Below are 277,177 nucleotides of genomic sequence, written 5' to 3' on the forward strand. Positions count from 1 at the left end.
TGCACATTAACTTTTAATAAGCTTGGAAATCATTGACATGTAAACAGCTCCTACTCCAGCCAGAGTCTGTACTTACATTAGAGGCATATTTTGCTGTGGTACAATCATGAGATATCTCTGTTGAGCTAAGTGATACCATATTACCCCATATATCACAAGAATTTACGTGGTGTCAGGCCATGGCTATGGGCCAGAATTGTTCAGCAGATCACCCCAAGAGTGCTAAGACTGAGTCTCTGGCAAAAAACGTTGATGTGTGATACTGGATTATGACCTGTGTTTGACTCTTAACTGTTTGTGAACGTAAAGATATAGAAAAAAGACTGTCTAGGACTCCCTGACTTCCTCCATAATTTAGCTCCCCTGGGAGGCACTGGAAGGACAGCATGGGTTCAGCTTCAGCTCCATTCATACTGCAAGTCAGACAGACTGGAAGAAATGGAGCAAACAGTCAGTTCTATCTTTTGTTTGTATCAAATATTGTGAGAGAAGTTATTCCTACTATAGCTCCAATCTGGCTTGCCTGAGAAGTGCTAGAAATCTTTAACCAATCTGTTGTAGAGTTGTCAACACTGGCTTCTCATTGCATTTGATAACCCAACAGGAGTAAAAAACATTAGCAGCTCAGATTACTAATGGAAAGTCAGTCTTCTCTAAACCCCTTCCTGGGACTGCACTGGCCATCAGCCTAGTGAACTCTGGATTGTCATTCCCTCTGGACCCCAAAACTATTTTGGCATCTCTCCCTCCACCAGAATTTGGTTACACTTTTCCTCTGTCACCCTGACCAACTCTTGCAGGGATCACATGCTGTCCTTCTCTGCTTTGAGATCTGATAGGCCATGAACTGGTGGAGTCCTGTGGAGAAGAGGAAACATTTTGGGGGATGGAGCATCTTCCTGCAGGCAGGCAGGCCTGGGATGTTTTGTGTGTGCCTGAGTACCTGCCTGAGCCTCTCTGCCTTGTGCCACCATGCTTCCAAACCAGAGAACCCATCTAAGTAATTCTTGAAACGATTGTTGAACTGAGAACTGAAAGCCTGACAACTGATTAGCAATCTCTGTTTTTATGTTCGCCAGAAACCTCAGGGCAAGAGGTGTCAAGTTAGCTATACCTTAGAGCAGATCCCAGAGCAAACCTGGCAAAAAGGCTGAATAGGGAGTTCAAAGAGAGGCTGAAGTGTGAGCTGTCATGGGAGTTAACAGATGTGCCTGTACAAGCCCAGCTATCCTTTATCACCACAGTTTTCTGCAAGAGATCCTTTGGTTTCCATTCTGTTGTTTGTAGTGTTCATGCTAGTACATATAATCCAATTCATATGATCCAATTTAGTAATCCACACTTGCTGCATATAGTTTCTAAATTTGTTTCTTGTTTTGTTGCAGTTAAAACATACAGGACTTTAAAAAATTAAGGAAGTCTCTCAATATATATCCCAGTATGTGGCAGATAGGAATGGGACCCTTAGTAACACAATTATAATTCAGATAACTGTGAACACAACCCACTAGAGAAGATCACAATTAGATTCAGGTAGTATTAAAATTATATAAAACACTCCAAATAATCTGAAGACTAGGAGGTATTGGAATGATTCTATTTCCATGCCTTTAAGGTATAAGGAACTATGACTACCATTGAAATTCATGTTGAAATTCATGTTTAAAGTAATAAAACCTAAGCATAACTGAATTATGTCAAATATAAACTCTAAATATGAACATTCAGCATAGGAATAAAACAAACAAAAAAAAGCATTTATCTTTTTTTTTTCCTCTTCCACCAATCTCCCCTTTATGCAACATCAGCTTCAAAAAACTATGACTGATCCACTCAGCCAAGTGTCAAGAAGTTAAGCACACATGTAGTAGCAGGAAAAAAGACAGAACATCTTGTGGCAGCATGTACCAGTTCTGGCTGCTGTTCTGCTGAGATGGGCTGAGCTGACATTGCAGTGCAGCTGGTCAAAGCACTGGGAAAACATCTGGAAAGGACACTTTTGGAGAGGTGGGGAAATACTGCTGGAAACCCTAATATGCCAGAATTTCCCAGCAATTTTGTTGCAGATCTTGACCCAGATCTCTGGGAACCTTGAAATAATGAATGCAAACAACTGGTTTGCAGGTTGGGTTGAGAGAATTCAAACAACTTACATAGTTTGACATGAAAAGCAACTTCAGTATTTAAGAACAGGTACTGTGTTATGTATAATTTCTTGCCTAAAAAATGCTGTATGCTATATTCCAGAATAAAAAATACCATTGCTTTTTGAAAGGGATGAATTAACCTAGGATGAAGCTTGGCCCCATGCTGACAATATGTGTACATTTGGCCTGTTGGCAGGTCTCTAGAACAGAATGTGCAGGGAGAAAAGTACTGAACACTGAGAAGGGAATGACTGTAATTCACTTGTAGATGGAAAAGAATATAAATATGGCTCAAAAATAACATGTAAATGCAGACTTAAGATTTATAGAGGAAGAGTTTAGGAAAAGCATGTGACAACCTTAAGTATAATTCAGTCTCAGGAGGCATTAATGAATGGCATAGAAGCCTGTAGCAAATTTAAATGCTGGCCACAGTAACTTGAAACTGTTTGGAAACTATTTTAATTTTCTAAAAAAAAAAAGCTTTTCAGAAAGGTATTTTAAATTTGAAGCATAGAATTTAAACCAGAAATTATTTCCCTAACTGTTCCAGGTAATTTTCTTCTCAACAGGGTATAGATACCACTGCTTCAACTATTGATCTTGAAAAAAACCCAAACAAATTCTTAATTTCAGATTTTTTTCCTCCAAAAGTTCCATTTTTCCACCATTTATCTTTTTTTAGGGGGAAGAAGTGAAATAATTTTATTTTACTGAGGCCCGAGAAATCTGGCAGCCTGTTCTGCGGGTGGAGGTTGTTACAGAATCAACTAGGTTGGAAAAGACCTCCGAGATCATCGAATCCGACGTATGACTGAACACCACCGGGTGAACTAAATTATAGTACCAAGTGTCATCTCCAGTCCTTCCTTAAGCACCTCCACGGTCGGCGACTCCCTCCACCACCTCTCCTGGGCAGCTCAGTCCCATATCTAAACACCCTTTCTATGAAGAAATTCCTCCTGATGTCCAACCCAAACCTTCCCTGGCGTAGCCTAAGACTTTAGCCTCTCGTCCTGTCACTGCTTATCTGAGAGAAAAAGCCGCCCTCTACCTGGCTACAGCCTCCTTTCAGGGACTCGTAGAAAACACTAAGGTCCCCCCGAGCCTCCTTTTCTCCAGCCTAAACAACCCCAGCTCCGTCAGGCACTCCTCACAGGACTTGTGCTCCAGACCCTTCTCCAGCTTTGTTGCCCTTCTCTGGACACGCTGCAGCACCGCAATGTCCTGTCGGGCATCCGTGCCCTGCTGCCGTGTGAACACAGCACATGCGGGCAGGGCCGGCAGGGCGCTCCCGGGCCGAGGTGGGTGGGCGGCGGGGGCCGGCCTGCCCGGCAGCCAAATCCGCCCGCGGCTCCGGGCGAAGGCGGCGCGGCCCCAACGCCCCGCGCCTGGCGGAGCCGCGGCCGGCGGGAATCCAGTCCGGGTTTTGGCGCCGGGGACCGGCGGCGGCGAGGAAGGGCGAGCGGGAGGGACCGCGCGCTGCACCCGACAGCCGAGCCGGGCCGGGCGGGCAGCCGGCGGAGGAGGAGGGCGCGGGGAGCAGGTGGGCGAGCGGCGGGGCGGCCACGCCGGCTCCGGGCCCGCCTGGCCGCGGTCGCGGGCCCCCATGGCCGCGGCGCGCCCGCCGCACACACCCACCGCCGCCCCCCGGTGAGCGCCGCCGCCGCCCCTTGGGCACCTCGGCGGGGCCGCTGCCCGCGGCCGGGGCTGAGCGCGGCGGGAGGCGGCCGGGCCGGGCCGGCCGGGCGGAGGCACCATGCAGGCGCGGCGCTTGGCCCAGCGCTCCAGCATGGGCAGCCGGCGGCTGAGCGCGGCGGCGCCGCAGGTGGACGCGGTCCGGCCCCCCAAGCCCGAGAGCGCCTGGAGGCCGCCCCGGCGGGAAGGCTCCGCTGCGGCGCTTGAGGAAGAGGACGAAGACGAGGACGTGGTGGTTGAGGTGGAGGAGGAAGAGGAGGAGGAGGAGGGCGGCCTGGGGAGCGCCCCCCCGGCACTGGCCGGCCACGGCAAGGGCCCCCTCCGGGGGAGCCTTAAGGTGCGTCCCGGGAGGGCGCGGGGCGGGGGCGGTTGAGGGGCCCGGACGGGGGTGCGGGGCCGGCGAGGCGGGCCGGGCCGGGCCGGGCCGGCCGGTGTCCCGGGCTGGGCCGGCGCGCGCTGAGGGCGGCCTGGGGCCGGCGACGGGGCTTGGAGCGGGCTGGCGCCGGGAGGCTCTGGGGGACTCCGACGGCGGGCGGGCCGGCCGGCCCTCAGCAAGTCCCGGGCGAAGCGGGCGGGGGGAGCCATCGGGGTCTGAAGGAGTTTGAGCATTGGGAGTGGAGACTTGGCTGGGTGAAGCGCGCGGCTGGCGGGGGTTGGAAGGATGTTCAACCCGGCCGTGTGCGCAGAGGTGTTCGGAGGGAGAGCTGTGCCTGCGGGGCGTGCGAGCTGCCGGGGCCGGGCAAGGCTCCTGCGAGCGCGGGTGGCCGTGGTCAGGAGGCCTGGGTGGGCGACCTGTGGAAAGTTTAGGAATGCAGCCTTTCTGTGCAGAGGCCCGATTCAAATCTCATCGAAGCGTGCGCGGGCAGTGCGCTGAAATCGGTGCGGTTTGGAACAACCTGATGAACACACCCACTGGCTGAGATCCCGCAGATTTAGGCGTAATGATTTTATTATGAAGCGTTTTCTGTAATTATTTTTCTCTTGGGATAACCAGGGTAGTAGGATTAAGTCTATGTATAGTACTATAGAGGGTTCGTGTGATAGATGTGCACTGGTTATGGAAAATAAATGTGTATGAAAGTTTAAAGGGCACCCATTTTAATTGATTTTTGGTTGTTTTTTTTTCAATCTAAGTAATAATTCTTACTTAATAAGAGTTCAGGGTTGGATAATTAGAGTGCTGTATTACTATTGGGGTCTCTCCTGTATTCACAGATGGGGGGAAAAAGAAGGAAACAAATCCAAAACAAACGACACACAAAGAAAAATAGCAGCAGAAATGCAAGTTGTCCCCGTATTACTTCAGAGCAGTTTTGTTACATCACCGAGAATCAGTGTGACACAGCTGGGTCATCGGACTGTAGCTCTTCACTGAGTCTGTCAAATGCCATGAGTTGTGGTTAAGGTGTCTGGGTCAGACCATCCAAGGTACTGGGGCCTGGCAGGCTGAAACAACTTTGTTGCTACAGAAACAACACTTGGCACTTGAGTGGTAGCTTTAGGATGAGGAACACTAGAATGGACTTCTGGTCCCATCATTCTCCCCTTAATAATGAAAGTCTTAAGTGGTAGAGAAGGCTTAGAGGAACTTCCTGTGTATACCTAATAGGAAAAAGAGTGAAATTCTTAAGTGGAACATATTAAACTGAAGTATAACTGGATTACATAGGTATAATCTGCATATAATGTGTGAGTGTACTGTCCTCTTTGTGAACCCTCAACATGCTTTCAGGTAGTAGGACTGTAAGAGATTGCTGGTATTTCTGCCTTACACTTAGGAGTATGTGTACTTACAAAAACATTGTGCTTGCATGTATTTACTTCCTTGAATAGTAAACCTATCTTATAGGTCAGATGAGTGTAGTAATGTCTGTTAGTCTGCTTTTAGCATACATAATAAACTGCTGAGTCACCATTGATAACCAGGTGCACATATTTACCCTCTTTGGAGGTATGTTTCTTACTGTCATTACCTGCTCAGTTTCTGCTTTCTCTGTTTATGCTTTTGAGTATTATAAACTACAAGGACTTAAAATTTAACATTGTAAATGAATTATCTTTGGTTTCTGTGTATTTCTTTAGAGATTGTTAGTGTGAGAGCTCCCAAAGCTTAATGGGAGGGTTCTTCCAAGTAATTTTAAAGCAGCAGATTAAACTTCTTTGCCTTTGGCATTGTGTTTCTGAGTGCTTTTAAACCTGAAGCAACTGAACTGCAGAAGTGCTTCCCAAAAGTAGCTCTGGCTATGTGACTCGGAGTGTGTCAGAAAGTGGGTTTTCCAAGTGGTTTATGTTTCTTTTAATGAGAGAAGCAGACATAAAATGAATATTGAGGTCCAACTTCAAAGTACTGGGAGGGTAATAGGACTGGCATGATCTGGTTGTGATTTGTCAACTGGAATTCCTTCCAAATGGAGAAGTGGCATGGAATCAGGAGCATTTGACTCCCAGATCTGGGCTTTTGAACTGGGGCGTGGGAACAAAGTAAATTGAAGGGGTGTCGACTCCTGAGAGATGGCATAAATTGTTGCAGTGACCAATACTCTTCATAATAAGAGAAATCCTAAAGAGCATCAGAATTCATTTGGACTTGAAAGCAAAGTGATCTGGGTTTTGCAGTATATGCTATCTGGATAATTCAATTAAGAAGCATCACACAGTGTTCTGGTGTGTATTCACATGTACATTTGATGTCTATGCCCTTGGGTGGAATGGCATTTTAAAGCTAGTGGTGTCAGGGGCTTGTGACAAAGTCACTTCTGTGAACTGCCTGTGATACATGGATGAAAGCATCATAGGGTCAGCAATGGAATTAATACTGTTGAAAGGTGCCTGAGAATTTGGTTCACTAGTCAAAAATCAGCAAAGTACTGGCGCTATTAGGTCTTATAGCCATATTCTCTGCTCCAGAAAGAAGTCTGTTGTGTGGCTGCACCTTTGATAGTCTGGTTTTGACCCTTACTCTTAAGCATGAGGATAGAGGGGAAGAAGTACTTTATAAAGGTAAATATTATTTCTCCAGTTTCTGAAGTCATGGAAAGAGAGCACATATATGACAATAAAGAGAGACTGGTGGTCATGGGGAAGATACAAAAATCGTGTCTTTATGGTGCTGTAGCTGCCCAGGAGGAGAACACTGGAGAATGTTTTTGTTGCTTTTTCTCCCCTGCTATGTTGACATGCTGGAAAAGGCATGAGTGTGCTGTGTGTGACTGGTGGGTAATGGCAGAATAGCCAGAGAATCTTGGAGAGCCTGTAAAGCCTTGTTGAGAAGTGCTGTGTTTTCTTACTTTGTCAGAACTAGTTCATTAATCTCTATATGGAAATGAATTACACCAAGGTGCTGATTATGCACACTTATTTTGCATGTGAAACTTTTTGTGCAGCCCATATATGCTTTGGCTGCATTTGGATTTTCAGCTATTTGAAATTAGATGAAAAAGTATAAGTAGTGTAATTGCTAGTACTTTTTCTTGAAGCCTGGGTTAATTTGCAGTCTTGTTTAATTCATCTTTAGTATGCAGCCTAGTTCAAATGTCACAAATAGCCATGTTAGTACCATGCTGGGGTTAATGCAGTCTGTGGAAAGTGCTGAGTTTGATGATAGGGTAAGAAGTTGTGAAGTAGGGTCCATCAGCAGTCTCCAGTGCTGACTTTATCAGATACTTAGAAGAAAACCCCACTGTAAGTAGCAGAGTTATGCTAATTTGTCTGTAAACAATTAGAATGCTATGATTTAGATTGTGGGCTAGTAGTGAACATGGGCTTGTTGCCAGCATGTTGCAATGTTTTCTCTACTGTAGTGAATAGTAAATGGGTTAGTGCTTACTTCGTTCAGTTGAGTTCCAGCCCAATTTCTGTCCCCAGGCTAAGAGTATGGACACAGGACATTCCTAATCCAGCTGACTATGGGTGCTGCACCTGTTCCTCACCCATGGAACTACCTGTTCCAGATACTGGCTTGTTTGTGAACACCTCTTCATAGTTCAGAAGGATAAATTTCCCACAAGTGGATTTGATCCTGCAAATACATAGCTCCCAAAGTGATGGAGAATGATCAGATGAAGTCAGAAAACTAAAGATCCAGAGAGCTGTGCGGTGATGGCAGAGGAACAGAGGAATACAAGAGCCCAGGCAGTGTAAGCAAGACTTTAACTTCATACTTACACTTTAACATTGGGCTCAGTTTTGACCACTTTGTGAAGTGAAATTTATGACGAGTGCAAAGTAAGGTGCATGTACAAGTCTGTTCCAGAGGTTTCAGGGTGGCAGACATTGGTAGGAGTTCATGAAAAATTATGCGTTTGGACACAGTTTTTGTGGTTTGTTATGTTTTGGGTTGATTTTTTTCACCCTTTTTTGTTTTTTTAAGATAAAGACATATGTGTGATATATGGGATGCAGAAGAATCTTTAGAGCTTGTATGGAAGAAATCAGTTGCCTTTTAGTTATGTGTTGTTCATCTGTGTTGAATTCACTCTCTTCTCTTTTGCTTTTTCTTTCTAAAGCCAGGTGTGAATTCAGTCCTTTAAATTAGACTTTCAGCTTTGCTGTCTGAATGGACTATATACTCATCGTGGACAAAAAAGTGGGTTTTCCTGCTTGATTAGCCAAGTGTTATTTAATTTAGCTTTCATATGTGTATGCAAATGTGTTTTAATAGGCAATTTCCAAAATACAAGCTTCAAATACCAGATTTCCTTAGTGGAGGAGAGACCTTGCAAAGCACATTAGGAACTTAAGAGGAAAATTAAATGTTCCCTTTCAGACTAATAATGATAATGTTATTTTTATAAATACTGCTAGTTATTAGAACACCCAAACTCATGTCCTGAACCTGGAGCCTTTTAGGCTAGGCTGTGTACAAACTTAGAACAAACATGATCCTGGTCTGCCTACTTCTGTAAAGAGTAACATGAGATATGAATGAACACTGATGGACTGTGAGGAACAACTAAAGGATGAGACGAGAGAGGCAGATAAACACCAGCAACTTAGCTGTATTTTTTAAGTAGATAAAGTTAATTTTTAAATTTCAATCTTCCTTCAGTTTCTTGTTCTTGAGTGAAAACCTGTCTAGTGAAGTTGGTGTGGAAAATTCTAGGCTAGACTTGTGGTTTTTTTCTTTTCTTCCTTTTGAAAAATTTTAAATTTTAAATTTTAACGTAATATGGATTACTAGAGGCAGAGCTGGGGGTGCTGAGAAAGTAAGATAGTATTTTTTTTCTCCACTCTCCCCTAATAAAGAATGAATGGGACTAATTTGCTGAGGATTTTTTCATGTAATTTTGTTGTTGTCGTTGTTTGGACACAGACCAAACAAAACCACTTTGCCTCTAAAAGGAATTGTATTAGAAAACTGTAACTACGTAAAAGTGAAGCCACTAACAGTTCTGATCTTTATTTGCCATATTAGTTTTGGTCTTGAATGAGGTCAGTGCTGAGTGATCAGTTCACAGCCCTCAGGTATTCGGTACATACCAGTGGATAGAGATGTGCTGCTCTGTCTCTGTCACAGAATGCTTGAATTTGGAAGGGACCCTGGGAGATCACCTGGTCCAGTACCCCAGGTCCAGTAGGGTCTGGATGTAGAGCTGACAATGTCCAGATAGGTTTTGAATATCTTCAAGGAGGGAGACTCCACAGCCTGTTTGGGCAACCTGTTCCAGTGCTGGGTCACCCTCAGAGTGAAGAAGTGTTTCCTGATGTTCAGAGGGAACCTCCTGTATTTCAGTGTATGACCATTGCCTCTGGTCCTGGCACTGGGCACCATTGAGGAGAGCCTGTCTCCTCAATGTTCCCTCCATTCAGATGTTTCTAGACATTTTTAAGATTCCCCTAAGCTCTCTCTTCTCTTGGGTGAACAGGCCCAGCTCTCCTCATAGGAGAGGTAATCCAGTCTCTTAATCACAGAATCATAGAACAGTTTGGAATGGAAAGCACCTTATAAATCTTTTATTTCCAAGCCTCTTGCTATGGGCAGGGATGTCACTCACTGACTAGACCAGGTTGCTCAGAGCTCAATTGAGCCTTGAACACTTCAGGGCTGGGGAATCCACCACTTTTCTGGGCACTTGTTCTAGTGCTTCACCACCCTCTGAGTAAAGAATTTCTTCCTAACACCTACTGTAAACATGCCCTCTTTTCATTTTAAAACTGTCACTCTTCTTTCTGTCACTATCTGCTCATTCAAAAAGTCCTTCTCCCTCCTTTGTGTAAGTCGCCTTGAGGTACTGGAAGGCTGTAGTGAGGTTTCTCCAAAGCCTTCTCTTCTCCATGTTGAAATCATTCTGGTGGCCTTTTGCTGCACTTTTTCTGGTGTGTCCATGTCTTTCTTTTATTTGGGATCCCAGAACTGCACCTGTCATTCCAGGTGTGGCCTCTCCAGTGCCTTAGTAGAGGGGGCAGGATCATCTCCCTCTACCTGCTGTCAATACTTTGTCTAATGCAGCCCAGGACGTGGTTCTGCTTTTTGCCACAACGGCTCACTGCTGGCTCATGTTCAACTTGGTGTCCACTGGGAGCCCAGGGCCTTTTCCACCAAGCTGTTTTCCAACTGGGTGGCCTCCAGCAGAAACTAGTGCCTGGGTTTGTCCCTCCCCAGGTCTAGGACTTCACATTTCCCCTGCCTGGATTTCTTGAGGTTCCTGTTGGCTCATTTCTCTAACATGTCAAGGTTTCTCTGGGTGGCAGCATAAGTGTCGGGTGTATCATCCACATCCGCTCCTTCCTGTCTTGTGATCCCTTCCCAGGGATCAAGGTGAGGCTGACCAGCCAGCCTGTATTCCCCTGGGTCTTTCTTGGAGATAGAAGTGACATTTTTTTCCATCTGAAAATTAAATATTGAGAAAGTGCTTTTCATGGGCTCATAATTAACATTTGTAATGTGTCCTGTGACAAGTGCAGATGCACAGACCATCTGTGCCTTTGTTGATCCTATGCTCTTCCAAGCTTTCTTCAGACCCAAGGTTACAGAGAAGTCTAAGAATCCTGTAAATCAGCTTTGAACGCTCAAGCCCTATTCTGTTTTTCCAGCTGCTAGATTAGAAATTCCAGTGTTACAGGAGCACCAGAGAGCTTTTACTAGACTGTGGGATAAATTGGTTCCTCAAAGATGAGAGCTTGGCTGCTCGGCAAGCCAGGAGCATGCTGGTCCTTGCTGATGTCTGCTCTGCAAATACTGCTCTGGATTGAGCAATGATGCTTTTTTTTTTTTTTTTAATTCCCTCAGAATGAGTCCCCATTGGCTTTATAATACTTTCAAGTGATTTATTGAATTGCTTATTTCTAAAAATAGTGAGCAGCTTGACTAATGCTGCAGCTTAAGGCCAGCCCAAAGACTATAGAAGGACAGTAGGTTAAAAGAGAAACTCTTAAGTATTTTTGTTTATTTACAAAAACTGAAGAGGAAATATAAGGTAAATGAAAAGAACATTCATTGGCTCCTCTGGGAATCAGTTTTAATTTCATGAACTTGTGTCCATGTTTTTCACTGTAGCGTGTTGCTGAGCAGAGCACATAGGAATTTAATGTTGCCACTGCTGCTGCTGAACAATCTGTGATGGGATCACTTTCACTACTCTGGCACCTTGCCAGACTTTCCAATCTCAAATGATTATTGCAGTGACATTTATCTTATTGTATTAAAAGTACATGTGTGGGTGGTATTTGTTGTTTGACAACAAAACTAATGAAGACAGGAAACTGAACAACTTCTGTTGCTTGAACTTCAAATAAAAATACCGATCTTTTTACTGGTGTTTTTGTAAAACATACAGAGTCTAATTTCCATAAAATCCTGACCCAGCTAAAGTTGATGCAAAAGTCCTGCTACTTTAAGCAGATTTAGGATTTCAGCCCAATTACTTGAACACAAGTATAAATCTACTAGTAGCCTAAAACCTTTTCATAGTGGTCCTAATAATTGTAAAAGACTGTTGTGATCACTAAACACAGAATCGGAGGGAAGGTGAAATGCCTCAGTGATCAGAAAGTGATGTGTGAAATTATATAGCTCAGTGTTTTACTGTCTTTAATGTATTTTTTTACATGGTGGATAAAAGATTATTTGAACTTTAGATGGGCAGTGCTGTTAAAACAAGCAGTCAAGATTAGATGGTTACTTTTATTTTCTGCTTCAGCAAGTAAGATGGCTGATGCCTACATCATACTGTCATAGAGAGCAAATTGTACAATCACATCCTATGAACTGGACTTCGTAAAGCTGGCAAGATAAACATTTGAGCCAGCCTGATCTTTTATGTTTATGTTCATGTCCCTTTGAAATGGTGTAAAAAAACCTCTGATTTGATCCAAAATGCTTTTTACCTCGTATTTCTCAACAGGTTTCTTTGTGTAATGCAGTGATGGAAATGTGAGTACTTCCAGAGGAAAAAATCTGATTTTTCTGCTTTAAAATACTTTGAAGAGAACACTGTGATGCATTCCTTGCTGCCTTTAGGTCTAGGTCAGTGGTGATCCATAAGGCCATGGAAAGCCATTCACATCTGGTTTACAGAGCTATACAGAAAAAGCAGTGAAATGAATAAGGGTGAATTAGTGGTTGTTATGGATTTACAGTGATATTTTGCTTCAACATGTGTGACCAACATTGTTTCATATGATTGTCCTTACTTTCTCAGAGCAGAAGAGAAATGGTTGGTCTTACAGGTGTTTCTTTTTCCATGCTGGTAGGTCCATCTGCTGCAGCAGCAGCATGGGTAGTATAGAGCGCTTTGTGCCTGGGCATTGGATGAAACAGATGAAGTTTATGGAGTTTATGTTTCATCAGTTCTAAAAGGGGTAAAATATTCCTCTCTCTGTCCTTCTGTCTTTCCTCCAGCTCCCAGTTACTCACAGACAGCCTTGTGCTTGTGCTGGAATTTATTGTGTGCTTTTTTGTGCTACTGAAACAATGGAAAACAATGTGCAGCAGCATCTGTAGACTCTGTGGTATCCTTCAGTTATGGTGGACCAAGGAAGGGCTCACCAAGTATCTTGATAGTGCAGAGGAAAAGATGGGATATCACAGCTAGGACAGACTTATGGAGGAAAGAGAAAGTTAGAAATGGAGCAAGCCTTCATCCTTTAGAATACAGAAGCCATGTGGCAGTTGGACTGTGCTTAACTTTGGGCCTGATGGTCCTTCAGGTTCCTTGTGAAGGCTTTTCTCCCACGAGATTATTGCATCCCTGTAGTGGTTTGATAGAGGGCTATTTTCTGGAGCAGCTGGAGAAGGTTGCGTGTTGCCTCTGCATGTTTTTACTGCTGTTATTCTGTTGCTTCCCGGGGTAATGAGTTGTAACTCTGTGATACTGTTTATTGCATAGTCAGACACAAAAATAACCTCCTTTTTTTGGCACCTCTCCTAATCTGAAAAGAAAAATTGCTACATGTTTTTTGTCTTGAGCTGAACTCAGACTTGGGAGAATCTTCTACTGGTGGCAGTGCTTCTTGCTTATTCTACTCTGCTGAAGGATCACTGAGGGATCATGCTTTCTACTTCCAGGCTCAAGATCTGTTAGAGGAGATAAGGACTTGTGCTTAATTTTTGTTTTGTAATGTCTCCTCCAGGCTTTCAGAATCAGGGATCTGGAAAATGGAATGGCCCTTTCATTCACAGCACCTGTTTCATTCAGAAGTTAAAACAGTTGCATACATCTGTGAACTACCTTGGTTTAAGTTCACTGAAATGCCATTATTTAAACAAACAAAAAAGAGCAAAGTCCCAGGATGTAAAGGCAAATGGATTGCATTTCCATACCCTTTTAAGTGATCTAAGATCTGGAGTATCTCATCTCAGCTGGCTGCTTTCAAAGTCAGACAATAACTTTTGACATCAGAAGTCTCACACCTCTGTATCTTAATTGCAAGAGATCTTGAAAATAAAGCCAACCTGTTTTCATTTTCACTAAAAATATCCTGCTATAAATATCTCTATCCAGTCAAGAGCAGGAGGGCTTTCAAATGCAGATGAACCAATCAAGAATTTTTTACTGAGGAGCAGTGAGGCAGCATTTCCAAAACCTTCTGCTAAGTGTGGGGAATTCCCCACTGTCTCTATAGTTTGATGTTTGTGAACTCTTACTTGCTTGATCATGAATGAGATTATAGAAGTGGTAGTACTTCTTTGAACTGTTGCCATCTTTTCTGGTCCCAGACCACCAGCAGATGAAGGGAGAATCAAGTGGAGTGTCTTGTACATCTTCAGCAATGGTCTTGAAATAGTTAAAATATATTTATTTGCACATGAAATTCAGCTAGTAAAGGCCATATTGATATATATCAACAAGACAGTCCATACACAAGCCTGTATTAAGCTACATAAGATGTTGTATAAAACTTTTTAATCTAGACAGAATCAAAATTAGGGCAGCAAAGACAGTAGGTACTTTACTACTGGGTTCTAGAACCCTTTTTGCATCTCTTACAAGTAAAATCACTGTTTCATAGAAAATAGATATTCATAGGCATGTCATAGAAAATACCCTGATGTGAGGTTTCAGAACTTCAGTCAGTGAAGTGGGAACACCTGGTTTGATGTTGCTCGCTACTTGTAGCTTGTAAGTACCTCAAGAAATGCAACAGAAATAAGAACAGAAAAAGGTTTATTTGAACTTCCCTGCTACCCCACATTAGCATACTTGGTTTTGTCTCCAGTTCCAGGGTTTTTTAAGTTTCCCCAGAGGTGCCCAGAAAGACCCAATTATATCCTTCTCTTTTCTCCTGTTCTCTTTGACCAACCCAGGGCACACATTTCCAGGCCTTCATCTGTTCTCTGTGTGGCCACGGATTGCTCTGATGACATTGGGCGTGGCGTTGCTTACACTGTTTTCTCTGCAGGAGAGGTGAGGGGAACCTGCTACCTAGCAGGAACCCTTCCTTCCCACTTGCAGGGCCAGGCACGTAGGACCTTGTGAGAAAAAAATATCTGATAATTGGTTTAGTTAATTTTAAGTTCACTTTTTGTGCAACCAGTAATTGGGAAGGCAATTATGACTGCCCATTCCTGGCCTGCAAGTCCTGCTAAAAACATGGTGGAGTACCAAGCCCTCAGTGGTGAGCATGCTTGGCAAAGATTGAAGGAACAGAATTCCTAAATAAAAGATGAACCTGCTTTTTGCAACTATGACGCTCCACTTTCCTCCTGTTTAAGGCTTTCCAAGGTAGCATCTATATTTTTAGATGTTTAGAGGCAGCGTGTTTCTCAGGCACTTGTTTTATTTAAGAAAAGGAAAACAAGGCTGAAATAGCTCTGCTGAGATCCTGCTAGCGATGCCAAGCCTGGGAGCCAGTGTCCGGTTGGAGCCCAGGTAGATGGGTTTGCAGAAGTGGTAACTGCAGGTCACACCCCTGAGTGCCCAGCATAGCCAGGACACAGAACACAGAGTTACTTCTTTGAGACTTAAACATTGCAAGCAAATTTTGAAGATACGCCCTTTCAGTAATTAGTATTAAAATTTGGTAACTGTTACTGATTAGTGTCTGAAAATGTTAGAAGTTATGTACTTTTCTGTGAAGAACTTATTATACCTGCATATGGGAAAGAAAGCTACCATACTTCTACATCTTCATTCATTTGTTGATGTGATGGAGAGAAAAAGGCACAGATATCTCTGAATAATTTTTGTTCAGACCTGAAAGTGGTGTATGGGAAGGACCATGAATTCCCAGTGTTCCTTGCTGTCTCCCCTTGTAATCTTAGTAAGACCTTTCTGTCCAGTTTTAATAACATTTATGCTTCCTGTGCCAGATAGCGCAGTATTTCAGATGTCAGAAGTTGGTGGTGGTTTTATTTGGGGTACAGCTGGTACCCGGCTGGCTACTGGATTTCAAATGTGGGAGTGAAAATTTCTGTCATTCATCTGGGTAGATTCTCTGTAACTCAGAAACACCTTAAACTGGTGTTGGGATACGTGGGGTTTGTAGATGAGTTAGGTTTAGCCAGGTAAGTGCTAACATACATGTGAGGGTGACAGGAGGGTAGGAACTTCTTGTTGACTCCAGTTCTTGCTGCATAACACTGTATTGTGAATCCAGGCTACTTAAAATACTTAGAATTGTGTTTTAATACATAGAACATATATTCTATGGGTGGTTTTCAATATTCAGTCAAATGAAGATAGGGACTTTGTCCTAGCCGGGTTGAAGATGAATAGTGCATTACTGTACATTATTGTGTACTATATATTGTAAAGAACACTTAGAGTGACCTTAAAATGCATTATCTCCTATATTGTTAGAGACCAACAATTTATAAATACTTAGAGTGATTAGATTGATGTGATTTATGTGTAATGAGCAACTGCTGGTGAAGCGAGTAATTAAATGCAAAGTATACTCGAAAATGTAATAATACATTGAAATTCAGGGCAGATTATTTCCAAGCGTCATTACGAGAATCTGTCTTATCCCTTTGTGTTCCAGTATGAATAGAGATTTCTGGCAAAATGGAAATTTGTTGCATTCTTTCCTTCCAGTGAGGACACTGTTTTAGAATGTCAAAAATTAGAGCCTTTTTGTGTTAAAAAAACCCTCTATTACAGGAACCTGAACTGGAAATATTGTACGAAGCAATATGAGTGAACCAAAATCTTTGTCCTTCCAGGGATTTAATTTAAATATTTTTTACTTGCATTTAATTTTGGAAGCAGATTTGGTGTTTCTCAGTTTTGCTTGTTCTGTTTTGTTGTGAACTTTATTCCTGATTTCTTTCTTGTTGAGAAAAGTGGCTTAGCCTTGTCCCTAGAGCATTGCCTGGCTGTTCAGGCTGGCCTGAAAAGGACCTTGCAGTTATTGAGCTCTTGTTTTGGCTGAACATTTTAAATGTGTGTCATGTTACATATACACATTTCATTCTTGTTTCCCATTAACATGCTAGGCTGAAATATATTGATTCCTTCTTTTGCTTTCCCATTGAGCTGTCTGTTTGTTTTGTAATGGATCAAAAATGTTGCTAAAGCCTTGTTTGATTAAAAAAAAACAACTGTGACTTTTGTTTTCTTACCAGTTGGGAGTTTTATTGGCAGTCCCAAACACTTAGGATGATTACATCTATTTCAGAAAACAGAAAGAGGTGGTCACAAAGCCAATCAAAAAACTGATTATGAAAAGCAGCAGAGTTATACAGCAGGTTGGCTGGTGCTAAACCATCTCATAGCTAATCTGTCTAATCTGGTGGTTTTTTAATTGGTGTTTAATCTAAAGAGTTTTTTGTTGGAATTAGATCAACTGATTACATAGTAAATTGGATGGAAATCAAAAATCCACATCCAAAACTGTGTCTTCTTTATCAGCTATGTAGTGTTAATACTGTGCACAGGCCTAGGACTCACTGTTAAGTTAAAATTATTTATCTACTGACAGTGCAGATAGCCAGGGTTGGAGCAGTGAGATAGGCGATTGCTGGTGGGGTGGGGTTTTTTGGTATGTGTTTTTTAGTGTGTTATACCCCCATGCACATACTACAACCCCCAACTCTGCCTCCCCCACTCTGGAACACAGCCTAGTGTGGCTTGTGAGGGATCTTGTTGTTTTTGGAATGAAGTGACACTGGAGTTGAGTCCAGTTATAGTGGTCTGTAAGTGAAGTAAAGAAAATACTTCGTGGGTTAAGGGAGAAAAAGTAGTTTGTACAAAAATAGAAACATGACAATGGCTTCAGTATTATTAAGATAAGGTGGAATTACTCTAAGTTAGTTTCCCAAAACGTATTTCCACTAGTGTGTTTGTTTATGGGGAGTTTTGGATGCAGTCAGCTTTGCTATAGATACTTGCCTCACCCTTGTAAAATAGTTTTATTGGTTTTTAGAGGTACTTCTTTGCTTTTATCATAAAATTAACTTTGTTATCTGTATGAACAAAACATGATGGCACAAAATAGGCCGCAGTTGGAAGATTATTTACTTTACACGGCCCTCTAAGATTCAAAGTGTGCATGAAAGGGACAAACTCAACTTTCTCATATGTCTTAGTCCTTCCAGATCCCAGCAGACATTATGAGGAGAAACAGAAGTTAGCCAGTGTCTCCCCAGAAGGTTAAGGGGGCCTGCTGGGCTCTCACTGCTGTGCTGCCTGACAGCTGCAAGCCTCTCTTTGCTGAGGCTGTGATTGCCGGCCGGTTTCTTGGCAGGCAGATGCAGTCACACTTGTGGTAAGATCTTCATGTGGTGTAAATCGGCATAGCTTCATGGAAGGTGCTGCATCAAGTCGAAGGGGCTGGGAGGCAGTGCTCTGTTGTGCTGGGCAGCTGCCATGTGGAAATCAGCCTTTGAGTTGTTTATAAAACTGTCAGCGAAGTAGGCATGGTATGTGGTGTGGCAATTCTTTCAGTAGTTTGTTGTATTTCCATCTGTCTGTGTAGTCTGTTATGAAGTCTCTTAAAAATTATGTTTCTATTCCTGCTGTGCCCACCTGAATCCACAGTTCTGCACCAAAAAAAAAAAAATAGGAAATTTGAAAGAACGTGGTTAGAAGTCAGTTTTCACATTTGAAGATGTATTTCCGTACAGTTGGATCACATAGAGGAAAATAATGCTAATATTCCTGAGACTTTAATGGTTTCCATTGTATAGGAAACACAGACATCTTAATGCCTGTTAAATGCTAGTGAGCTATTTGAAAATAAGTATCTCCAGTTTTTAAGCAGCAGTGTACCAACAGCAAGGGAAGATGATAAAGTCTAGTCAGGTTGTACTCAAGGGGTGACGTACATAATCTGTCAAATCTGAGTCTCTGTGTTTCTATATAAATGTGATAGGTCTACTTATTCTAGCGTTTGGTGATCCTTTGAACAGGCAATTCAGTGCCCGAGTTGTCTTTTTGATCAATAATTTTTTTGCTGTTCAGGGTAAAATGCAAGCTGAAATTGGAGGAGACTGTGATTTGAGTGCAATGTCAGCATCTTATCAGGATATGCTCTTGGGTAGGGCAAAAATTGAGTGCACATAAGTTAAGGCCTAAACTACTGAAAAATTGCAGCCTGCACATTATTTGTAAAGAATACAAAAAAACTTCTTTAAATTCCTCAGTTTATGTCAGTGTCAAGCATGCTCATTTTGGGCTGGACTTACATTGCAACACAGGGTCTTGATGTGGAGTTCAGGACCAGCAATTTGGTTATGACAAAATACCACCACATAAAAGTTTCTATAGGAAGGTTTAGATAGGTTTTACAATGAAAAATTATTAATATACTGCTGAAAATAGCAACTGTGCTAATCATTTAGCTGTCACATGGATTATTAAATTTTGTCATTTAATAATAATGAACAAGCGTGAAAGTAAAACCCTTAAATTAAAAGTAAAACCCTCAATCTAAATATATACCATTGTCTTGACAACTTTGAAACAGAAATTGAAAGGCTTTCTTAAGAAAGCTTTTACTTAGAAATCGAAGCAAGAAACGATTTTCACTTTTTGCAGGATGCTAACTGAAGGAGTAATGCCACATCATACCTCACCTCTGGCACTGCCTCATGCTTGAGCTCCAGTGGGTAAGGCTTGGGTAATACGGTGGTTTCCAAGGAGCAGAGTATTAAAAGTTTCCCTTGCCCAGTAATGATGTGGGGGAGATTAAGGCAGGTGGAGGTCACTGCAGAGAGAAATAAAGCTAGTTTTTTTTTAATTTACAGGTGGTTTATAGCTACTGTTTCTGTGACTGAACTTCCAAGTGATATTGGTTGCCTGAGGCCAGGTTGTAAAGGACTCTGTTGAAAGTAAAGTGAAGGTTGCTAATGGCTTAAGGGTGAAAATTCAAAGTGAATTGCATAGAAAACCAGCCTATTATCAAGTGGCTTGTATGAGTGATAATTCATCCAGTGCATGAAAAAGACAGAAGTTTTACCAGCAATTGATACTGGGGGCAATAAGTCGGCAAATTTGGAGGTCTAATGACAAGAAAAGCTGAACCATTAGGGAATAATGTAATCATGGAATCTGAGAACAGCAAAGGATGGAGAAATGTGAAGTATTGGAAGTAAGTTGAAATAAAATGGTGTTGAATTCTTACCTTCTATCTGTCTGTGACACAGGCCTAGACATGTTGGACTAGATCTTCCACAGAATTTTCTCTGTGACATGCTGGACTTGAAGGACCACCACAGTACTCCAATGGATGAAAGAATATGGAGAATCTATGGAAAAAACTTACTGATAAAATATGACAGAACTGTTAACTGTTTGGAAAGATATATTGGAAATGGTCTGTGTTATCTGTAAACTGTGAGTGCTGGTGAAGCAGAGCTTGAGATCAGAGGCATCCTGATCATTAATTAATGTGTTTGTCAGGAAGTGATGAACTTGATCATTCAAATGACTGTGGCCCTCAGCACTCCTCACATCAATGGCTGCTAGTGTAGGTGGTTGGATTTCCAGCAAAAGACGCCATACACTTCCAGACAGGTGTCTCAAGTGGAAATGGCTTCCATAGGCGTGGATGAAATTAAAATAGAAAAACTGTATGTGGAGTAGGAGAAAGCTACTGGAGAAAACCCACCAAGGAAAACTCTTGGCTTTCTCTCATGATCACCCACTTCTAAAGCAGAAAAAATTCTTTACATGCAATCACTCTCAAGGGAAAGTTTAGAAAGAAGCCAGTATTTCCTAGCATTTGTTGAAAACTGGAGAAGAGAGTTGGCCTAAGCATTGGATTTGGTCTTCTGCTTTTCCTGGCCATTGGCTGAGGAGCCTAAGCTGTTTCTGCAACCTGAGCATTTGCTCTGTGACTTTTGTCTTTCCTCATCTCCATATGTGTGCATGAGGCTGACTTAATTGTGACATATTGACATATGAAATGTGTTTGAACTGGATGTAGATAAATTTGATATGTAAAAATACATTATCTGGTATCACAGTACAAGTATTCTGCTATTTGTGGTTTTGGCTTTCTTTTACAGCTGCAGTCTGAGCCTGCAACCTTCTGTCATCACTACTTAGGTCTGGAAAGGAAACACAGCAATGTATGGCACAATATATTTGCTGAAACTGAGTAAAATCATACAGTTTCTTAAAGAGAAGACAAAAATTACTTCTTCTCTTTGAAACAGTCGTGCACTTAGTCCATTAAAAGAATAGTTAAAACCATCCTGATGAAAACTGAGTTCAATCTGGCACTGGAGAGTAGGAAATGAGAGAAGCTGTCCCCCTCCCATGCTCTCAGCGCTTTTTACACTAAGGGTTGTAGAGGGTAAGGAGGCAACTGCTGGTGCTGCCTGGTACTTGTGCACATCTGCACCCCTGCCATGCACATGGAGCTGCCCCTGCCCCCCACACAACCATCCTCCAAACCGGATGAGGTGGAAATCCTGGGAGGGAGGGAGGAAGGGAGGTGTGGTCATGAAAGGAAAGACCATGTGGCAGTGGAAGGGATGGAATTCAAGTCTTATATAAACCTTTGTTTGGCATTACATAATTTCTAGGGGCTGGATATTGGAACTTGGCTATTTTCAGCCTTTTTTGTTACTTCAGTGCATTACTTAAAAGTCAGTTTTAATGAAAATTGAAGGCAACTCAGCATTTCAGTTCTCAGAGATTCTCAGGCACTCAAAAAAAGGCTTATTATAAATCTAAGAAGTTTTTTTTAAAAATCATTATATCAGAATTCAATTTGTGTTGTTTATATGTCTTCTCCTAATTCTGTGTGATCACATGCTGACTATTTTGTCTTGCAGGCAGATTTTCTTGGTAATGTGTCATCTGTTTGTGTGTGAAGAAGTGTAAAGTGTCTAATTCTTTCTACTGTTTACATTCATAGAGTAATAACTCTTGTTTTGTTCTTGAAGCAACTGCTAAAAGCCCCTCGGTGGAAGCACTAGAAACAATTAAATCATCAGTCCTAAATAGTTACACATTAATGATGTGATACACTTTACAGAATACAGCAAAATTACTTTGGCAAGTGTGTCTTTCCTGTGAACTTGAAATTGCTTGCATCATTTTTATAACTGCCAAGGTTTGAAATATGCAGAGATCTTATGGAGAGAAGAATATATTTTGATGCATAAATATATACACAAATACATTGATTAATTTTTTTGGATGATGAAAAGGAGGAATAAGTTGGAAGAGTTGACAAGATACAGTTGACAAGAATTTCAGTTTTTTGGCACTGTTACTGTCTGAGGACAATACAGTTTGGATATCTCCACTGCAAAGATCAGCAATAATTTACAAATATATTAAAATCCACTTTGCCAGCTCTAGAAGGCACCTGGATTTCTCCAAGCAAATGCATGTGGTGTGGAAGTACCTCTGCTCAAGGCAGGAGAAGCTGCCACTTTGTTGGGCCATCTTTTGCTTGGCTGTTGGAGTTGGTTGGAGGGGTTGGTTGGCGGGGTCTGCCCCTGTGAAGCTGGGGAAGTGTAGCTGGCCAGAGCATGGATTTCACAGGAAAGTCTAGGTCCTGTGCTTTGTTTTTCTTGCTGGGAAGATGGAATGGCTTGATACTGAGGAGTTTTGGGGTCTTCCCTGCAACCTCTGCAATAGTTTGCTTTATAAATACCAGGACATTGTATTCCAGAGTGTTAGTGTATTTGTTAAAACACCTATTTGCTTGGGAAGTCTTTGCTTATGGGGAAGCAGCAGACCTGAAAATCTGGGAAGTGCTGGCAGGCAAAGAGACAGCCTGGCATTGCTCCTGGGTGTGTTTTCTTGCTCACTATTGCTGGATGGCTTCCTCACAGAGATCCTGCTGCCATCGCTTGCTCCCCTTTGTCTTCTGCCAGATGAGTTGGAGCAGAGCAAATTATTTTTCTGCTCCTGGAAAAACTCTCATTTACAAATACAGCTTTCAAAGAATCCGGTATGTGGCTGTCAGAAATGCTTTAATTTTTTGGTTATGTTTAGTCAGGAAAAATTCTGACTTTTTTTTCTGGAATTTTAGGAGGAAGGCAGCTAGGATTTCTTTTGCATAGCTATGCAGCACAGATGTGTGTTCATTAAAGATACACTGTTTATAATCTGGTTTCTGATATTCTGATCCACATCTCTTTTTGATTTAACATAAAGAGGTTGATAGCTTTATTAAATGGACAAAAATTTCTTATTTTCTTGAATAGTCTTCAGCAACTTTGAGAAATTAATGGCAGTTTCAGAATTTATGAAGGCCAAAGAAATGGTATTCACTAATTCAAATAATTAATAGAAGTAAATGTCTGTGGTTAGTAGGTTGTTTCCCATTTTAGGAGAATTAGAAGAAAATTTAATAATTGCTTTCAATTTTTTCAGGCAGCCAACATCAAGCGTGAAATGACCTTCCATGCATTTCAACAGGAGGATGTAAAAAGTGACATCAGTCGAAAACTGCCAGACCAACAGTTTCTCCTGTTCACCACAAAGGAGGAAGATTTAAAAACAGCAGAGACCAAAAAACTAAATAGAGCTCATGAGTATGAAAAGGAAAACACTCGTTCTGTTTGTCTTCTGGAACAGAAGCGCAAGGTTGTTTCTTCGAATATTGATGTGCCTCCTGCAAGGTAAGGAGAGTTGGACTTTTTTGTTGTGATTTGTTTTAAGCTTTATTCCTTTTTCTTTCCTGCCATTTTTTCAAATGGGATATTAGATACAAGTTTGGTAAACAGCACTATGAACTGCTGAGACTAGTGTTTGTGCCCAGGCAGTCCAAAGTCAGTCACAACCCTCCTATTTGAGAAATCTGCTAGGAAATCTGCAGAAAATGAGAGCATCTGCAGAATAGGACTTTGTATTGCTTTTGCATTGTTTTTACTTTAGAATGTGCTGCAGCTGAGGTACTTGGAGAAGAGGATGCGTCTTAAGAGGAAGAGATTGTTGACTCAGCCTCACCCTGAGAAGTAATCTTCTAAATTAGACACAGAATCATCTTACTTGCTAGCAATTTATTTTTCAAATTTTTTTTACTGTCATACTTGCAGACACTTTATACTCATTGGGTATTCTGTGTTGCAAGATGACAAGTGCTTTTTCTTGTTCATGTTAGCATCAGTCTGTCTGTAAAGATTTCTGCTTAATCTGCCTAGTGAATTTACTTGCACATAATTCAGTAAAAGGCCTTTCAAGTTTATGATTCCACTTAAAAAATTGTAGTCAAAACAGATGTTTAGTTTTTCAGTTTATTTGCTTTCTGAAGACCAACATTACCAGCAGGTTCTACCACATCATCCAGAACAGGATAGCTAGATGTTTTTCTCTGGCTTAGATATCATTTGCACTGAGTCCAGGAGCATTTTTACAGGATTTTCTCCCATATATATGTAGTAAAAAGCTATGTATTAAAACTTTGAAAATGTTAGGATACTTACTAGAGATTTTCACTAGTAATCAACTTCGTAATGTCTGAGTGCCCTTCTTATTCATCTTGTGTGTCTCAAAGCAAATAGGATCACAAGAAAATGTAGGTCAGGAAGGACCTCAGGAAGTCACCTAGGCTAACCTTCTGCTCAAACCATATGTTAGCATTTCCATTTAACAACTCAGGCCACTAAGGTACAGGGTTTAAGTACATTTTTGTGTGACTTCATGCAGATAATCCACTTGAAGTAGTAGTCAAACTCTCATTTTCTATAGCTATGAGATCATCTTTCCTTGGAGGGATGGATATTTTTTCCCCAATGAGCTGAAAAGGAGGATGAATTAACATCTTTAATATCTTCTTAAGGCTAATTGTGACACCAGTTGTGAGCACAGGATACTTAAGATGATAGGAGATAAGTTCACTTACAAAGGTGTCTTCTCAAGTTGTTCTTTCCATCTGCAGGTATTTTGTTGAGAGCATAAAAATTACTGTATTATGTTGTGTGTTTTCAGACATGCAGTTGAGCTCCTGCATTAGCAGAATTAAAGAATGAAGTAGCAAAGAAACCTGGAGTTTATGTTCAGTAGCATAATAAACATTGTGGTCATTCTTGCTACATATTCCCAGTCCAGCTCAAGTTTTGCTTTGAAGCTGAGGTGAAATATGGAGCCATTTGTCCACCACTGATGGGAAGAACACTTAAACCTTTGCTTAGAGATCTTCCTAAATATTTGTTGTTGTAATGAAGGAGAGCACCCAGTCTATTCCTCAGCAGCAGCAGCAGCAGTTTGATCTCTAAGTTCCAAACTTCTCCAAGAAGACTCCATACATTTAAACTTTCTTGCCTCTTTCTAAGTCCCTCCCAGTCATCTGTCTAGGACTGTGCTGAGAGAATTGCATGTTCCCCAGAGGTGAATTCCTTGTTCCTTTGCCGGCAGGATTCGCTGGTTCAGCTGTTCTCTCTTCTGATGAGAAAATCCACCCACCTTTGCAGATTTGTTATACTCAGTTGTGGAAGGTCATCTTGAATTAATCAGATAATGTTTACAATTACGTGGGACAAATAAGGGTTTAATATAGTCTTAATTTCTTATTGCTGTATACATCCTCTTTACAAAAAAATCCCAACTTTTTATTCTGCAATAAGGATATATATATAGTAATAAGTGAAAATGAAGCTTGCTGTTTATTTTGTTTTAAAACATTAGTGGAACCCATTTAACTTCAGATGTTGAAATAAAGAAAACATTAAATTTTGCCGTATCCAACTAAACCCACTACAATATTTAAGTGATTTTGAGACAGAAGTTTATCATAGCTTCAGATTAATTATCAGCAGGGGCATACAAGTATGTCCAAAAGAGCTCTGAAAATGTGTTTGCAAAAGATCTGTTAAGAGGTAGATAATAATTTTGGCCACAAAATGAAACAAAGACCATCCCTTCTTAGCTGTTTCTAAGGATCTCAGTGAATAAGAATGGAAATGTTTGTGAGGCACTGTATCTAAAATAACTAACAGTTCAGAAAAACACCAGCATAATGTTTCTTGGAGGCATTCAGCTTCAGGGCTTTCATTATTGCTTATAGAATCTGAAATTTTAGAAATGCAAAAATATCTTAACTGAGTCCTAGTGTTCTGTGTGACTGGTAGTCAGGTGCATGGAAATTATAGTAAAATAAATATTTTATTGGATGCAGAATTTTTAAGTTCACTGTTTACTTTTTTATTTCATCTTGTGAAAATGCTACAGATGTTTCTCTCTATGTTATGTCCTGTACTGGAAGTGTCTTTTGGATTAAGACAGAAGGAGATCACAACCTTTTCATCCTGATTTTTATTTTTGGAGTGCAAGAAATAAAATGACAGTTAACAGCATTATTTTTTTCCCTTTTCAGATTTCTTCATTTGTTCATTTTGAACAAAGTTTATCTGAGTAAATTGTGTTCCTTCTTCTGAAATGCAGATAAGCATAAATGAAACGGTTCAGCTTAAGCAAATGAATTATTTGATATAATGAGGAAACTTGAATTCTTTATTTTTCCTTTAAATATTGAATGTATTGTTAGTTTCGAAAGGACTGCAGTCTTGGAAAAAGGGGTTTGGTTTTGAAGTGCAGTCATCTCTGAGAATTGAGATGTTATCTGTAGATAAGAGAAAAATACACTTCTGGTTGATCTCCAGTTCAAACAGCAGCAATCAAACACAGCCAGATCCATGGATCTGAGCAGTGAAAGGCCATTTTGTAAAAAGAGAGTGCTATCACTGTGGGACTAATCACCTTGTCTGGTGGGCAGAAGCAAGCCTAGGTTTGCCTGTATTTCAGATAGCTACATCTGTAGAGGTCAAATGTAATCAGAGATGATGTCTCCAGTAGGCAGAGGTATGGGAGTTAACAGGACCTTCTTGCTCATTTGTATTTTCTTCACTTACTTATTATCATGGACACATAGTTCCAAAGCATGTCAAGAAAGACATGAAAGAGCCTGGACTGCTGATATAGTGGGTGTGAGAATGTGAGGAGGGACCCAATTCAGGCCAGGTACACAGTGAATGGCTTCTACCTTTCGGAAGAATGAGGATAGAAGTGTGGGTGCTGGAGAGCAGGGGATGAAGTTTCCTTTTTTTGAGTAAAATGTGAGAATAAATGTCTGAAAATGGTGGTGGTGTTAAAGGCCTTTTAAGACTGAAGTGTTTTGACCAATGGTAGCTGGAAACCCTTCAGAACTTAAAAGCCTTAGTGTCAGAGGAGGTCCCTTCAGGTGTTCCAGAAGGCACTAGACAGGCATCACTTCTACCCCTTTCATGGGTAGGTGCATTAGAATAAATAAAATATTTTCTTTTGTTAGTCTTCTGCTAGATGACCTCAAAATACCATGAAATTTTTATTATCCTCTTGATACATTATCCTCCTCTTCCCCAGCCCTCCTGTACTCTGTTGTCTCTGAAGAAAAGAATAAAAGAAATTTTCTAACTGCCTAGCTTTCCCTACATAGCTTGTGCTGCTATAGGACATGCCACAGCTAAACATCAGCTGCTTAAACACTTGCTTATAGTATTAAAATAGTTATTGTGCAATAAACCCTAGTTGCTGTGCTCTTCTGCTTCACTGCTGTTAAGTGGTGACATTTGCCATGACCATAATATATTGGATTTTGCTAGCTTCTGATGCTTTTATATTAAAAAAGCTGCTCTATTACTGTGAAATTATTTTTTATTCCTGTACCTATATTTTATCTACTAATTAGTTTATAATTTAATGGAAAAATATATGAAATAATTTAAATAAAGTAAATTAAATATCTCTAGGAATTCTCTCTGATATTTCTTTAGGTCTGTGTATCTATATCCTATATATCTTTAGGTCTTTGTAGAATAGCTACAGAAAGCTGGGGCAAAATGAATTTCAGCCATGTTTCCTGACCATCAATATAAAGAAATAGTACAGATGGTGATGTATTTTCATCCCTAAACGATTTTCTTGCCTGGTCTCTCCAGGAACTTAGCTCTGGGCAGCCTTCTGATTAGAATGTGTTGTTGATCTGTAAGGCCTGCTGGGCATGATTGATTATGCACCATGCATTCCAATGGAAACATTTGCATATTTTCATAGCCAAAACTCTGCAGGAGCCTGACTCCAAGATCAAAAGCAGTATCTGCTTAACTACAATAACCTCACTGGAAGGATTTCCCAATCTGCTTGTAGAGGGAAGAACCTGATGATCAAGTTGTGCTTTTCTCTTTATCCAGAGGTGGTGTTTATCAGAGATTGTCTTCTATTATTTTTCTGGTTTAGATTTGTCCTCAGTTTTCTTTGGGGAGCTTCTTTCCTGTGTCTTTCACAATTTTTACTGAGGGGATTGATGGGGCAACTTCAGGGGCATCAGCTATTTGTTGGCTGCTGAGGATTTTCAGCCTAATTGGGTGAAAACAAAAGGCCTAGAAACCAGGCTGTGCTTCAGAATTACTGACTGTAGCTCTGTGAGCTTCTGAGCCCTTCAAGTTTCCCTGCTAGCCCAATAGCTTTTTATTGAGTGTGATATTTTTTCAAATATTTTCACAATCCTGTAAGTTGAGTGCTCCTGTTTCTTAAGTTTTATTTTCTAAACATTCACACTACTTAGAAAGTTTGATAGTAATTGTTTTTATATAACAAAAACTACTCCCAGATTCATTCCCCTATTTCAGACCTTCTGTAAAAATTCTGATAGTTGGCAATACCATGCATTTAAAAGCAGCTTCTCCAAATATATGCACCGGCAAATTACTGAAGTAGTAAATTGTTGCTTTGTTTGCTACACTTGTTTAGTTAAATATGTGTGCAACTTGATTGAATTTTATCCAGTCTGTAGAGCTTGATTATATTTAATATTAACAGTATTAAACTGCTTGTCATGGTCTGCTACAAAATGGTGTAGTGCCTTCTAGGATCAAATTGTTGATGGGGAAAAAAGTCTTATCCAAAGAGCAATCAGAGAATGGATCTGTTAGTGTATTTTGAAGTTAAAACCTATGTATTTCTTGATGCTGTTTTCTAGTGACACGTTTCCTTTGTGTGCTAGAAGGACTGTAGACAACCTTTGAGCTATGGACGCCTTTCATTTGCCTGCAGTATGCAAAAGCAGTGTAGGAGAAACTTCTTTGAAAACAGTAGATGAAATTCCTAATAAAAACCTTGCAAGTAGTTTCTGCAGAGCTAAACCACAACTCCAGAAGTCACCTTGTGCATCTGGAAGGCCATCTTCAGGTTATTTGCCTGGATGTGCATAGTGTTTATTGCCATGATAGCTGAACCAGCTTCTCATGATGTTGAGACATATGACAGCATTCCTGACAACTTGCAAAATGCTGGAAACTCACCTTTCAAGTGGTGAGATGCATCAAGTCTCAAACATGCTGGGGAGCAGAGTAGGGCTGTCCCATTTTAAGTGTGGCTGACCACTGGGATGGTTAAGCTTGCTGTAAATAAGCTTGTGTTTCCTAGCTGGTGGTATGGACTAAGGCATTACTGTTCAGGAGTCCCCACTGCCAGAGAGCCACAGCAATGTGCTGGATAGGGTCATTTATTGAAAGAGGTGTAGCATTCTGAGCTGTAGAAAAATTTTCTCTGAAATTGTGCATAACGTATCTTTATTTTACAGTGGACCTTTGTTAGTTCCCCCATTTCTCTCCTTTGTGCTGTGCTGTGTGCAGATTTGACACTTGCAAGATATTTCATACCGTGTTACTGGTGTCCTCACGACCATCATGTTCAATCAGTTGCATATTGTAGAGGAACCAGTTATCTGGCCAGGACAATTTATTTTCATCACTTGTCTTGGATACGTGGGATGGCCTACCCAGCAGTTTTGCCAATGTAAATTTCTTATTAAAGCACAAATTTTGGATTAGTTAACATTTCTGTTGAGGTATATTTTTCCCCAGTGTTTAAAGCAGAAGAAATATTCATCTCCTGAATAAAGAAAAGTGGTCTTACTGTTCTTTATTTGTAATGTTTCATATTTGATAGTGATTCTTGCACAATGGGGCATAATGGCAACTATGTGTGATTGTGGGTTTTAAGCCTGGTTTCCCTTAACTGATTCTACAAGAGCAGGATGTGATTTAGCAGTGCTAGACCTAACAAGGATACAGCTGAAGCTTACTTCTCATGAAAAAGTGACTCTTTGGTGGGACCTTTTGTAGCACCTGGTCATCCCTTCTTAGTTCACTGTTCCCAGGTTTCCATAGTATTAATGTTACAAGAGGGAGCTTTAACACCAGCTGGTGACTTTGGCCAGTGTTAGTTTACATTTTTTTAACTGTAGACTTTGAACCCAGTGTAAAATAAAATATGTGAAAATTTGATGGTAGAATTAAATGTGGTGAAGCTAAGTTGTTCTACTGCCTGACATTGGAGTCCATATTATTTTAGGTAATTATTATTTTCAGATGGAGGCTTTGCTTGTGCATGTGTACATATATACACGTATAAATAAGTTTCCTATTTCTCTAGGAAATCCTGTATTCAAAGCACTGCTTTGAAGATTTGTCTTCATCTGTCAAAGTGTACCTACTTCTCTTAAAAATCTTTTTCCACTGGTAGCCAGTACAAAAGGCTACATAATTTTATCTGTGTCATGGAAGTTGCCAACAGGCAGTGATTTCATTACGAAGCAAATTTCAATGAATTCCTCAAAAGTGGCACAGAGGGAAAATGTGTCCCTAGTCTGCAGAGACCATTAGGCACTGGTTTGTGAAGAGCTGCATTCAGTCAGTACTACTGCTCTCTGTGTTAGCCATTGATGTGAATGCATGGCTTGTTCTCAGCTCTTCAGTTCCTTTAAAAAATGGAGTGTAATTTCAAAATGCTCTTCAACAGCAGGCAATATTCAATAAGAGTAATTTCTTTGTGGTTTGTGTTAGCTGTGGCACAAAAAAATTCCTCTTGAAATGCCATCTGTGCTGAGAAAAAGAAAAAAGTCAATGAGTACATGGTTTGTAACTTGTGTATCTGTGAAAAACGTGTAATAGGCTACTGTATATATGGTTCCACAGATTACACACATCATAGCTATGTTCATAGCTATAATTTTATTTGATTTTCTGTAAAACTAAAATATTCTAATTTCTTCAGTGGTATTTGATGTTTTATCACTGAGGTCATGAAAAACACAAAGCGTCCCTTTCTGAGAGAAGTTGTATCACTGACAGTTATTTGTAAAATATTTTTAGAAGTTTTTATCTTAACTTGTTTAGCATCATATGCATGAAAACATTAATTTTACACATTTTGAAAAAAGGAGATAGAAAGTGTTTCTTTTCTCCATTTTTAGTAATATGCTTGCATGGTGTGTATGAGGAGTTATAAATATTTCATTTGTATCCCTAAGACAACTACACTACAGTGAAACTCCTAAGACTCTTATTCATGTGTTATGTAAGCTGTATAAGTGGTTTTGTATAGAAGAAGGGCTATTTTAAGATGTCTTTTATTAATAACTATAAGAAATATTTATATATGATTTATATGCATCAGATATCTGTTTTGCCTATTACTACTTCAGGTTTTGTGACAATAAGGGTGTTGTCAAAGAAGGGAGCACTTAATCACTTTAAAATATCAGTATCTAGTTTAGGATGTGTGTAAATTAGATTTTTCTAAAGGTCTCTTCTTACTTGCAGCAGAACCCCATCTTCTTGTGGTTTTACTAATTGCATAGTTTAATATAGTCTGTAGCTCTTTCCTCTCAAACCCCTGATCATTTTGAGGACATGGTGGAACAGAAGTGCTGATAGGTCCACAAGGTCTGCATGAAGCCTCTACAAATTGTGATCAGCTGTTAGTTTTTTAAAAAAGATACCATCTGATCTTGTTACTAAAGCAGCACTCCGTAACATGGTATTGCACCACACCTGTACTACATAGGGAAAGCCTAACTCCATGTCTGGATAAACAGCTCCTCTTTGGAAGCTTGCAAAAGTTTAACCTGATCACAGTTTTTTCGAGCCAACAGTAAAAAATGTTTTTTGTTCTTCAAGTTTGATAGTCAGGCTCAATACACAAACAGCTTTGAAATTTTGCATGGGTCTCTATTTTCAATTCTGCCATAACAAGTCCTGCAGGTGATCTTATACTGTGACCTCAGCCCATCTGTACTTGGTACCCAGTGATGAGAACAGAGGTAGTAGCATCTTCAGAGGACTGGGGGAAACTGTGCTTAGGATATGAACTTCTGCTACTAGTTGTCCCAGCAGAGAAGGTTCATCCCAAAGTACTTTGCTTCTTTGCTCTTCCATCAAACAAGTAAAATGAAATTCGATGAGAAATTTTGCTAAAAACGTTTAACATTCCCAAGCAAATGTATGTTTACACTGTGCATAAAAACAACGGTTTTAGAAACACTTTTTTGTTCTCATTTTGGGATAAAACATTCTCTCATAGTGGCTGTGTATGTGATAGTCTCCTTGGGGAACTGAGGGAAAAGTCTAGAATAAAATTGACAAAATACAGTAGCAGAGAGTTTCCTTAATTATACATTATACTAAATTCTGGGTATCTGACTGTTGTCCTCCCTTCTCTCCAGGGGCCTACTAGAAGCCCACAAATGGCTGGACAACTGAGCTGTGTTATCCTATGGAAATAGGTGTCCTCTGCAGTGTCAACACCAGCATACTGCACTGAGGCTGCTGTTTTGTTGACACATGTATTTTTTGATAGTAATGGCAGTATTCCAGATGCTGAATAGAGTCAACAGCCAATTGATGCTTTTAGTAAATTATTCTTATATTGTAAGTTGTTGTAACTGTTGCTCCTAATTTGATTTGGTTTTGTTACCCAAACCTTAATGTCATGGCTGTTTGTTTGAGGAAGAACAGAGGGTGATATTTCCACAAGTAGCAGATGTACTGTCATTATCATCAGCTTTATAATGCAATGTAGAACATGTGTTAAGGTAATGCTTTCCCCAGGAAAACCTCTTGTTAAATATTTAGTAGTCTTAATTTTGTATGTGAAGGACTTTCTTATCCCATCCTGTGTTCCCAGGCTTATGCTCCCTGCTGGGTATGTTAATTTGGATCATGTAATTTGTTTTCATTGTGTATGTCCAACTGGTTTCTCCCTTGAAAGCAGGCAGTGACAAGAGGTGTTAAAAAAGGCACTTAGAACTTTCCTATACACATACACAATGCGACACACTGCACTGTCACCTGATGGCTTGGTGTGAGGAGATTCCTCACTTGGCTGGGTCAGGAGAGAGAACATGGTGAAGAGGGTATGCTGGGCCCATTTTGATATTTCTTTCTAATGAAAAGTGTCTGTGAAAAAAAAAGGTTTCATGTCACTTCTTTTTAAGCCTGTGCTGACACTTTAGAAGGAATATTTTGGCTGCTCTTTCCGAGCTTAACTCTTTATGACTGCATGCTGAAGTCATGGACTGTTGTCAGTGCCCTTCTTTTTTCTCTAATAGAAAGGCTATTAGTATGGGGAATGTTTATGTTATCTCTTGCTTCTCAGTGTTGTTTAATTTATTTTATGTAATAGTGGTTGCTTTTATGGGGTTCACTGGGCCCTTGGCTCCAAGATTACAGAAGAGTGGTTCTCACTGTAAGTGCAGAGTAGCTATTAAATAATATATTTATGGATGTATACACACACACACATATATATATATTTAAAATTGGGGGTAAGCATTTGTTTGGTGACATGCTTGTGTGCTCATCTCTAGTATCTAGAGAAATTCTTATATTTAATCTTTCTAAATTAATGTTTCTACTTCAAGTACCTATCTGGAGTACTCTTATATCACAGGAATTATAACAGCAGTAGTAAAGATCTAATCAATGTTGAAAGCCCTTTAAATTTGTCATATAAAAAGGCTTGTGATTACACTTACTGTATTTTGAGGTATGTATTTTATGATGGTGTTGACAGAAATTCAGGGTATTATAAAAGAAGATACATTATTCTCTTGCTAATCTCTGAAGAAATTATTTGCAGGGGAATGCACAATTTTGTCATTTTATTATGTTCTGATCTCAGTAAGAAGCTTGAAGAAAAAAATCTGCATTGAATATATAATATGGGTCTTACCAAACTAGATACATATACATGTATAATAAACCATTAACATTAAAGCAGTTCAAAACCAAGTTTTCACATCTTGATTTAAGACATAATAAACATGTCTTGTATTGGTCCTACCGATAGAAGCTTTGAATTACATTATGCAACAAATGTTCTTAGTTATCTTTGGTTGGGTTTTTTCCCCTTGGGATTTTTTTTTGGCAACCTGTTGTGCAGACATCCAAACTGCTCACAGTGTTAATTGAGTTTGCCTGTCATTATTATGGCAGAGGAATATGAGAGACAGCATTTCTGCAGTGAGAAGTTGGATTTGAGAGCCAGAGAAAAATACAGTTGCTGTGAAAGAAACCACGAGGGCTCGCTAGATGTCCCACCTATCAGTGCTATCCATCCATCTGTGGCTTCCTTCTATGGGACAAGGACTGAGGTCTCAGCAGCTGCTGCCCCTCAGTCATGGTTGCAGCTAAGCCTCCAGAGCAGTTGGAGATGTCCTCATTTCACCAGTGAAATCCCCCCAACATGGAGCAGCTGCCTGGGTACAGCTGAGGAGACTGGCTCCTAGGTAGTTTTTAGTGTATATGCCCAGTAAAATACAACCCTTATAACAGGGCTGCAATTCATCACAGTACTTCAGTGTCATTAGTGCCTTTAAAGTACTGTTCACCTTTGTTACTTGCTTCTCAGTGGTCTTAGAAGGATGGCTTGCTTACTTGCTACAAATGTATCAGAAACAGGAAATATGGAAGATAAAATCTTCAGTTGGGCTTCAAAACTGAAAACAAGCTGTGTTTCTGTTCATTCCTATACTGGGGGCAAATACTTAGCCATTCTGTATGTTTCTGCCTTTCTTTATCTACTTTTTAAAATTAAAGCTTGTCTGAGCTAAATGGATCCCTTGATATCACGGGAATTTAGAAAGCATCTGGCCTGGACTGCCTTCCTGCTTTGTACAATCTGGCTGAGTTCTGCAGCCTCCCACCTTTTGCTGTGTATTCTCCTCCTCCCACTTGTTCTGCCCAGGTTCCTTCTGTGGGTATGCCTTCTCTCTAGCAATCCCTGAAGACCACCAGTGACTCTCCAAACCTCACCTTCTCTGAAATACTTGACATTTTTCACACTCTTCTAAAGTATTCCCTTTAGTTTCAGTGAGGAAAAAAATTTTCCTCCACTGCAAAAGATACACCTCGAATCATCTTGTGCTTCTGTATTCTGTAAACCATGCATGGAATACATTGTATTACGGTTAATTAAGGAATGACATAGTTCCTATATTATACACTAAGTGTATTTGTGTGCCTGGAAAATATCCAAGCAACCCTTCCATGCCCCACCGCATTGTGAAGGAAGGCTTCTGAGAGCTGTGCAAGCTCATGGAGGGAAGGAAGTAGCTGGGAAAAAGCAAATCTGGATAACTGCGTACATAAACCCAGTCCTAACTTTTTTGCTACTATTTTAATGGAATTTTCAACATTTGGTATATGATTATACCCAATTTTTATTTGGGAGAGAGCAGTGAACAACAGACAAAAGTTCAAAATCTGTTTTGGTTGGTAGGAAGTATCTTCATGTCTGTGAGCTAGCCAAAACTAACAGATTTTAATATGCAAGGGCAGATGTATATACATGCCAAGATATGTTTTTACACAACACTAAATCACCAACAGGATAATTAAAATTTGCTGAGTAACACCTGTGGTGAGGCCACAAACAACATGTACGTTATTTTCTTTATGTAAGCAGTGAGGGACAAATTGTTTCCTATTTCTGTAAGCAATACAACCTAAAGAAAACATTAGACTTTGAAGAAGCTTATCTTTCTAACTACAAACAAACAGAACAAATAAAAAAAACAAACTAAAAAATGCCAAACACAAAATCCCAAACCAAGCCTCACAAGCCAAGTGAAGGATAGACGGCCAAAAGCCTGGAGAACAACCATTATGAACACATGGCTAATTTCCTGTGTTCCTAAACCAGTTTTATCAGTATATATTGCTAAGTCTAATGAGCTGGGTTTTGTTCACTCTATACTTGAGACAAAACACACACAGTTATCTCTAGACAATGACAGGAGCCTGCCAGTTCTGCACAAATGTGAGTGGGTATCTATTATGGAAATTATGTTTTATGGGCTTAGGGGTACCTTGCTTCTTCCCAGCACGCAAAGCTAGGCCCTTTTTAGGGTATTGGGAAGTGTTGTTTATTGTAGCTCAGTAGGGCAGCTACCTGTGGAAGACAGGGACTGGAGATGGGAGTGAGCAGTGTCATGGTGCACACACAGTGGGCTGCTCTTGCTCTGCTGAAGCAAAGGGACTCTGCTGCCATGCAGCCTCCCTAGTTGATTTCAGTGAAAGCAAGGTGTGACCATCATCTGCAGCACCCAGCTTGCAGAGAAACGTTATGAAATTGACAAAAGGCTTAACAGAAATCTAGGTGATAATTGATAAAGATTTTCCTTGGAACATGTCTGTGTATATGTACAGAGAGTTTATCTTGATGGCAAAATGGTTATGCTGTCATTACTGCAGAGCCTTGCCTTGTTGCTAGAGAGAATTGATGTTGTTTTAATGGAAAATATTTGAACAGATTTTAACAACCTTAAACTCATACCATGTTCTGTTTAAAAAATATGCCCAGACTCTATTGCTTAGGATATGCATGACTGCATATTTTATTTCTGGTTTATTGCCATATTTCCTGTATCATCATCTATGCCAAATAATTGCTCACTTACTACACTGGTAGCTTAAATACTGTTGCCTCAGAGATATGTTTAAAAGATATGTTAGATACTGGCATAATATGATTTATAACATTGGAATAGAATAACCATTGGTTAAAAATCCTCCATGGGGTATATAGATAATGCAAGATCAGTAGTATTTACCCCTTCTGGTAACTGTTTGTTTAATCTGTTCTTCAAAGTCTGTACCTGTTAGCAGGTCATCATTTAGAAGTGCAGTCAGTTCCAGAATTCAAATTTTTTTTTCTGTTATAATTTTTTCCAATTACAGCTAAAACTTTCATTGTTTTTGCATACATTGCCTCTTTCCCATGCCCCAGTGGGCACGGAGAGCAATATAACCCCTTCTCTTTATATATTTATTTATTTATTTTCTCTGCCATTGTTTTACATAGTGGAAGGGACACCTTATATCCAATTGCTGTTTAATATAGGTTGCATGAATAAAGTTGAAAATGAGCATCCCATGACAGATCATCCCATTTCAAGGTGTCATAGATGTTCAGGCTCTGGCCCTCTGCCAGCTGTGAGGGATTGAAGCACCCTCTGGGAGGCTGGGGTTCAGGTTTTGGATGGGTTGGAATGGGGAAGGGACTGACACCAGTCAGCAGAGACACACAGTGGCAGAAACCCTTGAACACATCACAAACAGGATGCCTGTGGTTTCTGTGTTGCTCATGAGGAATTTTGTTGGTCATACCTTTTAAACATCTCTGTTTTCTGTGGTTTTATTATTATTTTTCCCCTCTGCTTCTTTTTTCCAGTTATAACACAGAAGGTAAAATAGTGGTGGAGAGGATTAGAGGAGCTCACACAGGTACTGAACAGCTGGTTCAGTACCTGTGTGAAGTTAGTGAGTAGAATAATCAGGTAAGATTGATAGCATTTTAGTGTGCTGATAGCAGTAATGTGTTCTGAAAATTGAATCCAGCAGTTGTTTTTCCACATTGATGCATCGTATGGTCACAGCTTGGGCCTGACCCAATCTGCTGTAGTTCATGTATGGTTGGAAGCCAAGTGCCGCTTTTATCCACCAAAGAGTGGCACAAAAACTAGTTAGAGAAGGCATATTTGTTGTTCCTTGCAAAGCAATAGTCTTATCACCGCTGCTAGCTCTGCAATTTAAACTGAGTAGTCTGTTTTTTTATAATGCTTAATATGCTCAGCTGCACTTTCTGCCTTCAGCTCTTTGCTTATTTGTTCCCCAATATGTATGTAGGCTCCCGACATGAGATTGCTGCTGGAGTGAGGGAGGCTTGCTTTGAGGATTCCGTGCTTTGAACACAGTTTGTTTACAGCAGGTATAAAGCAGAAGCATTGTTTTACACTCTGAAGGAACAGGGAAGTTGGCAACCATCCATCTGTGCAGCTTTGAAACTTGATTACTATTTGTTTGAATAGTGATGCACTAGATAGGTTTTGACAAACTCCAGATTGCAAAACAGTGTTGATGAAGCATATGTTTATGTAAGCATGTATATGTGTATATAGTATAGATAAATATATATATGCGTATCTCTAAAGCCTTATGAACATGAATTCAAAAAGTCTCTGGTTTAGATGAGTCTCAAGGGTCACTTCTATTTTTGCTTCTCCCCATCCAAAAATACTTTGATTGTCTTCTGTGGGAATTGGGTTGAAGTTAGACCAGGGAACGGTTGAACAGATGACCCACTGTTAAAAGTGAAGGACCATTACCCAGGTACTTTCAAGTGCATCATGCAGTTGAAGCTCATGTCCTCCAGGAATTAATCGCTCTGAGAATGGCTGCTTTACTAACTACATTTGCTGCAAATTGTTTCCCATTTATTTTCCCTTGTCCGTGTCTGCATACAGATAAGTATTTATGTAATGCAGGACAGCTAATTAATGTGCTGTGTAATTTAGGAGAGATGATTTTTTTGCTTTTTAACTGAACTTCAGACATGCACAGAGAGATGGCTGTTTTAGGGGAAAAGGTCTGCTTCAGTGTGTATAAGATAGCAACTGTGCTGACAGTAAAAATGCTAGTTCTTTGTACTGCATTTTTAGTGCTGTACAGACACTAACAATTCCCTAAACTGCGAACACTAAGCAAAACCACTTTAAAGAAGTTCAAGAAGCAATACAGCAGGAGGAAGTGGCTGCCCAGCAAGGCAGGGGCCATACTAGGATTAAGAGTGGAGACTTCCTGACGGCCAGCCCTGCTCTCCTCCTTCTTTCAATTCCCAACAGGCAGCTTCTCTTTCTGGCTTTTATCCCCCACTTACACTTCCTATCTAAAGTCCATTGTTCAAAATTCAGCCTCAAAGTTGACTTGGAAAATACGATCCAAACACAAAGCAAAATACCTTCTACTCCGTATGAGGTCTTACATTCTTATAAAAAAAATCTTTGCCATTCCTGCCTGTATGCCAAATTACCTTGGAAAAGTCTTTGGTTTCTCTTAGGTGTTAAATTACTTTCTATTTTCTTGTATTTGGAGTCAAATGATGGTCAAAAGCTTATATTCTGAAAATGTAATTTATTTATTTAAAACCTTTTATCTTTGGGTGTTTTACACAAATTATATAAAGTGTGGTTTTAAAGCAGCTGAGCATCCAGACTTGCAGTTGTCCCAGGAATTTTGTGGTGAGACTTGTACATGAGTTTATCAAACTGAAACATCCACTTTCTGAAAATGAGGGGCTAAGTGAATTGTCTAGGTTGACACAAGGGAGTTGCTAGCCTTGGCAGTACATTCTGACTCTCTGTCCTGCTGCACCATAGCAATTTTATGCTGCCAGTTATTGCCAGTCTCTATGATCAGTCCAGAAAAGGTGTTAAATGTCAAATTTTAACAGTGGTCTGGCAATGAAGAACTGAGATTTTTATGTTTTTAAAGGCCATTTTGCAGTCATATTGGTCTTCAAACAGAAGAGTGTGATTCATAGCAGTTGAGATTTAGAAGAAGAATAAAAGCATAATTTGTTCTTTCATTGTAGCTTACTTTATGAAGAGCTTAGAGTCTGCGATACCAACTCTTGCACCTCATCCAAATATAAAAGTAAATAACAGAGTGTACATTTTTGGGGGAAGAAAATACATGTTCATGCATTTGATATTCTCCACAGCTCAAGCCACAGGAATGAGCTGGATGATTACTCTGCCACTATTAGATGCGGGGTTCAAAGTATGCATACTGTTCTTAGCAGTTATGCACTTATCTACCTAAGCTACACGAAGAATTACTAGAAGAGGGAAAGTTGAAATGGGGTGTAGAGCACATGTGCATATTTTATAAGTATATATAAATATATACTTTCTATATAAATAAACAGTACTACAGAAGAATGCATGTCAGTTACAGTCTAAGTGGTAGAAATGGCTCTGTCACAGCATCAGTGTTTCCCACACCTCTTGCTGGTCTCTTGTAGTGCCTTGCTCTTTTTCAGCAAGACTCTGCAAACTAACATCCCATCATAAGGATTGACTAGCATGAAAATGCTTAAAAGACTCTAATCTCATTAGATAAACTCATCATTTTTAGTCCACAAAATGGAAGGTTCTGAGCCAAACAAAATTGTGTTTGAAATATGACTGCTGTTAGACAAAAGAAGCAGGGATAAATCAGTCAAATAAAATGACATGGTAAATGACTGATGTGATGGTCTGAAGTAGTGTATTAATGTCCTGCAGTTGTTTATCTAGCAGCAATATTATATTAAGTTTGGAGTAATGGTGATCCCCCAAACAGAATATTGCCTTATCTTATTGAAGCTGGAAAGCTGCATTTAACCAATAACCTTCACTTATAGCAGATGTTAGGGACGTGCAGAGCTTAGAAGAGCAGAGAAAGCTTTTTTCTGATTATGCTGGTGCTATTTAACTGGAGAGTAACCATGTTTAGAACCAACAGTAACTTCATTGTGTTTTACATCGACTAGAGCTGTGCTTTGGTGAACTGGTGATTTTCCACATTTAAGCAGGCCAGCACAAGAACCGAGCTGATTTTCTTTTTGCTCTTTTATTTAACAGTGCTTCACTAGCACATTGAAGGGAAACTGTAAAGGCAGGAAAATGAAATGTCTGGTAAGAAGGTGCAATATTGTCTCTTCTGGTGGTTTCTGAGATCCCGCACTAGACAGGGAGCCCCTCTGCTCTGCCCATTGGCATTTCAGCACCTTTTCTGGAGCCTCCATGTCGCTTAGACCGTTGTCCTACAGACTGTATGTTTTGTTTCCTGGGGATTTGTTCCCTACCATTTTCATATCTGGGTGTGTTTTTTAGTCCACTGGGACCTACACTGTAGTGAAAATTCTGTTATCAGCCATGTTTTTGCTTCCACCTGGCACATAGCCCTTCCTTTGCTCATTATCCTTCTTTGTTGTCTACTTATGTTTACATCTAACCATCATAGCTCTTGAAATCTTTCTGGTTATTTCATCCAAAAGTCCTTTTCTTGCATGTTATGTATATATTTCCCTTGCACCCAGCTGTGTGTTTTCCATGGCTTGCACAACCAGATCTTTCCAGAGATCTTTAGATATCCCTAAAAGTGCCACTTCTGCCTGATGTTACACCACAGCTTTGCCTCTTCTGATTTTGGACATGGCTCTTTTTTGCAGCTGGTGTTGGTGCACCTGCCCATCTTGCATCTTATGGATTTGATCCCTGCCTGTGAGAAACTGGCAGCAGTCCTTGGTTCTGAGCTTGTGTTATGCAGATCAAAGAAATGTAAATTACCACATCCCATTATTTAAAAAGCCACATAAGCAAGTTTTGCATGCAATTATGATACTTCTGGAAGGTTTTTTTAAACCATCCTTTAAACCGTTGTAAGTTGCATTTGACTGTACACAGTTTCCAGAAAAGATGTTTCATATTCCATAGATTTTCAGAATAACTTTTACAGAATTAGATTATTTTAAAAAGATTAATAACAAGCAGTGAAAGTGCACCTATCATTTTGACTGTCCAAGTGGGTGTCATTCTGTACTTCCTTTGGAAGCCACAGAAATAAAAGGTCTTCTGTGGCAATATAATTTTTCCATATTGTAATTTCTCATGTATATATTTTCTGCTTGAAGAGGCTTATCAGACACTAAGGGCTAAAACTTTTTGCCATTAGTCACTAAATTGCATTAAATATTTGTTTTGTGGAGATGGAAGCAAAATGCACAAGAGCTTAGGTTAAATGCTTTTTTTCAGAATTACAGATCTAAAATTTATTTTTTTTAAGCAGAGGCATTACTGGCGCATTTTGTTACCATCTTCTAGGGCAAAGTAATAGCATAGAGAGATCCAATAATTTGTTTGTAATCTAAGCTTTCTAAAGTTTCTAATTAGACTTTGTCCAGGTTAACTCCAAGCATCAAATTGGGGTCTGGGGGCAGGGGGGGTGTGGAGAAGAGAGAGGTATAAGCTGTTTGACATTATGAGTAAATATTGAAGGATAAGTATATTTCCTCAAACCGAGGTAGAATGAAGCTACAGAATTTGGATTTGGGGGCTAATTGCCAAAGACTTCGATGCTAACATGGGAGATTGCCAATTCTTCATAATACAGAGTCTGTTTACAAGATTCAAAATCTGCATTTGGATCAGAAGGGATGTTTTGGCTTTTTTTCCTCTTCTGAAATCTTATTTTCTGAAATCTTGAGCATATCAATTTGCAGCTGTTTGCATAGGAAGGCTAGGCAGGATTCCTTGGAATAGGAGACTGAAGGAAGAGCCTAAGCATTTGTGCAGGCACTTTTATGGCATCCTGTGTTTGTACGTGTCCCAGGGTCTATAGCTAAAGTATGGATTTGTTAATGCATTTACTATTTTCTGGGTGTATGTATTTTAGGTTTCCTAATCTCGTATCTGAAAATGTAATTGGGATTTGTATTAGTTTGGCATACAGGGTGTCCTGCTTGTTAATGGGAGAATTAGTTCACAGTTTTCTTGAGCAAATAACCTTTTCAGTTTTGTTTTTCTGTTGGTATCTGAAAAAGGTCCTAGTCCAGAATGACACCACTGTATTCAACACTAAAAGTGCTATGCAAAGTTGTAGTACTGAAGTTCTCTAAGCTAAAAGAGTCCTCTAACCTTAGAGTTGGACCTTTTTCCTCCTCTGCTTTCACATCAGGCAGGTTGTGTCAGGCTCTAATGGTCCTTTGCCCCTCTGCAGCTCCTCTCCATGTGACCTCTAACCAATTCCTTGTGTTTTTTTCAAGTGCTTCTCAAGCATTTTTATCACTTTGAAAATACCCCAGTTGTGTTCCCCAGGGAGCAGCCATGATTCCTGCATGGATGGGAGACCTCTTGTGTTGTGGCACATCTTTTATCTTGGGTTAGGCTGTGTGGTAATGACTTCTGGGTGCATCCTGCTGCCCTGCATTCTTCATCACTGTCAAGTGTGCTGTACAATAGCTTGTCAGTGTTTGATTTCTTCTCATTTTCTATTTTTCCTGTGCATTTAAGAAGCTATACTCTTTTCCTTCAGAGACTTCTGTCCATTCTCCTCTGTATTGCTGCCTGCAAAGCTCTTCAGACATCACTGAGAATCACTGTGTGCCTGTTTTTTTCTCCAAACTATGGGTATTAGAGAGCATAGTTCAACAGGCAGCATGAAGCACAGAAAGTCCAGGAGTTTGGAAATATAACTAGCAAATCTGTAAACCTCCTGCAGCCACATTCTGTCATTCTTACAGGAGGCAGAAACTTGGTTTTGATCTGGACTAAAAGGTGATACTGCATGTTAAAACTACATTAGATAGCTTTGGGTATGTTGACTTCAGTTGTTTGTTATGAAGATTTTTATTATAAAAGGGGGGAAAAAAGTAAGATTTCAAAATTGCAGAAAGCATACTTTTTATGTGTTTTCTGAGGAATATGTGATGATAGTGTTTAAAAGTTTCACTAGATTAGATTTCTTCCCCATTATATTCTCATATGGGAGTTTATGTAGTATGTCCTTACTCAGTGAGAAGAAAGAAACCTGATCTTTGTGTGGGCTGTTTACCAGACCAGTGGATGCTATGTGACTGAGAGGTGTTTCCAATTTAGTTTCATTGAGTGGTATGCTGGCTGCATCAGACAGCTGAGCTGGGCTTTCTACTGCAATCAGTAATTTTATAAACTTCTCCAGTAAATAATAACTTCAATTATTGAAGAGTATGAAATAGACCTAAATGAGCTTGTTAATATTAATGCTTACTGTAATTTCTGAAGTTACTAAGCTTGTTATGGACCTCGGCTAACACATTCATAAAAGTAAACAAATACAGCTGGCCCTTCTGTTCATGGACAAATAGGAAAACACCTTGGATTTTTGCAGGTTTGTATCAAAGTTGTTCCTGGAGCATTTATTTCCCATGCATTATTTCTGTGGGATTTTTATTAACTGTTTAGTTTATCTGTTACCTGTTATTAATGGATTCTGATTATTCATCTGTGTTGCATATTTTTATATTCATGCCTTAAGTGTCTGATGACTAATTGAAACGGGGTTAGAGAAATGAGAGATTGCAACAGCATGGCTGTATGAACATTTTCTTTTAGAAATATATCTCTTTGAGACCTGGTTTTGAGAGTGTTTTTGTGATCCAATGGTCCTCTAATTGCATGCTCTATGAGTAAGCAAGTAGAAGTGGTACTTTGTAAAGCACTTGTAGATCTTATTCAAAGTCATGTCTAATGTTTTTTAAGTGCTTTTTCAGCTGGACCGATAAAAATGCAGTTTCATTCTTCTCTAAATAGAAAGATGTATCTTTCTTGTTTGTGCTGGACCTGTGACAGATATAAGAGGATAAATCCCATGATTTTAATGCAGGTCCTCCAACTTCTGTTCCTTCTGCCTACATGTATCACTGTAATGATCTTTCAGGGGCAAAAAGCTGTGTGAAAAAGTAGGAGAAATCTCGTGTAAGGAGGAGGAGACAGGGAGCAGTGTGAGTGCACCCGCGGTTTACAAGCATGATGTCAGTCTAATTTGCACTGTTAGGGGATGAGCTCATCGGGGAGGGGCTTTGCAGATTTACAGCTGTGCCAATTCATCTCTGATTTGATTAACATTCTCCAGGCTCCCTCCTTGAACTGAACAACAGGCACTGCGTTATGAATTATTTAAAGACCTATGAGAGCTTCTACCAAATAAAAACAAGCATCAGTGCAAAACAAAAGAGTAAACTCTCTATTTTGCTTCCACAATGTTGTTAAAAGAATGGCATGTCTGCCATTCCCAAAAGGATAAGCAGGTATTTTTTTCTCCCCCCATTCCTGCTCCGTAACATTTTTGCTCTACTAGTTTTCAGAAGCAATCTGAGTTGCCTTTTTGTGTAAGGTGCGTATGTAAACCTAATGTGTGTATGTATATTTTTCTTTAGATGCAGTGTAGCTCCAGCAGAGTTGTATTATTCCCCTCAATAACTGGGTTTTAATTTCTTATAGGAATTTAAATCTAAAACTTGGGCTGTTAGAAAAAAACAAGCATGTTCTATTTCTAGAGTCCATGTTAAAACTAATTATTTATTTAACCTTTTTTTTTAAATAACCCACATGAAAGTACCTGAGAACTAAATAGATTTGCCTTTCACTATTTTAAGGAATTTGGCAGTGTTTAATTTAAGATAGGGCAAGCTTTTCTGTACACAAATTTTTAAAAAAAATATTAAAATTTCTTCCACTGTGAAGGAAGTTAGCTTCATAAAATGTCTCCTGATCTAGTCTGGGTGTTCGTCAGAAACCATGCCATTTTGCAAATGGGTCAGACAGCTGTTTGAAAATCAATTGAAGTACCTGGGAGCTGCATCAGCCGTACTCTGCCTCCTTCCTGACTGCAGGCTAGAGGTGTTATTGCATTTGTGTACTTAAGAGTCATTGAAATTCTCCTCAGAAATGCATTTTAACAGCTATTTCTAAAGATTAGGATGCTAGGTTTAGATGTCATGTTCAAAGGGTGAATTGTGCCTAGTGTCTGGAAATACTTCAGGACCCCTCTGAGAAGAAAGATAAATCTTCAGCATTATTTTGGTTTCTTCTAGGTACCTTGTACTTTCCCCCTTAATGCAACACCTGCCTTCTGGGATGAGGATAGGGTCAACTGCTGTACTTCTAAACTAATTATTGCTGCTGTCACAGCTTTATAGCTGTTAATATATATAGGATTACTCATTCCTGATGTGAGGTGGTTTAACCACTTCTTGTAGATGCATCTGTCTTGGTAGCTGTAGAACAGTAAGCAATGCAAATACAGGGAAATCTGAAATAAAATAGAGGTTGGGTTTTAGTTTGAGTAAGAAGTGGGTTTGCTCTAAAAGCACTGTGTCCCCCTTTCAGATTTGTGTTCGTGTTCTGGAGTCTGAATATTCTGGATGTGAAGAAAAAGATGAATGATTTGCTGGGAAATAATACTCAAAAAGCTTGTTTGGGTAAATAACTCAGTCCAAAGGCCAAGCTGGTTTGTCAGTCAGTTCACCAAAAAGTGGCCCAGTAAGAAAATCATTGTTTTCTAAAAATTCCTGCAGCCTGTTAGAGCATGGCAATTCTGGATTAGCTATCCTCTTCTCTAAAGGGGAAAAAAATAATTTCAGTATACAATACTACAGGTAGATTTTTAAAAAACTTCTGCTAATGAAGGTGTGGAAGGACTTGGTGTAATTCTTGTATACTCTATAACTTGAACAGATGAAGATGCAGGATACATTTCGACTTCATGAAAATATTCTAGAAGAGTGGGCAGCAGGTAACAACTCTTCAGCGCCTATTAAATGCTTCAGCTCGGAGCTGGCTAGTGCTTCCTGTCTTTCTCACACTCCAGCAGCATTAGGGAAGTCTGGAGAAAAGCAAATAGACTTGCAGTTTCAGTGCTGGCTTCCTATAGTCGGCTTTATCTGTGACAGACAAATTGTATACTATGCCAGCTTGTATATTTTCAAAATAGTAATCTTATAATTTCACACCATGAATGGGAAAAGTGCCAAAATACACTTATTAAGAGGTGAATTCAGAATGACTTCAGCATTAACAGCCCAGCATGTCCCTCTGTAAAAAAATTATAATCTTCAGTAAACACTTTCTAGTTTCCAGTATTTTACAGTAAAGTTTTCCAGTATTTACAGCATGTTTTGTACAGCTGTGCTCAAGGGTGAACTTAATCTTTGCATTTTGGAGACAAAAGCAAAAATAAGCCTGCTACCCAGATATAGAAGTTTTGCGACAAGCCCACGCCTTGATTTTGTGGAAGTAAAGTTTAGTTTTGTAAATTTTGCTATGAAATGCTGTTGGGGATGCTGTTATTTGCAGGAGTAACCAAGGAGGGGGATCTGCTCTGGTTTTCACTACTGAATTGGTAGCACTAGCTGATTGTGGTGGTGTAGCTGATGCTGAGAAAACTCCTTTGCTCTTTTGCCTTTCCATAAGTACCGTTGCTATACTGAAAAAACTAATGAAGAATGGAATTTTCTTTTCAGAGGATTGAATATAATTTTTGTGTAAGTTGTTGTGGTCAGGATATTTCCTCAATACAGAGGCCAGTTGACTCTGAGTTCAGTTCATCTTACCCTGAAGGAACACGACGTGGGAGATGGAGTTGGCCAGACACAAACATCCAGTGCCATGTTAGGTGCCATCAGGTGTTTGAGATCCCTGTGTGGTGCTGTGGACACGGCTCATGTAGCACAGGGGAGAATATGATAGAGCATCTCAAAGATGTTGGATACCTAAGCTTAACCCTGCTGGTAGCACCTAGTCTTGTGTTTTGCTAATTATTGTAACCAGGTTTCTGTTGACAGTAACAGGAGTGCAAGCATACAGCACCTGAATCCCATCCTGTGTCAGACAGCTTTGCATGTATTTCTAACCCATTCTTTAACTGAAGCTCAGTATCATGTATCATTTTCATGTATCCCTCGTTTTTTGGTTTTAAAAATCTTCAGAAGGAGTGTTTTTAAAACATACTTATTGCTTATGGCAGTAGATTCTAAAACATACTGATGCATTAAAGATGTTTTGTTTCCAAATGTGAAAAGTTTTCTGTGAGAGAAGAATTTCTTGAGAGAAACCAAGACTTCCAGTGCAGATCCTACAGCTGGAGCAGCCTTGGGTGCTGCACCAACAAGCACGCAGTTCTAGACACTGAGAATAAAACCTGGAGCTTTCAGCAGGGGGGTGTAGAGGGAGAAGCAATGTTGCTTTCCTGCTACCCTTGATAAAGATACAAATTGGTTTCAGAGCTGTGACTGAAAAGCATCCTTCAATTATAGTAGTTAAGCATATGGAAACTACAAATCAAGTGTGATTGCATGTGGCTTGCGGGAGAGTGAGAATAATCAGTGCTCTCAACTATACCCTTTTTGTACCCAGGAAGCTAAATAATTGAGCTGGAGGCAATATTCTACTATTTTTAAAAGCTTAAACACAGGGATGGATGTCCTAGATTTGTTACCAAAGCCATCTGAATATTTTTTTCTGTGTTTTGCTGTATTTTTTAAGATACTGCTGCTTATAGGTACAGTGGGAGAAGATGAGTTTGAGGGTGGAAAGAGGGAAGCCACCACTTGGTTTCCATCTATTAACAAACAGGGTGCAGTTTTTAAATTTGGTGCTGGGTTTTCATTTTCGGAGATGCGGCTGAGATTTCCAGATTCCTGCAGTTGTAAGAGCTTTATCTGGAAGACAAAGGGTGCAAGTTTGAACTTTATCTGCTGGCATTGTGCCCAGTGTTCCCTGGCCTGGGCCTAATCCTGAGCTGTCTTGTTAAAGGACAGCAGAAGTGCTGTTGTGCTGCCTTCTCCCCAGCACCAAACATCTTACCTGGGGGGATCTCAGCTTGCTAACTTGGAGCTGACTTGTGTGTCTGTGTCTGTATAAATGAATAAATAAATAAATAAATAAATATTGCTGTGCAGATGTAGTTTAATTTGTGCTCCTGTTTATTTATTGTTTCAGGAGCTCACATTTTGAAAACTACTGTTTCAGAGTGACTTGACGTGCACATTTGTATGTGGCCATTTCTAGTACTCGTTTTGCAGGATGGTGTTTTAAATTAATGGGAGCATTTTCGCCTGGTTTAGAAATGCATGACAATTTATCCACTCTGCTGTTGCTTAATTCCACATTTAATTTACCTAAATAGATAAATAAATAAATAATTTTGAAGTAATTCATCAAACTCCCTTTTACAGGGCTTAAGTCATAATACCAATACATTTTAATCCTATAATAAATACAAATAGGTATTTTCTGGGTTGATGTAGGTTCTGTTTTAGAGGGGAAAAAATTAATTTCAGTAGAATTCCTGGTGTAAACCATATTTTACATGATTAAACCCTTGATATTTATGACAACTTGAAGAAAATACATAGTTTTCATTAGCTGACTATTTGATTTTTTTTAATTTGGGAACTCCTTGAAGCATTTCCTGCAGTGCGCTGCTGGTTCCCTGTGTTTTGGTTGTTTCCACGAGGCTTGGAATAACCAGTCATGTGCAAAAACATTGATTTTAGCACATTTAGCTTAAAAACAGCACAGGAGAAAGGATTGCTTGGGTAAAGGAGCCGCATATTTGTAGAAACTTCTTGTTGAATCTTTTGTGTTCCCTGCTGGGAGTTTCTCCAGTGGAAAATTAATGGAAGTTAAATCAAGTAGCATATCACCAGGGCTGTCAGCTGATTTCTGAGTGGAGCAGGTATTTATTTGCACTTTCCACCAATAACTATATTCTTGTTCCTGCTATCAGTGAATTTTAAAAAGCATTATGCAGTCAATTGCCATTCCACATTAGCAAGCTGAGGTTCACCTTGTTAAACTTCTCTTGTGAAATTATATTCTAAGAGAAGAAAAAGGCAACATTTAACTTAATGAAATATTTCTTGAATGCAAGTATGGGGACCAAAAAAGAGTACCCCTTTTATCATGTCTGTTTGTTCTTTAGTATGGTGTGCCATGGGCTACTGAAACAAGATTTCAGCTACTGATTTCTCCCAGCAGTCTAATGTGGAAGAATAAAATCAGTAAATGTGCTGAAATCCTCTGGACTAAACATGTAGCTATACAGTGTCATCTTCTAAGATGCATGATTTTTATCTGACAAAAACTTCCATGGGAAAAAAATATTGGGAGAATTGATACTCCAGAGTTGGATTTTAAAGTGCAGTTAAAATTCTGGCCGCAAAAAAGCTTCTCTAAATGTTTGTTTTTTTACAGATTTCTGTTCATACAAGTTAAAACTGAAGTGAGGCTCGAGTTAACAAAAATAAATATTGACCCCACAGATTTTGTCCCTGTGATTTAGATTTGGGAACAGACGTTATGCAGATCCTTGCCAGAAATCATTAGATAAAGTCTCTCTCTTTATTAGCAGTTTCTCTTCCACCATTTGAAGCAAATGCCACTTTCCCTTGACTGATATTGTAATAACCCCAACCCACTCATAACAACTCAGAAATACTGGATATTACTTTTGCAAACATTTTACAGTGTTTGAGAACATAATGCAAGAAGGATGGTTCCATGTTATATTTACTGAGAATACAGCCTTTACTTGCTGTATTTCACTCTAAACTTAAGTTAATCGTGAAAGTTTATGTGAAGGCAACTTCTAAAGTTGCATATTCTCTGATTCTGGTGAATCATCTTTGATTTTTTCAATAATGGTATTTTTTAAAAAATCAACTGAAAAAAACCCCTGCTTATTCTTGAGGAATAAAAATTAGGAAATTAGTCAAAAAATGAAGGCTGTGATTGCTTTTTTGATTACTGTATTCAATTGATCTGAAATCTTGGCTGTTCACCATGACAATAATGCCATAGCAGAATTGTGCAAGACATTTGGGCTTCCCTGAATAACTCAGATGCCCTCTAGGCTGAAATGTGAAGCCAGCTTTACTTCTGCACTACTCTGATTTAAGATTGATGTGTGAAGCACATTATCTGATTGCAACAACTGATTGCAATGATGTTTTGTTTTTGTGTTTTTCAACTTTTTTTGGGAAAGTTTTCAGTTTAAGACTTTTCTCAAAAACTGGTCCTTACAATGTTGTGCTGGGTTGTGTGTCCCAAATTACTGGTTATTGTAGAGGAAGCATGAATGTGGACACACATGAAACTACACAGCTCTATTTTGCTTTAGATTTTCATTAAGTATTTTGAAAAGACAGTATTTTTGATAGAACATCCACCATCAAGTGATTAAGGTGGTCCAGACATGGTCCTCTTGAGTTTGGATACTGAAATAACATTGCTGAAGTTGACAGCACATGACTATGTTTAAATCGCCCAACACATAGCTTTATGTACACTTTTCTCCTCTCACATTAATAGGTGAGAATTTTTAAGTTTGTCTCAGGTATGTTGCTTGGGAATGAGGTATGCTGAAGGAAGGTGTGAATTATGGAAGCTGGCCAAAGCTTTTTTCTTTCCTTTTTTTTTTTTTTTGGCTGTGTTTGTACCCAGCACTATCCAGTTGAAAATCTTCGGTTTTTAATAACTCACCTTTGTCTAAAGTGTAGGTGTTACATAGGAGAGTATTTATCTAAACACCACTAAACTGGGGACAAATCTTTGCCATTACCAGCAGTTCCATTATCTGGGGAGAAATACAGAAACCGGACCAGTTCAAACCAGTAGAGTCTTACACATTCCCATGCTGGCATGCTTGGGCCACTGACAGACCAGTGGAAGCAGGAGGGAACAGCTTTCTTCTCCTGGGCGGGGTCTGTGCCCAGCCAGAAACATGCTTGGTCATCAGATGTCAGCCTGGATGAAGAGTCAGGTAAAATAAAATGCTCAGAGATGAAGTGGTTGCATTTTCACCACCTGTTCTGATGGCTGTTGTGTTTTTTTTGCTGGGTTTCTGCTTTGGAAAGGAAGGATTCTCCCAGCTCCCAGTACTGCAGTCCCAGGGGCAATGCAATTGGTGTTGTACTGCCAGGACTCCAAGCACTGCTCTTCATGAGCCAGGTATGGCAGCAAGGAGTCACACAAACGTCATCCTTGGAGTTATTTAAAGAACAAGGAGAGTCTTTACAAAGCAAGACTGCTGACACTCTTGGCTTTCCTGAGGCGAGCAGTCAATGCCAGCAGAGGAACCACAGATGGACATGTTGCATAACAGCCTTGCTGGTCGGCTGGTTGATGTATCCCTTGTGACAGAGCATCCCCTCAGCACAGCAGTGAGCAGGGAGGGCAGGCAGGAGAGCAGGCGTACGGAAACTGTCACAAGCTGAATCTGCCCTTGAGTTTATCTTCAAATCTTCAAAACAAGTCTCTGGTTGCAAATTGAGACCAAGAGAAATCAGTCTGAAAGCATGTGTTATTGTTTTAATTATACTTTTGCTTGTGAAATGTTCTTTGGAGGCTGTGTTGTTACAGATGCTTGCTTCAAAGTGATTTATCATGCTCTGCATATTGCTGTTTATAGCTGAATATCTTTTGTTAGGAAATCGGTTTCTGGATCATGTGCAGAAACAAACACGTGACTATGGTTTTTTTCCAGCTTTATAAGTTAGTGCTTATCTTTTAAAGATATTCCTTTAAAGTGAAGGACAAATATACATTAGGTGCATGATTCTTTGTCTTATTTTATATGTAGTCAGTGAACAAAAAAATTCAGTTATAAGGTCTTATACACGAGGATGGAATATGAAATATAAAACAGAAAAAAACAAAGAGTTTGAGTAATAAAATTGTACTTTTTTAGTTTTGTGTGCACATGCGCATGTGCTCTTTTTTTTGTTCTCATTTTGCCCCACATTATCACAACATGATCCTGTACATTATCACAACATTAGTAAAAATGTCCAGCTGTTGTAGTCAATGGCTCTGCCATGTATTTCTTCATGGCTAGCAGTCATCCCTGAAGCACAGAAATGCCAGGGTTTTTTTTGCAAAAAATTTGTTTGTCACAAATATGATTTTAATCTGTTTTAGTTGGCCAAGTTGTGAGACCCATGGTTCTCAAAGTTCCAAGTCAGGCAATTTTAATCATTTTGTCTGTATGGAGTAGTGCCTGAAGCATACTCATATTTTGGGAAAGGATCATGTATGTGCTGTCCAAGATCAATACCTTTGTGACAATGCAGACCAAGGGGTGAGTTGAACCTGCTACTGAAGCTGCAGCCACAATGATCAGGGCTGTAAGAGTATAATCATCTTTGTTTGAAAAAAGGAGACACCCTGCTAAACACACTTGGTATCACTTGGGCTTCCTTACACCCAGCATGCCCTAAAGAAAGGCGCTGGCCTAAATTTGCTCATCTGCTTAGATCTGCAGCACAAACAGCAAAATCCTACCACGTAAAGGATAGAAAGCAATTTCCACCGCCCAGGGGAGGAGCTCTTTGCTGGGCAAGTTGTCAGACACTTCTCCATAGTGACTCGTGTCAGGTAGATCATACTGGGGATCCAGGAGTACTTTCCCACCTACATGTTTTCCTTAATGGCAAGTTATATGAGGACTTTGTGCTGGAGATGAAGTAAGGCAAAAATTACCTTAAGCTAGCCAGGGGAATTAGTGACCTGCCGAGTTGTGCTTGATAGGAGGAGTCAAGGTTGTGTGTGTTTAAGAAAAGATTGTTGAAGGGAAGTAAGAGAGAAATAATACGGTTTATCTATTTTTAAAAGCCAAATGGTGATGATAGAGATGAGACTGCTATCAGCTCCACTGGAGAGTTGCAGCTGCATTGCAGTTTTTACATCTGTATTGAGATGTGCAATGGAGAAAGCATAAATTCAGTCGCCTTCATTTTTCTGTGGGGAAAAACGATCAGGAATAATGTATGTTCTCAAGATAGCTTATTCTTTAAATAAAACTGGTAAATTTAAAAAATGCTGTAATGTTCTGCAAAGATATTGTATAGCTGCAGTGCTCCAGCTTGAACAAAATACAGTGTATCTACAGGATAGTAATGTAATACCCCTGTGGAAGTGCTCATGTTTTTATTGTTTTAAAACCTGCTGTCAGGTGAATACTGCTTTCAGTGCTTCTTTTCAAGAAGAAGTAATTCATTCTTCATGAAGACCATGTCTCTTTTGTCCGAAGTAGATAGCACTCTAATTGGGGGCTCCCCAGAGAGCAGCAAGGAGGCTGTGGTTGTCCAGGGCTGCAGAGAGGACTTGATGAAAGCAGATCAGGCACCAAAACCTGACTGCTAGCTGCTCACATGCTAAGGGTTTTTGTCTGTTTTATGAAAAGATTTATTTATTTGTTAATGTCTTTATTTGCCTTAACCTTAGAATTTTCATTAAATTGTGGGGTTTTTATTGTCCCTGAAATTCTTTGATGGTTGTTGGAAAAGACAGGCATGCTATGGGAAGTGTGGTGTCAGGAAGAAGATGGAGTGTACAAAGACTGGAGCAGAGGGGCTGAGGGGCAAGGATGTTTGAATTTATGAAAACTGTGGATAGTCTGCCTGACAGTGTGCAGAGTGGGATGTGGCTGCATTTGCTGTTCTCCCAGCTTTCCAAGCCTTTGTTTCTAGTGGGTATAATTTTAAGAATAAACTAATAACAGTGCTTCTCTGAGACTCCATTCTGAAGAAAGAGGTGCTGTTGTTGCATATGGAGAGAATTTCTTAAATAATTTTAGGTAAATGTTTAAATGTCAATGCCTCTCTGACTATAAGTACTCTAATTCATTAGTGTGGAACATTCCACATGCTTAGCCACTTCTACATTTGTGATCTGAAGACAAAGAAACTAGACCATTAGGCCATTGCAATAGTATGAACATATAAAACAAAAAAAGATGGAGAATGCTTTGGAGAATGCTAGTACTTTGTTGACTAATAGTGGAAAAGAGTCCATTTCTTTTCTGAGAGGAAGAAGAGAATTTAGTTCTACAATGGAAGATGATACCTTTTTGTCATTAAAGTCTGTGTTGTCTTTGGTAGATGGAAACAGAAATAAGGTTTGTAATATCAACTGTAACATGGACATTTGAGTAGGACTTTGGTAGGTTTTACAACATGAATCTGTAGTTTAATACAGAATACTGCTTGCATAGGACAGTATGGAAAGTGGTGAAGATGTTAATGAAGATAAATTTTAGTGCAATTTCTTTCGGTGACTGTTAGATTGCTGTTGTACTTCTCTCAGCAGCAGGAGTAACTTTACCAAAGTCTGAGAATGGATAACATGAGTGTAATACCTGACCCACAATAAGTGATTGGCTGTTTTATCTCATGGTAATTATCACTCATAATTGTGAGAGTGGTGTTTTCCTAGACAAAAATAATAATGAAAAAAAAGGTGGTGAGTGGATTTTGCTACCTGATTTGAAGACTACAAGAACATACTCAGCAACTGAGTCTGTACAGCACTGTTGTAGTGTGGCTTTATAAACAGCTTCCAACACAAATACATTACCAAGGAGGTGTTTCTGTCTAGCAGAGCAAACTGAGGGGCAAGCTGGACCTAGTACTAACCAGAGGTTGGGTGGTGTATTCTCAATTTCCCTTTGATACCTGCAGGCCACAGTTTTCATAGTTTCTTGTAATGAAAAAAAGGCTGAATTCAGAACAAGAACACTAAAGATGACAGCAGAGTTAAACCAGATGAATTTTTCAGCTAGCACATATTATGTCAGTGGTTTCATTCTTTTCAATACAAAGCATTCAAGTAATTAAAAAGCAAACAAAAACACAACAAAAAGCCCTGGACTCATAGAGCAAACATACTTTATAGCACAATGAATGTTTAATGATAAAAGCATCTTGGAAAAACATTTAGATCAGGAGTACTTATAAATATTCCTGATACCTCCCTTTAGTTTTGTTCTGTCTAAATTGACCATCTGGTACGCTTCCAATTATCAAAAATAAGTTTCATAGGATTTCTTAATCCATGTTTATTTTCTTATCTCCAGATCATTCATGAAGCTCTGCCTTTATTTCACTCTAAATGTAAATATGTTTTTTGGTTATTTTCTGTAATTACAGATCATAGGTAAACTGCTTGGAAACAAATGGCAGGGAAGGCAATAATTTTCAGACTAGTTTTGCCCTAATCTCCTGTTATCCCAGTAGAACCATATGTGGTAATTGCTGCCTCTAGATTTTTCTGTATCCTCTACCACTTCAGAAGGTGTTTTGTATATTGCAAGATATTGAATATCAGCCTTCCCATACTCTCAAACTGTGTCTCTGCTTGACTTTGCAACCTTTATTTTTTGATGATTTTGTATTGTTGTATTGCAGTTGTCTCAGTTACAAGGTCAGATTCTAACTTCAGGTCCAGTTTGTTCCATGAGGATTGCTGTGTGTGTTTTAAAGACATAACCAGCATAGCTCTGAGGAACCTGGTCTAGTGAAAGATGTCCCTGCCCACAGCAAGGGCGCTAGAACTAGATGATCTTTAGGGTCCCTTCCAACCCAGGTCATTCTATGATAAAACTTTTTTTTTTTTTCCATTGCCATCTCTCTCTAAAAGAGCAATGCTTTCACTTCTCTCAAAGAGACCAGAGCCCAGAAATTTTAGGGCCTAAGTGTCTTCCTACTAGCTTTGAAGAGAAACCACTGTGTATCCATAATTGTCACAAATCATCACTCATACTACCGGTTTTTTGGTTTATAAGTGAAAAAGTCTACTTTAAATGGGGGGGGGGGGGGGGTAAAAGGTAAAATGCTTATTTAATTTAAGGTAGATCAGAAGGTCTGATATAGATACTATAATGTCAGTTTAAGTGAACTGTGTCATCTTGCTGGATGGCCTGAGTGCAGTGTAATGCAAAGTAGTGGTGCGTGGTACTGTTTTTCCTGCCATGACAAACATTATCAGTTCATGCTCTTGCAGGAAGAATGATCATTCCCAGCTGCAGCATCACCAGATCTGTGTGAAACATCCCTTCTCACACTGGGACTGGTATCCATGGTACAGATTAAAAGCAATGCTCTAGACCTGTTGTTGAGGTTTTTAACTCTCATTATTTAGGATGCTGGACACTTAACAATACTACATGACTGAAAAAAAAAAAGCTAAGAGTAATCTGTCACCATTGCTCCTTGCAAACATCTATCAGTTAGAAAATTGTACCCTGGGAAAACATCCTGAACTGGGAAATAAAGAAACAATTCTAATTGTTTACAGACTAAGGATGGGCCTTCTACATGAGATTATTTTAAACTCATCTTCAGTGGGGTTGTTAAGGAGGAACAGCTTCAGTGCAATAGTTGAGTGGTAAAAAAATATATGTGGTCATGGAGTCTCATACCTGCTATCAGTGGGCACTGGCTGCTGTCTAGATTAGATAGATGGTTCATACTTTCTCATTTTCTTGTTGATATTACTGTGCTGTGCATAAATAAATAAATTTTGGTGCAGTTATTCCTGCCTGGGATTTCTTTGACAGTCACATGCACATGCTGTACAGTGTACATGCTCTCATGTACAGGTGACAGTGCTCTCTGAAAACCCAAACTTCTCCACACACCAACTGTGCAGATGGCTTTGTCAGCCACAGAAAGCTGGCAACCCTAGTGATGCTTTAACATGGATGTCAGGCACCTTTGGCTCATGCCTGATAGGTCCTACTTTGCCCAGAATCTTCTGTGGCATTTCCTTACTGTCCACTCATCTACTAAAATCTTGTTGTTTTATAGTCTGTTTTCATATCCATAATTTTTAATGTATCTTTAGCTCTTACCTGTTCAGCAAAAGTTTAACCCATGGGATGAGGAGATGGCTATCTACAAGGTTGTATTTGGCTCCTTTGGAAGAAATTAAGTTGTTTTGGACCTTTGAATGGTTTGAAGAGTTATTTAAAAAGTAGGAAGAAAGATGGATGTTTGATTTAATATATTTCTTCTTTATAAGAGATGGTTCAGTAGAGAGATGTCTTTGTGCTGTAATTGTTTCAGTCAGATGCCCTTGTTAAAAACACTGTATTGGTTAGGCTTGGAGATTATCTGGTGGTGATAATTCACAGTTCAAAATATCCAGTTGAAATTTCAGGTGCTAAGGAAACAACAGAAACCTCTCATCTGTAATTGTGAGATTAAAAAAAAAAAAAAAAAAAGCAGCCTATCTGAAAAATCTGAAAGATCTAGTGGTAAACTGTGTCACCCAAATGAAATTTATATGGTGTAGAGTGTGTACAAGATGTTGGTGCTTACCGCACAATGTATTTTTAATGTGGTGGTATCTATTTCAGTCTGTAATCTAGCACTCTCTTTCCTAAAATGGAAGGACTCAGGCCTTCTTTAGCTCTTCAACACATTGCCAGTGCATTGTCAGAACATCAGGTTGTCTCTTGAGTCATCATGGCGTAAAATTGGTGAAGGCAGTTTCTTGACACTGGAATAGCCTTGGGGGCTTCACTTTGTATCTCTTGTGTGTAATTCGGAGGAACTGTGGGTTGCTATAAAGTACATCAGTCAGATCTCTGGCTGACTGAGACATTTCCATTCTGAAACTCCTTCATGTCTCAGCATTGGGGTGTATCCTGAACTGTGGCTTGATAAACATGTAAGGAGCTTGATGTAAAGAAATGGATCTGCTCCTATCAAAAAGGCAATTGATAGGAAGTGATGTCATAGCAAATAAAGTAATGATGAGTTTGGAGCTTCTGCTGTCTATGTGTGGTAGCTTGAAAACAACAGAAAAGTTGCAGAAGTAACTAAATCAAACATGCTACAAGGTACTATTTGTCTCCTGAATAATGTAACTAGATTTCTCTTCTCCCTGGAACATGACAGAAGTCCAGACAGGAGGACAATGTACAGAGAAGGGAGGAAATGAGGGAGAGTATAGCTGACAAAAGAAGAGCCATAGCTGATAGAAAATGTATTGAAATATCTAGAATGTTCTTTTTGTGCTTTTTAAATCTGGGCCCAGAATGTAAGGAAATTTGTAGATCATGAGGACAGGATGATACATCAGTTGCTGGAATGTCCGTATTGCATCTTCCTTTCACACAGTCCATGTTGGCTGCAGAATACTGGCCCAAGTGGTCTGTAGAGTAACACATATAATGTATGAGAGTTTATGTGTTACGGATATTTGTACCATACACCCTACTGCTCTATCTGAAAAGTATCTGGATGTGCTGCTATCTCGATCTTTCCTGAGAAAACTGAGAAAGGAGAAGCATTAAAATCTGACCTCTAATTAAGCTGGATGTAAAGATAAATGTCAATTGTATATGTTACTATATTTAGAAGGAAACATTTTCATCACTGTTCAAAACAAAAGAGTTCATTAGCACGAAATAATTCCAACTTCATTAGTTGTAAACAAGCAATGATGAAGAGAACTGAAGTGGGGTTCTAGTGTTCCTTACAGGTGACTGAGCTCTCCTTGTGAGTCAAATCATAGATTCCAACAGTAACAGGGAAATAACAGTGTTCTTGTAGAAGATGATGTGACCTTGTTAACAGCACTTGGAGCAGCTTTGCTCGTGATGGATGTACTCTTATTAACAAGAAATGAACACAGACTTTTAGGATGATCAGGGAAATGGAAAGAGAATCCATCTGAGAGGTGTACCTGGATGCTTTCCATGAATATGTGCATAGAGAAAATAGCTTTGAATTGGCTGTCACAGGTACTGTAGTCTGTGTAGCCCTGCAGAACTGGTACAAGGACTAGAGATGAAAGGAAGTCGGGACTGGAGGGGGCAAGATGAACTCAACTCTGTTCCTTCCCTGTTCTGAAGCAGGTTTCTAATGGATGGAGAAGGACAGAAATCCAACCAGTTGTGAGGTGAACTATAGTGCATGTCTCCTGAATGGCTGTAATAGCAAACTGGAAGACTGTTTGCGGTGCCGTGACCTTTTGGCTCGTGCATACCATAGAAACAATTGCTTAATGGTTCCACTCTTTGGGGTATACAATCTCGCTTTGGCTGGAAGCAGAGGATCTTCTCAGAAGTGTTTCTTGCCTTGAGTCCCCAGATCTCTTTCAGCAGTGCTGGCAGCTCTGGCCAGCATTGTCCAGAGTCAGTGGCTTTTTATTTAAAATTCTCTTTGCTTCTTGCTTGAAAAAAAAAATTAATTATTTCCAAATAATTGGAAAGTGCAGAAAGAATGACATGTAAATATTAACAATAAACAGAAACTGACCCTTGGGTCATTTTTGAGACTGACTTGATTTCAGCAAAGTGCTTGCCATCTTGTTCACATTAGCAGATATATGTAGCAACAGAACATGCCTGTGGCTCTTTGATTTGGTGAGATGAGGACTTGGAGGTTTTTTCAAGTGTTTCGTCAATGTGTATTTTATTAGAAAAAAATTATACTTTACTGTGGCAGAAAAAAAGTTAATATTATTTTAAACTTGACTTTCAGCAACTTTTTAGAGACAAATTGTGCTAAACAAATTACCCATGTATATGCAATAGGACTGTATTTATGCAGTAATATTATAAAACATATTTTGGGATGTATTAGGAATTCATACAGTGTGGGAATCGTGCTGTTTGCAATAGATAAAGGGGTAACAAGGAAAAGCGAAGGATTTTTGACCTTGCATTTTCTCTTACTTTGGGAAAGACAAAGTTCCTGTAGCATCTGCTGTAAGAGTATCTTCAGCTAATCATTGTTCTCAAAAATTAAGGAAGATTTATAGAATTTTTGTTTTGCTATTTTTCCATCTTTTTTCAAGTTCAGTGTGGTAATTTGTATTGTATTGAGCAAGTGGTCCTGCTCTTTTTCCTGAGGAAAGCATCAGAAGTGTGAAGGTTTCTTTCTGTAAGCAGTGCCCTGTCAAAGTGATCTCATTTATGAGTGGGGATGTACCTGTGAACAAACTAAAACAGTAGCATAAGGCACAGGCAGGAAAGGGATGGAACATGAATATTTTGCATAAAATTTGGAATAACTGGTCTGTTGCTTCAGGGCACTATTGAGACTTGGTTTACAGACAGTTATTTGTTGCATCAGCAAGTGGCCTTTAAAGTAGAAAAAATGGAACAGAAAATCTTCCCCAAAAATCTTCAAGATTTGTGGATGACCATAAGGGATAACCATTCTCATCAGGGTTCTGTTATTCCTTTCTTAATTTAATTTTTGCTTTGTACTCATAATCTATCAAGAAATTACGCTTTATTTGATTGCTCGGTATTGAAGCAGACAACTTCTGTGTCATACTCTTACTTCAACTTCAGTCATTGCCTGAAGGGCTCTTCACCAGATAAGTTTTCCTGATAGGTTGCAGCTGTTTGAAAAGTAAAAATTATTCATTGGATCAATTTTTTCAATATATAGAGTAAATTGTTCCTGTAAACTGCATCTTATCTCCCAGGGTGGAATTTGGCTTGCTTCACTGTTCCTGTTTATGCAGAGCATTTAAAACTGGAGATCTTATCACCAGCCAATAATGAGAGCAGTGTTTTGCTACCCATCCTTTCCCTCCCCACTCCCAGCACACTGTATCCCATATTTTGTAAATCAGATTGTAAGATCTAGAGTTCAGTCCTGTTTCCATATGGATATGTTTGAAGTTTCAGTTATCTTTAAGGAAGTTGCTCAAAAAGCAGTAATAAAAAGGTTTCTATGAAAAAGGCATTTTCCATCTGCTTTGCAAAACTTAAGCAAACTTTTCTGGGGAGCCTTAGCAGGCAAAGAAGCTATTCCTGCCACTGGACTGCAGAGGGGGCAGCAGGAGCAGAGCATGTCCATGGGAAGTGTTTGCCTCAGACAACAGAAATCACAGTAAATTTGACATCCTTTTTATTGCTGGTGCAGCTCTGACAGCACTCCTGGAGAGACCTGGTGTGGTGGTAGCCTCCATGGCAGCCAGGGTATCATCACTGGATTGTACCTCTGCAGGGAGGAGAGGGTGCTAGAAATGGTGCTCCAAGTGCTCCTGGGGACACACCTGGCTTGAGAAGCCATCTAGCTTGAGGAGCGGCAGAGGGAGAGAGACAAAGGAGAGCCCTGTGTGTCGGAGCCACATCAGCCAACCTTTGGAACCAAATAGTGCAGTTTCTTGGATATCTACATTGACAAAATAGTTGTAAAAATGAATGGATTCTCTTCTGTCATGTTGTAGTGGTTTTAGTGAAAATGGAGACAATAGAGAAACATATTTGTGAAAGCAGGCCTATTCTTAGTGGAGCAGTGCTAGATGCCAGTTCAAATAAAAGACTGAGAAACCTGCCTGTGTTACACACCACTTCAGTTCTGTTAAACTGTATTTTCTACTCCAGGATGCTGAGAACCACTCTGTGACTGTCTCCCTTCATCTCTTAGGACTGATGTGCAGAGACTTTTTATTGTCTTTAAGCTATTACAGTCCAAATAGAAAGTCAACGTCTCAGTTACTGAGGATTCTGTCAAGTGCTCTCAGGTTCTAACACACCAGCCAGACTACTAAAGGCCCTTTGAATAACTGAATCACAAAATCTGTTAGCTTGGCCAAGAGGAGATGAAGAACTTTGAGGTAGTCTTTTATGCATTTTTCTTTTTTTTCCTTGAGAAGTTCAGTTATATATGTTTTTTAGAAGAAAAATTCCTATATTTGTATTATTTTCTTAATGAGTTCTTGTCACTGTCAATATAAAAAAAATTTGCTTGTGTATAAAAAGGGCAGCAGAAACAAAGAAAGGCCCTTCATTCTGCATATGAATTAGTCTGCAAATATAAAGTTAGTGTGGAAAATGTTAATTTTATGTTTGACATAATGAGCAAAGACAGAAATCCCTAACTTCTAATTAGTGCATTACTATTATATCTCTCTGTTAATTATCAAACACCAGTTCTCTTTTTAAATGTGTAAATAGTAATGCTCTCAGTGTTCTCTGAGATATATCATTCTATGATATATGACTATGCTGATTTAATATAATATTTGGAAATATTTCCCTTTGCTTTTTCCTTTATTGTGAAAGTTATGGCTTTTACTAAAGAATGCTGAAGACCTTGGACTATTTGTATGGATCATTCTCTCTGTAATTTTTGGTTTTGTGTTTGGCAAGTGAGTAATTTGGCAAGTGAGCAACCAAACACAAGAGCAAGAAGTAAGATAATTTATCTGTGCTGTCAGTATTTTGAGTTGTTAGATGGTAACCAAGTATTATGGTAAATGCAAGATATTGTATGGACTGAGAATACTTTGTAGCATGATGTAGATCTTTACTGATTGTAGAAGAGTGGCTGTAGTTACTTTAGATAGATGGAGTCACAGCCATGTGCGTGGATTTTCTTGCTGGTTCTTCATCAAGATGTTTTTGCCTTTAATGATGAATTGAAGAAAATGAAAATATTTTTATTTTACCTGTAAAATGTAGTTTAGGATTTTTACTCCTAAAGTGTGCTTCTGTTATTACTAGTACACTGATTACAATGCTTTATTATATGCTGAATCATATTTTGGTGTCAAAAGCTTCTAACAACACGTTTATCAGTATTGATGCAGTGCTCAGTATGACATTACCTGTGTGATATGGCTATAGCCAAGTGATCAGACTCAGGTTTCAGAGGTATCTTTATGAGAATTTAGCACATGTAAGTGTGGGAGAGAGAGAGCAATTTAAATATAGTGTTATTTTTTCCCAGTTATAGATTATTAATGCACACATATTTATATGGTACTTCTTACAAAAGGCCCAAGTGTTTTGTGAACCACTGTCATAAACTGAATTTTGGGTGGAGGACAGTAGACAGTTAACATGGAATAACAGCCTTTTTGTGCTTGTTTGCTTCTCTTCTTATCAATCCTAGTTACTTTTTTATTATTATTATGCCCCTCTAGTGAGGTTAGCAGTAAGAAACAGATAAACACTTGACTATGCTAAAACAAAGGAAAATGCAAGCCTTTTAGTGAATCTGAATGTTTAGGGCCTATGGGCTTCAGATGGTTATTGTTTATAAAGCAGAATAAGGAAAGGCAGGCTCAACAATGCTGGAAAGTAGGTGTTGTGATTCTAGAGAAGAAGGTTGGTTCTGTGGCCATCAACTTTTATAGCAAACATCCTTGTTGTGCTACTTGCAATAACTTGAAGTTATTGCACATATCATTCCCTTTCCCCTCCCTGGGGCTCTTCTTGTGGTGTTGCAGTTTCTACCTCCTTGCAGCATGGTCCTGCCAGCCGCAGGATGCTGCTCTTCCTCTTGTTTGATGGGAGTGGAACCCTGGTGAGGAAACACTGCCTGGCCCACACTCAGGCTGTGCTGAGGCAGCCCTGGAGTGTAAGAGAGCCCTTTCAACACAGTGAACCAGTGCCTCATTGCTTTTAGCCTTGCTGCACTGGGGTCAGAGGTTTCTGGTCGGGGAACTAACTAACTGAAAGCTTTGGAGTTGTGAGCAGGGAAAATTAATTTTTTTTTCTTTGCTTCAAGTAAACTTGGTTGTGCTCTTCAGTAGGGTCAATTTTATCAAAAGTACCTGCTACCACTACCACTTTCTCTGTTCTGCTCTGGAGAATATTCTCCAGTACCCTTAAAATATGCTTGGGTAAAGTACTGACTTAAAATTCAGTCTTTCCAAGAGGAAGGACTGCAGACTTTTTGATCTAAGCCAGGCAAGTAATCAAGTGTAGTCTCAAGACTTAAAAACTAGAAAAAAATTTGTATTTCTAAAGATTTATTTGAGAGCAAGTCTTCAAAAATAGAAGAAAAATAGAACTATCCTATAGGTGTGTTAAGATGGGAATAATACTTAGTAGGGAGTTTGAAGTTAACAGTGGCCAGGAGCTGGCAGAGGAAATGGGAGAGTAGGAGATTGGATGTTGCATTGATTTGGAACACTTGCCTATCTTTGGACGTGTCTTGGACCTTCTTTTTCTCATCTTTTGGAGTTTAAACCCAGCCTTTCCTTGTAAAGAGCTGTGACTGGGGAGACTGTGATGGTTGGTTAACACTGACAAATTATTATCAAAAAGGCAATAAATTCATCAGCAAAATCAAAGAAAGGGTTGATCAAGAGTAAGTGTAGTCTGATTGGCCTTGACTGTTAAAGAAAAGGCCACTTTTAATTGCCAAGCTTTTAATTGCAGGGATCCAGTGAAACCACTCTCCCTGCTGAGGAAGTAGGGAGACTTGAAACGGTGAGAACTGGGATTGTGTTACAAGGTCTACCTCCAACTGTAGAGCTGTAACTTCTACTCTGATATCTCAGCTGAATCATTGTAATTTGGCTATTTTGTGTGTTTGGATTTACAAACACTTGGAAAGAAAGGATCCAAAACTGCTTGGTTCTCAAATGCAGACTGGACTGACACAAATACATCCATACAAAAGTTGGGAGATGACATTTGGAGACTGGGATGTGAGGTTAGAGAAAAGAAGAAATCTTAATAGTTGATGTAGTAGATGATCTTACAACTGATTTAAATTTCGTTACACCTAATAACAGTAACATCAGGGCTTATGATTTCAGTCCACAGAAAATCGCCTTAGCAATGGTGGATAACTGTTTTGGGAACAAGTAATGCGTAACAAACAAGTTATTTTCCCCTCTGACTCCAAATAGTGTTGAACAGCTGTATGCAGGTTCAGCTTACCAGCAGAGAAAGCGTGAAAGTACTGGGACAGTCTTAAGGCATCCACTCACATGTGATGCTGACTAAATGCAGATGGCTTAAGTGATTGCAGTCTTCAGTTTTATGCCTTGCCTGTATCTTAAAGGCTGCTGCTGCAATGCTGGCTGAGTGATATATGAAATATGTGTGTTTACATTTATGAGCCAAACTGTAAGAATGGAGCAGAGTCACGTAAGCTGGTACTTGTAGCTGCTAAAATTCTTGTGGCTGGAAAGTATGAGTGGAGTGTTCTGGTTTGCAGGATGCATTTGAGGAGCAATAAATAGTAAAAATGACTGTCATTCAAAATGGGCAGAGAAAAAGTCCAAAGTTTGTTTTACTTGGGCTGTGAGCCTGTTAAATTGGATCAGGAAGAAAAAAAGATTCCAGTAATTGCAAGAGTGTGGTTTAGCATGGCTAGTAAGGATTCTCATGACTATTCCTGTTCTTTGCCTGCTTGTGAAAATTTTCACCTTAGGCACAGATGCCAATGCTGACAATTTTTGAATATTGTAAAATTATTTGGAGCAAGGGTTGTGTTTTCAAAACAGTAGTGCTTATCATTGTAGAGGAGAGAAAAACCATCAGAAGAACTAGAAGAAGTTAATTATAAACTCCTTGGGGAAACTTTGGGATTAGCTCCTGTTCTAGACTAACATCTTGACACCAACTTGGCAAACACTTGCAACAACTGCTGTAGTGTGATTTTGCAACTCTGCAGAGGCCTGTATGGGAACATGTTAGTCCTGTTGCCACACACACGGAAGAGCCTTGTTGGAAGGCCAATTGCAAACACTAGGGATTGGCTTCTCCATCTTACCAGGAACTTTTGCTCATTTTGTCCTCATATGTTGCAGAAATACAGACAGTAATGGTTCATTCACAACTGGATAGTCAGAGGGGCAGTTGGTGTAGTCTGGCAGGAGTGAGCTACAGAGCACATAAAGCCTTCTCAGAAACTAGATTTTCATACTGGATATTAGCTAATTGGAAAATCATCTGGCAATGTTGGTCTTGAGAAAGTGTAGCCATCTCCATGTCAGCCCCGAGGAAGGGTCTTCTGAGCCCAGAGGAATTTGGCATTCTGAGTGAAACACTCCTCTGCAGGCACAAGTAGCTAATGGGTGACAGATTCAGGATTCAGCTGATTATAGCAGATAGCCAAGACCTTTCCAGTACTTGATGATGACCATATGGCTGCTGTGCTCTTTGCAAAAGCCTTGGCTGGGGGAGAGAAGGGTTTTCTACAGATATAATCAGAACACAGCAGGCACCATCATCAATGTTTCAGTTCCAGGCACTGATGTGTTGCAAAAGACAGTTGTGAGAGTTAAGCTGTTTTGTAGTGTGGGAGAGTGTTCATCAGCATCTGTGTGGGTCCTTGCATCAGCCAGAAAGCAGCTGTGAACCATTTCATGGACAAGTTCAAGGTTTGCTCAGTAAAATATCAAGAGCCTTTGACTGTAGTATAGCTTTCAGTTAATGAACCTTCCACCTGATGGGTGAGATAGGATTCCAGAAAAGGGAGTGCACCCAGCACATCCTGTTCCTCTTGGTGACTTAGAGTTGATGGGAAACAGCAGGTAGCTGACCACTTCTTGTCTTGGGCTTTAAATTAGACTTAACCTGATATGTTCAGCAGAGCTCCTGGCAAGGCACAGAGACATCTCCAGAGACCCAGAAAGCAGAATACAGGGGGAGGAAGTGTCTTTTTGTAAGAACAAAATTAACTTGATCTCTAGGAATTGAGAAGATGATTTTGGATGATCAGTCATATGTTTGAAAGCAAACGTTTTCAAAAAATTGTCTGCTTTGATTCCACCCACAAGGTGGAAATCCCACAAGGATTTCCAATGCACAAGGATGGAAAGCAGAAGTCTGCTAAATGTAGTGGGTTTGGTAGTTTTATTTTGGTGCATTGACTCCTTAGAAATTTTACATTGACAGAGAGTTACTCTTGGGTAAAAAAGCCAGAATATTATTTTTACAGACAAAAAAAAGTTTCCTTCATTGCCTAAAAAATCCCCATGACACCTTGAGGAATGGATCACTGAATCCTGGTTCCTGTCCATTGTCCAAGTCTTCTCTTCCTCTCCCTGGAAAGCTGGCTGCTCTCGTTTCCCTTATTACCCATTCTCCATGTCCTCTCCTCTGACTTACACAGGTTCCCAGCAAGACTAGTCTGAGGCAGCAATGGCTCCTGTGCCATCATGCTGGTTCAGACACCCATCACACCCACAAAATAACCTTCTCTCTCCCTTTCTCTCCCCTACCCTTCTACGCCTCCTGAATTGTTTTTATGCCAGTTTCCTAATTACTTAAAATATTTGGTTTTTAATCTTACCAAAAATATGGGAAAAAATTATGATCAGTCTTTTGGAGAATATGGGAATGTTAATAGTGTTAAGCAGAAACAATGAATTGACATCCCTTAGTTCCAGTTCACAGTTTTTCTTTACCCTACAGAGACTAATGTATGTTGTTAATGTTGCCAGTAATTTTGCATCTCTATGTCTTCATCCAAGAAAACGAAAACTACCTTAAGAGCATATTTAGCTCTAAGAATATGAGTAGCTGAAATTCTAAAAATAAAAAAGGAACAAAGTCAAAGTTATAGAGAGTCACAGTAATCCTGAAAATTTTATACAAAGATGTATTCTGTTTTCCCACTTCTATTTACACTGAGTTAGTTTGCTTGTAGAAGCCTCTTGATATGCTCAGGTTGCCAGAAAACTAATGCTTGGAGAACTCTGTGCAGCAGCTTGTTTTTGTTAATGTGCTGGCTTAGGATTTGGGCTGGTATTAAAAAAAAAAACAAAAAGAAAAAAAAAACACTAAAAAAATTCAATATTTGTTGATGTGTTTCCTGCCTCCCACTCACTGTGTTTCAGGAAATCTTCAGAAGAACTGGACATGGATAAAGTAACAGCAGCCATGGTACTCACCAGTTTATCCACCAGCCCTTTGGTCCGCAGCCCTCCTGTCCGACCCAATGGTAAGCCTTTGGAGCCAGGGGCTGTGGGAAGGGGTGCCAGGGTCCTTTATTGGGGGACTTGTTTCCAGGAATTGTGGCCATGGTGTAGAATAAACGGTGAGTGGCTGTCTTCTGGTATGTTGGGGATCATACTGAGTTTTGCTCCAGATACCCATTCCATAAATGGGATATGAGCACTTCAAAAAGTCTCTTGACCTCACTGAAACCATTAATATTTCAAAGAGCTTGTTTGCATTTGCATACGTAAAGTCCTAGAATTGTAGAACAGTTAGGATTGGGAAAGACTTCTAAGATCACCAAGTCCAACCATCAAGCTGGCACCACCACCATGTTCACTTCTAAATCGTGTTCTGAGTGCCATATCCAGGAAACATGATAGCAGTTGTTAGTTATTGTCATCTACTCCATGGAAATGAGATCAGATTTTACCCAAAACCAAAATAAGGCAAAGAACTTCTGGATCACAGCCCTTGGCTGAGAGGCCCTGCAGTAACAATCCATACAGCAAGAGATCTGCTTCTCTCTGCACCTCCAATTCCTGTGCTGTGTGTGACTCTCTGATGATCTTTCATCAAACCCATAATCTGTTTAAAGACTACTTCATTCATGGTATAGCAGAAGACACACAAATAAAAATAAGTATAAAAAGTTTCAGGTAATGAAGAGATTGCTAATGAAATATAATTGATCTATGCAAGATTGACTGGAGTTACAATAAATTTTTAGGAGTGTTTTATTTTAAGGAATAATTTAAATTAGGACACCCTTTTCAGGGCACCTCAGCATTGTTTGTATGACAGACTTTTCTTACTCACTTGTAAATGCTGAAAAAAACACTAGATGGTCTACTATCATTAATTGGAAGATTGAAGAATACTTGCTTTTCTTCATGGGAACAGGCATGAGCCACTGTAAAAAGTTAAAGGGATTCATAGCAAATATCAATGCTGTGGGTTTTCCATTTATTTTCAGGAAATGTAAGTTTTATCCATTTAGTTGGAATTCTGGCCATGAATGCCCATGACCTTTGTTCATGCGCTTTCTAGTGTTGAAAGCCAGAAGTGTTTATTGGAGTGCCACTGCTCTGAGGAGCCCTGGGAAACCTCAGGCAGTGACATCCCTGGTGACTGTCACGCTTCAGGACAGGATGTTGCCAGCCCCTGGGAAAGGTCAGCAGAAGGGTAAAAGCACACCTGCTTTCCAGCTGCTCAGCTCACAGACAGAACTACAGCTGAAAATGGATCTGTGCTTGATGTGGCAGGCAGGGATTTGGTGTGGCCAAGGCACATATGTGTCCCCTGCTGCATCCCTGTCCTGGGGAGCTGCTCTGCTGTGGGCGAAGCAGTATCTGCCACCTTAGACAGTCTGAGCAGGTGACACTTGCCAGGAGCAGTAGCGCATGTTAGCTGCAGCTGTCGATTGGAAAGATCTTCCAAACAAGACTTTTGAATTGCTAATAGGCAAATGGTGGCTGTTTAACTGCCTTTGATATTTCTTAGCATAGACTGAGTGCTCTTTGATATTTCTTCATATAGCTTGTCGGCTTCTTTCCCAAAATCTGGGAAGACTAGCCTGAAAAAGTAATTAATATGTTTTCAGTAGTCACAGGAAAGATTTTGAAACTGGTTTTGGGCACCTTCTCCCTGAATATCTTAGTTTTGCCTTAGTCAAGCCTTACTAAAGACTTAAATAGAAGTCTAAAGACTTAATAATTTAAAGCTTTTTTGCTGTTGCAAGGCTTGGCTCTGATCCTAGTAATACAAGCAACAAATGTATTAGTGATTAGTTTTTTTCTACATGCTTTTCCAAAAAAGGGCAATAAGTAGCAGTATAATTAAAGGACCATTTGTTAAAACAAACGGAATTTTGCATAGAAGAAAAAAAAAAAATAACATTAACGTTAATATTAAAGTCAGATCTGTGCTGGAATTCCTGGGAATGATCACCCATGTGAACTGGATCAGAGTTTGGCCCTTGTTTCTCTGCAACTGAATAATATTTGGTCTGGTTCTCTTTCACACAACTCCAGCAATGTGAAAAGAGCCCCAAAATAAGAGTAAGTTGCATTTATTTATATATTAAACTTCTTTACATTGACAGATTTGTTAGTATGAATGAGAACCAGTGTTTGGTTTCTTCCTATTGTCAACCTCATTCAGTCTTTTCCATGCTACTTTAAAAATATTCTTGATTTACATCTCTTTCTCAGCAACGTGAGAAGCTGTAAGCACTGAGAATACAAAGTACCACCATAACTGTGTCAGAAAGTAGTAATTGAAAGAGCTTTCCTTTGTTTTTCTGAAGACATGGAAACTTTTAGCTGTGCTAAGGTCAGAAGTCGATCCCAGATGTATTTTTTGGCTTTGGCACAAGGCTGAAATACCAAATATTTCAGAGAAACAAAACCCACCTTCATTACAGTCACATGAAGGTTGTAATCGTGAGATAAGAGATGACATTCTCATATGTTAACTTAGGAGCTACCAGAAATGTGTATGTATGTCCTTTTCCAAAGAGGAAGTGGAAGGAGTGGAGGGACAGGATCAATTCCATTTATGCTGTGTGGTCCTGATCAGTAAATCAGTACTGCTGCCTACTCAAGGGGGCACTGTGTTCTGGATTTTTTGAGCAGCTGATGTTAGTCATTAAGGATTTTGTCCAAAACCAACTGAATTAGGAGAAAAAAACCCAAAAATGCATTGGTTTGGGGGTAAGCTTTTGATAGCTCACTTTCTTGCCAATATCAGTAGTTAAATTTATCTGTAAGAAATTGAGAAGGAATGAAGGAGTGACTTCTGCAGATCTTTTAAAGACAGGCACTGGCTTGAAAGGACTTGTCTCACACTTAAATATTGATTCATGAACAGATAAGATGTTATTTGCTTGCCACCTCCAAAGTCAGGTATTGCACAATACTCAGGACCTACAGTGTCATTGGGAAAAGCTTCCGGTGCCTGATTTAGGGAGAAGCCTCACCTAAACCGTTCCTGTGCATTTGCCCAAGCCCTGTGAGAACTTGAGGGTTCTGGCAGAGCTGCCTGTGGCTGCACCCTGGATGTGCTTGGGCCATGCCTTTGCTGAGCTCATGACCTACATACTCCCCTGCTGCCAGGAGCCCTTTAGGGATGGGTGTCTAATGCCTGGGGAGCTCTGCATGTGAAGCATGGCTCAAGCTGTGCCTCAGAGTGCACACGCAGTGCTGTTACTCCCACCCATGGTGCTGCAGAGTGTAAGCTGTGGGTTCAAATGTCTTCTTACCATGTAATGTCAGGAGAGCTGCGCCACTGAGGTGGCAGTTCCTCTAGCGAGTAGGTGTGGAGGTGATCCAGTGTCTGTGTGTTCCACTTCTGAAACCAGATGCCTGTACACCTGTATTTCCCAAGGGATACATACCACCTCATGCAGAGATTCAGGTTAGGCAGAGGCGTTTGTATTGAGAGATTGTAAGAAAACAGAGTGTAACTATGGTTTTCTTTGGTGTTTTACTCTGGGAAGAATGTCATGTTTTTGTGGATCTGCTTAGTGTTCTGGGGCTCAGAGTGTATGTCCCCTCCCCAGTGGATCTCCTGTTGGCCATACAGAGGCTTGGAGCTTGCTTTGGTACCGCACCAGAGTTGTGTGTTCCTGTTGAAAGTTGAGGATATATTTAGAATCATAAAATAGTTTGCATTTGCAAGGACCTTTAAAGGTCAATTTAAATGTTTTCCTTAAATCACACATGCGATATATGACGGTTTATTGCTATTTATGCTTCAGAACAGGTTATCTTTTCAAATGCAACATTTCTGTATGGAAAACTGTTTTGCTGCTTTTGTTTGTTTGTTTGTTTGTTTGTTTATTTTAAATCAAATGAAAATCAAGTGTGGAATACATAATTTGTGTACAGTGGGTTAGATATGGTTGTCCTCTCTACATCCAATGCTTTCACTTTCCTTTACTGAATGTGCGGTTAATTATCAACATGGCATCTAAACCTTAGAAAAAAGAGCTCCTAAGCCCTATCACAATGATACTGTTGTAATAATAGTTTTTCTTGTTCTTGACAGAATCCCTGAATGGATCTTGGAAAGAAGGAGGATTTGTGCCTTCTAGTACCAGCAGCAGTGGATACTGGAGCTGGAACGCTCCCAGTGACCAGTCCAACCCATCCACCCCATCTCCACCTCTGTCAGCTGATAGCTTCAAAGCTTTTCGGACACCTTCCCAGCCAGATGATGGTATTGATGAAGGTGAAACAAGCAACCTTCTCTTCGATGAACCCATTCCTAGGAAGAGAAAGGTTAGCCTCGTGTTAAATGTCCATACCCACGGGTAGATAGGATGTTGGTAGGCTGGTTTTGTTGTGAGAAAGGAACGGGTCACCCAAATACCTCTGCTTGTGTATCCTTCCTTGTCATCCATTTAACACAGTCACTGTGTTTCATTCAACATGGTCACCTCCTGCACACACACGCTGCCATCAGCGCCACATATTTCCTGCCAGATGGTGAGGTGCTGCAGAGCCTCCTGCTCAGAAAACACTAGAGTGGTTTCCAGAAGGTGTTGCCTCTGGCCATTCAAGGGATTTCTGTCCTACTTTGACAAATTCTCTGTGTGCAGGATGCAACAGGCAGCCTTTACATGTCATCACAAAAACTGACTATGGCCTTAATACTCCTTGTTCCCTGAAAGTGCTGTTTGTCTGACAGCATGTCAGATACCTTAATACTGTGAAGGTTTCTCTGCACAAACATATGGAGTGCAAAAAGGAGAGAGAGAGCTCAAACCCGATGGCTTTTGATATAGTATTAGCATTAGCCAAATTTATCCTCAGTTGAAGTACAAAAGAGGCTAAATAAAACATGACACTAAAAAAAAAAAGGTCCAAAACTAACCCCAAAAAAGCACCATTGCTAGCCAGCAAGCTTCTCCGTAAGGAAAGAAAACAAAGAAATGGCACTAGTCCAAGTCTCCTTCCCAACACAACAGGACAGATTTTACATAGCAAGATGTAAAAAGGCTTTTTGTAAGAATTAAAATCAGAGAATTTATTCCCTTAGTGATTTTGTTTCTGGCTCAGTCTGAGACAGTTAATTGATTCATCACCAGCAGGAAGAAGTTTTAATGATTGTTTAAACCTGTTCAGATTTATCCTCTTGCTCCAGAAGCTGCTTATTTGCTGACCCATGTGGTTCTTCCCTTGTTCATGGGAAAGGGGTGAAAATCTTTGTGCATCTTGCTAAGAAGGAAAAATTATTTTGGAGGACACCTTTGTTATAATGAATTAGAAACTGGAGCTGAGCGTTGCACTTAACAGAGTCAATCTGGGGGTGTGTGGGACAGGAGGAGTAGGAGTGCAGAAGTGTCTTCGTTTGCCTTTTACTTCTCAGTTAACCTTCACCTTATTAGCACCACTCTTACTGCTCAGCTGTGATGAGACAGATGGGTTTGCAGCTGCTGTCTTTATTGTTTTCTAAGTTGCATTCAAATATTTCTATTTATGTACCCACCATAGGTCTATTACACTATCTCTTCTGGTTCACAGGGATTTTGCTTTGTATGGCAAATGTTTTATTTAGATAAACAGTAATATTCCATGCCAAACTTGGTTTTAAAAATTAACTTACTTTCCTGCAGTTTTTTTTCTTTATTCTGGCTCCAGCATTGTACTTGATCTGAGTACAAGTTAGCATCTTTAGAAGTTGAAACAAAAATATTCAGGCCATTTCTTCTTCAGGGCTGCAAAAGTCAGAAGGAGTAAACCTGGAAATAAAGTGATTGATAACTTTACTATGTGTTTAAAAGTTTCCTCTAAGGTAGTTATTCCTCACCAAACCATTTATGTTCCATTATTTTCTTAAATAAAACATTAAGCCTGAATAGGTATTTTTTGGAAAGGAAATTGAGGAAATGTAAGCATGTTCTTTATTTCTACTGGGTGAGCTTTCACCTGATTATATTAAAAGTGCGTTGGGTTTTGCAAACTCCTACCACTGACAATAAATCCAAAACCACAGTGGTGCTAGGAGACTGATTTTACCATCAAACTGGGGATGGATGTTAAACCATTCTGTGTTCATAAAGATGCATGTGGTGTTTATGATGTCATATTGGAATTCCTAGGATGTCAGTTATAAACATGGCCTTCATCTTGTTTTCACAGGTGGTGGTTGGTTGTGTGTTTTTGAGCTGATAATAGTATTTAGTATTATATTATGTAAGTAAGAAAAGTATGAATCAGAATTGCTAGATTATATTGAATATGAGAAAAGAAAAAGAGTTCTGTATCTATTTAACTGATAGTTGTATTATCAAATAAAAAAATAGGCAATTTTTGTGCAATTTATTCCAAAGTAGAAGTTTTTCATACAACCAGTATGATCAGGTACCTCAAATCTCAAAGCCCTAAGCATTCAAACTTCAAAACAGGAGATGTTAGACTTCAGGGAACTATGAGAACATGATACTACAATCAACTTGTATTTTAAACAGCCCATCAGCTGTGATTTTTTTTTAAAGTTATATTCTAATCATTATCTTTCTAGCAAATGCTGAAACTATCTACTGTCATGCATTCCAAAGCGCCCAAATTGAAGAGAGCACCAAGTCAGTTTTTGTTCAAGGCACAGTGAAATGTACTTAACCCTAAGGATGTGCTTGTTTCCACCCCACCCTTTTTTTTAAAAAATTAAGTTTTATATGAGTATATTAATTTATTCTTATATGTAAATAAAATTACAGAATAATACAATATTTTTGATGCTCTTCCTCATGTTAATAATATGTTCTGTAATAATAGAGGAAATTATTTTTGAGAATTACAAGCTATTTAGAATTCTTTTTTTTATTTAAACTGTACAAAATCACTTCCATTTTGGGGTAAAATTAACTTCTAAATATCTCTGGAGTTTGTAACATCTGTATTGTTTTAAGACTACTTTTCTTCAGAGTCTTCAAAATGTTGAAGATTAGCCTAGTGATAGCCTTGTTGGCTGTGCTCTAAATTAATGATAAGTCAGTGGGGATCAATTAAGTTATATTAAGTTATATTAAGAATATAAAAAGGATATTTAAATGAGATTCTACCTGTATTTTTTTAAATATAGCACACAGACAGATAACTTCTTTTCTGAGTAAGGTCCACAGCAGCTTCTGAGTGAAACAAAAGCAGGTTGTGCCAGGTCATGGCAAATATTGACATAACAGAAGCTATGTTTTGCTGGCGCAATATTTTTTTGTGCTGCAAATATCCGGAGCAGAAACATTCATAAGAGATTGCTTTGGAAAGACCTTCATTTAAGAAGGTACCTTGGATTAAGTGAGAAGTCCTCACCAGGGTTTTTTTGAAAGAAGTGGAAGTTTTTATATCATCTACCTCCCTGAGCAGAGGAACTGAAACTTTAAAATGGAAGAGTGCTGACAATGATCAGGGAGAGGTAAATTTTTGTCACAAGCTGCTCTTGCAGCTTTTCACTGGGTTCTCTTGAATTCAGTAGGGTGACACACTCCACAAAAGACTATTAGAACACTGTGAATTTGGAGTCAAAGGCTCTGAACCTTGACACTGTTTTGTAGCTGTTTATCTGGTTTGGGTAGTCTGGGATTTTTTCCAGCTTCATAGAATTACAGAGTCACAGAAATTTTCAGCCCTTAACCCATCACTACCAAGTCCAGCACTAAACAATGTCCCCAGGCAACACATCTACAAGTCTTCTAAATACCTCCAGGGCTGGTGACTCAGCCATTTCCCTGAGCAACCTGTTCCAGTGCATAACAACCCTTTCAGGGAATAAATTTTTCCTAATATCCCTACAACTTCCATACAACTAATGTTGCTTTACTCATAATTTTCAGAACTCCATGAAGGTGATGTTCAAATGCCTGTGGAAGAACTGTGGAAAGGTACTGAGCACAGCTGCAGGGATTCAGAAACACATACGGACCATTCACCTTGGGTAAGAGCGCAGTCTTTTTGGGAGTCTAAAGGATTTGGTCTAGAAGAGGAGCAATTGCCCTTGGCTGGAGAGATGAACTGGATTGCCCTTGGCTTCTCTCTCATATTCCTGTGTTTCTGAGGAAATTGCAGAATAGTGCATCAAGGTGAATGAGCACTTATTCCAACAGCGAGGCACTTTCTTTCCTGAAATTCTGTCAACTTTGCTAGAAGGTCAAATAGAGCTCGGGGTCACACTGCACTTCCCTGTCAGCTGCACTGCTCAGTGCCATTATGTCATATGTGCTGTCTACACATCACATCTGGGATGGCACTCTGTGGTAGACAGGTTCAGGGTCTTACAAGAATACTTTTCAGTTTTGTTTCACATCAGGTCAGGTGCTTGTGCCAGTTCTGAGTTGAATTAATGAAAAAAAAAAAAAAAAAAAAGCAAAAAAACCCACCAAAACCACAAACGACATAAGAAACCTAAAAATAAAAGGAAACTGAGCTGCATGTTGTCATGGTTTAACCCAGACCACAGCTAAGTATAACAAAGCTGTTCACTCACTATCCCCTTCCTTCTGTGGAATAAAGGAATAAAGAGTAAACCTCTTGAGTTGAGGGTTGAGACAAGAACAGTTAAATGGCTTAAACAAAATAAAACACTGATTATAATAATAACAGCTAATAATAACTCTAATACTTCTAAGGAAAGGGGGGAGAGAGAGAGAGAGATAAAGAAACTGAAGAGAAATGAGTGACACACATTACAGTTTCTCACCAGCTGCAAAGATCTGGAGCTCAGGATGGTCTTGAAGAGGTCTGCAGTTACCGTTGGGCTTAAGTGTAAGGCTGTGGGAAACGGAGAAAATCTCTCTCAAAATGCAGTTAGGAATGTTGATTTGTGCTTTATATTATGGGGACATCCTCTTTGTGGTGTGGGAGAGGGAGAATAGCAAAACCTTCCTGGAATTTGCTGGAGTTAGAGTTTTCTGGAAAGAGTACTTGTGGTCAGTGACTGCCTGCATTCTGATGGATGGTACTTCTGGTAGAGCCTTTCAAACCTGCTGGACCTATGTTCTCTCAACAAGTTCTGGTTTGGACTTCAAGACAACATGTAGTCTACTATGAGCTACTGCTTTGACTGGGTTGCTTCACTGTTAGCCTTTGTGCTCAAATGCATATCAGATGAAACTTCAAGGCAATTAAACCTCCTTCATGCCTTCCTTCAATAAGTCTGCTTCTGGAGTGTGGGACCAGAAACTCCTGGCCATGGCAAGCCAGCCCAAATGAGTGCTTTGTCTGTATCTGAGTTGCATGGTGAGACTGTTTCCTAGCAAATTCTTCCGTTACAGAAAGTTACTGTGAATGGCAGCCATAACTATATTTGTCATAATTAAGTAACTTCTGATAAGATTGTGTATTGTTTGCTGTAACATGAGTGAAGTATATCTTGCCTGTGTCTCTTATCATTGCTATGACTTTTGAAGACATAATGCATTGGGATTCTTGTTAACTTTACAATAGATACAAATGAGAAGCTGATACTTGATCTGAAGGAGTCAAACATCTACTCCAAGGTGAGACAATTTGTCAAAAATAACACAGAGAGGGGAAAAAAGTAATTGCTACTCCTTTTCACTTCAGATTACCTGCAGTCAGAATGCAGATAAAGTAGGGAGGGTTGAAACTGCAAATGTTAATTTATCAACAATATGAATATATTCACTCATGCATCTAGAACTTAAAATTTACCTCAGGGTTCTTGCTTTCAATCAATTCTTACTTTTTTCTTTTGATGCAGACGTGTAGGAGAGTCAGACTACAGTGATGGAGAGGAGGATTTTTACTATACAGAAATCAGGCTCAACACAGACTCAGTAGCTGATGGCTTAAGCAGTCTTTCCCCAGTCTCTCCATCTTTAGCGTCTCCTCCTTCCTTTCCCACCCAAGACACAATCCGTCCTGAAACTTCCTGTGCCAAAACCGAGACTAAATTGATGACACCTCTGAGCCGCTCAGCTCCTACCAACCTCTACCTCGTACACACGGACCATGCTTACCAGGTAATACCAGTGGTATGAGCTCCAGTGATTGCACTAATGTCACTAATGTGTAAAAAAAAGTCACATCATGATGTTTGGGTTTTAATGGGCTGAAAGGTTTTCAGAGCATTCAAAGGCATTTCTATTATTTAAATCGAGATGTAGTCTTCTGAGCTTATTGTTTCTTCGTTTGTTTATGTGCCCGCCACAGGCAATGGGTTTTGGGGTGCTATTTATCCAGCCACACATAGATGCATATTTCAGGTTGAGAAGAGTTGATCTGTGTATCTCACTGCCTACATCAGTTCAATTTTCACTGACCATAAGGAGAACCCAAGGTGTTGTGCTTAGATGGGGTTGCCTGCATTGTAAAATTTCCCATCCAGTCAGCTAAATCTCTCCCAGAGTCTTCATCCCAGCTCTGTTTTTATTGAACAAGTACAAGCTCTGCTTGAAGTGTCAAAAAGTACCCAAAGAATGCCAACAACAATTCATTTCCTCTTTTTGTACAGTGTGAGATGTCAGGTTGCAGTTATGAAGTAGAACAGGAAGAATGAAAAAAATATGGGATCTTCCTAATTTTGGAGGTGATGCTGTCCTAAAACATTCCTGCTAAGTTTCAGCAGAAAGCATTAATAATAAAACTGCACTAAAACTTGACATGTTTTGGTCTGGATAGCATAAGAGAAATGAAGAATAGAGGCTTTGAAGTCGTGTGGTCCTTGACCTGCCTATGCACTGGAGAACTGAACTCTGTTAAATTTATCAGATGCAATAACTATCATATATGGCATTGTTCAGATAAAACTTCTGTGGTGTGTTTGGAGCACACCTACTAAAAGGTCAGAGGGAGCTATAGAGAATTCACAGGCTTGTTTTAGACTTTTGTGCATGTTGAAAAGCATGGGTGGAAGCTTGGTATTGCAGGTGGAAGCTGCATCAGGTAGCATGCCAACCTGGGGACTGATGAAACCATAGGAGAAAAACTTGCTTCTCAGTGTAGCTTAAGGCTGCCTCAGAGAGTGAGGCAACAAGTCTAGGCTGGTGACAAGTTTTGCTTCATTTGGGATTTGCAGTCATGAGAGTCTGCCCTGCTGTTCAGAGACCCTCTCAACCCTTTTTTACAAGCAGCCTCTGAGTAAAGCACTTGCCTAAGGAAATCCCAGTTCAAGTGTTTAAAGTCCTTGAATTGGATTTGAATTGATGTATTCCATGATACAAGACTACAAGTGCCTGAGCCCCGTGGGCTTTTCAGGTTGCTCTGGTTTCAATGCTTAATTTCATCAGTGAGGAGTGACAGAGTCCACACTGTTCACAGCTTGCTAATTGGAAGCAGGAGGCAAGGTCCCTGCTCAAGCATTCAGGCTGCCCTGGCAAAGGAAGCAGCTTCAGTAGAGAAGGTCAGTGGTATCCTCTGCCAAGATCACTTCAGCCCTGAAAGAAGGAGCAGGAGGCAGGGTGGAGATTCAGATGTCACTAGCCAGAGAGAAAGTGGAGATTACTTCATTGGGAGCAGCTCAAGGAACTGGGGTAAGGGAGGCTGAATATTGTTAATCACAGGATTCCTGTTAAAAAAAAAAAAGGGGGGGGGCAGAATACAGAACCCAAAGCTTGGTCATAAGAAGAGATGTGGTAATTGCCATTTCCTCTATGACTGAAAAACATCAAATACACTGAGAAAGATATGAGGAAAGTGAGGAAAGTCCTGATGCTCTTCCCTGACCCAGTCCTTTGGGTGAGTAATGATTTAGAAGAATAATTGAAGAAATTCTGGAAAGTACAGCAGTTGAGGCAAATGGCATTGGGGGAATCCCAGAGAAAGATGATGCTAGAACAATATAGGAAGCAAAAGAACAAATCCCTCTGGATTCAAGGAGAGCATTTGATCTTAAAACATATAGGCAGTATTTGTTAAGCTAGAGAGAAATTTACTGTAGGACAAGGAGCTGGAAAGTCACAGAGAACAGCACTGAGTTATTTTGAAAGGGCCTTTGGATGTCGTTAGTGGAGTAAAATGAAAAGCTGTTCTTGGTCCTGATCTCACTTTCATTAAGTCATTTTGGTAATATACAAATACTATAATAAACTTCACTGATAACAGATTTGGGAAGCATCAGCAAAAAGGGAGTTATAGATCAGGCTTACATGACTGGGTGGTCTTAAGAATAATAGGGTTTTGATGCAGTTTAATGTCAGAACATGCAAAGTCCTGAATCTAAGGAAATAATGAGATTTTTCTGCCATAAACTAGGGTAGTTAGAAAATTATGTAAGAAGGAAACCTATGTTCGTTAATTAAGCACAGAATGACCATGAGCCAGCAACAACAGAGCTGTGAAGGGGAAAAAAATAGTTGTCAGCTCTGTTGGAAAAGAAATATCTAGGAGAGACAGAGGTTTTTAATGCCATTCTATAAGAACCCCATATAACTTCAGCTGAAATCCTGAGCTATAGTTCTGGTCAGCCAAACTGGGTGTGATGGGCTCCAACCAGAAGAAATAGAAAGAGACCAGAGAGGACATGGATGGCCTCTCCAGCCCCAGGACTGATACCTCAGGCAGAGCAAGGAACAAGAAGAGGATGGAATTGCTGCCTGGGAAGACAGTGAAAGGACAAGCATGAGAGGGGAAGAGGATTGTTTTGGCCTGTTTCAGATATAAGGGTAATGTTGGCACAAATAAATAAATACAAAGTATTCATTGATATATTTTGATTGGCAGTTGAATAATTGGCAATAATAATCTTGGTCTCTAAGAAAATTGAGGTTGGGATATAGAAATTTTTCAGTTGGTTGTAATGTTATAGTCCCTTACCTTATGGAGGAGATTGACTGAAATGTTAGCCTGGAAAAGCTGACTGTTCACATCTGGGAAACAAGTGAACAAGGTGATTTACTAAGTATGATCATGTCTGAGGTAAATAGGCACTGAGAAAAAGGAACTGAGCACTATGGTATTTTAAACAACTGCAAATTGCATCAATTTTAAACTTCATGTTTCTTTATAAAACTATTGCTTGTACCTGTTAAATTTAGCTACAGGCAGGCTCTTTTAGCACCTAGGATTTCCCTTCCAGGTCTTATTGAAATACCTGAGCAAGTTGCTATGCTGACCCTGGGTTTGAGCTGCCATCATTGTGGGATGCTGAGCAGAGGCAGTGCTGCCTTACTGCTCATCCAGCTCTCTCCAGTTCTTGCTGTCTGGAGCTCTGTGGTCATTCACTCCTTCCCATTTGAACAGGGTTATGATGAAGAACTACTTGGTACCACTGATGTTGTCAAATTGTTCTTGATGCCTTTCAGAGAGGTTTTTATATTTTATGGAGCTCAGTGGATGTTTGCTCTGCATGTCTATGTGGAGTCTCTTGGAACTATCAGCAGCTTGGCAGCCCACAGAGCATTGCTGCCCTACACAGAGGCGGCTGGTGGTCTCACCTTCCTTTTTCTGGAAGGCTCTAGGGGATTGCTTCAGCCCTTGTCTACTTGGAAAATTATCTTTAATGGAGACTATCAGGTTGTAATTGGTCATAACTCCTCTCTGCCTGGTGGCTCAAGGAAGCACTCTCTTCCTGAAGGAGTGAGACAATTTCAGCAGCCCCAACACAATCACTGCTTAAATGAATGTATTGTCTTATTGTCACGTACAGTCAACTGAAAGGCAGGAATGAAAACTCATTTTAGTAAATTCTTTGTAAGTTTAAACCAAAGAGGGTTGTTTTCTTTTGTGGTGACAACTTGAAATTCAAGGGTCAAAATGAACCTTTGTTCATGCTGACTGCTCACGCTCCTGCTAGGCAGGGTAGCTACACAACTATGAATTTCATGATTCTGAAAATCAAATGGGATTCAAAAAGAGGCTCGCTCATAACCTAGTGAGAAAACCAAAGGAAAGGCACAAGATGAAAAGTGCTCAACAGTTTAAGCTCAGGTTATGGCACTTGTACCCCAAGGCACCACTGCATATTACAGCCCAGATGGGAAGAACCTAGGAGTTCAAGGAGCCCAGGAGTCCTTCGTATGCTTGCTTTAGTTTAGTGTTTCAACAGCTGTGTTTTGAATCAAAAGGATGATTTACAGCTCCTTGTTTTTAATAGGAAAAACTGTTTTAATTGGGATGACTCTTAACAGTTGTCTGATAAATGAGAAATGGCCAACACTTACTGTTAATCACTTCCATCCAAGAAGCCTTGCTATCCACATTAAAATTGTGTAAAACAACTGCTATGAGTTTAATATGGCCTTGTTTATCACTGTGGAACAGGCGCTCATCTGTGAAGTAGTTTTTGCTTCTTGCTGGCATTATTTTAAAAGTTACTTGTATGTGATGTTTTATTTTTTTTATTTTTTTAACATATCTAGCTCTTATGGGTTTTCTATGGAATCTTTTGAGAGCAATCATCTTTCTCTAAACAAAGTTTAGGGACAGTAGGGTATAAAAATAACTCTGTCCCTTCCTTACTAGCTTATCCATGATTATCCTTCTCACAAGGGTAAAAATGCTTGTCACCATGGAGTTTTTTATACCTTACAAAATCTCTCACAGATTTACCATTTCAAGGAATGAAAGATCCTTTGAAATGCTTTGGAAGAGGAATGGTTCTACTTGCTGGAATAATACTTTCTTTTCACACAGGCCACTCCTCCAGTGAACATTCCAGGGTCAGCAAAATTCACTCCCAATGGCAGTAGCTTTAGCATCTCTTGGCAGTCGCCTCCAGTTACCTTCACCGGCATTCCAGTAAGTGCACATTAAAAAAAGGAAAGAAGGGGAGAAAAAAGTTTTTTAGATCTTTTGCTTTGTTTGACAGTGATTAATTATGGAAGTAAATGTGACATAGCAGATACCAAAAAGAAACAAATTAATCAGTGCCTGAGTTGGCCAGCATGGCTGTTTTTAATACCTCTGCAACTCACTTTATCAGTGTCGTTAGGTTATTTTTGCATCAGTGTCTACAAGCAGTTGAATCTATAGTATCTATAGTTGAATCTATAGTTGAATCTGTAGTATTTATGGTATATATTTTTTTAAACTATATGCTTACAAAAGAACATTCTGGTAGGTGCAGAGCCTGGCACTATGTACTTCTTTCTTGTGCTACTAAGAGATTTCTTAAAAAACTATATGGAAAATCAGCCTGGTGATGGTTATGCTAACAGGCCAGTTGGATTCAGGCAGTGGGGCTGTTACCTAAATGAACTCTGAAAATGAAGCATTTTTGAAAGGCAACTGAAAGAAACAATAAAATGAAATGCAAAGTCCCATTTTAGGAGGCTACAAGTATGTAGCCTCTACTGTTGGCAGGAAAATGTTGTTTTATACAGAAAATATGTTCAGTATCTATTGCATTTTGATATTAATACATATTTCAGTTTGACAGCTTTTTAATGAGGATGTATTAGAAGGAAATTCAACACTGACCCATTCTTCAGAAAAGCTGGTGTACATGGCCTAATTCTATTAACAGTGATGCTAAAAATCCTAAGGCATGAACAGGATTGCAGAAATGTGATATTTGCTTAAACACAGAATTGCAGTGTGCCACAGTGTAGGTGTGGTACTATGGGGGGGAGTGAAAAACCTTTATGAAGAGTTGCAAGGAATTCAGCTTGTAGTGTCTGCTGAAAGTAAATGCAAATCACTGTTTATGAGTAATGAGAAATCTTCGCTATGATGAATATAAATAAATATTAATTTAAAGTATCCTCATTTTATGGGAAAGCACTGTTTTAATGATAAATTTATATTCTCTAATCATAAACCTTTTTGATATCGTAACATCTCATGTAGTATTACTCTGTATGAATTTATGAATTTTTAAAGTGTGTTATATAAGGGACATTGCTCACCCAAAGAGCCATATAGCTTTTTTTCTCCTGACAGTGAATATTAGACAAGGCGATAAGAGATACTCTTTCCCTCCCTTCTCTTCACCAAATGAATCTCCAAAGCTTCTTACTGTCAACCTTTGGCAAATCTTGGAGATTTTCTGCAGAGGCTGTGGCATCCTGCAGAGCTGATAAAAATGAAAGTGACTGAATCAATTACACTGCACTCTGCCAATGAATATTTATTAAATTCCATCAAGGAACAACTAACAGTGAAAGACATCATGCTGGCAGCAATTTCAACAAGAGTGCCTTGACAGAGTGTGCTATCTGCAAAGTTCGCTGAGAATTTGATTTCCCAACAATGGGGTTGATACAGAGTAATTATGAAACTGGCTCCTTTTGTGGAATAGCAGAAACTGGTGCCAGGAGTGTTGGGAATCTAAAAACGCAATTAGTCACATTGTAAATCAGACACTTAAGAGGACAGGATTAGACACGTACGCATCGAGTTTGCTTGTTCAGGCAACAATGCTGATCTGTGGCTGTAGAGTGGAGAGTTCTCAATAGAATTTAAGAACTGCTAAATCACTTTCTGAGAATTCGATGGAGATGGCAATGATTTAAGTATAATTTGAAAGTAATCGCAATACAAAAACCTGGGGAAGCAGTGATGCAGAATTATAAGCTGCTCAGGGAACCGTGTGAACTGCCATTATAGCTCTAACAACATTTATAAGGCTGTTTAACAAAGAAAGAAATAATAATAATAAAAAAATCTTCTAGTCAATGTGTTTGCACACATTTGACTACTTTGTCATCAGTGTGATCATTTATGAATTATAAAGGCTTGCCTTTTACTGCCTGCAGTGAAAAATTATGTGCAGTGAGGGTGCAAATGCAAATTTATGTTAAATACCTGTATATTAAATTAAAGTTTTATTTCTGTTTCAAAGTAAATTAGATATTGCTTTACAAAATCAGGGGTATGGCAATTCCCACCCTTACACTGGGTGTAGGTACTTCACTTACATTCAGACTTTCTCCTTCTCTAATCAGGTTTATTTAAGACCAGACTGTGTGACAGAGCCAGCATAACAAACTCATGCAATTGTGACATACGTGGTCCCTGAGATGAGGCACAAATCTGTGGCACCCAAGGGAACCTCAGAGAATAAGTCAAAACCGTTACTTTTTGCTTGACCCTTAATATTTAAGCAAGCCATTTGCTAAAATGGTTTTGGAATACTTTTCTGGCCTGGACAAACCACTGAGCAGGAAAATATTGGATACAGATATGAAAAAGTGCATAGTTCTACACATTTTCAATATAGTCTCCTTTCATGTTTATTTTTTGGCACATACTATAGTGTTTCCCCCTTTCATTCCTGTGGACACTGAATTTCAATTACACTGAGCATTTTCTGCTTTCTGTCCTGGGAACTGGGATGTTCGAAAACCATGAATTGCATTAAGTCCTTGTTTTCAGAAAGTCTTTAGCAGAGCAGCACTGAAAGGCCTCTGTGAATAGGGGTGCACTCATCAGCAAGTAATGGACCACCTCAACCCATAAGTGCTGCTGGATCGGTTTGGCTCAGTATGTGGCTGTTCTAGGCTCAAGAGTATTCACATCTAAACACAAGCATTTATTTAGACATCTTGTTGTCATAAGAGCAGAGAAGTGGCCAAGGTCACTTGGTCAGTTCATCCTGGAGAAGCGGAGCCTGAGGGGAGACCTCACTCCAGTCTGCAACTTCCTTGTGATAGAAAGAGAAAGGGTAGGCACTGATCTCTGCTCTGTGGTGAACAGTGACAAGACCCAAGGGAACAGCCTGAAGTTGTGTCAGGGGAGGTTTCGTTTTGAATATTAGAAAAAGATTCTTGCCCCAGAGGGTGTTTGGGCATTGGAACAGGTTCCCCAGGGAAGTGGTCACAGCACCAGCCTGACAGAGCTCAAGATGTGTTTGGACAGTGCTGTCAGGTACATGGTGTGACTTTTGGTGGTGTCCTGTGCAGGGCCAGGGGCTGGTCTCAATGATCCTTGTGGGTCCAGCCCAGCTCAGGTTATTCTGTGGTTCTGTAATTAGGGGGACCTCCAAAACCCTTTGTGCTCTGAATCATGCATAGGTTAGATTCCAAGGCAGATGGGAAATACACTTTTTCATACCATTTTTCTAAGATAACTTTGCAGGTGAAAGTTTGAATGTTGGAACAGTTATTACCCATTGTGAAGTGTTGTTTTCTGCATGAAGCAGAAAGGACAGACTGATTCTTCTACCACTTGAGGCTGAATTAGGAGAATATATCAGCCACATCCTAGGGATACATGAGGAGAGTAAATGAAATGATGCAAATGTGATAAGCCATGGTGAAGTCCGTGTGTCTTAGTACTGGAGAACTTAACATAATGACCATCTACATCCATTTTTATGTATAATGTAAGGTAGAAGTCTTCCTGAATGTCAGTATGATCTCTGCCATCTGATACTGACTTATTTCTGCCTGCTCATAAGACCCAAAAAAGTTGAACAGGCAAGATCCTTAATAATCTGATGTTTACAGATCACAAGTCTTCTCTGTAACCACAGTTTTCCCCCCAGGATTTGTAACTGGAAACTCTAGGTCCTTGCTTCAAACAAATAGCGTTATTTTACTCTGCATTAGACAGTGCTTCAGACATGAAAGCCTCCAAGGGCAAGGATTGCCTTCTCAGGGCTTGCTCTTAGTCTGCTGTTAGTGTTCCCTGCAGGGAGTAGCTGACTGGTATTGTTTAGACCTGCTGCAAAGCTTACAAAAATACACTAAAGCACAGCTTCAGTGCTCTGTAGCTGCCTAGGTGTGCCAGTCTGTGGAACCATTGTGCAGAGACCTTCTCAGGAGAATGCGAGGGAGGAGTCTGCTCCAGCCTGATTTCTGTTTTGAAGTAAGCAAGATAACTGCTTATTACATAGGAGGCCATCCAAGTACTCTTCTGTTCAATGACAAGCAGATACTATATTGAGTGTCAGTTACTAGTGGTAGACATATAATAATTTCTGGTTTTTTTAAATGTTTCTGAACCCTAGCACAGTGGCTGGAGATCTCTGGTTACTGGTAATGACTGGAAAACTGTAGTGTCTGGTGAATGCCAAATACTATAAAAGTGCTATAGTTTTGCATTTTATCTTCAGTGTTTGAATCATTCTTAAGTAAAACAAGGAAAGTGGTTGATAAAAATTAGGAAAAAAAGTAGCAGGGAACAAGCTGCCCATAGTATACTTGAGGGATAGAACGCAAGGAGCTAGTGTGGTCTTTGGATGTACAAAACATGGTAAGCTGTCAGAGAGAAGAAATTTCTTCCAAGTTTTGCAGGTATATTTTGTATATCAGTAATGGTATTAGTTTGCTCAGAGTATGAGCCACATACGCAGTTAAATCGAAATTTTCTCTTGCTATTAGCCAAGAGTAAAAGTTGAAAGAGTGTCTGCACATAATTGCAAGCATTAGTTCTTTGCTACTATGGAGTAGCTTTAAAACAGACTTTGTATGAAAAATCAAAGCACATACAGTAATTCTCTTCAAGTGAGGTCAGTCAGTTACCTCTCTTCCAGATATTGTAAAACTTCAAAAGGGCAGGAGGGAAAAGTCATAGCAGTTCAGAGAACTGTGACCATATCTGTAGTTCCTGGCAGCAGGAGGCTGACTGGGTACTAGAGGCCCAAATGAAGCTTGTTACATTCAATATACAACAAAAAAATGAAGGTTCAGTATTTTTTTTCTTTTTATTTCATTTTAGATGTAAAGTGGTTGTGGCCTTCACACAGGAGCAGAATAAGACCATAGTAAAATAATTTAGGTGTTAAGGCCAAGCTTTATGCCATGTGATCACTTGAATGATGTTGCCAAGCCCCAGGTTCATGTAGGAGACTTCTTTGGAAAGCTTCAGAAGACCAAACTACACCTTTCCCTTGGAAACATTCACAAAGAGGATACCTGCTGAGGTTTACTGTGCAGAGTAAGGAGATACATCTTGTTAGCAGCTTTCATCAGAAGGGCTGCATTGGACTCCCTGCCTTTTAAACCTCGAGGGGCCCCATTGTAAGCGCTCTTTAGCAAACCCTCTTCTCCAGGGTGTCTCTCCACAGAGTGCCAAGTGACAGAAGCAATAAGTGAAATCCCTTTATTTCATAGGAGATTATTGGTATTGATCTCAGCAAAGGACAGAGTTTATTTTTCCAGTTATTTTCTTTGCTTAAATTGGAGAAGGTTTTCCTAAGAGCTATTCAGAGTTTTTAAATGAGAATGAATGTATTTCTTGTCTTTTCCAAAACCTGCAGTGATGTTGATCTGTATTTTGGATTGCTCTAGGAGGATGACTGGAAATGCAGGGAAACAAAGAGAACCTAATGCAGTGTACCTAATGCTAAATAAACTTATAGCTTAATTACATTTGTATGTTACATAGTCACCTTTCCTGGGTATCCTTGCTATCATGCAGCATAATTTTCATTTTCTGGGAAAAAGTATTTATACTGCATTCATACATGTATGCTCTTTTTAAGCAGCCTTTTTTGTCTGTATTGACAGGTCTCACCAACCCATAATCGTCCTGCAGGGAGTGGAGAGCAGAAACAGTCCCACACAGGTCTTTCATCACCGCCTAGAGTAGCATTTGGCTTGAGGTATGGGACCAATAGCTCATGCTGACACTACAGCCTCACAACCTGGAGGGCATTCAGTAAATAAGTTGTCAGTGGCCAGAGAAACAGAAAAAGCCCACCACCAATCCTGATTGCACATATGAGGCAGGTTCTTGCTAGAGCTCTTCAAAATAAACATTCAGAACCTATCTTTCTTTTCACTGCCATCAAAGGTAAAGTTCAGCCACACTTTCTGACTTTACACTTTTCCCTGAAAGGCTGGACTGTCTTACATGTTTATCACCGTTCAGTCAGAATGGTATTTGGCTTCAACTGAGCCATAAGAAACCCTGTCTTACAGTAAATTAGATCAAGGCAAAGCTTTTTATGCATTGTCTTCCTAGACATAAACTGCATTCATTACTGTTAAACCTAACTGATATTTGACAATAATCTACTTTTAAAGTGTTCAAAAAGGTTAAAAAATCAGACTATAATGCTAAATTTCTTACAGTAAAGAAACTCCTTATTTCTCATAGTCCTAGAAGTGACTGTACCCTAAAACGAAACAAAAAGGAAGATATCATGCCTTTCATTTTCTTCATGACTCTCAGATCATTGCACATGCTACAAACCAAACTTGGGATCTTCCTAGTTTATGGATTGTGCCCATTAATTAATGTTCAGTAATCAGAAAATGCAAGAGAGAGATCCCAGGTGGCCCATGCAACATGTAAAATAGGTATTAAACAGTTCTGTTGGTACAGTTACTTTATTTAAAGATGCCAGGGCTGATGGCATTGCAGTAATGAATGTTGGATTGCTTGGTGAAGCATTTCTCCTCAGGTTTGCTGTCTTGCTGTGTGTTCAATAAAAAAAAAAAAAACAAAAACCAAAAACCAAACATTTTAACAGTTACTTGGATCATTTGCTAAACTTGTGGTCTTTTGAGTGTGGTTGAAAGATGGAAAACAGGACAATTGTTACAGCTTTAAAAGCGGGTGCTTCCCACCTTGCTGGCTTTGGGGGCCACAGAGAAGGTGCACACAAGAATGTGCTGCAAGTGAGAGCAAGGGGTAAAACTTCCCACTCACTTTGTTGTTTTTCAGTCAATGAACTAAAAGCAAACTGCAGATTAGGAGCTGGTAGCTTTTCTCTGCTTTGGCATAGCTGATACCTGCTGGTGGTCAAGGTCTGCTGCTCTGAGCTATTCCAAATATTTTTACCACAGCTCTGCAGCACTTTAGCCTGACATGGCCTAGCCTGTATTGTGGAACAGCTATGACTGCCCATTACAGCTTGGCACTTCATGTGGCCAATATATAATTTACTAATTTACTAAGTCCAGGTTTAGTTGCTGGCTAAAGTCGGGGCTGCATGCTCCTGGCATCATCCCAGGAGCAGAAGAGCAGGCTCAGCAGCTGCTGCAGAAGCTGTGGAAGCCAGGCAAGGAGAAGGCCTGGTCCCTGAGAGTGATGGAGTCATGGCCATACATGTGTCTGTTGCTTCATCAGCTCCCAGCTGGGATGAAAACAGCCCAAATCCTGTGAAAGGCCATGGGTTCTCTGCCTCCTGCACACAACTGGGTTTGTTGTCCTGGTCTTAGGGTGAAAAGCAAAATTACTAAAGCATCTCATTAACAACCTTCCCTTTCTCTCTGACAGGAAGCCTAGAGGGGAGGGGAAAAAGTGTCGGAAGGTCTATGGGATGGAGAACAGAGATATGTGGTGCACTGCCTGCCGATGGAAGAAGGCCTGCCAAAGGTTCATCGACTAACGATTGAAATTATGCAGAGGATTTGGGGAGGGGGAGGACAACAGCAGAAGCAGATTGCTGCAGATGCACTGTATCACTTCCCATTTTCCCCTCCAGTGATGTGGTGTTGGGGGTTTTGGTTTTTTGGGGTGTTTTTTGTTTTGTTTTGTTTTGGTTTTTTTTGAAGAGCTTTGTATTTCAAAATGAAGCACTTGTAGCCAAGGAGAAGCACTAATTAAAACCTGTGTGGAGCAATAGAGCAAAAAAAAAAAAAAAAAAAAAAGCAAAACCAAGACCACACAACAAAATCTGTCTCAGTAAGTGTGGAAACCAGAGCAGCTATTAGTGTTCTTCTGTAAAAGAAAGGAAAAAGTTCATTATTTTGCTAACTCTGTGAGCTGCTTGCTCCCTAGGATCATTTTTAACCATTTCAGTCTTTCTGCTGTGAAAATCTGTATTTGCTAAACTGAACAATTTTTCTTTTCCTGAAGATCTCTTTTTGAAAGCTTTCTAATAAACACTTCAGAGTCATATAAGCTACAGTTTTCTCAACAAAAGCTGTACTAAGACTGGAGACTGCTAAATAATTCTCCTGATACAAATAATCATGATTATATTTTTGAAAAGGGCATGTGGGGAAGAGTTGGGATTTTCATTTATTTGTTTATAGGAGAAAAGCAAAGCTGATTTTGCAAGAAGGACAAGCAGCACTCTTGGAAGATTTTTAAAAGAGGCACAGACCAGTGGAGTGGAACAAAGTAATTTAAGTACCAAATTGGATTTTGATCCTCTAGAGGAAGAAAAGCAGCAATGGCAAGTCACCAGCAGATACTGTCACGAGAAGGCTGAGGGAAGAAATACAGTGATGCTTGATTGAAACTCACAAGAATATAAGGGGGCTCCAGTAGCTTTTCTTATTACTCTCCCCTTTCTGAGGGGGGATGAACAGTTGGACCAGCACAGCTGTTGCTGCAGGAGGCCTGTAAAGAACTGGTAAATGCAGCCACTAGGATTACATGTAATACCTAATTCAGGGACACGATCCAGCCCAGCAGTTCTGCTTTTGGTTCCTTTTCTCTTATTTCAGAGATTGTTGTTAAGATAATGGTTCATTCAGCTTTTTCTTTTAAAGCTACTAAGATTTATTTGATGCAAAAAATTGGTAGAGAAAATACCCTCTTTCCCCAACATCATCTCAGAAAAAGAAGTACAACAGCAAAGGAGCAACATATTTGTGGTAAAAGACCATTTCTTAACTCATTTTGATACATGAATTAACAAATTTCTCTATTTGCAGTACTTGGATTGATTTGCGTATTTCAGTTTCTCTGTCCATTAGGAAGTATACACTGGAATGCGGCAACCTGGTGTTCTGTGTCCACTTGTATCAAATTACTGTTAATTAATGATTATTTTGATGCAAAAATAAAGGAAGGATTTACTAGGAAGTGAATGTAAATGGCGGAATAATACTTGCCTGATAAAGAAAACAAGACACCTAAAAAAATCAAAGGCTGAAGCAAAACTTTGCCTATTGATAGAGGCATGAGGGGCCACAAATGCCTGGGTTATTTTTTTTCATAACATTTGAACCAACTGAAATTAGACCAAATCTTCTACTTTTTTTTTTTTTTTTAAATAAATTATGTAAGCTGGCTCATTCTTATAAGAGGACTTTTAAGTATATAAACAACTTCCTAAAATCTGGTCCAAAGTTCACTTGATAGCTTTATTAAGTGTGTAGCGCTGCTTGTGTCTATGTAAAAGCACAAAATAACAATGCAGTTGTTTGCAATATACACTGTGGATTCCATAGGGTAGCAGTGAAAAGAATTCATAATAGGACTTACTAAAGGTTATCATCTGATTTTCTGTGAACAAGTTAATTGGGCAATCAGGTGCCTAATTTGAGCATGCTATTTCTGCAGTTATTTACAAATTGTGTAATTTACATGCACAAGTGGCAAGATACGCTTGCATGCATGCAATTACTTGATTTTTTGCCCAATTGTGTTCTTCACAAGTCACAAAGCAAAAAGAAAAACAGACTCTGAAATCCAGTAAGACCCTGAGATATATACACATATGAGTGTTTATGAGTATTTTTGTGTGTGTGTGTGTGTATACATGCAAAACTATATATATTATATAGTTTTAGATGTGTATATAAAATCTGAAATTAACAGGGAAGAGAAAGATTGTTTTCTTTACAAATAGGAAAAAAAAGACACTAAGGGTCAGTGGATATACACAGGCACTGTATAATCTTTCCTCTTAGTAAAATATGGATTTTCTTTACATGTTGTATTTTTTCAATTTCCACAGTAAAATACCTCATAGTAATTCATAGACATTTCATCTTCAAACACTGGGCTTGCTGATGGTGTACTTACTTAGATAGAGCTTAAAAAATTTGGGACCTTCCCAAGATATTCCTGCCAATTTGTTTCCCGCCTCCCATTTTAGTAGCACTGCAAGACTATAAAGCATTCCATAATTCGACTGTTGTTGGACTAAAAGTATTTGCCTATATATTTGTTGCTCACCTCCTTTTTGCTTTGGAGGATTTTTTTGAAAATAATGTATCAGATTGTATATTGTTTCTATAATATCATGGCATTGTGAGCACCTTTCCCGAGGGCACTTTACGAATTATTGTAATAGGATTATTCTTTATAAACTTCTGCACAGAAGAATGGTTTTGTTGCCAGACCAGGTTGCCCTCTGGTACAAATTGGATATGGATTACATAAAGGACTAAAGCCACAAACCATCAAAACTGGAGAGAAAATTGGTGTTAATGAGGCAGAGAACAGAAGGTATTGATAAGTCCTACCAGGACAAAGCCAAATTACCAGTATTTTTATACAACCTTTAATCAGCGGTTTATATTAAATCAGTTTTGGATCTTACGGCTGTGGCATTTTGATTCATAAGTAGGCACTTGCTGAGGTACCATGTCTAAAACAAGGCTGGCAATAGCACAACAGCCTGGCCCCTGGCCACACACAGAGCATTCTGCAGTCTTCGTGCTTTGAACTCAAGTTAACTCATGTTGCACGAGCAGTTCAGCACCTGCCAAGTTCCCCTTCGTGATCCTCACACAGCCAGCAAGAACAGGAATGTCAGCTAAGCCTTCCTTCTGCTGACAGTACTGATCATAATAATCTGGAGTAATCGCTTCCATTTTTCAGTCTCTTGCTTCTGTGTTGCCTTGGGCTGCGTCTCTGTCCTCCTAACACCTGATTTATCTCACACTCCTGCACTGACCAGTCCAAAACAGTCAGATTTCTTTGTTCTCCCAAGGAAGAGCTAGCCTGAGTGCTGTGGTCATTTATTGGCATTGCTACATGCCAGTTCCAGTTTCTTGGTTTCTCTGTGGGAGTTAAATCATTGTTTCTGATCCCCCCAGAGAAGTCGGAAAGAATGTCTTGAACACATCATGCAGTGTCTATGTGCTACAGGGATTTGGACGTAGGTTCATCTATGTCAAGAGCCAGAACTTGATATAAAAATGTAAGAATCTGTTTTATTGTTAATAATATTGACATTGGTAACAAAAATTGCCAGCATCAGTATCAGAGTGGAGACCAACTATACTGATCCCAAATATGTTTCTTCAGGAGTTTCCCTGTTAGAACAAAGCTATTTCCCTAATTCTCCATTCACCCAATCCCCCAAAAGATCTGGAAAACAAGATAACTTTAGAAGTGGGAAATTTTAATGGCAATTTTTAATATTGACTGTGCTCCAACTGCTCCTCTGTGATGCTATAGAACATTAAAACTCAGATCATCGTAGTCATAAAAAGGTTTCCACATGAAACAATGTGCCTGATTCTCTAGTGCCTTGCACAAAAGCAACAGGATATACAAGATGCAAAGTGAGTAAAACTTCTGTTACAATTTGCAAGTTTACACTTTTAACCAATACCAGTCATCACCTAGCATGTACCTGTTGGCAGGTGCCTGCTTGTGTGAATAAGCTGAGCAGAATGCCTGTCTGTTGGATTACTTTTCCCAAATCCTTAGCCTGGTATGAACATTAGCTATCTAATTATCTACAATTTCCTTGCAGTTACTGGCTATTGCCAGCATCACCATCTTTATTCCTTCTCTATTTAGTTTTTCACAATAATGACTAGATAGGCAGCACAACAGGAGGTAGAGCTTTAGCCCAAAGCTCTTGTAGAACCTGCACGATAGATTCCAGCACCATGCAATGTCCCAGATGTTCTTGGCACTAATTTCATTTTGTCATTCATTCTGATCCAGTACATTGGGATGGTTTTCTATTGCTTGCTGTGGCCTGGGACCAGCTGAAATGGCCCCGTTGAGAATCCAGGACAATCACTGTAAGTGTTGGACTTCAAAGTGATTTTCTTTCTTCTGCTGCCTGTAAATGTGTTGGAACATGATCTTGGAAGCAGGACATGGAATTAGAGGCTTACTAGTCATTTTCAGAGATGTTGGAGGTTGCCAGTGAGGCTTCCTTCTGTTGGTTCAAAGTTAGAGGCATCTGCTGGAGAAAGTTTGCTGCACCTTTTCTTAGAAATACTTTGATACAGAAAGTATCATTTACATTTGTAAAGCCTCATCTTGATCTTATATTTATATTCTATTTGATTTTCATGTAAGGTGGTAGCACTCAAACTGAGAGCAGTATGGAGTTTGGACTTTAATTTGCATTTGTGTGGCTTTTCTAGTAGATAACCAGGCAGGTGTAAGGTATCATAGTGTGGATTTTATTCTAAGTACAGCGGAGTTTTATGGCACCTTTGGAAAATACCTAGAAGGAAGTCATGGGCAGAAATCAAGCTGAGCATTTAAATACACTCTCTTTCTGCTAGATGGGAGCAGCCTTTCTTTGCATCCAAATGGAACTGAAAAATCTTCAAGATTGCAAAACAGCTGATGTACACCTGCAGTTGAGAGTGCCCACTCAAACTGCTGTTTCCATCTTGGACTACAGTGCTCTCAGTTCTATCCAAATGCGGGATTTAAGGAGGTGTGTGTCTCCACTTGCAACTTTTTGATCTTATTCCTCAATACGGAAAGCACTCATCATGTCCTTTGAGCTTCAGACCGTTTGTAACAGCAGTGCAGAAAGACCCTGGGAACAGAAGTCAGCCTGTTTCTGATGGCACCAGCCAGAAGAAAGTACAGGTTGCTCTGGTGTTCGCTCACACACACAGCAAGAATTTGTTCAGCTGATGAAATAGAAGAGAATAGATAAATTTAGTAACAAGCTGGTGTTCTGCTGGCTTTTGACACATCCTAACACCTAGAATGTTTCTCCTTCTGTATTTGAATCTGAATGTGAGATCTCTCATATACCCTTGAGGGAAATAAATTTAGCAATATAAATGCTCTTTCAGCATTAAATCTGAATTATTTAGGTAATTACAATCTAAAGATGGGCTTGAACATTCTAAAATGTTTGAGTGTTGGTATTTACTGTTTTCCAATCATCTTAAAGATTCAGGTGTGATTCTGGAGTCCTTAACATTGTGTGTGATACCCAGCATCAATTAATATATGATGTATAATGTCTATGGCCAAATTAAAAAGAAAGTTACTAAAATGTTTGTAAAAAGCTGCCTCTAGAAGACAGAAAAAAATAAAATAGTTGAAACAGATTTCCTCAGGGAACATGAGAGGGTTGTAAAGGCAGGATGTGAGTTTGAATGGAAGATGTCTAAGTAAATTATTTTTTTTTCTATTTTAGGCAAAATGAAAGGAGCAATATGTCACTACTTGAATTATTAAAATTAGAATGAAGCACTAATTGATGAACATGATCTTACTTAATGCTGTAGCTTAGGAAGTTCCAAAAAAAAAAAAAAAGTTAATATAAAAATACAGAAAATTAGCTTAAACCATAACCTAATTATAAAGTAAATCTATACATTTGTGTAAATCTTTTCAAGATCTAGTGTAAATATAAGGGCTTCTTGTCTACAAAGTTTCTTGGTCAAAACATGCTTTGTCTGTAATTGAATTACTTCTTACCAAATGACTTCAGCAAGCAAAAAAGCAGTATGTCAGCATGATATCCTGGAGAGTTGTGTACTGCACTTCGCAAAGGGCTAGTTCTATATGAAATTAAAAGAAAACATCACCACATATTTTTTGTCATATATGCAAAGGTATCAGCTTCAGTAAATCCAAGGTTTTGGATTGGACTGTCCAGAATTTTGAAATCCACAAGTTTTGCAAATTCTCCATTTTACTTTGTTTTTACACAGAAAAATCCTATTTGATCCATAATAATCTTTTCCTATCAATTCTTTTTCCTGTGTCCAGGCACTCTGTTTTGCAACTTCCCAAATATGTATACTGAAGTGAATAAAAATCAGCATCTGCAATATTAGCAACTACAAATGTAAATAGCATTGACATGGTGTCAGAATTTTTAGTATCAGTGTTCAACTGTAGTAATTAATTCTTAAAGTGATGCTAACAAATCTTTCAGGGAAGGGGAGCACATAGTCTGTAAATTACGAAGTACAACTGTACAGACATAGAACTGCTGGTATTACAAGAATAAAATGTAGGCTTAGGTTCATCAGAGCACTCGAGTATGTGTTTACCTCCACTTGTGGAGTTTGTTGATGAGACCCCTCATGCTCCTAAAGCTTGGCACACATTTTTGAGCTCTTCTGAAATCAGGCTTTGGCAAGAGCAGATACTCCTATGGCTTTGGCTGAAATATGCACTTTGTGGGACAATCTGCCTTTTCCTGGATTTATGCAATTGTGTTTAGAAGACCAGACAATTTACAAAATTCTTTTTTTATTATGATTTTTTTGCATTGCAGAAGGGAAGATGAGAAAGAGACAAGTTCAGCTGTACATTTCAGCATGTGAAAGCATTGGTTAAGTTTGTAAAAGGTGTGTATTTGACATCAAGCTCAAAGAAACTTACTTGAGCACACTGAAAAAAAAATACATGATAAGCAGGTCACATTAAATAGATTTCTATTGTTCCATCTGTATTCCCTGTACGCTCAACACTCCTCCAGGCAACTGGAAGCATAGGAGCTCTGAGTATGCAAGGAAATAAATGAGTTTACCTAAAATCTTTAGGAATACTATGTTTTTAAGCCACAAATGATGTTGCCTATGTGTAATTTTTAGCGTTAGAAGAAAATAGACAGTAGCCTTATTAACTAGGTGCAATACTTACAAAGGGCTAAACTATGGAAACAAGTGATGTGTGTTTGTACATCACTGCAAGAATGCACTCTCTGAAAACTCAATTTTATAGCACTGGGATCTTAATACCTCTCTGAAATTATAATGTTGGTATAATTTTATAACTGTTTATTGTACATTATGAAACAGGATTTGGGAATTCCTGAGAACCAAAAGGAGGAGGGGGAAATAATAAATCACATAGACTAGTGGTATATTATTTTTCATGACAAAAGTAAACTAAAACACCTTTACAAAGCCATACAGATTCTGGATTATTGAAAGAAAAAAAACTCTTCCCTTGGTTACAGAGATAGTTTAGTCTGAAATTTCCCTTGATTTGTCTCTTGCATTTTCTCAAAGTTTTGGGGTTTTTTTTTGTATTCTGATGGTGAAAACATTCCTAAATTACCAGTATTTGTCTTGAATGGTATTTTGAAAAAGACTTTTAAAATTGAGTTCTTCGTGATAACTATACAATCTGAATGAGATCGTGCAACATGATCTGCTCCAGCTTAAGTAAAGAGTTCATACAAGAAGAAGATTACAGGAAAAGATTGCATTGAGGATTCATTGTTCAGTCATGAGAAAGATCTGAACAATCAAACTAAAAGCTCAAGTCACGTATTTCTTCTCTCCATCTGCACTGTGGGGTTGATGGAATACAGGCTGCCAAGTATGGTGTATCTGGCTATCTCACCCCTGTTTGGGGTTTTCTTTTTGCTGATAAATAATGAAATACAGATAATCTTCCCATCTCTCTTACTGTTTTTGTCTTGTGCTCCAAGTACAGAATTAACTGAAAGACAGAAATATTCAGGTCTGTTGAACTGAGACTAGTTTTTTCCCTGTTTGACAGACTTCTAACAAAGGGCCAAAGTACAAATGAAGAGGCATTAGTCAAAAGGGACTTGAGCCAGTCAGGCAAAAAAATTGCTCAGAATTGGATCCCAGTAGGAGGAAATTGGTTGTAGGCAGTCAAATACAGAAGTTCTGTGGTGGATTTTTGGTGTTTTGGGGTTTTTTTTTGTAAATTACAAGTCTGATAAGAAGTCTTATTACACAATTAAGAGCAGAATGCAGATCACATTGTAACAAGCTGAGCCCTCGAAGCAGTACAGGTTTTCTCAGGAGAGTTCAATTATTCCCACGAATAACTTCAATTGACAAGGGCTACTCACACAGGTAATGGTTGTAGAACAAAGGCTATGTGTTTTCCACTGTGTACTTTCCACTGGAATTGGGAGTGTGAAATTGTGAATCTCCCTTTCTGAGGACTTGAGAACTGTGCATTCAGCTTTGTGAGAGGGATGGATACAGTGGATACCTCTGCACATGTGCTGGGCTCTTGGAAGAGTTTCTAGTAATACCGAAGTGGTAGTACTCCAGATGTGTTACCTAGGGACGGATTTAAGAGCTGTCAGGCTGGTGGCATTCAGCCTCTAATCTGTCCTACTGATACCAGCCCCAGGGAGAAGGGGGTTTCTCAGTATGGGATCCAGGATAGCCAGCCCGTTGTGAAAGGAGTCACCACCAATAGTCCGAGTGCTGTTGGCTTGAGTGCTGCTTTTGCTGTGCCCAGCTTGAGGGAGATTGGTTATCCACATGCATTCATGACATGTTCATAGCAGAGAACACTCTTTTAAAGAGAAAGAATCTCTTTTTCAGCAATTAAAATAAAACTGAGATAACTTTTATGTTACAGAAAGTTGCTGAATGAGTCACAGCATTGCCAGACTTACCAGGCATGGTTGATTTCCTCCTTCCATAGCCATGCTGCAGCTCCCATGGGGGCTCTCGCAGAGCCCTGGAACCTTAACCAAGTTTTTTCCCAAAGATTTGCTGGAACCCAGCACTGAGCCCTAAACCAAATTGGACCCCCAGGTATAGGAGGCTCTTTCCGGCTCTATCCCAACTCTTTCCCAACTCTTAGACTTCCTAAGTTAGTATTTTATTAGTAGACCTTTATAAAGGGGACATTGTCCCATCACTTGCTTCTGGCATTTCTAACACAGCACCATCCACTGCTGTATTTGCAAGGAGCCAGACATTATCTTAGTCAGTCATGGAGTTTGGGAATATTATTTTACATTTAGAGCTCTGCATCCTGCATCAGAGTGCAGTTCCACAGCAGGTTAACATGACGTAAGCTTGTGCTGCTGTTGAAAAAGCTCTTCCTACCCTCAGCAGAGATGTTTCTAGAGAGAAGTTTCCTGAGTTACCATGGCTTGAGCCAGTCCTGTAAGTGTGGGTCTGTATAAAATGCTAGATAGCTTATGGCCTGCTGGGTCTGTGCTCCTGCTTTTTCATGGGGCAGGCATGGTAATACTGCCTTTATCCCACTCTGTCTTGTCTGGAGTCTCATTAAGGACCTGAAGTTGCACATACCTCTACAGCATTAAACTTGGGAGAGCTTCACTTATGGCTGGTGGCATTGATTTTGATATGAAATTAAATATATAGGGGAAAAGAATTAGATCAATAATTGTACATGCAATGACTTAGGGCTGTATCTCAACTGTGTCATGATTTTGCAAAGCAGATATTGGAGGAGTTAAGGGACATGAAAAACAACTTTACTGGACCTTGTTCCTCCCTGGAACCAGTCTGGAATTATTCACGGTAATCTCAGGCCTGCAAGGTTCATTAACGGGGTGGGAAGTCGTGACCTCTGTAGATCTCTGGGCTGCAGAGAACCAGGGTATGCTTCTTACCCAGACATGGTAACAATTAGGAAAGATCCTCAGCTGCTTTGCTAGTGCAGTTTTTCAGCCTTTTTTTATTACAGCATCAATTTAATAATGATGGGAACACTGGGCAAGAGATAAAGGGTCATCAGGTAACTGAAGGAAGAGAACCATCAGCATCAATTGCACTGTGGTTTTTTTAACTCTGAAAAAGCAGGCATGTTTTCTTGTCACTTGCTATTCATGTTGTCTCATGTAAGAAAAGCATTTCCATCATAGAAGGGGGTGAATTTAGCACAGGGTAAATAGCTGTAGGAAACTAAAAACCCAATTGCCTAGTTTTTATGAGTAGGGGATTTCTAAAATACTCTGCTTGCAGAAGACTGCAGTCAGTATTTGTATCCACACATCCTTTTTTATTGCTTCAGTCACAAAAGAGAAATACCTGCCTACATACATTGTTCTTTGTTTCCTATCAAATCTTGTTTAAGACAATATAAAGTTCAAGTTCTTTTTTAAAAACATTTTTTCTGAATTATTATTTTTAGAATCAGAGCATTTCCTCTTTCACTTCAGTGTAAAATTATTGAGCTTTAATTTTGCTTTGCATTGCACTTTATATATTTTTTTCACTTTTTGGGCCATGTATTTTTGATACAGAAAATGGTAAAGGTTTTATTAATTCAATTTTAACTTGAAATTAACCATGAAACTAAGATGTTTTTATAAAAATGCAAGTTCCATAAAACACAGTAAATAATCTGTTTGGGTCAGAGACTTTTTTTAATGATACATTGAAAAATATTATAGCTTCTGAAATTATTTATCATCTGGTAAGTTCAATACATTAATGGATATCATGGTTTAAAGTGGAATATGAATGAGGATGAGACAAAGTTCTAGACAGTAGATTTCCTTATATGTAAAACCTGCATTAGTTTAATTGATAAAGGTTTTAAAAAATAGCCTAATCTAGTTTAGAGAAGTGTTTAATGGGCAAGTTTAAAATGCCAAGAGCTCATAGAAATTTGGAAGTGAGTTTAACTTAAGCACCCAGGGGCTGTTTCTCCCCGTGCTGACGCAGCGCTGTGCAGTGGGCAGCCTGCAAAGCTCCTGGGCTCTGCAGGAGCTGAACTCGTGCTGGTACAAGGCACCAGCAGGAGAGTATGGATTTTCCTGCTTTAAACAGCAGCTCTCCCAGCCTTCAGGCCAACTGCCAGGTTGGCAATAGTATTTCCATTTATTTTTCCTGACTTCATCCCCTCTAGTTCTGGGAACTAGTGTCCTAAAGACAATCCTTTTGTTCCTAAGTGAATTAATGAACTCATCTTCCCTCTGGTTTTGATGTTAAGCTTACAGCACTCACACTATTGCACGTATTGCATTTGTCTTAATTTGTAGAGGCCAGTTTCAGCATTTTAAAAAAAGAAAAGCTACTCTGCCCCAGCACAGAGTCCTTTCAAATCTTATGGAGCATGCTGAAAAATAAAGACCTTTTTGACTTTTACTTTGTCCAAACTCTTTATTCCAAATCACAGGAAGAAAAGTGGGGAAAACAAGGCACATGGTAGTGAAGAGAGGAGAGAGAGACAGCGATGCTCATTTCCTTCCCAGGGTGAACCATTCCTGGGCTCCCCTCTCCCAGGCTGAGCATGTGTGGACCATGCACAGCTCGGAAGTCATGTAAAATCCATCCTTGCAAAAGTTCTTAGTTGGCCACCTCCCAGAGACCCCATTTCCTTTTCAGAGGCTTCCAGACATTCTGCTCGTTTCTACATCCATAGGTAAAAGTAAAGCTACCTGCTGCTCCAATAGCCTGCGTGTAGTTTCACCTGGGACTGCAAATGTATCACTTTGCTGTTTTTAATCAAGCTGCAGTTCTCCCTACAAAAGGTGGGCATGATCCAGGTATTTGTGCGTGCTACTAAGCTGTTGTGTCCTTGCAGGGACCACCGGGAGTCCCTGCACACTGCCAGTGTTGCAAGCCTTGTGCTTGACATCAGTGGTGCCTGTGCTGAAGAGAAGCATGGACTGATGTCAGCTGTCCATCTCACCACAGAGATGAGGGCTGCACAGCATGGCTGAGCTCTTGGAATTATAGGGCAAATTAGGCTTAAAACCTTTATAGTAAGTACAGGGTGTCTGAAAACTCAGTCAGTGTTCAGCTGAGTAACAACAGCAGTGACAGCCCTGTCCAAGGTCATGTTCTGTCAGGCAGCACAGATGACAGCTCTGTGGCCCGACTGGTTGCTGCATTTTCCTGTATGTTTGAAGGAAGGCTTAGAAGACTTGCAGATGCTAATCCTTCGAGTTCTGGTTTGATTCTGCCCTCTGGGGGCAGCCTATGGGCCGGCACAGCAGTTAGATAAGGGGCTTCCACTGACGGTGACTTAGAGCAAAAAACTGTTTCTTGTAAGAAGCAGGTGCTTTTCTCATTCTTACAGCATTAAAAACACACAACAAAATGCCACCATACAGACCTTTGTCAAATCCTCACAGTCCCCTGTAGCACCAGCAGCTGGGGAGAAATGAAGAATTCAGAGGACCTTGGCCATAACTCAGCATAAAGCCTCTGCAGTCCATGGCCACTGAAAATGATTTAGTGCTGGATCAAAGCCATCCAGACTTGGGCCCTCCAAAATTCCTCTAACAATGTTGCTGCTAGTTCATATGAAAAAAAGTGTTAAAATCTTTGTGTCAGCATACGAGTCGATTCTGCCTGCTGAACCAAGATTACTTCCAATGGACTTCAGATATTTTGAGAATCATTCTCAGGACACTCCAAACATTTTTTAAATTAAAAACATTTGCAAAATTAGCAATATGCATATTAATGCCTGAAAGTTGATGAAAATAATTGAGTTAAGCTACTGAGAAGGATCTGCTTGCACCTGAAATGTTAAAGAATGACTACTGAATTCGTGATTTGCTAAGCACGAACTCATGAGTTTTATCAACACACTAAACCAGCTTTGTACAGAGTAATTTTATAAAAATTGAGAAAGCTTGTTTTTTTCTTAAGTTACTCAAGTAGTTCAGGTAATGAATAATTTGTTTCTGGTCAATGCATTTTAGAATGAGAAAATCTCATCTTCTTGCACTTCTAATATTCATTGTTTGTATGGAAAAAGAAATCTTCACTACTTTTCCATTTCCCAGGGAATGATCAGTTCACTAAGCAACAGGCAATGTTTCTTGACTTTAGATTGTAAAATATGCTTAGATAAATTTACTCTCCTCCATGTGAATCTGGTTATCTGATTCTTACTTTTTTCTAGCTTCAAAAATGCTTTTGTGCAGTTTTCATAAGTGCAGTTGAATACAAATTGCAAGGAAGAATCTAAGTCAAATGCTAAGTAAAAATCAAGTACATGAAACAAATGTGGAGATAAAGTATCATGAGAAAAGTCAATCCATTGCTGAATTAAATATTTATAGAACACATTGATTAGCAGAGAGTACTGATCTTTGTTAAAGTTACATTTAGAAGCAGACCACTGTGAGTGTCATAAGTGACAAAGCAATTTTTCTTTAGAAAAAGTGCAAATGGAAAAAAAAAAACATTAAAGTAGATCATTTAGACCAATATTTTCTCAATTCAAGCCCATCCTGCCTGTTACATTACTGTTGTATTTTCAGGAATGCTCAGGACAACAGACATTCCTCACGGGAAGCAGCTAGGTTCCAAAGTGTCAACTAAATAAAAGTGAGCAAACTCATAGGATTTTCTCAGCAACTAGCTCAGCTAACTAAAGACCAAAAAAACCAAAACAGCAAAAAAGCACTACTCACTACTGAACTAGAATTTCAGCAGTTTAAAAGAACCATGTTTTGATCTAGTTCACACACCATAGCTAAACCCGGGTTTCTGTTGGTTTGCTTCTTGTTTGTCTTATGGGGCTTTTACTTCTTAACAACCCTCAAAGTAGGGTCCGTCATTCCTGAAATGATCACCGTTCAATAGGAATCTCTTGAAATCCTAAAATACATGGTTAGAGAAACAACAGACTTCAAATGAAAAACTACTTCAAATTATCTCAAAAAAGCAAAAGAGAAACGTAAATTCTTTATTTGGGAAATGCCATTCAGCTACCATTAACTCCCAGGCTGTGTGTTTAACTGACATCCTGTAGCTTTGTCAGCTCACGTTTTTGTTAAAAGTAGATGGTGATTAAACTACACAGCAAAGGACCTTCCTTTGGTCTTTGTAAATGAATGTATACATACAAGCTATGCATTTTCACACAGCTGCATAATGTATCTTGAATCACTTCAACTTTTCCCCTAGCTTTGAAACCCCAATACTTCAGGAGCTGAAGATGCTCCCATCTCCTTTGGCAGATATTTGTCTCCTGTTTTGTTTCTGCTCTCCAAAATCCTTAGATGCAGGACAGAGGAATGCTGAGCTGCACAGCCCAAGGAGCAGAGTGGCTGGGGACCTGGGGCCAGGTCAAGGACCTTGCTGGCTCTGGGGGACTAGTTTGGGCTCCCAGGCCCAGCATGGCCAAACACAGAGGTGTGGTATCTGTGCTCCCTCTGCCAGAGCTACTCCAGCCCCATCACCTCTTGCACTCCTGGACGCTGGGGCAGCTGAGCAGGGCCAGCAGCTGCTCTCACCCAGGCTCAAGAGGAGTTTGCAGCCACACTCAGCCCAGCTGTGCCAAGGAGAGGCCTCTGCCCTGGGCTTGCAGGCACCATCCTCCTCGGGACAGCCTTTCCAGCCATCCCGGTAGCTCGGTTCCTTCTGACCTTCGCTTCCCCACAGTGGCCTGCAGCACTTGGAGGCAGGGATGGCTCCTCAGGGGTTGTGATCTCACTGCTGAGACCTGCTGCCCCAGGTAATGCAGCGCTCAAAATGCTCAGCCCTTCATCCAGATCACTGATGGACTTCAGGGCTGGGATGTGCAAGGGACGAAGGATCAGGTTTAGTGCACTTTCTGTTGGAAGGGAGCAGGAAAGATGGAAAATGGATGTCTTGTTCTTGTAGCTGGTGTAATTAAATAAAGGAGAAAGATACTGCATGAAACATCTCTTAAATTTTGGGTTGTCGCTGTAATACACATCAGCCCAGTCTACTCAATGAATGAAATGTGTTTCTTACTCTTTACCCTACAGGAAGAAAGACCAAAAAAGTAGAAGTAATATCTTTGCTTTAGACTAAAGCAAGTGTGAATTCAACAACAAAGATTTTGTTTATATGCAAACTGTTTAAATATTTGATACCAGTATGAAGGCAGTCATATTCTTATGTATCCAGAGATTTGCACTCATCTAGGTTATGTTAATTAAAAAAATATTTTTGCGGTATGTATTTGTATTTGAGGGACCAAGTCTTTAATTTTATATTCTTTACAAGAATTAGTGTGGCAATTACGTTTTTCCATTTACTGAGCTACCTGCCCATGCTAGTTGCTCATTTGCATAAAGAATATTTCCACTACTTCAGAGGTTTTTGGGTGGTTGTTTTCAAAAGGAACCTGCCCCAGAGGGTTCCACAGGATTGTCCAGAGTGAGTGGGAGGCTCTCTGGAGCAGCAAGTCACCCTTAGCAGGATGTGGCCTCTCCCTGCAATGGACACACATGGATTCATTTCCCTGCAATCAGCAACTGCCTGGTGGGCCTGGGTAGCTCCAGCTGCAGTCCCTCAAATCAAAGCTCCAGCTGACTCTGTCAGTCCTTTGCTGTCACTTACTATCACAAAGTTAACTTTTTACAACAAGAAAGAGCTTCCAACTCTGGCACTGATGGAAATACTGAATACTTTTAATATATATATATATATATATTTGGAAAGTATTTGAACAGTGTTTTGTCTTTTTTTATACAACTTTTAGCCAAATAGAAAAATTCTGATTATTACTTCTGTGGATACCTGTCCACCTGTAAATAAACTCATATATTCAGGTACATGAACCTGAAGAAAAAAATAATAAAGACTGTTCAGGGGCTATGCGCTTTGCTAGCTCCTGGTTCCTTTGTACATAAGAGGTAACTGTTTAAATGTTGGGTGGGTTTTTTTAATTTACTTGTTGTTCCTCTAAAGAAAGAAGAAGAAAAAAAAACTTTTGACTTTGTTTTCTCTTTTCTGAGTTAATACAAAGATTTTCTAACTTTTTACTGCAGAAATGGATTAATACCTGGTGCTAAGTGAATGTGAGTCAAACTGGCCATAGCAGACACACCAGTTAGAATGCACTTTTCCTGTGGCACACAATGTATTTTCTCAGAAGGGACCTTCAAAGGACTGTCAGATGTTTACATTTCTTCTTGTTGCCCCAAATAGTTTTGAATATTCAAATAACTTCCAAAAATAAAGTCACGGTCCATTCCTGATGCGACGAATCCTTACATTTAAGTATCTACAACAGCTTTGTACAAATACCATTTTAGAGATAGTTGAAATATTGGGCTTTCATACTTTGTAATGCTTTGATGTGACAATAAATATGCTGTTGCTATCTAGTCTAACCTCATTGTAGACCTGTAACTCCCTGTTTCTGGTTATGTCATGAATTGCACTGGCTTGAATTCAGCCAAATACTGACTGTTCAGCTAAAATATTCCGACTGTTATGATGTCCACAAAACATTAATTAAATGCACTTGTATCTGACTACCGTGGAGTATGTCAAATTATTCATGTAATAAATCCTTTGTGTATAAGTTTTGTTAGTTGTTTATGTGAACTTCAGTTCTTTCACAGCCATGAATGCCTGTGCATCAGCCAAGGACCAGCTGGAGTCAGTCAGTGATAACCTTTGCATCGACTTTGTTATGAACAGGGCTCATTTCCTTCCCTTTCATCAGAGGGCTGATGTTTACACACTGTGAGCTAAGACATACAGGGCAGGGATGTTGAATTCTAAGTTTTGCCCCTGTGAATCTGAAGTTCAGCCTTTAGCTGGGGACTGTGGTTTCCCACTTGCAGGCTCACGCTGCTCCTCCTGATGCATTCTCCAAGCAGCACTTCCCCTGTCCTGCTCTTGCCTGGCAGCCGGGGAGCAGCCTCCCTGTGCACAGCAAGGGGCAATCCTGATAGCAGAGGATCGTTTGACCAGGATATATGCCTTTGCCATAGTAAAGCTGATGAAGCTTCTGCTTGAAACTTGCAAGCTGGAAAGGCATCTCTGAAAAAAGGAGTAGTTTCTTGGGAAAAAAAAAAAAAAAAAAAGTATAAACTAATACCATTCCTGTCCAAATTCTTGACTCCTAGCTTTGTTAGGTCATATTTTGATTTTCCTTTGGCTAACGCGTTCCTACCTACTGCTGCAATGCCAAGTCCAATATAAATAGCAAGTCTATTAAACTTAATGAGTGGTTTAATCACTTCTTGTGCCCGCATTTTCCTCCCTTCCAGCAGCACCTCCTCACCACACACGTGCGCACTCGGTGCCCTCTCCAGCACAGGAAATCGCTGAGCGAACTGTTCTCAGAGCCAGAGGCGGAGCAGCTCTGGCCCGGAGGCCGCTCCGTGCAGCCCAGCAGGAGGTGCCGGTTCCGGTGCCGGTCCCGGTCCAGTCGGGCGTGTCCCCGCCGTCCCCATCCCCCAGATGCGGGCGCTGCCGGAGCGAGCGGCGCTCCCTGCAAGAGCCAGCGGTCCCCACAGCCCCGCTCCTGCCACGCAGGGACTCAGCTGCCTGGCTTGGATCATTCCAGTCGGGAATCCTACGGCTGATTCCTGTAGATATAAAAGGGAAGGGATTTGAAGTCATATAATTACCAAGGAAGCATTTAAGTGATATTTCAGACTAAATTCCACTAATTAAATGCCACTTAAAGAGATAATAATCTCTGCTATAATTGATGTTTCTGAAGACAAATGGGCCGTCTTCAGAATTACAGTTCTCATCATGTTTTCTACATTAAAAGGATCCCATTTTAGACCAAAATCCAATACCTGTGCTTCCCTCCCTCCACTCCCGCATGGCTTCGTCTCTTTTTGATCCAGTTTTGCACTAAGACATTACTAGCTTAGGTGCATTTGGTTTAGAAATAATTCACAACCTCATGTACTTCCCAGAGAAAATTTTGAGACAATGATTCAGTCTCTACCTGCATCAGTAACTTCCTCTAACCTCATTCCTTGTAGTAAAATAATTCACTAGACTCAAATTTAGACTTCAAATAATCTTAGCTGCAAGAAAACAATTTCTGTTTAAATGACCTGTGCATTTTGTATTTTGCATGCTGCCATCATCTTGCTTTATGCTTCTACATTTGAGACCTGTTCTCCAAATGTGGCCTTACAGAATCATTATGTTATAATATTACTTCTATTATGCTATAATATTACTTCTGATGTGAAGTCCTAATGGAAATCTGCTACCCCCGAAACAACTTTTTAGCAATGCAAATGTCACTTAGAGAACAATAATATTATTTTGGTGCCCTTAACCAAACATATTATTTTCTAGTTTATTTGCTTAAACTGCCAACCGTTTTCTCCCTCTCCCACACACTCATTTCTATGATGCCAAGAGAAATATTTATGTTATAAAAATTATTTGAAGACTAAGCTACACTTCTCTTTTTGGCTTACAAAATAAAAAGCAAACATTATGCTAAGATTTATGTTCTAAATTAAACTTTGGAGAGAAAAAGATATTTGCACCTTCCTGAATTATATTTCCCTGTTTATGTCCAGAAGATACAACTGTGAACAGACACAGCTCTTCTTTTCTTTTTTTTCTTTTACAATTTCTGGAGAAGGAGAAGAGTTTTCAAGCACATTTATTTCAATGCAAGGCAAATTACAAGCAAACTTCTCATTACTCTGTCTCAGCTTTGCCTCGTGACACCTATTGTAAAGCCTTGCTCTGAGACAAGACTTCACTGGTTTTTATCCAGGTTGTAAAACACCAAGTTATGGCTGGTGAGAAAGGGAGGAACCACTGCCAAGGACTGGATTTAAACCACCAAGGTTGTTTTTAACCAAGCAAATGCCATAGCTCAAAGTGTCTTGTCTGACTCTGACAATCACTAGTTCACCAAGCATTCATTTCAGTATTTTTCAGTAATATGTGAACATTCCCCTTTGGCTATTGGCTAAAAGCAAACTTACTCATCCTTCCCAGGCTTTTAAACTGTTAGCTTTGCAGGCTTTTTAGCTCTCCTTCTAAATACTATGAGCAGTATGTATGTATATATATATATATATAAAACAGATTCATGTGATAATATGTGTGTGTATATATAGTCTGTGTGTATATAGTGTGTGTATATATACGTATTTCAGAGATGCTTTCCACAAAATTAGTTTTCATAGTGACAGCATCCAGAAAAGGGAGGAAAAACTATGAACTAGTCCTTCTTGGGAAAGATGAGAATAAAAATATGCGCAGACTAGAACTGTATTACATACAACTCATACCAAAAGCAACGCGGTACTCTCCACGTTTATTGAAGCAGGTGGGAACTGCAGAGTCTAGAGATCAAGACACATTTTTTCCACGCATCCAGTGGAAGTAAAAACTTATCCCGTGCTGACCTCCTGTGGTACGTAAGGAATCTGCAGTCGCCAAAAATAGTAGCCAGAAGTCAACAGCATGGCGAGGTCGGAGAAATGCTGGTCCTCCAGTCCCAGGCTGGGAACACAATGAGCATGTCCCAGAGGACACACATCCCACACTCCTTTAAACTTTGGTGTTTAATCCTTAAGTGTACAAAATCCTACATCTTACCCAATACTTAACATGGTGAATTAATCAGGTAAAAACAGCTCCTAAATTTGAGAAGGATTGATCTAAATTCCTTGCAAAGAAATATGAGCAGCTTTAGCTTGGAATCTTGTCCTTCATCCTTGCAGGTTAGAGCTGTGTTTGCATTATCACCAACACTGATTTATGTCACTGTGCACAAGGCACAGAGCATCCCTCTCTCACTACTTGTGGTTGAGAGCATTTGACTAATTAATCTGTGGAAGGCCAAGTCCTTTGTTCTGATACCTTTGCTGTTGTTCCATTCCCCACCAGCACGGTGCACACACAGCTCTCACAGGGAGGTGATACACATGCTCTGCATCTCAATATTCACTCCTCTAAGAGCTTGCTCATGTCATTCAAATCACTCATTCCATTTAGGGTTCAGAGGATCAGAAAATGAGTCAGTAAGTGGGAACCCAAATATGTTTAACACTATCCCTCAGTGGTGAGCCCGTTTAAGGTCACAGGAAGCAGACACTAGTAGCTTTACCAGGGGTGAACTAAAGCCTGAGGGCCAGGACAAGAACAGGATTATCATGTTCTCACCCCACTCTGAAGTTCAGTTGCACTAGGTACCCTTTCATTTTGGTACACCTATGCCTGTCCCACTAGGCCTGTTTCCCCCTCCCTGGGATGCACCTCAGCTACTCTCCAGATGATGCAGGGCATTCCCTCCCCTCACAGACACAAGGCTCTCTCTAACAGTGCCCATACAAGTGTTCAGTAAAAAGCGAGCTCTGAGTCCTATCTCAGAGGAAGGAACAAATTTATTCCTGCAGCCTTGCTCTTTTGTCATTGGCAGAAGAAGCACCATGTATAAAGCAGGCCTTCCCAGTGCACCCTCTGAAACCAGAGCACACTAAGGATGCCTTCATCTTCCCACACAGCTGGAACTGCTACTCAAACACAAACACAAAATCCTTTCTAGCTGTAGATCCTGTGCTTTAAAGTCCCGCCCCCTCACAGTGAGCACGCAAGCCACCCCCAGAAATCACTGCCAGATATGCTTTTAAGTCTTTTTCAGGCCATCAACACACCTTCTAGCCGTCATAGAGGAGAAACTGGCCCTTTATTTTTGCTTCTCATTATTTCTCCCCTCTTCTGTGCTCTGGTGTCTCTCAGCATCACTGCTGTTACTTCCCGTCGTGCCTGCGTTGTGAAGTCAGTAAAGTGGTGACTCACATAACCAAGTTTAGCCCGAGTTTTTAGCCAGGGCTGACCAGGCTTTCTACAGTGCTGTAGTGCAGAGATTTCTGCTTGGACACTCAAATGACATCCTCTTTAGAAAAGGGCTGGTTCCTTCCTTCTGGCCACAGACCTCTTGACCTATGAAGCCAAACAGGATACAGAAAAAGGGAAGGAAGGAGGAAGGAAAATGTTTTTTACTTCCACATCTTTGATAGAAGCCAGAAATTTTCAAAAACATTTTCAAAATCCCACTCCCAGGCTGCTTCTTTCTTGGGTTCTCCTTTCTTTAAATGTTCGTATTTTCCCCCAGAACAGTGGTGAGAGGTTTTGGCATTTCAGGCTGAACTTAGACCATTTGGCTCACTACATGGGCTGATTTTCTGTGTTCCTCCCTCTGCTGGCTCTGTTGCTTCCCAAAGTCAGCAGCAAAATGAGAAGTGCAATCCCTCACCGAAGATGTTTCGCATTTAGAACCTACACTTGACAAAGACATACCCTGCACTGCTACCAGACATGTGGAGAGAGGCAGAGTGGGTATGGTGTCAGGGCAGGGGAACTAGAAAGCTATCAGAGGAAAGCAAGATGAAAGTGGAACGGAAATGAAGTGAGTGATAAAATAATTCTGTTATATAGGAGCAAGCCAGAAGGATCAAAGGATCTCTTATTTGCATTTTATCCTCATTTCTGTTCCTTGCCATTTCCTTCCTCTGCTGTATATTATTATCACCTCTATTATAAAACTTTTTGGTTGCTTGCAATTATTCCCCCTTTAATCTCGTGCTAGGCTCTTCCTCTTTGATCCATGCCTTCTTGCCATATGACTGATAGTGTGACTGCTGCCTATATATGTAAAAACATGCATTTATTTCAACTTCATTTCCCCATCGTGTCTCCAGTTAAGTTGCATGTCCTTTCTCCTTACCTCAGTTAGGCTTGATTCAGCTGCCAGTAAAAATGTTGCAAATGGAAAGTTCCTTCTAATGTCTTAATTTTATTTTTGCACAAGTTACAGTTACAATTTCATACAATAAAAGAACACAATCTACAGAGAGGAATGCCTAAGTATGCTCTTCATGGAAAGGCTAAGCAGAGTTCAATAAAGAGATAAACCTGTGGCTGGCAGACCCTCGATTCTTTCTTTTTTTAACTTCTGAATAAAAACACCTTTGTTTTTTCTGTTCACTCCCTTGCCTCCCTCCTACCAGCCTCGCCTCTCCTGGGATCCCTGCTCCCCCTGTCCCTGCAGACCAGGCTTGGTGGCAGGGCTGAAGCATTCCCTGAGATGACAGGGAGTTGAGCAGAATAGTCAGAAATGTCAGAATAGAGCAGAGTCAGCTGGAAAGTCAATAGGGAAGATGCTCCTTCTCCCAAGGACAAGCCAGGGTTGCCTTCTCTGGTGGGAAGGAGGAGACAAAGCAGAGCTGCCCAGCCCAGCCTGGCCCCATCTCTCTACAGAGGGAGGGCAGCTTCCACATGTCTCTCTCTCACAGGGCTGACACCAGGCAAGAACACCTGAAGCCCTATGCACCTTTTCTCACTGGTTTCAAGTAATATTATATAACTGTAGTAAATCCTTCGAGTGTATGAAACACACTGGCCCTGGATGACAAGAAAATCTTATCTTCAATCTTCTTCTCTAAAGGAAACACTAAAGGAATGGCCTGGATAGCCTGAAATAGTCAACCACATGTATGTATTCTATACTTATGAATGTGGTAATGAGTATCAAAAAATACTAAACTCCACAAAATATTTAAGAAGCTTGTAGCATGAATATTGTTGATTAAACCTCTCAATTTTAAAAGAGACACAGAATATGATGGAAAAATTCTTCTTTCCCTTTTTCACTGAATTCCTGACAAGCACCTACAAATAAGCACCCCAAGAGCTCAGGGGGGAAAAGGAGCCACTGAAAGGAACTAGGAGAGCATCTAAGCTGTAATTTTCATTCTGGCTTACATTAATCTTCTGTGAAGCAACACATCTTCTAGAAAAATCAAGCTTATATCCTCTGTGAGCATCTGGTCCAGATGAGCAACATGGGAGCAATCCCATGTTGTCCTCACCATCTGCTTCCTTGTGAAGAAGAGAGTTATTTGAGACTCTAGAAGAGCAACAAGTGATCATTTTGTTTTCTTTCATGTGAGTTTTGTGCTAATAAGCACTGAACAAAGCACCTGCAGAGATGAGAGTGACAAAATTAATTCAAGTTTCTTAGCTTTAAGAGGCAGCACTGCCTCTCTGGAATTAAATGGGACTGCGGTTGTTTCTTATATTGCTCTGTATTCAAATAAATCCACCAGTACTTACACAAAATGCAGCACCTCATTATTTTGTATTCTTAGATCACAGCACAACCTTGAATATCTTTCCACTGCCACCCTCACAGGTTACACTGCAGACACACAAATGATTTGCGTGTTGTTGCATTAGAAAAGAGACCTAGGGATGTTGCTACCTCTCATCCTTCTCTTGCACCATTCTCCTCAACACACCATCACATCTCAGGTGATGCAGCTTAGCCTTCTCTCTCTTTTAAAATCTTTAACAACTGTGAGTTAATTGATGTCCCCTGTGTTCCCTGGTGATCAATTACAATCAATCACACAAGCCCCACCCTCCAGCCCTAGTCATTAATTATATTTCCCTCTTAGGAATATACTTCATACTTTGTTGAAGATTCTAACATCAAGAGCAAGAAACTGGATCTTGCTCTGCAGAACTGGAAAGCCCTGCACTAAAACACCTTTGGCAGCTGTAAGTGTCAACACCTACTCACCACGTTGCATTTCAACCTTCTCTTTAGTAAGGTGCATTAGTCAGACTCCTGAAATTAGTGCCTTCAGGGCTTATTTTCTGTTCCTGTGGTTCTTTGAACTCAAGCCAGCCTGTGCCTTCCCAAAACATTAACAACTGTGGTAATAAATACATCTGATAAGAGTTCACAGAACATTAACATCAGCAGGCCAACAAATGGCTACCAAGTGTTGGAGAGCGTTATGTGCTGGGGATATATCACAGACCGGGGAGGCTCTTTAAGACCTCCAAAGGGCAGTTGCCCTCCTGGGGAGTGTGGATGGGCACAGCTGACATGAATTGACTCACAGGGCTGCATGTCCCAGCCTCAAAGACTTCAAAAGCTTCTAGTTTAGGAGAGGAATATATTGTTTGTCTTGGTGAATCAAGTTTCTTATTGATTGACCAGAGAGAAAGAGAAAGAAAGCCTGACTGACTCTGATTTGGTTGTTTTATTTTTGCTGGGTAATGGTGTTCTGATTTCCTAGGCTTTAAGACAGAAATAGTGTTTAATGTGCATGGCTAGTGAAATAACAGTGGTAACAGTTATATTATATGAGTGGTCAGTCTGCTAGTTCACAGTGTGAACAAGAAGATGCAGACAGATGATGGGGCTGAAGCCAAAATTTGCAGAACACTGATGAAATGCGTGCACATATGTACTCTTTGTCTGGTGTGGTGATGTGCTTGACACACACAGAGGGGAGGCAGATAGGTTAGGGGTACTTTCTGCTGTTGCTCCCATGAGATGTGGCCTCTGGGGTTCTCTGCTCAGCCTGCACTGTGTTGCCAGTGCAATGCAGAAGAGCTCTCTCAGGTCGTTCCAGCAGTTTGGATTTCCTGGGGTGTCAGAACTTCCCAGGCAGCCTCCTGCCACCAGGAGCCCCAAGTTGTGAACCATTATCAGAGTTCTGACTCAGGTTTTGATGTTTTTCTCTTCTGATCTTAAGGTGTGATCCAGAGTGTGTGGTGCTTGTTTCATCAGGAATCAGGTTTCAGAAGCAGATGTAAGGGCTTTTCTTTTTTCATAGATTAAAGACTCAAGGCTATGCTTGGTCTTTTCAGATGCTGTTTGTGTTTCATCAGATACACAAAGGCCATCCACTATCTTCTTGCTGAACTGTATCTTAATCACCCAACAAACTACATGGCAAGCTCTAGTGGGAAGTGAATTGTGTACTGTGTCTAGTTAAATCTGCAGAGGGGATACAGACAAATCTAATGTAATTATCCAAACTGGAAGCTGGACAGAGCTCGAGTCCATGACTCCTTGTTACTTTAGGTTTCATCAGGGAGAAGGGGAGAGTGTGCAGGCAACAGCAATCCCTCTGTCCAGAAAGAAGGCTCTGCAGTGTGTACTGTTCACTTGCTGACTTCAAACACTGTGTCAGAGCACAGGTACAAAGGCTGTGGGGGAGAAGGACGCACGTGGACTTCAGAGGAAACACTTGGCTACTATAGCTCTTCAAACAGACAGATGGGAAGAATTACTGAATTCTCATTGTAGGGATCTTAACTGCAGGTGTCACTGGGAAATTCAGTGCAGCTGTCCTAAGGCACAAGCAAAGACAAATTGAACAAGTGATATCTCCGAGGTACAGACAGCAGTGAGGTTCTCTGAACAGGAACTGACATTTCTCATGACATGTGACAGAAAATGAAAATACAGGTTTTATATGGTGAAAGCCGCAATATTGAGGACTTCTGCTTCGATTTCACCCATCATTTCTCTGCCATTTAGTCTATTTTTGACTAATTTGGCTTCTTGCAACTTCTGAATGGTGCTGTTCAATGTCAGCCCTTCTTCTGAGACTTTATTTTTATTCTGAGCTGACAATTTGTGGCTGAGCTGATTTTGCTCTTTCACAACGGAGCTCTTTTGCTTGTACTGCAGATAGTACTCAGTGACTGGAGGGGATTATCAACAGTGGGAAGAATCAAGTTGGAAGTGACATTTCTGTCCAGGAAAACTATGGTAGACATGAATTCAATTTATAGTAGTACTGTTCAGTAAACATTTAAATACATTTTTTCCTAACCAAAACTTTGAAGAGTTGGATCTGGGTGTCTTTAGTCTACATTAACAAGGGGATAATTGAAAAACATATCACATTTTCTAGCTGCTTTAGAACTTGCACCAAAACATATTTTTATAGGAAAATGCAACTGTGAAAAAGTTGACTCTTTTCTTCCCTAGAAGAATGAACTATTTGATCAATAATTTCATCATCTTATATCAATCATATCTTGTTGGAAAACACAGGAAACAAGTTTGGGATGTTGGTTCTTACCATGGTGGGTTTTTTTTCCCCTCCACTGCATTCTATTCTCTGTCTGGAATGGGGCACAAGGAGAACTGTGACAGTGTTGAGTGGATATAAATCCCAAGGACTGAAAAGCAGTAAAACCACTTGTGAGTATACATCTCCATGTGAAACAAAGCCAAAATGAACTTGTTTGAATTGGAAGATTTCAAAATGAAACTTTCCACATTAGAACTTTGCTACATATTTCACTAGGGGGTTTGGGGTAATTTTTTTCAGTTTCCATCCTGAACACGAGACAAAAACATTGTATTGAAATACTAGAACTGAAAGTGTTCCAGTTACTTGTTCAGCACAGTGAAAACCAGCATGCATGCAAAGCATTTCTGAGGATATCAGAATCTTGGCCCTACAGGTTACAGCAAGCAGAGAATTTTGTGTTTCAAACTGAGCAAATGACTGTCTTTGAGGACAGGCCACCAGACATTTTAAGTTTCTGTTTTTAAATCAAAAACTAGGTCTTTTTAAAATCTGCCAAAGGTGTCTGGTGGCAACTTCTTTGATCAGTCCCTGATCAAACACAATTCGAAGTGTTGAATTAAGTCTAGATGGGAGACGATGTATGGTGTTAGGGAGAAAGTGATGGTGCAGATAAAGAGGACTAGGGTTAGATGTCCAAGGTGCCTATCTTGTTTGTTCAGGTAATCACAATTATTATGCACTTCTCTTTATCACTTTTGCCATCCATATGAATGTAATTCACATCTTAGTACGGTGAATTTTCAATTCTCTGTTTGCTTAGGAGGAGAAGGAGGCACCCTTTTTTGGCCCTGCTTTTTGAAAGGCTGGTGCTTATTGGCCTGCTGTAAAGAGAAACTTCTGAGTCCTTCTAATGTACTTCATTATATCTTAAAAGCTAGATCCTGCTTTTGGCACAAGATGAGGTAGACAATTGAAAAATGGGCTTGTAGTGACAGCAGCCACAGGGAAGGCACAAACAAATGATAGGACAGACTGTGCACAAGAGCTCTGCTTAGATGCAGCGGAGATGTTTTAAGCTGGTAACAATTTCTGCTTCTTTGATCTGCCAATGTACAGTTGAGGGAAATGCAAGAAGAGAGGCTTCAAAACTGGAAGCATTCTAATGTAGTAATTTCTAAAATATCTTTAAATTATCTGAGAGATATGGTCAGACCCAGAAGGGTAAAGGGCTAGAAGGCAATGGACAGCTAACAAGCACCTTGTGTGGAGTAAAGGGAAGAGAGAGGAGAAACTTTCCAAGGGGGTACAGGTGAAGGAGGGAAAGACATCAAAATCTTTGACTTAGATGGCAATGTCACTGAGTAGGGTGGAAGCCAAGATTTTTTAAGGGTCTGGCTCACAAACTCTGTAAAGCACTGCCACAAAACACAGTACTGTAACATAGGCACACAAGTGCTTTGCTGAAAGGTTCTTTCTGATTGTTTGGGTTTTTTTCTTTCTTCAGCCATTCTGTACCATCCTTAGCCATCTTCTATATCTGTTGGCTACGCTGCTGTGCATTGTAGTCTATCCCTTTACCATGTTCAGGCTGTCTGTCCTTGCCACTCCCTTTCACAAGTCATGAGACTCCCCAGAAAGAGTTTAACAAGTTTGGTCCACTGGCCTTTTAAAAGAGGGATGGGAGAGATTGCTACTATCTAAAATGTTCCAAGGGGCTGGTGGCTTGGCCCCACAATGTAAAGGAGTGTTACTTCTGTAAAGGACAGAAGGAATTGACTCAGGTCTGAAAGGCAAGAAGTCATCAAATAAACAAGATAAACAAAGCACGACTATCATTCTTCTTTCAATTCAGTGCCTAATGCACTAATTTCACTACACAAAATACAAGCTGATGCAAGTACCCAGGAATTAAGAAAAAGGACAAATGGGTGTTTTCTTTTGGAAGTGGTTTTCATATGAAGTTACAAAGATTAAATGCCTTTCTAGCTACTGATTGTCTTTAAAACTATGCTATTCAAAAATCCACTCAAATTTTCTGTAAGATATTCTTTAACTTCACAGACAGATTTTTCTACTGTTTTCATATTTGATTACTAGAACAGCTTGGGGAAATCTAACCATATTTCTGTACTCTGAGGTTCTGAGAAAATACTGAAATAAAAAGGGCAACAGAGTTATGTGGCTGGAGGCTCTTGAGACTTATAAGGCTAAGCACAGGAAGCATTCCACTTAAGAGCAATGCAAAAGCAGTGACAACTCATTTGTGTCGCACTGAAAGCTTCTTTGGGTCAAGCCAAGGATGGCCCTCCTTGTAAGATGAAGAGTAGTATCAACAAATATTTCAGGGTGCTTTTCCTCCTCCATGCTGATGACGAAAGCTTAGTACCTCTAAATACAATTTACAAAAGCACAGTGGTTGAAATTGTTCAAGAATCATAGAATGGTTTGGGTTGGAAGGGACATTAAAGACTTAATTCCAACCCCACTGCTGTGCAGGGACACCTTTCACTAGACCAGGTTGCTTGACACCCCATCCAAACTGGCCTTGAACACTCCCAGGGATGCAGCATTACACCATTCTTGATGAAATGGTGCACAGCTATGGGAGCTGGGACCACGCACTGGCATCACTTAGAGTCATAGAATTATTACTCAGAGTCTCTTAGCTCTTCTCTTTGTGCCTTAACAGTAAATCTGTACTTCTAATTACTGCTTTTAAGCACCCTGGTACCACTGAAGATTGAATACCTAAATTCAAGAGGCACCTTTGGCCATTTTAAACTCCCAAGAAAAAGTGGTACATTAACTCAGCATGTTATCTGTGCAAATCTGGACTACTACATCCCAATTCCACGCATATCCAGCTTTGTGCTGGAAAGAGCTCTCCTTCACTATTGTATGCATAGAGTCAGAGAGTATCCTGAGTTGGAAGGCACTAACAGGGATCATCAAGTCCAGTTCCTGGCCCTGCACAGAACCATCCTCACGAGTCACACCATGTGCCTGAGAGCATTATTCAAACGCTTCTTGAATTCTGTCAAGCTTGGTGCTGTGACCACTTCCCTGGGGAGCCTGTTCCAGCACCCAAACATCCTCTGGGGCAAGAATCTTTTTCTAATATCCAACCTAAACCTCCCCTGACACAGCTTCAGGCCATTCCCTCAGGTCCTGTCACTGGTCACCACAGAGCAGAGATCAGTACCCGTCCCTACTCTTCCCCTTGCAATGAAGCTCTGTACTGCAATTCGGTCTCCCCTCAGTCTCCTCCAGGCTGAACAGACCAAGTGTCCTCAGCTGCTCATGGCTTCCCCTCAAGGCCCTTCATCATCATCATAGTTCTCCTCTGGATGCTCTGGAATAGCTTTTTATCTTCTTTATATTGTGGTGCCCCAAACAGTACACAGTACTTCATGCATATTACCTTTTCCTTAACATTTGTATTCTCCCTGCCTCAAAAAAGACCTACCTTAAATATGTAGCAGGTGAGCCTGTTACCTGATTTTAAAGGCTTGTCAACTGAATGACCCTCCTGGTCTTCCATAGACAGCTGTTGCAGAGTATAAGGACACTTCCCTGATGAAGCTTCAGGTCAAGACACTTATCCAGGGAAACTGTTTCTGGATAAGTGTCCTGATGACCTGAAGCATCATCAGAGCAGTAATATAATAAACTCTGGATTTAAAGTCCCCAGGTATTCATACAACCTGACAGGAGGAGCAAGGAGAAAAACCTCAGGGTTTTTAAGGCACGACTATTTTACAAGTGAGAGCTTGCATTCACTGGCTTGTTTTTAAGGAAGGCAGTTTTAAGGTGTCCTCATGTTTTAAGGTGTCCTCATGTTCTGTTTCCAAATTCAGCTGGACTTGACTGTTTTCAGATGTGGCAACCCATGAATCAGACTAACTAAATGTCTTGAAGTTAGCTGCATAGGCAGACTTCTTGCCTGAACAAACATATTCAACCCTAAATGTGGTCTTAGCCCTGTGAAAATGTCGGTAATTGCTTTCAGTCTTAAGTGATGTGATAGCTCAGGATGAAGTACTGCCTGGCTTTTCCCTGACACTCTGCTCAGGCTACTTAGTAAAAAAAAAAGTTACTTAGTTCTAGGTGAGGCCTCTCCTCTGGTCTTTTTTTCCATTCCCTATTTCTGTTCTTATTGTCACAAAGCACTGAAGGAACACAGTCATTCCTACAAAATTACTGTGGTAAGTGGAAACTTCGCAAATAACCTAATTGGGTGACCACAGACATTATTTAGGGAGAACCCAGGGGGCTTGGGGAGGGAGAGGAAGGGAAGCTGGAATTTATTTTGTTGTTTTACAGCTAAATCCTTAAGTTTAGTGGCTGAATATCTGAAGTAACATGCTGAAGGAGACAGGTTCAATCTCCTTTCTCCTTCCAATTGGTCTGTCACAGAGAGATGCTGGAAGGCTTAGCTGTAACGTCTGAGGCATGAAAGTGCCCAGCTGACATGACACTCACTGCCAGGGGTTACAGACTTGTAGTAGGAGAAGAAAACACAAATTATATCCACCTCCTTTCTCCCTTTACCTTGTAGTTTATATTTCATACCCTAGAAGAAACACACATTTTTTGATAAAAAGAAAAATACTCAGATATATCTGGTGCTGCTGAAATTGGCATTTTTTAACTTAAATCATTATATACTTTATAAAAGATCCAAGCAAGCGGGTCCATGCACCCTACATGTTCCACCAGATCCCTGGCCGATCTGCAGAGGACCAGGTCATAGGATAGCTAAATATGTAATGAAGTTGAAATTTGTGATAGCTTTTCCTACTAGTTACCTAATCACAGCTACATCTGTATTAGACTGAGCAGGTTAAATGCCTGTCCTCTGACTCTAAAGGCTCCAGTGGCACTACCCAGCCAGTGTCCATATGGCAGCATTTTCCTTGTCTCCTAAAACAAGTCTCCATGATGTCTCCCAGGAACCGTTTCTGGCTTGTGTCTGGGCACTGGCTGAGAAGTATGAGCTGCATGGACCAAAGCCATCCCAAGAAGCATGCTGTCAGCATGAACTCATCAGTCACCACTTGTGCCCTGTTTAGCTCATTATTTTTGTATTGTAGTTATTAAAATAAAAAAAGGGAAGTGTTCTTCAGAAGAGAACAAAGTAGTTATGAAAACAATTCATTTGAATACAGACTTACAGGCAGCTGCAGCAGTGAAACAGAGTATGGGGTGCTGTGGGGACACAATGACCCGAAGTCCTTCCAAAACCATGCAGCAGTTCAATCTGCATTTTAGGAGTTTTTAGACCATGATTTCAGGAGCAACTAAAAAAAAAAAACAAAAACAAAAACCCAAAACAAAGTTACCACGCCTGGCAGCCTAACTCTTATTTACTGTGAACTGTAAAATAAACTCTGGAGGCAATGTTATGTTCTTAAGGAGTCACTGTCAAATTAAAAACAATAGAAAACACACTTGCATTTAAAATCTATTTGGCTCCTGGTATTGTATGTCACACAAACTTCAAAACAGATGCTATTAGTATTTTATTCTTTTGCCTGGTGTGTTGGCAATCTTCAGAGCTATTTTGGTGGATCTTCCACACAGCAACAGGAATGAGAAAACATTTTTGAAAGTGTGATTGTAAAACCACAAAATACTGACTTGGGAACTTGGTGACTTGTCCCTGAAGCTGCCCTTATTTCAAACCAAAAGGAGCCCAACAGACACGCACTAAATTCTAGATTCCCCACCCTTACTAGTCACCATTTCCTCAGCTATACACAAACTTAAAACAGTCTGGCTTAAAACTGTTACTGCTGGATGGGTTGTGCTACTCTGTAAATAAAGAGGTTATTCCCTTCTCTATATCCAGAATCCTTAAGCCTATTTGCTTGTCTATTTTTTCCACAAGAAAAACAGAACAAAGGAAATTTCTGGCTTTGCCAGCGCCTGCTCTCTGGTTTGCTGAAGCATATTGATCTCTGGCTGGGCAAGCCATCCTCTCACAGATCCCAGCTGCCCTGTTCTCTCACTGCCCTCTGGCAAGAGTCTCCTTCAGCAAATCAATAATATATCTTAGAGCCTGCCTTTTCCTGGGGAATGCAGCCTGCCTCTCTCCACCCATGCAGCTCAGGGGAAGGAAATGAAGGCAGGAGCCAGGGCTGGCTGAAGCAATGGGCTGGGCTGGGTTGCCCCAGCAGCAGGCAGGACTTGGAATGCCAAATCAGCTCACTGTCACTCCTTGGGCTCCAGGATGCTTCTCACAACCTGCAGCACCCTCCCAGGTGCCTCAGTCAGGCGGGCTGAAACAGAAAAACAGCCCTGACCAGGTCTATATGGGAAGAGAGGTATTTTTGGATAAACAGAATATCTCAAAGGATATTACTATTTTAGTCAAATGCTGGTTTAGAACTGCGCCTCTTGCACAACTATGTGAGGATGCAGTCTGTAATTACATGTGATGTTCTAAGATGTTTTTTTTCCTGTGGGATTCTAGCATCATTGGTGAGCAGAACAGCCAGTGACCACTTGGTGAGTGCCTGCTCAGTAATTTGATTTCTTGTCTGTTCTGTGTTTGTGCAGCTTCACAAGCCAAATGTTGCCCCAGCAGTGTTCTGCAGAGGATTATTCATTGGTGTTCCTCAGGGGCCCGCCAACACTAATGTAGATGTTGTTAGACACCTCCAGGAGCAGAGGGGCAAGTTTTCATACCAGTGGTACTACTCAAGTGATGATGGTCACGGTGTTGTTACAGGAAAATTTTCTCTCACGGCAAAAGCAGATGAAGACATTCCCTCTCTCTTTGGTTCATCTCTCCAGCTTCCCACTTGCACTCTGGCAGCAGAGTTCCCTGCCTCCATAGCAGCACTGACCCAAACATTTACAAGGCTGGTCTGTAAATCATCTGCACTGCAAGCCCACAGTTTCACTTGTGCATTTGTGGAGTTGGTAGCTGCCACACAGAGCAATTAACAGCCTAAGGGCAGACGTGACATGAAGGAACAGAATCTAGCTTTGATACTACAGAAAATCTTCATTTACAGAATCAGGGAATCTCTAGGTTGGAAGAGACCTCCAAGACCATGAAGTCCAACCCACGCCCTAGCACCTTAACTAAACCGTGGCACCAAGTGCCACATCCAATCTTTCTTTAAGCATATCCAGGGATGGTGACTCCACCACCTTCCTGAGCAGACCGTTCTTCTTCTTTATCACTCTTTTTGTAAAAAACTTTTCCCTAATATCCAACCTATATTTCCCTCGGCACAGCTTAAGACTGGGTCCTCTTGCTCTGTCAGCTGCTGCCTGGAGAAAGAGACCAACCCCCACCTGACCACAGTGACCTCTCAGGAAGTTGTAGAGGATGATAAGGTAATCTCTGAGTCTCCTTTTCTCCAGGCTGAACAACCCCAGCTCCCTCAGCCGTTCCTCACAGGGTTTGTGTTCCAAACCCCTCACCAGCCTTGTTGCCTCCTCTGGACACCCTCGGGTATCTCAATATCCTTCCAACTAAACCTTATGGCTGATAGAGAAGATGAACAAGGGACATGGTACTTCGGATTCTCAGTCTGAGTCATCTCCCAACTTTTTTTTTTGCTTACTTTTTCAAAGTATTTAGCTTTTTTTTTTGTTTTTGTACTCATTTTATTAGGACTATAAGTCTGGTAATCTCAGCTGTAGCTGTGGCAGTGCAGGCTGGATATCTGAGAATGGGGCACACACCTGCAGTGGCCAGCAAGCTGGAGTTTAAGCTGCTGCCCAGAGCTGTGTAAGCAGAATTGTCATGCAAGCAAAAAGAAATTCTAGTTCTGCTAAGTGGCATTTAACCATCTTGCTCCTGAGACCATCCCATCTCCATCATACCTCCCTTCTGGGGAGGTATATACCACATTGTTCACTGTACATGGTCCAGTTTTTGCAAAAAAAGAACAGATAACCCAGATAACACCCCTCCTCAGTGCCCAGCTACAATTCATCCCCAGAGCACCATCCACCTCAAGCACTGAGAAACAGAGGCACTGTGTGGAAAACAACACACAATCCACCACTGAAACCTGCAACATGCTGAATATATGCAGGAGGAGGATAAAGTAAGAAAAAGTCCTGCAGCATGATCTTTCAGGTCATATTTAAAGCAAAGACAAGATACTCGTCATCTGAATTCATGCATGTCACCACACGATCATTAGCCAGCTTGATGAATGCTGTAACTCCACAACATGGCCTTCTGCCATTTGAGCTGGAGGATTAACCTCTGTCCGTGGCAAATTGCCATCTCTTACACAGATGAGCAGTGCAAGGGCTTGATGATTTCTTGCTGTTATTTGTTGACAGCAGAGGAATAGCAAATTGTGGGTGCAGCTCCACGTTTCCTAGTGCTGGTCCATCAGCAGAGGACATCCCACTGCCCTCAACTCTGCAGCAGCGATGAGCCCCTCCACCGCTCTGCTTCCTTGCCCTGGTTGTGGGCAGGATTAGCAGGGGGCAGTGCACGGGATGAGGAGGGATGGTGTGAGCTGGAGGCAGAAGTCTGCGCAGCAGCTGTCCCTGAGGCCACACCGGCTGTGATCAGCCGGCCCCTGACGGGTAATGCACCCTCCTCCAGGTTCGGGAGGAATTGATGGAGAGTAGTCCTCCTGCTGCCTTTGTACTTCCTAGGCACACTTTAAATCCCTCCCCTTCAACCCACTGAGTATCTCTGCCTTGCTCAGAAACCCTGTTTTTGCATTCCGGCGTCTCTGTCTGCTTCCCCACGCCCACCAGGTCCCTCCACGCAGCTGCAGCCCCCACGCTCGGGTCTCTGCAGACGCGGAAGGAGGGGACTTGCAGCACCATCTGCCCTCACGGGCTCCCGCCCGCCCTTCCAGCCGCCCCCATCCCGCCTCATCCTCTCTCCAGCCCTGTCACCTCCCGCCCGCCCTGCCCCCAGCGCTGCCTCCCCCCGCTCGATTCTTCCCCTTGCACCCAGGGGAAAAAAACCCACCAGCTCGGCTCTCTGCCGCTTTCCTGTGTTAATTCAATTAAATAAATATAACAAACGGTGACTACATTTGGACGATTCCTCCCCACCCCGAAAAAAACCCCCAAAAAGCCCCCAACCCTCCCCCAGACAAACCAACAGAAAAACCCCACCAAACAAAAAGCCCCGCAGGCACGCCAGCACTGCGTGGCGCTGCGTTCTTTCAGGTTGGGGCTGAGATCTCCCGGCTTCTCCCAGGGCCGGGCCGGGCCGGGCCTGCCGCGCCCCGGGCCCGGGCAGCCGCCGGGGGGGCCTGGTGTTCCCATGGCGGCAGCGGCCGCTGAGGCGGCCCGGCGCCTCCCTCCCACTGCCGGGCCGGAGAGGCGGGAGAGCCCGCCCGGCCCTCGCATCCCCTGCGGAGGCCTCTCCGGCGAGCCGGGAGGGAGAGCTTAAAGAGAAACGGAGACATGATGGGGGCAAATCTTTTTCACCCCAGAGGATTACGCAAGCTAAGGGAATGGCCTGTGAGAGAGGCTGAGCGTCTCAGTGCAGCCCTTTCCAAGCCAGTTTTCCCCATCCTTTGTGGAGTAGCAACAGCAGCTCGTTTTTTCCAGGGGTAGGCTGGTTTTCCCCAGGATATTTCTATGTCCCTGTGGAAAGCACACTGATGGCTTCGCAGGACCAGAAGTGGAAAGTCGTGGCCAGCACACAAGCGTGTGCCGTGCCAGGGTCTGTGGCCTGTTTCTGAGCCACTGGGAATGTGCGTTTCCAGGACAGCTCTTTTCCAAGTGCAGTTCAATACTCCACTCTCAACCGTTCAAGATTTTACTAAACTAACATATTTAATGGAAAATTCAGTGATTGGTATCGAAGGTCTCAGTGCTGATCAGTGTGGGGATGACATTGTAGTCAAATTGGTCTGAAACAAAAATTATTATTCATTCAAGGATATCTCAATTTTTCTACACATAAGCAACATTTCAGTCACAAGAAAGACCAGAAGTCACAGCATCACAGTTAGTTCTTTTAATTTTGTTCAGAATTTTGATACTGACATCTTCCATGAAAATTGAGAGCAAAATGTTTTTACAAACACTAGGGTTATTGAAATAATTTAACTTAAAAAAATCAAGAGCGTTAAATATGGGCATCAACAGTGTATTGCTAGTGCTATGTAACTGCATGCATTATGTCATGTCTTATTCTAGGAAACTCAAGGAAATCCATTGCTTCCAGATGATTCACTCCTCCAACCTGACAGCCAGTTTCAAGTGAGTAGTACAGAAGAGTAGCACATCCTACACATTCCCTGCAAACTTTTAAAAGTCAACTTCAGGAATCCGGGATGGGCAATGCTCTGCCACAGCCAAACTATATACAGATATTGCCTTGTGCAGAAGCCTACTTGGCAATGTAACTGTATAAACTTGTTTGATATTTTGACAATTATATTGCCGCTAAGAACTCTCACCCAAATTAAATAGTTTCAGAGAGTTGCTTTCCAAGCACATGTGAAGATTAGAAGCTCCTTAAGGTTCCATTTATGGGCTATTAATTATTATTATTATTTATGTAATTCTTTTCTGTGCTAAGTACTTGTGACTCCATGTGCTTAAGGAGCTTACTGGAGGGATTCCAAAGCAAGGATGTTGCAAAGGAGAAGAGGGAAGAAAAAGCCTGCTGCTTTTTAGAGGAAAGCAGCGTGTTGTGTAGGGCTCATGGAAGAAGTTGTTTATTGAAGCGTATAAAAGGAGGAAAGCATAAGAAGACAGGACAGTAGAAGGGTTTCAGTTCTGTGCAAAGACAGTAGAAATGAGAAGGTAAATTCACACTGGTGATTTGCAAGATGCCAGCACTTCTCTGAATCACCTTAGCTTTTAATATATAGCAACCACAGATTTGAAATTAGCCCTTTTCCCTCCTAAAATGCCTAATGTCAGCAAACTGAACAGGGATCTCTCCAAAATAGCTGTAAGAAATGCTAAGGAGAGAGCCACAAGTTAACCCCAAGGGGCTAACGGGCTTAGGCTCAGATTCTTAAATGTAATTAGGTACCTTTAAATACAAGTTAGACATATAAATCTTTGAGGCTCAGGATCTTACTTAACTAACTCTGGACTGGAGGAAGTCTCCTTAATGGATTCACAGCCACGAACCCTTTCCTGGATTTGGATCTTGTTTTGTCTTGCAGAAACTGAACAGGGCATAGTTTTATGATGACAACTAGGCCAGCATGGTGGGGACAAATACTCTCCAGGAAACAAGAGATGTAAATGTAGGGCGGTTAGGAAATGTATAATCACTGGTCTGTTATGGGGATAAAGAACTCCATGGCTTTTGGTCAGCAATAAGATTTTCTTAGTATAAGAAAGCCAGTAAGAGTAAGGAGAAAAACCCTGATTTATGGTGGCATGGAGCAGAATCTCAGAATTCTGAGATTTTAGAAATCTTTATTTTACATTAAAGAGATATAAAAATATAAGCTATGTATAAAAATATAAGATATATGTATATAATATTAAATATTATTTATATTAAAGAATTCTTTATTTTGATGGAAATCTCTCATTTCACAGCTATATTCCTATATTCTAGGAATATAACAAACTTGCTTTTATTCATCTCAGGCATAAAGAGCCTTGAAATTCCAGTAACAATAATTTACACTACACACAGGAATCTTATAGTATTTATAATTAATTCCTTGAAGTATTTGTATGTGTTCTTTGGTTTGGGCCGCTGGCATATATTGCATTCCACACACAGGTCTTAAGGGATTCAAAAGGATTCTGAGAGCTACATTATTAGAAACACAGTCATATATTTGCTTCTGTATAATGTTCAGCTTTTAATAAGTTACCTTTTCTCTTTGTCTTTCTCTTCTGTCCCTGCTGCCTACTGTCATAAACCTACAGTTTTTCTCTTTAGGAATCTCAGCATTCATTGTTTTGACATTATTTGTGGTGTAATACTCAGTATTTATGAACCCTTTCCTGCTGTAATGTTATGAGGTAAATAAAAAAGAGCTAAATTTAAAAGCATCAAAGCTTATATTTGTACCATGTGAGAAATTCATAGTAATTGAAAGGTTTCTGTGATTTAAATCCAATGAAAATAGTTTTCTTTCAAGTTCCCTGAAGCATTTACAGCCCAAACATTAGTGTTGCAACATTAAATGACATACCTGCTAGAAACAGAATGTGAAAATATTTGTTTCCTTTCAGTCACTGATGGAGTGAGTCTGGAAAATTGATTTCATTTTTTGTATTTCCATTTTTAATAACCTGGAATACAGCAAACTGAACAAGTCACCTCCTGAATAATGATGCATTGAACTAATTCACTCCTTTTTCCACAAAAAAAAAAAGATGTCTGAAGGAGTCTGAAGCACACTTGTCTTTCTTGCTGAGCTTCCTGTGCAACATCTCCTCCCGAAGGACTGCAGCCCTTTACAGCTCCTTTCCTGATCTCCACACAGCTACACAGCTCACCTCCTCCTGCCCCTTCTTGCAGCTTCTTTCTGTCTTAAAAGCCTTAGTAACCTCCACACTGGTTAGAGTAGGGCTGTGTATTTGTCCTCATGTTCTGCACCAGGGGACAGCGTAGCGACTCTGTCAGTGACTAAGGATCACATCAAGGCCAGGCCACAGCAGCTGAAGAATTGTGAAGGATCACAACAGGAGCACAGAACTGTCACATCTTGAGTGCTGTATAGCACAGTCATAAACACTCCCACACCCGTAGTTGTGCAGGGAGTGTTCACTGTGGTGATTCTTATGTACTATTGGGGCTGCTGGAATGAAGCAAAGCAATTCAAGGGCTGCTGAAACAGATTCAGTTCTTGATGTGTGCTGATCCCCTAGAACCCAAGCAGAAAAAGAGCTGCCTTGGTACATGAAACCAGTTCTGCATCCCATCCCCCCATCCGTGCCTTTGAGAGATGATACAGCTCAGAATTTGGTGTCTTGTTATCCAAGCAGATCTGGTATAAATCTAAAAGGTTTTCATGGCAGGAAGTGGTAGGTGGAGATATCCTAAGGGCTGGAGCAAGGCTAAGACACAGCTGCCAGGGAAACTCGGGTGGGTGAGTGGGTGGGAGGAGGCAAGAACATCCTGGCAAGAGAGCACCTTCCCAGGGATGAACACAGCTGAGAGAAAGTTATTGAGAGTGTAATGGTGCAGCAGGGGTGGGCTTCGTCCAGCGCTCACTTTAAGACCAGATGTGGAACTCAGCTCCCTCTATTGTGTTCTAAAGAAGTGAAACAGGAGAAGTGTCAATCTCCTCTCCTACCTCTCCACCTTTCTCCTCTCTCTTAAGCAGAAGAGGAGACCTTATGGAATGAGGGTATTATTTCCTTAAAGCAAAAACCAACCTTTTCACTCCTTCCAGTATTCCTTTCACATTGTTAATTGATTGGGCTGTTGTTACCAGCAAAAAAAGTCTGAGGAAGTCTCTGCTGGAGCCAAAAAATGTTCTGAACTGAGACCTGGACCTCAAGTATAGAAATGGAAAGTGAGCATTAGATGACATGCATGGAAATTCCAGCTGTGTTGCCTTCTTTATTGGGCCTAAGTCTATTTGTTCTTGAAGGCAACTCTGAGGAAGCTTCACTAGGAGACTGCTGGCATTTTCCAAGGACTGAATGGGCTGGAGTACCTAGAAGCCACTGCTGTCTATGAGGGTATCAGGAGGATGTTTAAGATGTAGGCTGGTCAGAGGCTCCCACTAAATCTGATTGCTTACCAACTTCTCCAAGGGAAAAGAAAAAAAAAACCCTAATAATTTGGTCCTGATTTTATTGGGAGATCTTGCAACAGTAATTGAGAGGTCTGCCTGTGGGCTAAAACAGCTCTTAGAAAGTTGCAAGTAAGAACTTGATACAAAGCACTTCTAAAGGAGAAAAATCCTAACTCCAGGTGGCAACTGTAGACTTGTACATTGTCAGCTGTGTCCAGGTGCTCACAAACAGGCATTACAACATAGAGGTAGAGGTGTCTTTGCTGGAACTGGAGTGCAAGGGAGTATCAGCTATGGGCTCTAAGGCAGTTTTTCACATTCATGTGAGTGTAACAATCTTTGACCTTGGTTTTAAGGTTCATAAAGCCTGTTACTCTGCAAAAGGCTAATAGAGCAAAAACAGATTAGACTTTCCTAAACGAGTTGTACACATCTGAGTTTGGTCCCTTTGTTCTGGGAGCAGTAGCAAATATTTGTCATGTGAACATTCACTACAAACTTCAGACAGTTTGTATTTAAAAAAAAAGTGCTTTTCAGCTTATTGCTGCAGGGAAACGGGTTCTCCCAAATCAATTGGGGCAGACAATACAAAGAAGCTAGAGAAACAAGTCTGCCTACTAGGACTTGAGACTTTGTCTCTATATCCTTTTGCACAAACAAAACTGAAAGTGCAGGTCCTTCAAAATGCTGAAGTGAATGTGTTCATCTAGGAAAGTATAGTTACATCTGTTTTAGGAGAAAAATGATTCATTTGACTTACAGTAGGAAAAGCGGATGATTTCCTTTGTTTAAGACTCAGTGGAGAATTCCTTATTTGGAAAATAAGTTCCCCATATTTGGGAGAATCTGTTTGCTGTTTCCTAAGGATGTGTTTTTAACTGTGAGAACAACCTAGATTTAAAAAGCAGAGGACTTTCTTCTTGCTAGGAATGTGGGCTACCAAGCTGCTTTAGCATCCAACTGAACAGTTGTCTTTCATCTGAATATTGAATTTAGTTATCTGTTTGGAGAATACAGATTGAATGACCATCTTGTTACCGTGTCCTCTTTGGACTGTAAACTTTAAACAGATAGTAGTTTTAACCATTTGTCTGAAACAACAGGTGGTTTGATTAGGGAAGAACAGGACACAGCAATAAACAAGAGATTATGCAGCTGGAATAAATGAAGTGTTTCCATGTAAAAGTCTGTATTTACTGTGGCTCCAAGAGTGTTTTGCATTCATTCACTAAAGCAACAGCATGGGATTTTGCAGAATGGTGTTTTTATGCATGGCAGAAAACTAGTAAATGTCAATGTGACTGGGAAAATTCCTTAGGATTTATGTTTTGAGTTAATACTTAATCAGACTTTGCAAAAGTCAACCAGTCTGATGGAGTGGTGAGATATGAGTCAGACACAAAATCCCTGTTATAACATCAGTAATAACATTATAGCACCATAACTAGTAGCTTTGTTTTCAAAGTATGCTGTAAAATGTGCTCTGAGTTGAAATATAGTTGAAATATAGTGTATGTAATTAGATTTTCCTGTAAAACTTGTATCTGGAGGGCTAATATTCCTAACTACTATGGGTCAAAGAAAAAAAAGTAAAAAGAAAAAGAAAGCAATTAAGAGGAAAGCTATAGAAAGCACATCAGAGCTCCATATAGAAGGGAAAAAAATAAGTTTGCAATCTTCATGGTCTAATTAACTTGTAGATACTTCTGACTTCTCCATTTCTGCAGTGTCAGAGTATAGCTGCATCTCACTGCTCAGCAAAAAATTGCTGGGATCAAATATAAAACAGCTGTTTGAGTTCGTCAGAATTGCATTGAATATTTGCCTGTTATTGCTTTGATCACTATATTTTCTCCTTGTGTGGCTGTGGCATTCCTTGGAGGGGATCTACAAGCCCAAGAGCCAGATGTTTGGACCTGGGCAGATGCTACAGGTTGCAAGTTTAGAGGGAAGTCATACAGGTAAGTTGATAAGTGCAGGGTTTCTCTTTCTTGTACAACAATCTTAGTCCGGTTTCTTCTCCAGACCTAAAGAGCTTGTGGGACAGAAGAGAAGTTACAGGTCTTCATCCTATTCTGGAACCATTTTACCTGCTGAAAGGTAGCCATAGGCCTTGTTTTCATGTTCTGTGTGTGGTCAGTAGCTGCCTCTAAGAAAGACACAGTATGGAGACTGCACATTCTGCATCCAGAAAGATTGTCCTTGCAAAATGAATTTTATTCCTGAAACAGCTTGGGGTCATGCTGTACTGTCAGTCCCCCCTGAGGACTGAAGGGGAAATTAGTCATCTACTGTGGAACAATAGGAACAAAAAGATGATAAACAAAAGCAAAGTCACATTATTTTGTTTTGTTTTGTTTTTATTTCTAAACCTGTACTTTCTTCTGGTAAGAGAATCAGAAGCCAAGGATTTTAAAGGGAAGAGAGATATAAAATCATCCTGTTTAATATCTTTACTGATGATCTGGAGGAGGGGACTGAATGCAGCCTTAGTAAGTTGGTGGAGAACTCCAAGTTGGTTTGGAGTGTTGATCTGCTGGAGGGCAGGAAAGCTCCATGCAGCGATATGGACAGGCTGGATCAATGGGCTGAGCCCACCTGTACAAGGTTCAACAAGGCCAAGTGCTGGATCCTGCACTTGGGTCATGACAACCTCAGGCAATGCTACAGGCTTGGGAAAGAGTGGTTGGGAAGTAGCCCAGTGGAAAAGGACCTGGGGGTGCTTATCGTAAGCCCAACAGAACATGAATCACTGTGTGCCTTGGTGGCCAAGAGGGACAATGGCATCATGGCTTGTGTCAGCAAAGGTGTGGCCAGCAGGATCAGGGCAAGGACCATCTCCCTGTACTCAGCACTGGTGAGGCCGCACTGAACTGTGTCCAGTTTTGGGCCTCTCACTATGGGATGATACACTGAGATGCTGGAGCATTTCCAGAGAAGGGCAACGGAGCCATGGAAGGGTTTGGAACACAAGTCCTATGAGGATTGATCAGCTGAGGAAACGGGGATTGTTTAGTCTGGAGAAAAGGAGGCTCTAGGGAGACCTTATTACTCTCTACAACTACCTGAAAGGAGGATGTAGCCAGTTAGGGGTTGGTCCCTTCTCTGAGACAACCAGCAACAGGACAAGAGAGCATAACCTCAGTCATAACCAGAGAGGTTCAGGTTGGCCTGGACCTGGTTCGGGTTGGAGGAATTCCTTCACTGATAGAGTGGTTTAAGCACTGGATCAGGCAGCCCAGGGAAGTGGTAGAGTTACCATCCCTGGAAATGTTCAAAAAATGACTGGCACTTAGTGCCATGGTTTAGTTGGCATGGTGGTGTTTGGTGAAACTTTGGACTCAATTAACTTGGAGGAGCTCTCCAAACTAAATTATTCCATGATTTATGATAATTGTAGGTGACCTGTCTCTTTTCTGCTCTCCTCTTCAGTGCAGTATTGCAACTTCTTTCTTCCTTTCTGCACATCAGATCAAGTAAACCAAAGAGTGTCTGTACTGCTGCAGAGAAATGTGAAAAATATGCTACAGCCTCACATTACCTGAAGCCCACAGGCTCCTCTCATCACTTGGAAGCCAGGCAGAGCAGGGCTGTACCCACCCATGCTAGGGGCACAGTTTTGCCTTTAGAACTCTGTAGTTAAATTATAAATATGTTTCCTAGATTCCTCCTTATGATAGCATGAAGATACCTGAAACTTTGCAGTATCTAACTGATACTGGAGTATTCTGCTGCTTACACTTGGCAAGTCCCTTCATTACTAGTTCTTCCAATATTTCATGCTTTCACAGAGATTTGGCCCTCTAATCACTTTTGTGCTTCTGCTAGTTTTTCATTACAGCTATTATTTTACTTTTGAAGAAATCACATAAACTACTTCAGTGCAAAGATGTCTCAATGTAAATCAGTCTCCCTGTTTTTGAGTTTGCAGTTTTGGCAGTATTGGTGATTTTTGAAGAGATCAGAGACTTTCAAGTCTTTAATATACAACTGATAATTAGATTCTGCTGCAATTAAATCTAAATAAAGACTTTTTAAAGATATTTATCTCTGTTATGGACTGTTCAGGAATCAAATAAATGTGCTGTGTTCTTATACCCAAAAAAGCACAGGTCATGAAGATTCGAAAAAACCTCTAGGACTGTTGTTTCAAGAAAGAAATGTACAGTTGCATTGTTCATCGAGTTCTGATCAAATCAATGTGGGCCTGAGCAGATAGTACTTCTCACAAAATAAGGGCTGTATTAGGTTTGTGTGGCAAGTTTTTTGTTGCAGGGGTGGCTTCTATGAGAAGATGCCAGAAGCTTCCCCTTGTCCAATTGAGCCTATGCCAGCTGGCTCCAATGGGAACCCACCACTGGCCAAGGCTGAGCCCATCAGCAATGATGGTAGCACTTCTGGGGTAGTGTATTTTGGAAAGAGAAAAAAAACCAAAACATCAAGTTTGGCTGGGAGAGAGGAGTGAGAATATGTGAGATAAGCATCTTTGCAGACACCAAAGTCATTGCAGAACAAGGCACAGGAGGTGCTCCTGGCACTGGAGCTGGGATTCTTTTGGAACCCATGGAGCAGGCCATGGTGAAGCAGCTGTGCCCCTGCAGCCTGTGGAGGACCATGGGGATACAGAGATCCACCTGCAGCCGCTGGAGGAGACCCAAGCCAGAGCAGGAGGCTGTGACCCCATGGGAAGCCTGCACTGGAGCAGGCTCCTGGCAGGACCCCATGGAGAGAGAAGCCCATGCTGGAGCAGCTTTTCTGGAAGGACTTGTGACCTGGAGGGGACCCACGCTGGAGCAGCTCACAAAGAACAGCAGTCCATGGGAAGGACCCATACTGAAGAAGTTGGTGGAGGACTGTACCCCATGGGAGGGCAGGGGATGAATGAGAGGAGTAAGAGGCAGAGACAATGTTTGATGGACTGACCTCAACCCCAATTCCCATCCCTTTGTACTGCTGGGAGAGGGGAGGGAGAGGAAATCGGGAGTAAAGTTAAGCCCAGGAAGGGGGGTGTGAGTGTGTGGCAGCAGTTTAAGGTGAGTTAAGATTTAGTTTTTATTTCTCATTATTCTACTCTGATTTGATTGACAATAAATTAAAAAAATGTCCCCAAGGCAGGTTCTGCCCATGATGGTAACTGGTGAATGATCTTTCCCTGTCCTTCTCTCAATCCATGAGCCTTTTGTTATACTTCTTTCTTCCCTGTCCAGCTGAGGAGTGGAGTATTAGAGCAGCCTTGGTGGGCAAATGGCAACCAGCCAGGGTCAACCCACCACATTGTTTTCTGAGTTTATTGGCACTTTAGACAGAAGTAATTTTTTAGACAGTTGTAATCTGAAGTGAGAAATGTGAGGTGATGATTAAGGCTGGCTGAACTGTAAGAACAAACTTACTGTCATAACATTCCTCAAGCCCTCCGGAAATAGCCCCCACTCAGTTATTTTCAGAGCACATATTTGTGTTGCTATTAGGTCGACCCATTTGGTCTAAGTTAGGAGTGTTAATCTTTTGTTGGTTTGAGCCAGTCATTCTGACAGCTACTTAACAGTTTGCTCAGTGTTCATATGACCACCTTCTTTATCCTAATGTACTGTCTTGATACTGAAATGTGACAAGCCAGCACTAACCCATGGAACAAATATAAAGAAATAATATGACATTTCCTGACAAATTTTGGCAAAGTTGCTCAAACAGTTGCCATGAGTATGAAATCATTTAGAAGATGAGCCCATTTCTTGTTACCAGCTGTCATTGTTTTATCCTTGGTCTTGCACCATGAGTGGGTTTTTTCCCCATAAAACCACAAGCTCCATAGTTGGAGCTAAGATTACGCAGGAATTTAGTATTTTATTTTCTTTGCCATTGACAATTCTAACAGTTGCAAAGAAAAATAATTGTATTCCATAAAACATTGGAATTTAGAAAGAAGAAGGCAGTGCTTAAAGTTTTTATGGCTTCTGATTTAGGGAGGCCTGACTTTGTGACTGAGTACTGCACATGGCTGTGCAAGTGCTATGACGGCAGGGAAGCCATGGAAGAAAGTTTGTTAATTATTTTACAACAGTTTGAAATGCTTATATTTCTCTACATGCATTTTTCATAGTAGCTGTAGCTGATTCTTAGATTAAAATAAAATGGTTGGATAAACAGATTCACAGGATTTCAGTAGAAGGTTTGTTTGGCATTTCAAGTCACTTCTTTGAGGAGCGCTCACCTGTGACACATTACCATGACTACTAATTTATGTCTCAGCCTGTTTTACATTAGTTGTCCCTTCCTGACTCCAATAACAATTTGTTTGTTTAGTTTGTGGCAGATGTGCCAAGCTTGAGGATTAAAAAAAATGAATAACTTCTCCTCCACACATCCCCCAGTTAGGTGCCTCCACACTGTGGTTATTTATTTTGGGCAACATTGTTAGGTTCTTTTATTTGCGTTCTGGTTTCTGAGCTTGAGAGTGGACCTGACTCACATTTTCCAAGCACTGTGCAAGTGCTAGGAGGGATTGTTAGGGTTTTCTTTTTCCTTAGCAAAGTTCTGTGTTACTGCAATTTCCCTATTCCTGCAACCCAAATCTTGAGGAAGAAAATCTATTATAAAATGAGGTGCAGCAAACCCACAGAAGCTGGCATCTTATTGTTGAGCATTACTTAAACAAGACAGAGAGCTCAAAAACAGTGCATGGTGGTATGCTTGTTGCAAGATGAGAACAGGAGGTATCCATATTAATTGCTGTGTCAAAATATTATGTTCTAGCCAGAAGTAAGAAAATTACGGCTGGTATGTGAATCCAGTTATCATGTGATTTTTGGAAAAAAAACAAACCTGTACTGCTTTATGGACAAGTCAACAATTCCTGAACAGCAATTTATAATGAAAGCAGGCCAGAAAGTCTGCCAGCACCCAGCCAAAACCCACCACTCATGCAGAACAAGACTTGCAGAAGATGAAGGTAATTTTTTAATTCTTAGTACTTATAGCTCCCTGTTGTATTAAATCTCTGAAGTGTGGCTCCACAGCTCACTGATAGGGGCCTCTTTCCCCTCGAGATGTTGGATCTCTGGTGGCTGCCCCCTGCTACACTGCACCCTCCTTCCCAACCACTTTGACAAGGCTGTACAACCACCTCCAGTCCCTCCAGCCTGACTGGCCTCAAGGAGCTGTTACAGTTCTGGCTACAAAGCTATTATTTTGCAAAAAATCTGAGAGTAAAAACTTTCATCCAAGTGTACACAGTGGATTTCTACTCCCTCAGAAGAAACAGCCTAGTAGAAATCATTCCTTCCCTTTTCCTGAGATGCAAGTGAGAAAAATACGTTGCAATCTATCACATTAAGGAAAATTGCTGGAGGATGTAGAGATTTTCCCTCAGTCTGCTCCCAGTTACATTTATTTTCTACTTTAAATGTGACCTAGTGTGCTCATAGCAGTTTCAATGCTAGAGTGCTCTGCTGTGACCCCAAATAGAGCTTTGTGTATCCCAGCTCCATTTTGTGATTCTGTCAGTCACATGTTGGCCCAATTCTTTCTTCATGTCAGACACTAAGAGCCTAAAAGCCTGAAACCAAAGCATTAAACCATTACAAACCCATTAGAAGAGAAAGTTAGGAGATGTCATTGCTAAATCAGTTCTTGTTACAATTTTCTTGCTCACAATTTGCTACATTGGTCTAATTCCAGGTAATTTCAGGTATTATTTGTCCTCCTCAAGCAAAAAGCCACCTTAAAGGAAATAAGAAAACCTGTATGGACTGGTCTGAATGTAATATGCAATAGAGCTGTGGCATTAGGCCTACGAGCCCATATGTTTCTTTGAATTTAAAGTAGGATTGTCATTCCCTATGTTTTAACAAAGTGAATTATGTCTGTGTCTACATATAGAAATAACAAAAACCAGAAATAAAATACTGAGAATCTGACTGCAAAAAACCCTAGTCTTGATTTGGCCAACCTTCTGGAGCCTCCCAGCCACAATACTAAAATCTTATAGCAGATCAAGAGTCACAAGCAATATACTGTATTTACTTTGCAATCAGGATAGAGAATATGCTAGAAATGGCTCATGAGGAGGAAATAAGCATGCTCAGGAGTCCCATAAATTCATTGCAGGAGGCATTTGGGTCTCAGTGCCATTCTGTGGAGTTAACTAAAACCAGCATGGCTGATTCACTCCTTCCTATGGGGTGTCAATAGGCCCACACACTGAAAATCACAGAATCTCTGAATTGTTTGGATTGCAAGGGACTTTAAAGATCATCTCGTTCCAAGCTCCCTGCCATGGGCAGGGACACCTTCCACTAGATTGGGTTGCTGTTTCAATTATCTCTGGGGTGAGTGGATTAAAACAGATAAAAAAGTCACCAAAGACACAGGTAAAGACTTGGATCTCCAAATGCACTTTTAGATCCCTTGCTGAGAGTTGGTATTTGTTCCTCAGTGTCAAAGTACATAATAAACCTCAAGTCCTTTCCTTCCAGCAGCTACAGCAAATCTATTCCATCACTGGGAGGTAGAAGCTGGTAGGCAAACAATTCCCGTTCTGGCTACCTAAAAGCTGAAGTATCAAGACACAAACCTTAAAGCAATTTATGACTTCTCTCGCCTATAGTGGAACAGTTTTCCAAATCTCTCCATGTCTCCTTTTAACAAAAGACAATCTAAACCTTCTTAAAACCAAATTTTTAGCTCCCCAGCAGAACACATACTGTCCTTTGGGATGGGGACATGTTGTTTAATAGACAACAGAGGTGCATACAAGGAGCAGAGTATTTTAAGCTCACTGTTGTGTTGACTAATTTAGAAAATAAGTTATAAAATTGAAACTGAAGTTCTGATTGCAGTAGAACTAACATGACCTTTTATACATCCAAAGCTCCAATAACTGTACATACCTTTATGTAAATGGTTAACATGTGCACTGGGAAAACTGTGACCTTCATCCAGATTTGGTGATGACCACAGCCCCTTGTCACTGTTGATATATCTTTATAACACAGTTAGGAAGAGAAAAACATTTCTGATACCAGTATTTCAGTTTATTTTGGTTTTTTATGGTACTGTACCTAAAATTTAAAGAGAGAAGCGTGCTAGTGAGGTTCAAGCTTTACTCCAATAATTAAAAAGCCTTGTGAAATGCTGAGAGAGCAAGCCCTGGCTTTTCTTTTACAAGCACTTGGCAGGTCATAAATAAAGCATGAGAGAAACAAAGGAAATAAAATAGTGCCAGCCCCCAAAGCACCTTAAGGTTCATTTAATTGCCAGAGGTATTTTTCAGTGAAGGAAAACTGCTTGTATAAAGCAAGATGCAAAGCAATCGATATTGGCAGCATTCAGTTGGCCTGTGTCTTACCCATTTTGTTTCATTTTTCTGTATCACAATTTTTTCAGGTGTTAGCTGCAAACAGGGTAAGTTCAGGTTAGATTAGTAATGAACAGACCCTTAGAAATTCTACAGTTTTTACTGCTGTGAGCAGCCAAATGCATTGCAATCAAACATGTATCGGATAGTTAAGCACTTTAATAGACCAAGCATGAAGCTGTGGCAACCTGCATCCTTGTGAAAGGGTCTGACTGTTGCAGTATGGACTGTTCAGCAACAGTCTTCATCCCCCCAAAAAATCCACAACTCAAAACTGAGGAAATTTTCATATCAGTCCACTCAGCCCTTTTTGCATCCATGATTTGTCATGTTTTAATGCAGTTTAGTTTTACATTAATTCCTCCATTTAGTTTATTCAATGTTACAAGGAAATACCCAGCACAAAAGATGTCCACAATAGATTTCTGTCTGTTCTGTATAACTTGTGGTGCCGGATTCTCTGAAAAATGTCAGTCAGTTGAAACTAAAAGTAGTGTGCAGAGAACCCCTCACCACTGGTCCCTGAAAAAATGCAGAAAGTTTTTTGCAAGTTAGTTTGCATATTTTTAAAAGAACCTCGGTCCACAGGACAGATAATTGAAAATTCAGATATACGGAACCAAAATTAATCAAAATTTCATTGACTTCCACATGCAACTGAGAGTTAAACTGATATCCTATGTTTAAGCCTGTTCTATAGGCTTTTATTCTGATTTTTTACTATGAGTCTGCTGTTGTGCCTTCATCCATCCTCAGCTCCTCCATGTCTGTCATGAGCTATCTGTATACTGTGTACAATACTTACTTGGGTCTACAAGACCCAGAAGAAAGACCCTGAGATGGTTGAAATAACACCTCTTTTCCCTGTGAAGTCTCAGGATTTATTTTCTGGCAATGGAACAGTAATCAGCAGCTTTAGTTCTCAGTCTAGAGAACCTGCTTAAAAAGCTTGACATTTTTGCACAATTTCAGCCAAGTCAGTGGGACTGGCTTCTGGTGGGACTTAAGTGTTCTCCTGCCTTTAAAAGATGAAAGCTGTAACATCAACTTAAATTTGAAAATGAATGAAGAGCAAGGAGTTAGATAGATAGATAGATAGATAGATAGATAGATAGATAGATAGATAGATAGATAGATAGATAGATAGATAGATTTACTATTGTACTCTGGCATTCTAGGACTGCACTGTTACATACCTCAGTTTCTAGAAGAAATGCATGAGACTGCGCATGTTTAAGCTTCTTTATTAGACATTTTATGAGAAAGTATGACAGACTTAACAAGAAATTAATGGCTAAATATAACTTTACAGCTACATCTATCTTTACAGTTTACTGAAAGCTAAAGTTTGTACAGACTTGTTTTAATTACCTAATTATAAAATAATACATGATGCCAAAAAGCTATCAGTTGACATTATCTGTGTATGTCAGCACCAGTTTGTTTCACTGAGCTTTTGCTTAACTCCGGACTCCCTTTAATTTTTATACTCTATGGCTCTGTCAAAGGTAAATAATAAAGCTTTGCCCACAATAAGGTACTATGATATTTTCTGCACATCAGTGTTAAGAATCTTATCATAAGCAGCAGCCACTTCTAAAGGAGTTCTGATCTAAAGAATTGGATTCCAATCTGAGGATTTCCTTGGCAGATGTAACATTGCCTGATTTTTGGTGGTGCTGTTTGCCATGGCTAACTCATACACACGTGAGGGTTGTTATACGACATTGTTTTGTAAAATGAAGAATAAGGATAAAGGGTAAGTCTTAATCTTTGGCCCAAGCAGCTAAAAAACCTGGACTATTCTGGATTGTGAAGGTAACAGGGGAATGGCTTTTCCATGCATTCCTGTATACTAACAAACCCTGTTTCCCTCAGCAGAGAAAAGGAGGGAGCATCACTGTACATACCAGCACTTAGCTGCCAAAAACCTTTTCCAGGCCTTTCTCAAGGTCCTGTTGCTGTGCTCTCCTGGCCATCAAGCCTAGCTCCATCCTATGGAATCAATTCAGTATTTCAGTTTTTCAGACACTCAAATGGGACTGGCTGAGACCATGCAGGAACTGAGACCCACCACCCTGACCAGCAGATGTGAAACATGTGAAATTAAGTAACTGGATTGAGCCCAAGCTCCCTTCATGAAAGGGGTTTATTTTACAATGATTAAGAAAGCATAAGCAACTCCTGGGTTAAGTTTATCATGTTTTAAAGCAGACGTGTGAAATGGATGAGGTGAGCATAGCAAACCTGGGTGAGATGCAATCCAGTGCTGACATAAATCTTGCACGTGCCTTTGATTGCTTGGAAAAGCATGCCTGTGTTAAGGGGAGAGATCGTGAATGTTTCATATACATCATCATAAATTAAGACTAGCAGCCACCTTCTCGAATGCTAATTAAATGTAACTCTTTCGGTCTTCCCAGCACATGCAAGCAGATTATTTTTCCTTTAGCTAAAAAATGTTGCTTGCATGCTTTCTCTTTCTTCTTTTAACTTAATTGTTTGTTAGAATGTCTGGCCTCTTTCCAGAAGGGAGAAGCTTTGATGACTCTCCTGCTGGCACAACTCGGAGAAACACATGGAATTTTTATTCTTCATTTCCATCTTAGCGGCAGCAGTCAGAAATAACTGTCCAGCTAACACTTAGAAAGAATGACAGCCACACAAAGGTTTTAGGGATAGAAAAATCAAACTGTGTGAAAATGTCTGTCAAGGATTTAAACACCATTCTAGAGACAGACCTGGGGACACCAAAAAGGGGTTTTGTTTATCAGAGGATCACTTTTACATAAGAATATGAATGTGTGTATTAAGTAAGATAATTAAATACAGAGAAGAGACACTATTTGAACTTGTGTTTTCAAAGAAGGGCAATAAACTTGGTGAAGGGTCTGGAGTACAAGTGCCGAGTGGAGCAGCTGAAGGAGTGTCACACTCTTCAGCAGTAGCCAAAGGCAGTTGCATGGATACAGGCGTGGCAGCAACACAGGATATGCCACATTTCCCTGGAAGCAACAGCAGCTCAGGGACTGGAGAGTATGAGACAGCACTGCACAGAGGATCACAACAGTGTGATTCCACAACATGGGGACCTTTAAAATCAATACTGACATTTAGTAAAAAAGTAAAGATAAATGGACTTTCTCATAATTACACCATTGTAATTTATAAAAGAATGGTGAAGGACAAAGGACTGGTTCTTGCTTCTTCTTCATTTAGACACTTATAGCTGGGTCCATGCATATTTCTGCAAATCAAAGCTACTGTTCCTACTTCACTTCTTGATGAGGATCTAAAACAAACGGGCTCTGAGGAGATGCTTATAAGGGAACAGAGTGTGATTTCAGGAAGATATTTATCACTGAAAAAGAACTAATTGTTCAGTTAACTCCAAAAGCAACTTTAAAAGAAGGCTCTCTGTCATTTGTAACACTTTCTTATTTAATTGCAAACACTGTTTTTCTTTCCCTCCATCTCATTTTCCAAGAGGCTATCCAATACAGCAATTGAATGAAAATTTAATTTGAGAATTCTTTGTGCCAATCTGAACAGCACATTAGAATCTATGCAAAAGCTATCTGATTGACTGAATATTTTGCACAAAAGCAAACAACAGGCAAACTCTTTCTAATGGAAGGTGCTACATGGCTGAAGATGGTTGGAATTTCCATTCAAGACATTTCACAAATAAAGAAAAAACCAACAAGAACTACACAAAGCCATCAGCTATCAAAGAAAAGCAAAAGAACATGGCATCCATGTTTTCAAAATAAAGTTAGGTAATTTTTTCACCACAATTCCTAAATGACTTTTCATGGATTATTATGAGCTGGAAATAGGATGCTCAGTCTAAGGTCTACCAGTCAGCCTAGTTAGCATTTGGAGAGCAAAGGTCTTCCCTGCATCCTTTGACTGATTCCTGTAATGGTCTTTTAGACTCGATTTTTTTTTCTCTGTAATGTATTAAAGTGTTTGCAAACTCTTAAGACCATCAACCAATTCCCCAGGACTCTGTATGGCTTGAGGTAGTTAATATTTCAATAGGAGTTCAGCATTTAAGACTATGCAGTAAATTTCTTTCAGACTGGCCACTATCTAAGCATCTTCAGTGATCAGTATCACTCATCAGCCCCTCAGATACTTATATAAATTAAGACCTGGATGTTTGAGGACACTTAAGGTAAAACTAAAGCTTTGAAAAGTCAGGGCCTATAAACTTGTCAGATTTAATGAAACATTTGACTAAGCCTCTTCAAATGAAAGAACCTGCATTTTAGGAAGTTGAAATTAATGATCCGGAATTAACTATTTGCTTTGAATTTGCCAATTATCAAGAGTAACCAATAAGAACAGTAAATCTGTGTAAGACTCTGCATGACCAGACAAACTGGAGTGTTCCAACTCCATTTCAAAGTGAAGCCTCTCAAAATTGGGGTGGTTGTTTTCAGAATGTCTTTGTACTTGCTGCCCTGGCTGTTGCTGCCTTACAGTGATTGCCACCCTTCACTGGCCCAAGTAGGAATCACAGAAAATCTTCTATAGGTTCAAAAAGATTGTGATAACTAAAAAGATTTTTCATGCAGGCATAAAGATTCACCACTGTCACATCCAGAGCTGCATTACTAAACTAAGCCACTGAGCCTTAACTGTGTGTGTTTCTTTTGCTGGAGTAGGCTGGAGGGCAGGGGCTATGACATAGGAACTCAGAACTTAAAAAAAACCCAGACCACTCTTCCCTGAAAATATAGCAGCAGCAGGACACTCACCAACTGCCACAATCAAATATGGGATTGAAATTCATCCCCTGTATTTGCATCAGCTCCATTTGAGAGAAGCAAAAATACTGCTTGTTCTGCTTAATCCAAGTTTCACCCTAGCCCAGCATCTTTGGGGGCCCAACACTTTTAATCCTGGTGGGTAACAGACACTTCTACAATTAATTCAACATCTGTTTGCCACTTTGAGTCACACCTAACAGATGGGCCACATCAGCTGGGAAAAAAATTAAACGGAAAGGGCACCTCATCAGTTCCCTGACTGAAACACTTTGTGACACATTGCAAATGGATATTAAAAAGGAAGGAAGACAGCTGTAGGGGAGGATGTTATCTTTAAATTGTACCCATTAATACTGTGCAGGTAGGAACAAACCCAGACTCTATTTTGAATCCTGCACCCCCAAAGCCATCCCTCTTTCCCCCTGCTCCCTTCCCAACTTCACTCTCTTTGCCTGGCAAAAGGTGGCAACTTGCTTCCTACAGCTGTAGGCATTTCACCCTCCATCAGGGAGGTATGATTGCTGCCTGCTTTGCATTATCACAGGACGATCAATCTGATCTCTGGAAGGTGCCCAACGTTTTTAAAATATGGCTGTGAAACCTGCTTGATGAAGTTTCCCACTTTGCATGATCAATGAATGCTTGATTAGTGATTTTTGTGACACAGGAATAATTAGATGGCTGGTTTCCAAGCTAACCCTTGTTATGAGCACACACAATTGTACTTCAAGCAACTGGGCACAAGAACAGTCAAATACAGCTTAGCTTCTCATATTACCGGTCATCTTTTTCATTCTCAACATGCTTCATAAACATTAATGATTGCCTGTCAAAATGTAGCTTGTACAAGTGTGATGAAGATTGAATCAGACTGAAGAAAGATTACAATCATTGTTATTGTGAACATTTAACGTGACAGAGAGACAGTAGAAAGTTTCTGAACAAGTTTCTGAACAAGTTCTGCACTATATAAATGCACTCCCTTGTGTTAAGTGACAATTTGTCAAAATACCTTAAGTAATTTGTTGTCTTTTCTAGGACCCAATCTTGCAACTCTCAGAATAACAAGGAAATTACTTAGGTGGAGAAATGGTACTTTGGCCAATGGTCAGGATGTAAAAGCCAATGGTTACTCAGCTTTTCTTTGACTGATTTATTTTTAAAAAAAGAGGTTTCTAGGCAGGTCCAGTCCACCTTCCCCAAAGTGGTCTGTTATAGATAGAACACAGAACAGGCACTCAGGCCATCCCAGACAGCTGCTTGTGCGTGTGTGACTCACCTGGACATTGCTTGTGCTGCTCTCTCTCAACCAAAATTACAATGCAGGGCACAAGGAAGTATTGCTATTGGATCCCATGTTCCATCAGTGCAATTCCAAAAAGTATCCACCATACAGCCACAGAAAAAAGCTAAGTGAGGGTTTCCATTGTGGCAATAGCTGTTACCCAGACAGCCTGCCTTCAGCAATATGCTCAGCAAACAAAGCATAAGCAAACAATTTTATCCCTAATGCTTTTCAGGGGGATATTGGAAGTCCCTGTGAGAGCAAAGGCATTACAACACCCCGTGAATAGTTTCCTGAAAATCTCTAGGACAAAGTGGTTGTGAGTTTTTCCCCTGCATCATGTTAGAAATAGGCCACACAAAACCACATCCACAACTTAGAACTAATCCTGCTATCACCACTGTGACTCCCCCCACCTTAGTCACTGCTTCAGGTAAAGACACTGTGCTGCACCAGAACAGTTCTAAAATAAAATGTAAATATTTTAACATTTAAAGACACTTCAGCTTCATTTAAAAAAAGACACAGCAGGATACTGAAGCAAGACAAATAAGTAAGGACATGCAAGATTACAGGTACTGACTGCATCATCAGCAGGAAGAGAAATACTCCACTTACTCCCAGCCTGTGCAGCATCACACTGCTAAAGAACTTGGGTAGAAAAATCTGCTAGTAGTTACCATGGTTTGTAAATTGCTTTTTTTTCAGTAATTATTTTGGAAGTTAAGAAATTCTATGTCCTCATTAAGTCTTTGGTAGAGTCAATGTAAGCAAATAACATGTGCCTAAAGCACAGCTCTAGGATAGCACCATTTGCCTATGTCTGTTAGTTCTGTGATCCCATAAAAGCAGATGTGTAAACAATTGTCCAGTCTATGCACATTTCAAAGAAATTTTCCTTTAATTAGCTTTAATTTGGTCCTACAGACAGGGAAGCATTTGTGGTTGGAGCATATCAGGAACACCCCTGAAGTGCATCTTCAGTTAGTTGTGTCCAAAAGGAATTCAATGGAGCATTCAGGGAGCTCTGCAATAAAAACTACAGGTGGGTAACTGGGGGTGATAGAGAGCTCTGTGTCAGGACAGACCTCCTGATCTGAACTAACTCTGGACCTGGATGCAGTTACTTTGGCTTTGACTGATTGCACTGGAAAGCAACACCTTTTTTGTCCAAACGTACACTGAACAAGGTAAAATGTCTGCACCTTGACTCTGCAAGAGCTACAGAACAGCTTCAAGTCCTCTGGTTTCTCTTGTCATCCCAGAAACAGCCCAGGGAACTGGGGGTGTGAGAAGTTCTAATAGGATCTGGATGTAAGATCTTCATTGTTTCTTCCGGAACCAGTTTCAGACAGTCAAGTTTTCTTCAGTTGCAGAAATAACCTGGAAAACAATCTTCTCTGCCTCCTCACCCCTTTCGATAGGGGTGATTAACAGGCAGATAGTGCCCAAGATATTCATAGTGCCAAGATATTGCCCAAGAGCAAAAATTCCCAACCCTAGTGTGCAGCTGTTGTATTGTGGGGTTTTTTGGTTGCTGGTTATTATTTGTTTGGGTTTTTTTTTTTAATGGAGCAATAATTTGCAGTTCCCTTTTGCAAGGTGAAAAAATTAGATCCAAATGTCAGTTTTCAAGTTCAATGACACCATGGCTCAAGCAGTATTTCAGAACAATGCATCATTTGAATTTATATACTTAGTAAGGAAGCCAAAAAAGTTCTGAAAACAGGTTAAAGAAATTAAAGGGGTGAGAAAAGAAGACCACAAAAAGTGGTTGTAATTGTTTTACGCTTTGCTGGGAACAAAAAAAAAAAAAAGAGTGGTGACAACTACACAAGAAACTTGGCATGGATAAACTTTCAGCAATCAATTTTTGTTATTCTGAAAAGAGAGGTTTGGGTACAGTTACTTCTAAACAAGCTAGACCCAAGCAATGGCAGAGTTGCCCTTTTCACAGTATTTGTGCCAACCCCAGTATTTGTTTTACGTCGTAATGATGTGACAAGGCTGATTTGTACTTTCCTTGGCTTTAACAACAATAGTAGCAAACTGATAAAGCTTAAGAGTAAAGCAGCTTATTAGCACTGGCAGCTTAGCCAGCAAACATCATAAAAAGGACTTAAATCAGAAATTGCATCTGTGCCCCTTGCTTTTGGCTGATAACAGCAAAATACAGGATACCAACAAATCAACCACTCTACTAAAACTGTCAAGGAGCAAGATTAGTGCAGCCCTGACACAAAATCTGTCAATACTGAGCCTGTTATCCCTATCACCCACAATAAGGCATCATCTCTATTAAAAGGTAAGGGAGAGCTTGGTGTCAAATTTGAAAAGCTGAACATAAACCACTTCTCATGACAGAGTTTACTAAATATCTAAGCCTCAACACTGTCATGCCCTGCCCCACAATATTCAAAGACTGCTGCAAACCAATTAACAGCATGCTCAAATGAATAACCCTGTTCCCTGGGGAGAACACTGGACGCCTGGTGCACTTGCCTTTTGTCCCTCGGGGTGATGTCCAGGAGAAAGCCACACACTACAGAGGATGAGCATTGCTTCTTGGCAGAGAGCAAACACAGATCTGACCAAGCTTTCAGAAAAGCTTTCCATGTCAAAGGCTACTGATGTTTGTGTTCTAGCTGCCCAAGCTTTAGCAACACCTTCATTTCTCCCACTTCACTTGCTGAAAAAATCTGCTGCACTTTTTTGATACAACTGCATTCTGTACCATGTTTTATTCATAATTACAACTGCGCCTGAGAGCACACTCCTCAGCATGGAACCACAAGACATTACTTCAAGGCAAAGTTGGCATTAAATTAACATTACACGCATTAATAAGATATGCCTTTGGCCATCCTGAACACAGAGAGGTCAAATGTTCAGGAACAATCTCTATTTCAGCACCTGAAAGAAACCACACAGCTTGTTTTATTCTTTTCTTGACAGAAGCTATGCAGAGTGCAAAAAATACCAAGTTTCAAACTGTGTGCTTACCAAATAAAGCTAAACATAGTACTGATGCTTAAAGTTTTAGCTTTCACGTTCTTTAGATTCTGTGCTGCCTTGGTGTGTAACTCTGAACTTCATATTAGGTGTAAGTTCTCTTCATAGGGCAGTTAGACAAAACAATCCTTTTCCAGCCTGAGAACCAAGGACACTCTTTCAGCTTCAGGCCCAAAAAGCATAAACAACAGCAAATTGAAGAGAGCAATCTGAGAGGATGGGACTTCATAACCTGAAGCTGTAATTGGACAATTAATCCCAATATGTAAATGGACCAAAACTTACAAAAGTATGAAAACTTGTGACCCATCATCCATCTTGGGCAGAGCCCTGGCTGGGCTCTTGTACTGCCCAAGGTGTATCCTTTGAAGGGCTTTTAATAAATCCCTACTTTATTCCTCTCACTCTGTCTAGCCTCTGTTCCAGGTCAGCCTCTCTAGGCATCAGTTCGAGAAGTTTGATGTTTGATTTGGTACAGGAAAAGCAGCTGAGAGAGGTGGAGAGCAGCTGCATTTCAAAGGGAAATCCTGATCTAGGGTCCTTGCAGGAACAAAGAGACACAACCTGAGCTCCAGCTTGCTTATCTAATAACTGCAAGATGAAAAACAAAGCCCTGTTGCATGTGAAAATGCAGTGCATATATTATCTTTTATGTATCAATTTCATTCAACTGAGTACATAGAGAGTATCAAACAGTAGATTCTGAAATGCTCAATTAAAAACACCATTAGAAAAAATAATTAACCTTTAAGTTGGGAATTGAAGTCACACTAAACCCAAAATCTGACCTGCACATAGTAACAACAGGTTGCAGACTTACTGCTCCAATGCACTAAGTTCTTATAGACTGTTAAAAGGGATGCAGTGTAAGCTCAGACTTGGAATCATCAAAGCGCCCTAGCACAAAAGTTCAAATTCCAACCGGGCTGACTCAGTCCTTCCGCCTTCCAAAGTACATAAATCTAATTCCATGTAGTTTTACTGTGAAAGGAACTCTAAAAAGCAGGGGTCCTCCTCCCTGCTGAGGATTCCCTCTCCTATGTTTTCAATTGCTCCCTGCCATTCTTCATGCTAGAACTGACTGGCAGGCTCCATGTCAGATCCAGCAAGCAGGAGGTTTCTTCTTGATATTAAACATGCTGCTTTGCGAGCCCAGTGTCAAGTTATAGAAATACAAATGACCTGGTACAGTAATTTACAGTTAGTGCAATATAGCTCAAAAACTGGTGAAAAAATAAACCCCTAACTGCATTTTAAGATGGGTAGCTTAAAACATTGTAGAACAGTGGCACCAAATCCAAAATGAAAAAATTATTTTTTGTTTTCTTATAAATATTTCACTTACAAAGAAGTGTTCTAGAATGCTAGCAATATTCAGGATACACCAAATTTGCAATTTACAAGCAGAAATTTTTGGCCAATGTCCATGATGCAGTCACTAAGGATTTACTGCAACTGTTCTAACTTCAGTAGGAGGTGTGGGGAAAGTCAGTGATCTTCATTATCACCAGTAAAAGCAAGGCAGCATCATAACAAAATGCAGAAAAGATACTGACATTAAATATTCTCATTCTTCTTTTTCCATCAAGTGAGTTTTGCAACTATGAGCTGACACTGAACAGACACAGATCTCCCAAACTCCACTGAGGTTCTTTACTACAGAAACTCATTTCCAGCATCTTTGCATCTCCAGCAAGAAAATAAGGCAATAGATCTAGAGAGACAATCACTTCAGAGCCAGCTAGCAGAAGTGCCAAAAATGTATGTGCTTAATTGAAGCAATCCAGCAAGAGATGGGAGGGGGAAAAAAAAAAGTACCTGGTGCAAGAGAAACAAGTAGAAGTGTGTCTGAGAGAACAGTTGTTAGAGATTTTATCCTGTGATGATAAAGAAATGAGTCAGCATCCATCACTATGAATAAACTCTGAAGTTAAATCATTTGATGTGGTAACTTAAAACCACATTCAGTTTTAGATTCTTTTTTAAGGTACATCAAAGAACAGGAACCTCCAATAATTCTCATTAAACACCACAGATTTACACAGGTACTCCAGTACTTTGGCTCTTGAAAAACAATTTTCTCAGTGTTTCAGGAGAGAAATATAAAATATCTCAGGGAAAAGACAATTATCTTCTTGGGGAAATGACATACACAGGGCAAAATAACCTCCCAAGCACTACCTAGCAGGCCACAGCTCAAAAGGCAACAAAACAGCTTTAAGAGTCCTGTCAAATGCTGTGATCACATACACCACATCATCAGCCACAGTTACTAAAGCAGCATGAATAGTGACAACTGCACTTAAGAGCATTCAGCATTATGAAATCATACTTTTATTAACATAAATGGTGCATGAGCATCAAGTTTTATGTTCAGACTGACTAGTGGCCTCTTCACAATACTGTGTTCGTTTCAAAACTAAAATGCTTCAGAGAAAGATGTAAGAAATTCCAAGGGAAGTCTGCTTCCAGAATGAAAATACATACACATTTTTGGTAGATTGCAAGGGTATTTTAGCCCTATGAGTATATAGTGGTCACCAGGCTGCTTTCCACATCTTCCAGACAAAAAACACCATTGAAGAAGGAATCCAAATCAGAATAATTATCAACAGAAACCTACTGACAACTTTTGTAAACATTATAAAATCGTATCTTACTGCTTCTAGAAAGCGAGTAGACCCTCCATAGTTACAAATTGTCTTAGAGGTATCACAGGAAAGACTACTTTGAGATAAATCCAATAGTTCTGAAAAAAACTATGACTGAAAATGGCAACGGTAATTTTTGCAAACTTAGCCAGAATAATATAATGTATCGCGTACAGTTTATAAACATTTTGGCATATCAAGTCTCGGTAAAGTTTAAAAGCAAGCATTTCCCTGAATTCCAGTTACTCAAAGGTTAGAGATAAACCTTCCCACTCCCCCTCTTCCACTTACCTCAATTTCTGAAAAAGATAATAAAAACATAAAGACATACTATTATTATATCCTATGACCTCAGTAGTGTCATCTCCAAGTGGCTGCAGAGGATAACTTGCAGAAAGATGGCATGACAACATCTAAAGAGCACATGCAAGTCACTCACTAAAGCACTATTTCTTAAGGAAAATAGTTACTTAAATAATGTTTCAATTAAAGCAATGCTTCAGAAATTTATTTCCTACACTTCAGTAATGTGAAACAAGAAAAACATTCCCAGGTAAGATTTACTTTGTGACACTTCTTCACTGATAATGTTTTGCAACCTAAACCCAGGAGGAGGAACTTAAGGCCAGTCTGAACAAGATGTAACCTATGCAGAAAGTATCTCAGGAAAATGCAGCACACACTGACTCATAAAAGCAACCCTTCCAAGCTAGACACAGCTTACAGAAGTGGGACTCAGCTACCATTTCTTGTCAAGCTGACAGTTTTGGCAATCAACATCAATAAAATCTTTGCAGGAGCTGGACCAATACTATGCCTCTACTGCATGAATTTTGGAAATAAATACACTTAAGTGGTACAATCATTCACACGATCAAAAATACCTTCATTTGATCGGAAAATAATTGTGCCTGTTCCTTAGCATAAGCTTGGTATCTCTTAACAGTTAATCCTGTATGTATTTTCAAGCTAAAGGGCTAAAGGGAGGCTGACTACTTCAAAGTTTGATGTTAGGTCTATCCTTTAAAGGCCAGCATTTCAAGTGTTAAGCAACATCAACTGAGCTGTACTGCAAGATAAGCACCTTTTCCTTGCTGAATGTATCCAGACTTCAGGTCTACTAACAAAGCTGCTACATTCATGCAGCACTGGCTTTTCCACCACCTTCCCTCTAACTCTGCAGTTCATCTTCTAGAGCTCCTTGCTGTCTCCATGTTAATGCTTATCTACTTAGATTGAATTGGCTGTATTTTAACAAACATGCTTTTTCTGCAGCTGCTCTTTTCTAGCTACAATGTTAGCACTGTTTGGTGGACTCTGAAGATCTTTTCCTGACATTTAGACAAAATATAATAGCTCATATTCATTTAACAAAAAAAAATCCAAAAACATATTACTGAATTACACTTAATTAATAAGCTTAAAATATATTCAAGTCTAAAGCCAATTCTCTGAGAAACACCATTCAGATAATTAAAAATAATGCTGAAATTTGTTTAATGACCTAAAAGTTCTTTTCCAGGCTCTTCCCAAACTGGAGCTATAGTCCCCCACAAGACCATTTCCTCACATGCTCTAGATACAATCAGATGTGCAGTGTGCAGATCCAGGGAATAGGAAAAGCTAATTGGACAGAGGCCTTTGGTCCTCAGTAACCCCTGGTATCCCAGTCAAGACACACAGGCAGACTTGCCTGTCCAGGAAATCAAACCTAAAGCTTTCTCTACAGGGCAAACAGAAAATTTCAGTGTTCATCCTTCAAAGACCCAAAGGGCTGATAATCTACACTGAAGAAACCTACCTGTGTGTGATCTACCAAAAATATTCCATACCTAGAAGGTAAATTTAGAAGCCAAAGCACCAGTTTAAACACATATCTAGCGTTATTCAGACAAGAAGCTTTTAATTAATCCAGCTGAAAGCACCCGCTCCAAAATTCTCAGGCTGGTGGAGATGCAGGGAGGAAACAAAGCTGCAGGAGAAAGCCTTTGGGCACACACAGTACTATGCATTTCCAAGGGGATCCAAACCTTCTGCCATGCACAAGACTGGGGCTGAAGTACCCCATCTGTGACCTGCTCAGCTTTGCATTAGTTTGTCTAAAATCCAGTTTTAGGTATAATCACCTGATCTGGATTCTGCTTTTTGGGAAGTAGTCATCTAAGTTGGCATAATAATGTATTTCTAAACCTGCCTTACTATGAGAGAAGTTTAAAAACACAGCTTAAAATTCCATAAATTATGTGCAGCGATTTTTTTAAATTTTTTAAGTATTGAATGTTAACACTCAGCCATCCAAAGAAATCTTTGCATCTACTTGTGGAGGATGAGGAGGCAAGGCACAGAAAAATAGATAGAATAAAATAGTTATTTCTTCAATTTATTTGCAGCATGGTAACTTAAGACTGGTGCACAGAGTATTAGAAGTCTTGAAATTATGTTTACACACCAAAACGTTAGTGAGAAATTACTTATATCTGTATCCTGAAGTGGCTAATCCAAATTGATTCAGGTAAGAAACATTATGTATAGCTTATTTAAAACATTCACTTCAAATTGCAATAATGTCAGATACGAAGTACTTGATAAGCCAATTTTATTTTCAAGTTCATGTCATAAGATCTTTCTAGTGTCATTTTGTTTTTTCCCACATAAAATTATTTTTAAAACCCATGGTGAATTATACATGGAATCTTCAATAATAAAGGGTTCTGCTCTGCAACACCCCTTCCGCTGGATTTCAAACCTGTATTTTCTTTATTATAAATTAATTATTTTGTTACAGGTTTGTTAAAAGACACTAAATGAAAACCAACTTCTCTTTATGCATTGTGTCAATATTTAACCTTTACCATACTGTTCAGTGATGCACAGTAATGTGCTATTAAAATGTATAAAAGGCGAAGGAGCAAACATTTATCAAATAAAAAATGGGTAACAGATCACACAGTGAAGAGAGATGCTAACAGAAGGTTCTACAGTAAATTATCTACAGAAAGCTACTCAGTGCTACGACCTCTGCAGAGCCTGAACCACATTCTGAAGACACTGAATAAACTCAAAACTGGGCTTCTTGCATAGCTTCTTCATCAGGTTGTCACCAAATAGTGCTAGAGAAAAGTACAGTGAATTGTCCAAAACATTCAAGTAACAAACCAGAGGAATTGTTACAATGCAAATTCAACAGCCTTTTTCTTATCACATTGCACTCCATGTTTTGCCCCTTTTTAACTATCTTTTGGCACAAGTTTTTAGGCTGGTAGTGGTGTCAATTGTCTTGCTTTCATTTCAGTTTCTAAAGACATTTAATTACAACAAAGTAGAAAAGGAACAGCAAACAAGGTACAGTACTTCCAAAAGTGAATTTTGCATCTATGTGGAATCAGCAGACTACAAAAGTATTTTGGAACAAGTGGGAGACTTGTGTTACTGGGTGGCAAGAACAAGAAAAATCAAGTGAAACAAAACTTCAAAGCAAGCTAACAACCAAGATTGGCCTCATTAAAGCAAATCCTATTAACAGCCTTACCAACTTAAACCTAGGCAAGGAAAGCATCTTCTGCTAACAGCATTACTGCCGTGACCCACAACTAGGAGCATAGCTCATGCCAGTGTCCTGGCCCCCAACTTTTCTTCACTTGATAATGCTTATTCTTGTCAGAAGAAAGAGTAGTGACATGTAGTGATACCTGAAAACTGCATTTGCAGAAGGCTACACACCCTAAAAACCAGATGTACACTTTGGGAACCAGTAATTACAACTCATACTTCTTATGATGCATACTGACAACTAAATACAACTTCTGGTTTTCAAAACTGGTTTCACAGCAAAAATTATTTTACTAGAGGATTGTTTGCAAGCTGAATGACAAAATTTGTCTAGGTAATTGGAAAATGTAATTTTCCCTGCAAGATGCATCTGTCACTACAATTGAAAAATGCTTTCTAACGCACTATAGTAACATTGACATAAGACAAACACATTTTATGTCGTGTCTTCATTACATCATTTGACCTATTTTGACCAGAACTTCTAATTATGAATCTAAAGTGAATTTACTTCCTAATTTAAATTTTGTCCTGCATCACAGTGCCCTGCCAAAAAGTGCTCTGTATGATTATCTCTAAAAGATACCCACCACTGCTTGAAGAGACCAGAAAGCAAACAAAAACCCACTGAGAAAGGGGAAATCCCAACATCAGACAAACTTAGTTTACTAACAGACATGATTGAGAATTATTTTATCAGAAGACAAAATGAAAGACTGTCTTTTAATTTGATAAATATGACATTTTAAATTTTCTTTCAAAAATTTCTTTCAAAATGGAAAAAAAAAAATCTCAAAACAGATAAAATCCATTGCCATGTTACTATAGAGCAACTTCAGCGTTTCTTGGGGGAAAGAATTTCTTGCACAAAGAGAAATGCCTTCCTAATTCTTAAAATAGTGAAGAAACTTGAGCTGTCCCTCGAGAATTAGTTCTTCAGAAATTTTGTTTTATTAATTTAGAACTACCAATCAAGCTAGTATATTTAAAATAACTTCTAAATAAAACAACTCAGAAAAGCCAGCCTGGAGACAGCATCCAAATTCTTACGGTTCTCCAAGACAAGAACAGTGGACCTTCACTGAAGTATTTCACACCATTTGCTAGGGACAGTCATCCCTCTCTCTCCAACCTACCATGGGCAATTACATACAATTTCTAAAAGCAAGAAACTAAGCTTTACCAAGGAAATAATGATTGTCACAATGCAACAGAATATTAAGGCCAGTGAATAATAACTGAAGAGTTATAAATAACAAATGTCTACTCAAGCCTGCTTTTCCAAATAGAACCAGAACAAAAGCACAACAATTCTGTAGTGTACCAAGTGTATATTTCAATTTACTGTAATGCAGTCTAACAACAAATTTGGTCATAATTTACCAGATATACATAAATGATTTAAGTAGTAAAAGAAGATTCAGTTCCAAGAGAATAAGTTCATACCTTGAAGAAAAAAATCCCAACAAAACGAGAGGAAAAAAAAAAAAAAGGAAAATACATTAAGAATGTAGAGCCAGGTCCAGTTTCTAAGCATTAAGTGAGCAGTATTCTAATAAAGCAGATTTAGGTGAATTTCAGATATATATATATATTTTTATATATAGACAGATCTACCAATTGTAAACTATGGTTTTAAAAGGGATAAATGGGATGGAAAAATCTTTATGCTATACTTACATATTCACAAAGCAGAACATTACTTCAACGTTTAAAATACTTTTCATTCATATCATCTTTGCCCAACTAATTTCTACTTTGGACCCCACCAGAATTACACATGACTCATTTCAGTCTAGAACAATGAGAATAAAATGTAATCTTCAGTGTAAAAAAAGGTACCCCACCCTCCCAACCCTCCCCAAAAAAACTATTCATGTCAGGTTTACAATGATGTGGAAACTACCAATGAAACAAGTGGATGATAAAAAAAAGCATTTTAATTCCCATATAACCGTAGTTCAAACTCATCATATCTCAGTTTCAATCAGCAAAAACAACGTCTTAACATTATGCTATTGTTCTATGGACAACAGTAAAGCTTGTCTCTTTAAATACATACCAACTTTGATCAGATGGAGCACCAGCAAGATTTTGTCCATCAAAGCATAATTCAAAGTTATCCACACAACTACCATAATTTAGTTACCTGACATAAAATAGGAAAAAATATACTCATTTTAAAAATAAACCAAGTTGGAAAATATGGTGACCCTCAATTGTTTTTTATACAGTACTGTCACACTGGCCTAGCTATGTGTCATGACAAATGCTCTGCATATTTACTCACTGTGACATAATAGTACATCAGACGTATTGTTCCAATGATTGCCTGAATTCACTTGCCTTAGGCTAGACAACACAAAGGAGTTTAAGGTGAAGGTGTAATGCCCTCCCCTCCCTAAGAAAGGGGCCTGAAATCATTGGTACAATATTACAAACTTAGGAAAAAAAAAAAGAGAACTACATGGCTACAAAAATTCAAGTTTCAATGCCTCCTAGAAAATCTGAAACGAAGAGCACAGGGAGCATATCTTCCTGAAAAGTAGACAGCTCAAAGAGCATTAGTTTGCTTTGGACTTTTTGTTTTTCTTAAAAAAAAAATTCCAGCAAATGAGCAAGTTAAATGTAGTTTGTTTACATTAAATACTAACAACAACCCATGAAGTACAAAAGAATAAAAAATAGTTTGTGTTCAATGATGAACAATGGGCACAACAGCCTAGTGTCCAATTCACATCACATAAACTAGCCAAAAAACAGACAAGTAAGAAATTATTGACCAAAAAGTTGTTTTAATATGACACTTTCTCCATTCCTTTTATTTTTATTCTGTGGGACTGAGGTATACACCAGGGAAACCAAAAAAATTTGAGAGAAGGGGAGCCTTAGAAGAGGGAAGAAACATTATTACATCAGATATTTTTCAGCATGACTGTCTCTTTTGACTAAGTGGCACAAGAGCTAACCATGCTTTGATCAGTCTATTATTTTCATTACTGGTCATTTCTTCTGCATTATCGTTTTGAAACTGATGAATCAACAACAACCTTCTTTAAAAACAGACACTAAATTAATGCCATTATCAACTTCTCCAGTGCTTATCACCCATAGCACCTGCCAGCACAGAGCCAAAAGTTTTCAACCCAAATTTCAATACGGTGTTGGCAATATCTATGACGCATATTTAAATGATTGGCTTTCACCTATCAGATTTCAGGAGAGGTAAGGTTTGTACGGCAAAGACATGCTTGTGGAAAATGAGCCACTAGCTCAAATTAGCTTCACTGACTCACTGACAAAAGTACTAGTGGATTTGGGAAAGCTGTCTTGGTATTTCCATACTGAGTTGCAATTTTCTTCATTCATGTTAACAGATACATGAATGTGTAACATAATTACAGTTACTACTATGTCTGAATAGGACCCAAGTAGCTATAGCCTATAAATAATAAAAAATACATTTTTCTTTTGATAACTGACTGTAGATGTGAGGACTCTGTATAATTCAACCAAACGGTTGTATGCTGTACAGTCCTGTGCAAATATCATAAAAAAATTAATAATCCTTTTTTGCTATAAGGCTTTTACCCTACATTTTCACAGCAACATAACTACCATCCAGCCTGTACCATAATTCGCAAGCCTTCAGTCCAGAAATTCAAACAGTCAATCCGTAAGTGTCCATTTGCAGCACCCTGAAGTCATATGCTCTGTCAGTCATCTAAAGGCATACAAACTTCCCCGCCTTCATCCCATCGAGACTGGTCATTCTGTTCTTCTACATCATCACCAAGCTCCTCATCGCCTTCTCCCACTTCATTTTCTTCGTATTCTTCATCCCTAGGGAAATCTGTGTCCTGCACCTGGTCTGCTCCCTCTTGCCCTCCAGGCTGAGATTTATCTGCACAGTCTACGCAAACTCCATAACGTCGTGATCCATGTCTTATTCCAACGCTGGCTGCTAGCATGAAAATCTTCTTACACACCATACACTTATACTTTTTATCCTTTTTATGCACCTGTGGAAGAGAAATTTTCACAGCTGAATACAGGCATATCAGCTTACATCTGCATAAAGTACTAGAACACTATTAACAATAACAACAATTATTAATACAAAAATTCCTATTTTTAACTTTTCCAAAAGATACCCAACACTGTTCAGAGTAAGGAAGGACTACTGAAGATCTATTTATATATTCCTCAAGAGATATGAGCTACTGCCCACAAACAAACCACCTTGTTGGAGGCTCAGCAGGTCATGTGATTTGTACACAGGTGAATGTTCAGTTCATGACTCCTCAGGGTACAGAACAAGACTCAGAAGCAATGACATCAGTGCAAACCCTTACACTGCACACAAGATAACTCGTTTAGAAAATTGCTTTTTACAATTTTAAATCCTAGAAATATTTAGAACAAGCAAGAGTTATTAAATTCAAGAATTCAAAGACCAAAAAATCTTCTTCTATGACTTCTCCCTCCCAACACAATTAAAACCAACATCAACTTTCCAGGTCCCTTAGGTAATTTTTTTGTCCTGTATTTGAGTCTGTGTGTAAAATTAGAAGGCTGCTGTTGACCAACCATAAATTTGGAAGTATGCTGCTTGTACAAGTAACTCTATTCAGTAACCATGTATATTAGTTATTATCTACAAGAAAATTAAGTTGAAGACTTCCTTCTTCTATCTGGTGTTCCCACAACAGATCATAATTATGTGCTTAAATAACTCATTTGAAGTCCCATTGAAAAAGCTGCATTTTAGATAAAAGAGAAATTACCACCCAGATGAGGGGAAAAAGAAATTAGGTCATGATACAGATAGTTACTTCAGCTCTGCTGTATAATCTGGTACAGCTGATACATGTGCTTTCCTCAGCCTCTAGAGTCTTTGTAATACTTCACAAAGGCAGAATGTTTAAGGTTTGTTAAACTGAAAGGGGAAGGGAGGGAAAAAAAAAAAAAAAAAAAAAGTGTCCTGACTTCCTCAGGGAAAGGACACTTCACTTAAAGCACAGAACTGCACTGAGCTCACTCCACAGCTGTCTGACTTCATCTCCTTTCCTGGAGGTAAAAAAAAAAAATCTTCAGCTAAACGTCCTGGTCAGACACTGGAGGACAGAAAACTGAAGTCCCACTCTCTGGTGAGCCACAAAGGAAGGAGCATGGCCATCAATGAGGCAATAATGCCCCAATTCTCTCAGCCCTTCTTCATATGAGAGATGCTCCATCCCTCCAATCATTTTCATAGCCCTCCTCTGGAGTAGCTCCAACAGTTCCATGTCCTTCCTGTTTTGGGGACCCCAGAGCTGGATGCAGTCCTCCATATAGGGTGTCTAGAGGGGCAGAATGGCCTTCCTCACTCTGCTGGCCACGCTGCTTTTGATGCAGCCCAGGATACATTTGGCTTTCTGGGATGAGAGAGCACATTGGCAGCTCATGTCCTGCCTCTCACCCACCAGCACCCCCAATCCTTCCTGGCAGGGCTGCTCTTGACATGTTCATCCAACAGCCTGTATAGATAACCAGAGTTGCCCCAAACCAGGTGCAGCACCCTGGAGAAGTGCAATTTACCCCAATCCATGTACAAACCTTTTCTGTCTATCTACAAAACATCTTGCAAAATGAAGGGATTTTTTAAATCACAGTTTGGACAAATGTTATTTTCTCACCACCAACATAATCTTGCTTTTGTTACTGCCCTAAAAGACACTTTGGATTTTATATAGTATTTATTATAACGAAGTCTTGATTTCCTCATAGACTAGATACAAAGTACCTACAAAATACCCAAGACAGATAATACTTTCTCTGGATTCTCAGATAAACAAGTACTCAAGTCAAATCCTGAGTTATGCAACGTGCACAGGACAGGGAAAGCTGAACTGCTGGTTCTGGTACTGGCAGAATGCAAGTCAGACAGATGCTTACTTTCCGTATCAGGTATTTTTCATTCTTTCCAAATCTTAAAGCAGATACTACACTATAGCTTTGTCTAGTTGTGAAATAAACATTTCAGAACTACCCCAAGATATTGTGCAATTGCTGAATTAACAGGGTGCCCTCACAGAAAATGGTGATGCAGCATTATAGACCATGATGTGCTGTTCTACTGCAGTAAAGCTAAGCCAAAACTGCTTTTCATTATCTACAGAATACTTATATACACTGCATCCCTTTATCACATCACTTTCAAAATAATCTTGAAATCACTGTCTTCATTGATGCTGCATTTTTCATTAAGAAAACAAGAGGCACAGTTATCCAAGAAATGTTTATCTTCATCCACTTCAGATCAAGATAAGACAACTTACATTATGTCAAATCAGAAAACAGTTTGTTCCAACTGCCAAAATACCTGAAATGCCCCATAAAACCCCACTTGTACATGTGCATACATATACACGAACACTTGAGATTACCTACCAAGGAATGTCTCTTTACGTGTTCTCTTCGTGTAAACAGCTTCCCACAGATGTCACAACTGAAAGATCTCACGCCTGTGTGAATGAGCAAGTGTCTCTTTAGTGTTCTTCTGTATTTGGCTACATAATTACAGTGTGGACACTTCAACTTGTTCATGATTAAAGCAGAGGAATCACCTACAAGATAAGAAGTCATCAGGAGAAAATATGATGAAACACACAAAAAATATTTAGATATAATGTGCCTGATGCACAAAAATAAAACAGGTGCCAAAACAATAAAGCAAAACACATGACTTTTCATCAGCCAAATCAGGACAAGGTCTGTCTGCAGAAATCAAATGCTGCTAAGTTCTGCATGTACAATTCTAGTAGAAAAATACCTACTCGTAACCAAGGCATTTTTACCACCGAAGTCTTATTTCATTAACTGAAGTAAGTTAACTACAATTTACCAATATTCCATTTTCCTAGATGTAATTATACCAGAAAACACTTTCCTCTGGATTAGAAACTCTCTAACTCTGAAGCATTTAGATAGCCACAATCTTCTATCCCAATATTCTATTGAGAATTACATGCAAGAACTCACCAAGATCTGACTTGACAAATCAATAAAAAGAAAGTATAACTAAGTAAGACTGAATATTGACAAAAGGAGTAGGACACTAAGAGGTAGCAAAATTCAGATTTTACCTATTTTCTACTTTGATCTAACAGCATAAAAATAAATAGAACAGAAGAAAACTTCTGGAAGTAGCAATATCTCACTTCTTCCTTATGATGGAGGAGAACTCTATATAGTTTGCTCAAAGGATATATACAAAACAGATTTAAAATACAGTTGCCTATTACTGTGTGAAGAAAGAACAAGACAGAATTCTATGACATGGAGAGGCCACACAGCTATACAGGATGATTTTGATAATAGCATACTGACTCAACTTGCTACAGGTGAGAATTTATGAAAATAATCATAGCCATCTGGAAGCATCCAAAAAGCACTGGCTAAGGCTACATTATTATGTGCAAGAGTTTCTAATGTTCAGGCTGTCAGGAAGAAAACATAAGTAATTGTGCATTATGTGCACATGCTCACAGGCCTGTATCTAGAGTTGCTTCTTCTTAGGTTCTAAATCCACCATAACACGGAAGCTACATTTTTGCTAATATTCACAAGTTTGCTTATTGGAGCACTCATGTTAGCTGCATGTCAACTCATCACATAATGGCTTACATGAAGAAGAGTAAGTCCTATACAGGCAGACATCAGGGCTGCAAGATATAGGGGAATTTAATGGTTTAAGAACAGGCAGACTTCCTAAGACCCAGCTTCACATTTCTTGACTGCTTGAGAATTTCACCTTCTGATGACAAAATTTCTTCTACTGTAAACCCCAAAATATTTAAAATAAACCATAAGCCACATCCCAGTAATAGCTCAAAGTTAAAGAGAAGAGGTAAGAATTACTATTACCCAGTACTTGGTATCTTCTTTTTACTGAAGACTTTATCTAGTGCATAAGGAACTAGCAACAACTGCTTAAGATGTTTTAGATATGGTGGTGTTTTCAGTATGTTTTCAGACAGAAAAATAATTACAGATAATTGCTTGCTTGAACTGACAGAAGAAGGCTTAATTACAGCTGCACTGAACAAAAAATATTCATTGCAATTAAGTTTTTTATTTTTAATAGCAAGACGTATGTTGAGATCTCCTTTTAAAATTATATTTAATTCCATATCTTCACCATCCGTTTTCAATTTCAAAGGCCATTTATCTGCATTTAGCTTAGTAAAGGAAGGGGCAGCTATCAGGTTATTAAAAGACCTCAGGTACCTTCACAATCAGTCACAATGCAAGAACTGATAGAAATCACACTCTGTTTTTACTCCTCCCTACATCTGAATTCCTCTTCCTCCCTCCAAAGAAGAAAGGCAAATGATATGGAAGAAGATTAAATAATCTCATAACCCTCTATACAAATGAATTAAATATTACAAGCGGAGATATAAAAGCTAGAGAACCCCTATCAGAGGGAAAAAGCCCAACCTACTCTCCATCAGATACACTTACCATTTTCCCAAGCTTCTTTTGGCCAAGATTCTGGCAGCAATCCATACTTGAAATCACTTGAAGTACCCGGTAGCAGCCCATACTTGAAGTCACTTGAAGTACCCGGTAGCAATCCATACTTGAAGTCATTTGAAGTACCCGGCAACAGTCCATACTTGAAGTCACTTGAAGTAGCTATTAAAGACACATTCTTACTTTAGCTTCCTGGGTTCTAATCAGTTATCAGTCTAATCTGTTTAGCAAAATATATATCCTTTTTAAACTGTGACAAGTTTCTAACCTTAAAATAGTAATTGTATTTTCACATAGTATTTAATACTAAAATAACTGCATTCCTAATTTCAATGAAATGAGACCCTTGAACTACTCTCCACAGCACCATTTCTTCTCCCCATCCTGAGAAAAACTCAAAGCCTTTTTCATACTACAGGAACTTTGATGGTAAGGATATGTATTCCCTCATTGTCACAATGAGGGGGCTGAAAGGTTTTCCATTGGATTCTCTTTAGAACTTCTCCATGAAGTGGCTTCACCTGGACTGCCATAGGTAGTCTAGCTGGTATAAAAGTAAGTATTTTTTACTAGAGGCATGGGGTTTTTTTTTATTGCCTTAAAATATCTCCATGGTTTATATATAGTGCTTTAAATACCTTTATTTATATAAAGGATCCTACAGCTAAGTCTAAATCCTTTTCTGAATAATCATCTCCATTACTCCATAACCACATCAATTCAAGAGACTGTAATTACTTGGAATATAACAGCTTAAAAGACTAGTTTGCGTATTTACAGTTGCTCTTAAGACAAGATCTTCTTCAGTTTATTTGTCTTTGTAAACCAATCAGAAATGAACAATGCCTTAAAAAGATCTTTGCTTAATTCCATACTTTATAACAAGTAAGAATTTCATCAGTGAACATGGAGTCACTATTGCAGAGCACAGAAAAGAGAACTATAAATAGTACACAATGAAGTTTCACTAAGAAATCGACAAAATCTTATTTGTTGGGCAAAAGCTCTTCCGGCAATAGTGCAAATCAATGTTCCCCCCAATCCCCAAGACAGGAGTTTGTGGGAAAACATGAACTAATATATCCATTACTTTTCTCACAGGCAAACAGTTGTTAAATAAACAAACTGCAGTGGTAACTGGCAGATTTCCTTTATTTATCTGGATGGTAGATGGGTCATCACACTGGATTCCCAATGCCACCACTGTGAAAAGTCTTGAGAAGATGTATTCTTGTTTTCAAGCCTGAAACTATGCATTTTAATAGCCCAAAGACTTTTTATCCCTACACTATTCATTCTAAGGATTTTTTTAGGAAAGGAAATTCTCTTAGGCTAAACCAGAATTTCATGCAGCTAGTGGCAAGCTGCATATTTAAACACTTCCAACTCGCAGTTTTACTAGAAAAAAGTACAGATTACAAATCCTCACAGCATGAGACACATACAGTAGTTTCATTTACTGCTCGGGCAGTATTACCATTGGCAGCAGTCATCTGGTCTGCAACATAAGACAACAGTTCAAAAGGACGTCACTTAACAAGTAGGAAGCTTATAATTCTATCCTAACCATTACACAATGGCAAACAAGCAAAGCTGGATCATGACTGCCAAACTAGGCATTCCATCAGAGCTTTTAAAAAGCAAAGCTTGAGTGAATTAAGAAGCAAAATAGCAGTATTTTAGCTCATCTAACCACCTATTTTGCTATAAGAAGAAAGAAGGAAGGGAACAAACCTCCCTCTCCCTTAAGAAACACAGAACAGTGAGGATAGGGTAATTTTTTTTTAATTACTGACTAATTATAATTACTGAGATAACTTTTCTTACATGAAAAAGAGACAAGAACTCCTTATACTAATTTGGAGTGATGGACTCCAGCAATGGCATCTCAACAGCTCAAGGAATAGAACACAGATACCCTACAGGCATGCCAACTACACATTCCTTTGAGGTGAGGAAGATGACTTCCTTCTGTAACACACAGAAAGAATGAGTGAGGAAGCAGTGTTGTACAGTCTGTGTAAGAGCAAAGATGACTTGATCTTAAGGCTAAAAGCCTCCAAATTACAGTAGACTTCAGGATCTAGCAGAGGAAAAAAAAAACCAAAAAATACTTTTATAATGTTTAAAGTATTAGATCCTTTCTTTATAGATTTTTCTGTGTACTGGAAATTGTAGCAAAATGTAGCTGCACAGGGAAAGGTCAGTCAGTAATAAAATATTTTAATCACTCTTCCCTCCCTTATAGGATGAATATCTGTAAGATCAACAGACCCAAGTCTTTACTGCACACAGACGTAATGTGCTATGTGTACAGGTACTATTGTATAGCTTCCTTCAGAATAAGCATACACCAAAGACTGACCATAGGTAAGAGTTGGACCAAGCTGAGCACATTGTCACTTTGACAATTCTTCTGTATTTAAGAGAACACAAATTAAACTTCACTAGGAACATTTATGTACACAGCTAGTATTTAGGTTTGAAGGGACTTAGGAGCTCAAACCTCTGCATAGTTCAAGATCTTAGCACGAGACTCAGCATAGAGCCAACCAGATTTAAGAGCTGTGCATCAGTCAGCTGTGCATGTGTCATCCGGTGCAGGTAGTAGCTACTAAATCTTTCAACCTCCAGCTGGGAAGAGAAGACCCAGTATAACATGAAAGAACACCAGCAGTGATACCACAAGAGATAAGAGGTTGCTACACAAGCTTCAGTCCCTGTAAACATGACTAAGTAGATAATAATTAAACCTAATGCTTATTCTTAGAATAATTCGTTGACCTAGAAAATCTGTTTTCTAGATTAAGCACACATTTAATGTGTTCAAAACAAAACTATGAAAAAGGCATCTTTAGTGTCTAACTGCTCATCCAAACAGGATAGACTTGAATCACACACAGACTGGAAGCTGGAAGTGCAATACCTAACCTCTACTACCTTTCCCAGATGGATATAGAGCCTACAGTCAGGTAAGCTTCCAGAATACAACATATTTGTAGACCCCTGTGGCTCATAATATCCCATTTCTCCTCTCACCCAGGCCACTGCCCCCTGAAATCTGCTTGTAAAACTAGACAATCATCATCTGACCTGTTCTGGTTAACTTAAAGCCAGAAGATAGACTCTTGATAGGAGGCTGAAAGCAACTATGGATGCAGTCGTACAGGTAGACTGGAGATGAGGTGCAAAGGGAGAAAGTATAGACAGGTAAGGGAGATCTCTGGAAGGGGGGGTGGGAAAGCAGCTAATTAGAAGCAATAATACTCTCTGTCTCCAGACCAAGCCACCTGACCACAACTCTTCTCTGATCTCAGGTTACCTTTTAACACTTTAGTTGATTTCTAAGACGTGCAAGTTAATAATCCAAATGTTAGTTAACCTCAAACATTTACCCATTCTAGCCTGCATGGATAAAAGGCTATCAGTAATCTCATCTTTAATAAAAGTCAACAACAAGCAAAGCCAAAATAATACAAAATAAAACAGAATACAAAGAAGCTGATTAACCATCAGCACTAAAATTTACACTATGTTGATTTGAGAAGAGATAAGGACAGTGTGAAATAACATGAAGTGGCTGTGTGGCTTTTACACCACTAACAAAAGCTATCAAAAACATTATGAAAGGATTTTATGTTCTACTGCATTTGTTCTCAGGAAAAAGGATAACTAGAAGCCAGATAGAATGATTTTCAGTTTTGAATGCAAGAGGTAGGCGTGCATCACCAGAAAGAAAGAACATGTCTAAACCAGAAACATCCTTAATTTGCCAAGTTTCACTCTTTTTCTGCAGCTAGAAATATGCTGATTTGGGGGGGGGGGGCACAAGAGGATACATGACTGAATATGGGGAATAATGAGACGTTCACTGACCATTCAATAGGTCATTATAGAAAAGGAAACACACATATGGTGCACTAAGGGAAAAGATATAAAACTTTGCATTAGATACAGCTGTTTGTAGTGAATGAAACTTCTGTTTTCCTTACATTATTATTTTACATTATTAGCACTGGAAACAGTGCCAAAAGAAGAGAAAAATAAATACTATTTTTCACTACACTTTTTGACACTGACTGCTCATCTAGAGCAATTAAAAAAGACAGAAAGTAGAGAGGATAAGCAATTAGGCCATAGCTTCCAAGGATTGTAAAGAAAGCACTGGTAATCTACTGATACAATCTGGATTGCTATTAGAGAGCTGGATTTGTTGCTTATCTTAGGTAACATGAGGGAGGAAACAGAACTGCCAAGACTGACATACTGGGAAGGCGGGGAAAAAGTATCTTGCACTCTCTTTGTTCCCAGAGTACTCCTCACATCCTTAACCTTGTTTCTTCTGAAAAGGCTTATTCTAGAAGCACATTACTGCTCAACAGCCTCTTGCAACAGAGGGCTCAGACATATTTAAGACATTTTGCGAACACAATCTTACTCGTACTCTATTATTGCAAATTTTTACTATTTTTCATTCATGAAAAAGTGGTATATTGCCATGATTATGGAGTCAGATCTAACATCAACTACCCCTGACAGAAGACCAACTGATGCCAAATATATTACCCACTTCCTTTTCAACTTGATTATCATACCTTCCCTGAAAAATTCCTTCCCAAGAAAGCCAAAACTATTCTGCTCATCTCCTCCAACAACTATACCAGTGAAACACAAGAAAGTAAAGAACTTTCCTCATGTATACCATTTATTTGCAGGGGAGTTAAGTATTCTCATAGACTGTTTTTATTTATGAAGTTGCTATCATCATAACATTTCAGAAATGCAAAAATCATCACTTCAGATTGGTATGTTTTTAGTAAGTCAATGCATTGCACTGGGACTCAAAAGGATTTTTCTCAAAAGGCAGAGAAGATTGGAGCTGTAGGCTCAGTGACAGACCATACTGTGAGAATGTGAGGAAAGGATCTGTTTATCTTTGGGATGATCCCTGGGAGAAGTAAATTTAATGAATGGGAAGAGGTTGACCCTCAGATATTGCAGTGTTTTCAGATGACTTCTAAAAACCTTTGACACCTTCACTACAGGATTACATAGGGAATGGGGCAAATAAAGTGGTTAAAGATCCACCAAGGAACCTAATCTTTTAATCAGGGTATCATCTTGAGGTCTAAAGAAAATCTGGGAGTTATAATACCATGGAAAAGTAGGAGAAATATACAACTCTTTTTTCAACGGTCAATCAAGTGGGGCTTATCCCTAACAAGAAATATATACAGGTCCTGATAAGTCCACCAATCTTGATTTCTTCAAACACCAAGAGACCTGTCTTTACTGTAAAGCCTCAACATGCTTCTCCCTTGCATCATGACAAAAGCTGGGACCAGCGCTACATTTTTTGTAAGCAGGTTTAGCTGCTGTTTGTATCCTTCTGGAAAGTAGTTGTTTCTACAGCAAGCTGAATTAAATTCCTTAAGAACCTCTACAAAATCAGTCAGGAACCCTCTTGTTCCACCAAGGGCTGTTTTAATCCCGCAGGTGGTGTTATTGTTTCCCTCGCCCCCACCAGAGTACACTTATCTAACCTGAAAATCACAGTAACAAATTATACACTTGTTGCTTCATAAAGCTACTGGGATATTGCTTGCAAGTCTCCTAAAAATCAAGTCAGTTCCAGAAAGCATAAGCAATACTTCACAACTGTGTTCCGACATCTGAGGATAGGACACTTGTACAAAAAATAACCCAAAACAAACCAGGCCCAGATGAAAGACATACCCAAGAGGTGATGAAAATTGACAAAATCACCTTGTGAACAGACATTAAGAATATGATGAATTATGTTCACTGAGCTTTCATGAACTTTTGTAAACACACTGTAACACTGACTGTGATATGCTGACTGTCTGCATGGTTATTTTCACCATGGTAAATGGTTAACTGTAGGACAAATGATGGCTGTAAACAGTAAAATACTTTTTTAGCAGGTTATCAACTAGGAGGGAAAATACTGAGATAGGAGGTAACATTCAATGTTTTAGTTAAACAGCTACTTTAATTAATATAGCTAAAACTGGAGAAGTCTTGAAAACTTAATTAAAATGTAAGCAAATGCAAGACAGTACAAGGAATTTCAAATCCATCCTAACTTTTTTAAAGTTTCTTTAAAGCTCACCAACATGATACTTTTACAGGGAAGGTGTTAAATATAAACTCACTGACAACACAGGGTGAGAGGAAGAAGCAGCTGACATATCCTTATTGGATATGTGTAGAAAAACTCATGTTCAGCAAGAAGAGTTTAACATATTTGCTTTACTGGAACAAGAGGGGTAGCAGATGCTTCAGAAAGCCTTTACTGTTTATTATCTAATACATACCAACTGTACCCAACTGGAAAATTACTTTACTATAGAATTCAAGGAAGTGGCTTCAGGGATAAATTTTTGTAGTGAGAGAAGTGATCTTAAGTAGGCTTCCTTTCCACCGTATCTACAGTATTTATTTCCCATCACAAAAGCACCAGACTAACCCAAACCTAAATCAAGGGCACAGAAACTCACACAGCATGTAACTGACAGTTCTGATGGTGTTATTCCCATCAGAACATGACAAAGCATAACAGTAGAAGCTCTTTGTTCCCCTTTTAACAACCAACAGGAGAGCACACTTCTTAGCTCTGAACACAAGAATTTACTATTCTTTATCTTTCTTCTTAGAGAATTGTCTTATATCTATTCCAGATGATATTTTCTTATGCATTTTTACCTCGGGGCCTATTATTTTTGGTACTTTTTCATACCCACAAGAAATTTAATCCCAAACTAAGAAGTTATTGTATAACCTGCAGGTTACTCTACAACTCATTCTTGACATTCCTCCAACTCTCCACTCCTCCCTCTTCCACCTTTTCTTTGGCATAGAGGGAGCAGTTAAAAGAAGAGCAATTAAGGGTGGAATCTACCTGCAAAGCAAAGAAAGAGCCACAAGTAGAAGAGAAAGAGTACTGAAAGCTGAAGAACAGACTACAGGTGAAAAGTAAGCTACACCAAGCCCTATTTCAGTCACTCCTCTTGTTTCAAACAACATACATGCAAGAACTCAGTAAAAGTGAAGGTTTTATTACAAAAATATTGGATATGGCTTCCAAAAGAATTCTGACACTGACAGAAAATGTACCTGGGAACTATGTACTTGGGAACATATGTGCTGTGCTCTGAAAATACCATGGAGATCACTAGTTGATTAGTATTTTAGAGCTCAAGAAAATGAACTTTCCCCTGCAGTCACAGAACTTTTAATGGTTTTAGACAAACACCACAACACAGATTCAGTATGCTCTATGTCCAATACAGTTCTTTTCATCAAAATGCTATATGGATGTATTTTGTAATTTAATTCTTTAGCATAACAAGTTACTGGAAACATTGGTGCTTCTGTAAAATAAATAAATAATTAAACAAAAATTAACAAGGACTAAACGTACTGCACTTGCCCATGTCCTCTGTTACTTCTCCAAGAAATCTTCACAGCACACATATAAAATTCCACAGAATTCAAACAACTATTTGTATCTGTTGTTGGTGCCATTACACAGTAGACATATTCTCTGTATTTCCATCAGTAAAAGACATTGACTATTTACCCCAAATAAATCATCAACAGAAATCACATACTAAATTGTATCAGAAATTTGGTATTTGTGCAGCTAATACACACATCCTCAGCTCTTGCTCCAGACCCTCTGCTGCCCTTTTTCATGGCACTGCAACTAGAGCAAGTAGTGCAGCTCAGCACAGGCAGAATTGTTGTGTGGGTGCTAAGGACTCAACATCCCCCACTATCTGCAGCTAAAGGTGCTTCACTTAGGCTAGATCTAACCTGGTGCTGTGGACCTGAGGCCTATTAGTGACTGTCATGTTCCTGAAATACAGCTTCTATCCTCAGTTCAGCCAGAAGGATGCCTGTGCAGTCTAACAAAGCTTAGCCAGTAAGGCAAGTACAGGAAATTCACTTCACAAGCACGCACCCCCAAGTAAAGCTAAAGCAGAGCTACTCAGAGTTCAGAGATGAAGACCGGAGATAAGTAACTCCTCTGAAGCATTTGCAGAAGCACTCCTCAGTACAGCCGCTTCTCCGGAGTTGCTCTGGAAGTGTCACACTACTCACTAAGCACATAAAGTCTCTTGTGCTGGAGAAACACATCCCCAGTCCCAGCCCACACTGCTCTATACTGGCACATGTCACTGTGGTGCCCAGGTGCTGCTGGCATGGCACAGCACAGCCATGGGTCCCCACGTGCCCCCTGTGGGACCACTGCTCACCTGTGTGCCCCAGCCCCACAGGCAGGAGCAGAGCAGGGCACCTGGAGGAGACAGGACATCCACAGTTCCCTGATGTTTGAAGCAGGCATACATTTTAAACTGCTTTAGAAATGAGACACATCTAAATAGTTTTATTCCAGCTGTGTCTCATATCCACCCCAAACTTGGCTTCTAAATTGAAATAAGTTTTCAAAACCATTAATTCATCAAAAAGTGAGGCAGGTAAATGGTAGTACTTCAAATGCATACATTAACTATTCACACAGCATAATAATTTAAAAAATAAAAACCAAAAGTCACAAAGGCAGGTACTTCAGTCAATACCTGAATTTTCAAATGACATAACTGGCATTAAGCAATATTTACCTGCTTCTTCTTTAATAAATGATAAATCTTCTTCTGGATATGGGACTGACGGTTGCAACACTGAGCAATCTTCAGAGTTCTCTTCAGTATTAGGTGGTATATTATAAATAAATCTCTTTGCAGTTTGGTTTTTCCTTCTTGCTTTTCCAGGTTCTTGAACAGATTGTCCCTGTGCACCCATGTCGTTCCACACGAAAACTTTTCCCTCACCTTGAGATTCATTTTCAGCCATTTCAGGTGAGCTGTCCTGGACCCAACTGCAGTCATTCATTTGGTAGCTTTCCATTTGGCCCTCATCAATAGGGTAGGGATCATTCTCAGTTTTTATGCTACTTGCCAGATTGGTAAGGTTTCGTGTTGCCCAGAAGCTGGCAACTTTTTGATCCCTTGGAGATAAACCATCCCTGCTAACAGATCTTCTGTTGTAATCCACTACAACAGTCTCTGGAGCTTCCGATTTTATACTTATGTTTAAGGCATCTTTAATGAAGTTGCGGCAGGACTGGACAACCTCCGTCATCTGAAGGTAGCTGGCCACCGACATCACTTCAATGGCGTTTTGGCTCGTAAGCACGAGGTTACCAGAATATAAGAAGTCCAAGATGACAGAAAAACCTTGAACAGCAACAACGTCTAAATAGGTAACAGTGGTTTGGTTACGGCTTTCTTTGTTTGTAAAGCAATACAGAGTCTTAAAGAAGCGGCTGCCTGCAACCAGGATGTTCTTGTGAGCTCTGAAGACCCTCCCACTCACCACAATATTAACATCACAAAGAATGCCTTTCTTTCTCTGCTCGTTGAGCTCTTGCAGGAGCTGATAGCAGTAAGAGTTTTCATTTGGCCTGCTGTTAAAATCACAGTATCCTTCATTATTCAGTTCTGATGGTAACTCTGCCTCCTGCAATTAAAAAACGACACAAACATAATTAGCTCTTAATAAATGCTCTCCTTAGTTCTTCAGCATTATAATAAGGATATGAAAATAAACTAAATAAGATAATTTTAATCAAACTATTTTCTGTTATTTATGTTCTTGGTCACAAAAGCAGACAGGAATATATAACAAACAAGATACTTCTGAAAACCAAAAATCATGCTCTCATTTTGCACCTTCCACCCCCAAAGTTTGAAACAAACAGAGCTAGTAGATTTGCCTTGAGGGGACAGGAAGGGAAATTTCAGCCAAAAGTAAGGAAAAATATAGTTGAGTGTGAAGTACTTGTTATTCCTAACCCACATATATTGAGGATTCAGGAGCCTCTCTTTCCAAAGATTTAACTAGATGATTCCTACATATCTAATCCCTTGTTCTTCCCCAGAAATCTCCATTAAGCAATTAACCAGCATCCTGATAACTGATTCAACGTTTTCTTCATGCTGAGATACAAATACATGGATTAAGTCTGTAGGTCCCAATCTGTCTTGAATGTTTTAAAGAAAACATATTGTTAAAGTGGATACAACAGCAAACGTATTTCTTATACAGGTTTACAAATTAAGCATTTACCCTTTGGTTTTTAACTGCAGCAGGTTTAGGATTAAACAGTGTATCACATGACAAGCAGACAAAATACCGGAGGAAAAAAAAACCCGAAAAAACCCAACTTAAGCTTCCATTACAATACTTAACTCAGACTTTCTTGAAACAAGCCTCCCAAACTTTCCAGTGGCAACACTGGCACGATACTTATTACAACACACACGACCTTTTTAAGATGTGACACCAAAGACGGCTTCAAAATTTTGCTAAAACCTGGTATTTTCAGGCAATCCAACACCAATACATAATTCATTACTGAAGATTAGTTCAGATAGGGAGATGTCAAGAGATCTGAACTGGATTTGGAGAACACAGAAGATTTCTAAATCATGTTTAGATAAAGATGATTCAGAGATGCTACAAAGCAGCAGCTAGGAGAAAGCAAAGAAAACACAGACTAGCATATTTGAGACCATACTTATATGGGGTGACATATGCTGCCATCAAGAACAGCAACAATGACAGCCTGTTTCATACTCGATCTCCTCCAAGAGTCTCTCTTCTTTCCTAGCAAACAAGGAAAGTTCAAAACTGGATAGCTCCAAGCCATATAATTATTTTCTTCTCTCATCTCTTAAAACACCTCACTGATCAGGGAGCTACAGGTGGTGTTAAAGCTCACATGCCTCAACATTACAGGTGAAAATCAGTATTAAGAAGGTAATGTTAGCACTGTCATGAGCCTATAAACTATGCTGGGGCTAAAATACACGTTGCAGGAAAGTATTACTCTTAATTTGGGACTATGGCAGAAACCAGCTACATATATTTAAAAAGTCACTTTCCACCCCACAGGCATTAGTGAATCAAATCAGTACTCATCTCAATTTACAATTCCAGTGTGGATCACTGGAATGACAACTGAGGCTGTAACTAGATTTAAAATGGTGTTTACACCTCTAAGTAGCAAATAAGGCCCAGTATAACCAAAACAGAAACTGTGCCATTTCAGCCTCTCCTGCAGAGAAATTTCAATTTGCTCCTGAATCTCTATACTTCTAAGAAAAGCACGTCATTGAAGGGGAAGAAAAAAAAGCCATTAGGCTCTTATGTGAAAAAAAGCAATAGATCTTTGCCCAACCTCATCTTAATATTTTCAGTGTACTTTCTGACACACCCCAAGTACTCCCTCAGATCAAGGCTGTGAAACAGTTTGTTCCAGATGTGGGACACCTAAGGCTGTCACTCTAAGTTCTCAGCAGATTTTGGTTCTGGGCTAGCTTCCTGTCACTTCAGCAGTGGAGCACTGCATAGTTTCAAAACACCAATTACACTGACACCGGATCAGATTAAGATGAAAATTACGCTACCCTAAAGTGCTGTCACGCTCGTCAATCATCAGTGACTTGCACCTCACACAGTAAATGTTAGGTAGATGCTATGATAGCTGCCAATTTCACTCTCTGAGAACACATTAAACACCACATAAAATTTAAAAAATAACCTGCAGCAGTTCTTTTGTTTTGACAAATGTCTGATTAAATAATGGAGATAAGAGTACATTTTAACTGAGCAAGTATAAGTACCCAATCAAGCTGGGACAAAAAATAAATTTGTATTTACAATGTGAGGTTTTTGTTTCCTGAGAACAGGACAAGCCAGCAGGGTGAGGAGGAGCTGCAGATCACAAATGTGCTACAACAAGACAAGACTGAAATCTCCATTATGACAAGACCAAACGGTTGAGTGGAAAAATGAGGTATTGTGCAACCTGTGTCCAAGCAATAGGGGTGTGTGTTAGAGAAGGAGATCAATCAGTGTTACAGCTTTAATTACTACTATAGCTTTACAGAAGAGGGTGCATAAACATTTTTAAAACTAACTGCAGTACTAAAACCAACTCTTCTACTGCTGGTATGGTACAACAGTTAACCTTAGTGCCACAACTCAAATGAAGTCCTGACATCTGGACAGTTATCAAGTCTATGAACACCAAGTATAACAAGGAGAACTGACATTTACTATGAGAAAAATTAATAAAACGGTATTACCTCGAGAGATTTAGACATTGATACAGGAAAAAATACAATACAGTTCAACAGAAGGTAAGGTGCAGAAAATAATTACAGGAAAAACTGTATTTGCAAATGTCTGTTATTTACATGACACATCATCATAAGGGTTCTGTTTTTCTAATGAGAAAAACAAACTAATCGTATTTGCTTAAATGTCAATTTTATTTTCAGAATGCAGACCCCATATTCTCATCAGCTAAGTTACTTCAACACCAAACCACCTCATCCTTTAATAAACACTAGTAAGAAATAAAAGATGAAAATCAGCACAATTTCATTTCAATTTGTGGAATCTTCAGTGTTTTAAGTCAAAAACTTCTCTCTGGGTGAGATTAAGTGCTGTAACAGAACAGAGACTGCTTAAGGAAACTAATATACTCAGTTTCAAACAGACTCTTCTGAATACACACAAAGATAAATTACTATTTTATATGTATAATTCATTAATTAAACTCGTCCAAAAGCTAACAGGAGCAGACACAGATGATCAAAAACTACTACCAGAAGTTTAGTTTGTTTAGTTTTCTTTCTGCTACTGTTCCATCAGCATACTCTGTCCCTGGGAGGAAGAACAGTGAGGGCAGGAAGAATTAAGAAAAACCCAAACCAATCTAACCACATATTCCATCTCAGCTGCGTGTATATCAAAAGTAGTTATGCCACATTTTTTAATCCCTTCCCCCCTACCACATCTTGCTCTACAGCAGTTCCCTGCGGCCCTAAATTAATTTTACCCTGGTAAATGTATCTTTTAAAAAAGTAAGCTATCAGTAGCTTCTTAACCACGTGCAGCTACAGAGGAAAATGATCTCAAAATATGGTCCCATCAGCTGCACATGATGCTCCACTGTTACTGTACACACACAGCATCACTCACAGACAACTCGGCAATTATTTCACTAATTACCTAACATCGAATTGAGTAGCTTGAAGTTTGATAAAAACACTACATGAAAATACACTGATAGTCTTTATCCTGAGGACTGACTTCCTCCTCAACTTCTTTGCTCTGCTAAAAGTAAGTCAAGAAGTTAACTGTACATTACAGAGTTACATTACAGAACACTGTAATGTAATTCTAACATCTGAAGCATGACTTCCATTCATCACCGCTCACATAATGCAAACAATTCCAGTTCACATGGAAAAAATAACACATCAAAGGCCTTCCTCCTTTTGGAGAGCTTCTGCTTTAAACCAACATGCCTGTTAGACTGGAGAAAGCTTTTCTGGCAGTATTTCCAAAGCTTAGCTCTAAATTATGGCCAGAAAGAAAATGCTTTAAGAAGATGATTTGAAGGGAGGAACCCCCAGCAGCCAATAAATCTGCATCTTATGGACCCAAATTCATCAAAGAATTAAAATATTTTGCCGTGATTTCCCAGCAAACATCCACTTCTTAAGATTCTTGCCACACAATAGTCTGTTCAGTAAAAAAAACAAAGGTAGTTTCTAGGTGATGATGGATTTCCTTACTCTTTCATGTGGATAAAAATTATTTTAAAAACTAGAATCAAAAAAGATTCAAGAATTTGGTCTTAGAAAGAAGCATCGGCTGACAGCTCAATACCCTTGAATTACAGCAGCTGCAACCACTTGTGATGTATTTTGGCATTCCAAATTAAATGTATCCCAAAAATAAACTGAAATCATCACTCATTTCTTCACGAGTGTTATATCCAACAGATCTATAGAAATTTCCACTGCTTTACTGTCTTAACACCTACAATTTCCTTTCTGTGCTTGAGTGGTGGCACTATGCCATATGTTTATTAGCAGCTGCTAAACATGCCCTGCAGTTGAGGCTTGTCAAGTCCATAATACATGTGTGTTGTCTCTAACACAAAGGCTGAAAGATCTCTCCCAAGTTTCATTAAATCTAAACGGCTTTGCTGCCTCATTATGTATGTTGGAAATACGGTCAGGGTACAAATTACCTATTTTTGTTCCAAGTATCTGGTATCATGGCATTTAGAAAAAAAATGGGGCTATTGTTTTCGTATTAATTTAAACATATGTATCAAAAGAAATTCAAGTGCCATTAAGAGTATGAAAGGATACGGAAATTAAACATAGAAGGGAAAGAAAACAGAGATTCTTAATCAGGTTTTTGATAAAGCAACTGTAACGTGAAAGTGCACCACAAAGAAAACTACACTGACTCCTGAAAAACTGCAATTCTTTCCCTCATGAGACGCTTTTAACTGAAATGTAATTGCAGAAGGATGCAGAAAGCACCGTTTTCCACTCAAAAAAAAAACAAACCAAAAAACAATCTCTTTACAGCTACCTTTGTCCCAACCTTATCTTTAGTACAGTGGAGAAGAATCACTGACTCATCTATCCTACTGTTTCATTTATTATCACAGTTACTACAAATATTTTTTCTTAAACTATCAGCGGTATAAAAGCAGAGATTCATTTTTATAGATATTCCCATGACAATGAAAGGTCTTCAAATAAACACTTACAATCTTCAAATACATACTTACACTAACTTGTAGGCTACTGTGATAAGCCAAAATTCTGTCCTCCCTTCTCATATTTAAGTTTTATAGACAGGGTATTTAACAGACTCAGGGTAAGAGTACAGAAAGAAAAGAATAGTTAACTGAGTAGGGAAAAAAATGCATGGAATTGCTTTTATTTAAATACAGCAAAAACAGAGTGAGAGAAGCTTCCAAGTGTGGAAGGGATTATCAACATCCACTAACACAGGAGGCAACACAGCGACAGAACCTACTTCTACAGACTAATCATTCACAACTCAAAGCTAGAAACTAGGCAACAAGACAGAAAGGAAGATACGGCAATAGTATTATGCAAAACTGGAACACTTTCAAAGATATGAAGAAGTGAAAGAAACTAAGAATGAAAGTTTCTTAATTAGAAACAACTAATTGAAAGCAAGTTTGGCTAAAACACTCCAGAGCAAATAGCAAATCCCAGAAGACTGAAGAAAACTAGTAAGATGACCTACTACCACAAAACATCTGTAATATTTATCTGCTGTAAAATTTATCTGCTATAAAACTGCACTCACTGAAAAGGTAGTATTAATCATCTTGAAGGTGAGTGCAGCATTTATAAATCCAAAAAAATTATTATGGCTAACCGGTATTTATGCACCATAAGGCTTCCCTTGCAGTCCTGCAGCAGCTTCACATAAAACTTGCACACACTTTCCAAGTAGTTCTAAGAAAACTACTGTTCACTTAGTACGTTTTATAAGTCATCCTGTAATCCTCATATCCTGCCCTAACACTTGACTAGCAGCTCTTGTCCAAGGTACCCTCAGCTCCTTAGAGTGCTCAAGCAATAACCTCAATCTAACTACCGCATTATATTTCGGATTCCAAATAAAGCTACCCAACCAAGGTGGGTGTTTTAATTAAAACTGAATTCTAAATGCATAAAAACGGAGTGATTAATCAATTTATTCCGGCTAAGAGCCTAACAATTCAAGGACTAGCCTACCCTGAAGCAACACTAGCTAATGCCCGCAGGCGAGTTTAACGCCGGCGAAGCGATCGAGCGAACTTTAGCAGCACAGGCATCCCTAGGAGAAAAGGCTGCAGAAGGCTGCGGATTCAACAAGAGTATTCTTTAGGGGCTTTTCATCCACATATGTTCTAGAGCAAGCTCTGCCTCATTCGTGAAGGCAGCCAAGACACACAGTGATTTGAAGTTCAGCGGGGAATGTGGAGAGGTTCACTACTCCTACAGCGTTAGAGGAGCGCTGGCATAGTAACACGGCTTCCAGGAAACCGCATGTTTATCTCAAACATACACCATGCGATTGCATACTTCTTGCTCAGCAACTCAATCCAAAGCAACACAATCGGAAAAAAAAATATTTCAGCGCGAAGAACTTAAATACACGGAGTTATCCGATTAGTGCACCGGGGCTACACCGCTAAGCACGGCACAGCGATTCCAGTTTCACGCCGCCGCGTCCCCATTTCACAAGCGGTCGCTGGCCGGACACTGCCCTCCCTCCGCCTGTACCGCAGGAGGAAGTTGTAACGAGCGTATTTAAATCAGTGCTGTGACACTGGCACTCGTACGGAACTTTTTTCCCACATCGCCGGTTTATCTTCACGAGATAAACAGATGAACCAATGAAAGCAGCACCCGCCAGCGCCGGACGGATAACGGGAACGGAGTACAGCCACAAACAACAGCTAGTGCTGTGTCTGTGTGCCTGCAAATATCCAGCGGGAGAGCCACCCCAAATCCCAGAGGGGGCTCGGCTCCCGCTCCGGACACGGCGAGCGACAGCAGCGCGGAGTGTCCAGCCCGCCGGGCAGCAACAACCACGAGCAGCCATTTAAAGAAGTTCATGCCGTGGGCACAGGAAAACCTCACCTATGCGAAAGGGGAGGCCGGGATTGCCCCTCCCTCCTTCCCTCGCCCCCTACCCGTCCCGTGCCGTACCTGCTCGGCGCTGCCGGGCTCGTTGAGGCGATGCTCGGCGGAGAGGTGGTGCCGCAGGAGCAGGGTGCGCTTGTAGTTGCGGGTGCCCTTGCAGAGCTCATCGTGCCCCCCGGGCAGGGGCGCGCCGGACATGATCAGCTCGGGGGGCGCAGCAGCGGCGGCGGCCGCGGTGCACCAGGCGCAGGACATAAGGCCGGTCTCCTGGCAGTAGTAGAGCCATGGGAACTCCTTGAGCCAGGAGCCCTGGAAGGAGATGTGCAGCTTCTGCAGCAGGGACTTGGGCCTGGCCAGCGGGAAGTGCCGGATGCTCTCCCCCTCGCCGCTGCCCTCCGCCTCATCCCCGCCATCGCCCCCCGACCGCCGGCTGCTGCTGCAGCTGCCGCCCTCGGCGCCGCTGCCGTCGCCCAGGCTGCCCCCTTCGCCGTCCTCCTCGTCGTCGCTGCTGTCACTCAGCGAACCCCCGTCCTGGACCAGTTCCTTGCCCTCCAGCAGCCCCTCCGTCTCCAGTCCCTCCGCGCCCTCCAGCTCCATCTCCTCGTCCGCCCCCCGCCCATTGAAGTGCTTCCGCGGCCAGGCCGCGGCCTCGCAGCCATTGTTGGCGGCGGGGTGGGCGGCCAGGAGCCCCCCGCCGCCGCGGAAGGCCAGAGTCCGGCGGTTCCTCTCAGCGAACATGGGGCCGGAGGCGGCGGGGGGCGACGCCGCGTCCTGGGGCAGCAGCAGCTCCTTCTCCTCGGCGGCGGTGGCCTCCAGCTCTTCGGCCTCCAGCCCCTCCAGCTCCGCCTCCTCGTCCGCCCCGCGCCCGTTCAGCGCCTCGGGGTCTTGCCGCTCCCAGGCCTCGGTCCCCGCCGCCGAGGCGGCCGCCGCGGGGGTGACAAGGCCGCCGCCGCGGAACGCGGGCGTCCGCCGGTTTATCTCCGCGAACATGGCGGGCGCGCCCCCCGCCCCCCGCCCGGCCGAGCGCTCCGTCCGCCGCGGGAACGGGGCGGGGGAAGGAGGCGCCCGGCTGCCGTGCGGGGGCGGCGGCCGAGAGAAGCGACGCCCGGCCGCCCGCTCCCCGCTCCCCCGGGTCCGGCCTGGATCGCGGCGGGCGCGGGGCTGCCCACAATGGATCCCGCTCGATCGCTCGGCGGCGGCGGCGCTTCCGTCCCGACAGGCCCCGGATCGGGTCGGGTGGCAAATGAACAACGGGCTGCCCACAATGCACCGCGGCCGCCGCCCGCCGCCGCCCCAGGGGAGGGGAGGGGGGGCGGGGGCGGGGGGCGGGCAGGAGGGAGGGAGGGGGGGGCCTGCGGGGGGCGGGCGCGCGCTGCGGCCGCGCTGCGTCACGCACCGCCCGCCCCGCCCCGCCCAGTGTGGGGCGGGGGGGGGCACCGGGGTCGACCCCCTCCGTCCCTCCTTTTCTTCCCCCCGCATCTGCCCGCGTCGAGGGGGCCGTAGCCCGCCCCCTCCGCTGCCGGAAGCAGGGAGGGAATGGGGACACCGCGGGTCCCGAGGGGCGAGCGGCGGCGGCCGCGGAGCAGCGGCCGAGCCTCGCCGGGGCCCGGCAGCGGCGGTACCGTTATAGGCGCGCGGAGTGGCGCGAGCGGCTCCCGCACGTGCCGGCGGGGCGGGTCCCTCTGCCGGGCGCGAGGCGCGAGGCGCGGCGCGCGCGGTAACGCCGCGGGGCGGGAGCGCTGAGGGCAGGTGCACCATGGAACCATGGAATGGGAAAAGCTGGGAGGCACCGCAGTCTGGGCCAAAATGCAAGTGGGGTCAGCCTAGAGCACACGGCTCAGGATTGCTTCCAGACGGTTCCCGGATAACCGGGAGACTCCACGATTTCTCGGCGACCTGTTCACTTGCTCACTTCTCCCCCACACCCAGTGTGGGGGTAAACAGAAAAGGAAAAGCAAGGAAACTCGTAAGTCAAGGTACAGCTCAGTATGTGAAAAAATAAGAGAGAAGGAAACCAGAACAAGGGCTCAGGCAGTCACTGTCCACTCCCCAGGGGTATGCCAGTTCCCAGGAAAACGATGGTTAATTTCCCTCTCTGCCCGGGAGCACGATGTTACACAGCTGGTTTAGTGGTGTCACTTGCCCCTCCATTTGGCACCCCCAGTGTTCACTGGGGCAACAGAGTAAGAAACAGAAAACGCCTCGGTGCCGATGCTGTTCAGCAATGACAGCCCACCCAGCTGCTGTAAAGAACATTGAGTCAGATCCAGTACTATAGATCACAAAATATCTTCGAGAGGGAGGATGGTGAGGTCTTCCACCTGAAGAGACATGGTGTTGTCAGTGTCATGTAATGCTCATACATATATTCAGCAGTAAAAAAACACAGCCCCCTGTATCTTGGCCTGGAAATAGGCAGGGGTCTGGGACAGCTGGCCTTAAGCTTTTGAGAAGACTTTGCAAGAATACTATAAAAATTTTATAATCCAGAATGATTTCCTTCTTCCAAATAATTACTTGGGAAAATGAGATGTTTGGTAGAAAATTAATTTATATTCTGGGAAAATATTTCTAAAATTCTCGGGGGAGAGGAGGGGAGAGTCAGTTGTGGAGAAACAGAGAAACTATAAAAGGCAGTATCACATTTCTGGGAGAGGAGCAAAAATTATCTAAATCTAAGCAAAGACGTAGTTGAATGATGGGAGTAAAAGAATTTTTAAATTTGCCGTGCCTCACTGGAGCACAGGGTGGAGGTAATGATTCAGGTCTGGGTCCATTGAAGCGAAGGGCTCCCATGATACAGCTTCCATACAACAAAAAACAGACCTGTACTTCATAAAGTTTTAGGTTTTGTGATGTATCCATAATTTTGCTGTGGTAATTGATTCTCACCTGTTGGCATTTGTCAGCTACCTCAGCCTTATTTCTTATCCATTTTATATTGTTTTTAAAGAAATATTTAAATTTTAATTTTTAAATTTAATATTTAATTAAAGAAAGATTCTTTCTCTCAATATGTTTAAATTAGTGCAGATGGCAATGAGTGTATGCAGAGTTTGCAGGAATAATGCCTGCTGGATTCACATTTACAGACCAGGTTGCTTGTGATCTCTGGGAACATTTAGTGCACCCTGGACTGGTCTGTTAAAAACCTATGCTGTGGGCATCCAGGAATGAGCTGCCTAACACATAGGAGGAATGGTAGGATAATCAGATGCTGTAGGGCATCTGTTCTGAAGTGCAGGTAGGCATTACTTGATTGCAACAGGTAATCTCGAGTGGTAACAAATCGATACAGAATCATAAAATGATTTAGATTGGAGGAAGCCTCTGAAGTTCAAAGCAGGGCCAACCTTACAGTAAGTTTCTCAGTTTGCTCCTCCCAAATGGTCTCATCATGCCTTTGTTGTCAGCTCACTATGAGGGATTCCACCACTGAGCAGTGCTCTCAGAAAAGGGAACATAACTGAATCATTGTTGCTAATTTAATTGTTCTATAATGGCTCTGCTACGCTGAAATCAAAATTGCATTGGTCTATTTATTAATTGAATTTCATGGAGTGTCTTCACAGACACAGGTTTCCCTAGGTAATCTTAACTTTTGCATGATGGTTTTTGTTGCTGAGTAATTTGCAAAAAATTGCAAACCACTTAATCTTCACAGCAGAAGCATTTTCAGACTGCTTTGTTGCAAATGCAGTTTTCTATTGTATTCATAGTAGGACAAAATATTTCCAAAAGCATCCTGAGATGCTGCAGCAAAAATGCATTTATTTTGTAACAACGTTGTAGTTTCTTTTTCAGCTTTTCAGTTCCCCTGATAAACCCACATGCTACTAAGGCTCATAATTAAAAAATAACCATTGATGTACATCTGCAGGCAATTTTTTAACATACCTTTTTCACCCACAGTCTCTTGAGAGTAGTGTTTACTGCCAAAGTTCATTCATTTGGACAACAGCCAGGATATCTTTGCTTTTACGCTCTTTGATGGGACAGTGCAGGTAAGAAATCTTTAGAGGTTAACTTTACTAGTACTGGAGATAGAAAATTCAGTTTTATTCAGTCTGAAATCTAGTTCTCCAGACACAGCATGGAGCTTCCTTAGCTTATGTCTCTGATAGTCCTTTGGTTCTTTCTGCTTCTTTCTCCAGTTGCAGAAAGATGTAGAAATCTTCCACTGTTCAGTTGGGAAGAAACATAAACTGATTCAGCTTCCTGCAAATGAAAAGCCAGTGCCTTACACAAGACAACAGAATTAATAATTGTTACCTCAATGCTACATACACTATTGCAGTGTGGCATTTTGCTCCAAATCTAGAAAAATCCAAATACAACTATGCGACTGACAGTCACTGGTAGTACTTTGTGCAGGGGACATCGTCCAGGAAGGCATTACTTGTTAGTTATTTTTGTTTTGTCCAATATTTAAAAATAAATCGTCATAATGCTGTGAAAAGGGAGTGAGCATCACATAAATCCTGTTCATCACTCCAGCTGTATATACATCTGGGTAGAATGGTTTACAAAACTCCTTTGTGGATGAATGTAATCACTTCTGTTTCATAATGTATTTCATATTCATAACACTACTTAAAGCTCACTCTACCAAAACTTTTAAATGTGTTTGTATATACTGCCGAATTAGGTTTTCAGCGAACAAACTGCAAGCTCCCACACAAAAGCGTAGGATATTCTGCTTTTAGATGATAAAACCTGTTGTACAAGACACTGAGGATTAAATTCTCATACTTGCATGATTGATGCCAGTGTGTTGTCCATAAAATGGTTTTGTCGGAAGGGACCTCAAGCATCACATAATTCCAAGCCCCCCACCATGGCCAGTGACTTCATTACACACATCCAGTGTCTCCTTTTGTTGCAGATGAGGAGAGTATTTAAAGTCTGATCTCTTACAGAAGAAACGGATCATGCCATGAGAAACACCGTGCCATTCCAATGCGTACCCATCATAAGCATTTTCAACAAAAATGCGCTGATACTAATGATATGTTATAACTGGAACGATTTGTGTCCTGCAGCTCCTGCTGTGACCTAAGAAACACCTTCATGATGAGGCTGACACTTCCAAGAAAGCTTCTGAAACTGCTGGATTGTTGTCCTATCCCTAGAGTATGTCTCTGCATTGGGTATTCAGTAAGGAAGATTCAAGATTTCTTTTACAGAACTTTCAAGGCTCGCTAACACGATTTTTGTGTTATGGAATCTATATTCCTGGGCATGTGAAAGTTTCAGTTCAAATACCCCTGTATAATGAGGGACTTTGGAAGCTGGAAGTTGACTGATAGGAGAGAAGGCACCCTTGTCTCTCAAGCAAAAGCATTTCTCTGCTGTGGGGATCACACAGGAGAGTGAATGTATTGGAATTGGAGCCTTATTACCAGGGCAGGAACAAGTGTACGTTTTTCCTGATACCCTAGATGTGGAAAACTAGATCATAGCAGAAAATAAATAGTATAAGCTGTCACTTTGTAGTTTGAACTCTGCTACTCCACAGCACAAGTACCAGGAAGAGAATGCAATGATCTAAGCTAATGAGGGAGAACTCAGAAACCTTGATGCCATTCTTAGTCTGCAGTTCTGCCTGTGCTGTGTGCTCAGGTGTCACTGAAGTACACATACCAAAGTAGATTTTGGTGGCATCTGTTCAGCTGCCTAGGGAGCCTTGAGTGCCTTGGGAAGACTTGTGTGCTGGAATTTCATTGTTGTCCAGCCTGGCATGGGCATATCTGGTCATTTCACAATCCTTGTTTCCAGATTACAGTTGGAGGAGACTTGAAAGTGTAATTCCTATTAGTAGAAACTCTCACATTGGTTGTGTCAGCACAATGTTTGGACTAAATTGGCAGCTGTTTCTGAGATAAATTGAACTCAAATTGAGCTTGTACAATAATTCTTCTTGGAATTACCTTGTAAGTGATATTTGGAAAAGTAAATCACAATCTTTTCAGGTCAATTACTTAATTTTGCACAATCACACACTGTGACCTTAGGTTAGGAAGGAAAGCTAACCGCCCATTGTCTGATACCTGTTCCCCTTGCATGCTCTTAGTACACAACAAATATGAGATAATGTGCCTTAATTTAGCCTACAGTGGAAGAATTTTCAATGTAATTGAATTAACTCTGTATTTCCTGAAGAATAAAATATACATATGGACAGGTCTTGTGTGTATAAAATCTATAACTTGTGTTTACTTATAAATCTCTGGACAACAGTGTGTACCAGATGTAACTGTTTCACTTGAACATTTTGCCAGTTTGTACCTCCGTGTTTCCCCTCCAATGCTGCCATTACTGCTGCCATAGCTCTGCTGGTAAAAGGAATTGTTTAGGAGCACTTCCATTTGCTTCAGGCAAAGCGAGCAGGTTGGTTTAAACCCTCTTTGTTGACTAATCCATCTGACTTGTTGGAAGCACACGAGGGAGTGCTCTCTTAATTCCTTCTGCCAACAGAGCTGCGGGGGTGGAAACTCGGCAGAGGAGTGGTAAGGAACAACTGGAAGAATGATAATGTCACCGAGCAGCCGGCACACCTGTCTGCAAGCTGAGTGCCAGCACATGACTTCTGTCTGCTCCATGGGTATTGTAGCTCTTCCAAACAGGTCTGTGCCTTTCCTGTTACACATTCTTGGCTTAAATCTCTTTCATGCTGAGTACTTTTATACAGCTCCAGCAGTACAAAACAATTTGAAAGCATCCAGAGGTGTTAAAGCCTCCTTATTCAACAAACTATGTCAGAAGGTCTAATGGATGAATATCAATGATTAGTCTTGCAAAATTAAATGCATCATTTCCTTATTCTGAACTTGAGCTGTTCCTGTCAAGGATGCCAGATGCACAGACAGCACCTGGATGCAGGGTGGCAGTGCTGTCCCTCTGCCGAGGGACAGTCTGTTCTGGGGCTGTGTCATACTGATTTTACACTACTGGTGGAAGTTCACATTGTGAAGTGGAGTGAAGGGGCCCAGACTTCATTCCCAGTTTGTGCATTTTCTCATGGTCATGTGAATGACCTCCTGTTACTCTCAACCTAGAGGGGTCCAGTTGCCAACAGGCCTCTGAGAGGAGTTTTGTCTCCCTGGCTGTGAACAGCTGTCTTTGCCATCCTCTTTCCAGGTGTGCCCTTCCTGTTGCAGAGCCTTCTCCTCTAGCTGCATCATCAGCTTGCCTGAAAGGTCCATGGGATGCATAGTGGTTTCCCTTCTTTCAAGGATCCTCCACACTGTCTTTTCCTAATCTCTTTAGATTTCATTTTCTTTTATTTTCATGTTGGAGTTTCTAAACATCCTTATGAAGAGATTGGGCTTTATCTACCACTGTTGTTGTTATGACTACTAACTGTCTCTTCTGCTTAGTCTGATCTTAATGTTGTAGCTTCACATAACTGCTTTTTGTTGTTTATTTTTTTCCCATTTTTTTGTTCTACACAAGGGCAGCCCTGCTATTGTTTCAGTCAATCACCTGCAGCCTAAATGAATTTTTTTCCAGCGAAATACATGAACATGTGTTTGCTTCTAGATAGGTGTATTTTCATGTGCTTCCATGAAGACAGAACATAAAATTTTGCTAAAAAGAATTAATATTTTTCTGAAATATATATAGAACTGAAAGAGCTGATTGGAAGTGTACAATAGGAGGTTGAAATCTGCTCACTCATTGTGGCCAACTGCTCAGATGATGAAGGGATTGCTTTTTTATTATTATTCCTTTAGCTACAGCTATGACCAGTTTAGTCTTCACAAATGCAAGGCATTTCCACTTAGCTTTAACCTCTTTTAATTTACCATGTTTATATCTAAGATTTGTTATTCTTTCTTATTCACAGGTTTCTGATCTTTTTGTCTGCCTGGGTTAGGTGTCTCTTCTGAGTGATGGTCAGTTCTGAAAGCATCTGCTCTTCCACCTTTGTCTGACTGGGAAAATAGTACATTTTTGTTCTTCCATGTCTTTTGTTTTTTTGGTGGGCCTCCATAGTACTCCTGTATTTTCCAGTCTGCAGCTTGGATGGATGTGTTTTATCAGGCAGTGAATGAGGTGTCAAAGATAATCTCTAATCAGGAAGGGAATGAAATCCTTCTGGCTACTTGAACAACTGCATTTTCCCTGTGACTTTGATCAGTGCCCCTTCAGTCAGGTTACAGCCTCCCCCTAACACTCTGATTGCTGACTTTGGGTAATCCAATGTATCCCTCTCTTTTTATCCAACCATCCAATTCTTTCTTTTTTTTTTTTTTTTTTTCCTGGATAATCTTACACATTTTTCCTACTTCTTAATCTGTTAGTGGGCCAATGGTACTCTCCATCTTAAGCGACCAAAGTTCACAGAAGGCATAAATCTCCATTCAGCCTGCCTCATATTAATTACTGAGCAGTTATTAATAGTTATCATGGACTGCAAATTTCAGCTGGGTGGCATTAGTCCACACAGTGTTGAATGGTATAGTGGTATAGGAGGGAATTTGAAATTTCTGCTTATTAAAATGTCCTTGTAGGACAATGTTTGTGGATTCCTTTCTTGGGTGGAGATAAAGAAACTACACAAGCCAATTAATTGTTGGCACACTTTGCTAATCCTGCAATTCTATACAGCAGCCATAATTGTAACCGTATTTGCTGGAGGGAATTAAAATGATACTTTAGAATATTGTATATAGAGTAGCTTTAATCACTCAGAAAATCAAATTTAAATTAAAATTCCTAAAATTGAGTGAAATCTGCCAGCAAAAATGCTAATGCCAGGTCAGTAAGTAAATCCAGTCAGTAAGGAACACTCTCAAATGTTATTACTGCCGAACACATTATAGGTGTTGCAATTTCTGCTGTTGCCAATGCCAGACACAGTCGTGAAAATATTTTCCTCTGGCAGTCTGGCAGGCAATGCGCAGGCATGGCTGCAGTGCCACTGCAGCATAGCACAGGCAGGGACCAAAGGGAAAAGTGAAGAGAATCAACCTTGATGCAGGTTCCAGGAGAAGGAGGGGCAGCCCTGGCTGATGCCACCCTGCTTTGCTTTCACTAAGGGTTTTCCTCAAGGTCACCACCTGCAGTGTCTCTGAGCTGGCCCGAAGACCAGACAGCCAAACCCTCAGGGAGATGGGAGTGGGCTCAAGACCCTGACACTCCATTTTGTCCTTAGAAAAATCCCCTGCCAACTTCACCAGCCATTCTCTGAGCTAATGCTCCCTTTTTGTTTTTCCCAAAGTAAGCTAGTGCAAGCAAGGCAAGGACTCCACAGCAAAGCTGACTGCCTTTGCAGTGCCCTGGTGCCATCCTTCTCCCTGATGTACATTTTTCTAAAGCCAAACCATCAAAGCCATCAGCCTGCCAAAACATTTCTCTCCACAAACAGTGCTACAAGGATTTCCCACATTCAGTGTTGATGACCTTACACCTAATGTATGCATTCCCCTATCTGAATCAGAATCCTAGTAGGAATACCCTGTGATATCTTGGCCACTCCCTTTAAGGCCTGGGAGAATGTTGCTGAAATACTGGTCGCTGTTCCCTCCACTATGGCATGGACCTAGAGTGTGTCTCAGAAGCATCAGCACCTCTGGTGCCACCCTGGAGTGCTCATGCTCAACATCCTCTTTTTCCTCCTCTTTCTCCTCTTTGTGGTATGGATAAGCAGCTGTCCTAGTCTACTACATTTTAACAGCTTTATGTCCTGTGGGGAACGTTGTTGCTAAATGGGCGTTCCAAAAGGCATCACTTGCTTTCACTAGGAACTCCTCGTCTCCCACATCCCCCCATTTTTATATTATTGCTAAAGTGTGAACTCTGATGCTTTGTGACAACCTGGTTTAGTTGGGAAAACTTCAGGTTTACCTCAGTATAACTACTAGGCTTTTCTGGAAGGGGTGAGTAAACTGGAAAATATTAAATTGTTTTTGTATACCAGAGAATAGGTTAAGGTATAGTACTATTGAGATTAAATCAAAGTGGCTACTTCAAGAAAAGTCTTGCAGACACATCTGTGTATGTACTTTCAAAATTACAGTTAGCACCTTTGTAATAATTTGATTTAATCTAGGGAGGCTACATTTTCAAAACCAGGTGCTAATGCTAATGCACTTAGCACAGATCACCCAACCACATCAACACTCATATCAACAGTTCCATTGTGTTTTCAAAGACATGACGTAAAGGTATCAGCTCTTGAACCAGAAGTCTCTAGAAGACAGAAATTGTTATCAAAGAAATTATTTTTGAAGAATTTACATATCCACTGCAGTTTTCTTGGTGCAAATGCACACACCCACAGTCAGTTCAGTCTACAGTTTGGGAGCAATTCTGGGTTTTGTGCTGGTACCCTAAAAGCAACTCATGAGGCCAGTGATGTTTAATCATTCCTGGCCAGAAGACTCCTGTGCTGGCAGACCTGTTCAGCTCTATTCTCATATTTCTTACACCTCTTGGTTAGAGCACAGCTACATGCTACTTCTGCTGGGGATTCTTGGCACCAGGGAAATCCAAGTGGTATAGGAAGGTTGTAGCAACTCTCCACAACAGCAGCAGTTTTTAAAGTGTGCTTGACAGTTATGAGTGGGTTTTTTGCATTGGCTTACAAATACTGATCATAATTTGGGATCTCAATGTTGTTAGGGTACACAATCATTAGGGGACTGCTCTCTATAACAGTGGTCTCAAAATGTTTTGATAGTGTACCCCTATCACCAAAAAAACTTTGAGCATGCATTCCCAATATATTTGTCGGTTTTATTTATAAAATATATATATATATATATATATATATATATATAAAATGTCATCATAATATATGATGTGCACTAGAAAACATAGACAAAATGAAAATTAGAGAAGGATGAGCTAAAGAAAAAATTAATTAATTTATTTATTAATGGTACAGAATGTGTTTTCTTGGTGGACCCCAGTGGATCATTTTTCATACCTCTTTAGTCCACACACCTCGCTTTCAAAGCCAGACATCTAGAAGATAGGCTAAAACTCAAGATGAAAAAACACGACAAAAATCAAGAAAATAAATATTTACCCCTTGGCCTTAAAGTATCTCATTAATGCAGGTGGTTAAAAACTTTTGAAAGCCTGGTCCAAGGCTATGGAATTAATTCCCTCAGGAGCTAAGACAATTGCAAATGTCATCATCCAAATGTAAATAAGTTTCTTTAACCTGCCTTTATGACATAAACACATTGCAACATATACATTAAAGAGAAGCATCCAAATTATCAAAGCAAATCCTCCTACAAACGTCTCCCCTGGGGCAGAGGAAGAGAGAACAAAGGAGGTGTTGCTTAATGCACTACTGGAAAGCAATTGAGTGTTGCTGCAATGGGGTGAGAACGTGAATAGACTAGGGTGTGATAGAAAACCGAATCTGTTACTGTTTCTACTCAATTAAAAAATGGCACCAGTGTGAATAAAATGTTAATTTCAGGTCAACAGGCATTATATAGTCATTTTTTAATTGAGTACTATTTGTTTTGGATTTTTTTATTGTTTTCTTCCTTCCATAGTGGCATCCTGACTGTAGCACCATGAGTAAATTACTATAAATCATTGACCCTAGCTGTGTCTGGCTGTAAAATAACCTAATTTCTTCAATTCACTTAAGAGGCTTTCTTGGGTAATATTTCAGTACAGCTGTATTGCTTTGTTGGCACAGCTCTAAATATAGATCAACCTTTAAATTGCTTCCTTCCAAAATTGGTTCAAAAAAGTATTATGAGTTGTAAATTGAGTTAATATACAGGACAGTGAATCTCAACCTTCCTGAGGTTACTGTCTTACCTAAGGGTGACATTTATTTCATCTTTGCTGTCTGGCTAACTCCCCTAGTTGCTGCATGAGGTGGGATGAAGCTGGAATCAAGAATTTCTCTGCTCCTGTGTCCTTTGCACAAGGGAAAGTACTAGAAAACACTGGTTGCATGCTCCCACCTCGTTTATGTACAAGTTATTCAGCCAGGGTCTGTTTTCCAGATGCATGAAGGAAAGGAAAGAGACTAACTTCGTACTTCATCCAATGCTTTCCTGATTATGACAGAAAGCAGGCTAAGTTTTTGAAGTGATTAAGGCTGGCTAGAAACTTCTGTTCTACATTGGAAACTGTACTTTCTGGAAAAAAAATTGGAATTTTATAGGCAATCTTTTACTTTGTCATGTTATCTCTATCATGACAGAAATGGCATCTCTTACTGAAGCACAGGATTTTCCCTCTGACTGCCCTGGCTTGTATGCTATGAAAGATGTAGTTTGACCAGCTTGTTCTGCTAGCTGGAAAGAATGGGATAACTTTACTTGAAACAACAAACTCTTTCTAACTATGGATCCAGACTGCAATGGAAAATAGAAGTTTGATGCTGAGATGGCCAGGAGCAAAGATTTTTAGCCTTGTTTCAATGTGATTTTCTAGCCTGGTGTTTCCTAATCAAAAGTTTTGGAATTTGTGTCCTGTGCTTCTCCAGGAGGTATCTTGAAACAGAACCTGTAAAAAAGTTGAATACAGCTATTGAAATATTTGAGTATGGAAGACTAACAATTGGTGAAAAATGCAAACAACTTGTTTGACTAGTATAACAATAAATAAAACTGCAGCAGAATTTATATCTGTTAAGAGGTTCAGAGAATCATGGAATGGTTTGGGCTGAAAGGACCTTAAAGATTGTCCAGTTCCAACTCCCATGCCATGGGAAGGGACATCTTCCACTAAACCAGTTGCTCAAAGGCCCATCCACCCTGGCACTGAACACTTCCAGAGTCAGGGAGCTCACAACTTCTCTGGGCAACCCTTTCAGTTGTCTCACAGCACTCATCATAGTGTCTAATGGTATCCTACCTAGACCTCTTTCATCTTGAAAATGTTGCCTCTTGCCCTGTCACTCATAGACACTGCTAAAAAGTATCTCAGCAGCCTTTTTTTTTTGCAATCCAATTCTAAGTACTGAAAGGTCACATTAAGATATCCCCAGGACTTTCTCTTTTCCAGACTGAACAACCCCAGCTCTTCCAGTCTGCATATGAGAGGTGCCTCAGCCCTCTGGTCGTCTTTGTGACCTCCTCTAAACTCACTTGAACAAATTTGTGTCTTGCCTTTTGCTGAAGTCCTATCCTTGGTGATTACTGAGTGCTTTTTTCATGAAAGAAATGCAGGAATATCAACTGTCTTTGGGATCATAAAACAGGATGAAAAGGAATAATGACACTTCCCAGTTTCCTAAAGGAAGTATGAATTTAGCTTGATGTAGAGCAAGATCTTCTTTGAACTTTGATGAGTTTTGCATAGATCTATTATCTAATACCTATCAGGTATTAAATGCTTCTGAAGATGATCTGAGTGTGAAATAGGGCATTTTAGTAACATTTCCATAACAGGGTGTGTAATAACTCAGGAAGTATACTAGCAACTTGCCTCTTGTCCACTCCTTTATAAATAATGCATGTTTTGTATCAAAGCCAATATTTTAAATCTACAACAGACATAGAAAGCACAAACAAATGTTCATGTGGGAAAACAAAAATGCAGGATTAACTCCGTTGGTATGAACTATTTGAATCTTGAATACATTAAACCTTATTTGTGAGCAACTGTTAACTTTGCAAGTAAAAGGTTAAAGCAAAAAATAAGCTGTGGTATGATGGCAAGTAGACAGAAAGATTTGTGATTAGAAAAACTATGACTTTCTAGTATTTCTAGAAGCATGCCTGAATAAATCAGTGAATATTATTGAGAGTTACCATATTGCTCAAAGGGCTGTTACAGAAACATGTCTCCTTTTTATTTTTTTTTCTGAAATTCTTGGCCAAAACATCATCACTAGCCTTATTTGGTTATATTTCTCAATTTACAGATTTGCTTGTGAATTTTTCTACTCTTTCAAGTGAATTAGTTAATTGATGTTTGTGCAATATTTTCAAGACAGAACTACCTACAATTAGCTACAATAACTCATAACTGCTACTTAAAACCTAATCAAAATTCTATTTTTCATAACTAATCTGCAAATAAGCCTCAGTAATAGCAGGATTTTACACAGTGCAAATGTTGCCTCAGAGTTCAGGAAGAGTCATTGCTGAAAGTTCCTGCAAATCTAATATCAATTTGGCCTTTACCCTCATCTTAAAAAAAAAAGAAAAAATCATATTGTCAAGTTTTACAGGCAATAAAAAACATACAAAGTTTCCTAGTCTTGTTCCTTTGTTTATCAGCAAGGATGGTTTTGCACTTAATACCAGGAGGCTTTTGGCTGGTGTTTGTGACCCAACAGACACAGATGCTGACTGAGTACCTTGAACTGCAGCTAAGCACAGCTGTTGTTGGAGCTGGAAGCATTGGCACAAAACATTATAGTATTACATGGCCTGGAGAGCGTGTTAAACCAGGTAGTGCTCATGGGGAGAAGTGGACTGCAGACCCCTTAGCTAGTCCCTTCTCCTCTTCCCCTCTAAATACACATATCTTTGGGCATTGTTGTTGGTGATAATAAATACCTCCTACTATGGTCCTACTGTTATGTTCAGGAAGAATAAAATGGCCAATTTGAGTGTCCTGTTTCAATTATACATTCAATAGCATGAAGTATGGGTAATATTCATGTTACTGAAAACAGGCAAAGACTTAAACAGGCAATATCTCAGCTGCACTTTGATCCCACTGAATGTGAAGTATCTTCATTACTCAGCATGTGGACTCACAAAGTTACTGTGATGTTATCACTCAATGTCTGTATCATGGGATAAAGCACATGTGGTGCTGTTTACATAGTTTACAGCAAGTTTTCAGCTCCATGTCTTTAAAAAGTGATGTATGTTTTACTGTGGTACCCACACCTGAATTCTCAACCCTTCAGGCAGCAGCAGCAGCAGCCTGCTCCTGAGCTGGGAAGGTGCTCCTAGTGGCCTCCTACAATGTTAGATGATGGAATTGCATGGTTTGGTTCTGAAGGTGCTGTTAACTCTGTCAAATTTTCAGGACAGTGGAACTGCACTTCTCTGAGGTTATGACCCTACACCAAAGCTGGGAATTAGCATGGACAAAAATCTCACAACCTGCATCTGATATCTTCAGTCTGTCACATCACCAGCAAACCCTTGTGATTGACCTTCAGAGGTCAGATGTCATTGCTGGCACATTCTCTTCCTGTCCTGGATGTCAGATTTAAATCCTTATGAGATACCAGGATAGTTACATGCAGGAACAGGTTCGTTTCCTGTCTGGATCCATGCAGGACAGCAGGGAGAACAGAGGTGTGATGAGCCTGCAGAGTGTGTCAGCAAACACTGGTGGACTTGGAACCTCCTGGACCACCTGGGATCAGCAAGGGTAGACAAGATCTCTCAGAACAACTAATACACTTCAGCTGCTGGAATACTGTAATATCCTTCCCTCCCCCCCTTTTTTTTTTTTTTTTTTTTTTTTTTTTTTTTTTTTTTTTTTTTTTCCTGTGGGCTCTTGCAAAATGTCTTCAGCAAAGCTGGCAAATAATGTTTTATCTGTGGCATCCAGCATCTGGTCTCCACTGGGGTTGTGTGACCTGTGGGGTCATGAGCAGAATGCCATGTCTCTCAAGAAGAGTTTTGGCCATTGAATCAGACTGTGGTTCAACTCCTTTTAGATGATACCACAGACTAGAAAAATTTCTGTATTAAATTCTCCCTCAACATGCTTGTCCTCGAATTTCCTGCAAATAACATGGTGAGCTTGGGTAGGCAGAGCAGCTGGTTACAGACTTTGTGTGTCTTACTGCTGTGATTCTTTGTCTTCAGTCTTGTTTCACATTCTGGCATCTGTGACACTCCTTAGCATTGACTGGTTCCTGTTTTTTATCTTGCTCACACCTTTGGCTGTTGAATGGAGCTGGAGAAAGTCCAGGCTTCACCCTGGTGCCTAACTGTTCAAATCAAATCCATCTTCACAGGTTTGGTTTTGGCTTTAATTTTTGGTTGATGAAGCTAGTGATACTTACATTGCTAGCAGTGATGCTTATCTTCACAAAATTATTTCTGCCTTTCTTCCACTCTTTTCCAAGGTCTTTCTTTTGTTTTCAGTCTTCTGTTATGTACATGCATTTTACTGCATTTTTAACTGTTATTCTTTCTTTGCTGCCTGATCTCTTGTTCTGTTTATAACCTGTGTCAAAGAATTTGCCCTTTATATTTTAGTGGGTTGTCCTGGTACCATATCCAGCAAATTTCTAATAAAGTCTTCAGCAGGCAGAGTCAGTGTAACAGTTTTAGTCTGTCCCAAGGAAGGGATCCTGGCTAAAAGATCTTTATCAGGAAGCAATTCTTGTGTCCCTGCTGTTCCAATGATTGAGAGGCTCCCCAGACAGCTTCTCAGTTTTATGGCCATCTCAGTTCAAATGCAGAGATGAACCTGGCCATGTGTCCTGTGACCATGGACAAGTTCTACACCTTTACTATTTTCAGTTGCCCTTGAAAAAACCCAACTTTATTTTTGCATGCATTGAATCTTTTCTGCCCTATCTTTAGTTTCCTTCCTTCCTTCCTTCCTTCCTTCCTTCCTTCCTTCCTTCCTTCCTTCCTTCCTTCCTTCCTTCCTTCCTTCCTTCCTTCCTTCCTTCCTTCCTTCCTTCCTTCCTTCCTTCCTTCCTTCCTTCCTTCCTTCCTTCCTTCCTTCCTTCCCTTTCCTTCCTTCCTTCCTTCCTTCCTTCCTTCCTTCCTTCCTTCCTTCCTTCCTTCCTTCCTTCCTTCCTTCCTTCCTTCCTTCCTTCCTTCCTCCCTTCCTCCCTTCCTGCCTTCCTTCCTGCCTCCCTTCGTTCCTTCCTCCCTTCCTCCCTCCCTCCCTCCCTCCCTCCTCCCTCCCTCCCTCCCTCCCTCCCTCCCTCCCTCCCTCCCTCCCTCCCTCCCTCCCTCCTTCTTTTCAGTCTTTCTTTCGTGCCATTTCCTCTCAGAAATCCCCGAACCAGACTTTCTTTCAAAATATTTTGCTGAAGATGTGATTGCATTTTATTTAGAGTACTTCCCTGAATAAATTTCTCATTTATTCATATCCTTCTCAATCTTTCAGCTGTTTCCATCTGTCATGGGCTGCTTATGTCCACCTTTCCCTTATCTAGATAATATCTTTTATTCATATATCCCATCTTACATTTCTAACTAATCCATCTCCATGACCTGCACTGATGAAGCTTTCTCTGTGTGGTTATGTTGCTTCTCTTTTCCTCTCTTCACAGACATTCCTGTGATATAACTCACTCCAGATTTTCTCAAGGCTATTTTATAGGCTGTTGGCACTTGAATCTTTTATTTTCTATCACTCACATGAGCTCTTCTACATATTTTTAGATATTTTTCACAAAACATCTGGCTTCCCTAAAATCTGCATGCTATAACCTGTTTAAATAGTTAGCTGTTGTAGCACTACTATCCACAGTATGCTCTCACAGTGAGTATCCTGCATCTGAATTAAATGTTTGCATGATTTGCAAAGGCTTTTAAACTTGTAGGCTGTGGTCCATTGTCTACCACTACCATTATCAGTGTGCTATTTCTGGCACATACCTTGACTGTGACGTTGATTGTATGCTCATCAGCTGTGTCATGTTTCTGGATAGAAGAAATCATAACTTAGAGACAGCGAGTAAATTTTTTCCACATGCAATCACAGACCAGACAGCCTTTCTGCCAACTGTGTGGTCAAAGGGGGGTCAGCTACAGTAGGTACCCAGCACCCTGGGGGTACCCCCAGTGACTGGCCTCCAGCTGGGGCTTGTGCTGCCCATCACAGCTCCCTGAGCCCAGGTTGTGCCCAAGGGACAAATCTGCAGACATCACTACAAATACTTTTTCTAGAACATTAGTGTACTCAACATTGGATTCTGGTCTTTGCTCTACCATTTTTCAAGTTACACTTGGTAGTAGCAAAATTTTATCCATTTGCTATTCATCTGCTTCTTCTAAATTTGTGGGGGTTTTTCCTCATAATTTTTATGCTTGTATTTTATATTGTTTTTTTTCTTGTCCTCGTGAGACTGTCTGGCTATGGTGAGTGCTCTGCTCCTGACAGGGATCAGGGTTATTTTGCTGGTACCTAGGGTGTCCTGTCTGGCATGTGAGACATCCACATGAAGTTATGGATAAAGCACAGGGTCTACAGAACAGCCATGCCCTATGGGGGGAGTAGATAGGGTCAGACAGAACTCTGTAGGAAACTCTGAAGGAAATACTTTACTTATTTATGCAATACTTACTTATGAATTGAGTCCCTATTACTAAACTCATGTTTTTCAACCCTTCCCACTTGCTGAAACGACTACAAGCATTTCTTTTCCAAAATAACTGTTTTCCCACACTCTATATTGGTAGTCTGTAGCACCACACCTGGATTTTCTTTATAAAGTCTGGATGGTAACAGCAGATACCAGAACAACCTGCTTGAAGTTTTCACAGAAAATAATTTTAGTCTTGTAAATATAGCAGCTGTGGGGAGCTGCTGATCTGAGCCTGTTTCTAGGCTGCAGGCAATTCTTTATCCTGCTTCTGGCAAAACAATCTTCTTGCCTTGTGAAGCCTCTCCCTAAACTTTTACTTTTGCTCTAGCTGCATATGCTGTGTATCAGTCTGTGGTTTGCTAATTTAAACTGCTGTTTGTTTATCTCCTTTGTCCTTCAGAATGTGCTTTGGGTCTTTTGCCAGACAGCAGAGCCCACATGCTTGCTTTGCAGAGAAAAAAATTTAAATCCAGGTTTAAGTCCAGAGCTTTTTTTGTCTTGATTCTCTCCTTCATGGTTCTACAGACGACATAGATCTTCTGAGGGCACCGAACCTAGAAGTAGCTAATCTGCTGTAAATGGCCTTAAAGTGTTGACTCTTCTATGTTTATATGTGTGTGTATAAATATATAAATACCTTAAAGAAATATTATATAATATATATATTATAATATATATATATGTTTTTATTCCAGATTCAGTATTTGTAGGTTTGCAGTATATTTGAGGGTATTTCATCTCAAGATCTTCTCTGCCTCCATCTGCATTGCAGGTCTGTCCTCTCCCCTGTCTGTCTGCCAGCTGAGAGGAGGTGGACCCTAATGGACTGTCCTTCTCACCTCTCTCACACACTAGGGAATGGGTGGGAGGTGACAGAAACATAGAATCACTTGTGTTCGAAGGAACCCTTGGTACCATCAGGTTCCAGCCCCCTGCCATGTGCAGGGACACCTTCTACCAGAGCAGGTTGCTCAGACCCCAGTCCAACCTGCCTTTGAACACTTCCAGGGATGGGGCATCCACGGCTTCTCTGGGCAACCTGTTCCAACACCTCACCATCGTCAAAGTAAAGAATTTCTTCCTAACCTCTAATCTAAACCTACTTCCTTTCAGTTTTAATCCATTCCCCCTGTCTTGTTACTACATACTCTCATAAATTGTTGATGGCCATATCTCAGCCTGACTTTAGAAGAGGCACAAAAAGCCCCCACTAGTCTAGTAAAACTAAAACAAAACAGGAAGGTGTGGTGAGCTGTGATGGCCTTTGGTTCCTCGTTTGGAATGGCAGGTATCTGTCCCAGCCTTGCCTGGGAATGAGATAAAAGATCATATGGGAAGCAGTGTATGCTGTCAAACATCCTTGCTGAGGAAATACGGTGTTGATGGGCTAACAAGAATGACTTCAATAAGAATCTGTTAACATAAGCCTGAAGCTAAAGCTTGGCTTTCAACCTAAGTCAGCTGATATAAAACCTTTTAGCATATTTATGTCAGAAGGACTCCTGTAGCCCAAAATGAAAAAAAAAAAGTTTGCCTGATCAGCTTCCCCTTCTATAAATAAAAGAGGTCACTACTTGTATAACTAGAACTGAATTCAGATTTAATAAATCTAAAGGAATTTTACATATTTAGTTTAAATCTTTGCTTAGAGAGAGGTATAAGTCCCACACTTCACAAGGTTTTCTTATCTGGTGTAATGGCAACAGATCAATAGGACAGATTTTCTTTACCACCAACAGACGCACATTCTTGTGTACAAAACAGGTGTTGCCCAGAGTTCTCATAAATAAAGGAAGAGTTTCATGATATTTCTCACTGGAAAAACATAAGGGTCTTGAGCCTGATTTTCCCCTGTTATCAGAAGAGGGTGAGAGTTATCCCACTGCCTGTGCCACAGCCTCAGTTGTGACCCTGTTTTGAAGAGAAATTATGCCAAATTAATTTCTCTCAGTAGCAGCAGCCATTTTGCTGGTCTGAGCTGTTTTAGTGAGTTACAATTTGAGGTCCAGCATATCCAGCCTCCTGCTGTGCTGCCCTTCTCTTGCCATGAAATACATGCTGAGCTGCTGAGGGTGAAACTCTGGTCTTCTGCATTCTTGCAGTTTTTTAAGTGGAAAGATGTGAACTGTCCTGGCTGAGATTTTGAGGTAATCTTCCACTACAGTTCCCTTCAGCAAACTGCACGGTTTTAATACCAAGTAGCTGACATAGTGGTTGTTAACAGGGCTGTAAAAATGTTCTGTGTGCTGTAAAGGCGATATGGTACTGGGAATTTGAGACCTTTTCTTACGAAGACCCTCAGCCAGTCATCATCTTAGGGAAAAATATCAATGGCAGCTATCAAGACTGAGCAAAGCCATCCCAGGGGTCCCTCATGGCAGCTGGCTCAGCAGGCTGGTGCCACCCTGGCCAGCGTGGCAGCTGAAGAGAGGAGCTCAACCTCTGCAGTGGATTTGGTGAGAGGGAGTTGCAAGGCCATTTATTACTGCTTTGCTCAGAAGATGACAGCGGAGCCTGGAACATTTCAATTTCTCTTTATGTACACAGGGCATGAGTGTGAGCCACAGACAAAATGGTCTTTATAAGGCAACAATTCTGGGGCATCTGGGACAGCACTAAGAGGATGATCCATGCTCTGGCTGGGTGGAGGAACCTTGCGCTGCCCCACACTCCTTTCCCCCCTAGGTAAACTGGGGGCTGGGGGTGCTGACTGGAGTGGGAGCCTATGCACAGGTGCTGGAGCAAGGTGGGGGTGTTTGAGTGGAGGGGGAGCTCAGGGTCCTGCAGATCAACATCCTGGCAGCCACTGTGCAGAGGGAGCCAAGACTGAATTGTAGCTGAGGGAGGGTGAGAGAAAAGTAGGTTGCAACCTAAATTCTTGGCAGCAGCAGAAGCTGAATGAAATGCTATCAGTGTTGCTACGGCGGTGGTCTCTGAGCTGCCTAGAAGCCAGGATCCCCACTGCATTTGGAGCTAAATTCTTCTTACATGACTGGCTGGCTGTGTTCTGCCCTTAGCCTGTGCTGGGGCCACTTATACAGAGTGACGGTACAGGGCTCTGCTGGAACCATTTTTAGTCCCTGACTGGTTTGGATTGGTCACAGTAACCAGAGGCTACAGTCTTTTTGCAAAGCTGTTTGTTATCAGTCACCCTCAAAGTTTGCTGTCCTTGTTGTGTGGCCATGGTTGCTTTGCATGCATCCATGCTCTGGAGCTGACTCCCTCCTCTTGCATGTCCTGAGGACTTTGTGATGGGCAGAGTCCAGAGTTACAGACTACCTGGGTTTTTTTCCCAGAAGATAATGCATGCTTTGAAAAGAAATCCACCTTACACCAAAACAGACACATTTTTTACTGAATTTCAGGCTGTCCTAGAAGTCTACAAAAGACAGAAGAATGTTAGAGAGACAATTTAGTACACATTTAAATGAACTAAAACCCAACAAACTGTTCAAGATCTGTAAGCAGTGGGAACCATGTATATGAGATTTACTTATTATGTTTCAGTTCTCTGAGGCAATGCAATATATCTGCAGCTAAATCTGAAGTTTTATGCCTTCCTCATGTTGAGAGGCTGAATGCATCATAACATTATTCTGCCAGGCATGTTTTGGATGATAAAAGCAGCATAAGAAGCCACGGGACTGCTTGACTTCAAACAGCACAGCTACATGGACAGAGAAGATGTTAGAGCTGGTGCTTTGTACAGTCAGGGAAGGACTCTATGTTTGAAACCATCCCCATCATTCAGCAGTAGCTGAGTCAGATATGGTAGAGATGAAGTGGTTGGATGCATTCAGTGTGTGGTCTTCATGAGTGACAAATGGTGTGAAAGATTCTTCATAGAATCACAGAATAAACTGAGTTGGAAGGGACCCACAAGGATTACCAAGCCCAGCTCCTGGCCCTGCACAGCACCATCCTCTGCACATTACAACATGTGCCTGACAGCACTATCCAAACACTTCTTGAACTCCGTCAGGCCGGTGCTGTGACCACTTTCCTGGGGAGCCTGTTCCAGCACCCAAACACCCTCTGGGGCAAGAATCTTTTTCTAATATCCAACCTAAACCTCCCCTGACACAGCTTCAGGCCATTCCCTCGGGTCCTGTCACTGGTCACCACAGAGCAGAGATTAGTGCCTGCCCTTCCTTTTGCCCTCACAAGGAAGTTGCAGATTGCACTGAGGTCTCCTCTCAGTCTCTTCTTCTCCAGACATAACAGACCAAGTGACCTCAGCCTCTCCTCGTATGGCTTCTCCTCAAGGCCCTTCACCATCTTCATGGCTCTCCTTTGGACACTCTCCAATGGCCTTCCACTGTTATGCTGTGGTGCCCAAAGCTGTACACAATATTCAAGGTGAGGCCACTCCAGCTCAGGGCAGAGCAGGACAATCCCTGTGTTGTCTGGCTGGTGATGCTGCGCCTGATGCACCCCAGGACACAGGTTCCAGAACTCATTGGGGAAAATGTAAAAGCCCATTAATACCACTTTCACTGTAATTTTCTGGCCTTGTCTGAACTCACTGTGTAACATTTATTATTCACATTGCTTACTGTAGACTACATGTTCTTTAATGAGATTCAAGTATCTGTGCATGGGAGTGAAACACCCAGATTGGAAACCTAACTGTTCTCCAGGTCAGAAAATTAAACTCCCACTTGGGAAAGAGGTCAGATTCAGCAGTGTTAGATTGGTATAGGTTCCCAAAGGAGTGAAAACACAAAACAGTTATCTTTTGTCACAGGAGTTTGTGAGGATTCTGAAAATGGCTCAAGAAGGTTCAGCTCCTGTGAGAGTGAGTCTGGGGTGTTTCATTACTGGGAGTGTTTCTGCATTTACTCAGCCTGGATTTATTATTAACTTCAGAAGAGTTAATCCTGATCTATTCCCACACAGTTAACAGCAGAAGCAAAAATCTTTGCAACTCTTGAGACTAACAAAATGTTCCTGAACAGATTAATGTGAATTATTATTGAGGAGCTAAGAGTTGTTTGAACATGTACATGTAGCAACACTTCCTACCTCATTATATGGAAAAGTAAATATTATTCCCATTTTTCCAGTTAGAAGAGGGACACAAAGAGATTCAGCAACATGCTGAAGGTGGCAACTGTTGGAAGAGCTTGAAATAAATTTTGTTTCTTGTAACTTCTGAGTTCCCTGCACATGGAGACATCTTAGAGTACCTCAGGACATGGATCTGCTCTGGTTAAGACTGTGGAAAACCACCCACTAACTACCCTAATTCACGTCTGCTGTGAACTCATGATCGTTTTTCTGTTGAATTACTCAGGACAGTAATGTTAATGTCATCTGGACAAGGGCAGATTATACCTGATAAGGGGAAAAAAAAAAAAAAAAAAAAAGATAAGAAAGCCTTTAGGGACAAAACTGTTCCTTCAAACTCTTTTGAGCATACTTGAACTGGCAGAAGGATTTTGCACCACTTCAACACCTATTGTCAGCTGTGAGGCATTTCAGCTGGCATCAGGAGCCCTCCCAGAGGAAATAGCAGCCCATGGAGTCACTGCTGGGTGTGACTTCATAGCCCTGGAAGCTAAGGAGCAATCAAATGCCAAGCCTATCTGATGTTTTTTTCCATCTGTTTCTCTACCAGCATGCAACAGGAAACTTGCCACCGTTTCTAGGGAAAGCAAATTTGTGTGATCCCCTCTATGTGTGCATGTCCCTGCCACCACCTTCTTTCAGCCTACTGCTTGCTTTGACCACATTTAATACAAGGACATATGTCTTGATACAAAATGATTTTCCAGCATAACCCTGTATAAATAAGTTACCAGGCAGAGGAGAGAACTGAATTTGAGTGGGCATGAGGTCCTCCCTAGTGACTTCTGATGGTTGAACCAAAGAGGTGAGCTTGGTGGAGAGCACACAAAGCTGACAACCATGTGCAGCATGAACTGAGTTAAGATTTTACCTATAAAAGACAGCCAAACAAGAAACAAAAATCCTCAAGATAAAGGACTCATTAGTACACTACAAATGGAAACTGTTGGGAAAGAAATGAGATAATGAATGTAATGAAGAGCGGATTTAAGGTCCACATTGTTTTTTTATCAATATTTGGTTTTTATAATGTTATAATAATGGGTTTTTTTCCAAGCTGCTCCACAGGTATTTGGTTTTAGCCTGTAGTATCCCCACAGATTTTGAGATAGGAAGGTGCTCAAACAGTCCAACTGTATGTACTTAATTGTAAGTCAAACTAGCTAACCTATTTACTTAGGAAAATAAGTGTTAAGGAATGTCTTTACAGATGAAAATCATATATTGTTAACTGAATATGTGTTCCTTCTCCAAACATAAAATATTGAAATATTTTAATGTAGAACAAAGACACTCAGACTGTATTTTGAGGAGAAAAAACCTGGAGTTTGAGAGAGATATTTTAGGTTACCTCCTTCACTCAGCACACATGCTCCTATTTTAGTTTCTCCAGGAATAAATGACACTGGAGACACCAATCCTTCTTTCATTCTTCACCTCCTAAGCAGAATGAAGTGGACAGACTAACCATGGATATGGTCTGTGGCCCTACTGCCTAATTACAGTGTGTCAGCAGCAACACAACAGAAGTTTTTTGATGTTTGCAGATGGTAGAAGGACAATCAGATCAGACTTTACAATGACACTGCCTTGGTCTTGATCCAGGACTCTGCAAATTCTCCATGGCTTTAAGGGTGTAGCTTTCCTTCTTGGTAGTTACTGTCAGTCTTTAATCTCAATTCGATATACAATATACAAGGTTCAGAGCTGCAAATGCTGCTGATATTTTAGTGGGGAGAGGTACTATGGATGAGAAGGGAGAGAGGGAGAGAGGAAGGAAGTGAGAAATTAGAGGAATGACAGAGGAAAGGCAGAAGGATAATAACTGGTTCACTGTTATTAGATTACAAAGACAGGTGATTAGACAAGGAAATAATTTTACTGCTTGTGCCACTGTAATTATTTATCCTCTGTGCATGCTTAGAATAGTGCTGATTTTAATGTCAGACCCACAATTAAAGTAAATAACTCATGTTCTCATTGATAGAACAGCACAAAATTAATTTCAAGAGAACAAAACTGCAATTGCATGGATCTATTATTTCCTAACTTCTAAGTGCCTGAATTTACCATCCAAGCATCAGTAGTTTTAAATAGCTTGAGTTTACTGAGTCAGTGCAGCTTATAAAGCTCTTGGGATCAGAAGAAGGCAGAGAAGCCTCTCAAGTACAGTGCCAGGAAGCTTCACAGCCAAAGCAGTGACAGCTGGAGGTGGGAATTGGAGGCTGCTGTCAGTTTTTGAAAGATTGATGCGTTTGCAGAACAGGACATCATGTCAGTGGCAGAAAAGAAGCAATCTTTTATCCCACAGCAGGGAGTCTGATGCAGAAAGCAGCACCTGAACATCGGTTCTGCTTTGCCATAAGCAAAGCAACGCAGCTTCCAGGCTATCATGACATCCCTCTGACCAGTTTTACTGGTCCCACAGATTTCAGTTGCTGTGTGGTTTCCAAAGATCAGCTGTGAGCATGTTCCCCAGAGGGTCCTGCCCAGCTGGTTAAAGCTCTTTTCTGACATGAGGTTCAGTCTGTGGACTACACAGATCTTGAAAACACAGCCTCTAACTCCTGTACTTTCAAGGACAGTAACTGTGTAAGTTTCAGCTGTGTTCTTCCTGGCACCTGTCCTTGAAGGAGGCTCTGTGGACATGATTCCAAATGGATGAAGGGGCATAACTTCTTCTGTATGTTGTCTGTGAAGGAAATAAACAACACACCCAAGCAGACTGCGCTGCTGCTGGAGTGCAGACACAGTGCACAGTACACAGGGGTATGTCAGAGGAGAGGGGGAAGTGTCTGAACTTGATTACTCTGCAGTGATTGTACAGAGCATCTGAACAATATGTCACATGGGTTGGATTGCTTCCCAGGGCCAAGTGCTTGAAATTATGATAAAGTGGCATCTATATTCCACCTCTTGTTTTTTCCTTCCCACAGAACTTTCTTACAGGACTTGCCAAAAGGAGAAGACAGTTTACTTTTCTGCATATGGGCTTCAGTGTGAGCAGAAAAAAAATAACTAAAACAATGTTTTCTTATTCACCATGTCATTCCTGAAACTTGGTCTTGCAATGTGTTTGTAAGGACAGTACCGCTGTTCCATGAAGCATTAAAGCATTCAAGGAACTTTAAGGAGTAAGCGTGGGCCTTAAGGTCAAATGCATGCTGGAGTTAGGGCCAGCATTGAGGAAACCACCAAGGCCATAGAGAGAAAGCAAACAAATTGTGTAAATAAGTGGGTGAGGCTTATCAGTGCAGAGAAATAGCTGAGGGGGGAATATAACAAAGACATAATAATATGACATGAAAGATTGCAATATGTCTAATACATCATAACATTATGACATATTATGTTGTATTATGACACAAAACACTATAAAAAGACATAGCAACAAATAACAGAGTCAGACTCTCATGAGTAGTACCCAGTGAAAGGATAAGAGGAAATAGGCACAAATTGAAATAAAAAAAAAAACTGTTTAAGTATAAGAAAGGACTTTCTTTACTGTGAGGAAGATCAAATGCTGGCACAGGCTGCTCAGAGGCAGCTGAGTGAAGTCTTTCCTTACTGGTATTCAAATCCCAAAGACATTGTCCTAGGAAACCAGTTCTGGATGACTGCTTTGAGCAGGGAGTTAGAACAGAAGACCTCTGTGATTCTGCGTCTCTATGAAATTCACTTACAAAGCAGGTGAAATGTGGCAGCCTTAGCAGCACTGTCCCCAGTAACAGCTAAACCATCACCCCGAGAGCCTAGGCGCCACAGGTGGAATGCTGAAAGGCATCAGTGCACTCTGGAAATCCTGCATTAGAGGTGTGATATCATGCTTTCATTAAATAGCTTATGAAGAATTGTTGTAAACAACAGGTCAAAGGTCTCTTCTGTCCCTGTGTTGTGGGATTTGATCACTAGTAAGTAACACAGAAAAATAATAGGTCCAGGTACTGATCAAAACATCATAAGACAGAAGAAGAAATCCATGCTTTGGCCACAGTCCTGGGCTTCAGTGTCTGTACACACAGTTAGGAGTCCTGCTTAGCCTTTTATGAAATACAAGCAGTGGAAACAGCAGAAGACATTTTTTTAAAAGATTCTGTTATGGAATACTGTGCTTAAAATATTACATGTATATTGTCACAGTGACTTCTTGGGCACAGCTCAGTAGAAATTGTGCAGTGTATTAGTGCCTGCAGTCTGTGAAGCAGAATCATCATTAGCTAAGGAATCTTGAACTTTTGGGGTAATTTTTAATGGTGTATTTCAATGAGTGTAATTTTAATGGAGCATGTATATATGAACAAAATCTGTGTATCCTCTTTTTTCACACTGTGTTTTCAGGCTGAAGATCTTCTTTCTTGTACTTTTTCAAGGAGGTTTAAATTCCTTTCTGTATCTTGCCTCACACTTCCATCATTCCTTAGGTACCAGAGCATCCTATGAAATCTGATCCTGTTGGCTCTAATCTTTGGCTGGCCATTTATGTACTGAATTTGCAGAGCTGCAAACAAAGGCTGGGATCATGATGGGGAGGCAAGAAGAGGCAGAACTCTGCAGGTTTGTCCTTTTTTAATCCACGTTTTAAAAAGACTTTTTACATCTAAAACCTTAACTTTTGTGTGGTTTAGTTACTTGACATGGGAAGTAGCAAAGGGCTCACCTGCTACTTCTAGATGTTATACAGCAGTCTTAACAGTAACATGCTTGTTTATAATAGAAAACTTTTCTTTGACAGCAAACATCTTTATGCTGAATCACATGGTGACTATTGTGAATACAATTACCTCAGTCTTTCCATTAGTCTTTGATGCTAATCTAGCATAATTGTCAGATATTAACCATAGTGTTAAAATAGATTACTCAGTCAAAGTCCATTAAAATAATCAGTGTTTGATCTTAGACAAAAGAAACTTCAGCTGCCAGCATTTGGAGGTGAGAGGCTGAATTCACTGAACACAGCGACACTTATATTGTATCATTAGCATTTATGGACTATTTGTGTTTATTTTGTGCTGGAAGGGCCTATTTCCGTTCTGGTATTGCTGCTAATTTGGAAGAACTCCAGCATCCATATGAGCTCAGAGCCACTGCAAGAGGTGGCACCTGTGGTTAAGGCACCGAACTGGGAGCTGGAAAATCAGAGACACATCTCCCACACTCTCTCAGATTTCCTGTGTGAATTCTCTACACAGCCCAGTCCATAAAAGCAATCAGATGCCTGATGTGCGACCCAGGTGGAATTTGGCCACCTGGATGCAAGTGACAGCAAACCTGCTTCATCCCACAATATCTACTTTTCTGGGACGCGGGTGTTTTTACCTGTAAAATTTCTTAGGTGCCCTCTTTTTCTAGCCTATGCTGGGCACGTTGTTGCTATTTTATTTCCATCTTTGGTCTCATGAACTGCACATTCCTGCCCTTCAAAGGGGCTGTTCTGATAAATGATTGTGCCTAACTCAGACCATTCACAGTCAGCAGCAAGGACAAGTATACACATCAGAATGTATCATGATGTAGGGCTGCTGGTGGTGCCAGTAGAGCTTTCTTTCTATGAAATATCTTTTTGTACAATCCTTAACCCTTTTTTCACTAGGTAGAAGACTACAAACATGAAGCCGTACAGCAAAAGCTTTTTTTTCCCCAAGATTTGGTCAGAATTAAAGTCTTGCTTTAACTTCCAGCACCACACATCCCCGCCAGCTTTGTTTCATGAGTCCTACCATTACACCTCCCAGAGACATCACTCTGGCCACTTTCCAGCTAGCCTGGTCAGTTTTCCTGTTGGCAGTGATGATTGAAGCTACTGGATTTTAGGAAGTAATTCTGATATTCCATATGATGATATTCAGAGGTCCATATACAGTAACCCCATGTCTGTGCAGACAGTACATGCAGAGGAGGCCTCTGCTCCTCCAGCAATCTCCTCCAGGGACAGCTGGTTTTCACAGATCCCTCCAAAGTATCCTGGTGACAGTCCTGATGGTACATCTGCACTGCAAACTGCTGAAACCTTTTCACCACAGATCCGTGTGGTAAGACTGCAAGCAATATCCCTGTCAGAGAATTTCAGCAGTTACAGAGAGATAAAGCCTGGAGGAGAATGTGCTGTTTCAAATGCATGCACACATATTTATTTTCTAATTTGCTAAGGTTTAAGATTCTGCAGATATCCAGCAGTGGTTTAGCCTGGAGTTAAGGCAGCTATGGAGCGTGTGCAAACATAAAAGAGTGTGTTGTTCTGGCTTCTTGTTTAGAAAAGTTATTAAGGTTTGAGGGTTGTTAGTTTGTTTTTTGTTTTTGTGTTTTGTGGGTTTTTTTGTGGTTTTTTGGTATTTTTTTTTTTTTGTTTCTCTGAAATATGTGCAGCAAGAAGAATAAAAACTGGCACAATGCTATATAGAGCTGAATTTAGAGGGTCATTTGAGAAACTAGTGCTCTCCCCTGACTGCTCTCTCTGAATGCTTGGCCAGACACCTGAGACCTCATGGCTCTCACCCATGATTGCTGCAAAACACTGCCAGTTAAATGGCCATTGGAGCTGAGGACCCAAAAGACTGCTCTAAACTTCCACAAGTGTGATAGGAAGGAGACACTTTGAAAATGCAACTAATGGTCTTCAACTGTGTTATCAATATCTGCTTTGTTTATTAACGGCAAATGCCCATGCACACTTAGACACTGTAGAGTAACACCTATGTCCTTGCACGTGGAAATTCTCCTAGCTAGCAGATAATCCAGGAACAGACTGGACATTAAACAGCATCATACATAAATGAGTAACCAAATAAATTATCATCCTAAGGACTTACAGTTAGTGGTCCAGCTTTCAGGCTTCGTCAATAATTTCAAATTCTGTGAGAGATGTAACTTCTGTATACTGACTGCAGCAGAGCTGGGAGGTTGTGAACTCCACCCACTGGTGACCTACATTTTGTCTGTCTAGTCAGCCTCTTCCCAAGAACTACCTACCTCAAGCAGCCACTAGCGAATTACTGAGCCTGCATCTGACACTCCGAACCACACACAAAACAGCTCAGTTCAGGAGAGTCCTGCCAAAATAAGCACATCCTCATTCGCATTGGAATGGCTGTTTGAAGGCAAAGGCAGTTAAATATTTCTCTGGAAGATGTTTTTTCTTACTGGAAGGTGAAAGATCCTCATTTCCATGTTGATGTACTTCCAAACTGTCATTTTCACACAGAAATCCCTGTTCTGGGATACACATTGAAAAACTTGACCCTTGGGTCTCTTTTTTCCTTACACAGAGCCAGGTGGAGTGAGGGCATCTTTGAAGGATCACCACTGTGGAAAACCAAGTTCAGCATGCCTGAATTAAAGCAAAACAGAGCCCAGTGCACTCCCTACTTTGGATTTCAATGTATCCTACTTGACCCTTGCCTGTGCTGGGCTTCACTTGCATCCAAAAGCTTTGTCCACACCAGAGGAGGCATCAGGTTCAGAGTGAAGATGGCCCAAGCTGTTTCCTTGGTCCTGTTGCTCCAGCTGTCAGTGGAGGCAGGCTGTCATTGCTTATCTGGCTGCTAAATCCTTCACAGCTCCCCATGTGATATCTTACAAACATTTTGGAATGAACTGATGTGCAGATTTGCAAATTATTCATAGGAACCTGTGCCTCAGCTTGCAGTATATCTTTTCAGAGCCATGGCAGGCAACTGGCTACCCAAAGTCAAGAAGTTTGGGGGAGCAGAGTGGGACTGGGTTCCACTCAGGGATGCTGGATATCCTGAGTGACCAGTGGATGGATGGAAGGTGTGGGTATGTGCAGCATCTGGCATTTCTGTGTTTTCTGTTCTCTGCCTAAGGGCTGAGTGAAGAATTACCAGGGTTTGCAGTTATGTTTGTTATAAATTTGTATTGTGATATTGGCTTTCGCAGATGAATATTATATGTTAAATACTTTTTAGCTATGTATGTACTTTTTTCTTGCTAACAAGTCTTAAGCTTAAAAGAATTTCCTAGGTACCAGGCAAGGAAACCCCAGAGGGCAAGGACAGTGGGGCTCAAACTCTTATCAAGAGAACAATAGAAGCCAAACTGTTATCAAAAAGCCAGTACCAGGACGTGGGCAGGGGGGAAAGATAAGCTCAGCTGCCCTCAGAAGAAGGATGAGGGGCCCAGACCCTTATCAACAACTGACCATCTGCAGAAAAAAGGAAACCAGACTCCAAAAGAATGCTGACCAGCAAGAATAATGATGACCAGCAAAAAAATTATGATGACAAGCAGAAACTGAGACTGTGCAGAAGCATGATCTAAGAAGGCGGAACCAGGGAGGGGACATGCTTGAATATGCATTAACCCCTCACAGCAAGGATGGGATAAAAGGGGTATCCATGAGATACCAGGTGTGCTCTTGGCAGCGCGCCAAGGCACCCGGCCGTTTTAACTCTTTGCTTTATTTCTTATGTCTCCTAATTGTCTTTTATTTATATTAAATTCTTTTTATAATTTATTAAGTGAATCTCGTTTTTAAGAATTTTGGGGGCTCGTCCGGGATAAGCACCTCACCTCTAGGACCACCGGAGATCCAGAACGGGGAAACAGGCGCGCCCCTGCTGAGTTCAGCAGACCCCGCTCCGTTTCTCCTAGCGTGGGCCAAGCGGCTGCAGGTCAAAACCCCGAGGACAAGAAGGAGAGGAATAAAGCAAAGGAAAGGGGAAAAGGCTCCCTAAAAACCGCGGTATTTTTGCTCCATAATTCTTGTGCACGAAGACCCAAAGAAGAAGACGGATTGTAAGTAATCTTTGGGGGAGCGGGAAGCTGGGGGTTGCAAGATCCCCCCGGGGTTACTGGGACTGGGTCTCAGGGGAGGGGTTAGCCCCTCGGGGAAAGGGAAGAAGCCCAAGGTTTTTCCTGGCACAATCCACTGGGAAAACAGAGTAAAAAATGTGGATTCTCTAAAACTTTGTCAAGTTGAGGATTTAAATCAAGGAAATTTGGACTTAAAACTGCCAAATTGAGGAATAATCCAAGAAACTTGAGATATTTGACATATTACAGTGCCCATGGGCGTATATTAACAAGTAACTGGGAAGTAAAAGAGCACCTTATTGTCTTGCTGTGACTGGGTGGAGTTGAATGAACAGATGTGAGAATGCGTAAATAGGTGTGATTGTTGTGTTAAAGTTTGTTTGTTTGTTTGTTTGTTTGTTTTTTGGAATTGGGTTGCTAAAGAGGAAAGGTATCTGTGCTGTGCTGGAGTAAGAGGTGAACACGGGTCGATGTTTCACAGGAAACTAGATCACGGTGGGGACACATGGAGTGATTGGCTTCCTCCCTGCGAGCTCCTGTCATGGAGCCCCGGGGGGGGGCAAACCAGAACTGGGGCTTGTAGCCCAGGAGCCGCGGGGGTGTTGTATCAAATCTGTTCTCAGCGGGTCTGGTCTCAGAGCAAAGCCAAGGTTATCTTTAGTGGAGATCTTCCCTCCGCGCCTTTCCTCCCCCCCCCGGGCAACAAGAGCTGTTTGCGGGGGAGGGATCGCTTTGGTGAGCTGGTATGTGGTTCAGCGTTTGAAGTTGTTTGTTTTTTTTGGTTTTTTTAGAAGCTTTTTTTGCCCCACTGTGGCGGCGGTGAAAGGTTTTCCTGGGAGATCGTGCTCCCAGAGCTACTCCCTGCTGAGCTATTGGGACTGAGTGGCGGGTCAGCCTCCGGAGTGCAAGGGAACTCCTGGAGCTCCGGCCGGCGAGTCGGGCCGAACCCTGATAAGATCAGGCACGGAGGGTGCCCTGAGGGGATGAATTCAGCCTATCCCTTTTGAGTAAAGTGAGGGCAGGGGGCCGTCTAAGTCTTGGTGCCCCTGGATTGTTTAAACTTATTTTAGAGCTCTCAAGCCGCAGAGCTGTGTTTAGGTGGCTGCCGGCAGGCTGGATTGAACCACAGATGCTGGTTCGGGTTCCCTGCTCCAGGCACAGGGGGATCAGAGGAGCTCTCAGTGACTCCTGGAACCTCCTGAAGCTGTGAAACAGGCCGGGAACATGCCCAATGGTGAGAGAGCCAGGCGAGTCCCTCTGGGACCCAGGTTTTCTAGGCCGGGGTCTTATGAGACCTTGGGCACATTAAGTTCTGTGATTCCGAGAGTAAGGACTGGTGTCAAACTGTCTCAGAGAGCTTTTTCTTAGCCAGATGTGTGAGTGAGATATGGAGCAGTCCTGGCGTATGGTATCAGCTCCAAACCAAGGGAGCTGCAAGTTGCAAGCCTTTGTTTTACCGGGTTCTGAGAGAATTCCGTGTATGATGGTGCTGTAAGCTTCTGCAGCAGTAAGCTGTGTCGGTAATTAAAATTTGAGATTTCAGGAAGAGCAGAGAAGCTTTAGAGAGAAGCTTAGAAAAATTCCAAGAAATGCATCCTGGGAGAAAGTGGAAAAAGAAGCTCTGTTTGTTTTTTTTTCTTGAGTGACTGCAATATTTATTTTGTAGAGAAACAAACCCATTTCTTAGTATGCCTTCTAATTTCTTTACTTTAGTGAATATCGTAAAATTTTGTGGTTGATTTTAATTTTAAAAGCAAGTTACAGTAATTTGCATAGTAGTCACTTCTTAAGGTGAAAACTTATCAGGTTGTCAATAAGTGTGAGAGCTGTTAGCCCTAATGTTGTTTGTGTCCCGTGCTCATGGGCGCAGCCCATGGTTCTTAACAGCAGAACCTGGTACCAGCCTAAAAGCAAAATCCTATGGATTGTTGTAAATCTTTTTACTGCTGCTGAAAAATTATTTTGTCTCTCTTTTCACAATATGAAATGCTGATCATCTCTCTGATGATTTCTAAAAAGAGTTATTGTGATGGTGTGTTTAAGTGAAGATCAGGCTCAGAACTGCCATGATTTCTTGTTCTTTTGAATTTGCCAAGAAAAATGCACGTCTCTAGGAGTGCTTGTGTTGTTTTGCAGCTGTGCTTATTACAGAAGCAGAAGTGGACCCAGTTAAAAGATTAGAATTAAGATTGTTAGTGTTTCGAATTGAGAAGAGAATTGTGGAGACTCTAAACTTGATCTATTTTAATAAGTACATGTGTTTTTAGAGATGAGTCTTATTTTGTGAAAGAAGAGTTTGAAAACAAATTGTAAGACTGGTTCTTGCTATAGATTGTTCATAGTATATAAGCTGCAAGTACTGTTGAAACATAAAGGTATTGTCAGAAACTTGTCAATTGTATCTAAATTCCTGTAAAAATAAAAGACCTGATCATATCTTGTCATAAAAAGGTTACACTAGAGATTATTCACATTAAGGAGCTGTGTGAGGATAGACTCCTTTGTACTTGTAGAAGAAAATTTAGAGAAGAATGATGTCTGTGTCTTCATTTCTAGCTTGAACTGAAGATCTGTTCAAGGCAGTAGAAATAGTAATTGCAGGTTTGTTTTAGTTGGTAAAAGTAGCTGGCTAGCTGACTGGTCTCTGTGTCTAGCGCCTTTGGGGCTTTGGGGAGGATCCCCAAAAAGGAGGTGTTAGGATTTTGTAGTTGATTCTAAAGCAAAGTAATTTGTGTAGTGGAAATTCTGGAGAGATGTGGTGTAAAGAGTGCGAGATGATAGTGGCAGAGAGAGAGAGAGAGGTTTGCGATGCCTTTCATTAGAGTTGTAAAGATTTTTAGAAAGAGAGGTGAGAATTGTGCCCGAAATAGGAGATGTTAGGAGTATCTGGAGCGCTGGGTTAGGAGTTGCTAGGTTTAAGTGTTGTTTTATTGCTTTTATGTAAAGCGGCTGCAGCAGGACCCGGTCCCTGTGAGTGGCGAACAGCGGGGCCCGGTGTGGCGGCTCCCGGTCCTCTCGCACCCGATGTGAAGGGTGCAGAGCGCGGTTCGTGAGGGGCGCTGCTGGAGCGGGACCCGCCGTGTCTGTGCCGGGGTCTCGAGGGGTGCGGGGTGCTGGCAGTGCTCGCCGGCCCGGCAGCGGTGCTGGGTGAGGTTTGGTGCTGAGGAGCGAGCTGGCCCAGCAGAGGAGCCCCAGACCAGAGCGCTGTGGACTCCGGGCTCTGCCCCTCGGCTGTGGTGGGAGCTGAGTGTGTTTGAACATGCCAGTCCTGTGTGTGAAGGGACAGCACAGCAGGGAAAGAGGGGACACGAGCTTTGCCCCAGGGTCAGCACGCAAGTGACAGCCCCTTCCTGCAGAGCGAGCTGCTGAAACAGCCTGCTCGGCCCAGAGCTGCAGCAGCAGGAGGGAGAGAGAGAAATAACCTGAAAAACTGCTGTGAATGGGAAAGAAGGAACGGAACAAAGGACGAAGAAACAGACCGGTGTATGATGAGACCAAAGCAAAAGTAGTCTAGCTCGTTAGGTTCTGAAAACCTCATCAAAGTGTTTAATTTCTTGAAATAAGATCTCTTTTTATTTTTTTTCCCTTTCTTTCTTTTACTCTTGTTGTTAAAAGGAAGGGGTTTGTTCTAAGAAACCGATAAAAGAAGTTTGTGAAGCTAAACAAGTAAATATTAACCAAAGGGTAAAAAGGTAATGAATGTAATTTATTTGAAGTCAAAACTAACCTAGCCTTTCTTGTTTAACTAATTTGAACGCGCAGAAAAGAGATTGGCTCCTATGTTAACTGTTAAATTTCGCTTAACCCAAGAATTTTAAAGAATACTGATGGAAAATTTTTGATGTGATGTTTTCATTCTCCCTGTGTTATTAAGAAATTGTTTTCAGGTACTACTGATAATTAAGGCAGAGAAGCTGCAATCTGGATCAAAGAGTGAAGTTGGATTCACACCAATAAGATCAAAAGATCTGAGGACTGAACTGTATCACCCAAAACAGAGTGATACAAACTGGACTCTTGGATAGAGGCCGGCGGTAATGAACTGAAACAATCCAAATGACCCAAGGAATGAGCTAAGAATCACGCCTAACTGAGAAGTAAGACCAAGCCTGTATCAGTAGTTTCAAGTCCTGCCTGGACAAGTTCTGGGACACTTTCAATATCCACCTTGGGGGAGGAAAAATCCCACTCCAAACAGGAGGACTGGGGCTGTTTTAGTTGGGAAATCCTCGTATATTTTTTACTTTTGCCTGTGATTTGTATAAAGGGGGGGGGGAGTAACGACCACTCCCATCAGTGCCACATCATATACCTTGTCTAAATCATCCCAATATGGGACATGCTATCTGGATTAAATATAAGTGTTTAAATTAGAGAATAATAGGTATTATGGTTCACAAAGTTAAGCCTCTCATTGCAGGAAGTGTTGGGTGCCAAATCTATTAAGAATAACTTAAATGATAACTTTTTTTTACAGATGGGAAATTACTAGTGCGTGTTGAGTGGGGAAGTACCTGAGGAACGGTGAGAAACTGCTGCTAAAAGGTGTCAAAAGAAATTTGCTTGGAAATTACAAAAGAGGATAGTGACAAGGAATATAGGGGGCAAGACCAGACTGACCACTTCAAACTCGCCACCGAGAAGAATATAAAACACTGCTGTGAGCTGCAAACCTCATAGGCAGGATTGGTGGGGGTGTAAGTCATACTGGACCCCTATTATTCCTTCTTCTGTCACTTATCCTTTTCCCTTTTGGGACACCAGCAAAGCCATGTTACAAATGCTATCAAAAGCTCTACATGGAATGACACCGGGGTTCTTTCTTATTACCCACACCAATATCAATAGTCACTGCTATAACCCATCCAAGTTAAGTGCCTGTATACATAAATGGGAAAAATATTGGATCACAGAAAACTTAGGAGTCAGTGGTACTAGATTGAGAAGCATTTGCCCAAAAGAGGAAAAATGGATTTGCTCCACGGGGGCGGACAAGAGAAAAAACCCAAGAATTGATAAAAGAGCAAGTGATAAGAAAAAAGATAAAACCAACACAGAAACCTAAACCTAACTTTACCTCACGTCAGGACCTGTATGCAGGGCTCAAAAACAGCAATTAAAAGGGGAAAAAGATATCTCAAGACTAGGGAAAAAACCTGTTTGTGGATTTAGGGGAGAGGATAAGTAAAGAACTTAACATAACGAACTGCTGGGTCTGTGGAGGAGCCTTGATGATGGAGGAATGGCCATGGAAAGGTAGTAGCATAGGCCCGGTGGAGCTCCTTAAGTGGAACCGGACCAATATAAGAGGGGGGATTCGACCAGAAAGATGGATTCTAAGTTCAACAGTGATAGGGGAAGAATGTTTATGGCGAACTGGTAAGGAATTTATTAAAGAAATAAGGAAAACTCCCTGTAAAAGGTATAAGGTTAGCAATGGAACTTCTACATGGTGGATCCCAGAAGAGCCAACTCTGTATTGGACTCAAGGAAAAGTAAAATAAAAGAATTGTGTGTATGATAATCGAACCAGACTCTTCAGATGTAATGGTAAAGGGAAAAATTCTTACTCTGGAATCCAGAAATATATCTAAATTTGGGGAAAATATAAATCAACAGAAAAATGACAATTAGAAGGCACCAGATGGCTTATTTTGGATATGTGAGAAAAGTGCATACCCAAAGCTCCCTTCGCAATGGAAGGGGAGTTGTACTCTGACGAGACAGAAATCAGTTGGGGGGTGTTAGTTTTGAAAGTCCTAAAAAGAAATAAAAGAGAATGGTTTTGAGCACCTCAAAAATGGGGAGATGAGAAATGGCCCCTGAACGCATATTGGAAACATTCTTGGGCACAAGATGGAAGTTGGGGATATCGAACCCCAATTTTTGCATTATGAAACTCCAAGCTGTTGTAGAAATCATAACCAATAAAACAGCTGGGGCTATGGAACTAATAGCCAGTCAGAGATGAAAAACCAGAGCTGCAATATATCAGAGTAAGGTGGCTTTAGACTATTTATTAGCTAAAAGAAGGGGTGTGTTCTGTAAAAAAAAAATTAATACATAAGATTGTTGTTTTCAATGACAATAAAAAATGCCATTCTAGATATCGCCAAAGATATCAGAAAAAATGGCCCATGTGCCGGTTCAAAAATGAAAAATCAGTAATGACCAAAAAATTGATGGGATAGTGTATTGGGGATAGAGTAGTAGAAGCTAAGCTTCTTCCCATTGTAGCAGTGCTACAGCTGGTTTAATAGTTCTTCTTTGTTTAATCCCCTGTTTAATTTGGCTGATTCACCAATATAGTTCAAAGCATAGCAAATGCCTATAGACCTGAAATTAGCTACATCTAGAATGGCCAAAAACAAAAACAAAAAAAAAAAAATCATAGTATTAAGAAAACAAAATAATGTGAAAAATCTGTTGAAAGAAGCTAAAATTGATTTGTGAATAAATGAACGAGTGCTAGAAGCTAGAAAACAAGAATTATTGCTCAAGCCAAATGATTTATAAAAAAAAAAGAAGAGGAGGGGTTTGTTATAAAATTTGTATTGTGATATTGGCTTTCGCAGATGAATATTATATGTTAAATACTTTTTAGCTATGTATGTACTTTTTTCTTGCTAACAAGTCTTAAGCTTAAAAGAATTTCCTAGGTACCAGGCAAGGAAACCCCAGAGGGCAAGGACAGTGGGGCTCAAACTTCTTATCAAGAGAACAATAGAAGCCAAACTGTTATCAAAAAGCCAGTACCAGGACGTGGGCAGGGGGGAAAGATAAGCTCTGCTGCCCTCAGAAGAAGGGTGAGGGGCCCAGACCCTTATCAACAACTGACCATCTCCAGAAAAAAGGAAACCAGACTCCAAAAGAATGCTGACCAGCAAGAATAATGATGACAGCAAAAAAAATTATGATGACAAGCAGAAACTGAGACTGTGCAGAAGCATGATCTAAGAAGGCGGAACCAGGGAGGGGACATGCTTGAATATGCATTAACCCCTCACAGCAAGGATGGGATAAAAGGGGTATCCATGAGATACCAGGTGTGCTCTTGGCAGCGCGCCAAGGCACCCGGCCGTTTTAACTCTTTGCTTTATTTCTTATGTCTCCTAATTGTCTTTTATTTATATTAAATTCTTTTTATAATTTATTAAGTGAATCTCGTTTTTAAGATTTTCAAGAGTAGGTGGAGTGGGCAAATGGGTATGCTGGTGCCTGGTGGTCTCTGCTGAATGGGTAAGGGGACATACAGTTCTGTGGAGGCAGAAAAATGTACTGGAGGCTGGGAGGGAGCGGCTGTAACAGGGACACTCTGAAAGGACATGGAGATGTGGAGTTAACCTGTGATTATTTTAGGAGAACAAGAGAGCTGAAGGAACTTTTTCATCCAGAACAGGAGAGTGCTGTTCCACTGATGCAAGGAGCCACACTGATGGCAAGTGAGAAGATTTTCAGGTCTTTCTGTGCTTGGTTCTTTGTGAGATGCCAGCATTCCTGTCCCTGGCTGCTCAGGAGGCAGCAAGGGAGTGGCTGGAGGCACGTGGCTTCCGCCCAGCTTCAGCTCTGCCCGAGACAAGGAAACCCTCAAGATGAGATAAGGCAGGTCTGATAGGGAGCTTGGGGATTTTCAAATTTTCCTTTCCCTCCACAAGATAAACAAAAGAAAGGAAAAAGGAAAGTCTTGAGAAAAAAAAAATGTACAGGGTTGAAAAATACCACGAGTCACTATTTTAATTTTTTTGCCATTAAAAATATTGTTTTGCTTCTTTGAAAGAGCACCAATTGTTTAATTGACCCCAAAAAGGAAATGGATTTTCTGTTCTTTTATAAGAACCCGATGTGCTGACATTTTCCATCCCAAACTAGAATTAAAACAGCCACACTGAGAAAACTCAGTGTATTTTATTCATCAAAGAACGGAGACTACTTTGAGGGAGGAGTTGAGGGAGGCTGTAGTTTCATGTTGCATTTTCTTTGTGAGCAGAGCAGCCCTGGGTGTGTTTTGTTTTGCATTTTTTTTTTGGAGATCTTTTAAGCCAGTTAGAAGATGGGTTCACTGATCCGGTTTGCCGGGCACACAGTCATTGCTGGCACAACTGCCAGGGCAGCAGGGAACAGCATACGGGGGGGGCATGGACAGGCCTGTCGGGCTTTGTCAGAGAATAAAAGGTAACATAAAACTGTAACAATCTATAACTCTGTTTTTCATAAGTGAAATGCAGTCATTTCTAGAATTAACTATGATGTGTGGTATATTAACAATATTCATTGGCACTGTACAAAAGCAGAGACTGGGAGGAGAGGAGGAATCTAATCCTGAAGGAAGAGACCCAGGTTTATTATCTGAATATATTGATACTCACTGTTTTGGGTTGGGCTTCTTCTTTTAGCAAATACTCCTACAAGCTCAGCTTTAGAAAATAGAGCTGTTTGAGATAACTGCTCATCATCTTGGGATGTAGAAACTTCAGTGTCCCATGACATTTTGGGAACTCTCTGAAATTTGCCTTGAATCTGTATTTGTGCTCATAGGAGAGGCTGGCCTGAAACAATTTTTTTATGCAGAGGGACTTTACTTCTATCCAAAATGATCCAAGTCAGGTAGCTGAAATAATTTGTGCTGGTGACTGTTGATACAGTAAAAGTCCAGGGATTGATGTTGCATAGCCACATTTTGAATAGCTAGGAGAACAGGTTTCTTTCATGCATCAGTTAATTATGGGATAAGTTATAAAGGCAACTGAGCATGAATTCTGGCAAGGCTGAATTCCTGTCACCTGAGTCACCCATAGAAGGAGGAATTCAAGAGGTCCTTGTGCAAACATACACTTAGCCAGGGTCTGGGCGGCTGCCTGACATGCAGCAAGGCAGCTGGGACTGGCCAAGGAGTAAGGACACCCCATCTCTTTACACTGATGTGGCCTCGGAGCTGGAGCACCCAGGGGTGCTTTCAGAGTCCCACAGTGGAAATGATTTATCAACAGGAAACATCTAGATCAAGGACACAAGGGAATGCAAGCCAGTGGTGATCAGCTGAATGTTCTGTGTTAAAAATGTTTGTAAAAAAGATTTAGAGACACAAACCTACAAAAAATCACCATGATATTCTTGTCCTGAGAATTAAAAGAAATTACAAAGCATTGGCTATACACATATATCTGAGTTCTGATAAAAAAATTAGTTTGCTATTTTACTTCTGTTTTTAAATATAAATTCTTGTAAAAGAAAAATGACTGACCAACATTTGCAGAGAAGACAATTCCTAAATTAATAGCTGCATATTTGTCTTGCATGCTTCCCTTTGAAATCTGATACCTGTAAATAACTGAAGAAGTAGATCTATCCTGACAAAAATGTTTGCACAAACCTACAGTAGAAATCTGATTCTCAGAGTAGAACTCTGATTCTCAGTGTAAAGGCTCAGGTAGAAGAATACTGAAATTTTGTGTAACCTGTTGTTCAGTCAATATATTAGTTCTCAGATTTGTAATGCTATTAAAACTTTTTCATTAATTGCTGACTTGTAGAAAGAATTAATAATTTAATGTGAATTAATTCACAGAGGAAATATGCATAATCATACATTAATTCTTTTTGAAATTTTAATCCTGGTGAGTCTACTTTTTTATGTTAGACAATCAAAACTGAATTAGTCTAGGACAAAATAAAAAAAGGAGAAAGCAACAAATAGCAATCAAAATCTGAAATATTTCAAGCATTTCAAAGATATTTCACTTCTCTAGAGGAACTGAAAGGAATAGAGGAAGACCCATGCAATGTTCCCACTGCATTTTGGACATTTATTGGTATTTTAGTATTAATCAGAAATTACAAAGAAGAGGAATTTAAAAATCTAATCTGAGAAAATTAAGATTAATATGCCATTGATAATGATAATGAGTTGTAACAGAATATTATATACACAAGTGTTAAAGAACTAACATTTGCAGTCTAGTGTATGCTATAGGGAATATGTGTATGAGTACTTGTATTTGTGTGTTTGTACACACACACATACAAACATATATATATATATATATATATACATATATATATGTATACACACACAAGTATTTGTAAAAAAGAGAATATGCACAAGTTGTGGTGGAAAAAAAATTTAAAAGATAAAAACCAAAAGTGCAAATCAGGCAGAAGAGGACTGTTTTGAGAACCAATAACTTCTGTTTATATTTTGCTCGTTACAGTCAAACCAATACAGCCAGAACTCAAGGAAAGCAGTTGGTGGAGGAAAGCTGTTATCTCAAGTAGAAAATACAAGACAAACAGCCTGTTCCCAGCCATACAGGTTAACAAAACACATTGCTGTCTTGTTTCTGTAAAATTTCTCCTTTGCCTAATGTCCCAGGTACAGAGAAGCGCAGGGCCACATTCCAAGGTCTGGAGGTCTTGGGGATGGCAGGTGTCTGTGTCCTGGCTCCCAGTAGCCACAGCAGTGCCCCTCTGGCAGCCCTGGCTGCACAGATGTGCTGCTCTGACAGACCAGCCGAACACAGCCAAGCAGCACGACCTCTTTCAGACCACAGCTTAGAGTTCACGTCCTGCTTTAAGCTCAGCCTTTGGAAAGTCTGAACGCATCTGCTTCTGGCTTTGCAGCAACTTGCATCTGGTGCTCATAGCACATCCAAAGTCAGAGCTGTAGCCAACCTAGTTTGTGCTGACCTTCTTCTGTCAGGGGGTTTTTAAACACAGTTGGACAGATGTGGCAGCCAGTTTGATGTCTGCAGTTTTAATAAAGCCAGGCACTCACACTGGTGTCTGAGCTGCAGGAGGACAGGCTGTGGTGTCAGACCTCATGTGGTTTTGAAATAGTTTCTTGTGGCATGTGTGATATCACTGCAGAAACCAACTCCCTCAGGCTTCTAAACACCAGTACTGCATGTGATTTCTGTAGGTAATGCATCCTTCTTGTGGTCCCTGAGCTCCTGTGCTACTGCAGTTGCATATTAATCTGAAATTTAAACACAGCTGATGCACAGAGATCCTCCTAACTTTATGCTTTTTTCTGTCTTTGAATGTCTGTACATTAGTATGTGCTGTCTCCTCTGTTTTGATCCTAATATGTTAACCAGGTGGATGTGGTGTCAGGCATATGGTAGGGTTTACCTTTGGCAGCTGCTGGCAGAGCTCACTTCCTAAGGAAATGTCAGATGGGGAGTCGCAATGGACATATTGTTCCCCTTGGACCCTGTGGCCTCTCCACACTAGGAGTAATTTTTCTGCTACATCCTTGGCAGAAGGAAAAGCTAAAGCTCAGCAGAGTTGCTGTATTTTCACTCAAGATTTACTTTTAAAAGTAGCAAAAAATGTAAATAGAAGATGATTTAGGAGGGCTGTTTGGATTTTTAAATTTTTTTTCATAGTGCTCTGATCATACTGTGAGTGAGGTCAGTGTAAAGTAAGGCATGAAATGCAGCATCCCACACAGTGAGTAGAAAGTGTGCCACTTTCTTTGCAGCCAACAGACAACAAAACTTGTCTTGTTATAAGACCTAGTCCATTTTGTTACCAGAAACAGGACAGCAGCTATGTTAAAAACAGCTGTGCTTTCAGGAAAATCTCAAACACCACTTCTATCCTCAGTGAACATGGCATTTTTTCTCTCTGAACAGCCACCCTGAGTAAGGTATATTCAAAGCCCAGGCTGTCCTCACTTAGTCACCAAAGACTGAGGAAAAGGGAGCTCCCTCACCCCACATACCCAGGGGCAGCTGCTGCTATCTCCCCATCTCCTGTATCCAAGCCGCAGGGCAGCATTCCTCCCTGCCTTTCTGCCTGTGTGGGCAGTGCAGGCGAGGCAGCAGACCTCCCTGCTCATTGGGCAAGCTCTTCCTTGGAGCTGTGAAGGCAGTGGCAGAGAGCTCCTTAGCTGGTCCATAGCTCCTGTGTGCACAGCACCAGCAAAACACCGTGTGGCTGGCTTTTTGCTTTAGAAAAATGCTGTACAATGAATAAATGAAATAAATGAAATAAATTAATGAATAAGTTCAGTATGATTGCCCTGGAGGCTACTTCCCTGGTTATGCCCCACTTCTGAGCGCTTTTCCACTTTATGGAGGTGAGGGATGTAAACCAGTCTGAGGGAAGTCTAGCTTACACTCCCTTCAGCTTCAGAAGGCTTTGCTTTTTGCTGTTTCTTAACATTGTGCTTAGGTAAACTGTGTGTTTATAGAACTAGAGACGGCTTTGGTGTTACAGGGTGACCCTGATGACAAGCAAGATTTCTCATTTATCCATTTCTAAACATTTTCTGTTGCTGAAACCAACAAAACATAATTATTAGAAATGCTGGGAGAATTGATGAGAAAGTCAGAAAGCAGTATAGAGGAATGGCTTGGTTATTAGTCGCATCATGAGAGTGAAGAATCTTTTTCTGTACCTTAAATCCCTCTGTGCAACAGGAAACACTGAACAGCAAAGTCATCTTTTTTCATATTGCAGCCTTTACACTTCGTAGTTCATTTAAAGGTGGTCACAAATGACAATGACTTGGGAAAATTGAACAGGACTAAGACCTTCCCTGCTTACCCAGTTCAACTGGTTTGTTTCTCCAGAAAGTAGGATCTGGCATCTCCTGACCTGTCAGGAAAGTTTCCAGGCTGCTGAAATTTTTCTATTCCAACCTCAAAATCTGGCTAGTGATATCCAGTCTGGAAGTGTTAAATATTTGGTATTGTCCTGAGTTCCCATCTCAACTGACGGACATCATAGGCTTGTTGTGGGGATGGATCGGGTCTGATGGATCTTTATTGACTGATGGAAGCTCTTGGACCCTGGCCATGTTATCCAGGGAGCTAAAAGAGGCTTAGCCAAGAAAACAGGTGTTGCTATTCAGAGCTGTGCTCTGTCCTTGGCTCTGTCACAGAAATTTTGGACAAGCTGCTAAAATCAGGCTTTTCCAAAGTGGCTACTGGTGGTGTTTCACTCTGACAGACTGCCTGCTTGAGAGCTGGCTGCTTCCTTCATGAAAATATTGTGGACATCTCTGACTGCATCTCAGCTGTCAGCTGTGAAATGAGAAATTCACAGTAATTCTCTTTGAGGCAATGCAAAAAATGAATTAATTTGGGGTTGTTTTGTACTTAGATAATAGGATAACACTTCTTCAGGACAACCTGGGAACAAATTAATAATTCTTCCTTCAGATCAGGGTCTCAGTAGTGTGTAGTAGGCAAAGAAAGACGGACTTAAAACCGAGGATAGACCAAATGTTCGTGTACCTCACCCTCCCATTGCCAGCTGGGCAGCAATTCCAGCAAAATAGTATGTTCTTGTGTGACTAAAGAATAGCCATAGTGCAAATGCAATATCTTATTTCTATCCTTTTAGTCCTATCTATTACTTGTAAATATTTGTCTTTGCAGCTTCTAATGTTCTTTTAACCATCTTTTTTTTAATGACAACTAGAATTAAAACCCTCCAAATTCATCTAAACAAAATTAACATCTCATTTCATTAAGGAAATAGCCGTGCTATCAGTACTAGTATCCTCAGGAAACAAAATCACATGGAAATAAAATGAAAAGGTAGGAAAATGTATCCTCTCTTCTTGGTGTTACTTTATCTCCAACTCTTCCGCAAACGCATTAATAAATGCAAATGTTTTGGTATTCCCAGTGCCTTCTCCCACTCCCAAGAGATTCATGCAGGGCAGGGGAGGAGGAACTGAAATGGGGCAGTGCAGTTTACAGACAGTTTATAGCTGTAACTCATTAACAAAGAACCCGATCTCCAGTGAGTGGAATAACTTTAATGTTCATTTTGCCCTTGACATTTTTCTTACACTGGCACAGGCTTAAGGTGATGCCTGCTTTGAATTTCATTGTAAGCCCACTTCTGATTCTCTTTTTTTCCACATTTTTTGAAGCAGGATGTCTAGTTATCCAGTAAGTGGCAGCAAATGGCTTAAAGATTACTGAACAGTAACTTGTTATCCAGTGAATCTTTGACCAGTGAATGAACAAAAGTCATGTCTTTCTGTACATGACTACAGAGAGTGAAAGAGGAAGGAGAGGTGTGCAGTTTCCATTCTTGCTAACCCTCAGAAAGATCTTGCCCTGAAGTTTTGAATCGGTAGAACCACCGCTGTTCACAAGATGCCTTAGCAAAACCAATGCTAAATTCAGTTTGAAAGAGTTCATGCTGCCTAAGCAAAAAGAAACTTTTTGGTGATGTCTTATTCACGTGTTTCTTGTGGGTGGTGAGGAAGTATAAAACTGATGGAAAAAGAAAAGAAGAAAACAAAAAAGAAGGAAAAATAAAGGGAAATGGTATGCAAAAAACCACTATCTCAGTTTTTTAAAAAATATTTTGGAGTGTAAGTAAATAGGAATAAAAGAAACAGTCATAAAGAGATGCATTTCAGTATCATCCTGCTTCTTTTCACTTTCTTTTGTAAAAAAAAAACCAGAAACCTCCAAACTGGATTACAAAAGAGTATATTTATGAAATAAAAGGAAATGGAAACAAATATTTAACCACAAACTGTGACCAAATGGCACCTAATTTTCTAAAAAGGAAATATATGAAAGGGCTATCTAAGAAAGAAGCCACATCTGGTAAAAGTTTTATGAAAAACCCAAACAATAGCATGTTGAAACAGTAATTAGAAACAGTATCCTAAGAATTTGCTTCTACTTCTAATACAGGCTATTTTTCAAAGTGGAAAGACATCCTAGATTCATCTATTTCTGAGACTAAAAACTCCAGGCGGTGGGCTGGACAGCAGAGCAGGCCATTAACAACCCATTCTAAGGTGTGCCAGAGGCGAATGGCAAATTCCATGGGTAGTTCTGGGCATTCTCAGGTGGGGAAAGAGTTACTCAGTAATAAACTGAGCTGGAAAAAGCTCTTAGGATGAAACAGAATGCCATTTGCCAATAGTAAGGAATGAGCCTCCGTGGTTTTCATCCTCTAACCAGGCAGATACAAATGTTTATCTGCCTGACACATGTAAGTGGTTACTGAGCCTGTTTGTGATCTGAAGTGAGGCAGTGAGGCTGACAGGGTGTTGTGACACCATCATGCAGAAGATAATCAATCCAGCATTGTCTTTGCATTTATTGGCATGCACACAGCTGGGACAGACATATGGATGACAGGGATGACTGTGAACTACAAGTGACCCAAAACAACTGAAAAGGGAGTCATGCAATGAAGCTGATTCTATATGAAATATCTTTCAAAGACATCCACTGAGACTACCCTTGAAACAGATGACAGATAATGGATCCTGCTGAATCCATCAGGATCACTTGAAGCTGCTATGATTGGGTAAGGGATTGGAGCCATCTCCAACAGGGTGAATCTTACTGTATTTAACCACAATTTAGTTCTCTGTGGGTCAAGATGGTACAGCTGAAGTGCACCTTGAAAAGATGTCTGGTTCAGACAAGCTGTCCCTTCCCAGCTATGATAGCACAGTTCAGGATGACTCTATAATTCTATGGCTTGGATTTTTGTTCTACTGATGGGTAAAATTCAAGAGGTTAGTTTAAAGCTCCAGAAGAGCAATGATACCTAAGGTTTTGATTTTGCCATGATAAAGTCCCATGCTGCAAATCAGCGCATGCTGATGATATGTGAGAGGTAGCAAAGAAACTTCCATCTGGAAGAGATTACCTTAGTCTCTCATCTAACCCCTTCTATCATAGGCAACCCTATCCCATATTCACTCAGAAAGGTGTTTCTCAAAAGGAGGAGCCAGCACACCCTCTTTGCCTTATTGCAGTGCAACTGCACTGCTGTGTTTTACAATGCTCTCCTATGTCAAGGATCCCACTCAGCCCAAAGCAGAGGCTTCCTCTGAGCTTTCTGTTCTCTGAATCTCATTTTTAAACCTGTCTTTTTGTGTGATTGAAGTCTCTCTGCCATTTGGGTGTCCGGCTTCCTACCAGGCAATAATTGCAGGTAGGGTGGGAGGTGAGGATTAGCACCATTCGCTGGGCATGACTGCCTGAAGTGCACTGCGGCTGTGAGGATGGAAGAGGAGAGGCAAGAGAGCACAGTGGAAGAATAAATCAGGACACAAGGAAAAGTAGTGTAAGTGAAATGAAGATATAAAAAAGAAGATAAAGAGATAAAACCTCGCAGACTGTACAAGTGAAAAGAATCATATTTGAGATTTCAGAGGATGCCTAGGTAAAACCTTGCAGTTTGGTGTTCACATTCCATTTTGTCTCACAAATACGCCTCAGGAGATGCATCCTGCAGCCATGGTTTTCTTTTCCATGGTCATTTCATGTTTTCACAGAGAAAAAAAGTCATCGAAGTACGTGATTGTAAGTATAGATAGTACTAACAAATGGTTTTTCTGTAGTTGACATCTGTGTATGGATTTTGCTCCATTGCTCTCAGCTTCACAGATGCCAGGTCACAGTTTTCTGTTTTAGAGTTTTACAAGCTTTTGGCAGTTGATTTCCCCATCCCCACCCCCAGCTATTGCAATCACTGTCACTACTGAAGTGCACAAAAGAAGAAAATGTGGATTTTTGGTATGGAATAAGTTTTCCATTTTTCAGAAAACATGTCTGAAGTGTTGCCATAGTCTCTGCTGTTGGACAGCACTAGATAGTGCACTGTTTTCAGTGTGATGAAGTCAGAAAGGAGCTGTGCTGCTGATGCTCTAAGATGGACTCTGAGGCTTCTTGCCCAAGCTGTATGGCTTGGTTTAAATGTTCTGGTTCTTTCAAACCAGCCAGGGCACACTGTGCTGTGCTCCCTGCATTCGGCAGGCTGGTAAGTAAGTAACCACATAGGATGGTGCAGGAGGAAGAAGACAGCCAGTAAACAAGACAATCTAGGAATAGCAGTGAAAACAACTGTACAATTAACAGCCTTTTAACTACTTTTATTAAATCCTGGTTGCCAGTGTTCTTTAGTGCCACTCCTACAAATCTGAGCGGTAAACCATAGGGTGGCTAGAAGCTTGCCCAGAGTTCTCTACCAGGATAAGATGGCACTTGATCACACAGCCACTAGCCTGTGGTTGAGGGTAGTCATGGCTTTGTGGCCTACAGCAGTGACATGCTCACTGGGTAGATGGCAAGCTGCTGAGGAACACCCACAAAGCAGCACGGTAATCCTTGCTGTGGTTTCCTGGGAGACAAGCAGGGTAAGTACTGAGAAATTAGACTATTTCACATCCCTGGAAGAGCTCAAGGCCAGGTTGGATGGGGCTTTGAGCAACCTGATCTAGTGAAAGGCATCCTTGCCCATGGCATCAGGGTTGGAACTAGATGATGTTAAAGGTATCTACCAGCCCAGGGGTTCTATATTTCCATGATAATTTCCAAAATGTCCCCCTTGCCAGCTTGTTGAACAGGAAAATTCACAGTGCTTCCCACAGCTCAGGACAGTGGCCGGTGCTTTAGCTCAAGCTTTAGCCTGCTTCCCTGGAGAAACTGTGATCCCCCAGGGATTGTTGAACCTGTCCAACTGCATTTCAAAGAAGGACTTGAAAAGACACTGCTGACCTTATAAGTTTTCTGTGAACGTCAGCTACTGTGTAAATTAGAGAGACACAAAGTCACCTCCTTCCTCAAGAGGATCACCAGCATCACCAGCAGCTCTCCTACGGTAGCAGAGATGCTGGGGCTGTGGCTGGGTCCAGGGAGACAAGCAGGGGTTGGGGGGAGCTGTGAGGGAAGGTGTTGGTATAATGGGAGTCTGCTGAGAATGAGAATTTGAGCTTTCAGGATGCAAATCAACTGGAAAAGCAAGATTCATTAGTTTGCTGCTTACAAGAAACCTCCTGAAATTGTTCTCACAGAGTTTTCTCATCTGCAATGGAGGTTGAGTTTTTGTCAGGAAAAAGTAGTGAAGACACACAGCTAAAAGGCTTGGAGGTTAGTAAGCTGCTCCTAGCCATGGCCAAGGCTTTCCATACAGCCCTGAACAAAGCACTTTATTTTTCCAGGCCTCAGTTACCTCATTTATAAAACTGGAATAAAGATTATTTTTATCATCAATTACCTTTGGTAGCTCCAAATTACATTTCTTAATCAGTGCTAGATGTATAGTATCTGACAAGTTTTTGACTACATATTTTCACAGACTTGGTATCAGATTCTGACTTCTAAAGAATAATCTGCCTTTCTGTAAGTTATTTAAAACAATGACATATAATACTGGGATAGAAATAATAGTATTTAAGAAGGCAGCTGTTTAAAAACAGTTTCCTGGCAGAGGAAGATTAGTCAAACCATACTATCAAAGCCAAGTCTTCTTCCTTCAGATGAAGACCCAGTCCCTACTGAGATGCTGATGATAAGGTCCTCAACCAAGGAAGGGAGGACAGCAGCCCCTAATTGCCAGAGCCACCCCTCTGAGTGTGCCCTCAGGGGAGAACAGATTTACCAAACAGCTGCTTAAAGCTCATTCGGCCTTTCAGGGGCATCACATGCAGCTCAGGAGATGAGTTCTCGCACAGCTGGCTGGTTTCTGTGTGAGATTGTTCTTCTCAGACTGTGTGTGTTTTGCAGTGGCTGTGTGGGACAGGACACACACAGTGCTTCCAGCAAAGGGTCGGTCTGTGCCTCTGCCCTGGCCCTAGCAGTGAGCATTGCTATTCAGCCTTACTCTGGATGGCTTTTTTGACTTCATATTTGGGACACCACGAGTGACTATCAGATTTCATCTCCTCTATGGATAACACCCCAGGCGATGACTTTACTATCACACAACATGGCTTATGGGGGAAAATTCTTTAACCATTTCTCCCCAGCTTCTCTACCAGCCTCACTCACCAAATTCCTCTTCCAGAATTGAAAGCTCAGCACTTGTCAGAGCACTTCTATATTCTGGTAACTCCTTTTCCTTCCAGGGCTTTGCAGCTTACCTTGCAAAACCAGGTCCCTCAATACAAAGTTCAAAAATCACCAACACAGTGTGAGAGTCAGGGAGGAGAAAGGTGCTTCCAAATAAAACCTTTGTGTGTCTGGACGGCCTCAGATTCAACCAGTGACCTTTTCTTTCCTGGCGAAGTCCTGTATCCAGAAGGAGCTGGCAGTGAGTTATGGAGTTTTGTGATTCTTTAAAAATTTTGTAATTAACCGTGTTTAATTATTAAGGAATGTTTGAATGTTTTATTTTTGCTGGTTTTGATTTAGATCTGTATTGGTTGTCAGTAGAAAACTCTAAGAAATTACCTCTTTGCAGCTGCAGAAAGGAACTCCATGGACACCTACCCCTTAGAGAACTTAGTCAATAGATGAAGAACAAAATTTAATAAAGAATTGTTTGATGCTTATCATATAACTAGAGATAAATTAGATGTTATAGAACAAGAAAGACACCATGAGGAAATTAAGTAGTTAAAGGTCTGTACACCCCAGAAAACTTGATTAATACATTGCAGGTGCAGTAAGGGAGCCACTCTGTAGGCTTGTACACCTCAGAAAACTTAATAGTAATTGTCTAACCAGGACAGCAAATTTGATAAAACACTGTTTAGCTGGATAAAACTTGGGTTATCCATTAAACAAAGATAGATGAGGTGTCCTGGTAGTAATTAAAAGAAACAAAACACGTATACCATGATGCAATAAACTGAGTGGACTTTTGGGAGTGCCTATAAAAAAATCTTGGATGTTATAGGGTATATGAATGTCTTTGAACATGTCTGTGGTGAATAAATTCTGAGTCAAATTTTGACTCAAAACTGTTATTAGGAATGTTTGCGTGAGATTTTTGCTGTTAGATTTAAAGCTCTTTGTTTCAGAACCTGTGCACCTGTAGGAAAGATCATGCCAAGAGCCAGGGAGGTCCGTGGTAGCAAGGTGTGCAGTTCACAGAAATCCCTTGGGAAGGCTGTTGGGGCCGATGCCTTCACACCCCAGCAGCACCACCCTCTTTATTCACCTTCCAAACTCTTCAGCCAGCCTGAGCTGCACCCTGTGCCTGGCAGCTATGCTCTGTAAAGTATCCCTTGAGCTTTCAGGTTTGGCAGCATTTCTGAAAGGGTTCTGCTTACCTCTCCCCAGTCAAGCTCTGCCTCCCTGACTACAGCACAGAACCCTTAACCCCCCTTTCCTTGAGCCAGCCTTCAGCCTCCTCTAACCAGCAGCTCTGCAGGGATCTGCCACGCCAGACTCAGAATGCTGAAAGAACAAACTAAGGAACTTCTTGGCTTTGAAAGAAAGAGATCCTCATGAATATTTCTGCTAACCTAAGGAAAAGTGACTGTGTATCTTTTGTCTGCCTCAAACCCTGTGCCAGGCTCTCCTCATCTACTCCCTTCTACCAAGAAGCAGAGATTCAGGTGGACTGGAGCACTCCATTTTGTGCAGAGACCAAAGATGGCCCTTATCCCTGTCTCCTGGGTAACCTTAGGACATGCAAACATGGATTGGATTTTGTGGTTGTGCTCATAGGATAAGGACTGAACTGCTTCGCTAAGCTTCTCAATGCTCAAGGAACACTAAGCCCAATATAACTTGCATGGTGAAATGTTATTTATGCAGAGGATTAACAGATAGCCCAGATAAATGTGTTTGTTTTGATTGCTTATCTGCCCCAGTGGGAGGGCAGAGGAGCAACCCACATGATTTTACATCTAACTACAACAGCCTTTTCAAAGAAAACTTCAGTAGCATGACTGAAGTTAGACTGCAAAATTTCTGTTGAATCCACCTGTAGTACATGACTTTCTCCTACTAGACCTTTATTTCTTCTTTGCCTATTACATGATTGTTTGGTTTGGTTTTGCTTTCTACTTTTCAGTAACGCTACACTGAGTGTTACCTACCTGTGTGTTCTAGGCTGATAATTTTTGTCACTCTTTTAGTGATGGGAGAGGAGATAATTCATCATTGGAATCAGTTCAAGCTTTGCAGCATTAACACACACCACTGAGTATTACTGCTCTTGTTTCTGGAAGCAGAGTCAGGCTACATCTGCCAAAATCATCTGGCTTTCTGAAACTGGCATAGGTAGTTCCCAGCTCTCTGCAAGTGCTTAATTTGTCTGTGTTTGGAGGTCAGTCTGCTTAATGTAAGCCTGATTTATCTAGGTTCTGACTCCCCCTTGAATCTTCTCTGTGATGCTACAGTTTCCAAGGGTTTATCCCAGTTATCATTTGCCAAACAAAGCAGCTGGTCTGCAGCACACTGTGAGATATCCTCTGGCTGGGTCTCCAATTCTTTCCTTCTACCACATTTACTACTTTGCCAGGGCATGATCCTCCTCAGCTTCACATGTCTGTTAAGAAATGAGAGCTTCTCATGACAGTACCAGTGCTCATTCCTGATAAAAGGGCAACTGTTGGGAGCGCTGGGGATCTCCAGGTCCCTGTGATGTCAGAGGATGGAGGGCAATGGGGAGACTGAGCACACATGGCTGAAGGCAGCCTGTCATGTAACACCCAAGTGAGCTGGAAGCCCTGCCCAGGAGCCCCAGGCTCATCAGCCATGTGTGAAGGCCAAGGGGCCAAAGAGCTTCTGGGTTATGCCTTTCCTCTCTACAGAGTGCTTGATTTTATTCTGTCAAGACTGTGGAGCAATTTCTGACTGCGGCAAACAACTTGTGTTCCATTTTGTTTGAAAATGGAGCATAATGGATTTCAATACATTGAAATAGCTGTTTGTTTTAACCATGGTGTTAAAACAGCTCTAACTGTGACCAGGCATCACTACCTCTGTCTGCTGCAGCTCTCACCCGTCCCCTTCCCTCTTTCCTGCAGCTCAGTGTGGGTAGTGAAGCCCACTGGAGGCGTGCAGTGGACACTCCATCAGCTCATGTCCCTGGCTAAACCCGCTTCTGTCGGGCTGTGTGTGGGTAACAGGCCTGAGCTTGCAGCAACACCTCTGCCTTTGAGTGCAGGAGGTGCTCGGAGCCCTGAGGATCCTCAGCAGCCCACAGGTACCAAGATCCTCTCTGACAGCACATGAGGCTTGGCAGCAGGACAGCAGCCAGTCATGACAGGGTGGGTAGGAAAGGGATTTATAAGCTGGACTTGAGGCAGAGAGCTTTGAGCCTCTGGGCTGTGGCATCCCAAATGGTGGAGAAAAGGTGCAGAAAGTGTCATGTTCAGGCCTCCTTAGGGATATGCATAGCTGAGAAGTTCTTCAGGTGAGCCACTTTGGGTGTTGAGCTGTTCTTTGTTCCCAGGAATGCTGCACAGCTCTCTGGGAAAATCCCTCCCACCTCTGAATTTCACAGGGTTTTAAATTCATGGGTCAGATGACAATCAGGAAGATTAGATGCTTGTTTGTGCTCCCCCACTCCCCCCTCCCTCAGTAGATGAGATGAGCCAGCGTGGGAGGTTGTATCTGCTATCCAAGCCATTTTGTGTTCCTTCTTTTTTAGGTTTGTTCAAACGAAGGAATGAAGAAGCAGGCTGATATTTCACTTGCAGGTCTCCCCTCCCAGGCAAACGGAGCAAAATACAAGTTTTTTCTCCTCCCCAGCTTGCTGTCCTTCCAGCTGAGTTCCCAGGCTCCCTGGGGCTTGTGTTCTGCATGGAGCAAGGGCCAGCAATCTGTCAGCTGTGCCCTGCACATGACCTCACCAGCACAGACTGCATCTCATGTGCACTGGCCTACTTGGGACACAGTCTCTTCAGTTTATGCAAATTCTCAGTACCTTTGCCATCTTCAGACCTGGACACAAGTGGCTGAGGTGCACATTGGGTTCAAGAGGGTTCAGTTAAATTTTAGACCAAAAACGGTACGGGACAGGTAGGTTCACTGATACCACTGAATGGTTGTATACAACAAGCTTGCTATGTCCTTCTGTGCAGGTATAAATCTATTGACTGGAGCATGGTGATGGTGCTTCCAATTTCCAGTGAGATCCAGCTGTGTGACTTCAAGGCTGTGCTGTAGATGTGCATAAAACACCATCTGGATATAAGGGGGCATCCGGCTATGTGGAGTGGGAAGTAATATCAGCAGATGCAAAAGCTAGAGACAATGCTCTCCTGGGTATGGTTGGCTGTTGAATTTACTGGGTCACAGCTTTGGGATCCAAATCTTCTAATCTTGCAATTTTTACTGGTTCTTGAGCATATCTGACAAATTCACAACAGCAATTTATCAACTACCCTGCTGCTGATAAACCTCAGGGTATAAATTAATAAATCAAGGTATAAACCTCAGTGCAGTTTGATTCCCTAGGTCTTTTCTTCTACAGGAATTTCTGGTTTAGGTGTAATAAAACTTATCAGTGTATTAGGCAACAGCCCTGGCATAGTTAATGCAGCTGATAACAGGGAAAAAAGGCACAAGCATATGCTGATCTTGTTTTAAGAGTTGAAATAATCCATCAGATATTAATTTTTCAAGATGCAAACTGCATCTATGAAATGTGTGCCTGCCCACCTTTCTGAGAGATCAGGCTTTAGCTTGCAAACCATTTGGGGCATGAATTGTACCTTCTCTCAGACCCCATAAGAGCAGAGCCGTATCAGTGCTGTGGTTAGAAGAGCCTTCAGGCTGACTAGTCACACCACAACTTGGGTTTCTTCCATGTGAGCACTTAATTAGATTGAACTCTGCTAATTTAAGATAACAAGATAAGGTTAGCCCGGTTAAGTGTATGTGGAGATTTTATCTGCTATCAGCAGTAGGCTTTGTCTTTTTCTCTTAGGTGTGTTTAACTTGCAATTCCCCACAAGGTTGTTATCAGCACTCACCTGAATGAGAAGGAATCAGGAGCTGCAGTTCTGCAGGGAGCAGGCAGCCCTGGAGAGGGGGGAAAGTCATGGAGCATTTTGCAGGCCTCCAGGGGTGACACTGGCCAATGTTTAAAGTCAGGTGGGAGCTCTTTGCCTGTAAATAGTGCACACACACAGACAATACACACACACACACAAACACACACACACGTATGTATCTAGCTAGACTCAGCTCTGCACTCTCTCAGGCTCTGGAAAATGTAAAGACCTTTTGAACTTATTTGTTTTTTAAAGCCTTTTGATACCACGTTTTGCACTTTCTAAGAAGTGAAGACAAAGACAAAATGATTCAGTGATCCAAGGGAAGCTGAGATTTCCATCTTATCAGTTACTTTCAAGATAACTGTTAAAAAAGTAAAAACAGGGCGGTGATGTAACATCATAGGCTGGAGACACCAGACCCCAGTATTTTGTAAAGTACCAGGGATTTGCAAGGTAGGAGCAGAGGCGCACGTTTGTGTCCAGGTGTGTGGAAGCCTGTGGCTCTGACTCACACGAGGGCACGGCAGCTCACTGCTAGGGCGCAGGCAGCTGCTCTGCTAAGCCAGGGAATTGCTGATCCCAGAGTACCCGCGGTTATGTCTGAGAGATCCTGGAAACAGCCACCAAGATTTCCTCCAGAAGCTGGAGGTGAAGAAATGCTCCCAGATGAGCAGCATCTCGATGTGCCATTGGGACCCCACATCTGATCCTCTGTGCTGGTGTTGATGATCCAACGCCCAAGAAATCAGGACAAGCCAAGTGCTCTGACTACTGGTTGTGATCTCATTGCATCTGACTGCATCTGCAGGGGAGCTACAGCAGGAATAGCAGCATTTCCCTAAGCTACATTTGCATTTCATGAAAGCTGACTTCAACCTGCTCCATGGTTTGGAAGGCAGAAGGGAGAACAAGGATACAGGGCTCAGGTAACACTGTTCCTCTGTCTCGAGCAATGAAGATGGAATGAATCAGCATAGATGAGAGAAAAGCTATTTCTCTTTTTTGTTCTTGTATTTATTCTCATTAGTATTATTCTCAGTAGTATTATAACAAATTAATAGTGCAATTGTATAATTATCATATAACAGATTAACATATATGATTATTACTATATTACATTTGTTGATTATATTATTATACAATAAGATATAATAAATAATTATAATTATTAACAGTATTATGTAGAAAAACTATGTTCCTGAAAAACTTCCTCTCCTGAGAATGGTGACTTCACATTCAAGTACAGTGAGAAATGCTGAAGGCATGCAGGGAAAAATGTCATGTCATCTCCCTTCTGTTGTGTGTTATCTCATAAAAATTTGGGGCTTCAAATATGGAGCATAACCTCCCTCAATCCTGTACAAAATAAACACTAAAAATAAACAGTCTCACCCCAGAAGTGTCTATAACCTCTGTATAAGGCATCTGTCCTGCAGAGAGAGGATGTTGCTTTGGAAAGCTACCAGTATGCCTTGATTTTAAGTACCATATTCAGCTGAATACTTGCACATTATTTTATTACAGTTCTGGAATTTGTTCAAGTTAACCTTTCCAGCTTCTCCTCATCCTGTGATTCATGCAGGTGTCCCAGCTCATTTAGAAATCAGTCCTATCTGAGGTCAGCCTATCTACAAAATTAGCTACTTGGCAGATGTTGGCACCTCAGCTACTGTGAATGGCCTACTGCAGATCACTGATAACATATGTAACCTCCAAAGTCATTTTGTCATGCTAAAGATCACTATTTGTTCTTCTTTGTCCTGCCTTTCTGAGGTTAGAATCTGTAAAAATACATGAATACTGTGATGATTATTTTTTCTCATCTCTGTAGTTTCTTGAAGCTCTCATCTTCATAGTTTTTTTCAGACGTGGCTGAGAAGGGCCTCGACTCACAAGCTGTCCACTTCTCCCCAGCTGGTGTCCATGATCTTCAAATGTGCTTCTCCCCTCCCCTTTAAACATAGGCATCAAACTCTCTTTTATGTGTTTTCAAAAGGTTTGGATTTTAACCATCAGCAGATGCAGCAATCAGTCATTTAGTACCCACATTTTGAGATTAACTTCAGTAAGTGGCAGTAGCATGGGACAGATTATGTGTATAATGTGTTGTCACTATCACATTTATCTAACAGTAATCAGATATCTGTAATTCTGTATTCATTAGTTCATTGGTAAATGAAGCTGTGCTGCCAGATAACAATCTCTGTTTTGGTTATAGAACAGTTTAAAGGTCTGTGTTTGGCTTTGGGGTGTTTCAGCTCAGGAGAAAAAAGTTGATGCTGTAAACTGGTGTTGCTGACTGAAATGAATGCTCCCCCTGCTCCTCTCTTTGTTTGCACTGAATGGTACCACCACAGAAGCAGCAGCCAGGGAGCATCGAGAAACAGCCACAACCTTTCTGTATGTGCAGCAAAATGCTACGCTGAGAATAAATATTTGTCATACCCTACAGGTCCTACAAAGCTGCAGATGGAAAAAGTAAATTAATCTAGTTTCAGGCAACAAAGAAATTAGTGCTACAGCTAGTCCTTCCCTATATTTATGTACTACATCCCCATGTAATTTTTGAGACAGCTTCCAACATTGCTCCCCTGAAACATGAGAATGGGGGTCAATAATATTAAATATTAATGTTGGAGTTGGGTACTAATGTCTGACCTTATCACTAGTCTAAAATTGGATATTTAATAAACATCATGAGACAGGGAAATCTCTTCTAATAGCTTCTTGAATCTTTAAAGTGCGGCTTCCCCAGCTCCATTCCTTGCAATAAGCTCTCACCACAGCCTCTGCAAGTATTTGTCTAAAGCATGAACTTCATGCCAGTTCTCTTTAAGCTTTTAAATATTGATGGTAGCACAGTTTTTAGTCCATTAGGGTTTTTTAGGTGCCCCTTGCTGCCTCTTCACCTCTCCTCTCCCGGCCTCCATGTGAAGAGACAGTTCCTGGCATGTTTAATTTACTAATACAGTTGTATTAGTAATTAGTAATAGTAGTTAGTAATTATTATATTAATAGTTGTAATAGTAATTAGTAATTATTAACATCCTACAGTCTAGGATGCCATTGAAAAGGGTATGCATTTAGCTTTTGCCCCTGAGCTGGGCCTGTGTTAGCTTCTGTTTAAATAATAGGTTTGTCTCTATCAGCATGGGCAGAAAATGAGCTTGGACTCAATGCCAGCTTGGGTCTATTGCAGAATACAGTGTAGCTTTTTCTGCCTTCTCCTTCCTCTGAAATATTCCCTCTGTGTTCCCTTTCTGACAACTTTCTGCATGTTTCACTACCAATTTAATCCTGAAGCAGAAGAACACAGATGTGGTGAGATGTTTCTGATGAAGGCTTGGTATACAACAGGCAGTGATGACACCATTTTTCTGCAAACCTGCGTGAATCAGGGTCAGCACATAGCATGATTAGACATGCATGACCCCTACTATCTGGAAACGTGGAAGGGCCAGCTGCTAATCACAGACTTAGGGGGTGGGTCAAGCTCTTGGAGCTCCTGTAATGAGTTATGCAATAAATAGACACACCTGAGAGTCAGGATGCCATCCAGAGCGACCTAAATGGGCTTGAGGAGTGGGCCCATGTGAAACTGATAAGGGAAAACCAGGTCGAGTACAAGGCTCTGAATCTGGGTCAGGGCAGCCCCTGGTCTCAAAGGCTGTGGGATGAGCAGATTGAGAGCAGCCCTGCCAAGAAGAAAGTGCTGGAACTGGTGTATGAAAAGCTGGATGTGAGCCAACAGTGTGTACTTGCAGCCCAGAAAGCCAACCATGTGCTGGGATGCGTCCAAAGCACAGCAGGTCAAGGCAGGTGATTGTGCCCCTCTACTTCAGTCTTGGGGAACCCCACCTGTAGTGCTGCATCCATCTGTGGGGTCCTCTGCACAAAAACCCCAGGGACTTGTTGGAGCAAGTCTAGGGTAGGGTCACAAAAATGACTGGAAGCTTGAACACCTTTCCTAAGAGGAAAGGCTGAGAGAGTTGGGGTTGTTCAGCTTGGAGAAGACAAGATGCCAGGGTGACCTTGCTGCAGCCTCTCAGTACTTAAAGGAAGCTTATAAGGAAGATGAGGACAGACTTTTTAGCATGGCCTATTGTGATAGGACAAGGGTAGTGATTTTAAAATAAAAGATGGTCAATTTAGACCAAATATAAGGGAGGGTTTTTTTGGTTTTTTTGTTTTTGTTTGTAATGAGAGTGGTGAGGCACTGGAACAGGTTGCCCAGAGAAGTTGACCCATCCCTGGAAATGTTCAAGGCCAGTCTGGATGGGGCTGTGACCAACCCGGTCTTGTTGAAGATTTTCCTGAACAGTGCAGAAGGGGTCGGACTAGACGACCTTTAAAGTGCACTTCCAACCCAAAATGTTCTGTGATTCTATGAAATGACAAATGTCATTGCATGATTAATGTCTGTGACCTTCTCATGAGATTGCTTGTGTGGAAATAGCTTGTTGAAACTGTATTTTTATAACTTCTGCACAAAAGTGTGGACTTCATCGGTAAAAACTGGTACTTTCTATCAAAGCCTAGCTAGTCCTGTACTGGATTTAATAATGTAATGCAGCTTGCTTAAAAAATGCATGAATTTTCATGTCTTTCTCCTACTGGCTGGCCTTGCTGGCATGGTGAACAACATGGTATAAGGAGCACTGGCTAATTGTCTTATTCTAAAAGAACCTGTTCACCTTCTCTTAGATAAGGAAAGGTTTTGGTAAAGATTGTACTGAACTCTCTGTACAAAATAACTGCTTAGCTGAAGGATGACAGTGGAGACTGAAAAGTAAAAGCTCAGTGCCATATGAAAGCATTGAGGTGAGGATTTGTGTGTGTGACTCATGTCAATAAATCCAGCCCAGTGTTTAGTGTGGGCTCAACCATAAGTCATCTCTCCTTCAGGTTCCCAATCCATCTTTGTAGCCATGGGTTATTAGGGTTATTAGCCCAGTTATAGCTTTGCTTGGCCAGTGTCTACTGCTCCTCTCAAAAATTCCAGCATCTGTAGTGTGGATCATGCAGCTCCCTGCATAACCTCCTTTTCTGAGGCGCTCTGGGTGGCTCCAGGGGGAAACACAATGCAGAAACCCAGGGCAAGGGAGACCATGAGCCTCAGTGTGCTCATCCCTGAGGCAGCAGAGTGCACTTGCACTTGTGTCAGCATTTGTGCTGATGTTGGCACGGTGCCCTGGCTTCCACCGCCGTGACCCTGGAGCAGCACTGCACACATGCAAAAGCCATGGGAGGAGGCAATGGGAGAGCCACTAAAATAAACATGAGCAGAGAAGGATTATTGCAGCATAAAAATCTTTGTGGCTGATTTTAGCAGGGGAAGACCACAACAGCAGTCTAGTTACATCCAGGAAGGAAGTGTGTCACATGCAGAGATCTTTAGGCACAGACAAGTGGTTCAGAGTGGGTAATGCATAATATAAATAGCTCCTGAAGTCTAGGCTGGTGCAAGTTCACCTGGCCATCTATCCTAAAAATGCTTAGAAAGTAGTTCTAAAAATACCACATGCAATTGTTGTGGCATAAATGGAACTTAAAACTTCCATTATGTTCCTGTAAATGAACATTAAATTAGTGAGATGAGCACTGGTCCACTAAAAGAAAGGAAAGAAAATCCCTGCTCCTAAGGCTGATGAAGGCAAGACTGGAGACCCATTCACACACAGAACTGGACATAAACTGTGGAGTTTGAGTAAGGGAAATGAGATCAGTAACAGTTGCTAGTTATGAGTCATCCCTTCACAGTTTTTTGGACCATGGGAGTGAGCAGCATGTTCCAAGCAATATGCTTACTGGAGTAAAAAATTTACTCCAGTACACCACAGCCTATTTACATCAAACAATATTATTGTGGCTATGGCCTCCAGGGAAGAACTGAGCTGAAGCCGTAATGCAACTTTTGATAGCAATTAGAAGTAAATAGAAAGACTGAGAGAAAAACTAATTTAATGAATGTTCCTTATTTAAATATTTATAGAAGATATTTTTCTCCAGTATTCATTCTACTGAAGGCAAAATATGGCTCTCCCCTGTTTAAATTATGAGGTGAGTAATATTAAATTTAAACTAAAAATGCTTATTATTAGATTCTGTAGGGTTGTATTGCAATATCTAATTTTTAGATGGCTGGCTTCTTTCTTCTGCATACAGAATGCAGAGCTAAGCACCCCAGTTTCCTGTGGGGTGTACCAGGGAAGAAGGAGAGGGCTACAGAAAGAAGAAGAAACTGCATACTTTCTTGCTGGGCTTTTTTGTCAGCTGCAATTTATTGTGAACCTGCAGCTTCTTTGTTCCTACACATCACACAGGAAAAACTTTTCTTCTAGTCTACATTTAATCTATTTCAAGCAGTCTTTTGCCATTCCAACATTAGAGTTTTAGTTAAGGAATGTCTTTTTGAAACACATTGTCCAGTTGTCCCCACTTACTTCTTGTGGCATTGCACGCCTGGAGTCTGTACATTAGACCCCCTTTCAGATTAAATTAAGCCATGAGATTCTCCAGGAGCACGTTTGATGTGTGTGAACTACAAGTGCGTGTTCAGTCCACTGGACCAGATGAGCTGATCTTAAGTGACCCTCCTAAAAGGCACCTAATGTAGATGTCAGGCTTTCAGCATGAGCTGTTTCCTTCTGCTGACCCTTCCTATCATGGTGCATTACTTGTGGTGCAGACAGAGCCCTTCTCTCAGGTTGCTGCAGGTTGCTTGGACTGAAATGTTTTTCTGCTTCCTATTTACCATTGGCCTACAGCTAGTTCTCACCTTCACCAGCATTCAGCTGCCTCTCTGGAAAGCATATGAAAAAAAAAAAATCTGTATAAAGTGCAAATCAAATATTAACAGACAGCTGACACATAGTGAAAACAAGTCACCTGATTATGGAAATAAAAGTGAGAAACAGCACTTCATTGATTTACAAGAAAAACTTCTTTAAAAGTTCAATAGGTGTCTGCTTCACATCTCCTTAGCTGCATAATCACTCATATTTTAAACTCTCCTGAAACACAGCTGCACATGAGAACGCAGATTTCTGGCAAATCCCGACTTCCCTGCATCAGTGCAGGCAGGCATTTCTTAGATACCCAGATATGATTGTCCATGACTGTGATTAGCACTATTAACATGCTACCTAACTGAATGCCTCCCTAACTCAGAGGATCAGGGGTACGTAGGGGATTTGTGTCTCAGGGTGCTCCTACTGCCAGGCTGGCAGGTCCTTCTCTGTCCCAGCTCTCATTTCCCACCTGAAGAATCACGTTCAGTGAGATGGAGCAGGAGAGCCTTGGTTGGGAGCCCACCCTGTGGGTGTGCAGGGCACTCTCAGAGCAGAGGGTGTCCCTTGTGCAGGACCTGATTTCTCAAACTCGGCACTTTGGTGTTAGGCTGAGCTGCTCTCCACTGCCAAGACAGAGCTATACCACAGCATGCTCTGAAGCAACACTGTAGGTGTTTGTGACAGGCTAAATAGTCAAGAAAATGGAAACAGCTGCTGAAATTAGGAATTTCCTCACACAAGCAGAGCTATGGAGGTGGAGCAAGCTGCAATGAACATAATTTCAGGGCACCAGAAGTTTCCAAACTGAAACATTTTTGAACTCACTGAATTTTAACAACACAGGGGGAAGTACAGAATAATTAGGGTGCAGCAATACAAACTTCTACTTATTTCAAATAATCTTCTGCTGTAAAATTTCTCACAAGTACTGTCCTTTAATTACCATTCACCCAAGTGACTTAAAGCTTATCATACTGCTCTAGTAGAGGCTATTTAAATTTGAAATCAACCTTCTACAGGCAAAAGGCAGAGACCTTGTTAAGAACAGTGGGTAACCCATGTAGGATTTCTCCAAGCCAAATGGAAAAACAGCCTCTGAAGGCCATGACTGCTCAAAATGGTAGGAGCTTACATAATACATTGCATATAAGTGTGTCAGGAACTAAAACCTGGCCTGATGGAATGAGTTGCAAATGCTGAGGAAAGCATACTGGCTCCTGAAAGCATATTAGAGGCTGGAAGCCAGGAAAAAAATAAGAAAAAGAAACAGAGAGAGTTGTCCTGGGACACATCTCCTGGAGACAGAAAATTTGGGCCAGCAGAGCTGAGAGTAAAAGCTGTTTTGAAAAGAGTGAGCAGCACAACAGTGTGCTGTTCATTTCCAGGTTGTTTTGGGGACATAGGCATGTATGCACTTCCCTGTAAACAAACAGGACTAAGAATAACCTTACTCACATAATCTTCTCCTCTCGCTAGAAATAAACCCACAGTGCCATTGAGTATGTGCTGACTGAAACAAAACTGCCATATAATAGGAGCATGTTTGGACAGCCAGCTCCTGCTGCATCAGCTGTTTTGTTGTACCTGGCTCTTCATGCACAGGAATGCAAATGGAGGAGGGTCCCATGTCCCTGGGAAGTGACATTTCTGGTGAACCAACCCACCTGCAATCAACACCTTAGCTCTGAAAATGGTGGCTTCTGATTGCATAGTGGATATGCAATCAGACAGTCTGGCCCAGGATTGTCTTCAGTGAGCAGGAAGCAGCAAAGCAGCAAGGTGTGAGAAGCTGCACTGCGGTTACAGGGTCAGCCAAGCACTCTGACAGTGCTTCTGAAGCTAAGTGTGTATTCCTACAGTGTCACTGATCTAAAGGAATATCTCAGTTTTAAAGCCTTGGAGTGCAGCCAACAGGGAAACTTTCTGTGACAATGATCCTCCTGTAGCTCCTCAAAAATGACAGATTTCCCTGGGCAGGCAGGATGCTGGAGGTATAGTCCTAAACATTACTTTCAGCAAACCATGGGACATACACAGAATTTCCTGTGGAAAATTGTTTGGGTTGGTTTGTTAGGGTACATGGCATTTAATGTATTTTACAATAGCCTTTTACAACAGAAGGGTAAGAACAGAAATCTAGCTAATTTAGGAGTAAGCTTTCTGAATTTGTGCAGGGACTTAGATGATGTGGTTGCTGTAATATCAAAGGACTGGCCTCAGCCTGTTTAGAGCACCCCCATGATCCTCCTGTTGCAGTGTCTTTGAGGCTAAGCTTTCTGGCAGTTTATGTGGTCTTGACCTTTAATATCACTTGGAGGCCACTATTTTCAGGTGCCACAATAGACCTGTTGTGCAATACAACTTCATAACATGGGCGGGAAGCTGGGCTCTTTGCCTGGTAACAGGCAAAACCTTGTTATCTCATAAGAAATGGAATCCACTAAAAGTATGGTAGGGACCTGAGGAGGGTTTCCTGAGCATTGGAGGAGAATCTCACACCAAGGTCATCTTGAAATAGCTATAAGATGTGTCCCCTCAGTCCTGTGAACTGAGAAGCAGAAAACCATCCAGTGAGCAGTAAACTGTATCACCTGTAATCCCTGTAGCTCATGCCTCCTCCATGGTTATCAAACCCTGCAGGTCTTTCCTTGCTTAAACAGTCCAGCACAGATAACTGGACCCCAAAATGTTGTTTTTTCTGGCAGATAGCTGCTGTGTAGATTTGGGCTGTGTTACTGCTTGGAGCTGACACCAACCACCTAGCTCCCTAGATGACGAGCTCCTTGTGTGTGTTTGCATAAGTTTAACACCACTTGATTCCTCTGCACCTGCCACACATACTGAGGCTTGTGCCTGCTTAAGGGTTCCCTCCACTGCCTCTTCCTGTTCCCTATCCAGCATGGGAGGCAGGTCTGGCTCGCCCCTTGTTTTTGTACAAGCACCAGCGGAGCTGGGAATGCACATTCCCAAGGACACTGTGAACAAGCAAAGGAAACAGCAGAAGGGCAGTTGGCTGTGGTATGTGGACCCTACCTACTTCTGCTGCTCCAATCCATGTGTTGGGCCCATGGTTCTGTTCTCCATCCCAAAATGTGATGCTGGATAATTCCCATGGGATCTACGTGGAGCTGTGTCACTCCCAGGCTGGGCACACCCATCTGGGGCTTTGAGCACGCATCAGAAATACAGCTCAGGATGGGTTACTTTAGGATGGCAAAGTCTTGGAGACAAACAAAACCCTTTGGGGTCCATGATCAGCTGTGCCACACCCACTTAAGTCCCACCAGGGACTGTCTTTGGCTACCTCCCAACCTCAGACCCTGCAAAACCTGATCCTGCATTTCTGCACAGCCAGCTTTTGAAAGCAGGTAACCAGGCTGCTATTGCACCCTCTCAGGTAGGCTGCCAGGGAGTTTCCAGGGGCTGCAGCTTGAGCACAACCTGCCAAGCGAGTGGTCAAGGCACCAAGGAACCAGTTGGGACAGCCCTTGCAGAATATTTTTCTGCCTGCTCTGTTGTCCTCATGCCTGCCAAGGTGGCACAGTGCCTGCCAGTCTGCTGCCAACTCCCTGTCACTGACAGCCCAGCCAGTGTTACTGCCACAGGGCACCTTCTTCTTGTTACATATTCACTCACTCTTTTATGGAGGTACCTGTAATACGCTAACACTGTGGTCTCTTTGGTCAAAGTCTTCTGTGCATAGAAAATGAAAAAAAGAAACAACCAAATTCTTTGAACTCCCCTGGGAGCATTTATCCAGAACTAGAGATGGTGAGGAGAGCTATGCTGTACCAAAACTGTACTGCAAACATACTTTATCCTGCTCATATCTGTCCCACATTCCTATGAATCCCTGAGATAAGATCTTGTCCCATACAGGAAATCTGGAGCATCCTGATCTGTATGGACTCCAATTTAGGCTGAACCTCAGAGGTGGACGACCTCTGTAGCTGACACGTAGGTCAACATAAATATATTCAGGTTTTGTGGTCACAGCTGCTTGCTGAAGTATGGGGGATCACCTTTATCCCCCCTGTGTTTCTGTAAGGCCTAGGTGTGCAGTGCCCACCTGTGCATCACTCCATATGTGTGGTATGAATGTCAGAGCACTGGAGGAGATGACACCCGAAGGGCCTTGCAGGGCAGCTTGCAAAGACTTTCGAGAAATGTACCATGCCAAAGAGCACGGGATTTTCCCAGGAGCTGCAGCTCAGTGCTTCTCCAGTGGCACCCTCTGGTTGACCTCCCAGAGCACTCCAGATATGACTCATGATCACTCACAACACCAGTCATCAGCAGGGGCATGTCTTAGGTGTACTTTCATTTGCTGTGCCAAGTTATCTCTCTGCAGAACTACCAAGGTCTTGGAACTCAGAAAATGGAGAAATGTAAAGTTTTGTTCAAACATACAGGCCAAAGCTATGCATGTTAACTATTCACATGGCTCAGGCTGTTTCAGGGGTGACTGTACAAACCATATGGTGGGTATAAGCTCTCTTGACAAGCCCCAGCAAAATGTATTTTAGTTTCAGGCTCAGCAAACTGTCACTGACATAATTCAGTCAAAATACAACACGCTTTAAAGGGATATCTCTGCCTGTTCACTTTCAGGGTAACACCCCTTGCCATTTGGCCATGAGTAGGTTATCTTGGGAAAAACCCAGATGTTTCAAAGAAAACTAGAAGTCATGCCCACATGATATAATAAATTTCAAAGGTATTGAACCTGGAAAGTTTTACCTGGGTCTTGCCCAGGGTAGTCTGTCTCAAGACCAGATGTCCTTTTCCCCACAGATGTCTCCAAGGCAGCTATTTCCAGACCTATCTTTCTGTAACTGTATTCATGTAGTTAGAGCTGTAAAAGCCAGGTGAGTCAAATTCCCTTGGTCAGACATTGCCATAGTGACTTTCAGCTTTGTGCTTTACCCCCTGAAAGTCCCACAGGGAAGAGATCTTAGTAACAATCTCTTGTCTGCTGGACAGAGGGATGTGGGATGGACTCTTATACCAGCAGCACAACTGTCCAAGCCTGCTCACCACCTGGAAGAAGGACAAATAAAAGGGGGCTTGGAGAAGGAGCCAGGACACACACATTTAAATAGGATTTTTGATACAAATGAGCCCTGAGGAAGCAGATCTGTTTGGATACAGTTGGTGGAGGTCCTATTTTCTACAGGGTCCTCTATGGAGACCCACTGACCATTCAGATTGTGTCCACAAGGACAATGATAGTGTTTGCTGTTCTGTAAAGACCTCTGGTGTGTGCAGCAATGAATCTCCTGTTTTTAACTTAAATGGAACCCATTTTTAACACCCTGCTTAATGGTACATTTATGGCAAAAGAATGACTGTAGCAGGGGATACAAAATGCTATATTTAGAGACAGACTTGCCTGTCAGTTGGAAGTCTCTGAGTAATGAAACTGTCACCTTAGACCCTCATTCCTCAGGAAAATGGGCAGTTGTATCAAGCCTGCAGACAAGAAGTGGTGACAAGATCAGCTCTTGCCAGACAGGCCTAGATAAAGAGTTTTTCCATCAGCTCCACATTGCTGGCTTAGGAATGAGAGGAGGAGGAGGAGGAGGAGGAGGAGAGAGGAAATCCTGCCCATCCTAACAGAAAATGGTGACATCATGACTGTGACACCATTTGCTTCAAAAAGGGATAGAAAGCAAAACCATAGGGACATCTGAGGCTGTGAATGCAACCCCATCATTGCTGGTGATTGTTATGTCACAGTTTTACCAGAAGGAGATATGAGCTTTACCCAAAATCCAGAGAGGTCACAAATTATTATTGGCTTCATTATAGGAAAATCCATTTTTGAGCAGTAGGTTGCAACTTGCATATGCCATGTAATAAGTAAAGACCCAAAAAACCCCCTGTGTGTTGCAAGTAATGCTGAAATTCCAGTTAATTAGTGATAGGTAAGGAGACTGAAAATGCACATTCATTGAAAACAAATGTTAATTCTCAGTTCCATAGTTAGCAGTATGAGTGACAACGGTGACGTGAAGAACAGATTGAATATAAATGGAACATGACCAACAGCAACATTTAAAGTGGCTTCTAAAAATGGGAACAGGAACTACAGAAGGTCAAGCAAAAAAGCTCAGTACTTTCCTGATGATGTATTACTGCCATGTAAAATGGGCTTAAGCCACAAAAAATGTCAAGCGTGTAAAGCACAAGCAAGCCTTCCATTGAACTGCCAGCTGAAACAAAGGTCTCATTTAGGCAGAAAGAATTTCTGTCAAAACAAATGCTTGCAGTGTTACCTATCGTCCTGGGCGTCTTTGATGACCATGGATTTCTAAACAGGCCAGGAGCCTGTGTATAGCACAAGGAGAGCTGTATTCACTAGAAAGGGAGTGAAGTATCTGTCTGACAAACCTCCCACCGTGCTGCAGGGCCAAGAGAGAAGATGCCTTGTCCTCCTGTAATTTTAGAGGTAATCCATTGACTAAGGAACCTGGAGAATAGTCCAACTATCTATGATCATCCAGGACAGTAAATGATCTTCTCTTCTCAAGTCACTCATAGGCTGGAATCTTGCTTGTGCTTTGGTAGTGATGGAGAGCATAATCCTACAGTTTTGAGGATCATTTAATCCAACCTGGTGGAAATGCTGCCTCCTTCTGTTCTTAGCCTTTATGTAGCTCAGCTCCAAATATTTCAGTTTTATTTAGAGACAAACTGGAGGAACCTCATCAGAGGCTACTTAGCTCTGAGCTGTCACCTGCACCCCCTGCCTTGCTGCCCTTAAACAATCTAACAAAAGCACTGTAGGCTTTGGAGCAAAGCCAGAGCATTGTTCCAGGTTCTACTGCTGATCCTTGCTATCTTGGCACAGAGAAGCCCTCTCTCCTCCCTGCTTTCACAAATTCTTATTTCACATGAAGCACTGACAATTGTGGAAGTATTGTGCTGGAATTCTGGACAGACAGCTCCAAGCAAAGAGATGTTTTGAGTCTGTCCTGCCTGCTCCCCATGGGTATGCACAGAGACCACTTACAGCTCTGGACAAACTGCAGAGGAATCTGCTCTGTGGCCACTCTTCCCACTCTTCACCTGAGGGCTCTCACCCATATCTCTCATTTGGGAATCGCAGAATCAAGTAATGGATATGGCTGGAAGGGACCACAGTGGGTCATCTGGTCCAGCCCCCTTCAAACAGAGTAATCCTAGAGAAGTATTAACAGAATGAAAATGTTAAAACAGAGTGGAAGGGAAAGCAGATCAGCCAGCACTGTCTTTATCTACTGTCCAAAAGGGGTTGAATCTGACAACCCTTACACCCCAAGAAGCACGGAAAACACAAGTAATGGATAACTGTATATTTTCAAAACATTCCAACACACGCTCAATAAATGTCAGCTGCACAATGAAAAGGCACAGTGCTGTATATTTGTAGCTAGATTTGGAAATGAAGTGAAATCTAACCATTGTTACTCCAAAAAGGGGAGTTTTATTAACATTCTCTTTTTGACTTACCACAAGAAATGAAAAATTGAAAGATTTGGCTGCCCAGGACACCCTCCAGACACAGTACAAGTGAAATGTATTTGTTTGGCACAGCGTTTCAAGTGTTTAATCTACTTTATTCTTTATTTGAACTGCCAGCAATGAAATGTGAGACTGGGCTCTGAGAAGTAAGGATCAGGAAAAACCTTGAACAGTAATGTGATGATAAATGGAGTAGAAATGGATAATAAATCACGATGGATTAACAGCAAGAATAATGCATGAGACCTAGTGACTATCAAATTATGTGAAGTCATTTGCTATGAAGCAATTACCTTCCACAGCATTTCCGATTCTCGCAGTAAGTGGCCAGCTCTATTGATCCAAGATACGTTTATAACGTCAGGAGCTAAAAGAAGTGTTTCCATGCCTTGGGAAGGTGATTTCTGTTAATGCATTACTAGCAGATACTGCCACAGAATATGGGACAAAGCAACAGGAGCACTGGCAAATGCCAGGGCCAGCCTTACTACAACTGTGTTACTTGTACAAAAATGCTGAAGAATATGCTGACCATGCTGATTAATTTATTTGCAGTTGTTACTTTAGCTTTAGTCTCAGACTTGCTATTACCTTCAGTTGAATAATTTTAAACTGTTTTCTTTCACTTAGAATTTTAGAGGGGAATCTCTGCACCTCTATCTTTATGGAATGTTAAGGTGCTAAAAAGATGAGTGTGATAAACTGTTTGCCAAAAAAATACTAAATAAATAATCAATAAATGCAAAACATGATTAACTATCACCCGAGAAAAATTTACTGAGTTATCTGCTTGTGTGAGAGTAGTAGCTAGCAGCTTAAACAAACAAACAAACAAAAAGGATGTTTACTGGTACCCAGGTTAAGCACAAAGAGACAAGACATAATTTGCTTGTCTGCTTTTTGCCCTTCTTCCCTTCAGTGCAATATCTTTGCAGGCTTCAGGACTGAGGCTGGGGAGCTCTATATCAATGATACTGCACAGTTTGTTGCTCTGCAAGCAAAGAGGCAGATCTCAAAGCTTGAGTGTTCACATCCTTTAGGAAGCAGGCACACTGGTGGGCCCTTAGTGTGCCCTTACACAGGAGGTACGTTTCTAAAGGGACATTATTGTGGTTGTACCTGAGCTCTCAAAGGCAAAGGACGAACACAAAATGAAAGTGTAGGATTTGTCTTCTTGTTTTGGCCCAGGAAAATAAAAAAAAAAAATCTAAAAGAAAATGCTTTGGACATACATTTCAGTCACTGGACCACAGATCAGCAGCTGGAAAAGTCTGAATTAAAACCCAGATTGGAAGCACCTTCTAATGAAAATCTTATTGTCCCCATCTGCTGTAGCACTTTAGATGCCTGAAAGTAATAAAGTCAAAGCCATTAAAATATTGCACAAACAAACAGAAGATAAAACTTACAGGGGAAAATACAGTTAAATCATTGTGCAAAGCCAAAAGCCTCTGAAAATACAGAGTTCTGAGAGGATTTGTCCAGCTTCAGAAAATTAGAAGTGATGGGGAAGTTTTCATAGCACATACAGCTCAAATTCACTACATCTCTTGTTGCTTGGAAGTCCTGCGTCTGAGCAGGTCAGCGGTTGAACTACCTGCCACTTCAAAAACAGTCTTTCTGAAATCTGAATACACTGGCTTAACAAGATATAGGGTATAGATTACCTTTTCTTTAGCCTTTGCCTCTGATTTCTGCAGGGAACCTGCTGCTCTGGGTTCATTCTTTTCAAGGCCTCTCTGTCCAGAAGCATCACTTTGTAAAGGAGCACAGTGAAATGGAAAGGAAAAAGCAGATTGAAATGTGCTTGAGAGCATGAAACTAACAAAGCTGCCTAAAACAGAGCATGGTGAAGCTGTGTTGAGACACCACCTACAGAAAGAAACCACATACTACCAAGTTGCTGAGGAAGCTGGGCAGCTGGCACTGATGAAGGCCATGTCTCCACTACACCCTGCAGTTTGCTGTAGAGTTACTGATGCTTTTCAGAGCATCAAAGGGAAATGGTATAATGTCTATAGATACACAAAAGCAAAGCATTTAAGTCAGTCCAAAAGGTACTGCTGGAAGCTCTCTGGCAGAATTGTGCACATTCCCTCCAGCTCTGGATGTCATAAAAGACACCCACCAGCCTTCCATTGCTTGTTCATTCTTAACTGAGGCTCCTTTGTGCTCACCAGGTGTGGTCTTCAGTTGTATCATCTTTGTAACTGTGCAGGATGTAATCTGCTTCAGGGATTAATTACAGCTGGTGAGGAGGCTGCAGTCTGTTCCCTGAGACTTTTGCTTTAAATATTGCAAAAGTTTGCTTTTAGAGCACATGAACATGGGAGGGAAAGAACTTCACTTTACACTGCAGGAAAGGCTAGAGAGCCAGGCTCTGCATTCTCCTGGGAAACAGGAAATTTTAAAAAAATAATTAATGGGATAGAGTAGCAGGGCCATGCTAAACATGACATGAAATGATCAGCAGCATTGTGTCAGCAAAGCTATGGCTGAAAGCATCAAGCAAGAACAGACACAAATTTATTTACATACTTGCATCTGTGTAAACTATGTGTATTTAAAGGGATAATGAAAGTTATTTTTTAGTATATTTGAATAGGGAAACCGGTATTAGCTGTGCTAATGAAATAGCACTTTTGATAATTTAAGCTGCATCTTTCCTAATACTGCCTGGAGAAGTTAAGGGCTTTTGTTGTCAAGGACAGCATACTGTGGTTTGGGGGAAAAAATGCCCATGGAAAGGGTGTTCTTAAAAAGAAAAATATTTGGAGTAGAGATACTGCTGATGAAAGAGGGGAACCATCCAAAGAAGGAAGAAGAGATAGAACAGAGCAGCATTCTTCTTACATTCCTTTAGCAACCTCTTCTGAGGTGCCCACTCACTTGTTTGGGAAGGTATTTGTGCTCTCTTGGATATCCCTGCTCTTTCACCCTCTGTCAGACTTCAGTATGGTACCTCCCAAATCTCTCAGGAATGCTCTGCTGGCTTAACTTTGATGGGATAAATGGGACACAGTGTCCAAAGGGGAAACATGATCCTGCTACAGCTGAATGTATTTACAGTGAATTGAGACTACGGAGAGGAGAGCCCAGTTATTCCTAGGGTGACAACCATCATTATGCATCTTCAGCTTGTTATTAGAAAGCCTGTAAACAGGCAGCTAGAATCAGTCATCTGAAGTACTTACTAGCACTTTTATTGGAATAAAATCACATATCATTTCTTCCAAGCTACAAAAAAATATTAAAACCTTCTTTGGCATGACCTTCAGGAATGGCTAATGATAAAAATGAATATTCTTTTAGGATACATAAGGAGGAAAAGAATAAAAACCATCTAGGGCTCCATTGCTGTAGCTGAAGTGTAACTCTGTTTCCATGAAGAAGAAACAGACCCAGAAGGGAAGATTTTTAGCTTTGTTTTCTCCAAAGGACAGATGTCATCCAAGGGACAAGGGGTTCAGAGAGAAAGGAAAACAGAGGGAACAACAGGAGGCAGGGGAAGAAGCAAGGCAGGTGCTCAGCCCTTAAATTTCAGATTGTCCTGAAGAACTTGGCAAGGCACTCATTTGTCTTGGTCACCTTGGTCCTGCTGGCATGGCAGATTTCCTCCCATCCCAGAGGAAAATGCTGAAAACTGTCACACTCACTAGGCTGGGCCCATCCCACCACCCCAGCCAGGAGCCACACACTGGGGGAGCATCCCTGGGGATGGGGACAGCCTGGGACATGGGCATGGCTGGGTGGCACCCACGGCCAAGGAGGGCAGGGCTGTGGGCAGCGTCTGACAGCCTGGGGGCTGATGTGTTGTCCTGGGCAGGTTGGGAAGCCCAGTGTGGCTTTCAGGGTCAGGCAGGGCTGTGAATGGCCTCAGGGATTTGGTGGTTTTTTTCTCTTCATTTTCTCTGGGATTTTAAAATAATTTTGCTGTTCCTCTTGAAATTTTTCACTTCTTCTTTCCAGTCCCCATGAGTACATAATAGGTCAGCCGGTAGTTCTGCCTCACCTGACCTGGAGACAGTGGGTCCAGCTGGCACCCACTGGATCTTTCTTTTTCTTTCCTTGTTCCTGGAGCCTCTGGGGAGGTGCAGGGCAAACAGACTTTTGGTCCAGGCACTGCTCAACTCCCAGCATCAGCCTAAGGCAGAGGGGCCCCTCAAGAGGTATTGACACATGGAGGTATTGACACATGGACTTCCTGAAGTAGAGGTGTCAGAGCTCTATTACTGTGGAGATATAATAGGGACAATATTTTGGGGAGAGAAGAATTATTCTGAGGCACAGGGTTGCTTATTCTTCCAGTTATTTCAAGTGCTCTAATAAAAGCAAATGCATACTCTCATCCTAAGGTGAGTGAAAGTGTAAACACGGAACTGGAGCGACATCAGCTGCAGTGTGGTGCGTGCACTGCCCCCTCTTTGTGTCAACCTATGTAACTGATTTATGCATTTGGACTTGCTACATTTCCTTCTCCTTTCTCCCTGCTGCCCTCACTCCCTGCAGGACTTTCATTCCTCTTTCCTGCCCTCCTGTGTTGCCTCTGGCTGCCTGTCCCTGCCTGGCCTGGCAGGGCAGGACAGGGACCCACGGCTCCCCAGCCCTGCTGCTACCGCTCCTGGGACCCCAGGAATGCCTCATAGCTGTGGAAATTTGACAGTGTCATAGTTTTCATGGGAAGGGTGGGTTAATTAAGTCATTAAATACTTCCTTATCTCTGGCAGGCAAAATTAGAGAATCACCTTACTGGAAGTATTTCAAAAAGAGCTTCACTTCTGTTTCCTTCTTGTTTCTCTTCCACACAGACTTGAGCATTTTAAAGCACTGTTTCAAGCTTTAAACCAGCTTGTGTTATATTTTGGTTCATCTTGTGGTTTGCTGTACCAATTCTGCTGTAGCATTTTGAAAATGCTCCCAATTTTGATCATTTTGAAAATGATCCCAAAATAATTTCCTTTTTGTCCTCCTCTACTACTGCATCTGTTATCAGGAGCGCATCAACCTGTTTGGTTGCTTTCACCTATTTTACAAAACAAAATGTCTTACCCTTAAACATACAGAATTTAATTTGAACAATTAACCAAAACCAACTTAACTGGAACCCACTGCCATAATTTTAAGACTTTTTCCCCAGTAAATAGTTTGGGAAAATGATGACAGCTGGAGTCAGTGATTATTTGGTTTATTTTTCCAAAAGGGACTGAGCCTGGCTGAGTCGGTAGTGTGCAGGATTGAGCTTAAACTGCTAATAAGGCTTTCCAAACAAGGTCTGATGAAAAAGCTGAGAGTATTGTTCTCTAAAGAAGGAAAATGTTCTTCCCTATAATGGCAGAGTGACTGAATTTCTACTAGCTTTGAAAATAATTCAGTGCTTAGGAATACATATTGGAAGAGTTATACCATAGATTCTACAACAAACATTTAAATTGTAAGTTTTCCTTCATTATTTTGTGAAACATTCTTCTAATTTTTATTATTTTTATTAGATTCCTTGTTTGGAAAAGTGTAAGTAATTTTCAAATAGAATTTGCAAATAACTTAATTTTAAATTCAAATAAAATATGGTTAAAACCCCAAACTCATTGCTCCAAAAATCAGTACATGCATTTTGAGGAATAGAATGAGATGCTGTGTCTTTATTTAAAAATTTTAACTCTAGTGGCTGAGACTTCACATTTTCAGGCTCTTCAAATATGAAAGAGATTTTTATTCTTTAAAATGTTACTATAGAACAAAGTTTTAAATTCCTTACAACCAAAAAATTCCTGGAAGCTTTAAAGAAAACACTAGTCATTGGATCACTTTCTATAGAATTTTGAAAATGCAAAGCAAGTCTCATTTACTTGTAAGAGTTACTTAAAGCAAAAAAACCCCCATATCTACTTCTGTGAGTTTTTGAAAAAAATCCTCAACAACCAAACACAACCCCTCCTCCCCCAAACTAAAAACCAACCAAAAAAACCCCAAAAATAATTCCAGCAAAGAGTGAACCTGAAAAAATCCCAGCCTTCCCAAACAATACTCATGTTCTTCTCATGCAGCTATAGATCTGGTGTCGTTTCAGAGAGCGGGGGCTTGTGTGGTGGACTTCATCAGATCCTTTGAAGTTCCTCCCCTGCTGCATTTTTGTTATAAATTTCAATTTTCAAGTGTGGTACTACTAACCTCAGAATATTCATTATTCTCTGCTCTGCTATTTTGGTACTTTATACATAAACTTAATTTCAAAATTAGGTTAAAAAGTAGTTCCTTCTATAAAGATACCCTTCTGAGGAGCTCTTGTATTTACTTGCTTGTTTGTTTGCTCAGGGGGCCATCTTTAGCTGAAGTTGCCAAGTCCTCTTCTCTTGTAATTAAAAGGTATATTTGGAAGAAAAGGAAGGTATACAGTGGTTTGTTTATTCAGGAGAAAGTGTTTGATTTAATTTAACAGATTATATTCTTGGAAAGGAACAGGGACACAAATAGATCCTGAGGCAAATTCTGCCTTGAGCTACATCTTGCTTAAGCATCACCAGAGTCATGCTAAGGAGCAGGTCCCTGAGAGAGGGAGGCTGTGGCGGGGTTGTGTTCCATCTCTGCAGGAACATGAGGGGAGATAACAACCCGAGCTAGGACAGCTGCTTTTCTTTGGTCTGCTTTTCTCCCAGCTTCAACATCTGCCCTTGCTGAGGGAATGAGCTGGGGAATGTTCTCTGCACATGTGGCACCCCCATGGTGTGAGGCTCCCAGGCTGTGAATGACTGTGGAGAACATGCCATCCTTACTTTCCTTCTCAACTCCACATCTTCATGAACACAGCAGCAAGGGAGATGTGGGGGGTGGGGAAGAGTGCAAACAATCAGCAGCAGTCTTTACTCTCTTTCCAAAAAAGCCCAAACCACAATGAAGGATTTAAATTCTTGGGAGACATAGCTGCATATTTCAGTCAATTAGAAAATAAAAAAGAGAAAGGCAAGAAAAGATTTCCCAGTGTTTGTCATCTACTATGCATTGCCATGATTCAGCTTTTCCCTTTTTTGGGCAGAATGAGATGGGAATAGGGCATTTAATATTTTTAGAGCTGGACATCCTAGAAGGGGAAACTGATAACACTGGCCAGTGCAGGAGGGCTATTTCTCTGCTGCTAGAGTAGTAGTAGAGTAACAGCTACTGTTGAGGATGCTTGGGTTCAAGCTCTGAAATTCTATCATTTTAAAGATCTGATCTCTTGATCCTCATTTCAGTCTCTTCTTTACATGAGAAAAAACACTGAACAACAGGAGAGCAGAATGTAGAATAAAAACCCAGGGAAAAACCCAAGGTATTATATAAAGTATTTTTCTGGTCTACAGCCATTTGTAGCTTGGGACCACCTTAGATAGAAAGGGTCATTAATATTAAACAGTACTTGATGGCTTTTTCTTCCTTTTTTGTCCAATTGGTTTCTCAACTTATAACAGCTTTCCAGACTCCTGGTGTCCTGTGACAAGGAGCTTTACAGCTTAATGGTGTACAGTATTAAGAAGTACTTTCCACTACTTTACCTACTGTGTTTCATGCCTTGTGATTTTTTGTGTTCTAAGAGAAAGTTATTATCTGCTTTTATTTTCTGCATCAACGATGATTTTATCAGTGTGTGCCATTAAGTCCCCTGCCCCCGTAATTTCTTTTCCCTTAGGGACAGATGACCTAGAAAATAGAAGGGTATGAAATCCTCCCAGGTACATTTAACAGAACCCACAGTCACAAACTGTCTCCCTGTAAAAGTAAAAGCAACAGCCTTATTCTGCACCACGGAGTCTTTCTTGAAGGAAGAATGTCTTTGTGCAGGGTGACACTCAAATTTGAGCTCTAAAAGCAGGACCTTGACCTTCTGCCAGTCTAGTTGAACCAGCTTTACAAGTATTATAAATCCTGGGCTGGTTCAAAGCTTTTCAAAAAATACACTTTGTTTTGAATCACAAACAGCAACAAATTTTTGCACTGCATTCCCACAACTACCTTAGGGACAAATTTAAACTTTGGAGAAATAAAATGTTACACTGAAGTTTTTTTCGATAAAGTATCTATATCGGGAAAGTATGTGTAATATTAGCAGCTAGAGTTTCTCTTCTGGTTCTTCTTTCTTTAGTATTAGTTGACCATATTTCTCATCAAACTGTAGCTGCTCTCCAGTATGGGTGGGGGGCTCTATTTTCCAGCTGTATTTAGGATATGCAGGAATTTCAAGGTATTAGGAAGGTCTGATGCTATTATGCAATGGTTCTACTGCCCCACCTGCAGGCCTTGGGGCTTACCTTTAAACCTGCTTTGTTTGAACCAAAGAATTCTGCATTTCAGAGGAGTGAGTATGTTCAAACAGTGTCCTGACACGAGTGGAATTGAAGACCTGACAAGAGATTTTATTGCTTTTCGGTTTGGGAATAATTTTATGCCGGAGAAAGTCAAAACATTTGCATTACACCTGTAAACCTGTAAACCACAATATTTGGTTCTACTACGGGTGTTTTCCTGAATCACTTTGCACTCCCAGGTTACTCTGGTTACATCTGCAGGTACCTAAGACACGTCTGGAAAAAGAGCTTGCAGAAGTTGTAAGATAAAACCTGTCCTTGCTTCCCTGCAGCAGAACTCCTGTGTGAGACCCCAGATTGAAACCACACTTTATCTCTGACATAGCTGAGAAGCTCAAGGACAGAAAGGATGGGACCAGCTGGGAAACACTAAACAAATCAGCCTGCATGCCCACACCTCATTCTAGTCAAATGGCCTTGAAATGTGTTTACAGACAAAAGAGCTGTGAATTGCGCTGTTTGGCTGTGCTGGGAATTACTATAGGAAATCAGTGTAGAAAGCCTGGGTTAGTTTATTAGCCTCACAAATCTTAGCAAGTTATTTTGCTTCCTACGAAAATATTATTGTGCTAAGAGGCTTTTGATAGTGGGGCCTTTCTATGCAACATTGCATTTACTGCTGGTCTTACTCTGGTAACAAGCAAAGTACAAGGAATGAGCACATTGCAAAGCAAAGCCACAAACCCCTCTGATTCTGGAACTGCTTGCAAAATAGGACTGATGACTGGATGAGGAATCTGATCACGGCCACAAGGGAGATAAAATGTATTTCAGATTCAGAGAGGGCTCTAGTGAGGTGCTCTCATTATTGCCAGTCAGGGCTTCCTTTTGCTAGGTGGGTAGAGATGCCCTTGTTGCCCTTGGCTGAGCCACTGGCAGGAGGCTGCAGTGTGAGGAGCACTGGCACTGCACTTGGTTCTGATGATGGTTCAGAGGTGCACTTCCCGTGCTGGCTCAGAGTATGGTGCCAAACAGGCAGGAAGGCTTGCTGAGTTGACAAACACCTAGCACCCCTTCACCTATCTTTGTAAGCAGCTCTCACCCAGATGATCCCCGAGACCTCCCTTGCTTGTGCTGCTAATTAGGCTTCTAGTCATGTAGCCAAGAACCGGTACAGTCTCTGCCAAGAATCAATAAAATGCAAAGCAGCTCGCAGCCAGTATGCAGCCCATTAGATACCAGATCCTCATGCCAGGGTGCTTTCCTGTATCAGCATACTATGAAACCCGAGAGGAATATTTGAAAAGGAATCACTGCCTCTAGGATCTTACATATATGTGCAGTGCCCCTGGGACATGGTTTTCCAGAATGGGATGTGATCAGATTTTTAGCACTGTTACCACAGAAACTAAGTAACCTGGAACGAACCCACTCTTGCTGTCCCTCAGAGCCATGCTGCTCCCGGCACAAGAGATTGCTGCACAGCCTCAAAGAGAAAATGCGCCCACTGTGACTCTGAGCCCTCTCCCAAACTTACATGTTCTCAGTGTAAATCACTTTTATTCAGTAATTTAAACATCTCCACAGTGTACATGTTATCATATTTAAAGCTGTTTGCTTTTATTAGTACATGCACTTTAGGGATACTTTAATTGCTTTCTGTTTATGTATAGGAGTATTTCTAGGAACACTTTGTGTTTCTCATGGAGAATTCACAAAGCATTTTCAGGAGAGCCTTTGTATGGATTATGAACCTACCTTAGCCTTGTACCCCAGCACTTAATATTCACAGGCCACCAAAAGCACAACAGGCCACACCGATAGCTTGTAATACAATCAAATGTGGTGCAACAATGAAGCGTATGCATCCCATATAATGTGTCAGGTTTTCAGAAGGGGCATCAAAACCTCTGTAAATTCACTGAGTCTTCATGTTCCAGCCAAGGCAAAGTCCTCTCCTTTTTTTCCTACGTGCTGTGCAGGATGCAATGCAAATTATGACCCGAAACAGATGCTGGTCTGTTTTCTTAATCTTCTTGTTAATGCATGCTATGTACAGCTCATCTTCCCAGGTACTTTTAGTCTTGTCTTCAGGGAGGAGAGTTTAACAAGTTTTGCTCTGTGAGACAGTGGAAGGCTTCATTGCTTCCTGCAGGAAAGGGTGGTGTACTCCTATCTCAGGATAAGTGCAGGAAGGCTGGTTTGATTCTGCGTCAGACAGAAGAGGTTATGGCGCTTTGGGTTCCCACAGTGTGAAGATGAGCCCACGTGTTGGAGGCTCACATGACCCTGTACTCAACATCTACCTGCTCTATGACATAAATTCTCCCTTGGAGAAAATATCTGAGAGATCTTGAGCAGTGGCATTTAGTGTCCTAACACCATCACAGCGTGCAGAGCGGCCATGCCCACAGTCATCTGCTGGCAGCGTGAAAGTGTCACAGCCTACCTGGACAGTCAGGTGGAGTGGGGAGAGGGGAGCCCTTCAATTTGTCCCATAAATTGATGTGAAGTTGCCTCTGCCATGTACTCCAGCAAGACTTGCTGAGCAATCCTGCAGCATGCAGAGCTCAGCACAACACGGAGACATCATTGCACCAAGCACATACATGATGGAAAATCCACAATGCACTCCTAGGAAAGCAGTGAGAAGCTCTTCTCTAAAAGGTTTTTCTAATGGAGTGCTCCATTTCACGTCAGATAATGTGAACCTGAAGGAAGTAATTCTGAAAATACATCCATTCAGGCATGCAAGGCAGCCTAGAATTAAGTAATATTCTTGCCCTTGGGGTGAACTCTCCCTGTATATGACTCAGTATCTGACATTTTCACGGTATTTTTGTGGGGAGACACACACAGCAGAAAAGATGGTGAAGGAGAATTCCTCTCTCCACAGCACTTTGGGCAAGTGTGGCTCTGCATTAAAGTTGCAACATTTCTGCTGTTAGTAAAGGAGGAAGGAAAAGAAAGCGAGGCAGCCCTCACAGCTGGTTCTCCTCTACCTTGGCTAATGTTTGCATAGGAGCAGCGAGAATCATTAACTGCCCCAGACAAGTTTTACTGCCTCAAGGTCACAGAGTAATGGTGCACTGAAAGGCTACAGAAATGCAGCAAAACAAGTCTCTTGGTGCTGGGGAGACCAGAGCACTTTGTCCAGGAAAGGCAGAGCTCTGTGCACACCTATAACGCTGCATCCAGGTTTGCTCCTGGGATCCTTACTCTGCAATGTTCATATGGCACAAGGACATGAATGGCGGACTTTATAGAACCAGCTTCTTATTTATTTACTAATTTACTTTAATTTTTATCATTTATTGCAGGTCCGGGAGAAAAAGTAGCCCTAGATGTCTAACCTGAGTTATCACTTGTTAAATTTCTGACATCCTTGTCTAATAATCTCCACAGCCCTGTTTTCCTTTTGGACAGTATGCTCCCTGTTCTCTGGCTGGTACCTACTTGCTAGGAGGATTAAACCCAGTGCTCCCTCATTAACACCTGGCAGCTCCCTCACTTGCAGTGTGATTAATGAAGCCTCTACTCCTGAATGAGAACAAGAAACTCACCTCCTTTCTCCATGCCCTTGAGCACATGCAGAGCTTTTATCTGAGGTCACTTTTTTCTTGTAGTCCACAAAGCACAAGCAAGGCTTGTCCTCTCAGTGTGTGACTCACCTTTTGGCCCTACTTCTCACTCCCCAGGCTAGGTGAAGATAAAGAGCATTTGTTGAGGAGGAAGGCAGATTCCACCTCCACAGCTCCAACTGTGAGGCCTCACCAATAAACAGGTAGGTGCTGCCCTCCCCTAAGGACATCCCCTCTCCTATCTCCCTTGATTGAGAGTCAAACTCCACCTATTACCTGGATAGGGATAGGGGATATCCTATTCCCTGGATAGGGACAGCCCTGCTGCCATCCTATTTCCAGGACAGAGGTCTGCTGCTTTCAGCTGTGCATGGTGTCTGAGGTCCTTGAGCCAAGGACAAGTCACAGTGCTGCAAGCACAGCTGCTCTGCAGTGTCCTGTGCTCAAGGCTTCATTCCACAGACATCAGACCAAGGTCGCAGCACCTTCCTCCCCACTCACCTTCCTCCTTCTCTGCTTCTTTCCTTAGAACATGATCTGGTGTATGATATCCATGTGCAGCAACATTCATCCATCCATCCATCCATCCATCCATCCATCCGTCTGTCCGTCTGTCCGTCCGTCCATTCCTCAGTCTTAGAATTTGCAAACTTAAAGATCTGTAGATCTCACTTGGCATGAGCAGGAAAAACACACACCAGCCTTGTAGAAAGACAGATGTGTTACCCTAATAGGTTTCCTTTGTGCAATGTAAGCACGACCTTGAATTTTCAAGGCTTCTGCTCACCTGCTTTTTATGCTGCAAGAAAGCTGGAGCTGTTAAGATGCTTCCAGCATGCAACGCCCTCATATAATGTAATTAACATTTTGACCACTGGATGCTACTCTTGCTCCAAACATCTGCACACAGGACTGCAGGGTGAAGACTTACTGGCAATGGAATCTTGTAATTTTTTAACCTAGAACCTAGTTAAATCTGTCAGGGACCTGTGAAGAGGTGTTTATTGCCTGCCCATCAACTGAAGATTAATGGTTAGGAAGTCGTTATGGGGATATAAAGGAATGTCTGCATCAGCTACACACAAGCAGATGATTAAATTAATGGTAATGGACTGAGATTTTAGTACTGAAGGAGCAAGTGATTTTTCAAACTCTTAAGCCTGGGATTTCTAACACATTGACTGAGACAAAGAAGTGGTTCTGTATTTATTATACCGGTGGTGCCCAAAGGCCAGAAATAAACCACATTTTTTAGGTACTTTTGACAATTTATGCTGCTCTCTACTCACTGTCACACCTGCCCTAGAACAATTAGTAAACCTTAAGTGTAGGCAGGCCCTTTTACCTTCACTATTATTAGTTATCATCATCATCATCATCATCATCATCATCATCATCATCATCATTATCATCATCACCTTTGTCATCAGCAAACATACTTGAACATTTCCCATTCTCTACCTATTTTGCTCTCTACTACAGGCCTCCCCCCAGCCCTTTCTGCATGGCTCCCACACACTTTGTCCCTGCTACTTTCACTGATGTGAAGCAAAGCTTTTGCATCAGATGAGGACAGTTGCTATGGCTGAGATATGCCCAGAGCAATTCATCATTTATTGATCAGTACCTCTGTGAAATACTTCCTTTATGCACACTGTGCTGCAGGAGCTCCTGTTTTCATCTTCCCCAAAGGAGGAGGAAACCCTTTTAAATATGCATGATACTTTGTCCACCCTGGGCAGTGTGTGGGTAGCTGATATATCCTCCTACAGGTGGACACAGCTTACACCCTACTGAAGAAAGAAACTGAAATATATAAACTGAAAGAAATTCTGTATGTGGCTGCACACCAGTTGTGCATAAAGATGATCCTGCAGTTCTCAGAGTTTTCTTTTGATTCCTTACATATTGCAGGAAACATCCAGGAAAAGTCCCCTGAGCAAGGCAGTGTTTTCTTACAGTATAATTCAATCTGAAGACCCAGTAACTTATTTACATGTTGCCTTATCATTCCACAGTTCCGGTGTCTGCAAGTAGGCATCTAGAAGAACAGGTTTTGCACAAGAGGGATCCCCACGTGATCTCTGGGCCGGTTTGCCATGTCTGTAGATACACCTTACTTGAAATCAGAGGTAAAACTCCAAGATATAAAAAGTATGAATCCTCAGAGACAGTACCTAAATAGGGAACAACTCAAGAATAGTTCACATTGCCTATTTTACCTGCTTAATGTAAATGCTTAATACTCCTAAAGGGGTGAGCCACCTGATACATGGCAGAAACCTAATCCAGGAAGAAATGAAACTCATGATGGAGATGCTGGTTTCTGGCCATTTCTGTGTTGAATGGCAAAGGGAAGGCTTAATCATTCTGCATACCAATGCAGCATAGAGTTATTAAAACTAAAACAAATCAAACAAAAAAAGCTTTCTCCTTTTGACTCAGTTTTATCACTTACAAAGTGGCCAGCCAAAAATTCTGAACCACTTTCTTTATCTCATCCTGGTAAATTCTTAGAGACTAGATACTGAAAATAATTTATTTATCAAACTTCCTTTCTCTCCAGTTTGTTTCTACCTTTTCTCTGAAACTGCTAGTGGGCTGATGTGATATTTTAACATAGAAAATGTGGGAGCTTTTTAAATTGACATGTAAAAGTTCTTTCCTGTTTGAACCTCCTGACCTAACTCTGCCTGCTTGCTAGAACAGAGCAATCCACAGCTGTTGCTACACACTTGCCTGTTGTCATGATTTATACACCTGATTAAGGTGAGGGATAATAAATTAACAAAGCGTAGCTCCATAGTGCATGATCCTCAGTGCTTTAAATTAGAACTGTCTCTGGTGGGCACAGGAGTGATCAGAGCAGAATTTTGCCCTGCAGGCATATTTTTCACTACCCCATCTGTTGTCCCAGATACTAGGGATGGAAATGCCCATTCTGCTAATTTTTCTTTCCTTTAAAAACATTTTTCTTTTCTTTCTTGAGATTGTTCCAAATGACATAGGAAAGCAACATTCAAACCAGGGCACAGTAGTGGAATGCATGCTACAAGCCAGAACAGCATAAAATATTCAAAGAAGGAATACATGTATATTCAGGTCAAGTTAAGAGAGGAATTCCTACAGTCAGGAATCCTTCAGTGGCTTGAACAAGCTCCTTAGTAATCATTTGCCTAGGATGCCTCCTTCTTTTAGCTCTCTTCAACTGAAGAGCTCGTGGCCTGACATTTGGTCCCTGGAGCCTTTCCATGAGATTTTCCTTCATCCCATGTCAATCCTCTTTCCAAGAGCTTGAAGAAGCAACTTTATCTTCCTGTAACCCAGAGTAAGGAATGCAGGACACCCAGAATAGAATAGGTCAAGTTCAAAGCATGAGATTATTCTCCTGAATTTAATCAAGATCTGGTTTCTTTGGAATTCCTCATGAGTTAGTCAAAGTGAACTCTTATCCAGATTAGCTCTGGGAGTTTTGGAGAGAAGTATCCATCTGCAAGCCATAACATCATCTACATCAGCTTTACCTATAAGAGCTTTGCTTTCCCCTCTCCCTTTTTTCTCTCTTCAGGACCATTATTTCCTGCTATGAGGTAGAAAAACATGTGTTCTAGGTGAAGATGGAAACATGGGATACTATTATTGTGAATTATTTGCCTTTTTCTAAATCCATTTGATTCTCCATTCTGGCAAGTTCAGGGCCAACAATCTATTCCAAGGTTGCCTAATTGTGAAAGATTCCCTCCACACATACCTTTACCCTTTTTTTTTTCTTCACATATTCTGTATGTGAGATTGCAGTGGTGACAAGCCTCTTTACCATACTTGGATATTGCTTAGAGCAACCAATATGTGGCAGTTCAGAAAAGTTCAAGCTGCTCATTTCCCACAGCAATTTAGAGAATTAAAGCTGCTAGAACAATAAGTAAACAAAGCCAAGTTTTTAGGCTTTGCACATAGAAATACGGACTTAACTCAGTAAATGTCCAAAGATGAATGATTGGACACTCTTGCATTCATCATTTCATGTAACTTTTCAAATATTTATTCCTGAAATACTTCTGAGCTGTATTACTTTACAGCTAAAACTTTGATGTTCCCTCCTGCCCCATGGACAAGGCCAGCATGTCCCAAATACTGATCTTGACTTACACAGATGTAGGATCCCTGGAGGTCCTGAACACTGAACAGCAGCATCCAGGCTTCAGGTTGTACCAGCTGCTGCTGAGAAAGAGCTTTTTTGGGGGTCTGTTGTTAGATCTTAGCAATGTATTGAATGAAGATGGGGAAAAATGTCCCTAGTTTTCTTGATCTCCCATTCCATCACAAATCATATGTCCATTGCTATGTCTAGAAAAGAAGAGCCCTGGACATTTTGTCATTTCAAGTCCAAATTATCTGACAGTGAAGTGGTTGCTTCAAACACTGCTGCTCTCTGGTAGGATCTGGTCACTGTGTCTCTTTCCATCCTCAGAAGCAGGTAAGCAATATCATATTCCTGCTGGTTCAGCAGGGAATCACTGGCCTTCATAAACAGGCAGGCAGTTCCCTCTTCCCAAGGCAGACCCTGGGAAGTTACTTCACCAATGAGGATTCCTATGAAACATCAGAATTAACCTCTGGGTCAGGATTTCCCTGTCTGATTCTGCACACTCTCTAACTTTCTGTTTTTTTAAACCTAACATATGTTCCATCTCTAACATGTGACTTCACACCTCCAAATATTTAGGTAATGAGACAAGCAGTGAAAAGTTTGTATATTTAATCCTGTAATTGGTTTACATGTTCCTTCTCTGACTCTCGATGTGCCCATTGCCTTCTCCGTTCTTGCTTCTTATCACTAATCATATTTATGCCTGTACGTACCATTAAATTAATAAAATGAAAGTGACCACATTAATCAGACTTTTTCTCTTTTCAGAGGCATCATCATTTGTATAGAAGATTGAGGAAGGAGAGCTTGCTCCATATGCACTTTCATCTGGAGCTGCTGGATCCATACCCAGCACTGGTGTGCAGAGCTGTTCCTGGCAAAGGAAGCTTACAGGCTGCCCATCTACTTCAAGACTACCTGGGATACCTGTCTTTAATTGACATTAAAGCCACATTTGCAGCATGATCCACCTAAAGTGGTAGATGTGCTTAGCAGAGGGAGCAATAGTAGTAATTACATGTATTTTGTGTGATTTTTCACCAGGGATGGACCAGTTCCTCTAAATGGATTACTTTATTTACAGGGATAATCCCCCCCAGCCCGGTTTTCATACTCCCTGCAAAGAGCAAGCAGTATGTTAAAAAACTCGTCTTCTATCTAAACCTGTCTTTTAATCCCCCAGATGTATTCTTAAAATTAAAATACAGTTGCTTTCTTTTATTGTGAAGTCACTCAACAATTAGCTTGCTGGAAATTTTAATTCATATTAATGAGATGCAGTTCTGACTGACATCTGTCAAAGAGAGTAGGGGAAGGTGGAGAAAATGATGTTTCTAAACAGGGATAGAAAAATGGAACCTCCTTGCCAGGACCCTGAGCAAATCTCCTTCTGGGGCATAGCTGGCTATATCCAAAGTCAACTAGCATCCACCGATAAGGGCTGTTGTGAAGAAAAACAGAAGCTCAGGCCTGTCTTCCGGCCTCCTAGCAGCTGTTTTTAGCTGAGGCTTTATCCCTGGCCCTACCTGTGCTGCACTGCTGCTGCGCTGCAGTGGTGCCTGTGCCCTGCTGCTGCTCTGGGTCTTACCCTGATCCAGCTCCTCCAGACCAGCTTCCTGACTTGCCCTTGTACATGTCCTGTTGCTACAGACTTGCTTGGTGACCACACATCAGTGTCTGATGCTGGTTACTGCCCTGGACCTGATCCTGTCCTGGCTTCTCAGCACCCCAGCTCCTTGCTGGTGAGGGCTCAGCTTTTCTGGCCATGCTGCCAGGGAACAGCACTGTGCTCCTCACAGCACCCTGATTCGTTTTTGGGATTTCGTTTTTGGGATTTCGTTTTTGGGTTTTCCAGGGAACAATTTAAGCACATTTTCTAAAATTGCCTTCAATTCAAAAGCCAAGTGAAGCTGAATTGCCTCGTGGCCACATGCTGAAGCTGTTTCTGCCCAGCTCATTATTTCCAATGAATAACAGCAGATTTGTCAATATTTATATTGTATCCTCAGTAGAAGTCAGCTTGTCTAAGCTGAAGTCAATATCAACTATACTGATTCATGCTGGTTGAAAAATCTGCTCATATTTTCTAAATGCTTCAGTTTAGTTAAAGCCCTTGCACCTTTAGAACAAGAAATATCGTGTTAATATCTCCATGTTAATATTTTCCCATTATGTAGATCAGAGGCTCGAGGAACGACATTAGCACTTTCTTTCAGTGCCATTTATAACTTTTGACAGTTTCCTGACATTGATAAAGCATGTTATGAAAAGCAGAGTCAGCAGGCTGAAGACACTGACTGGGTTATGTTTTTATTAAAAGCATTATTCAGCTGTCACATAATGTCACATGTAAATATCCTCATGACGTTCTAGCAAAGCAGTATCATATAAGCACAAGGCCTCTCTTTCCCCTGTTGCCTTTGCTGTAAGAATACCACACCAGTTGTAAGAGAAGGCAATGGGGGTCCTGAAGTTCAAATCCACCCCTCCTGGTTTGTTCCTGAGGTCCTGGGCACAGGACACATGAATTCTCAAGCTATATGAGAGAGGTGTTACCTTCCAGATAGATATCTCAAAATCTAAACAAATATTTAGAACCACAATTCTGACTTCATTTTTCATGTGAATAAGTGCTATCACATTGATCTGCATTATAAACTCTGCTTTGAACTCAATTGTGATGTATTCTGTGGAGATTATCACCTCTGAACTCAGTTGTAATATACTCTGTGGAGATTATTTGGACTACTCCTATTGCAGCGTGCACCTCACAACAAAGACAGCTCTTTGTGTACTAGACTCGCCACTAAAGCCATGTCTTGTGGAGGTACCCCCTGACTAGTTCAGGATCTGAATATATGTAGCTATGAAAGCCCAGGGCTCATCTTCAGTCTTTATTTCTGCTGCCCTGTGGCTGGATTATAACCTGCAATTCAATTTCTTGCTTTGCAACTACATTACTGAAAATCTGCAGAGCTGTCCTGGAGTAGCTGCAGTGATTGGCACGACAGGTCCTTCTGCCTGCCTTGACACAACAGGGTGATGGACAGCAAGAGAGTTCCATAGAGCCATAGAACAGGATCACGGAATCATTTAGATTGGAAAAGACCCTTAAGATCATCAAGCCCAATCATTAACCTAGCATCACCAAGTTCACCACTGAACCCTGTTGTACATCTACTACTACATGTACATGCTACATCTACTCATTTTTTAAATACCTCCAGGGATAATGGAAATGGAAATTACTTTCCTAGGCAGTCTGTTCCAATGCTTCATAACCCTTTCAGCACATATATTTTTCCTAATAACCAATCCAAACCTCTCCTGGTGCATCTTGAAGCCACTTCCTCTCATCCTGTCACTTGTTACTTGGGAGAAGACACTCATTACCACCTCCTTGCAGGCAAAGAGAGTAGAGAGTGATAAGATCCTTTCTAAGACTCCTCTTCTACAGGCTAAACAACTTCAGCTTCCTCAGCTGTTCCTCATAAGAGCTTTGTGCTCGAAAGCTTTGTGTAAGAATATATATATACACTAATAAAAAATTAATAACAATAAGCAAGTATGTCTCTGTTTATTGTAGCATCACAACTAAAGATGCAATGTGATTGGCTGGACCTGCAAAATGTGTTTCTGTTTGAATTTGGCATTGTTTTGCAAGTAGAAGCAATAGTAATAAGCTTGTAGGAGCAATATAAAAATAGTAACTAATGGGTTTGGAAAACAAGTTCTGAGCCCAAGACATCAGATTTGTGGTGAGCAAGTCTTGCAGCTTGATGTAAACATAATATTTGGTGTTTTTTCCCAAAGTCTCACTGTCTCCCAGTTCTTGATTATGTATGGCATTCACCTCCATTTTTCTGCTTTTCTTTATGAAGTAGTATTAATTAAGGCTTTTTGACCCCAGTTTGCATGAAGATCTGGCAGTTTCAGTTCGTAACCGGGCAGAAACACCAATTAAGTGAACCCAGCACAATTATCTAGATGAGTACAGTACTGTGTCAATATAAGACAAAAAGGTAAGTCTGAGGGCATGAAACTCCCTCAAAGTTCTTGATGGGAAAAGAAAGTTAACAGAATCAGAATTATATCAAACGCCATTTAAAAAGAACATTTTCATGATTTTGGAGCCTTCAACAGTGGCATTAAGGAGGCTGGAGTCTTAGCACTGCTGACATGCCCAGCACACATACATTCATTAAAGCTGTGAAAGGGTACATTCTTGCCAAATCCTTTTAGTATTTATGTTTCTGTTGACTATAAAGAAGAAAAGACAAGGTAAATAAAGACAAGCCATGTAAGAAGCTTTATGAGAAAGGAAGGCTGTAGGAGCTTTGTCTTTTTTTGCCTCTGGCAATGCTGCCTCAGAATATCGTCCTTCAGCTGCACTCTTAAGCTGCTCTCTGGTCTGCTGGTCTCTCTTTTCCTCATGTTCTGATGGGGGTGAGGGATCCATAGGGCTTGCAGGCTGGGAAGCTGCAGGCCATGCATGAAGAAGCAAGACGGGAATTCACTGTCAGCAGACCATACTGCTCAACTACAACCCCTGTAAAAATGCATTGTGCAGCGCCTGGAAGTGCTCTGGGGGAGGCTCATAAACATCACATGGAGGGTTCTGGCATTTTTCCTGGCTTGATAAATAATTACATGCACCTTCCAAATGTTGTCCGAGGACAATGAGACAGCACAATGGCAGTGAGGTGGCAGCTGCCACAGAAATGGGTCGCTGGAAGACTCATGCGGTCTGGGCAATTAAAAGCCAAGGAAATCATCCATGTGGAAACTGACTTCCTAAATATCCACACCTTCTCTTACTGTGTGCACTTTTGTGCAGAGAGATGGAGTGTGTAAATAGGTGGAGTACTTATCCTCAGCCAATTTGAGAGGATTGTTGCTTTGGGTTTTTTTTTGGGGGGGAGGCAGTGAGCAGGGCTGAGCGGAAGCAGTGTACATCCTCTTTAAATATGAAAGAAATGACCACTTAGAGGAAGCTTTTCTAAAAGCTCTGTCTGCCCTTATTTATTATTTAGTTCTTCAGCTGATATATTTAATACTGCAAGGCACTTGGAGACTCTAGTTTGAAAGAAATACTCTGCACAAAATCAAGCTTCCTCACAGGAGCAGGATACATCTTCAAATGTTAATTACTTTTTCACAATTAGACAAACCTCTTTTTTACTGCTCTGCTCAACAAGGAAAAAGAATGTGCAGCATGTCTTTAATTTCTTCAGCATGCTAACTGCTAAACTCCCCTCTCATTTTCTGTTTTGATAACAGTGAAAACTGCACACCAGTGAGTTGACTCTGTCCTGGTACACAAAAGAAGAGAATTAGCTGTGTTACCTGTGATATTTTCACTTAACACTGAAATTGGCTGGAGACACAGAGCCACATAATGTTTTACTTTATTAACCCTAAGGATAAACCATATAAGAGCTGCAAAAGAAACTATGGGACTTGTCATAGGCTGTTTTATGTTGACAGCAGTAGGTAATACATTAAGTTGAATGCACACTGAAGATATCATTATGTACCATTATCACAAGAGAAATAAAAATGGAGAGTTCAGCGTTCAGAGACAACAGCCATAAATATTAGTTTTTCACTTAGAAAACCAGGTCTGGCTCCAGGCTGAGCAAGAAAACCCATCACATGCTTGTTTCCTTCAGCAAACCAACATATTGCTCATAAAACTCCTCTGAAGACCTCGATTAAATGATTAATTATCATGAACCTGTGAATTGCAGGACATGATGCCTTACAGTTTTGAACTCACACACTCTTTTCTGCCTTTGAACCTCAGGACCCAGAGATGTCTGTGAGTGTAGGAGGGCTGCAATGCATTGATTTCTAGTTTGGAGTGAAAGGGGGTACACAGAAATCCTTTCAGCAGAAGAAGGAAGAGCAGGCAATCAGCTGTTTTCTCAAACCTCCTGTTGTGCTTTGCATTCTCCCTGGGCTTTACAGAATGGATTAGGAGTCTGCCCTTGTAGCATCTCTTACTGCAGTGCAAAGTGAGTGTCATTATGTGTAGCACATCCCTGCTTCAAGCCAGGAGCTCAATGGACCCACCTGGAAGAGATTTAAAGGCACAATGCTGTGACCAAAATTCTGGGCTGCTTTGTGGGGTCCTGTGCTGCAGTGGGGTAGGTACATTGATGTGCCCAGAATTAATTTCCCCCAAAGTATCAAAGGAAAGCCGTCTTGCAAAGTGCACACTAGGAACAGTCAAAAGCCTCTGCTACCATGAAGGAAACAAAATCTGTACTGAAACTAAGTCTAGCTATTAGTCAGATTCATATGAGAAACTCAGACTAATTATTTAGTGAAGTAACGGGAATGAAGAATGTGTAATGAAAAAATACAAGTTTGGGAGAGTAGGGAGAATTTCTCAGACACAGGAGCTCCACAGTTATTCACCCAGTTCACATTTACATATTGATCTGGAGAGCTGCTGCTGCTACTGCAGTGAGGACTGAGACTGAAATTCTCAAGGCACGAACTGAGAACAACCTGAGGTTAAGAAGACAACCTGAGAAGAACCTGAGGTTAAGAAGGAGCTGAGAGATACAAATTTGGAATAAAGGCATAAACATCTATATGTGGCCCAGCTAGTGCTGTTGGAGGGCAGGGTACTGCTTTAAGAAGCATAAGAACCACGTCTGTGCCTCCTTGCTGCTGACGGGCAGGGAAGTGGCTGCCCCATTTTTGAAAAGCTCTGGTGGGGGCTTAGGCTCTCTGAGAAACTGGATAAACTCTGTGCTGCTTTTAAACAAATACATCTTCTGTGGGAAAGGAAGGGAGGGGTCTTGCTTTATCTGTTTTGTTGTGACTGAAATTGGAAGTATGGTCTGTCTTCTTCGGGGAAATTTCAAGGCATGATTTTTGCAAGGAGTTTCAAAATGAGCTTTATAAGACCAGGTAGGAACTATGTTAAGATGTAGCATAGCTGGCTTCACAACAGTCTGGAGGAAGAACTAACTTACATAAGTTACATCTGATTTGTGCATCTCTTATTGGAAACATTTCTAAGTGAGATTGTGATGGCACAGCCTACTCAGTATAATAACGGCAGCAGGGAATAGACAGTGTTACTAGTAAAATATTAACAAGATGAATGAAAGTTTAATCTTTCATTATTCATTAGTGCTTATAGCCTAATTTGTTACTCTTATTTTCACTTCACATTGTCTAATTCAGTGTAATGCCTTTTCAGTGAAAACAGCTATATACTTAGAATCCTGAAACACAGATTATGTCTCTTCAACAGGCTAAATGTTACATTATCAAGGAACTATGAGCTTTGACTTCTTGTTTATAAAGTGGGTAAGGAAAAAAATGTTTGAGGGAATTCAAAAGGCTGGAGTCCTACAGCTTCTGTTATGCAAACAAGCAGGCTTTCCTATTAGTCTTGTTCTGCCTGTAAAATACATAAACAATTTGCAGCAATTTTACTTAGTTGGATCATTGCTTTTTTCCCCTCCCTTGTAACCTTGTAATTGCACTCCTACATATTTCTTCTGGACCCAGTTCTGCTTTTGGTTGTTTTTGTCTGCTTCTAAAAAATAATAAATAATACTTGTGTTTTGGTTTACCAGTAATAAAGTGGCCCTGGTAGTACATAGTCATCTCATGAGAGAATTCTGAAAGTTAACTACAATTACAAACCTAGATTCCCTGCTTTTTAATTACCATGTAGTAACCATACAGCACTTCAGCCTTAAAAATAATTTAGTATGAGTTACTGAAGACATGTCCTCATTTTATTCCCAGTATCAATTTTAGAATGTGAAAATGTTCTGTTTCATCTATTTTCTGAGATAGAATAATTGTGACTAACTAATTAGCAGTAGATGACATGGATTTACTTTAGCTAAGGCTTTATCTACAGTATATTTACTACAGCAATAAAGCTTGCTGTAGATGATGATACATGGCAGAAAGAAAGGACTGTGCTCCCCAGTCAACATATTTATGTCATAACTGGAAACAGCTAGAAGGCTTGAGAACACTTTATCACATCATTCCTGGAGCTATAATTGAGCAAATGCTATCAAAGATAGTTGTGGTACAAGATAAATACGTAACGAGAAGTTAGAAACATTTCTTCTGATCACAAAGAAAAGTATCAGGGGTGGGGAGATGGGGGAAAGAGAAATATGAGGTATTCCTAAATACACATTTACAGCATTCATGCATCTCTGTGTACATCTATGCTTAATTTCTTGTATATATCTCATGAAAAATAAGATGTTTCAGGAGATTTGGGGACTTAATTAGAATAAGCATGTAGGTACTCTTCCTTCTTTGGGAAATAATGAAATAACCAAGAGACACGCAAATTCCAAACTCATGTGGCGCTCTAGCTCTCCCTCTAGTGCCTCTGTAGCAGCTTTAACACAGGATTTGAATTATTTATTTAAAATTTTTATTTCTCTCCCCAAGTCCTTTTACCCCACATTTGCTTGCGGCTGTACACTGTGGGTGCCAAAAGCTGCTGTAAGTGGGAGATGCAAACTCCCAGCTAACAGTCTTTTGCATGCACACAGTCAGATTAGTTACAGGAAACAAGCTCCTGTAGGCAGTTGAAGCTTGGTCCTTTGATGGAAAGTTTACTTTCTGTAAGGATTTTGGGATTTGACCCAGGACAAATAAATCTCACAGCTAGCTGAATACTGTGCAATGCTCATGGAGGCTTCTCTATGGTGGTCTACTCAGCTGAAGACATTCAAGTTCTTTTGGAGGCATCTCCAACAGCCCTGGCCTCAGTGTGTTCTCACTCAGATGATTACAACTGCAGGGTATTCAGCATTTAACTAACTCAGGATTTAGAATCCCACTAGGCATCTGCTTATCTATCCCAGTGGGTACCATGGGATGATCTTGACCTATTGACGATAAGAGGTGTGAAGAATTTATTTTCCACAAAAGAGTTTTAGCAAGAAATATATCATTCAAAACTATAAACTCTGACTTGTGAGTCAGATTATACCAGCCTAAAAAGGCTCTTACATGTTCAGCGTCTCTTTTTGATTGTATAGCTAATTTGGCATAAGCAGATCTGATTTTAGGGGCTTTTAATGCTTCCTCAGGAGGCAAATATTGCATAGCATTTCTGATCCAATGTATGCCCCTCTTTGGCTTCCAGGACTTTGATCCAGTTAAGTGCTTTCAGGGTTATGCTTGGTCCATCAGGCAATAATGTAGAGGGAGGGCATGTGCTTGCTTGTCCATTTTCCTTCCGCTAATATCCCAGTGACATTCACCTGCCGTATGGTAAATATAGTTTCATTATAGTTTTATTTACCTGTTATACTGGTGGTTCAGAATGTATGGGTATACTCTGCTAAAGGGGCTTTGAAATTTTACTTTGCAAGAGTGAGCCCAAGCCAGAAGTTATGAGGGTCTATGAGGTGAGCCAGAGAATGGTGTGCTTAGCTACATCACAATGAATATTTATAAATGTCCTTAGAAGTGCACAGCTGAGCAACAAGTCTTTTCTCTCACTAAAATTGAATGTCACACTCTTTTGATCCTGTGAACTTTTTTTTATGGACTGGAATAATTTCCATTGGAGGTTCTGAACATGATCCAAACCTGTGGCAGAGTGCTTCCCCCTGAGCCTGGGACAGGTTTATGGGAGCTAAGGACTTAATTCTCTGCCTAGAAGAGGTAGTTGAATAGAGGTTTAGCTTAATAAAATCATTATAGGCTTTGAGAGAAGCCAAGCCAATGCTGCTCTTTTGCTGCATTTTGAAACAAAATGTAAATAAATTAGTCTTAAATGTATATTCTTCTATATACATTGACTTTGGCAAGATTAATTCTTTGACAACTTGGCCTTTATTCACTTCTGACTGCCTTAACAGTTATTTTCAATAAACAGCTGACCTAGGGGGAATGTATTTTAAAACTGGGCTCTGACTCCACAGTGAGAGACCAAGTCTATCAGTATGGCAGAGCACTGAGAAGGCTCCAGGGTTGTGAGTGGGAAATTAAATGTGGCTTAGCCATAATGTCAGGTGTTTCTGTGTTTGCTGCTCTACTCATATTCCCTGGCAATAAACATCCCTTGCACAGGACAGGCCTAGTACTACTCAGTACAAAGTATTTTCAAGTCCTGTATTTTTGTGATTCAAAGTTCTAATAGGCTTGCCTTCTATTGTAGAATCATAGAATGGCTTGGGTTGGAAGGGATCATAAAGATTATTTAGTTCCAACCCCACTAAAGTGGACAAGGACACCCTCCAGTAGACCAGGTTTCATATATATACATATATATATATATATATATATATATGTGTGTGTGTGTGTGTGTGTGTGTGTGTGTGTTTGTTTTTATTTTTATAACTGATTGGAGGAAACAAGAACTTGCCGGCACTGAGCTCAGTACACCCCTAGTCCCATTGTCCTACACTTCTATCCTTTTTCATAGACACAATGGGACCCTCAGAACAGATCCAATATTTTCTTCTGTGTTCATATGTTTATGTTCTATGATCATAATTGGACATTGTAGGCAACATTCATAAAACTTTTAAAAGGCTTCAGATTGTGTAACAGATGCTTGTTACAATTCCATCTCTATGCTAATCAGGGCAATGTGTAAAAAAGGTATTACATCACTGTATTTGGAGATGGTGAGTTTTGACTATCTCTTGCATCTAACTTTTCTGGCCAGGACAGCTGGGGACCTGCTTGGGATCTGGTATCACATGTAGCCCCATTGCTACTTTGACATGCCCACAGCTGCTAGGGAAGTTGAACAGCAGAGTAGCCAGCAGGACTGGGAAGGGGGTATTTCTAAGCTTAGACCCTGAGTTCAACAAACTGGTAGCAAGACCTTGCATTCAGGCTTCACTTGCATTGAACAGGGCATTCCTCAGCTGGGTGGGTGGTGAGTGAGTCAGCAGTGCTCTATTCTGCTCAGACTCAGGTGAGCTGGTGGGAGTATCACTAGCAGAGGGTACTGAATCAGCTCTCCAGGTAGTAGTCCTTTCCTGATGACTAGTGCTTGCATTTTTAGTGAAATATCCCTTCCCCTACAAGAGGCAGTGAGATGCTGACAGCTTCACTGCTCTGCAAGTGGGTTCTTGACAGGCATTTCGGAGTTGCCAGGGCTCCTGGTAGTGAAAAGTACCTGCAAAGGAGGGAAAATTTTATTGCTACTGATATTCTTCCACTGTGATTATAAATAATGTATCATGTATCAGCTGGTTAGTGGGAAAGCTTGGGACCCCAAGTGGAGTACTCTGGTGGGAAAAAACCTCTTTTTTTAATAGAAGCAGATGTACCCTCTCAAATATCTATTTGAACTTATTTTTTGAAACAGTCATGAAACATATCTGAGATATGTGGGATGAATTTGTGTTGAGAGTCATAAATTTGGGAAAAAATATAAACATGCAGGTTATATTCTGATTGACTTCCTATTTTCATGGCAGCACTCTAACAACCTGCTAATGCAACTATGCATATCCTAGAATACAAACATACTTTCCTTTTCCCTAGCAAAAGCTCACATTCCTCAGCTGCCTTGTGGATCAAAAACTACCTGGATTTGCTGCCGCTGTTTGTTATCCAAAGCAAGGACATTCTGAGTTGGCACCTCATGACTCTCTATTGTGCTCTGCTTTAGCATGTGACTGTGCATGCTGAACGCTGGGGACAATTTGGCTATTCACACAGCCCAGCCATGGAGGCCTTGCCGCTCATTCTGCACAAACATTGATCTTTTCAAACAATCAAATCCGTAGATGTCATGGCCAGGGGTTTGAAAAGGGTGAAGCAAAGATCTAATTGGTAGCTTAATATTCTTGGTAAGGCAGCCTGCTGGTCAAAGTGCATCATGAAAACTTCTCTGCACCTAATGATATTTTATTAGAAAGAGATGTGATTGCAGCTAGAACAGTTGGTTTTCTCTTCGGCTGC

The 277,177-nt window shown here is 40.8% G+C and overlaps 2 protein-coding genes and 1 long non-coding RNA gene across 7 annotated transcripts; 1 reads left to right on the forward strand and 2 right to left on the reverse strand.

The window, feature by feature from the left end:
* The first annotated feature begins 3,906 nt into the window (after positions 1 to 3,906).
* ZNF704 (zinc finger protein 704) lies at positions 3,907 to 106,464 on the forward strand. 4 transcript variants are annotated; one of them, XM_088063495.1, is made up of 11 exons: positions 4,052 to 4,182; positions 23,066 to 23,313; positions 67,710 to 67,813; positions 71,860 to 72,092; positions 75,647 to 75,747; positions 77,533 to 77,794; positions 82,404 to 82,508; positions 88,163 to 88,257; positions 89,880 to 89,978; positions 94,245 to 94,324; positions 94,820 to 106,464. In XM_088063495.1, the coding sequence occupies exons 2-11, from the start codon at positions 23,087 to 23,089 to the stop codon at positions 94,882 to 94,884; spliced, it is 1,371 nt and encodes a 456-aa protein (XP_087919621.1). In that variant the 5' UTR covers positions 4,052 to 4,182; positions 23,066 to 23,086; the 3' UTR covers positions 94,885 to 106,464. The 4 variants fall into 4 exon arrangements, with proteins under 4 accessions (XP_005517126.2, XP_087919621.1, XP_087919634.1 ...); XM_088063508.1 differs by lacking the exon at positions 82,404 to 82,508; XM_088063501.1 differs by lacking the exons at positions 94,245 to 94,324; positions 94,820 to 106,464 and adding an exon at positions 90,641 to 94,238.
* A 202-nt stretch (positions 106,465 to 106,666) lies between these two features.
* On the reverse strand, positions 106,667 to 113,235 carry LOC148185033 (uncharacterized). Of its 2 annotated transcripts, XR_015774002.1 has the most exons (4): positions 113,051 to 113,235; positions 112,700 to 112,917; positions 110,590 to 110,878; positions 106,667 to 107,529 (listed from the first exon to the last, which is right to left on the reverse strand). It is a non-coding gene; the product is annotated as an uncharacterized LOC148185033 (long non-coding RNA). The 2 variants fall into 2 exon arrangements; XR_015774001.1 differs by lacking the exon at positions 106,667 to 107,529 and having other exon boundaries at positions 110,284 to 110,878.
* Positions 113,236 to 156,006: 42,771 nt separating this feature from the next.
* Positions 156,007 to 180,172, reverse strand: ZBTB10 (zinc finger and BTB domain containing 10). Its single transcript, XM_005517409.3, has 5 exons — positions 179,249 to 180,172; positions 171,257 to 172,154; positions 162,597 to 162,770; positions 160,521 to 160,696; positions 156,007 to 158,110 (listed from the first exon to the last, which is right to left on the reverse strand). Exons 1-5 carry the CDS (start codon positions 180,170 to 180,172, stop codon positions 157,805 to 157,807), a joined length of 2,478 nt encoding a protein of 825 aa, XP_005517466.2. The 3' UTR covers positions 156,007 to 157,804.
* Positions 180,173 to 277,177: the final 97,005 nt, after the last annotated feature.

This window comes from Pseudopodoces humilis, chromosome 1 (assembly GCF_049639895.1).
Source record: "Pseudopodoces humilis isolate 2021_Gansu_Grassland_sample_001 chromosome 1, ASM4963989v1, whole genome shotgun sequence".
Classification (NCBI taxonomy): Eukaryota; Metazoa; Chordata; class Aves; order Passeriformes; family Paridae; genus Pseudopodoces; species Pseudopodoces humilis.

Bases quoted from the DNA above. Each gene is read 5' to 3' on its own strand.
- ZBTB10 (XM_005517409.3), bottom strand. From the start codon at position 180,172: ATGTTCGCGGAGATAAACCGGCGGACGCCCGCGTTCCGCGGCGGCGGC. The intron at 172,155-179,248 runs GTACGGCACGGG...TTTTAATTGCAG, and splicing joins AGCCCGGCAGCGCCGAGCAG to GAGGCAGAGTTACCATCAGA. The intron at 162,771-171,256 runs GTAAATATTGCT...TGTCTTTAATAG, and splicing joins ATTTATTAAAGAAGAAGCAG to CTACTTCAAGTGACTTCAAG.
- ZNF704 (XM_005517069.3), top strand. From the start codon at position 3,907: ATGCAGGCGCGGCGCTTGGCCCAGCGCTCCAGCATGGGCAGCCGGCGG. The intron at 67,814-71,859 runs GTAAGCCTTTGG...TGTTCTTGACAG, and splicing joins CCCTCCTGTCCGACCCAATG to AATCCCTGAATGGATCTTGG. The intron at 75,748-77,532 runs GTAAGAGCGCAG...CTTTTGATGCAG, and splicing joins ATACGGACCATTCACCTTGG to ACGTGTAGGAGAGTCAGACT.